At 40.0% G+C, this 288,358-nt stretch overlaps 1 protein-coding gene across 4 annotated transcripts; it reads left to right on the forward strand.

Annotated features, from left to right (window-relative positions):
- The first annotated feature begins 6,821 nt into the window (after nt 1-6,821).
- lepr (leptin receptor) lies at nt 6,822-195,371 on the forward strand. 4 transcript variants are annotated; one of them, XR_007936050.1, is made up of 21 exons: nt 6,822-7,094; nt 17,823-17,869; nt 24,636-24,691; nt 36,901-37,152; nt 38,047-38,170; nt 57,402-57,607; nt 78,799-78,938; nt 80,970-81,114; nt 90,117-90,404; nt 94,932-95,046; nt 95,407-95,603; nt 95,700-95,848; nt 97,638-97,791; nt 100,194-100,276; nt 118,093-118,312; nt 148,899-149,084; nt 166,777-166,872; nt 166,948-167,053; nt 167,365-167,440; nt 191,828-193,411; nt 194,328-195,371. XR_007936050.1 is itself a non-coding variant. In XM_028810964.2 (20 exons), coding segments are annotated over exons 2-20 (3,360 nt in total). In that variant the 5' UTR covers nt 6,822-7,094; nt 17,823-17,867; the 3' UTR covers nt 192,593-194,321. The 4 variants fall into 4 exon arrangements, 1 of the variants encoding a protein (XP_028666797.1); XR_007936049.1 differs by lacking the exon at nt 194,328-195,371 and adding an exon at nt 193,925-194,321 and having other exon boundaries at nt 191,828-192,973; XR_007936051.1 differs by lacking the exon at nt 194,328-195,371 and adding an exon at nt 193,779-194,321 and having other exon boundaries at nt 191,828-192,827.
- The last annotated feature ends 92,987 nt before the right edge of the window (nt 195,372-288,358 follow it).

The raw sequence follows: 288,358 nt of genomic DNA on the forward strand, positions 1-288,358 counted from the left end.
CTAACATTGTTTTGTTCTTGTAACAATATTATCTGAACGTAACGAAAACATATTTTAAACAGATAAATTTTAGTGATCTCAAGAGAAAATTAAACTTTTACAACAGTCCACACACATTAGCAGCAAATATAAAAAAACTGCACAGAATATGTTGTTATTGTTGTGGATTGTATCCCTGAATTTAGCTCATGTTTGTTAATTTCATATGTATTGCTGATTTTTAATTACCTTGAATTTAGCTTCTATTTATGTCTTTGCTTTATGTTCAATTTACTTTTTAAGGTACTATGCATTTGTTTTCTTGAATTTGGATTGTATTCTTGCATTTAACCTCTTGAAATGGCACTGTGTTCACTTTGAGATATCTGAAATTCATTACAAGAAATATCTGAAAGACGTTTCGAGATATCAGTAAATAATTTTAAAACAATAATAATAACTGCTTAAAAGGCTAATTCAATCTTGGGAGTCAGGCTGGACTCAATGGAGGAAGTGCTGGAACAGAGAACACTCAGGAAACTGCATATTACCTTGGGCAATGACTCTCACCCCATATATGAGGTGTTGGATAAACAGAGGAGCACATTAAGTAATAGACTGAGACAACTGTGTTGCTCCAAGAGGCACTAGGTAAGGTCTTTTCACCGTTAGCTATCGGGCTCTGTAACAAGCCATCCCTCGGCTAAGTGTATTGTTCTCTGTTGTTACTGGGCAACTGTTCAATATATTGTGTCAATATACTGTGCCAATATACTGTGCCAATGAATGACATCCTGTATGGTGAAATAGTAACATAGGTATGTGAAATTTTAATCACTTTAAATTTAGTAAATACTCAGGGACAGATCCAAAGTCCACAGGGCCCTTTGCCTGAGAAGACATCAGGCCAAAAAAAATTCTTACTCCATCCAGAACCAGCCTGTCAAAATGTTGCATAAAAGCACATTATTTACCCAAATGCCAATGCTTATTTGAATTTATAGGACTTCAAACACAATCTAATAGCATCATTAAACTAGCTGAGTAGATATTGTATACTACATCATTTACACAATAATTTAATAATAATTTACTAATTAATTTAATAAAACACAAATTAAGTAAAACCCCATAATAACATGCACCACAACAACCTGAAAGCATTTGGCTATCTTTCTTTCCCTCTAGCCATCACAAACAGCACAGTAACTATTTCACTCAAACTGAGGCTGTCCTCGTTAAAGGTGAATGAATGGTCTCACTAACACTCATAAGTTACACTTGAAACATTCAGCATTGCACTAAGAGTGAGATGTATGTGACCAGTTCTGTAGAGCTATTAACATAATGGTTGAGATGGTGTCAGAATTAAGAATATGAAATGTAATAATACTTGTATAACAAAAAATTGTTAACTCCATTTAATGCCTATTTGTATTTGTTTTGAGAAGTCAGCATTAGATAATAAAAATTATTAAATTAAATCATTCCTGTTTACAAATAAAGTTAAAAAGATATCATTTCAAACTGTTAATCCAGTTAAATGTTTTATCCAATTAAATTAATTAGTTTCTGGGTTTAATCATGAGTTGAGTAATTTGTTTTCTTTTTGTACTACTGAAGAGTCTCTGTGGTACATCGCTTTGTTTTCAAAATGATGTTGGACTGATTTGCAAAGTTTCAGAAGTAGAAGTTTAAGAATTTTGACATTTTATTGTATTGAGTAAGAAAAAACATGAAAAAATAATATGTATTATAAATATATTAATCATTCTGGGTTCATTTTCATAAATCAAAATGCTCCAAAAATGTTCCCACTTTCAGCACCTTTGAGGTCTATGAAAGAAACAACAAAAATATTTGAATTATGTAAAAAATATATTTTGGTTACATAACTTTTAGTTTATTACTTCTGGATGTTCATTACTTAATGCAGGTTCTCTGTTTTTCTGATATTTCTATTTGTATCATTTCAGTTCTCTTTTGCTTATATGTTTATGTAAAGCTTTGTAACATTCCTTACAATCAATTAAAGTTATCTCTCTATTATAATAAAAAAATCCTGCGACAAGACGAGACTTTTTGGGAGATTTTTTCAAGTCCCACAAGTCGAGACCTTGGCCATGACATTTTTTCAAGTAACACCCTCCTCTCAACCATTTTCAACCACGCACACAGTAATCTCACCTCTCATTGGTGTGAATACTTTTGACAGATACATTTTCTGCTCTCTCATTTTAATGTTTTCCTCACTTTAAGTTCCCAATTAAACAAGATGTATTATGTCCAAATCTTATTGAACAATTTTATCACAAAGGGTTATCAACAGAAACAATGAGCACACAGGCAATCCTAGCACAGAGAAACGATGAAGTCAAATGAATTAACGCCAAAAATTTCGATTGGTTACATGTTAAATGTGTATCAAAAGACTATGCTGAAACAGTTGGTGGTGTTGGTGCAGAAGATGAAAACATCAACTTACAATATCCCAAACAGTATCTACAACCGTTAACACCGTCCGTTCTTTCACCACACGAATTACTGTAGAAAGAAGGATGTATCCAAGAAAGGTAATGTAGTACATCTTCAGGGGATAACATTAGACAACAAAGGAGATCTTGACATGCCATTCGTATTAAAACATTAACCGATTCCTGTTAGAGTAGTTTTTGCAAAGACAATTAGCAAATCTCAGAGCCAAACATTTGAAAAAGTCATTTTATTTAATAGAGAGAAAGAAACAAAATTCAGTTGTGTTGTCACGATGAAAGTCCAAACACAGAATCAAAATTCAATGCGATATTGACGAAAAGTTAATTCATAAAATAGTTTTTACTGAAGGTTTACGGTAAAAGTGTAAGTTTAAAAAGTATTTGCGTGTCAATTTCAAAGCCAAACAGAACAAAATCATATTATCAACGAATAACTCTAATGCAATATGAAACATAATTTACTTTCAAATGATTACATTTTAATCTTTTTTAATATGGTTAATTAGTCACTGTAATATAAAATAGTTCTATTATGCATATGAAACAGTTCCCATGAAAATAAAAATCTGTTTAAATTGTACAACCACATTCGCAAGCGGCAGAACCGCAAAGAGGCTAGCGCATAGCACTGGCATTGGGGTTGGCGAGCAAAGCGAGCAGGGGGCAACCCTAGTTTAACAAAAAACAATAATGTTATTGACTCAACATTATCTATGTGTAATATCCTAACTCAACTAATATGGAGCAACACCAAACAGTAGGTGTAACTACAGTATAAAACACAACTAGAGAAAAAAACATAATATAATGATAATTATAAAATCACTTGTTCTACAATACACTTCTATATTACCGAAAAGACCTTTTAGGGTGCCCAAAATCTGCACTAGTGCATCTGGGTTCAGCTTCCAAAATTCAACTTCTTTAATCAACTTCTTTAATATTTATGAAATCCCCCCTAACCAAGGGTATCACTAGCTTCAGCACTTATTAATGGCTTAACTCCAGTTCCCTGAAGATCAGTTCTCCCTGGGAGTTTTTGTGCTGTTGACTTCCTGGACTGGGGGTTCTCCAAGGAGTTTTTGAGCTGTTGATGTCCTATTTCCCCTTGGATTATTCATGGTGTTGGTGGCTATTAACAAACAACTAAACAGGAAAAACCATGGCTGGCTTCTAGAAGATCAGGGTCTACAGGCATATGTGCATTGAACAGGTTGGGGGGCTTTCTAAGATCAGGGGCTAAAGCCCTGGAAGCCCCAACAACACCACTGCCCTGATACAACTCCTTTCATTTACTTTTTTGACTGATACCTTTATCCAACGTGACTTACAACATTTATGATACAATTGTTTACATTTTTATTTGGTTTTCCAATTGGAGCACAGGCAGGTCAAGTGACTTGCTCAGGGTTACACAGCATCAATAGCAGGATTTAAACCCTCAGCCTCAGGGTTGGAGGTCCAAAGCCATAACCAGTACACCACACTGCCTGCCTTGCACCTATTTATGGATCCTTCTATGTACACTTTGTTAATTTACTTAAAAATAATTATTGTTAATTATGTGTGTGTACCTTGTTTCAGTGGTGGACCTACATTTCTGGGGCCCTGAAGCTTGAACTGTTATAGGATCCCTACGCAACCAGTTACCAGGTCTGGTTAACCACTGCTATCTTCTTCAGTGGGGTTGTTTGAAGACAGGTCACCATATTTTTTTTTAATTAACCATTACATCTCAGCTTTTGATTAAAACTGCTCTACTGAATTACACTACGGTATATTACTTTTTTCTAAAAAAAAACCCTTCTTCAATTGAAATTTTGAGGCAATATGAACTAAAGTCCCTTCTGGGACCCTTCCGAGACTAGGGGCCTTGAAGCTTAAGCTTCATTGGTTGAATAGTAGATTCACCCCGACCTTGTCAGCATACTTAAGATTATTAAAACTCTTGTAATATGTATATTTGTGCCTCTTTTTGTCTGAAGCTGTAACCCTACAATTTCCTTCACAAATAATAAAGTTTCTATGTATCTAATAAGATAACTGATTTCAATATGCATCCATACATTTGTATCACTGTAAATTTAGATTAGTAAATATTCATGGTTGTATCATATTTTCTTAGATCGTGTGGAGATCACTTAAGAAAGTACTCTTGAGTAAGACTTGTGCATTTTTATTTGTATTTACATTGGCTTGCATTTTGAACTTTGTTTAATGCTGAGCCCTATTCTCCGATTTCTCGTGTACTATTTTCTTACCTGGCTTTGGATTGGATTAGCTGGTGTTCTTGCATGTGTCTTGTATTCTTTGCTGCTTCACCTGAGCCTTTGCGGCCAGTCCTCAGCATCACCAATTCGGTCGAAGTTAAAACCCTGTAAAACCCAAATATTATAAAAAAATGAGCATTTTTTTTCTCCTTCCAGATGTTGTTGTAGGAGGCCTCTGATGCAGAAATGAAAGAGTTTTTAAATTTTTTTTGTTTTAATTAGTTTTTAGGGATATGTTGTAATATTGCAACATTGGACCTAGTTGGGAACAGAACTTCCACATTTTGTACTCACACTCTCTAAACAAATATAAACACCTAAGGGTTTAATTGTAAGTTTTACTGCTCATGTACCACCATAAGACTATATATTATGAATAATAATTGAACAACATTTGCATGTTTATCAATTATGATTTATTGATAATCATAATTTAGAAAACAGGATAAAATTGTATTTAGTCAACTTAATGAAAACTGTCTAAAACCAATGACTATTCATTTGCAGTGATAGGCCCAAAAACAGTTCTTGTCATCTGAAAAGCAGAGACGGACATTGCACTTGCTGCACAGCGTGTTGGTATATCCTTTACCACAGTGTCTGCAGCGTCCTCTCTTTGTTTTCACGGGGATATGTGCAATAATGTCCTTGCGCATGTCTGGTGGAGGATGCACAGATGACCTCTTGGCTGAGATCCTATTTGCTGGACTCCCATCACCTGAAAATGGCCTCTTCTGCGTATTCAAAGGGCTCCTTGATGTTTCTGTGCTCTTATTGTGAAGTAGTTGTCTGTGAAGATCTTATAGTTCTGACCTTTTGGGAATGTGGAGGCAAGCTTCATCACAACATCACCTAACAATCCAAGTTCAGATTTGGCTCGTTTCCCATCAACACTGCCTTGGTACACATCGAAGTCACAGAGCATGCCAGAGATGCCAGTTCTTACCCACAGTTTGAACCCCCATGTGTGGGGCTTGCCTCGCATATATTGCTTCATGCAGCTGAATTTCCCCTTGAAAGGAATCATCATCTCATCCACAGAGTTGTGCTATTCTGGTACCACCTGCAGGCATTTCTTTCTGAATGAATCAAGCCATGGTCTGAGTTTCCAGAGTTTATCTTTCTTTCCTGTCTCCGACACTGTCAAGTTGTTTGTGAAATGTAATGATGTCAACAGAGAGTGACTTTGGAATCACCATTGACATTGCATATCTATTATTCTATTCTAGTTTTTTTTTATTTCCAAATGTGAATATGAAGTGTAAAGTCCCCATACAATATGTAAGGTGCATATGCTACTTTGACTACCAACCTCACCCAATGTTGTAGAATTACAACATGGACATAATAAGCTCAAAATCTAATTTGATGAAAATATTCCACAGTAACTTAGTATCTACATGCTCCTAGACATTGTAATAAACACATAAAAAATATTCCAGGCATTTTACTTACTTGAATCTTGTTATGTCCAGTCCAGTAAAACAAGGAGATGAGCTTCAAGGAGCGGTTGCAGGTTGAATGAGTTCATGACCAAATGGCCAGGCACATATACATATTTACTATCCAATAGCATTGCAAGGTTAAACAATATGACTCAATGACTATGTAAATGTGGTCATTTAAAAAAAAAACATTTACAGGTGTATTTTCAGGAGAGCTAAAGGTAATGTAGTAATTTTACAACAGTGGGCCCTGCAGGGTTTTAAGCAGTGGACCACCTCTGCTACGTCGCCTCGGTTCCATGTGTAGCGTGAACAATGGTTCTAGAGAAGTTTTGTACTTTCGTCTCCTAGCCGGTTGGCGATTCCTCCTCACGGGGGATGTCTTCCCTCTTCGCCTGCCTCTGTCTCTGCCCACCCCGAGAGTGGCTTTCTCGCCTCCCCCATCTGTCCGCCCCTTTCTACCTCCGCTTGTCCTTTGGCTAGACAACGGGCAGACGCGCGCGAAGTCGAGCCGCACTTAACAATTCCCCGCGCGACGCCCGGCGCGTGCCACTCCCCCCCCCCCCCCCTCCCCCCTCCCCCTCCCCCTCCCCCTTTTCCCGCCCACTAAGCGCCTGACCATCCTTCACCCGTCAGCTGTCGTACAGACAGCAACTTTGGACAGCAGCGTTTGTTTAATAATTGGCTGGCGCTTCCACTTAAAAAGAACGCACGTGGAGCCAGTCTCTTGCTCAGCTAATGCGCCCTGAAAGAGCAAACAGCACGTTCATTTAGACAGATCGTGGACGCTGCGGTTTGGGAACATAAACGGAATGAAAATTAAGCGGATGGAAGCAGCACTTTTACAAGGACGACTCACCTAGACACGCGGGGAATCACGAAGAGTTGTACTTCTAGATGTCAAAGTAAGCGACTTTTCACTGAAATTACTAAAAAAAAAGACGCGATTTGTTGCAGTTTCGAATGTGTTCATTAGGTGCTCTTGCCGGAGTTTTAAAATTATCAAACGATAATTAGTATAACTTCTTGGGAAGAGGTATATGCATGTTTAACGTGTACATCTGACTGAATTGTTGCTTTTTTTTTAATTTACGGACTCAATAAGCGCATTTCACAGGACTGGTTTCTTACAGTTGCATTAAAACGTAACCAGCGTCCACCAGTTCATTTGAATGGACCAGTAGGTACCCACTCATCAGCCCACTAGCAGCGATTTAAATACACGATCACATCTGGAGCTTTGACTGCCGCAGTGTTCACACGCATCAACAAATGCCCTTTGTAAATGGCAGTAATGACTAATTTGTAATAGTATATCCCCCACATGCGCAGTGATTTGTGTCGCTGTTTTAGAGCGCAGGACATTGGGCTTCGGTCCCAGCTCGGGATCGTGTTCGTGTTAAAATTCAGTTTATTCCTGTATAGCGTTCTCTTCTATAGTGTACAGACTCGCCGCACTTAATTTTCTGTAGTTTGTATTCTCCAATGCAGGCTGCCCCTTTGCTTTCTACTGTACTAGATAGATAGATAGATAGATAGATACTTTATTAATCCCAAGGGGAAATTCACATACTCCAGCAGCAGCATACTGATAAAGAAAATATTAAATTAAAGAGTGATAACAATGCAGGTATACAGACAGTCAATAACTTTGAATAATGTTAACGTTTATCTACCCCCGGTGGAACTGAAGAGTCGCATAGTGTGGGGGAGGAACTGTGCTGAGGTTATCTTACATTCACCTTTATTTTATGCTGGAAAATAAACCGGTTTGGTTAAATGATGCATCCATATTTAAAATTGTGTTTTCAGTCTGATCTGTATGCATGCATAATTGTACATTTTGAAAGACCCGGCTGGTTTCAGATCCAAACCAGATGCTGCTTCTATACTCTTCAGTCTCCAGAACGTTAACTTGGATTATGGGGGCTTCAAAAAAATATCTTAAATACCAAATATTTTTGTGGCTTTGCTTTGTTAAGGTGTAGCTTATTCTAATCTACATTAGTACTGAGCACTTGTAAAATTACTGATCATTAGTTAACAATTTAAATGTGTATTCGCTCCTAATGTGCAGGATGGCTTTTATCAATCATTAAGTCACTGACCTGCTGTTATATTTATTATAAGTACTGTATTATCATGGAAGTTCACCTTTTCATTATTTTGGTTCATCAATGCTACATAGTTATAAACCATTCCAGGAAAACAAATGTTCTCTTGCATGCTCCATCAGGTTTTCATCTAATGTTGAATTCATTTTCCTCTGTACCCTCTCAAGCTTTCTAGGGCCTGCGGCATAGAAACATTCCCACAGCATAATGCTGTCATCACCCTGCTGCAATGTTGTTTTGGATTGTGTGTGTATATAATATATATCTACTAGGGGGCTCCGCCCCCTGCTCGCTTCCCTCGCCAACCCCTGGTTTTGGGTAACCCGAAATAGATTTGAAAGAGATTATTGTCTGTCTTGGTAATTGTTACATATGTATCATGTTCACCGTCACGACATCTGTAGGTCTATGTAATATATGTAAATGACAATAGCAGTTTAATTGTTATGTTATGTAAGTATAGAATGTCTTTGAGTTTGCGCAGATCAATGTATGAGATATATTGGAGTGTAAAGGTGTAGATGACGTACAAAGGATATCTTCATACACCACATTTGTAGTAAAGATGGCGTTGTCCTTGAATGAGTTTTCCTTGGTATGGAGTTATTATAATCTTGACGTTAACGTTACATGCATGCCGAACTCTTGAGAAGGCTACATAAAGTTGTCCATGTCTAAATACAGGCTCAGAGAGGTAAAGGCCGACTCTGTCCTTGGGATTTTGATTATGCTGTGTAGTGTGGACGTGTAGGGTTTTGTACTCTCTTGAGAAGGCTACATAAAGTTGGTTAGGACTGTGTTGTGGTAATCCGGCCGGGTTACTCCATTAGTTATACGTACTGTTAGTAATATGGATAATTGCACGTACTGTTAAAATTACTTATTTCCGTTAGTTGAGCTCTTTCGTTTCTGAGCCGTGGCTCCTTCGCTTGTGGTATATAGGCATAGGCGCATGTGCCCTCCGTACTATCTCGGGTTTGACTATGCTGTGTTTTGTGGACGTTTGGGGACTCCGTACTTTCTCTGGTTTGACTGTGGGGCGGGACGCCGAAGCCTCTTCTGTTTGTGTTTTCTGTGAGTACTTATAATATTGTCATACTGTAATGTGATTCACATATGCTGTGGAGTCCGGATCTTTGGGGCTTCTGTACTATCTCGGGTTTTTGCTTGCGGTGCTTTCGAAGCGCGTTGTAGGTGCCTGCACCTTCCGTACTATGTCGGGTGTGACTATGCTGTGTAGTGTGGACGGTGTCAGTCGAGCTCTTTCTTTTTGGAGCCGGGCCCTGCTTTGCTTGCGGCATTTCAGAAGCGCATTGTAGGCGCCTGCGCCTTTCGTACTTTCCCACGCCGTCCGTATTATCTTTGTGGACCTGTGGGGCCTCCGTAGCCTCTTCCGTTTCCTCTTTTTTGTGTGGCTGTGTCGTTCGTCATTAGCTATGGGCGCGTTGTTGCTTCATTTCTTATTTACGTTAGTTGAGCTGTTTCATTTTTGAGCCGTGACTCCTTCGTTCGTGGTGGATCAGACTTCGCTTGCAGTTTATGAGACGCGCGCTGTAGGCACCTGCGCACTATGTCTCCTGCGTCCATCGCCGTGTACCTGGGTCCGTGCCTTCCGGTTTACCATTCTCGGTTAGTAATATGGATCTCTTTGAGTCTGATGGCCAACAAGCTTAAATTTGGTCTCATCAGACCCTAGATCCTTCTTCCAAATGACTTCAGAGTTTTTCGGGTACCTTCTGGCAAAGTTGAATGGAGTATTTGTGGTTTTTTTTTTTTTTTTTTATATAAAACAGAGGCCTACTCTTCGCTACTCTTGCATAAAGCTGTGACTGGTTATGCATTCGTGCAACAGCTGTTGTTTGCACACTTGGTCCCATCTGTAGCTTCAAACTCCTTCAATGTTTTCATAGGTCTCTTGGTGGCCAGCCCTCACTGGTCTTGTTCTTGCATGATCACGCAGTTTTTGTGGAGGGCCTGCTTGAGGCAGATTGACAGCTATGCCATGCTTTTCCATCTATTAATGATTCATTTAACTGTACTTTAACACATTTTCAGTTATTTGAATATTTGTTATACACACCCATCCCCTGATGTTTCAATCATCTTATCATTGAGTTGCTTGGAGTTGTTCTTTTGATAGATAGATACTTTATTAATCCCAAGGGGAAATTCACATACTCCAGCAGCACCTTACTGATACAAAAAACAATATTAAATTAAAGATTGATAATAATACAGGTAAAAAACATTTTTTGTTCATGATGTAGATTAGGTTACCATCTATATTACTAAAATATTACTATTATATTACTAAACCACAGTTTAATTTATGCACGGACGGCGGACGCACGCAGAGCCCCAGAGTCAAACCCAGCGGCTTCCCAGAGTCGGTAGGTGGCGCCCAAACAACACAACCTGTGAGCTCAATGATTTATAATACAAAACCGAGCCCGTAGTTCCCAGAGTCAGTGCGTGGCGCCCAAACACCACAACCTGTAAACTACACCTGCTCTAATCCATTGTGCCAGCAGTCAATGTGTGTAAGTTGGAGTATGCTTCCTAACAGTAAACGACTTCTACCTAACGACACAGCCACAGAACAACAAGACGGGACCGCATGGATAAAAACAATACACGGAGGCTCCTACGACGCGCTTCAGACACACCAGAAGCAAAGATGTCACGGCTCCACAATGAAAGAGCTCAACTACCGGAAATACAAAACGAGCCCGTATGGATAAACACAATGAATGAACGCGCCCACAACGTGCTTCTGACACAGTAGAGGCAAAGGTTTCACGGCTCCAAATGGAAGGAGCTCAACGATTAGTAATACAAACACGAACCCGTATGGCTACGACCTGTAAACGAGCCCGTATGGATAAAAACAATGAACGACGGCGCCCACACAAAGAAACCGCTTTAGTACAAATATGCTTATTTAATTAAATGAAAACTTTACCATGGCTACGACCTGTGAACTTAACCTGAGGTAAAGCGTGCACGCCAGGTTGTACAGCCGCCCGAACGCGACCGCCCAAACCACCACATATACCACGTTCGTTTAGTAATGTAGCCCTCCATGCCCGGATCCGCTGCCATGGTCACTTCAGCACGCGAATCCGCCGCCGTCAGCAACCGACTTCTCGCTGACGACACAGCCATAGAAAAACAAAAAAAAGACTGCACGGATAAAAACAATAAATGAAGGCGCCTACAACTAAGTCACAGCTCCAAAAAGAAACCGCTTTAGTACAAATATGTTTATTTCATTAAATGAACTTTCCCAGGACGCACCCACCCTCCATGATATTTCATCCCTCCAAGTATCGGAGGGAACAGAAAGTGATTGCCATTCTTGGATTTGCGATTCTTTCGAGAATCGCGGGCTTGTACTGACTCACTAGAACCTCCGTCTTCCAAATGGTACATTTGCACTACAATCATTTGAAACCCCTTAACTCCAGATAGATGGTCTCCATTTAACTAACTTTGTGTCTTTTAGATAGATAGATATTTTAAGACCAATTGAATGTTCTAGTGACAGTTTAGGTGTGTTCTATGAAATGAACTATTATTTTTTTATTTTTGCAATTAATTTAGGTCACTTTACCAAGATATTATTTTGAATTTGAATGTATGGATTATATTGTATGATTTTAATTCTTATTTTCCCATGCCTTATAATATTATTAATATGAAATATATGGTCTTAAATGGGAACAGTTGAAAAGCAGGTGATGATTCCACCTTACATCAGTTAAACAGCAGTTTTTGATTTTTGGCTAGGATGCTGCCTCTGACCCATGAGCATGGTCTTTCCATGATTGCGTGAGTATTCGTCTATAGTACAGAAGTACCTAATTAGATTGGTAATTTGAAATTAGATGTGTGTGAGTAAGCACTGGTGTTTGTGTTGTAAAATACTTTATCTTTACACTGAAAGGACATTATCCGTGTTAATTATTCCTAAAGGAATGGACTAGTGGATACCTTCTAGTTTACTAGAATGTCTTGGATGGGTATTATCAGAAATTTGATTTTATTACCTTCAAATCTGCACACAGTGAAGCACAGTTTATTGAAGGTACAAGTCTCAGAGAAACATATTTACAAAAATCAAACAAATATAATTCACATCTTTAGAATTTCAAAGTAACATGTTTTCATTTAATAAACTTCAATTTCAAAAGAAGTTAAAACTGGAACAGGATTACAACGGATCAAGTTTGCGACTCAAATATGAATCACTAGACGCCCTGGATGGGTTGTCAGCCTACGTTTAAAAGCATAAATAAATAAATCATCTATCATTTTATATGTTTTGAGGGGATACTAATTGTATATTTCAGTTCTGGGCCCAATCCAAGGGACTTTTTTGGTCCTGCGTACTGAGGTATTGAAATTGACTGACAGAAGTCCAGTCATAAGCATCTAGATGATAACCTGTTGTATATTATGCACTTCAGTAAGAAAACTAATGAACATGGACCAAAAACATCCTAGGTGTTCGTAGAACAAATGAACAGGCACTCAAGACATCATCTTGTTGCACATCAAGCTGCCAAATATAAGAAAGTGTACACAATTGCAGAACAGCACACCTTGCCTTGTGAAGTAGGTGTGTGTACCGAAGTCCTGTAAGAGTCAAGTGCCTGCAAGCTAAAACATTTTCATCTCTGCACTCTCTTCACTTACCCTAGATTTTGACAAAGTTGTGAAAATCAAATAAGCCCGTGTTACCAATTAAAAAAGACAAATGGACAATACATAAGTGCTGAGTTAGTTTTGGTTGAGTACTGTGCGTATTTCATCTGTTATGCACACTGTGTATAAATGTTGAGTATGTATTTACTGTTACTTGTTGATTTTCAGAAACCTTTATAGTAAATAGCACATCATACTTAGTGACAGCAGTGGAAATTAAAGGGGAAGTATATTTAGTACTAAAGCCAGAAGGCATTTTGTCATGCAAAGAGTTACAGGAATGTGGTACAAACAACAAATTCCTGTAGCCAAAGCAGAAACCTTTACAACCTTTAAAAAGTATCTGGGTGAGATAGTGTTATAAGTTAGCTATTACGTAACCCAAAAACCTTGATGGATTGAATAGTCTCACATTTTTCAAACTTATGTTCTTATGAGTATAACATGTATTAACATTTCTATTTATTTTATTGTACAGCTGGAACACTGACAGATTAAATAGGTTTACCTATTCCACTAAATCTGTAAAGCAAATAAAGATTATAGTTTCCTCCAAAACATGCTTTTTGTAACTTTTAGAAATGGTTAATTAGTTTTAGTCTAAGATACTATGTGTAATTGCATGTTGCACTCTAAGAGCAAAACAATAAATAAACAAAGCAGTGGTGCTGGCTGTTACACATAAATGTAAACTTCTTATTAATGTGTAAAACTTTAAGTACACTTGGTATCTACCAGTTTATATAGAATTGATCAGAAGCCATATGCTTCCAGGAGTCTTCACAACTCCAGTTCTGGCAAGAAAAAATATCGTATTATATTCTCCATCCATCCATTTTCCAACCCGCTGAATCCGAACACAGGGTCACGGGAGTCTGCTGGAGCCAATCCCAGCCAACACAGGGCACAAGGCAGGAACCAATCCCAGGCAGGGTGCCAACCCACCGCAGCATATTATATTATATATAATGTTATTATAGAATCTTTTCGAACACAATTATTTAGTGCCCTTTTTCAGCATCTCAAGCTTTCTTTAAAATATATTTACAAAGATAACATGCAACAAGCATTTTTTAGCAAAAAGTACTTGAACTAAATAATAATAATTCTTTACATTTATATAGCGCTTTTCTCACTACTCAAAGCGCTCATCAATTGCAGGTTAAGGGCCTTGCTCAAGGGCCCAACAGAGCAGAGTCCCTATTGGCATTTACGGGATTCGAACCAGCAACCTTCTGATTGCCAGTGCAGATCTCTGGACTCAGAGCCACCACTTGAGGGACTTGCACATAAAGTTACAATTATAAATTTTAAAGCATTTATATTTATTCATACTCAAGAATTAAATGTGATTTTTTTTGTACTTCATAAATTAGAATATAGAATCCATTCTGTTTTGAGTTCACTTACCAAAAACTCATGAAGGGAAAGGTGATAATGTAATAATATAGTACATACAGTATTTGTCTCTCTAATAATCTTTATATACATGATGAAGGCGTATGTATCAGAGATTCTTTAACCATTTCAACTGACAGATTTCAGCAAAAGGCTTAAGCCTGAAAGTCTTGTCATGCTGAAAGCCGAAAGGCAAAGCTGGATTCAGAGGGTTTTGCTTAGTTAGAAAGTAGAGCTTTTGATTGCCATGGGAAAAATAAATTAGTACAATGTTTTGTGTGCTTTGAGAAACTGTCTGCTCTGTTAGTGGAAAGAAAGCCACGTGTGTGCCCTTAATTTGAATGAGAAGGAAGAAAAAAAGGGGCTGCCTTTTTATTTGACTTTTTTCAAAACAAGAATGCAGCTCAGTTAAGTTGGTGCTTTGTTGCAAAAATGGAGTGTTTAGTGAAATGGTTTTCTGACACTTCTATATGGAGTACAGCTCATTTGCAAAAATGGACAATTGTAGAGGAACCTTGAATACTTAAAGGATAAGTTCTGTATTTTTAAGGTCAAATTTATTTCTTCACACTCCTAGTATATGTTGAGTTGCCACATAAAGTGAAGTATGTTGTACTTTTTTTTTTTTTTGAAATACATAGCTTGTTTTTGCCTTTTAAAATGGAGATGAAGGGTACAGAGGTTCCAATGTGAAAACAAAAGCCTTAAAAAATTGTAAATATGTAAACTTTGAAACAGCAAAGATTTTGATTAAGAAAACATGCCATTCACATTTGTGTGGTGTGGTTGTGACAACAAAAGAAAACTGAAGTAATACATTTAATCACATTCTTGTGACTATTTCTTTAAGGTAAGGATAAATTTCTTGTTTACTTTTTTGTTGGGTTATGTGTGGAGTTCTGACACACACTGCCTTCTCCATTTGCCGAGTTTCCAGAGCTTCCAAATCTTTATTCCTGCAATTCTGTTTTTCAATGGTTATGTTGTAATACAGACATATACTTACTCAAACATTGTGATTTTTTCCTAACCTGTGCCTACTTTTCACCTATTAAATTCTGCGTTATTTTATTTTACATAGCCATTGATGGGAGATTCCTGCCTAGTAGCAGTGTTGTGGTGAAGAGTGCATATAAGAGCTTCATTGCACTTTGCCCACATAAGACTATATGCTATATAAAAAATAGTGCCTTGTATTTTTTATAAAAACCATCGGGTTTTGGACAAGCTAAGCCATCTGCGTATTAATTCAAAGTTTACAGGGCCAATCAACACTCGCCATTATTCATATTCTGTGGTGTGTCATACACACATATGATAAAAAAAAATACAGAGAAAGAGCAAAAGACAAAGATTGTAATAGAGACAAACCTCAATGTCACTGATGGAAGTTCCACAAACAAATGATCAAATTTCATAGGACATACTGAGTTGCTCTTGCTGAGGATATGGTAATACCCGAGTACATTTTTGAGTGAGTAAACCCACTGACACACAGTGTGTTTAATTGCACAAAATAAGAGTGAATAACCCAGTTAACGCAGAAACCTGGTTTCTTAAAAATCAGTATGTACATGGGCAGGTAATTTTCTGGTGTCTTCCTTTGTCAAAACACTTGACATCATTAAACTGCACAAAAAAAGAGTTAAACTTCATCATCAGCCACTGTGGATCCAAAAATAAGTATGACCCCTGTGATAGTTTTCTTGTGTTTTATAAAAATGTTTAGTCTCATTGATAATTTATTACCATGCACACTGCACACCTTTTTCTGCTTGGCTGTGTGACTAAGCATTGCAAAGGACTGCTGGTAGAATAATAACAATGCACAAATTTTTACTTCAGTAAGATATGCGTTACGTTACTCATTGCTGTAAAAAATAATTGAGATTGTGTTGCTGAGTTCAGCACTGTATGTTCAGCTTATCAACATAAATTTAGTGATTTCTAAAATTGAGACAGATCATTTGATCCAGGAGAAGCACTAATGGGATTGCCTGAACATTTGCCTCTGGAAATTTATTTTGTGGACGCTTTTAACCATGGCTGCTGTGCAAACTCCATGCAAACAAATATTAATAGCTACAAAATACTTTGCTTATTGTCATTTGCCATTAGTCATGCTTTTTTTTAAAAATGAAATGACTATATTCTTAACATGTGTCCACCCTTGTTCCTTTTACATAAATGCAAATATTTATTATAGATTCAGATATCAGAAAAGTACATTTATTATATGTCGACAGATTGCTGGTATGATGTCATTTTAAACCTTCCATTTAATTGAAACTGAATCGAGTCCTGTCCAACTGCTTGTTCTGTGGAACATGATTGCTAATATAGTGATGAGCTGGCAGCTGCATGTTTTCATATTAAACACAAACTGTTAGCCACATGGTATATTAAGATTAATAACACCAATGACTATTCATCAAATGCAGTTTACTTTGAAACTCAATTTGGTGTTAGTCTTTTAGTCATTGTATCGTTTTCAATTTTGCAAAACTCTGTATGTAAAGCCTTTGATACATTGAAAGTGCTTTCCTTTCATTAAATGTGCTTTGGAGAGTTATGAAATTTACTGTCTATTGCTTGTTTGCTAGTTAAACTGGAATGAAAACATCAAATAACATTGAAAGTTAAATGTCCTGTAAATTCTAAATGTTATCTTTCTGCTGAGGAATGCCTTACGGGTTATACATAGGTCATGCATAGGTTGGCTAAAAAACGTTTTTTGGTGATAACTGCAGGTACCATAAAAGCAAAATAAATAAGAGGATGTCACCTACTTTAAAAGACTGGTGTCTCATACTGGCCTAAGCAACAGAATCTATTGGGAGGACAAAGTACTTCAATTTCTGTGTGGACCATTACTTTCTGATCATCATAAATTATAATTTCCCTAAAGGCATTTTAAATGTGACAGATCATTGAATGCTTTGTCCTTTATCATAGCTCATATTGAAAAGAACAATGGTTGGCAACCTATGTGTCATATTGCAGTTCTGGAGAATAATAAAATGAACTGCAGTTATGTGTTTTTGCTTAGGTCATGCTTGAAGTAAGTTATGATAATTACACCAGCGAGTCTAACATGGACCATTGAAAGTTATGTTAGTAGGAGGATAGTTACTGCTTGCAATTACAATTTCAGTTTTTTTTTGTGAAGATTGCAGTTTGCTACTTTTCATTCAGATTGTGATAAATCTTCATATTGTGCTAATCATTCAAAAAATTTAATACATATTTTTACTAAAAGCCTATGCAAAATGTCAGACTTGTTTTTATCTGGATTTCTTTCTTTTATTAATTAGTTTATTTTTTCACATTTTTATAGGAAATTCTTATATAGCTAAATGTGTAATTATGTAAATGTGGAGTTTGTAATTATTTAAGACCTTTATTTTTCCCTAGCTTCAAGCTGTTCCCAATGAAGTGTAAGAACCTGAAGATTAAATAATGTAAGTCATTCAGCATGTCTTCATTATAATTTTTTTTGCAAATGCTACAATGTTTAGTTAGTTATATAATGTTTTAGCTGTAATGTCTAATTAGAATACAGTTACTCCTATTGTTAAACAATACTTTAGAATTATTTAATTTAGAAGCAGAGAACACAGTAATTAGCTAGACATCTATATTTTGTAAGCAGAAGTTTGGTGAAATTTTAATGTAACTATTTCCTGTTAGATAGAGAGTCCTACCTTAGAAATGTTAAAGAAGGTTACCATAACCTCAAGGGTTATGCATAAGAGGTTCTAAGTTTAAAGTCAAGTATGGTAACAAAAAACAATTTCTGTTTTAGTTTATGGAATAAAATAAGTCCAGTTTACATTTTTGTTTTTGTTTGGACAAAATAAGAAGAGTTAAAACTTTTTAGCCACAAATGTAACCTATAGTAAAATTACAGCTGGAATATATCTAGAGAAATGAGCTGAAACTTTTTTGGAAAATCCTCATTAAAGTCTTTTGACTTTCCAAAATTAGAGTACAATTTTCTTATTGCACATACTGTATAATTCTCTGTCTTTCTTTTCTGCAGTAACTGCTCATTTATCTATCATTTTCCCTATTTTTTCCAACTAGTGACACTGATGGTAGCAATCAGGCTACACTTTACTTGTAGTATGAGTCTGCTAGATTATACCTATTACAGGGGCAAAGGAGGCAACGCACCTTGTCAAAAATATTATTAGCAATGCATTATTTAATAGTACAAAAAATAAAAAGACCAACGGATGAACCACAAACATAAATGTAAACGTTATGCAAATCAAAAAATGAAAACGACTAGTATCCAGAAATCATAATTTACCTTGGGCAGGGAGTTCGGCACCTGCCTTCAAATGTAACACAATCAGGTTGGATTTTTTATATTTTATTTTCCAAAATTATAACATTTGTCATTTAACAGATTAAACGTATTATAGTAACATAGCAGATACAGCTATTTACTTCAAATGAATTACAGTGAACACAAAAGAAAATAAAAATATAAGGAAAAAATATCAACAGAAAAAAAAAGCAAAAGAAGAGAGAATCAGGTAAAATTGGTAAAAAGAGACAAAACATATATATTTTTAGGAGACAATTAAACAGTTTAGAGAGTCAGTCACAGGCCCAGGATGCTTATTTAGAAAGTATTAATTAATGCTTTGCCAATTTCAAAAATGTTTTTGACATATCCTCTCAGACAGAATTTTATTTTTCCAAATTTGAGATAATATAGAACATCACTTTCCCACTGAGTTATTAAAGGTGGGTTGGGATTCTTCCAATTGAGCAAGAAATGCCTGTATGCTAATAGTATGTGCTAATAGTGTTGAATAATATGCTAATAGTGTGGTGTAGACTACTACAATCGATTTCTCCCTATGAACTTTAATGCCATCTGGGAGAATGCCAAATATTGCTGTTAATGGATTTGAAGTGATTGTAATACCAAGGCTGCATAAAAAGGATATAAAGATTTTGGTTTAAAATCATGTTTAATTTAGTGTAATTTCAGTTTCTCTTGTCAAGAGATTAAAATATGATTGCAAAGTCAGTATTTTCTTATAGAGAGCCTCATTAGGAGATCTGGCATATTCATGATCTATTCTGGAACTCTCTTTAAGCAATTCTGACATTTTTCTACTCTGTAGTTTGTTTTTGTGAGAGAGAAGAATTAATTTGTCCTTTTAAAACAGCCTTCATTGTTTCCCAGAGTGATCCATTGGAAACCTAGGAGAATGCATTGGTCCCCAAAAATTAATTGATTTTAATAAGAGATGAATTCTATAAAGTTTTCATCTACTAATTTCAAGGGATTAAGATGCCAGTTGTGAGTTTATTATGTAGGGTACAGTGGTTGGAGATGACAATAGAGTCAAACTTAAAGGATTTGGTAGTGTGCATGAAATTATTATCAATGAAGAAATAATCAGTTCTTGAGTGATGATGTACAAGCAGGAGGAAGGAACATACCGCTGAATTTGGATATAAAAATCTCCATGAATCTTATAGATTATGGTCTGCAATGAATCATGAAATTATTTTTGCAGTTTTATATGTTTTAGATACCGTTGTTGAGGACCTGTCCAAGACTGGATTTAAAATGCAATTAAAATCTCCAACTATTACAATTTTATCAGTACTCCTATTAGGAACCTGTGCAAATACATTTTGCATAAATTCTCTGTCATCCGCATTATGTTTACCAGGATTACTTTGTAGTTGAATAGATTCCACTCAACCATGACATAGCACTCTTCAGGATCAGATACTACATCGGTTGCTACAAGTGGGATTGCTTTATGGATTAAAATTCCCACACCTTTTGTCTTCTTATTATTGCTGGAATGATATATTTGGCTGACCCAATCTCTTTTCAGTCAGAACTGATCCTTAAGTGATAGGTGACTCTCCTGTAAAAACTAATTATTATAATGAGCTTATAATTATACATGAGCTGGTACCTACAGTTTACAACCAATTTCTTCAATCCCCATTTGAATTTCAAGCATGCACCAGCACTCAAACAATGAATGATGGTGCCTAATGGTTCCCCCAGTGGAATTTTGGGGAGCCACGGGTGACAGGCATGATATAAGCTGTGCAGTACTTCCGAAACTGCTATGCGGAAAGGGCGGTGAGTGGTATAATTGAAAAGTGTTGCCTGGTTCATCTTAGAGAGCACATATGCTCTGACGCTCTGTTGGTGCCACTTTGTTAACAACTATTGTCACTGCAAACATATATGTGCATTACTCACTATGTTTTTTGCTTATTCTCTGTGTACTGTAACCTTTTAATCAAAACACAGCATCATAGGAGGAGGCTGAAAGCCTGCCGTTGCTGCTTTGTGCCCTCCCCCAACATAACCTATTGTCTATGGGGGAGAAGCGAAAACTTTAGATTCGTCAAAAAGTTCATTTTCGATGGCTCTCTGTGTTTTAAGGTTCCCTGATACCAAAAACCTCAATATCTTGATGATGGGTGTGTGACTGTCTTTGTGTGTATCTGTGTGTCACTGTTTTTTGAGGTCGTTCTAGTGCTAAAATGGCTGGATGGAAAAATACCAAACTCAAAACTTAAGCCTGTTATGAGATAACGATGCACTGATTAGTATTTGAGCCAAATCGTCCAAGAGAAAAAGTCACTCTAGAAGTACCCTCCAATACCATAAATCTGCAATGAATTATGAATTCTTGCCGTCAATTGCTATCATAATGACCTATTTTATGATCAGAAAGATCAGCATCAGAGCGGCAGATAACTACTGAAATATTACAGAATACTTCAGCTAACTGGGTTCCTAGGATGCAAAGCATACTGGCGCTCACGTCTGAATTTATTGTTTTCTCAGTTGTTTCATCTCTGATATAGGTATTCTGCTCAACCTACTGTTCACAAAATTTGTTTCATGCAAATAATTATTAAATATATAGTATACAGTTATCTTCAGGTTGTGTCTAAGGTGTACAGTATATGAAAAATAAATACATTTCATGTTTAGACTTCAAGATATCTCATTATGAATATGCAAATATTCCAAAATCCAAAAATATCCAACATCAGAAATACTTCTGGTCCCAGGCATTTCGGATTAGAGATGCTTGACCTACTGTATGTGTCATACTATACTGTAAAAGCCTCTATATGCCATATACAATACTCCTCAGACATGCTAGGTTTTAACTGTACCAATCTAGGGATAATATAATAATCCATGTACACCTGATGAAAAAGAGGCTATTTATTGACATTGAACTTCAGAGCATAAATAATTAAATAGTTTGTAACATAAATCCATACTGGGGATGATTGTGGGCTGTACTTTGCTATGCATCTGTCAATTTTTGGCCAACCGTCACGATCTTATTTCCTGTATATGAATCCACCGCATCAAATACTGTGCATCTCTTATCATCTCTCATGTGGTCTTCCTCAGATAGGCTACTCCAAACATTAATCTTCTGCAGCTGGGAATGCCACACAGTCAGACCACCAGGTAACAGCAGAATTTCAAAACATTTAAAAGTTTGATGTTCAGCAACACCTCAGTAGCAAATGAAACCGCAAATGCTATGAATGCTAATAGCTGGGGTGCTAATGCTTCTTCCAGAACAGAAAGTGAGCAAGCACACATCTAGAGGGCAAGAATGGAATTAAGAGATGTACATGTTGCACATTTGAAACCACACTTCCCAAAGTTTAAAGTTCAACCAGCTGCACATTTCAATGTACTGTATTCCAGGCATACCAATGAGTCACAAAGCTGCTCATGTTTATTGTATTTTCATTTTGAGACCGTATCGTTTAATAAGCGAATTGAGCTTAATTTCACAATATCTATGGATATTCCATATACAGTATAACAGTTTTATTTTGCATTAACGTTGCTGTTGCAACTTAGATCTGTGAGTAAGCATAAAGATAAGAGCCTTCCAGGGTGAGAGAACAGGATAAAAAGAGTTTTACTATGAATAGTGTGATAAATGGACTAAAAATAATGAGCAGACAGATGGCTAGATGATGAGAGCATACAAAGATCGCTGTTCTCCTGAGGAGATTTAAGTACTTTACCAGGCATCTTCCAAGGCCATCAGCAGGAGTTAGTTTGAGTCCACATCAGGAAGAGCTAATAACTGATCCTTCCAAGGACCATCAACTGTTGCTAATGTCAGTGTGTCAGTCCTTCCTCTACCATTCTAAGTTTTTTTCCAATACAACAAATATGTTAAAGAAGGGGAATGTTGGAAAGTGTCAAAGATATGATCATATTATAGTCTGTTTAAGGAGAGGTTATTAATAAATGGAAATGGCATGGAATATTAAATAAATAAATAAATGTTAGTATGGAATACTTGTTTATTGCGATTGAAAATGAAAGTAGAGCTTCATTTGGAGAGATGCAACCCCTCCATTTTCTACCCAAGGATTACTGCAGCCCACTCAGAATTTCTTTTGCCAGACTTGTCCCAAGCCATCCTCCAACATATTTTTTTCAGTTGTAGGAGAGAACTTATAAATTAAATAATTGTCTTTATATTTGATGCTTGAAAAGATGGTGAATGGGATAGGGTAGGGTGGAGGGTTTTCCTTCAAATACTAGGGGTACAAGCACTCAAAAACCGCACTTCGAGTAAAAGGGAAAGGTGGTCAGGCACTCTCTGCTCCCTCACCCACCTCCCACATGTTCCTCTCTGAATTCTGTTCTGTAAAAATCTGGAATATAAATGCATAGCTTTGGCATGGATGTGTTTTGTTGTCTGTTGGTTCATCAACAACTAAGGATTTGGTTATTCTCTGCTAAGATGTGCAGAGAACAGAGGTTCCTGTTTCAGAGATTCAATAACAATATCTAACGATTTATCAATAGCAAACTCTGACAAAAAAACTAACCCATTCCCTTTAATACTTTTGCATTAGTGAGTGCTTTATTGTACTTAGTCAATATCCATGTAACTTAGAAGAAAGCAGTTTTTACTCATTCTTGTTAAGTTAGTGAATGAGTGAGTATTTTCCTGCTGTGAATGTAAGCTTCAATTTTTTTTCTTGCCTTAGGCCTCCATCTGTGCTTGATAAGATTCACTGAAAGTGCTGTGCTTCTAAAAAAAAAAAAAGTGATAAATTGTCTGAGCATTTCAGAATATGTCATTATAAAGACATACTTTTTTCATTTAGTTGTCACTGAATCATGATTCTTGGTATCAATTTTGTCAAAGACATTTTTTGCTAGCTAACTTATTTTGATGACTAACTTGTAATGTGGATTTTGAGTGTTACTTTCTGGCTAATCAATAAAAGTTACATGATTGTGTACAACCACTGTGAATATTTATGAATAGGTGTTAAAATAGGTGTTAAAATGATTGAGCTTGCAGGTTTGAAATAATAAAAGTAGAGTGCAACATGTGCTTGATAATTACTCATGTGTGTGATGTGAATGATTGCATGAGAGCATCCAGGAGTGAATGAGGGAATGTGTCTAAGTATGTGAGGTGTATTTACTCTGTGAAATCTTGGCCACATCTATTTGATGATTCCTACTGTATATATTGTAGTTGACATCCACAGTATCTATGGTACTGAGTAGTTAGTCCAATCCCTTTATTACTACAGAACTGAACTGGGTTCATGGATTCAAGAAGGTGCTGGAAACACTGCATCACACAGTTCCTGCAGAGTTTTGGCACATCTGGCACCAGCAATCATGCTGCAGTTACTCACTTAGAATACCTGTCTTGCCCATTGCAATTTTTCTTAGCTCAATAGCTAAACCTTTTGACCAAGTTTGCATGCTACTGTATATGCACATTGACATACTGATTCATGTTAGGCTTGTGTGGAGCAGCAGGCTCTTTGCATTGACAAGAAAGTACTTAATAAGAGGATGACACTCCAAAATACAGTACAACTTAAGAATGTCCTCATCCATTTAGATTTTTTAGTTTATCTATACAGCATATACTGTATGTTATAGTAATTGCTTATTCATTTTTTAATACTGTCCTGACTTAAAAATATATAATAATTACGCACTCATATTTGTTCCTATGTTCTTTCTAATATATTTACACCAAATGCAAGTTTCTTATTCTAATATAGTGAAAGGTAACCAAGGTATATCATAACTGTTTACCATTTTAAGTATGTATTATAAATAATTTTAGTTATAAACATTTGTTGAATATTTCCAAAGTAGTATTTGTAAATATCTTTTGGTCTGTGTTTATTAAATAGGTTTTCCCCTGAAAAAGTGACATGGTTTCTGCATTTAAGTAAAGTTATCCTAATAGGTGAGTATAATATATTAATAATTAACTTATGCCTTTTGTTGTTTTATCCATTTAATAGAAGTTTAAAATGGACAACACTTTAGTAAAACATGCCATTAGATCTCTCTGCAGCAAAAGTTTAGTAGCCGTCCTTAGGACAAAGGGTAATTATAATTTTGTTTGCATTATTAAAAGTACTACACCTGAGAAACCGAACCATGCCAAAGAATATATCCTACTTCAGCTATAAACAATGCATTATAATAAAATAAATCATATATGTTTGAAATACAGGGAATTAAAGTAATGTGCATCCATACATTACAATTAGTTATAAATGGAAATATTTTATACAGAAACAGACTAATTGTAAGAATTTTAGAAGAAAGCTTAGTACAAAGCATTTCTTCTGCCTTGATATAGTAACTGTTTTTTGATGATATCATTAGAAGGTAATGTGTAGCACATGCAAACATTATTTTGTATGTCCGTGTTTTCTTCTTCTTTTTTTGTTTTGTTTTTTTAGGTGCTTTTGCATTTAATGTGAAAAGTAACAATTATAGTTGCCATGTCTGTCTGTCTGGTTGTTCCACATAAAACAAATAGACTTCCGGTGGCCTGATTTTTTTTTTTTTTTTTTTTTTGGAACACTTTCAAGTAAATTTGTAAGAAAAGTAAATTTTTTGAGATATCTCAAATACAGTGTGCTGTACAAATTTTTGGAAATGGAGATGTTAACTCTCCATTTTTTTACATCTTTCAAAGATATTATGTTCAAGAAATGTGAACTATAATTAGTCACAGACCCTCAACAACCAACACCTAACAATAAGACATCAATCAGTGGCATTTTTTTCATCACCTGAACTGAGATTTGCTGTCTGCGAATGCTATTGAGTCACCACAAGCCTGTTTGAGTTATGCTTTTAAATATGTGACATTGTAAAATACTTTTAAAATTATGCATTTAATGTAGTCTGTTACTATACAGTATGTATTTGCATTCTGTTATCGCTGCTATTTTTGAATATGACTCACTATTACAAAAATATTTAATAAATATATATATTCAATATATAATAAATAAATAAAATTTGCCTCGAAAGCTTGCATATTGTAATCTTTTTAGTTAGCCAACAAAAGGTGTCATTTTGCTTGACCTCTCACTACTTTCATAATGGCTAACACGGTACAACACCCTAGTACTACATGGCTTATGTAGGAAAGACAAATAGTACTGTAAATGATCAACTGTTTTTGTGTGAATGAGGCATTTGCTTCCTGCTATTTATACTGCAATCAATCCCTACTTCACTGCACAGTGTGTGTCTGTGTGTGTGTTTTTTTGAGAGGTGTAATACAAATGAAACAGTCTGAAGCAATGCTGCAGAATGGCCTTTTCATTTTTATAGACGTCCATGAATGAACTATGTTATCTATGTGGTGTTAAGTTTTTTTGTTGATTTTTTTCTTAAAATTCAAAGTTGCTTTAGTGTGGCTCACTGAATTCATTTGTTTTCCATAAACAATTGTAACAGACGGCCTCCCCCAGAGCACTAGATGGCAGCCCCCCTGGGTTGCAGCGGTGCCTCGGACTTCTCTTTGAGTGCAGCTCTTCAGCCACACCCGGAAGTGCTGCCAGAAATGCATCAACAAGCACCTGGAGCACTTCCGGGTGCCTTATAAAAGGAGCCAGCAGCCACCACTCCGGGAGCCAGAATCGGGTGGGAGTACACAAAGCTTGCCAGGAGGAGAAGAGAAAGGAGAGAAGAGAAAGAAGAGAGTTGTATTGTGCTATGGGCTATGTTGTGATTGTGGGAAACAGGGGAAGACATTTCCCATTAGAGAAAAATAAAAAGTAGTACCGGTAATTTGTGCCTTGAACTTGCGTCCCACATCTGTCTGTGTCAGGTTTGTTTGGCGGTGCACCCCCTGGTGGTCCACACAATATAATGAAAAGATACATATCATTAAACATTTCACAACCAGTACTCACAGTGCAGCCTTTTTATGTTCTATGTCTGCTCATATTTTTCCTGTGATGAAACTTAATTCATGTATCAGATTTTTTATCAAATGGCCCCCTAATAAAAGTACAATTGTTATTAACATCATAATAAACATAATACAATATTTTGTGTAACAAGTACTATTGGGTGTTTTTATCTGTTTGAACTTAGTTGTTTGCATAAAAAGTGATCTGTAGTCTCTAAATATGATTAAATTGCCAAGATAGGAATGTGTCATTTTGTCACAAATTTCAGAAAATAATTTGTGAAAAAATGTGCCATGAGATTGTTTTAATGTGTGTAACATAAAGCGGCATATCGAAGTAATTTTTTTCCATGCAGCATAACTTAAGGTATTTCATGATTTCAAACTAAGAATGCAGTATAATTTTCAAAATGTCAGCAGCTGATTGTAAGTAAAGCTAGAAGCCTTTATGGTGACTTTACAAACAGATTTATGAAGAGTTAAACAATACATTAAGTTTGGAAGAAAATTCATAATTTAAATGATTTATGATTTCTATTAGATATTGTTTTTGAGTATTTTGTTAATTTCCAATGAGCCTATCCAAAATTGGTAAACATTGTAATCACAAGGGGGCACCACTGAGCCCCAAACCTCAGACACTGCAATACCCAACACAATTCCAGGTTCAAACAGATGATATTTCTGTGACAAGATGTCTTCTTCCTTTTAACCACCAGTGAAATAAACCAATCACATTTCCTCATTTCTCCTCCAAAAGAGCTTTGCCCACTGCCTCCCAACTCTGACTCTCCTTAAGTGAGGCAGAGGACTTCCCTTTAAGTTAGACCCAGGAATTACTTAATTTCCCCTGTGTAGTCCTCTGAAGCACTTCTGGGTTGTATGAAAACCAGGGCAGTGTCACCCCATAACATCTGGTGGTCCCCAAAGACCTCAACAGGGCTGTGACTCCTGACTCCAACTCCCATGTCACTCTGCAGATGTCCTGATCAAGTTTAGCTCTGGGGAGTACTGTCACCTGCTCCTAGTAAACACATTCACCAAATCCTTTTTATGGCCTCCTGGCCGAGTAGGAATCCTTCCTTTATTCCAGCCAGGTTACTTGTCCTTTCTTCCTGGCACCTACAACTTCTATATCAAGTGAAAAAAACTGAGGGCTTATATGAAAAGCTTTATACTGTAGATAAATTACTAGTCACTTGAAGTTGAATTGTTTTCTGATACAAGCAAAGGAAAACATACATTATACAATATAAATTATTTCAAATTAAAATCTAGTGAGTAGGGCGGCACGGTGGCGCAGTGGGTAGCACTGCTGCCTCGCAGTTGGGAGATCTGGGGACCTGGGTTCGCTTCCCGGGTCCTCCCTGCGTGGAGTTTGCATGTTCTCCCCCGTGTCTGCGTGGGTTTCCTCCGGGCGCTCCGGTTTCCTCCCACAGTCCCAAAGACATGCAGGTTAGGTGGATTGGCGATTCTAAATTGGCCCTAGGGTGTGCTTGGTGTGTGGGTGTGTTTGTGTGTGTGTCCTGTGGTGGGTTGGCACCCTGCCCGGGATTGGTTCCTGCCTTGTGCCCTGTGTTGGCTGGGATTGGCTCCAGCAGACCCCCGTGACCCTGTAGTTAGGAATATAGCGGGTTGGAAAATGGATGGATGGATGGATCTAGTGAGTAAATTAGTATTGTATTTCCTTATCTGGGGTGCGTTTCAGGCTACAGATTCTCTAATTTTACCTAGCACTTAGGTGTTCAAATATTAAGCCTTAATTATTGATGAGACCTTTTTAATAATAATAATAAAGTTAAATACATAAATGTTAGTGGATGAAATCTGCAAATAGTAATAGATTATTAATAATAATTCAGTAATTAATTGGAGGTTGTGGGATTTGCATTAATATCACACAACCAATTGAGCAAAACTAAAAATTGAAAAAATGCAGACAGAGAGAGCTAGATAAAACATCAGATAAGCAGCTATTTGAAAAGAAAAGTCATTGAGCTGACTAAGTCAGGAGCCCTCTTAAAGTGCACATGCAATTGAGACAGAGAGTGTGTCAGTTAGTACTTTAAATGCTTGTCACCAAATAAAATTTCATTGCTTTCCAGTGTAGCTTTCCAAAGCAAATATTTACAGCTGCTTTACGACAACGTCACAGCTTTCTTCCAGCCTGATTGTCTCATTGATGGACCATCCAACCAACATCCTTGTGCATTTTAATCTATGATTAAACTAAAGACCAAGTGACCTGAAATGGAAAAGCATTTAGGGAGTATTAGTCAGCATATAGTTGTTTTAACATTGATACATTTGAGTGTTCTGTGTGTGTACAACTCAAATTACAAAAAGTTGAGACGCTTTGTAAAATGTAAATAAAAACAGAATGCAAAATGCGTAATGATTTGCAAATCTTTTTTTATTTACATTTTACACAGCGTCCCACCTTTTTTGGAATTGGGGCTGTAATATGTAAATGCTTAAAAGTCTAATAGTCAATAGACAAACTGAAAAATAAATTAACATAGCTTTTGTAGATAAATTGAGTTTAAAATGAATACTGGCACTAACCCACCCAGGTGCCTGTCTGTAAAGTAGTGTTCATCATTGGTGATTCCATAGTTTGGCTATAAGAGGCTTTTTGTTAGTACTGTTAGGATTACTATATATATCTTCGAATTTTAAACTTTAAGCTTCCCTGGCCAGGCCAGGCCTCCTTTGCCTCAAAATGCACTTAAATGTATCAAAACATCAAAATGCTTCTCAAAGTAAGAAAACCATAAAAACATTTGGTTGAAGAGACCAATGAAAATTAACAAAAATGCTTAACAGAGCAAAAAAGAGTTGCCTGAAAGCAACTTTGAGCTACTTTTTTGTATGAAAATGTGCTATTTAAATAAATGTTGTTGTGGATTGTGTTTTCAACAACAACGTCAAACCGGTTCAATACAGTCATTCCAAAGAATAATCCAAAAATCAGAGCAAAAATAATCAAAATGAATATTTCAAACAACAACAATATTTACTGTAACTCCAAGCAACTTCAATGCACCATGCCTGAGGTCTTCTTCTGCTTTGAGCTAAATAACCAGACGGAGGGCTCAGACATAGTGATGTAAGGGTGGCCCTACCTCTTGGCATACCACTCACAAAACACAGGAGACATGCAAAACTATAGCTTTACACGTAGAAACACAATACATAAATGGGACACTAAATGTAAACTAATGACAATAAACATATAAAAAAAAAACCTTTCAACTGCACAGAAGAAGGATAAAAAGAAACACAAAAAGAGAACAGAGAACACAACCTGGCAGACACATATAAGTAATATTACATCTCAAATAACATTTTGTTTTTCAAAAAATGTTGTTTTAGAACTCCTTTACATATTTTTGAATTTCTATTGTATGTATTAAATTCAACAACTAGTCAGTAAGCATTGTTGTCTCTCACCATTTGACTTTTTTATATAAGGAAAAAAAAAATTCTTAATTCATTACCATGCACACCACAGTTCATAATACATATACATGTGTATATTATATTTGTTTTATGATTTACATAATCTATAATGGTTCCAGCTTATGTATTTCTATATATTCATATGATGCATGCAGGGATTTATTTTATAACAATTACCACCACAGTAAATACTGTGGCTGGGAAACTCTCCATAAAAGCTTTGAATCCTTCTTTATGTATGGTATAGGTAGGTATTTTACAGGGCTATTACAATGGAAGAATTCATAAGTGTCTCTTGAAATTGAGTACAACAGTGATTTTTCAGTGGTCATGGAGCTGTTTCATCTAACTGAAAAATTACTTAACGCTTTCAATCCTAATGAAAAAGGAAGTAACATCTTCCTATTAAAATGTGTCAGTATACAATCACATAGATTTTTATTTCTTTAATTGATATTTTTAACCTATTTCTAACCTCTGCTTACAAAGTAATATGGTTCTATATTTAAATTCCTCCAATAATTTTTCCCAAGATCACCAGACATTGAATTTATAAATGTTAATGTTATGAATGTGCTATATGTTGAATATCCATTATTGTCATTAGTAAGCACAAAACATAAGTGTAAACAAATATATAAACTCAAAATGAAAAGAAAATATCTGGAAATGCAGTTTACTACAGTGGCCCTGAAGGGCAAGTGACAAAAAAGTTAAAGGTGTGCCATGCACAATTAAACAAGGACACACGCACACTTAAGGTGACACTCGCATTCAAAAGAGGGGACGCACAGAATTAAATGTGCTGCCGCACAATTAAAAAAATTGAAGCGCACAATTAAAGAAGGTGACACACACATTCAAATGAGGTGACGTGCAAAATTAAATGTGGTGCCACACAATTAAAAAAGGTGATGCGCACAATTAAAGAAGGTGAGACGCACATTCAAACGAGGTGATGTGCAAAATGAAATGTGCAAAATTAGAGATGACACGCTCACAATCAGAGGGGTGACGACAAGTAAAAGTGTACGGAAAGGGTAGGTACCTTGACAAAACAAGTGGAAACAATGATTGGTGGAAAGGTTTGCCTGTTAGTCCACAGGAAAAGTTAATATAGCATTACATTGTTGGCAGTCACAATTCCTGATGTACTGTATGTACATGATGATGTATATTAACAGGCGGACATCTATTTCTTTTTTCCCATGCAAGAGTTATATAAAAAAAAATGATCCCAAACTAGAGGTGCATTTTTTTTTTTGCCTGCAGTGCAGTGCTTGATAGTTTGTTTCAGTTTGTTAAGGTATGTTTCTACATACCATTTTATTGTAATAGCAATCACTAAAGGAATTATTTGTAATCTAACAGGTGCTCCGTTGTGATTTTATGTCTGATCAGGTGCTGTATCATTGGAGAAGTATTTCAGCAAAAGAGACAAAAAATCAACCTCTCACATTCATGATTTCAGAACTGGAGATGGTGTGATATGGATGGAGGTCATACATATTGCATGGATATCTCACTTCTAGTGTAATGTGAACTAATGGTTGGTGCAGTGTGGCGGACAGACGGGGCCCATACCCTACTGGGAAGCCCCTTCAACACTTGGAACGCTTGGTGAAGCCCCCCTGGGTTGCATCGGGGCCACATGGGACGTCAGAGCTCAGCCCTGTTGGGCTCCGTGGCCACCGCCAGGGGTAGCTGCACGGCTTCCTGAGCCCGTCTGGGTGGCAATGGAGTCACACCCGGAAATGCAGCCAGATGCAGATTATCAAGCACCTGCAGCACTTCCGGGTGGGCTATAAGTGGAGCCAGCAGACTCTGGGAACCAGAGTTGGTAGGAGGAGAACAACGCTTCCTGGGAGGAGTGGTGTTGAAGACCAGTGTGCTTTGTGTTTGCTTTTGGTGACTTGTTTCTGCTTATGGTACTGTGCTGTGGCTGAGGGGCACAGGGAAGACGTGTCCCCCAGCTGAAGAAAAATAAATATTTGTTTCATTTTTGCATGTGCCTCTGTGTCCATCTATGTCAGGTCGGGCGCCAATATAGCGACTTGTTACAGTAGTTATTTGAGCACTGACGAAGTGCGAATAATATCTGGGCACAGTTAAGTGAAAGTGTGTTTTGTAATATGGTATGTCATTGTATCAGTTATCTTCTTCCATCTGCTGATTGTCTGGTCCTACAGTATGCAAACACTTTATTGAACTTTGGTTAGCAGGGACCCGTTTTGCTAGGGAAAAAGGAGGGCCACATATGCCTGGATGGCCTTTTCATTTTCAGTAACAAGTTTTATCTTTAGATGTTGTACTGCTTGAACTGTCATCTCTGGGGTATACCAAAATATTTGCAAACAGCAGAGAGAACCATGCCTATTCTAAACACTTCTTGTTCTGGGGCCTCATGTATAAACAGTTCATACACACAAAAATGTTGCGTGCACCCGTTTCCGCGTTCACTTCCAGATGTGTAAAAAATAAACTTGCCGTAAAGCCACGCACATTTTTACAGCGGCCTCACCCAATGCATATACAAGTTTCTGTTTGGGTTTGCAAACTTTTGGCACCCAGCATTAAAGCAGTGGTACTGTTTCTGTGTGGTCTCCCTTTTTTCAGATTCACATCACTGATGTGGGATTTATCAAGTACACCGAAATTAATTGCATCTCATTTACAAATTTAATTCACCTTATTGTCATTCTGTAACAATATAATGGTGCACGGAATGGCCAAACTATTCCAAATACCATAGCTGCTTTAGCGTTGTTAGAAGACATAATAAATGGAAGAATTAGAGAGCGTGTATTTACAGATGATGATGACTGCCTTCTAAGTAAATTTCGATTTCCAAGAGCTATCCTTTTGGAGCTGTATGCTGAAATGGCACTGGTTTTACAAAGGCAGACTTTGAGGAATTGTGCTCTACCTGCTGCTTTGCAAGTTCTGTTGAACTGGCAAACATGCAAGTGCAATTTGTAGCATTGCCTGGTTTTCCATATGTAATCATAGTAGTCCACTGCACGCACATTGGTATTGAAACGGTGCTGGACAAGTTACATTAGCCAGGGATGAATCCCCAAAAGAAGGAGCTGACATTACGTTATCTATAGCAGGAGAGCTTATAAAAAAAAAAAAAAACGGCACTTCTGCACAGTCAAGTGCATTTTCCAACTAATGCGGCAAAAGGCACGTAAAGAGCAGAAAATTGATCCGTTGTGTTGCTCTGTGCTGACACTATACAATAAAGGTACCTTCAAAGAATTCATTATCTTATGTAGATAGAAAGCATTTCCACTCTATTAGTATGGTACTCTGCGGTGGGTTGGCATCCTGACCAGGATTGGTTCCCTGCCTTGTGCCCTGTGTTGGCTGGGATTGGCTCCAGCAGACCCCCGTGACCCTGTGTTCGGATTCAGCGGGTTGGAAAATGGATGGATGGATGGAAAGTATGGTACTATATAGTCCACAGAAACTGTGTTGCATTGTGCAAGCCCGTAGCATGCTAAATAATGTGCCACAAAATCATGGCTTGCCCGAACGTGAAGAGATGTAGTATGATGAGCCTGTCCCACCAAATAATCGGCTAAATCGGACAGCTTTACAACTTCATTTGATTATAATTAACAGAATTTGAAAACAGATAATCAGATGTGGTATTTATTTTTTAACCAATTAATTTTTGGTCAATATCACATAGTACAGTCCATATATTCCTTGGTTCATTGGCCACATCTTTTACAGCATCTAATAGTGCACTTTGTGACTCCAGAACATTGTCTGTCAGCACACAGCCAGATGGTCATCCAGCCTGAGCAGCCTGCTCCTGAAGATGTGCTGTGCACAGCAGCACCATTACCAGGTAGATTTGCATCCTTGGCACGGGGGTCAGGTTTTGTAATATTTTCTGAACCAGTATAAACCGACAGTGGGTTGTGACTTGCCTTTTCATATTGAATTTGATATCTGACCACTTTATTTTTATTGTGAGGTGCAACTTTCTGAACTTGAACTTTCGAGTGTCTCTGCCACACTGTATCACTCCATACACCAACAGTATCACTGCTTACACCAACAAATAGTACGTTTTTCATTGCCTCCACTTTGCATTCGCTGAAATTCTTCTTTTTTCCATGTGCTTTTGCTATTGTCTTTTGCATGTACACTGAATTGAAGGGGCTACTTATATTGATTTGTATCTTCAAATATGTGAAATTCTGGGAGGAGTCACAGTGGAGCTGTAGGGGCATGCATGTGCATTAAATTTCAGATTCATTGGAATTTATATAGGGAAAGTGTGTTGAACTTGGTGTACACACAGTTTTATGCATCTGGATATTTTTGTGTGTACACAGTTCCAGTTTTGTCCATACGCCATGTTTTAGTGCGAATTCTACACACAGTGTTATACATGAGGCCCCTGATCCTTGCTCTATTTTTTTCATGTTCATCACAATCCTTATAGGCGGAGTTGATGTAAGCTCATTTTGAATGAGTGGTAAACACATTTTATTTAACCTTCAGAAAAACTTGTTGAAAATCAAATAAAATTGCGGAATATCACAGTGTTAGCTTTTGCATGTTGGGTTTTATTAATTCTAGAAACTGCCCAGCCCTGGTTAATATTAAAGACTAAAATCATAGTTTAGTTGGAACAATACTTGAGAACAATCTGATTTTTTTCAAAAAGATAGTCAGCTCTCTGATTTGGAGGGGGTATTAAATTTAAATTTAATTTCAAAATGTGGCAACAGTATTTCCTGGTTAACGAATTAGAGAACAATGGGGGACGTCGTCCTGTGTTAATAAATAGCTGGCTATTTTCTCCTTCTACTGTAAAGATCATTATTGGCTGCTAAGTACATTCTATGCACAGGAATATCTCAGAAATTACCTGAATGCAATTGAGTACAAAATAAAATTTGTAGCCAACCTGTATACCAAGAATTCAAGTAAGGCCCTCCAACACTATAAACTTCAAACTATACTTTTTATATCTTTGCTTTTTAAAATGTGAACTGAATTTGACACATGTTCTTCCATAGAGTTGAAAAGGCAACACAGAATGAAATGGAAGGAGATGAGAAAGTAGCAAAGTCAGATATGGACAAGGAACTTAAGTCAAACACAGCAGAAAAACCACAAGTACCAAAGCCCAATATACAAACCAAATTTCACATCCTAATTCCCTTAGCATATTTTTAATTAACTCCTATCGTGTCAACTGGAATTGCCAATGACAAATCCACCTCTGACCATCAGTATGGGCTGTCTATAACTGAAGACCAAGGAAAGAGACAACTGAGGAAGCTATGCACAGGAAAAGCGGTGACACCAGATAAAGTCAGTCCTCAAGTTCTTAAGGCCTGTGATGACCAACTTTGTGGTATTCTCTGTCACTTGTTCAGTTTGTCCCTAAGGCTCCGGAAATTGCCGCTGGAAAACATCCAGCATTGTTCCTGTTCCAAAGAAGGCAGGCCCCTCTTGATCTGATGACTACAAACCAGTGGCACTTACATTTCACATCATGAATATCTTTGAGAGGCTGGGCCTTGACTATATGAGTCCTTTTATGGTAGCCCACCTGGACCCACTGCAGTTTGTCTATCAGACAGACTGAAATGGAGAATGTAATGATCTATCTGCTCCAGAAGGCTTATTCTCACCTGGAAAATCTGGCAGCACTATGAGGATTATGGTTGTGTATTCAGTACCATCCAGCCATCCCTGTTAAGGGATAAACTCGGAGATATGCAGGTAGATGAGCCTATGGTGTCCAGGATAATGGACTATCTGTCAGGCAGACTGTAGATTGTGAGACTCAATGTTCAGTCCTGTCTCCTTTCCTCTTTACTAAGTACACCTCCAACTATAAATATAACAGCATGTTATGTCACTTGCAGAAATTCTCAAGATGATTCTTCACTTATGGGGTATATTGATACGGGGGGGGGGGGGCGAGACAGAGGAGAGGAGTCAAGTGGCAAACTTTGTTTTTTGGTGCAGAAAGAGCCATTTAAATACCATGTGGCGGCAGCTGAGGGATGTTGCCAACAACAATATGGCTACAGCAATAAATAAAAAAAAAACAATAAACACAATTATATATGTTATAAAAATGGTGGTTGAGTGTGAATATGTTTTTGTATATGTGTGTGCAGTGAGAAGTCAAGAAATATGACACCTTTTATTGGCTAACTGAAAGATTACAATATGTAAACCATTGAGGCAACTCAGGCCCCTTCTTCATGCAAGATGTAAATGAAGAAGGAGCCTGAGTTGACTTGAAATCTTGGCATATTGTAATCTTTTTAGTTAGCCAATAAAATGTGTCATTTTGCTTGGCTTCTCACTACATTCATAATGGCTAACATGGTACAACACCCTAGTATTGTATGTATGCCTAGTCTTTTTTCTGGCATCCACTTTAGGCAGAACTACTATTTTACTTAATTTATGACAATTAGAAGGATACACCTCCCTGAAACCCTGTTGTGGAATGCAAATTTAGAAGATGGATGGATGAATGAATAGAAAAGCTGATAATTTATGAATAACAAAAATAATAACTATGTGAATTAGTCTCACTAATTTGTGAATCAACCTCCTGTGTGGAACAAAGAGTTATTTGTGCAGCAGGAAGTGTTAGTTTGTGGTTGCTTTCTTTTTGTTTTGTAGAAAAAACTAAATTACACTTAGTATGCAAGCTATTGCCTTTCCCATAATCTGATCAAATGTGCTTTCTGTAACATCTGTTGTCTGAATTCTGCATGCAGGTGGCTTTGTGCAAAGTTTAATCGACAGTCCAGCTGCTTCTCTCCAGATTCCACCTGGGAACTTTACTTTATTCTGGAATATTTCCAGCAACAAAGCTGGATGGATGCAGTTACTTTCAACATACTTGGACGAGAATGGGCACAAGGAAGAAACATGGAATTCCAATTTGACTGGCTTGGCTGACATTGAGATATCGAACGGGGACAATTCCAGTGTTTATACATGCAATTTTGCAACTACAGGAAGGAAAGGTAAGCCTACTATTTTAATGACACTAACAAATTAAAAACAAGTTAATTATTTTTAAGAATATTAGTTAACACTAAAACAGTGATTAAAATACAAATGATTGATTTTATTGTTATTTTTCGTATGGAGACACAAAACAGAATACTGCACTGGTCTACAGGCCCACCCCACAAAAAATATGTATTTTCATCTTTGTTTTTCAATTTTTAATCTATATAAAAAGACACATAGAAGACATGATTTCTTTCTGATTTTTTTTTCTTTAAACTTTGTATCATTATCCAGTCCTTTGTCAAATGGGATAAATATCTAACATTTTTGCTTACCTTTTTTGCATTGAAAACTTGATTTCTCTTTGTTTTGTGTCAATCATTTCAACATCCTACATAGTGTTTCTATTAAACTTCTCACAAACTTAAGTGTTTTGTGTTGCTTTTTTTCAAGTTTGAATTATTATTTCTTCTTGTTGGAGAAATGAACTCATGAGTATAGATTATGGTTTATTTAGTGTTACCAAGCCTCATTAAAATAGGGATGTTTAAGCAGAAGCAAAAGCTTTTTACTGAAGTTTAAAATTGATTATTGATGCTCTTGTGTAATAAATAGTGCTTATACAGATTCAAAAATATTAGTCCTCAGTATATAGCAGTTATCCTTTAAGATTTTAAGTTAGTCAACATGCTTTTTAATAATTTGTACTCTGAATGTAAAAGCCAAATTAAAAAAGATGTAAACAACAGATGTTTTTGAATCGGCATGTTGAGTAGTTTTCAAATTTTATCTTGTTTTCAAATGGTCGTGCTGTTGTCCTATTTTAGCCTACTCTTTATCGCTTGTTTAATTCCACTTATTTGTCAGATGTGTTAGAATTAATGTGCTAATTGAATTTCTTTCAGGTTTCTGCTTGAACATCCTGTGTTGGGTTGAAGGAAACCTGGAACATTTAATTTGTAATTTGAAGCCCAGCAAAATACGCTCTGGCAAAAACATGTCATTAACAATTGAACTACTGCATGCAAAGTAAGTCAAAGTAAAGCAATAGATACAAGCATGAATAACAAAAGGATTTGAGCTCATGTGCCTCAAATAGAAACTTGCATTTGATAGAATTCAATTTTAACTTATATAAGTCTTTTCATGGTTGCATGACATGTTTCGTTTTTCATGTAGGGCTCCTGTTCAAACCCTTCCAACAATATTGTTTGCATACAAATACAGAAAGAGGCTATAAAGGGTCCTAGGTAAAGTAAAATTTCATCCAATGACAATAATAACTTTCTTTGTCTTTTGAAAATTGAAAGCAAGTTTGAACTTAACCATACTGGTTAAGATCACATAAACCATTTTGTTAATATGCAGCTTATCCCCTCAGTGGTCACTTTATTAGGCACACTTATCTAGCACTATAGAAGACTTCCCTTCCCCTGATCGTCAAACTGCTTGAATTTTTCAAGGCAAAGTCTCAACAACATGACTGAAACATTCCTTTGGTATTTTTATGCACACTAGCTTGAGAGCATCACACAGTTCATGCTACATATTCATACTTGAACCTTCCATTCCTCTTCACCCCAGTAGAAGCTTCATTTTCTTGTACTTAGCTGGCAGGAGTGGAACCTATGTTTTCTTTGCCTATCAGTTTTAGTGTTTGAAACATTGTGCATTCTGGAATACCCTTCTACATTCTGCTGTTGTAAAAAAGCGTTATCAAGTATTTGTGGAATTTTTGTTAGATTGAACCAGTCTTGCTATTGTTTGCAATGTCACTTACTGGATACTTTTTGTTCAGTTCTAAATTTATTGACTATAGTTTGTGAAAATCCTAGGATGGCATTTGTTTCTGTGATGCATGAACCACCATGTCTGGCTCCAATAATCATATCACATTTAAAATCAGTTCATGTAGACCACACATCTTGCCCATCTTAATGATTGGTCATACAGTAACTAAAGTGTAACTAAACCTCTTAGTCATGCCCCCATGTTATTCTGCATACTGAGATGAAGCCACATTATTGACTATTTGGAAGAGAAGGCTATATATTTGCATATATATAAGCACTATAATGTATGTAAACAGAAGTCACCAGATGTGACCCTTCAGTTGGCCTTTATTATTTAGAAGCCACAAATAAATTTGAACCTAACCTTGTCTCAGCAGGAATTCACAAATTATTTTCTAGCAATCATTTCCATTTTTACATATATTTTTAATTTCAAACAAAAGAAGGCAAAAATTCCAAACTGCATTAAACTCACTACTATTATACCCATTTCAAAGACATCCAGTGTATGCTTCTGCAGTGATTACAGACCTGTCACTTTTACATCTGCCTCATAAACAACTTCCTGTCCAACATGAACTTGGCCTCCCACCAATTTGCCTATACAGATCTTAAGTAATTCATTCAAAATCTAGAACAGCTATGTACTAATCTTCCAATCCTCTTTGAACGTAACCCTTGCCTTTAAGGGTATCATTCAGCTCTCTTGTTATTAGCTATTGTATTTTCTTTGTGAAATGGGGCAGGTGGAAAAGGTGAGGGTTACCCTTAGTATGTGAAACCCACAGTGTGGATGGATTGCATTTCACATGCAGATTTAGTGAAAAGAATCAAGTATGTCTTTGACACCTTTTTTGCCAGTCTACACAAATTATGAGTCTTTGTAGAGGAATGAGGTAACAAAAACCTGGTCAAATGGTGTAGCCTTAATTATCTGAAATTAAATGTCAAGAAAGCAAAAGAATTGGCTGTAAATGTTGTGTCACGAATCAAGTGCACTGTTATGGCAAAAATGGTGAGAGGTCTATAAAAGGCTCATAAAACAGTCCAGGGCTCTCCTTAGCCTGCCCAGAAAAGGCTTCACTTAAGGCAGCCTGACCCCAATTGTGTCTGTGTGTTTTCTCTGTGATGGACAAAAACCCTGCCTATTCTGGATAAGCTGATTAATTGGCCATCTAGTCTTGACAAGCATCTTTTGATCCCATGATTTTGATTTCTGCAACTATAATATGTTGCCACTTCAACCATGTGACTTTGCAAGGAATAACGACAAACTTCTATCAATATGTGATTAGTTCCACTCAGTGGAAAAAAGCGGGACCCATACTATTCAAATGTTAAATATGCCTTTAAATGTAAGTCTATGGCACCTTTGGACAGATCCGACAACAATTTGATCCATCTTACTCCCAGCTACAAGCCTGTTATTAGAGGCAACCTGTTACTACCAGAATAGTGAGGATGTGGAGCCTGGAAGTTGAAATGGTTTTGAATAACTGTTTCCAAAGGACAGACTGGGAAGTGATGTGCAAATTACATGGGATGATATTGAGGGATTCATTCCCTGCATCACAGACTATATTAATTTCCATGATGACACTTATTATACCCTTGAAAATAGTGCATGTTTTCAAAACAACAAGCCCTGGATTACTAAGGAGCTACAAACTTTCCTAAAATGAGAAAAAGAGGGCATTCAAATCTGGTGATAAATAGGCTTCAAAGAACATATAAAGAATGTAAAAAGAAAGGCTGAGTGAAGGGAAGGATGCTTACAAAGCTAAAATAGAAAACAAACTTACTCAGAATAACATGAAAGATGTTTGGAATGGACTGGGCATAATTATTGGAGTGAAGACGTACAGGGCTCAGGTGCTAGAAGGAAATATGAAGAAAGCCAACACCCTGATCCAATTTGTTTAATAGATTTTTCCCTTATGCCATCACCACCTTCTTTCAGTTTCAAGTCTCAAACACCATCCCAACTACATCAACAAATCCTAATACTTCAGCTTGCATGAATGATGAGTCCACCTCTGACCATCAGTGTATGCTGTTCATAACTGATGACCAAGTGAGGAGACAACTGAGGAGGCCACACACAAGAAAAGCAATGGGACAAAAGGGAGTCAATCCTTGAGTTCCTAAGGCCTGGGCTGACCAACTTTGTGCCACCATCATTTACTTGTTCAGTCTGTCACTAAGGCTCCATAAGGTGTTGCTGCTCTGAAAAACATCTTGCATTGTTCAAGTTCCACTTAATGACTTCAGGCCAATGGCTCTTATGTCCCACATCAGGAAGACTCTTGAGAGTCTAGTCCTGGTCTATATGAGTCCTTTTGTGAAAGACCACTTAGAGCCACTGCAGTTTGCCTATAGGTCAAAGATTTGAGTGCAAGATGCAATTACCTGTCTGCTCCACGAGGCTTATTCCAATTAGGACAAAGCTGATGTGAGGATTGTTTTTGATTTCTCCACTGCCTTCAAATCCATTGTCGGGAACAGCCCGGACACAGACAGGTAGACATGATGGTTTCACCCAACACACGTTTATTATTCATATTTACAGTAGTGAAGTGCACAAACGCAGCGCCGCAGCACCAATCACCCCTCAAGTCCTTGGCCACAACACAATGCCTTCTCACAGTCTCTGGTCTGCCTCCACTCCTCTTTACCAAGCTTCGTCCTCTTCCACCCGACTCTTGCCCCTGACTGGAGGGAGGCGGCCCCTTTTATACACCCCGAAAGGACTCCAGGTGCATCCTGAGGCTTCTGTAGCCATACCCCTGTGTGGCGGAAGCTCTAGCGGTGTAACTGGAAGTCCACCGGGTGTCCCCAATCCTCTTCCCCCCCAGCACTTCCGGGTGTGGCAGATGTACTGAGGTCCAGGGCTCCCAAGGCATCGGGGTGCCCCCTGGCGGTGACCACGGGCCTCTACAGGGTTGCGCTTCCAAGCTCTATACCCGTAGCCCCCACAGCAACCAAGGAGGACGCCCCCTCGTGTTCTGGAGGAGGCACAAGCCCTCCTCCGGTCCTCCTGGACATCCCGGCCGGGCATGAACCCCCGCCGGGTACCACACCATCTAGCCATGGATGTTAAGGGGGTATGGTCATAGATGAGCAGATGGAAAAGCCTATTGTGTCATGGAAAATGGACTAATTGTCAGGTAGGCCGCAGTTTGTGAGTCTGAGGGACTGTGTGAGCAAAACTGGAGCACCACATGGAACAGGCCCTGACTCCTTTTCTCTTCATCCTGTACACCCCCACACCCCACTCTATAAATATCAAGTCTTGTCACTTGTAGAAATTTCCTGATGGTTCGGGCACTAATTGGGACTATTGACCATCGTGGACATTTGGAGCAGGGTGAGACAGAATATAGGAACTGCTTATTGACTTTCGCTGCACCAGAGGGCCTGTGTGTCCAGTCACTATTCAGGGAGGTGGTGTACTGCCAGAAGAACTTGGGGGGGGCCACATCACTATTGACAAAAGTACAGAGCAGGCTGTTTTTCAGGAGATTGCATTTCTTTAATTTGGGTAGTGGCACCCTTTACCTATTCTGCAGCTCTGTGATGGCTAGTGCTATTTTCTGTGCTGTAGTGTGCTGGGCTGGTAACAACGCTTTAAGGGAGGCCCACAGAATCAATAAGCTGATTAAAAAGGCAGGCTTGGTTACTTGCTGGAGGTAGTAGCGAAGTAGAGAACTAAAACAAAACTGATGGCCATTATTAACAATGCTGTGTGTCCTCTCTCTGACAAACTAGCTTTGAGGACTGAGTTTTTTGGAGCAAATTATTCAGCATAGGTGTGTTAAGAAATGTTACAGGTGCTCCTTTATACCTGTGGCAATATGCCTGTATAATGCCTCACTGTGACATTTTACCTTTAGCCAAGTTAGAAGTTTTCTTTCTTTTCGAGGAATTGTTTGTGTTTGTTATTATTTATGTATTATTTGCTAGCTACAGTATCTGCCAAAGACAGGTAATAGAATAATTAAACAATATTTACTATCCCTTGTTCTATGTGTACCTTCAGCACCTTTCTTCTGTATTTGTGCATGTGAACATCTCTTAACCATCTCTACCTGTCTCTAGTGTGTTACCGTAAGGCCTGCTTCTCAAACTGTGTTGTTTTTGGCACCTTTCTTACTTCCTGTCCGGTTTTAAACTTGCCATCTTTGAAGGAGACTCTCTCAGCATGTCCCGTACGTTTTGTCTGCTCCTTGTGTGTGTCACACTTGCACTTCCTCTTTCAGCCCATCACCAAAGCCAAATTGATCAGACCAAAGCCAAACTGACCAGTTAGGTTGCTCATAGGGACTAGACACACAAACCTTAGTGTTTTATTATATAACAGGAGTGTGATAATTTCTGTATTAATTTGAGTATACTGTATACTGTATAATGTGAGGTGACAGCCACTCTGCTTTTGAAGCAGAGGGGGAAAAAAGTTGATTTTAAAAGGTTGATAGGATTTTAGACCAAATTCTATCAAGCAAAGTGCTTGAAAATAACATTATATTTGAGGTTCTGCCTTTCACAACATGAGTGCATTTAACTCTGTTCTAACGCTTGAAATTTTAACTGCAAGGCTTTTATCCACTGAAAGTGGCTGTATGTTTTTCAGCATAGTTCATGTCACTCTAAATATTTTTAGCTGCTCTTTCATTTTAAATTGTTAAGATGGGATGCAAAACAGATTTAAAAGTCTTCATTGCAGCCATTTGTAGTTTCCAGAAATATATAGATCCTGCCTAGATCCAGTATTTATCTCCTGAGATTAATTCAGTCTTGACAATAACTGACCACAAAACTGTTTATTATTTAACAGTAATTATAGAATTTTCACCTGTAAGCAGAGAAAAGCCAAGCAAAATGACACCTGTTATTGGCTAACTAAAAAGATTACAATATGCAAGCTTTCGAGGCAACTCAGGCCCCTTCTTCAGGCAAGATGTAATACAGAAACTGGAGTTCCCTGTGTTTATATACACACTCTAGGACAAGAAACAACATTGGTAAATCTTTAAATGAGAAATCTTAAATGTAAAAAATTAATAGATTCATTAGATTTGAAAGCAAGGGTGATTAATTTTAAGATGGAAGCAATTTAATCAAAAACTAGGGAGAATGGAAGGGAGTAGTTCTTGTGGAAAATTTCAAACTTGTGGTTTCATGATGGATCTGCTGATATTTATTCTTTTTTAAGGTTTCTTATCTTAAGCAAAAATCTCTAATAACCCACAAAGCACTGCAGAGAAGAAGCAAAGTGTGCACCTGGTGAAGCTTCCTTTTGTCTATGACTGGAACAAACTGGTTCACTACTTATATATTCGCAAGTAAACAAAGACTTGTGCAGCTCCATATATCGCTATAACAGTTCTTTCGTAGTTTATCATTCCAAACCATACCACAAGAAATAGACGCCGTTACAAGACAGGATGCCTTATAAGCTTGTAACAGGTGTTCATCTGATAGTTAGAAAATTCATAATAAAATACAAAAACACTGATTCAGTCAGGGCTGCAGCATTATTTTACATAAGCAAATATGAGCATATATGAAAGCCACAATATGACATACAGTATAATGTAATGTGCCATACATACATATGAAAGCACAATATACACATAATAGGTTTTCCTCACAGAGTGTAAAATAATTTTAGCAATATACTGAATGTTCGACTGATATTAAGAAAAATCAATATGGAAAAGCCATTATCTTGATGTTCAGTAATTGATTTGAGTTTCTACAAAAATCTCCAGTGCTGTGATGAGCATGAAAAAAATAGACTGAGGACCAGAAGAGGTAGAGTTTAGAACAAGTTAGGGTTAGCAATGCTGTTTGCAAATTGTTTGCTTTTACCTGGGGTGACAGTTCAAGCAGTACCACATCTAAAGATTAGACATGTTCTTGCATATGAAAAAGCCACTCAGGTACATGTGACACCAGCAATGTGCACTCCCATGGGAAAATGTGTGTTTGCAGTTCTATTGTATGCTGTATGAGTGAACAAGCATTAGGTGACAAGAGATAACGGATGCAGTGACGATATACTTTCACCTACTTAACTTGCCCCCTAAAAATGCACAAAATTTTTCAGTTGGCAGTTAGCTATAATAACCAGTAATTAACTTAACACCAGAAATGAGCCATTTGCTCTGTGAGTAAGCCCTCATCTGTCCATTTAAAACAGTCCCTGCTACTGAAATGTCTCAAACAGGAATGAAAAAGAGCAGCCTTCATGTTTCTTTTGTGCAAATTCTTCAGTGCTCTTGTATGTGGTAAACTACTTTACCAGCCATTTTATTTTCATTTTGAGCTTGTATTTTTGTTTAGCAGGTGAATTGAGCTTCCTAATTACAATAATGGATATTCCACTTCTTGTTCATGCATTTAGCATTAACATTTGTGAAAATGTTGCACTGGTGATCTTTGACTTTGTTAAAATTAACAAAATATCAATTAATGAAATAAACATTTGTGTGATTGTATAATGTATGGAAGCCATATGGGCTAGACGGGCATCCCGGCCAGGAGGGGGAGCAGACCTGAAAGAAAGGACCAGAAAGAGTGGACAGAGAGCCCATTAAAAAGAAAAGATATTGCTGGGGTTTTTTATTCTCCCAGCATGCTAGATAGCAGCAGCCCAGGTTATCAGCGCCCAGTGGGAAGTCAGCAGGGCATACAGGGAAATGTAGTCCATTAGGACAGCACTGCTGGGGTCACATGGTGCCGCAAAAGGGTGCTACAAGGAGACAAGCTCCCTACTGTGATGGACTTCCATGTGAACCGGAAGTACTTCGAACGGGCGATCGCTCTGGCACTGGAAGTACTCCCGGGTCTGTAATAAAAGGGATGGCACTCCCTTATCCAGGCAAGTTGTAGCTGGGAGGTAGAGAAGCAACACTTGACTGGAGGAGAGCAGTCCGGTGGTGAGAGAAATTGTAGTAATCTGAATTGTGGAGAAAGAACCTGTTTTGTGCTTTTGTTACTGGTTGGAAGGTGAATAAACCAACCTTTATTTGAACAGGGGATTCATTGTGTGTTCGTGTTTGGGGTTTGGGACTCACTGATGCCCAGGTTTCCATCACAAATGACAAATTTTAATAGGGAATTGTTCTTTCAGAGTTTATTTGGAATGAAAGTAAAGTAAAGCTTCTCTGGATAGATGAAAAGACTTAATTTAAACATATCACCGCTTGGATTTGCATGGATTTGCAAATATATGATTTGATAGCCATTGCAAATAATGTAAATCTTAAAACAATCTTGAGGCACATTTATTCATTTATTTATGAAACTGTTACATTTTGCAAAGAAAAAAGTTTATTTTTCCAATATTTTATATTATTATTGTGAGAAAATGCCAGGCTTTGGATTTGTATAGAAAACATGTGTATACATTTCTGTATGGTGCTGATTTTCAGTATTTAATGTAGAGAAATCTAAAATACTGCAATTTAGGTCAAAATAAGCACAGTATCAATTTAAGTCCATTTCGGCCAGCCTTAGGCTGAAGTCATCCTCTCTCAAGTATGACTCTTTTAATAGTGCATCAAGATTACCATATTTATTTAGAAGATAATAACAGTTTGAACAGCAAGTTATGGAATTTATTCGCCAAATATTGAAAGAGGTTCCAGAATGATTAATGTTGGCTCTAATAAAGAAGGAATTTGAAAAATGAACCAAAAAATAAAAACACTGAGTAACAAAAATATGGTGATCTATACCACAACCATGCTACCCAGAAACAAAACACAGGACTCAAGATCTGTCCCTTTCATACGTACTACAATATTACAGGAATGAAAAAGTCAAAGAAAAACTAAATAATAATAATACATTTTATTAATATAGCACCTTTCCCATGCTCAAGGTGCGTCACAGATTCTCAGAAAGAAAAGCAGGGAATGTGTAACATTGCATACAAATATTTTCTGCATATAACACTAAAATGGGTAAATACAGGATATACAAAGCAATAAATAAAATAAAAGACAATAAACAAGAGTAAAATACTAAATTCAGTACTAAAAAAAGTGTGAACAAATAACAGAGGACCTTAGTGGGTGAACAGGAGCATAGTGATGGAGAGAGGTCATTGATGTAGTCTGGTGCAAGGCCATTTAAAGCTTTCTAGGTTATTAGTAGAATGTTATATTCAATCCTGTAAGACACAGGGAGCCGGTGAAGGCAGAGCAAGATGGGTGTGATGTGGTCACAGTTGCTGGTGTATGTAAGGACTTGCAGCAGAGTTTTGAATCAACTGGACCTGTGGTATAAGTTGGATAGGGCACCTACCAGCAGGGAGTTATAATAATCGATGTACGATGTTATAAAAGCATGGACAATTTCACAGCATTAACATCCTTTTCCATTGGATCGATGGGCATAAATGTAAAACCTTATAACCTTAGCAGTAACATGGAGGTGGAAACTGACACTGTTGCCTCATGCCATAAAAGCAATGGCAGGTGATGCACACCAAACAAAGTTCATTCCATTTCACCCCACCAACCATTATAACAAAACCCCTACATAAACAGCAAGCAAAATGTGAGAAAAATCCACTAAAGAGATACAGAAAAGACTTTTGAAACAGTATTTAAGAAAAGAGTTAATGTTAATTATACTGAGAATTATACATAATTCTAGTAGCATGGAGGTGAATATAGAGTGCCTTAATTGGTAATCCTCATGTAGAGTCTTATAATATCAAGACAAACAGTTTGGCCAAACATAAGGTGGTAAAGGAATCTATTATGATTTGCTCGGCTCACAAAACTCAAAATGTGGCCTACTTCCAAAAACTAGGCCTTCAGGCACCAGATAAGGCCTAGTAACCAAAGTCAGTCAATCTCTAAACTCAAGAAGTAGGTTTCATTGCCTACTCAGATTTACATTAAGATAAGGGTACAAAAGAAGAGGGAGCCTGTGTCACAATAACAAATAAGGCGTTCCTTAATTTTAATGATTATTTCACATCCAAAGCCATGAACAGAGAGAACCAAAAGCAACAATTCTCAAGCAGTATATCCATACATCTTATTCCAAAAGCAAAGAAGTCCATAAACCAAAGATTTTAACAGGAAAAGGCAGGTAAAACAGACAAAATTCACACATCTAAAAAACTGAAGGTAGGCAGAACAACAGAAGTTCACATTAATGCCACAGCAGCTGACTGAAACCATCCATCCATCCATCCATTTTCCAACCCGCTGAATCCGAACACAGGGGTCTGCTGGAGCCAATCCCAGCCAACACAGGGCACAAGGCAGGAACTAATCCCGGGCAGGGTGCCAACCCACTGCAGGACACACACACCCACATACCAAGCACACACTAGGGCCAATTTAGAATCGCCAATCCGCCTAACCTGCATGTCTTTGGACTGTAGGAGGAAACCGGAGCGCCCGGAGGAAACCCACGCAGACATGGGGAGAACATGCAAACTCCATGCAGGGAGGACCCGGGAAGCGAACCTGGGTCTCCTAACTGCAAGGCAGCAGTGCTACCACTGCGCCACCGTGCCGCCCTTGACTGAAACCAATCAGCCCATTGTAAAGACTAGGGTGGTCCATCAGCTGCAACACTGAAGACTCTGTATCCTTAGGATCCACATTCCACATGTGTCGCAAGGCACATAACTCAAAAAATGTAATCAGCATAAGACAGTAATATATAATTAAAAAACAAAACACTTAGAAATTTTAAAAAGAAAGTAAAAACATAAACAATAAAAACATTTACAAAATAATAATTAAAGGACATTAAAAAGAAAATGCATTTGAGCCAGCATAAAAATAATTGTGTCAGCCTTCTCTTTACCTCCAGGCCAGGTAGACTTAAATACATACAGTAAATCCTTGTACTGACCTATGTCCTGTAGGTCTTCCAGTTCCAATTTAAGTGCTGCACCTCTAATTTCACTGATGTCTTTACACTTCAGTATTTCAAGAATGACCACAATAAGAACAATATCTCTTTTTGTATTTGGGTTGTCTTTCATACGATATTGGAATTAATTATACATATTAGAATTTACATTTTTTTTTTCTGTGAGTAGAGAGTTTTGGATTCTCCTTTTTGGCAGTAAACCTCTAGGACTTCTTTGGTGAGTCTGAGGCTTCTGGCTGAGTTTTACAGGCTGAGTGACACATCCTTTGCTGCAGTAGGACGACAGAGGCCAGGCACTAATCTGTTAAAACATCTATTGCAGCACATGGTCTCCCATGCAATTTATTTTTCAGAGAAAGTTTATATCTCTGCTTTTACAAAGTAGACCCTCTTACACCCAGGCCAAGCGATTGTTTAAAAATCTTTTGCCCTGTCTTCAGGTGAACTAAGCCACACACTGACACAAACAATACCTCGTATGCAAGCGATGGAGTGTTGACTTCACACTCCTAGTAATCAAATTGTTACAATATTTATGGTTGACTTTTAATTTCTTAAATCATAGGTGTGGTGTTTCATAAATTGTCACAAAAATATTTTTAAAAAATCCTGTCTATTCTGTACCAATAAAGGCGGACTGCCCGATAACATGCAGTGAATACACTTGACTTACAGTTTTCCTCCTCTTTTTCTGTACGTTTAGCATTCGTTTGCTCAGAGGTTGATGCGCTTGCTGCTTCGTGAGCAGCTGTTCTTTTCTCCACCCTAGCACACTCCACCCTTCTTCGCTTCTTTCATCGGCATCTTTTCGCGTTAAAACTGATTAAGTCAGTTTTTGTGTTCCAATTACTTAGTACGTTTTCTTAATTGTTCACTTAAACTGGCACTTAAGTCTTCAATCTGCCTCAAGAATGATTTAAAGAGGTAGGGGAAGCGATGCCAAAGGTAGCAGGGATGAGAATGGCACCCGTACGCATGCGCTACATGGCCACCCTGCTGGGCGCTGCTGAAAGATGATTCTACAATAAAATAAAATTAAAATAAAAAGAAGAATAGCCCTGGAGGCCAATCATCACCTCGAAAGCAGATAGTCGATGTCATGTGGTATATGTGTACCAAATTTCAGGTAATAATAATAATTCTTTGCATTTGTATAGCGCTTTTCTCACTACTCAAAGCACTCAGCAATTGCAGGTTAAGGGCCTTGCTCAAAGGCCCAACAGAGCAGAGTCCCTATTGGCATTTATGGGATTCGAACTGGCAACCTTCCGCTTGCCAGTGCAGATCCCTAGCCTCAGAGCCACCACTCTGATAAGATAAGGAATACCCAAGTGTTATGCATCAATCAAAAAGTCCCAACCAATAGATTTCAACCAATGTGATGAACCCTCCCACCAACCAAGGAAATGCAAGCTATAGTCTGAAAACTGGAAACAGCATTACAACGCTTCTTCACAAAACAACAGCAAATATCTACAAGTGACACATTAGTACTTACTGTAGTGTCTCCTGATCAAAACAAGTCCAAGCACATTATTGTATGATGCATCAGTCATGAGATATCCTCTAAATAAGAGGAGTTGAAAGGTGACCTTTGGCAAGTACCACCTCACATTTCTGGGTCATTAGCTCTGACTCCATAGGTCACACACTTGCACACTTTATACCATCGGATAGCAGCAACTTTGATGTCTCCAATGATACGTAGATGTCCATATATGAATGAAACACAGCCAATGGTGTGCATTATAAAAAAAGACATTATTTGAATGAGGAGCAAGCAATGTACATAGTTTAATGTAAATGTGTGGGTGGGTCAAGGGAATGCTTGTGTGTAAGAGTGTATTAGGGGATGGGGTTCAGAGTTTTTATATGACTCACTGTTTTATGTGCAAAAAAATAGTTCTGAATCTGGATCCCCATTTGGAAAGATTTTGGATACGGGAGGGGGACCCATGGTGCCAAATACTGTAACTATTTTTTTCTTTGTGTTATCAACATGAAACTTTAGACAGTGTACAGTTGACATGTCTAGGAACACCTCATAGGTGCAAAAGCTGCCCTGGCATTACTTGTGCACGATATATACTGTATCAGAAAATAAAAATTTGAAAATATTACTGTGAGTATCTGTTTTCTTTTCCTAGTTTAGCAGTAGTTTCTAAGTAAAGGAATGTTTAAGTTTGACACAAACAAAGATTTTATCACATTTGAGAAGTTATCTGTCAGGTTTCAATGAAAAATTGACTATCCTGCCTCTATTTTTTTTAATAATAAGGCTTTATTTTGGGGTACCCCCTCTCCGGTCGAGATTGCTGAAAAATATGCCCAGGGTATAGACATATCCCAGAAATATTTTTGAATAAGACACTGGAAATTGAATTTTAGCAGAAGTATTCCCTTTTGGAAGTGGGAAAAAATTCTGGGTTTACTTGATAACCATTCTATCAGAGTGTAACCCTGTAATAAAAGACACACAAAAACAACTTAAGATGGTTGGGGTACCACAGCTAAACCCATCTGAAAGCAGAGAAATCAAAAGAGTATAGGGGCACCAGTGCTCCGTCCTATGTGTTGGTCACAAATGACAGTGATTTCCTGTCTTCAGGAGTATTTAAATGTTAGAGTTGGTAGAGGTAAGGTCAATGGTCTTTGTCCAAGTCTTTGTCTTCAACTTTGAGAGTGAAAAGGAAAATAATAAGTGACCATATTACATTAAATCCTTCCTACGTGCATACTTTAAATCAGCACCTGAAAGTGAAGCATACAATTGTGTAAAAAAAAAAAAAAAAATCCGTCTTTTTAAAAATGAAATTGTATAATTCAATAATAACTCCAGGATTATAGCGGTAACATGGCACTACAGTTGGTGTATGTGTGTGTGAGAGGGTTCTGTGATAAACTGGGATGCTGTCTGGACTAGTATTCTCACCCATAACTTAACACATCCAGTCAGAGGAAGTTGGCCATCACATCAATCAAGGAATGGTGGGGGTTGGGATAGGGAACTAGGAATCTACTATTTATCCTGAGAAAGATGCAGCAGGCAGTTTCTCACCTAAGTGTATCAAAGGCAAAAGATAAATTGATAGTTTGATTATTATATTTTATTTGCCTCCAAGGGAAAATTAAAACTTTACTGAAGCCCCCCAAAATGAATTCAATAAATATAATAAAAACAAAGCACAACATACCCAAAAAAAAACATATACACTACTGACTTGGATAATAGAGAGCTACTGCTATCAGTAATGGTGTTGTAGGTGAGGTCAGACCTGCATAAATTGTACCACAGGTTTATATTTAAAGTTATTAATATTTGAGTAGCCCACTTCCAGTCTGTAGTGTCCATAAACAGAACCCAAATGGTTAATGTGCATGAAATTTTTTAAACAGTTTTGAAACACCAGAAAAACATATTTTCATACCTACTTCATCTAAGCAAGAGCTTTGAGAGATGAAGCCAATACCAGCAGTATTGAATACACCCTCAATAGGGTGCTAATCCATTACAAGGAAACCATAGAATGTAAACTTTGAAACATTCAAGTGAACATACAGCAGCACCAGTGTTATCAGTCTTCCCACGTCTACAGTATCAATTGAGCATATTGTACACAAAGAAACAAAGGAGACACAGCTGTATGTTCACTAGAAGGTTTTTAAGTGTGAATGCTGTTATTTGCTAATAATTACTGTAGCTGCCAGATTTGAGGTGACACAGTAACAAATCAACCATGTAGCCTCTGTTAAAGACTAAAGAGTGACTTTAGCTCAATAAGCATCTCATAGCAGTACATGCAATTAGATGTTAGATATGTTGGTTGCTTTCTTGTGTACAGCTTCAAGTTCTGCTATGTCTTTTTTATAGTGTGGTGACTATAAATGTACACTACTGTAGATGCAGTAGTTCATTATATAGTCTGAGCACAACATCCCTTGATTTAAATTCAGTAGTTTTTACAATATAAGCAAATATTTAATGTGTGCTTTTGATTGCTTAGATGATGACAGTGTTGTGTTTTTCAGCTCTTGCTTCTTTTAAGACAGTGTCACTTATCTTGTATTTTATACATAATGTTCCTTTAGCCTAAATGTATCACTTTGCATTTTGTATGTTAAACTTCATTTCCCATCAGTTCACAAAAATCTGAAGAATGTCCAGATCTTTCTCATTTATTTTTGCCTGGTCTCCACAGTACCTGCAATAGTTCGATTTTCAGTATAATTTTCAAATTTCACAAGTTTACTAACTATATTAGAATCAATGTCATTATCATAAATTAGAAACAGTAATGGTCCAAGAAGTACAACTGGAGAAAATTATTTGCAAGTATAGTAATGCACATTATAAAATAATGGAAAAAAAATTAAAATACAAAACACTTTTTACAGTGCATTTAACATATTTTGAAAAACTTTAATGAATTTGGTTTATTAAATTCATACAAACGTGGCCTTAGCAATTCAAATTTTGGAAATATTTTATTATGGATATTTTGGAAATTAATTTGTTATGTCTAACAAACTTGTTACATCTGTGAGGAAATGTTTCTCACAGTATTCCAGCATAAAAACTGTAAATACAGAGCATGTCAGAGAGATTTCCTTCTTTTTCAGCATTCATTCTCAGACCTACTTAATCCAGTGAAGAATGCACTGTGATATTATGTTGTATATTGCAATTTGTGATAATTTTTTTTTATTACTAATCAAGTAATAATCACTATAATCAGAGTTTTTGAATCCTGGTTTGTTGCCCAACTTTTGGGCTTTTTGTATTTATTTTTGTGGCTTTTTACATTTTTTATTCTAGAAAAAAACATTTTGTGTTTTGTCCTTTTATGGCTTCTTCTTTCTCTTCATCATTTCTCACTTCTGTGTGGGATCAATGTAGCCTACAAAACCTCTCCATACAGCTCTGTCCTGCACCTCCTCCCCAGTCAAACCCTTTTATTTTCAATTGTCTTTAAATTTATACTTTCACCTTTGCTTCAGCCTCCCTCACTTCCTCTTCTTCTGTACTTCCATTCCCATCACCCTTTTGCCTACATATTCATTGTCTCTCCTCATCAAATGTCCATATCACTTCAGTCTATTTTCTTGTACTTTCTTAGATATCTCTCCCACTTGTATTGTACCTCTGATCACCTCATTTCTTATTCTTTCCTTTTTTGTAACTCCACATTTCCATCTCAACATTCCTATTTCTGGCACATCTAACCACTCCTGCAGTCCCTTTACTGCCCATGTCTTCTCCATATAGCATTGCTGGTCTTACCACTATCTTTAACCTTCTCCTTAATTATTCAATAACCAGTAACGGCGCACTGCATACCCTTGACTTGAGCATTCCTAGTTTTCATCCTCTTTCACTCTATGTTTAATATTCGTTTGCTCAGAGATTGATGTGCTTTCTGCTTCCTGAACAGCTCTTCTTTTCTCCACCCTAGCGGCATACTTCTTCTCTTCTTTCGTCAGCATCTTTTTGCATCAAAACTGATTAAGTCAGTGTTTGTGTTGCAATTACTTAGTACGTTTTCCTTAATTTTTCACTTAAGCTGTCACTTAAGTCTTCAATGTGTCTGAAGAATGATTTAAGATATGAAGAGGTAGAGGAAGTGATGGTGAAGGTGGCAGGGATGAGAATGGCGCCTGTACCCATGCAACGCCCTGCTGCCCACTGCCTAGATTTGATTCTGCAATAAAATAAAATACAAATAAAAAGAGGAATAACCTTGGAGGTCAATCATCACCCCGAAAGCGGATAGTAGACATCACGTAGTATATGTGCACCACATTTCAAGTCAATCGGTCAAATGGTTTGCGAACTACAGGTGATTTAAAATCCTGGACAGACAAATGAACAGCCACAGTAGCGTATCCATATTACTAACCGAGAATGGTAAACCGGATGGCATGGACGCAGGTACACGGCGATGGGACCATGAGATGTACTGCGCAGGCGCGTACAGCGCACGTCTCATAAACCGCAAGCGAAGTCATATCCACCGCTCACGAAGGAGTCACGGCCCAAAAACGAAAGAGCTCAACTGATGCGGATGAGAAATGAAGCAACAACGCGCCCATAGCTAGCGACTACCGACACAGCCACACAAAAAAGAGGATTCTGCACTGCAGCCCAGATTCAAACGGAAGAGGCTACGGAGGCCCCACAGGTCCACAATGAGTGAAGGCGCAGGCATCACTGCCATATTGTGAGTGGCACTACTGCGGAAGGCGCAGGCGTCACCGCCATATTGTGAGTGGCACTACTGCGGAGTGAAGTTAGCAATAATGTGCTGCTTGGGATTGTACAAACCGCTGAACGCTTTACACCAAATGCAAACACAATACAGCTCAACGATACAAACACGAGCCCACCTGGATAAGATCAATGAACGCAGGCGCTTACAACGCGCGTCTGAAACTGCGGAAGCAAAGCAGGCACAGGTTCAAAACGAACAAGCTCGACTGACGGATATACAAACACGCGCCCACCTGGATAAAATCAATGAACGCAGGCGCCTATAACGCGCGTCTGAAATGCCGCAAGCAAAGCGGGCACGGATCCAAGACGAACGACCTCGACTAATGTATTTCAGGTTACCCAACGCCGGGGGCAGGCGAGTAAAGCGAGCAGGGGGCAGAGCCCCCCTTGTTATATGAGAACATACAATACTCCTGATACCTTCTTCCATTGTTCCACCCACACTAAACTCCGAGGGTTTATCTCTGCATCTAATTCTCCATCTTGGTCTACAACTGATTCTAGGTATTTAAATTTATCCACTGTTTTCAATAGTTCTCCAGGCTAACTTCTTAATCTTGATTTTCTTTAAACCTCAGATATTATGCCTTTCCCTACTTATCTTCAATCCTGTTTTGTCTTTTATAATAATAATTCATTACATTTATATATTCATTGCTACTGTAGTTCATGATGGACTTTGCATTCTTGTGACCATAATATTTAGGGTTTCTATCCCATTTGCCAGTAACATGATATACGGTATTTAGTCAGAACTTGTTGTCACAATAAGACGACAGCACACCATACTCAGCATCCCAGCTTTTGGATTCACTCTAAAGATAAACATTAAAAGCAGCGTTTGTTAGGGGTAAATTAAAAACAAGTTTACATTATTTTGATTTTGACATTTGGCTTTGTGTTTATGACTTTGATGAAAAATATTAAACTTATGCTTTAACTTTACTAAAACACATTTTTTCATATAGATGCTTATGGTCTTTTTCCCCTCAGGATAATGATAATTTGGAGATTCAAATTTTGATACAGTAATCCCTCCTCCATCGCGGGGGTTGCGTTCCAGAGCCACCCGCGAAATAAGAAAATCCGCGAAGTAGAAACCATATGTTTATATGGTTATTTTTATATTGTCATGCTTGGGTCACAGATTTGCGCAGAAACACAGGAGGTTGTAGAGAGACGGGAACGTTATTCAAACACTGCAAACAAACATTTGTCTCTTTTTCAAAAGTTTAAACTGTGCTCCATGACAAGACAGAGATGACAGTTCTGTCTCACAATTAAAAGAATGCAAACATATCTTCCTCTTCAAAGGAGTGCGTGTCAGGAGCACAGAATGTTACATAGATAGAGAAAACAATCTCTAGTAAACAAATCAATAGGGCTGTTTGGCTTTTAAGTATGCGAAGCACCGCGGCACAAAGCTGTTGAAGGCGGCAGCTCACACCCCCTCCGTCAGGAGCAGGGGGAGAGAGAGAGAGAGAGATAGAGAGAGACAGAGTTTGTTTTTCAGTCAAAAATCAATAAGTGCCCTTCGAGCTTTTAAGTATGCGAAGCACTGTACAGCATGTCGTTTCAGGAAGCAGCTGCACAAAAGATAGCAACGTGAAGATAATCTTTCAGCATTTTTTAGACGAGCGTCCGTATCGTCTAGGGGTGCGAACAGCCCCCCTGCTCAATCCCCATACGTCAGGATCAGAGAAAGTCAGCGCAAGAGAGACAGAGAAAAGTAAGCAATCTAGCTTCTCAGCCATCTGCCAATAGCGTCCCTTGTATGAAATCAACTGGGCAAACCAACTGAGGAAGCATGTACCAGAAATTAAAAGACCCATTGTCCGCAGAAATCCGCGAACCAGCAAAAATTCCGCGATATATATTTAAATATGCTTACATATAAAATCCGCGATGGAGTGAAACCGCGAAAGGCGAAGCGCGATATAGCGAGGGATCACTGTATTTTAATTCTGTTAAATGTACTGAATTGATCCTACTAGTATAACCTCCACCCCTACATTGCTGAACTGTGAAAAAGCAGGTACTGAAAGATATTTATATGTTTTAATATTTTAAGAATATTTTTTCAAAGCACGTCCTTAATATTTTAGTTCTCTCCAAATTGGCAATAGGTTTATCAACAAAATACATTAAGCCATTTTACTATAATTATTTACAAAATCCCGTTTGGGTTGGTGTATACACAAGTCTGCATGACACTATACAAGTCAAAACAAACCCTGTACATTTTTGGTTAGCTTATGTTATGTTATTATTTTGTTTTATTTTTCAGGTCTGATGTATCCCTAAGAGAGTTTTCTGAGAGGTATGAAAAAGATAGTTTGACTCCTAAACAAAAACCCTGTTACAGAAATGATACCATCAACTGTGATATACATCCTCTGAACCTAAATGACACCTACTCCCTCTCAGTGAAATTATACATTGGTCGAAGCTCATTTGAGTCACCCATGATGGAAGTTAATCCAATGCATATTGGTAAGTTTAACATAATTGGTAATATTTTTCCCTAATTTTCTGTCGGAATGCTCACATATTTAGTTATGTTTTGTGTCCAGTTTTTTACTGCTTTGTAAACTTGGGGAATTAACCTCTGAATTGATAAACTAAAAAAAATCCTCATAAAAAGATCACAATAATTCAAGAATATGTAAACTTGATGTCTGTTTTTTTTAATGTGTTCCATCCATCCATCCGTAATCCAACTACAGGGTCACGGGGGTCTGCTGGAGCCAATCCCAGCCAACACAGGGCTCAAGGCAGGAAACAAACCCCGGGCAGGGCGCCAACCAACTGCAGTTAATGTGTTCTTCATTGAGGAAATAGGCATTTAAATAGAAGTTCAGTGGAAGAAGATTTTATTAATAACAGAATTAATGAGTAGATCCTATTCAGCCAAATGCAGTTATTTAAACACTATTCATGCAGAATTTTTGCGATTTATAATATATTTCAGATCTAAATGTCTCTAATGTTAAAGAACCTGTTTAATGTACAAGCTATTGAAGAACCACTAGTATTCTGTACTAAAGTTGTAAATTATTTTAAAAATAAAAATCTGATTAACTGACTCAGTTGACTGAGAAAGTTGTTTTTCTACACTACACATGAAGTGCAGACCCACGTTTGCTTACCAGGAGCCCATGATGGGAGCAGCACTCCAAATAAAGGGAAACTAGTCACAAGAATTTTAAATCAAGCTTATCATGTGTCTACTAGCTCATTTGGAAAGAACAACAACAACATTTATTTATATAGCACATTTTCATACAAAAAGTAGCTCAAAGTGCTTTTACATAATGAAGAGAAGAAAAATAAAAGACAAAATAAGAAATTAAAATAAGACAACATTAATTAACATAGAAAGGAGTAAGGTCCGATGGCCAGGGTGGACAGAAAAAACAAAAAAAAACTCCAGAAGGCTGGAGAAAAAAATAATATCTGTAGGGGTTCCAGGCCACGAGACCGCCCAGTCCCCTTTGGGCATTCTACCTAACATAAATGAAATAGTCCTCTTGGTAGTTCGGGTTTTTCACGGAGTCACTTGATGCTGATGGTCATACAGACTTCTGGCTTTTAATCCATCCATCATTGTTGAACATCATGGTGCTTTGGGTAGATGGTGGTGGCGCACGCCACCACCAACAGGACACCGGAAAAGGAAACAGAAGAGAGAGTAGGGGTTAGTACGGATTTTGAATGAATAGTTATTATAATGAATTAGATGTACAGAGTATCAGGATTAAATTACAGTGAAGTTATGAGAAGGCCATGTTAAAATAATGTGTTTTCAGTAGTTTTTTAAAGTGCTCCACTGTATTAGCCTGGCGAATTCCTACTGGCAGGCTATTCCAGATTTTAGGTGCATAACAGCAGAAGGCCGCCTCACCACTTCTTTTAAGTTTTGCTCTTGGAATTCTAAGGAGACACTCAGTTGAGGATCTGAGGTTACGATTTGGAATATAAGGTGTCAGACATTCCGATATATAAGCTGGGGCGAGATTATTTAAAGCTTTATAAACCATAAGCAGAATTTTAAAGTCAATTCTGAATGGCATAGGTAACCAGTGTAGTGACATCAAAACTGGAGAAATGTGTTCGGATTTTCTTTTCCTGGTAAGGATTCTAACAGCTGCATTTTGCACTAGTTGCAAACGATTGATGTCTTTTTTGGGTAGTCCTGAGAGGAGTGCGTTACAGTAATCTAGCCGACTGAAAACAAACGCATGAACTAATTTCTCTGCATCTTTCGATGATATAAGAGGTCTAACTTTTGCTATGTTTCTTAGGTGAAAAAATGCTGTCCTAGTGATCTGATTAATATGCGATTTAAAATTCAGATTACAATCAACGGTTACCCCCTAAGCTTTTTACCTCCGATTTGACTTTTAATCCTAATGCATCCAGTTTATTTCTAATAGCCTCATTGTATCCATTATTGCCAATCACTAAGATTTCGGTTTTTTCTTTATTTAATTTGAGAAAGTTACTATTCATCCATTCTGAGATACAAGTTAGACATTGTGTTAGCGAATCAAAAGATTTGGGGTCATCAGGTGCTATTGATAAATACAGCTGTGTGTCATCAGCATAGCTGTGGTAGCTCACGTTGTGCCCTAAGATAATCTGACCTAATGGAAGCATGTAGATTGAGAAGAGCAGTGGACCCAGGATAGAGCCTTGTGGAACACCATATAGAATATCATGTGTCTTTGAGTTATAATTACCACAACTAACAAAGAATTTTCTCCCTGCCAGGTAGGATTCAAACCAATTTAAGACACTGCCAGAGAGGCCCACCCATTGACTAAGGCGATTATGAAACACGTTTCATAAGCAGTACAGAGCAGTCAGTGTGAGGACGATCCAAATGAAATTTAATTTGGGTGTATCTTAAACTTTTGATAATCTGTCCTATAATGTGAATATTAGTTAGTAATACAGCACATAATGGTTGGAATTCATCCATCCATCCATCCATTATCCAACCCGCTATATCCTAACTACAGGGTCACGGGGGTTTGCTGGAGCCAATCCCAGCCAACACAGGGCGCAAGGCAGGAAACAATCCCCGGGCAGAGCGCCAGCCTACTGCAGAATTCACTTTTTTCCGATATTATAACATCTGTGTTCTTAGCATATACACATCAAATCATACTTTTATTATTTGCGTTCTATCTGTTTTATTCATTGATAGTCCTAAGTTATTTATATAAGAATTAAATCTCCACACCGTGGATGACCCAGACGTTAGGCAGAGTGTCAAGTTTAACACCTGCAACAAAGTCTTCTCTGTGCCATGATAACATAGATGGCACCTATGCTTGCTTTCTTTTACCGTATAGCCATAACAATGTTATACATGGAATTTGAGTTTTAAAGCTAAAATAAGGCATCAGTGTAAATATGCAAGATAAGGAGAGCCGTAATTGTCATTCTCAAATTACCTGCAAATTAGTTTAGAAAACTCTTACAGTCAAGGTCAATGTTAATTTTGCACATCTCGCAGCTTATGGTTAAGTACTTGTATAACATCTGGTAGTCCTGACCTTGATTGAACTAAGCCGTTTTTCAGATGGAAGGAGTTAACAAAGGATGGGTGAAGTGCGACAGGTTTGGTAAGATCTTAGTGACTTTACATTTCACTGTAAAAACAAAGTGAATTCACAGTAAGAAGATGGCAATCAATAATTTTAGAAGCTGTGTACTCTGCTTTCTCTCTTTAGCTACCTCCTACCCTTAGCAAATAGATTACCATAACAAATCCTGATAAATCATGATAAAGAACATCAAATACTTTCAGTAACAGACTGAGAAAAAGGTCTTAACTTCTTGGGACTTTATAGACTTCTTTAATATTTAAAAAAAAACAGCCTGCAGTGGGCTATGTTGACAAATTGTTGATGTATTAACCTCCCTTGTTAGAATATTTAAAAATGGTGGAGCTTGTTAATCAGAAATTTTCCTCTTCAAGCTGCCTTCAAAACCTGCAACAGTTCAGTTGTTTTTATTGAGAATTGATTCCAGATTATTAAGGATAAACCCTTTGACCAGTTTTGTTACTTCATTCCTAAGTCTTATCATAACTTGCTATGAGACCCACAAAACTGTTATTTGCAAACTTGAACAGTCTTAGGGAATCCACATTTGATGTGCAGTCATTTGTGTACAAATAATACTACTACTACTAATAAAGTAATAATAATGTAATAAAGTAATGGTGATGAGACACCACCAATTGGGCATCCCTTCTCAGGGTGAGAGTGAGACCTTAAACGTGTCCCAGTTAGTTTGTCTTATGCCTACCCATCACAAGTGATATTCAGTTGGAAGAAACTGTCATTTGTAAAATATGGCAAAACAAAGCTCAACCACCAAATATATTAATAAACATATGGAAGAGAATTCCCTACTGTCTAATCTTACAGTAAAATAGAGAAAGCACCAGACAGCAGTTTAGGATGAATTAAGTCCATCATCATGAGAGTGAGTGAGTGCCAATGGACAGGTTCAGGGTGCCTTGTGACCAATGATGGCTCAGTAATCCTGTACTCTGGGCATGAAAGTCAACATTGTCATAAGCTAAGTTTCCATCCAGTTTTTTGCGATGTTTTGTTATCGACAAACAGAATATACGTAAAAAAAATGTGCGAAATTTGCTGTCTCCAGCCTGTTTCCATCAAACTGGCTTTTTATCGATAAAATGGTGTGCGTGATGACGTCATCCCCCCCCAAAACGAACTGTCGCATAACTTTTGTTGTATCGCGAAAAAAATCTGCCCTTGAGCCGTTTCCATATATAATTTTGTGTATGTCGCAAATTATCTACCTTTTGTTTTCCACGTTACAACCCCTCCACTAAACAAAGAAACAAAGAAATGGAGAGATTATTCAGACAGTTTTTTGAAATTTGCCAGCTTACTGTTATTTCAGTTTCACAAATAATTGGAATTGTACATAATATCCGAAGACGACAGCAGAATGAAGCAGTTGCTTGTCTGATAGCCCTAGAGCTCGAAGAAAGTACCCCAGTGCGACGAAACCCACGGGTATGGGAGAGACGACGGAATAAGACCTTCTGGGAGGAGGTGGTGGAGAGACACTTAACAGAAAATCTCTGGCTGCAACATTTTATAATGACACAGCCGACGTTTGAGATGTTGTGTGGATTCATCAGTCCTGATGTTGCGCCCATCACAGGTTGCCACCGACCACCGGTTCCAACCCAAAAGCGGATTGCCATCGCCCTTTACAAGCTGGCAACCTGCGCCGAGTATAGAGTAGTTGGAGAAACTTTCGGGGTTAGTAAAACTACCGTCCATCGATGTGTATATGCTGTGTGCACCGCTATTAAAGAAAAATTAATGCGGCGTTATATCAGACTTCTGACTGTAGCGGAGGCCAATGAAATTGCATACCGCAATTCCTTGGTGCATCTTGTGCCACAGATTTACGGTGCGCTGGATGGCACGCATGTGCCTATTCTTCCCCCGACGGAAGGCTACCGCGATTACATTAATCGCAAAGGGTGGCCATCTATTGTTCTCCAGGCCCTTGTTGATGACAGGTGCATGATACGAGACATTTGCGTTGGCACTCCTGGAAATGCCCATGATGCAGCTGTGTTTGCAGCATCGGATCTGTACAGGTGAGCCTACCTTTCAACATCCCTTCACAGTGCGATAACAACTGAATTAACCTGCTTCCCTTAAGGTTTTTAATTAAAACTGAAATTTTAATTAATACAAAATAACGACGTTTAATCAAAAAAAAAACTCTCTTCATCAGACCATGCGAGCCGCTCCGCCATTCTCGTTTTGTTTGCACGTGATGAAAATGTGACACATTTATTTGCATTAAAGCCCTTTTTTCTGACAAAAACTGTTTCCAATGTAATTTTTGCGACATCTGAAGTATCGATATGGAATTTATGCGCTAAAGTTAAACGGAAAAATATTATGTCGACATGTACAACATTTTATCGATAATTAGCATTTCCATCAGCTATATCGGTAAAAAAATTTGAAGCACTAAATATTTTTTCGCAAAAACTCCTTGGATGGAAACCTGGCTATAGTGTGGACTTCATAGTCTCAAAGGAGAAGACCAACACCTTGTTAGAATGGGAACCACTCAGTGGAAGGATGATCAGAGTATGCTTCAATTCAGAGCCCTGTAAAATTACCATCATACAGTGCTATGCACCAATAAACAAACCTGAGGAGGACGACGAAGAAGACAGGTTTGAAGTATTACAACACACAGTGTCTAAAGTCCCTCGTCATGATATGTTGCTGGTCATGGACTACATGAACGTCAAGGTTGGAGCTGACAACATCAACTGTGATAGAGGTATGGGAAGCCTCTAGGAGAATTTCTTAAGACAGATAGACGTCTATCATCAAGTTGATAAAATTTGTAGCAATTAGAACATTCTAAAAAATGCATTGGTTTTATTCACAATGATATGGCACATGTAACTGGTTTAAAAACATGAAAAGCCATTTTCTACAAAATATGCAAACAAAAATACAAACTAATGTGCAAAGCATGTTAAATAAAGTGAAATGTAGAGTTCACTGGATTATGATACAGAGCTAAAAAAAGTGAGGGTCCTACCTGCAACCACACGATCATTCAGGAAGTGGACCCTGGAAACAGAGAAGGCTCTGAGAGAATGTTTTGGAACTACAGACTGGGATATCCTGCAGGGATCACATAGTGAGAACATTGAGGAAGTTGTTAACTGCCCTACTGACTACATCAACTTCTGTATGGACATTGTACTTCCAGTAAGAACTGTACGCTGCTATGCTAACAATAAGCCATGGATTACAAGTGACATCAAGGGCCTTTTGAACCAGAAGAACAGGGCTTTCAAAGGCGGTGATCAGCATGAGCTCAAGCGCGTGCAGAAGGAACTCCGAGTCCAGCTCAGGGCGGCAAAGGAGCAGTACAGGAGAAAGCTGGAGCAGATGTTGCAGAATAACAGCATGAAGGAAGTGTGGGGATGGGATGAAGATCATCACTGGCTGCAGCTCGAAGCGGGGTACCACCATCAAGAGAGACGTGAAGAGAGCAAACCAAATGAACAACTTCTTTAACAGGTTTGACCACCCTAACCCATTCTCACTCTCACCTCGGAGTACTGCACCCTCCACAAATCCTTCTGCTGATACCAGCATAGGAGAGACATCCACACCCATAATTACAACAGCGCAAGTGAGCAGAGAGCTGAGGAGACTTCGTGCCAGCAAAGCAGCGGGTCCAGATGGAGTATCGCCACGACTGCTGAAGGCCTGCGCATCGGAGCTGGGGGGTCCTCTACAGCGCATCTTCAACCTGAGCCTGGAACAGGGGAGAGTCCCAAGGCTTTGGAAAACATCTTGTATCACCCCAGTCCCAAAGGTATCACGTCCTAGTGAGCTGAATGACTTCCGGCCTGTTGCTCTGACATCACATGTGATGAAGACCATGGAGAGGCTGCTGCTTCACCACCTGAGACCACAGGTTCAACCCGCCCTCGACCCTTTGCAGTTTGCATATCAGGAGAAGGTGGGAGCGTAGGATGCCATCATCTATATGCTACATCGATCCCTCTCCCACTTGGACAGAGGCAGTGATGCTGTAAGAATTATGTTTCTAGACTTCTCTAGCGCCTTCAGCACAATCCAACCTCTGCTCCTTAGGGACAAGCTGACAGAGATGGGAGTAGATTCATACCTAGTGGCATGGATCGTGAACTATCTTAAAGACAGACCTCAGTATGTGCTTCTTGGGAACTGCACGTCTGACATTGTGGTTGGCAACACAGGAGCGCCACAAGGGACTGTACTTTCTCCGGTCCTGTTCAGCCAATATACATTGGACTTCCAATACAACTCGGAGTCCTGCCACGCGCAAAAGTTCGCTGATGACACTGCTATCGTGGGCTGCATCAGGAGTGGGCAGTAGGAGGAGTATAGGGACCTAATCAATGAGTTTGTTAAATGGTGCGACTCAAACCACCTACACCTGAACAACAGCAAAACCAAGGAGCTGGTGGTGGATTTTAGGAGGCCCAGACCCCTCATGGACCCCGTGATCATCAGAGGTGACTGTGTGCAGATGGTGCAGACCTATAAATACCTGGGAGTGCAGCTGGATGATAAATTAGACTGGACTGCTAATACTGATGCTCTGTGTAAGAAAGGACAGAACCGGTTATATTTCCTTAGAAGGCTGGTGTCCTTCAACATCTGCAATAAGATGCTGCGGATGTTCTATCAGACGGTTGTGGCGAGCGCCCTCTTCTACGCGGTGGTGTGCTGGGGAGGCAGCATTAAGAAGAAAGACGCCTCACGCCTGGACAAACTGGTGAGGAAGGCAGGCTCTATTGTTGGCATGAAGCTGGACAGTTTGACATCTGTGGCAGAGCAACGAGGGCTCAGCAGGCTCCTATCAATTATGGAAAATCCACTGCATCCACTAAACAGTGTCATCTCCAGACAGAAGAGCAGCTTCAGCAACAGAGTGCTGTCACTGTCCTGCTCCACTGATAGACTAAGAAGATCGTTCCTCCCCCAAACTATGCGACTCTTCAGTTCCACCCGGGGGGGGTAAACATTTCCCCTTGGGATTAATAAAGTATCTATCTATCTATCTATCATATAGTGCCTTTCATATCTATCTATCTATCTATCTATCTATCTATCTATCTATCTATCTATCTATCTATCTATCTATCTATCTATCTATCTATCTATCTATCTATCTATCTATCTATCTATCTATCTATCTATCTATCTATCTATCTATCTATCTATCTATCTATCTATCTATCTATCTATCTATCTATCTATCTAAATTCAGTGTTTAGCACCCGTCATCAAACTGTGTTCACTGTAAGCCTAAGCATTATTTCCTTGCAGTCTGGAGTTAAATTGTTTGAAGTTGATTAAATGATGCACTGGTGCAGTGTTTTCTTTTTCCCCTTTAATTTCTTGTATTATTTTTGCCTTTTTTGAACTAACATTTTTGCTTTTCAGTTTGATTCAGATAGATAGATAGATAGATAGATAGATATACACAGGCACAATTGTCTGAACACAATCCAAAATGGCTAAAAAGAAAGATAACTGAAAGAAAATATCTGACTTGGCAGCTGCAGTTATTGTGTGGCATTATACAGGTTTATTGCTGTTGGTATGAAGGAGCCCCAGTAGCCTTTCTTGACACACTTCTGCTGAATAATTTTTTTGTCTGAATATCCTCAGTGTTAGTGCGTATCAGAGAATGGATAGCATTGTTCATAATGGCACACGGTTTTGTTTTAGTTGTCTCATTTGCTATGACCTCCAGGGGGTCAAAAGTGCAACCCATAACTAAGTCTGCCCTTTTAATTAATTGTTGATTTCGTGGGCCTCTCTTGAAGTAATGTTACAAGCCCAGCCCACCACAGCGTGGAAAATTGCACTGGCTATCACACAGATGTATAAGATTTGAAGGATGTCTGTTCCCACATTAAAGGAATGCAGTCTTATAAGAAAAAAACTGTGAGTGGTCTCCCCTAGACTTAGGGGAGTAATCTGCAAGACAATGATTATATTTTTATATTATGTACATTAAAGAACCTTCAACAACAAATCAAATTAATAATATATTGAACAATTATTATAAAAGTAAAGTTGAATAAATTGGACTCTGCAGCTGAATGAATAAAAGGTGAAGTACCACTTCCGGTAAATGGAAATAGCCCAAATGTTGATAGAAATCTACATTTTGTACACAATACTTATATGCAAATTTTGGTTGACCTAAGTGAAAGCGTACTCAAGTTATTGTGTTTACATATATGCACACACACAGAGACAGACACACAGACATAATTCAAAAAATGGTATTTTCGGACTCAGGGTGGTCTAAAATGTTGAGATTCATCAAAATCTCAACATCGAATCTTTGGACGATTACAATACTTTCCATATATAGTGGAACCTCGGTTCACGAACGTCTCGGTACACGTACAAATCGGTTTACGACCAAAAAGTTCGCCAAGTTTTTGCCTCGGTTCACGACCACACACTTGGTATATGAACAAGCCAGGTTCCCTTTCGGTTTGTACATGTTCAGTCTCTCCCTGTGCAGCGAGCGAGAGAGCACGACACACACACACGCACACACACAGGCAGCACGAGAGACACAGACGCGCACACACACAGAAGCACGCTAGAGAGACACACACACAGGCGCTCCAGGCTTGCAAAAGAGAGAGAGACACACACACACACACACACGCGTGAGAGAGAGAGAGAGGCATAAGGTAGAGAAGGTTGTTTTCAGTTCTGTTTACAGTGATGGGTTCGTAGCCTGCATTGTTGCAATGTTACTTTTCTTGGTGGTTTATTAAATTACGGATTTTTCAAATGTTCATTTTTTCCCCTGTGCTTAAATCTCATTAAAAAAAAAAAGTGTTTTTAGCGAGTAGTTCCTAGCAGTATAGCGCGAATTATTGCAGTGTTAGTTTTCTCTGTTGTTCAAGGTTTTCTCAGTGTTATTCAATGTTTTTACATTTAGTTTACTATTATACTGTGCATTCTATGGTATAATTAACTATATTTGTGCTTAAAAATTAATATATATATAAATTTACATACAGTTCGTACGGTCTGGAACGGATTAATTGTATTTACATACAATCCTATGGGGGAAATTGCTTCGGTTCACGACCAAATTGGTTTACGACTAGAGATTTAGAACGAATTATGGTCGTGAACCGAGGTTCCACTGTACAAGAAAGTAAAAAGAGCCTGCTATGTCCTTTCTTATATACAGGTAGTTCCACTGTGCTACAATACCAGTCCAATCTGTCATTGATGTGGACCCACAAGTACTTGTAAGATTACATCACCTTTACATCTACTCCCTGACTAGTGACAAGACATAGAGGCTGAGGCTGTTTGGTGCAGTGAAAGTCAATAAGCAGTTCCTTGCTTTTGCTGATGTTAAGGAGTACTGCTCTCCTCTGTATCAAAACCTTTATCAATATACCCGATAAGTGCAGAATCATCTGAAAATTTCTGCAAGTGACATGACCTAGTGTTATATTTATAGTCTGAGGTGTACAGGTTGAAGAGTAAAGTGAACAGTGCTGTTCCTTGAGGTGCTCCAGTGTTGCTCAAGTCTATATCAGAAACACAGTGTTTTAGCATCCAGGGCACCACTTGCTCATCCACCTTCATATCATTAAGCTTACCCCATAACAGGGAAGGCTGAATGGTACTGAAGGTTCTGGAGAAATCAAAAAACATAATCCTCACAGTTCTTCTTTTTCATATTTCTTCTGTGCTACTTTGATGTACGATCTTTGGTAGATTAGGTGGATTCATCCATGAATGAATGAAAAAACATAATTTGATCTAAAAACAAAATACATTTCTGGCCGGCAGTCATTTTTGCCGGTCCAGAATGTGATTGTGTTTTTACACAATAATATAAATGCAGAGCTGTGATTTGTTGCATTTTTAAAATCAGCTTTGACTGATTTTATTTTTTTTTTTCAGCCAAGAGTTAATATTTAGTATATCTGTTCAGTTCAACTGTATAGAATTACTTAATTAAATTGTTAGTGCCTAAATAGTTTAAATAAATATGCCAAAATAAACAGATTTTTAAGAACAGATGGACACAGACACAATGTAACACACACTTTATAAAATGTTCAGTGTAGATGGCATGAGCTAAAAGAGCTTCACTAAGTCTTTTATGTGTATATTTTATTTCATCTTTCTACAGTGCCTGTCCAATGTAAGCACTTAATCTTCATCAAATATTTATTTTTAAGCATAAACAAAAATGAATAGGAAAAGGTATTCTCAAAATTAAAAACTAATTAAGTCTTCAAAAAAAACTAAAATTGAAATGGTCTAGAGTTACTGTATATGTTTCTATGAAAATATAGTCATTACATAAAATAACACCATTTTTTTTATCCTAGCAATAAAAACGCAGGATAATCCCTACATTAAAACAACGTTTTTATCATAAAAAAGTCTTTTAATATATGGGCCAGCAAAGTGAAGATGAAAACTGAGCAGAAGATAAAAAACAGGAATGCAAGACAAACGAGAATGTAATTTAATAAAAAATGCACACAAAACCTAGCAGATGTTGTAAACAATTACTGGATACAAGTCTAGAAGACACTGTATTAAAGTTGAAAAAGCTTTTTTTTGTAAATGATTTGTATAATGTCTAATCCAGTTTTGATACCAGTTATTTTGTTTTAAAACAAACTACAGCAATACACAAAATATGGGTTATTCTAGCTGCTACCGATAAAAATGAAATAAGTACTAATGCTATTAGATCAAAATTTTGAAAATTTTAAACAAGTCAAAGCTCATAACCATAATTTCAGTTATAAAACATCATGAGCATGCACATAACATTTAGCATATGCTTTTCAAAGCTTTTACAGTTGTTGATACCTAGTGGAATAATTCTTGACGTTTGATAAAGATAATATATTGCCCAAGTTGCCAAGAACAATAAACTATAGGAAATGTATTGCACTAACGTAATTACTAGTAGGTTGTTTTGAACAAACTGGATTAAAACAGCTTTGCCTAGACATTTCACCTCTCTTAGACTCAAACATACTGTATATGCACTTGGTGTTTAGCATGACTTATTAGTCATGCTATGCAAAATTTTGAATTTTGGAACATTTGAGGCACTTCATAAACTCATGACAAATATTTTTTTTTATTTTTTAGTAGCATATTCAACACTGAAGAACCATCTATTGACTGAGGCGTTGATAGGACTTATGGTTAATTCCAAACTCCAGCTTTTGCTGTCTTACTCTTTTGTGAATAAGGCCAGCTAATGAGATTTAAGTCTAATCTAGCTTCCCCAAAAGCTATTAACTTGGACACCCCATATGGATATCTCCCTGCTTAGGATTGTACTTTTTGTACATAAATAAATTACAGCTATTGCAACTTTCAATTTTTTAAACATGCCCATGGTTATGGCAAGCTGAATTAATATTTGTTAATATTTTAGACTGTATTTTAAGATAGCTATAAATCCATTTAAGATATCTTAAAGCATTATAGATATCTGAAGTATAATAAATGCACCTTAAAATATGTCAAATAGATTTAAAGATATTGTGAAACAATATACAGTTCCTTTTGAGATATCATTCAGTTCATTCTGAAATATCTGAAATGCATTTTGAATTATCTTAAAATATCTCTGCAGGCATTTTGAGATATTAGAAATATAATTCAAAATATCGTAAAATGACCTCCGGTAAAAGTTATGTTTTAAATGGGACTTCCTGTCTATTTGAAGATATCTTGAAATTAATTGGAGGTATGAAGATATGTAAATTTTAAGTCATCCTGATTATACTTCCAGATATTTTAGAAAAGCTAACTCCCCATTTTAGTTATCTACAGTACAATGTATTTCAGCATATCTCAGAATACAATTGTAATAGAAGTGATAGCTAGCAGTCAGCTTTACAACAACAACCTAATTTACCTCTGTGTATATATAAATGGATGATACTTTTAAATATTTAATCACATGAATGCAAGAACAATTTAATGATGTCAGAAATAAAAATGTGTCTTTGTATTGGTATTTGTCTGATATAAAAATAATGAATGTTGTACTTTAAAAGTAGCCTTAAGAAATTCATTTCACTAAAAAGGTGGCATTTCCACCACTAAGTGACTGAATTTGTAAAAGAGGGCAGAGATTAATTGTATGATGTGTGCCCCATGGCATGTCTTGACACATGGAGCAATGTGAAGTATGTAAAAAGCATTACAGAGGTCCTTGTTTATTGATTGTAAACTACACAAAGGAGAAATAAGCAAAGGCAAATAGAATACAAATAAAAAAAATCAAGGCAATAATTCCAAGATAACTGTTGTGGCATTATCCTTCACAACTTTTGTTTCTCTCTCTCTGTCTCTGTCTCTCTCTCCCCCTTCCTGACCCTAGCCTTTTACTTGCATCATTGATCCATTGCTCCAGCACCCCTCGCTTCTGTGGGCTGTGCCATGAATTGGCATTAATCAACCCTCTTGGTTTTTCTTAAAGGAAGTCTTGAAATCACTTTTGAATTTGGGGGAACACCTGTAGCAACTCTTGATGTCTCTGCCTCCCGAAAACTTTAGTTGCCATTAAAGGAAGGTAGTTACAAATTCTGTAAAAGGAGCAAAATTGTTCCATCGATTACAAGTCGGGGACAGTGCTGCACTCTGATTGTTAGACAGGGGAAGACTGGTTTTGTGTCAGTCTACATAAGTTAATCCTTTAGTCAGATTCTGGGTGTGCTTAAAGGAGTACTTCACCCAGAAATTACGTTTTTTTATATGTTACTTACCCTATGTAGTTTGTAATGGTTAGTGATGGCTGAGAAGAAATTGTAATCTCAAATTTTTCAGAAAATGAACATAACAAAGTTTCTGATAGAACAGGACTCGATGCTGACTAATGCTGGAAAACAGCAGAAGATATCAAAAACATCCATGAAAAAATCTCATGTAACTCGTGTTGCATATTCCATACGTCGGGTTATTCAGACGTATGCTCACAATGAGTAAAATGCATGTATTTTTTTGATAGAATATTAAAAAAATAAATCTGGAAAATGAAAGTAATCCACAAAGGGGAAGCCCCTTCACACAGGATCACACTTTTGAATTGAAATCAGAACTCTTGACAAATGAATGAAGGGAGGAATTGGAAGTGAAACACGCAATTCTGTGTGGAGGAGCTTCCTGTTTGGTGGCATTTTGGTAAGGTGGCACTTTAGTAAGGGCAACATTTGCATGCAGCAGTATAATATTATATGATAATAGTACCAAAATGAGTGTTAGTCTGACCCTTAATATTTACATACATATCCACTTTATTGTTCATATAATGCCTTTAAAAATTTCATCCTAAAGGTTTCAAATTCACCGCAAGCTTCCAAGGATCAGAATATTTCATGCACAATTATGAATGCATGATATTTTCCTTTTTACCTATCTATAAATAAGACATTACTGTATTTGTTTTTCATTCGCTTTTTCTTAAATTTTAATTAATTAGATAATACTCTGTGGAAGAATTTCTAGCTTATCACATAGAGTGCATTATCTGAACAAAGACATACAAAGTACTAGTATTTCTTTACTGGCAAACAAAGTAAGAAATTCTATCACTTATAACATTAAGGAAGTTAGGTATTACACTGTAATACTAGATTTCATGGAGGACATAAGAAGAACTGAGCAAATCTCCCCAGTAATTAGTATTGTAACTGTAAGAGAACAAAAGTTTAATTAGAAATTTAATGACATGTGACCTTTTAGCATTAAAATTAAAGATCAGCATGGCCAAGGTTACAATAACAGAGCTAACATGAAGGGTATTTCTGGTGTCCAAAGAAGAATTCTGGCTCCCAATCCTAAAGCCTTCTTTGTGTCTTACTCCAATCACTTTATAAATCTACTAGTTAACAACATGGCATCAGTTGGTTGAAACTCTGGGTTTTTTTATTCATTTAAGAGTTATTTGTCTTTTTCTCAAATTTGATTGTGAATTAAAAAAGCACATTATCTTCAGTGTGTGTACAGCTAGATGTGAAAGTCATATAGAAGCTAGTACACCATTGAGGTATGAGTTTGAGACTTTATGATGCCTTTATAGAAATCTATTCCCATGACCAAAAAGGATGCCAAAACTATAAATAAAAGTAAATCACTTGCCGATTAAAATTTCTAGCTACAAACTTTTTTGCTCTGTTTGTTTATGGTAGGAGTGGACAGTATGGCCTTAAACCCATATCACGTTGTATGTAACTGAACATTGTGACTTTCATTTTTAATAAATAATACAATAGCGTATTTGTACTGGATATACTTTTTCAGACAAATATTATTTTTTAAACAAATAAAACATGTTGTACTGATTAATGAATAATGTAATCAACACAGATGCTCCTCCTATCCTTCGAAATGTTTCTTAACACTCTGCTGCTCCAACTGACTCAGCTGTAGGTGTTAACCTGTCTTGAATCAAGAAAAACATTAAGTTCACTCTCCCTCTCTCTCTCTCTCTCTCTCTCTCTCTCACACACACACACACTCTGTCTCATTGCGGTCACTGCTGCTAATCAAACTCTGTAAGATGCAGATTGCGATGTAGTTTGCATTCACAAACCAATCAATCTGATTCATATAGCACACAGGGTAATTATCTTAAAGCTCTAGACAAACTTATTACACACAGTTCACATGAAAGTTCATACACAAAATATTATTTTTAAGACATGAATGCAACAACATACAATCATATTACGTGTTTCCTTTTGCATGAACATTTTGTGTTTTATATTTAACATTTACAGATTTTTCACACATTTTCAGCATATATTTAAAACAGTTTACTTAAAATATATACTAGAAGTGTTTCAACAATATACTTAATAAACTAGTTTGAATTTCCCCATAAAGTTTAATCTAATCTAATCTATTATTACCCGCTACTAGTTTATTGCACATACTTTTATCCAAAATTAATGTTGTGTCAAAAATGGTAAAATGCATAAAAAATCTTAGAGAATGTTGTTATTCATACAGAGAGAGGATAGATTACAGTAGTAATCTATTTGTGGAAATGCTTTGCTCTGCAATAGAAAGTGATAAATCTTTTGAAACATAGAATAAGATGAAAGAAAGAATTTAATTCTGAAGAATAGAATGAGTCCATTGTGCATGCTTTAGAAGGCTTCAAAGTAATTAAATAATTTGTTAGATTACCTATTACTTATATAAAAGAAAGATTTACACAGCTGGAAAGTGTAATCAAAGCCAAAACACTCATCTACATGAAAACATAAATAATATGTAGCTGAATAGTTGCAGCAAGTGCTCTGGAATGATTAATCTAAATTTTACATTTTTGAATCAGTGCAACATTAAGTGTCTGCAGCCAAGAGTGAAGAATTTGTGAAGTTCAGTGCAGGTTTGGGGGCTGAATTTCTACAAACAGATTAATTAATTAATTAATTAATTAATTAATTAAATATTCACAATACTGAGGAGTATAAGGAGACTCTAATCTATTATATGGTTCAATCAAACACATGGTCAAGGTCATAAAGAACTATCTTCAGCAAAAGACTTCTGTAGTTCTGCAGTGGATAGTTTGGCCTCCACAGAGTCCTAATCTCAGAATTATTCATACTATCTCGTATTCTCTGGAGAGGCAGAAACAAGCAAGACAGCCAGAGTCTGCAGGAGAACTATGGCAAGTTCTCTAAGATGCTTGGAGCAAACTTCCAGCCAATTTTAAAACTGCATGATAGTGGACATAACAGAATTGATGCAAAGGTAAAGAATGGTTACATCAAATATTGATTTGATTTACTATTAAATAATATATGTATATATAAAATTACAAACATTTAGAAAAGAAATACATTTATGATTATCTAAACATGTATACTGTACATTATCCCTTTGCTTTTAGAAAGCATGTCATTACTCTGCAACCTTTCCGCTACTGTATTTGGAAAAACAGTGGCCCCATTGCCTATTTTGATAGAAAAATAAATTGTTTCCTTCTTGTTGGTTTGTTTTGTTTTTTTTTTTTTTGGTGCTTACAGAATCACACAATGACATTTACTTATTTTGTTGAGATACATTGTAGATTGCATGTTGCTAGTGAAGACCAAATTTGGCCTGTATGTTTTGCAGAAACCAAAACTACAACAACATTTATTTATATAGCACATTTTCATACAAACAATGTAGCTCAAAGTGCTTAACATGATGAAGAAAGAGAAAAAAGACAAAATAATTAAAATTAGAGAATTTAGGGAACTAAACCCTAATTAAGCATTTTATCAGATTTCCTACTGACACTTTGATTAATCTGTAGTTTCTATCGTAATAAAAGTTGATTTTGCATTAACATACAGTACTCTGGGTGGCAGAGTAGTGCTGTGGTTAGTGCTTCTACATATTTGCTGCAGTGTCTTGGTTTCCTAAACACTCTCTGTCTTGAGTTTACACATTCTATCTGTGTGTGCCTATGTTTTTTTTTAGCATATCATTAATTACCAGACTGAGAGTTCACACATGCAGGCTATCCCTGGAATTAAATTCTTTGGTCAAATGCCTCTGTGACCAAATGAAAGTGTAAATTCCAAGTGAGGTCAAACTGGCATTTTCCCAAGTCAAGACATAGTATATACAGTATGTGAATAATTTACTGGGATAACATATGTGTGAACAAAGCTAGAAAAATTAAGTGCATAAAACATACTGGGATCATCACATACATACATTTCAATTGAACAAAGTAGTCCGAGACTCTGGCAGCTCGCTTAAAAGTTTGTTTTTTAGGGGTAGATATTTGGAATATATCATTTTCTGAAGTAAGGAAACATTTTTGCAGAAATTGTTGGGTCAGGTTGCCACCAGACAAAGCCTTTTGCAATTTGCGCCATAGCCACTACTTTGAAGAGAGTGGTGGTTTCAAGCAGCAGAGGCAGATTATAACATGGCAGCTATCAGACTAAAATTTTTACAGTAAAAATGCAATGACAGATATCTTTGGATCCTTGTATCTTTATATTTGATTACAGTTTTTTTTAGTTTTTCATTTACATTAAGCTTTATGCATTAATGTGTCATTGTGACTTGAGAACATTGTGCAAAATAATACGTACTTAAATAGGACAACTACAACACTTAAACTTGCCACTCACAATTGCAGTCAAATCACTGTGGACCTTTTGCTCACCCTTCAGAATCATTGTTTCCTTAAACAGAACGAGAATGTGAATGTTGCCAAAATAGGAGATTGCTATGTTGCCCTGGTATATGAAAATGAGGAAATCCCAGTAAATTTCTGTTATGGTTAACCTTATTTACTTGTACTATGTGAGAAAGAAGCTTCTGTTTCTTACCAACATCAGCCTTTCAGAAGCCAATTATATTTGCATTCATTGCAATGTTAATATTCAGGTCAGAAGGCATTGGAGTATACCTTACTTCCAAATATTGCAAAATATATAAAACTAAAAGCTGTGACAAAATAAATTGAATTGATTGAATTTCAAGGCACTCCATGACATTAAACACAGCTGGAACAGAAACTGTAAAGATACTAGCTCTGCTGGGTCTGGACTAGATGTCTCTTCTTTAAACAGTAGCAATAAAATGAACAGACTGAAAAAGCAGCCATCGACTTGCTTCCTGCTGGCCCAAATGACGTGTAGAAAACAGCATAGAGCTGCTGCTGTTCTTTTATTGCTGATTTTATCTTGCCAAAGAAAACTGGTAATTCTAGAAATCAATATAATTATTTCAGGTACAACATGTCTTATTTAAAACCCAAACCTAACAACAAACATGTAAATGCATGCTAACAGTGGATACAAGATAATTATCCTCAGGCAAGAAAGGATGTTTACGTAAGAGGGAAGCCATAGCAACCGAACACTAGAATTTTAGTGGATGATTTACTGTGTTGTTTGATTTGTAGATAGAAAATTGTTCATCTTGTCAAACTTTCAATGTTGTATTTTTTTTTTTTTAAATTGTTTCAATTTAAAAAAAATGCCAAAATGATAAAGGAGTAGTTTTGCAGTTTAGTGCTTGTAAAATATGTAAAAGCCTCCAGTTACTATGTGAGCATAATTGGAACACACAACCAGAAGTGGTCAGCCATATGATCCTAGTTTTAAGTTGCAGAATTCCGTATCCCTTGACTGGAGTTCCAGTTTCTGTCTTTATGGCATAATAATTTCAAATAAATAACAGATTCCAGATAAGAACTTAGACCTTTCTTAAGCATTCATATTTTCTATATATGAGGTAACCAGCAAGAACATTGGTAGACAAATAGTCTCTGAATGCATTGTGAACAATATTGAACAGCATATATCATCCAATCCAAGTACTCCTAGACAGAATAAGTTGTACATAACTTCTGTGGGTAATCCCTGTACTACAGAGAGAAAATGATCTGGTTATGATGTTTTGGATGAAAGGTTTATTTTAAACAGCACCTGTTCTCTGGTGCATGATCTTGTAATCTAAGGCACATAAACATGGAGCAAAGAGGATGTAAAAAATTATTTGGTCCAGTTTAGTACCATCTTGTAACCAAACCTTCTAACACAACACTTCCTCAATTACATAACCTTCATTATACATGTTTTCTTAAAGTAAAGTTAAACTGCCCCGTGATTTGATGAGTTACTATGTCTGGCCTTACACATACACTGATCAGCCACAACATTAAAACCACTGACAGGTGAAGTGAACACTATTGATTATCTCACTATAGTAGCACCTTTCTGGGGGTGGGATATAATAAGCAGCCAATGAACTGTCAGTTCTTCAAAGTGATGCATTGAAAGCAAAAAAAATGTTTGAGAGTAAGAATATAAGTGACTTTGACAAGGGACACAGTTGTAATGGCTAGACGACTGGGTCAGAGCATCTCCAAAACTGCAGGTTTTGTGACGTGTTTCCGGTATGCAATGGTTAGTACATACCAAAAGTGGTTCAGGGAACAACAACCAGTGAACCGGTGACAGGATCATGGTAACCCAAGGCTCATTGATACATGTGGGTAGCGGAAGCTGTCCCATTTATTCCAATCCCATAGAAGAGCTGCGGTTGTACAAAATGCTGGAAAACATAACTCAGGACATGAGAGAACACACAGAGCAACACAGCTTGCTCAATATGGGGCTTTTTAGCCAGCAAACAGATTGAGTCAGGGTTGACCCCTGTCCACTTCTGAAAGCTCCCACAATAAGCATGTGAATGTAACCCTGGACCATGGAGCAATGGAAGAAAGTGTTAGGTTTTCTTTTATATCATGTGGATGGCTGGACATATGTGCTTCATTTACCCGGGGAATGCGCCCTGCCGCACTGCAAAAATTTTTCAGGAATGGTTTTAGGAGCATAACAAAGAGTTCAAAGTATTGATTTGGCCTCCAAATTCCTCAGATCTCACTCTGATCAAGCGTCTGTGGGATGTGCTGGAAAAATTAGTCTGATCCATGGAGGACCCAACTCGCAACATACAGGATTTAAAGGATCTCCTGCTAAAATCTTAGTGCCAGGTACCACAGGAAGCCCTCAGAGGTGTTGTGGAGTCTTTGCCTTAATGGGTCAAAGCTATTTTGGCAGCACAAAGTGAACCTACACAATATCAGAAAGCTGGTTTAAATGTTGTGGCTGATTGGTGAACAAAGCATTAAAAAAGTAAGCAGTATACAATTAGATGTAAACGTTACGGCAGGGTTAAATATACTGAGCCTTTACCATTGTAAAGTATTGGATTAATGCTAATATCCGCTTTTTTTGAAAGATTAATTTTGAATTTTTAAATCTGCTGCTAAACCATTCAGTTTGAAATGTGAATGCTTTTTTTTCTTTATGCCCTATTATTCAGGACATGCTTCACAGATTGACAGATTCACTTGTATTTCACTGCCATCATACTTTACACACACATAGTAGTTTTTAAATTTTGCATTTTTTGAACTATTTTGCTTTTCTTTCACTTTACAGTGTATTCTCAGTAAAGTTTGCTCATTCCATGCTTGCTCTTCAGTTTTAAAAATAGCACATCATGTTTTTTACACAGTGAAACCTCATCCTCCACAAAGTCTTCAGTATGATTTGAACATGAACTGGCAATTAGAGCTAAGATGGGAGAAACCTGAGCCCACACCATATGAATTACAGTATGAAGTTCGCTGCTCTGCAGATGGAGAACATGTCATGGTATAGTCTTTCTTGAAATTATATTTTGATTCATTGTGGCACTGTTTTCTTTTTATTTTATTTTCTTGTTGATAAAGCATGTTCAAGGATATACCCAAAATAAATTAATGTTTTTCAATATTTAATTCAGTACATAAAAATACTATGAAGTACAGGATTGCATAAAGACCAACCACAGGTTCTGGCCATTCTCAGGTTTTCTGGTATTTTCATTTTAGATTCTTCCCTACAGTTTCAAAATAAAAATAAAAAACAGTTTTCTCAGTCTAACATAAAGCTGTTGTTGTGTCCTCTCGTATGTGTAATATGCTGCTTGTACAGCCAGATACTCCCAGCTAAGAAATGGGATGCATCCCTGTCCCATTCATGTAATCAACTGAAGCTTTTTCTGTACTCTTTATTCATCTACATTTTCCTAAGGATGTAGCTTTTGGCAAGGGTGTCTTCAGACATTCTGGTCTAGTGGGAATTTGGCAAGAATTTTCAGGCAATACCAAAATCTTAAATCCATAACCTATAGGGTGGTCCAGATCTAATTATGCAATTTTTATTACGCTATAACTTATTAAGTTTATTACATAGAGAATTCACAGCACCTGCCCTGCACATAGAGATTTCATTTAAAATTATTTTTGTTGCCGATAGATGGCAGCACCTGCCCTGCATTCCAAAATGGCGGGGAGACGGTTGTCAGTCGAACAGTTGCATTATTAGATCTGTTCCACCCAGTATAGGGGTCACATCTGAATAATTGGGGCTGGACAGAAAGAAAAAGAAACGGCACAACTATTAGCATCTCGGAGTTTAACTCAATTTTATCAATTTAAATTGGGGCCTACTTAGTGACTGAAACCAACTATTTTTGACAGTATGCTTACAGAAATCAAAGAATACCTCAAACAGTATACAGTATTCATTTTTAAAGCAGAAGGAGTCAGCATTAAAACTGAGAAGACCCTGGATATCCAAGTCCCAATGGTACATATAGCCATCATCTATAAATGCTTCTAAAAATAAATAATCTAAATAAAGTATGTAATATAAGTAACCTGTTTGAACAGTAAACAATTATTTAGCATTGTTTAGCAAACAGAAGTTTTCCTCTCTTTTCTTCAGCTCCCAAACACAAAATGTACCCAATTTCTTGACACATTTGATTTATGAGTAATATATGGTATGCTCGGGCTCAAAGAACAAGCTTTATAAATAAAGTTCTGGTGCCTAGCAGGCTCTTAAAAGCCAGTGCACTAGCATAAGATGTAATGTAAAGAAAGTGCTAAAATAACTTCACATTGTGCTTATCTCCTCACAGACATAAAAAAAATCTTTGGCTTCCCTGTTCTTCTTGTGATGAGGTAGTAAAAAAATCACTTATTTTAAATATCTCAGTGCTGGTCTTTTCCTCCCACAATCCAGTCTTTGTCTTGTATTCTCATTCCATCTCAAGCCTTATTCTGCTCCTTGTAAGAATTAGTTTTTAACGGCATCCCAGGAATTGCTTAAAGGGTCTTAGGTAATTATCGTTGGATACAAAGACACTGGCCTAGTTCTCCCAATATAAGTGGCCCTGCACACCTAAATCCTATACAGATGCATCACACCTTTGTACTATTCTCCTGCCATCTGCTGGTCTGGAGGTTTTCTGTTTCTTTGTCAAATTTCCATAGCCTCTTTTTTTCTCAATTATAGAAGATTAGGAGATCTTTGCATATTCTGAGTTACGTCACTTCTGCCATCAGCCATTTTCAAGCCTTTTTGCTGCCTCTAGAAGTTTGGGTAATCTATTCAGTTCCCTTCCAGAATGATAGAATCTGTTATTTATTCTGATGAACTTTGGAGTTTTACTTCTGGGGCACACATCCTAGTGACTGGCTGTAAGGCTTTTATCAGTTTTATAATATTGTTCTTTTTTCAATGTGGAATAAACATTTCACCTGTTTTTCTACTGTAATTTTTAAACATATTTGTTTTTTACTTTTATTTTAAAGCTTTTACTTAGCACAGAGATGTTCTTTTCTTTTTTGGTTATAGAGCAAAAAGGGTTTGGTTGACACATTTGTGGATCTCCATGGTTTAAAAGCTGGTGTCAACTATACAACAGATGTACGCTGTAAACGTCTAAGGGGGCCTGGATATTGGAGTGACTGGAGCAATCCTGTTTATGTAAATGTGCAAGGTATGTTAATATACATATAAAGAGAACTATATATTTCTGTCAGAACCATTTTTGCCACTCAGATTTATTTTAGCAGAAAATAGTTCACCTCAAAGTATCTTTGAATATACTAATTTGGGGACATACTTCAAACATAAAATACTAAAGCAAACTTTTAAACTACTTACAGTATAAGAATTGGTGACTAGTGGTTAAGGTATTGGTCTGTAAGGTAAGGCTTACATTTCATTCCCTCCACTGATTATTGTGTTAACCTGGGCAATGCTGCTCAACTTGTTAGTGCTTATAATTGCTTACAATACATAAATAATAGAATTGTGGCATGTCTATAAAGAACTATGGGATGGTATTAATCCACTTGTTCCACCTATTGTGACTCTCATCTAGCAGATAATATATTTGGTAATTAATCTTCTTCTTCTTTCGGCTGCTCCCGTTAGGGGTTGCAACAGCAGATCATCTTCTTCCATATCTTTCTGTCCTCTGCATCTTGCTCTGTTACACCCATCACCTGCATGTCCTCTCTCACCACATCCATAAACCTTCACTTAGGCCTTCCTCTTTTCCTCTTCCGTGGCAGCTCTATCCTTAGCATCCTTCTCCCAATATACCCAGTATCTCTCCTCTGCACATGTCCAAACCAACGTAATCTCACCTCTCTGACTTTGTCTCCCAACCGTCCAACTTGAGCTGACCCTCTAATGTCACACCCAGTGCAAATCTTAGCATCTTTAACTCTTCCACCTCCAGTTCTGTCTCCTGCTTTCTGGTCAGTGCCACCGTCTCCAACCCATATAACATAGCTGGTCTCACTACCGTCCTGTAGACCTTCCCTTTCACTCTTGCTGATACCCGTCTGTCACAAATTACTCCTGACACTCTTCTCCACCCATTCCACCCTGCCTGCACTGTCTTTTTCACATCTCTTCCACAATCCCCATTACTCTGTATTGTTGATCCCAAGTATTTAAACTCATCCACCTTCACCAACTCTACTCCCTGCATCCTCACCATTCCTCTGCCCTCCCTCTCATTTACACACATGTATTCTGTCTTGTTCCTACTGACCTTCATTCCTCTCCGCTCTAGAGCATATCTCCACCTCTCCAGGGTCTCCTCAACCTGCTCCCTACTATCACTACATATCACAATGTCATCAGCAAACATCATAGTCCACGGGGACTCCTGTCTAATCTCGTCTGTCAACCTGTCCATCACCATTGCAAATAAAAAAGGGCTCAGAGACGATACCTGATGTAATCCCACCTCCAACTTGAATGCTTCCGTAACTCCTACCGCAGACCTCACCACTGTCACACTTCCCTCGTACATATCCTCTCTTACGTACTTCTCTGCCACTCCCGACTTCCTCATACAATACCACAGCTCCTCTCAAGACACCCTGTCATATGCTTTCTCCAGGTCCACAAAGATGCAATGCAACTCCTTCTGGCCTTCTCTAAACTTTTCCATCAACATCCTCAGAGCAAACATTGCATCTGTGGTGCTCTTTCTTGGCATGAAACCATACTGCTGCTCAGTAATCATCACCTCACTTCTTAACCTAGCTTCCACTACTCTTTCCCATAACTTCATGCTGTGCTCATCAATTTTATCCCCCTGTAGTTACTGCAGTCCTGCACATCCCCCTTATTCTTAAATATCGGCACCAGTACACTTCTTCTCCACTCCTCAGGCATCCTCTCACTTTCTAAGATTCCATTAAACAATCTGGTTAAATACTCCACTGCTATCTCTCCTCAATACCTCCATGCTTCCACAGGTATGTCATCTGGACCAACGGCCTTTCCATTTTTCATCCTCTTCATAGCTGTCCTTGCTTCCTACTTGCTAATCTGTTGCTCTTCCTGATTCACTATCTCCACATCATCCAACCTCTTCTCTCTCTCGTTCTCTTCATTCATCAGCCTCTCAAAGTACTCTTTACATCTGCTCAACACACTCTCTTCGCTTGTGAGTACGTTTATATCTTTATCCTTTATCACCCTAAACTGCTGCACATCTTTCCCAGCTCAGTCCCTCTGTCTAGCCAATCGGTACAGGTCCTTTTCTCCCTCCTTAGTGTCCAACCTCTCATACAACTCATCATACAGCTGCACTGTTCCCTTCACCAAAATGCCCATTGAAATCCGCTCCAATCACCACTTTCTGTCCCTTGGGTACACTGTTCATCACTTCATCCAACTCACTCCAAAAATCTTCTTTCTCACCCATTGCACACCCAACTTGCGGTGCATATGCACTAGCAAAATTCATCATCACACCTCCAATTTCCAGCTTCATAATCATTATTCTGCCTGACACTCTTTTCACCTCCAAAACACTCTTGACATACTGTTCCTTCAGAATAACTCCTACCCCATTTCTCCTCACATCCACACCATAATAGAACAATTTGAATCCACCTCCAATCCACCTAGCCTTACTCCCCTTCCATTTAGTCTCTTGCACGCACAATATATCAACCTTCCTTCTCTCCATCATATCTGCTAACTCTCTCCCCTTACCAGTCATACTGCCAACATTCCAAGTTCCTACCCTCAGTTCCACTCTCTTTACTTTCCTCCTCTCCTCCTGCCTCCAGACACATCTCCCCCCTATTCCTATCCTTCTTCTTCTTCGGCCAACAGTAGCCCAATTTTCGCCAGCACCCTGTTGGCTAAAAGTACTGGTGGCAGTCATTGTTAACCCAGGGCTTGACCGATCCGGTATGGAAATTTGTATTGTTGTCTGCATATTGAATTGGCAAAATTTTACAGCGGATGCCCTTCCTGACGTAACCCTCCCCATTTATCCGGGCTTGGGACTGGCACGAAGAAGCACACTGGTTTGTGCATCCCCTGTGGGTGGGTTTATTTGGGAATTAATCCGTACTCTTAATTATAACATTTGCTTTATAGCTGTATTCATATATTTCCACTATGCCTAACAAAAATTTAAAATGATCAAATTCATTGGAGCAACACCAAAAAATTTGTTAGCAAATATACTGAAGCTATTTTAGAGACAGGCACAAGTTGTTAAATACAAATCATTGTATATTTAACAAAACAAACTAATAAGGAGACAATGTTAAATACATTGAGAAAACAATGTAGCGAAGCTTCATTATATAATAAATAAAAATGATATCAGGAATTTACATATTCTCCTATGTCTCTGTGCATTTTCTGTAGGGATTCTCATTTATTTTTTTAATGTCCCAGACAAGTGCACGTTAGGCCACTTAGTGTTTCTAAATTAGCAATGTGAATGTTACTGTGTGCATAAGTAAGTGCTGTGATGGACTGGCATCTCATCCAATGCTGGTTCTTACCACGCAACCAAATCTTCTGAAGTGGATTCAGCTCGATCTCACCTCAAATTAGATTAAGCAGGTTAAAGTTATGTCATCACGTGTGTCGAAGATGGATGCATAGTGTACTGAGTGTAGATTTTATATTTCTGTGTTTTTTGTTTTTATTTTAATAAATTATAAAGGTTTTAGTTGGCACAGTAGCACAGTGCTTATTGTTCCAGGATCAAAGATCCAGCTTCCTGAGTTCAAACTGTGCATTCAGTTATTGTTTATGTAGAGTTTGCATATTCTCCCCATGTCTGCACAGATTTTACTCCAGGTTTTCCTTCTACATCCCCAAACATGTACAAGTTAAATTAGTTTGCAACTCTAAATTGGTTCGGTTTGTGGCTGTAATAATACTGCAATTTACCAGTGTCCAGCCCAGGTTTGTTTCACACTTTATGCTACCAGACTGTCCCATCTGAAAACTCCATTAATTAAATGCTGCCATATGCTGAAAAATGCATGAGTTGTTCTTCTCTAAATAAATTTAATTTTTTCTAATGTTAAGTATTCCAGAATATTCTTTTTCCAATTTATTACAATTTTTGGGTTAGGACTAATCTAATTGACAAACATGCAGTGTTTTAAGGCTATTAGGAGTATATATTATACAGTAGGCAAGTAAAAATGCTTGCCTATTAAGGTTGAACCAGAGAGTAGAACCATAAGACTTAGAGAATTGGGTGCTTTTTGACAGGTGTTACAGATACAGTATAGTTCTAATCTTACATAGATTTGGAAAGTCGATTCTATGCTTCTGAGATTAATTAAATCACATCTCACACTGATTAAAGGAGAATGTTTTCTATCCACAACTGATTTCCATTTACTATCTGAAAATTGTACTATACGGTGTTACTCCAAGTTCAGTCTTAGACTATCTAGGAATGTACTTTGTTGAAAGCACTTTTATATTATTTAAACTTATTTCTGTCATTAATAATAAAAGTTTGCAATTAAGGCTTTCTGGCAGATAATGAGATAAAATTTGTGATTTATGTGTAATGAAAGGGAATTTTTGGTGAGGGAAGTTGTTCAAAAGATGAGAATTTTGTATCAATATTCAAATATCTAAGATCTCAATATCTAACATGCCATATTTTGAATACTGAGAAGTGGAAAATACATTTAAAAAAGTAGACATATATGATGACAGTAGCACATACTGTACCGCCTTCAATTTTTTCTTGTAAAAATTTGGCATTTTTATATTGTGTTAATAATGTTTGTCCTTATAAGTAATGTCAGATGAATATAGGACAACATTTAAAGATCTTGTCCAGTACATTTCGTAAAGCTGCTGAAACTGAATTTAAACAGGTGTTTCAACCATTGTGTAATTATAACTCACAAGTATTTAAAGTGATACTTCACAGTGAGAGAAACAAATTTAAAAATGAAACTTGCTTGTAGGTGTGTTCAAAAGAAGTAAGATAGTCTTCATTAAATTAATATTAAATCCGGAGATCTTATGAATTTCTTGCATTATATTTAACATATAGTATGTGAAAGTGATGTGCCTGGGACAGTTATATAAAGAAACATGCCATCAGTGAAAAATGATACTTTATGGTTATACCCGTCCTTGAGCATCCTTAAATCTTTGGCTGATTGCATGCACAGATGGAGAGTTTCTCAACTGCAACAGTGACAAGAATCAAGGCTTAACATCCTAAAGGGAAGAAGTTATATACAGTAGTTTAGACCATCTGAAGTTCTGGGTTACAATGTAATAACTTCATCCATATTAGAAGCAATCCCAAGTTTATGTAAAGTTGTAAATAAATATTGCAGCCTTACATTACATAGATAGCTGGCGTGTTTTGGAGTAATTGTGTAATTTGATAAACTTGTTTTGATCATGTGAAATAATGGAGGTAATACTTTCTCTGTTCTACTTACGAAAACCTTGGCCAGCATCTTAATATTAACATTTATAAATGAGATTGATCTGTAACGGTTATAGTTTAGATTCTTTTTCTTTTTCTTAAGAAGGGCAATTATAGATACCCAGCACAGTATTTTAAGTAATGATTTCTTTTTCTCTCATCAAGGAACATAGATAGCTTTAACTGTGATGGTTTACATATTTTTTAATTCTGATAGGTATATACCACTTCCACTATTTTTTAGCTAAAACTCTTAATAACTCCCAATAACTCTCAATCTTCCAATATGTAAAGATTTTATGGCTTTTGATTTCAGAAAGAGTCAATGGCCGGACTAATTTGCATATGTGAGCTTTGGTTTAGATAGAATATCAAAAAAGCTATTTATTTGACTCTCATTTATATTACATTCAAAAGAACAAAGAGCCTTTTTGTATTCTTGAAATATATTTATTTCCCCTTGTTCAGTAGTGCGATCAGTAGGGGGCGCCACCAACATACCCTCAGAGACAACTACCTCAGACACAGTTCCAGTGTAAAATAGCATTCATTTTTTATTAAAATAATAGTACCTCAAAAGACTCAGTTCAACACAATACACCATAAATAGTACTTTCTCACCTCTATCCACTCCTTCTTTGTGAGAGTAGTCCTCTTCCTCCCGACTCTGGCTCCCTGACTGTGGTGATACACAACCTTATGTTGGATCTAGGAGTACTTCCAGTACTATGGCAATACAATGCGGAAGCACTTCCGGGTCACACAGAAGCTCGACAAAACAGAGAGGACCTTTTCACCAGAGCACCCTGGTGCCACCCTTGGCCATGTAAAACATCACACTCTATCCCAGTTCGTTCACTATGGCATCTACAGTAGTTTCTGGACCTGCATAGTATTCCAAATTTAGTATGTTTGTTTATGTTCCAATACCTTATTCATGGTTTAAATGATGTACTGTAAATAGTAGGTGTTCATTACTGTTGTGGTGGTATAGAATTTGGACTGTGGAAAGTTGTATTTTTACAGAGATCTTTGGTAGGCAATTGAGTGTGTTCTTCATCAAACTTCAAGACGTGGATGATTAGTTATGTTATCTTGCTCCTTTTGTATTTTCAAATTGTGGGAAAAATAAAGTATACTTAGCTATTTAGATATCTTTTACATCTTTCTCAGGGGCTATCTCCTGCATAATCTCAGTTTCAGCAAAACATCACTCACGTATGATGTATTTTTAAGAAAATCATTATCTTTCATGGTGGTGCAGTGGCTATTATTGCTGCTTCATTTATTGAGTGTTTTAGGTTCAAATCCCATGTGTTGAAGCTTGCACATTCTTTCTGTGTATGTACTGTATGTGTTTTACTGCAAACACTGGAGTGCTGTCCTAAGGGTTGGTTCCTACTTTGTGTCTGATGTTGGCATCATAGCCTTAGGCCACCTTCACCCTTGAATCAGATTTAATTACTCTATAAATTAGAAGGACATGGGCTATGAGCTCCATAATAAGAAATCACTGTAGCATTATGGTTAAATATTTGAGCAAGGATAACTGTTATTGATAATGAAAAAAATAATGAGTTTATGAGAAATTTGAAAACTTTTTTTAAAAATGCCTGAACAATGTATCCTGAAAGCTTAACTATTAACCAACCAAACAAGGCTGGCAGACTGAATGGTCTCCTTATTTGTGTCTTAAGTTCTTAGTTTATCAATATCCCAACTTACCTAACAGTAGAAGACTGGAAACATTAGAAAGATTGTTCTTAAAGAAAAAGTACCTTACATATGAACAGGTTTTTTTGGCTAGTAAGTTCTCAATGCAAGAAAACTCAATAAAGAAATGATCTAAAAAAACTAAAATGTTCTGTGCTCCTTCATTATTCCCGCCATCTTCTCTTTGTAAACGTGGTATTTGTTGATCAACAAAGATTCTCTGTTTTGCTAAATACGTACACTGACATGTCCAAAGCAGCAAATATGACTTTAGAATACTTCTGTTATGTATACACATTACAAAATTGTGAATGAATGAAAAAGCACCTACCATTTTAGACTTTAGTCACCTACTTTCTGAAGTGACATGAGAAAACATAATGCAAACAGGCTAGATATTGGAGGAAGATGGCATTCTCATTAATGTGAACACATTATTTTTGTCGTCATGTCTGTCTGTTTGTCTGACCATATGAGACAACTCTACTCTCAGTGACCTGGTTTCATTAAAATTTGGTACACTTATTCTTCAAGCAAACTTGATAGTAAAGTTTCATTTTCATTGAGATATGTCAAATAGAATGCACTGAACAAATTGCAAAAACTTACTTAAAAGTAAGTTCAAAAACCATGTACCTTTAACCAGAGAATTATTCTGTGCAAACTCAATTACTGATTCATTTACTCTTTTTAGTGTTCCTTGAGAGAGTTTTTTTTTCAACTTCTATATTTTCCCTTTTTGTTTGTACAACAGCCGCTCCTGATAATAAAACAGATCCCCAATACAAGTTAATTAAATGTCAGAGAGGTCACAGAAGCAGGCAGACTTTAATATAGATTTCAACTCTAAATAAGACGGTACCTTCTTTATGTTTAAGAATTACACACTACAATTAGCCATAGACCATATTCAACCAACAACTAACAATAGTCTGAATCTGGTGTCAGGTAAAGCTGTTTCAGCCACCACAAGCCTGTATGTGCTTATTTTCTAACTAAGTTATATTATAAAATACTACAAAATTATATGTTTATTCTACTAATACATAGGATTACTTTCAAGTATCAGTTTTTCTTTTGAGTATTGTTCATTGTTACAAAAATACTTACTAAAATTGTGTCTCTGTCTTTGAAGTAAGCAAAAATTTAAAGTACTACACTTTCCAAACAGTAAAGTAAATGTACCCAACTGTTATGCCATAAATATAGTTCCTATCATGTTGTTATTCTAAAGCTATAAACAGTGTTTCCTAAGATTGTAACATATGATTAATATATTCACTTTCAGAAGTGTAGAATTTAGAATACAGAGACATTATTTAAAGAATTATTACACGGAGTTATATTCAAATTGAATCTATCAATTTTCAGAAATGTCTCCAGTAATAGTAGACCAAAAAAACAAATTTTAAAATTTTGTCCATTGGGAATATGCTTAAGTTATGTTTTCCTGTCTTTTTGTTATAAAATATAACATCAGTTCATGAGCATATGATTTCACAAATAAGGACTTGGAGTGCAAAAAGTCTTTCCTTTAATATATACTTTGGTAAAGCTGGCAGAATTTTAGGTTCTAAATCCTCCTGTTCTTGTTTATAAATACTTTAACTCCACAGAAACAGCTGAATGCCTTTTAAATGTATAAATAAATCAATAAAAAATGGTGCCAAATCAAGTGTACCAAAGCACACTGCAACAGCTGTGAATTCTAAGGTAGTTTACACATAATATTGATAATATTGTACTTTTTATCTATTTTTATTTTTGTAGAAAAGGTTGAAAGTTGTAAAATTTTCATTTCCTTCAATTATATTTTTAAAATGAAGATCACTTACAAAAAACATGTAATTCAACCTACTTCTAATTCAAAATCTGTGACAAAAATGTGAAAAAAGTGTTTTGGACACTATATTAAAGGATTTAACAGTTTAACATATTGTGTATGTTTTTTGTGAAGTCATTTTGGACTGATTGGTCCTAAAAGGCAGTTGAAAAAATAAACTTATTAGTTGTATGTTATTTCACTTATTTTACAGATGTAACTTATATCCCTCCCAAAGTCCTCACTACAGCTGGCTCCAATGTAACGGTTAACTGCATATTCAACAACAGAAATCTAAAGAAAAATAAAATTGTATGGTGGCTAAACACATCAGAGAAAATACCTGAACAGCTATATTCAGTCGTTGATGATCATGTGAGCACCATTACTCTTGTGAATATCAGACCTTCAAAACCTAAAACCTTTGACCTGCTACAGTGCTGTGAGCAGTATGAAGAACACTCAGACTGCAACTACCGATATGCTGAAATTTATGCTATTGGTAAGTCATGACAGACCCAAAAGAAACAAGTGAAGTACAGAGTAAAGGGGTATTTCTTAGTAGCACTTTATTTAATACCTGTCTTTAGCCCTTGGGCACTTCCATCCATGTCTGTTTACATTCAATGATTATAATACAGCAGTCTGGTGTGTAAGAGGTAGAAAACATAAATTACAGTAGTGAAGCTTAGATGATGGTTTACACAAGAATTGAGTTTTAGGCCTCTGCAAAAAACCCACCTAGAGCTTACCTTGTCTCATATTTAGGTTATTGTTTTGGTTTATGCCCTTGTGCCTCTTGTTTTTTTTATTTAGTCATGTATCCTGATTACCCCGCTACGTGTCACCAACTGCCTTTATTTTTTGGAGTCTGGTTTTTGAGATTTTGAAATTATGAAATTTTATCATGTCTGCATTTTCTTCAATTGTTTTGCCCACATCTACATTTTTTTTTGGTGTGCACTTCTTGGACTGTGGTACAGTTAGCTGGGTGCAAATCTGTCAGAACCAAATTCCCAAATACTGCATGTTTAACTTTACAGGCATTTAGCTAAGGAGCGTAAGTGTTTAATTTAATTAGGATAGTCTTGGGAGATGCTTATCATTAAGGATCACTTTCTATTAGAATCACATGGACCTAATGAATGTCATAGAAAGCTCATTGGGAAAACTGTAACCTAAATTAATGTGGCTGACTCTGTAACAGAGTTGCACAAGAAAACCAAGATCAGAAATTGTTTGTGAAATGTCAGAAAAACAAAATTATTTTCTTTAGCTTATGACCTAATTTTAGCCACTCAAAAATGTGCTAGCCATGGGTATAGACAGTGTATACTTGTTTATTGTTTATCTACAACTTGCTTAATATAAATGAGTCATTTCAATTTGAATCATGCCCCACAAGTCACTAATGTCACTGTCAAATAAATGGGGTGGCTCACTTGCCCACCTTCTGTCAACATTTTAAGTTATTTTTGAATATAATTTACTTTTATATGTACTGTATTAATACATTTAGCCTCCATTATTTTGTAACAGTTTAATTTACTAGTGTTGATATTTCCTGCAGTACATAAACAGGTGGCACCATATTGCTGTTGGTTTTTAAGGTCACTGCTACAATGAGACTGGGTGGTTCTTTGATGGGTGACATGGGTCACCCTTATAAAAATGGCAGTGTGCTTAGTCTGACATCATTACCTAGAAAAACTGAACTACATTAAATTAAGACCTAGATTAAATGAAATGAATGAAGAGAAATTAAATTAAAACATAGATTAAAGACCTAAAAGCAAACAAAGAATTGGCAGCAGTGGGGAGAAGTCTAATTAGCGTAGATTTATGATTTTGACTTCACACTGTTTTCTGAAATCGAGTTTTGGTTTTAGTGTTTGATATTCCTACTTTAAATGACTACAGCTTGCCTTACAACTGTTATTCTGGATTACCTTTCTGAAAGCCATTTATGTTGTGGATAAAACTTTATTCCACCTGTCCTTTTGGACTTGCTTTATTGCTGATAATCATAGTACCTACCAAGTACCAAAAAGTACTCTGTTTTGTGCCCCCATTTTTCATGGCCCTTTTCTGTTTCTCTTGCCAGTGAGCCTGTTTCTCAGTCTAGCCTCCCAATGCCATGCTCTTGCCAGGCCTTTGTTATTATCTGCTGTGTTGCTCTTTTCTTGTCTCCACATCAATAAGTTACCCCCCACCCCAAGTAGTTTCTGATGTACTTATACCCCTGCTCCTATGGATTGTCTTAAAGGACTGTGCCTCCAAGGCAGTGTTTTAGTTGCATATTTCCTTAAAGGAACAACAACTATCCTCTCTACCATGTTACAGACAGCATTCTGTTCCCCTGCTTTTTGATGCCAGAGTACAGGTGGTCTTCCCTGAGCTTGCTCCTGAACAGGCAACCAGGCACCATATATATTATAACCCTGTGCTGCCACCTGCTATTCAGGTGGTCTGTTAGATTTTTGTAAGAACACTGTGGCCTTTCTTTGGTTCCTGTCTGCTCTGTCACATCCTGAAGGCATATTGCATGTAAACTCAACACAAGCCACCATTTTTTCTCTCTCTCTCTCTCTGTCTGTTTACTGACAGCACAGAGCAGCAGTTGTTTTGAATAGAGGTGGCATCAGAAAATGGATTGTAAAAAATAACCAGCCATGGTTAAAACCTGTAAGGAAGATTTAGTAGCACAGTCTGGCACAAGTAGAGAATCGTGAGAATATCACAAGTGTAAAATAATGAAAAGAGCCAAAACCAAAGTGTTAGACTTAAATTTTAGTCAAGGAGCGCAGAAAAGACTTTTAAACAAAAGATGTTTAAACAAAAATACTAGGTATTAGTTTGTATTCACAAACTTAGATGATAAATAGAAGTTGACGCGTTGATGATGTCACTTGTTGCAACTTCTGGGAGACGTCACCTGGCAACCTGTGAACATGTCCCTGACAACAGACAGTCAGGGTAATGGTGTCTATAATGAAAAAAAGATAATGTTGTAGGAGAATGTATTCACTTTTATATTCGCCAATACAAATGCGACAGATTCAAAACTCAGTGTGACACCCAGATTGCTTGATCTCTAAAACACACAAACCCCCAAAAATTTTTTAGAGACCAAGGAGAAACTGTAAAAAAAAAATTAAAAATAAATTCCAGGAAACCCTGCTGAATATGGTCTACACACCATGTTGCCCTGTCCTGGTCAAAGTGTGTCCCCATTCTGAACTTCCCTGCCATGTGACAACTTTCTGGTGCTCTTACCAGCCAGTTATTCTTTAAAGTATATAAAAGGTAACTCTAAAATGATAATGGAGCGATTTATTCACATTTTAATTGGACTCATGCACAAAATTAACACTAGTGAGGGATAACTGCACAAAACCTTTCCAGTTTTTAACAAGTTTGGAGATGTCATTAGTACGTACTTTGGGTATAGGCATTTTTCATATTCTTTTTGTCCTTAGATATGTGGGCAGCATGGTGGCTCAGTAGGTAGTTGCATGTTCGCTCCATGGGCCTTCTTCCAAGTCTTCTGGTTTTCCACCCAAATAGCTAAGAGTGTGTAGTGTGCGAGTGGGTAATTAATGGACTAGTGCCTGAACCAGCACTGTTTCCTGTCTTCCACCCAGTGCTCCACTCTCCCCTATCCTAAAGTGGATTAAGCAGATTTGTGAATGTTGTGGTATATTCAGTGTTCTTTATTATGAACTGCTTTTTTTTTTGTTAAATATTATTAAAAGTAGCGGTGATTCTTAAGACTACTATATATTTAATGATTTAATACCTAATTTTCATTGTAATGATGCTAGGTTTTTAATACACAATATGCAGTTTACAGCACTGGGTTATCAGTCTTTTCTTACAGTTATAAACATTTATTGATTTTAATTACTTAAGTGATATATCCATTATTGAAAGAAATATTTCTATTACATATTCACAGAGAACCATAATCTATCCCAGCAACATCAAGTGCAAGGAAGGAATGAAACCTACATAGGATATTAGTCCATTTCATACATACCCATACTTACAAGTCCAAGGAGGTTCTACTCAAGCTTTATAATGCACTGGTGAGGCCTCATCTAGAGTCTTGTGTGCAGTTTTGGTCTCCAGGCTATAAAAAGGACATAGCAGCACTAGAGTGACTAGGCTGATTCAGGGGCTACAGGGGATGAGTAATAAGGAAAGATTAAAAGAGCTGAGCCTATACAGTTTAAGCAAAAGAAGATTAAGAGGAATCCTGAGTGAAGTGTTTAAACTTTATGAAGGAAATTAGTCCAGTGGATTGAGACTGGTATTTTAAAATGAGTTCATTAAGAACATGGGGGCACATTTGGAAACTTGTTAAGGGTAAATTTTGCACAAACATTAGGAAGTTTTTCTTTACACAAAGAACGATAGACACTTGGAATAAGCTACCAAATAGTGTGGTAGACAGTAAGACTTTAGGTTGTTTCAAAATTCGACTTGATGATTTTTTGGAAGAAATAAGTGGATAGGACTGGCAAGCTTTGTTGGGCTAAATGGCCTGTTCTCGTCTAGATTGTTCTAATGTACTATATTCATGCCAGGTTCATGCCGTAGTTTAGAGGTCATAGCACATTCATAGCTTTGTTATGTCTTCTGTGTCTGTGTCATTGTTTTTCAAATGCAGTGTTGAGGAGATTTGCAATGTTTATTTATGCAAGCATATACTAAATTTGAACATATACAAAAATCTATGTAGACTCAAGAGAGCAATACACAAACTACACATTAACAATAATGGGACCTATGTCCCTGGCCATAGAAGTACACATATCTTGCCCTCTCGGGAAAACTATTGGACCACTTCAGAGGCTATTTTTCACTTTTTAACTTCTATAATAAAGTAAATGTATAATTTAAACCTGTATCTTAATACATGTAAGAACCAGTGCATGTTTCTAGTTATTTTTAAAAATCATACTTTGTAAGTACAGTAGTGAGGTCATTCAGACGCATGATAGTAAATTTATTGTATCTTTTATAGATGCCAACTTTGAAATTTCCTGTGAAACGAATGAAAATGTCAAAAAGATGATTTGCAAATGGAACCCACATCTAACTCCACTGCCCGCAGGAAGCAAAATAAAATTCCTATATAAGTAAGGAATTTACTTTAAAATCAAAATCATTTCCAGTATATTTGAGCAAAATTATGTTTTCATTTTGTTCTGCATTACATTCTTGGAATAATGTACTGCATGACTTATTATGTTATGCTAAATCTTTATAGAGAACATTGGAGAACATCAATCAAATGGTTCACATTGTCTTTGTTTTTTAATAACAACTGAAAATTTTCAGCAAGAATTTGTGCTTAAATGCTAATATAGCTATACTAAATATGTACTACCTACCTGAGCTCAAGAAAAAATCATTCTTATGGTAAGAGAATTAATAAACATCAGAGACATAACCAGAAGGATATGTATTCTCACATTTATTTTCTTTCATTTTTAAAGGAAACTGGTTTCATGTGTTTCAAAAGAGGAAATCAAAGGTTTTAATGTTGAGGAGTGTCATCTTACCCTTGACTCATCTTATCAGTGCACTTTTCAATCACTTCACCCGATTCTTTGCCACATGATGTGGATTGAAGTTCACCATAACATGGGAATAGTAAGATCAAACCCAACCTATGTTACTCCAATGGATGTCGGTGAGCAGGATTTGATGAAATTATTGCTTTGTTTATCTAGTTTATCCATTTACTATAGAAGATTTATTGAAATGATGCTGTTTTGGTTTTCAACAGTAAGGCCACATCCTCCCTTTAATATTAAAGCAGTGATCACTCAAGCAACAGGACTGCTCAATATTAGCTGGGAAAGAACACAGCTTCCAACATATGACCTTCAATACGAGGTTAACTTCAAAGAAGATGGGAAAAACAGTAATTGGAAGGTATTTCACGCATTCAGATTTCACAGGCAGCAAACGAAAGGTTTATTGAGCTGTCTCCAAAAAGGTAGTAGCACTGATACAATTTCAAAATCACATGAGGTAGAAAGTGGAGTGGCCCTTAATCAGAGTAAGAAATTAATCTAGACATACTTGTTCAAGCATAGCATAACACACACATACAGTATACTCTGTTTTTTATTAGGGGAGGAGATGAAAATATAATGATTGTTTCATGATATACCTATCAAGTAAAAGAAAGATAAGAGGATATAATGGAATTAATTGGTTCTGAATTTATTGTTTTTTTATTTTGTTTTTCTTTTTTCCTGAGGACAAATGAAAATAAATAATGTATTAATTTCTGAGAAAGGTCTGAAATTCTAAAATCAAATGCATAACATTTTTTTCCAAAGTAGATGCCTAACACAATCATGGCCTTTCTAACAGACTACATGACATTCATTGAATTCTTGTATATTTCATTTCAGGATATTACTCTTGATTATTACAATTATATTTTGAAACATTTTGGTAATGTTTTCTTTAAATTTGACTAATCCTTGTAAAAGAAACACAGAACAAAGACAAAGACCTCTACCAGGAGATAGTTTATATGGTAATACAAGTGTTGTTAAGTGATAACTATTAGCTGCATTCTGAACAACCATGCCAACACCACTAGTATGCTTTACTAAAGTAAAAACAAAAATACAAATATTAATATCGATTTAATCTGATAATCTCATATTTTCACAACATTACAAAGTGATTTATAATACAATGAAAATGTCAAATGCTGGTTGAAAGCAACTTGATACTGAGGCCATTTCTTTTGATCTGTTTTGTATCTCTTTGTTTGTTTAAGACTTTGTTTTTTGCTTGTTCTATTTGGTTTGAAAAACAACCTTAACTTAATCTTAATTCCCTGCCTCTCATACTTCCTCTGTTTAGTATAATTGCTTCTTTGATCAACTGAACTAGCACAGGAATTTGCCTGTGATTCAGCTGCACAGTATGAATTTGTCATGACCAGGGTAGCAATAAATAGGCAGACTAGCAACAGGAGAGCTTTCGACCATGCCATTGTGGAAACACAGAGGTCTCCTGAGTGTGGTTTACTTTAAATATGTACTGGGTGCCTCAAAATGGAAAATAGGCTGGGACACCAGTTAAGGATAGCTATTGTGAATCTGTGTAATTTCTTCAATCACAAGACATTAGAATATCATTGAAAATCAATGTGAATGCTGTTTCTGTACTCTGTACAGTACAGTTTTAGCCCTAATTTATTCAATAAATTTGAATGCATTAGTGACTGTGCCAGTCAATAAGGATTTTGATCATTTATTGTGTGATGTGCTAACTCATTTGAGACTCGGTCTAAGCAACAAGAGTCATTGCAGAAATCAAAGTTCTTCTTTTGTTCTTAAATTGAAATTACTAAGACAGTGTGAGCAATAAATGGAAGGGTTTGAGTAGGTTTCTGCAACCACTTTGAAATCTGGAGTACTGGGAAGTGGGAGCAAAACTCTAGTAACTGGGGAAAAATCCACAGAGATTCAGAGCATAAGTCGAAGCCAAGATTTGATTAAGGATCTTGAGTTCTTGTTCTTATTTCCATGTGCTTTGCAGTCTACCTTTAAAACATGTTTCAGACATCTTGATTAATAAGGTTTTGTACAGCACACGTGGACATATTGATCATCTTATAACTTCTATAAGTGCACTAGACTTGATGTAGTGAATGGCATCTGACACTATTATCTCTTTGTCTGTGTCTCTCTTTTAGACTCTCAATTCTGGAATTAAGCCTTCAGTCCTGACACAAGTAACAGATCCTTGCGTTGTTTATGTAGTTCAGCTCCGCTGTAGGAGGTACCAAGGTCCTGGATATTGGAGTGCATGGAGCAGTGCAGTAAACACTGAAGTTCATGATGTTAAGGGTAAGCAACAATATATGGTCCAGGGTAAATTAGATTTGCGTTTTAATAAGAATGTAAAAGAAGATGTCAATCTTTACAGACCTCCAGATTATTATCAAAATGCATTTAAAGGTTATTTTTTCTCAGTTCTCTTATATCCTCTGCAGAAGAGGTCATGGAATGTGTAATAACCCTTGTGACCACTAGGCCCCAGAAACACTGCACAGACAAAAGTCTTGATTTCAAATAAATGGTTTATTATAATAAATAACCTTAACAAAGGCTTTTTTTAACAGTGGCAAACACAACACAACTGTTCTTCTTTCTCTCTTCTCCTCCACACCTCCCAGGCCAACTTTGTCCTTCCTCCACCCAACTTTGACTCATATGGGGAAAGGCAGAGTGGCTGTTTTTACTCAAGCCCCGGAAGTACTTCCAGTGCTAGGGCATATCTTGTTGGAAGCATTTCTGGGTCAAGCAGAACTCCCAGATCATAGGGAGCATAAATCCCCACAGCACCCCCTGGTGGCATCAAGGGAACCCAACAATGCTGCTCCATGGCACTATAATTCCCAGCATGCCCTGCAGGTGTCCATTTAGGTACCAAAGCTCAGGGATGTTGCCATCTATGGTATATAATCCTTTCTGATAATTCTATGATGTTGCTAATCTTCTGTCTTCTTTCTTCTGGCCTCCCAGCCAGGTATTGGACTTGGACCCATCCTGAGAGGGATGCCCAAGTGTGCTGTCCATGACACCCTTCAGGGTCTTTTACTGCTACCTTTCCCAGACTGGCAGACAGAATAACAGAAGGATAGTAAAGGAACACTGATTATCTCAGTGTATTCCTTTAGGCTACAAAATGACAGGGCTTTTCTGCTTTGTAATTATCGTTTGGGCATGCTGTCCTGTAGAGGCCCTCCAGGACTGCTAGGAGGAGCTCTAGGGAGGCAGCCTTACTATATCAAAGAGGCTTGTCTGGCATGGATTCCAGGCCATGCATCAGGTAACCTAGAGCTTCTCTGCAGGTGGACTTTAAAAGTAATCTTCTGCACCCCAGCCAGCTGATGTCATAGGCAAGAGAGTAATAGGAACGAAAGTTCAGCAGGGATGAAGGTGGAAGTCTCCAGGTTTTTGTTCATTGCCTGTACACTGATACTGATAAGGAAGTAAAAAATTATTTTTTAAACCTGAGCATTGGTCTCATCATTTGTGTCTGGGTTGAAGGATTCAAAAAGCCACAAAGCCATCACATCTCTTATCCAATCTCTAGTTTCTTCCTCACCTGCTGCTTTTGGTTCGAATTCTTGTACGTGTGAATTATGTCAAAACTAAAATCATGAATTAATTACATAAAATAAGTGCATGATATCAATATCAAAAACTGGATACTAGAAATTAGCATTAAAAAAGGACAGCATAAAATAACATCTAAATGTTGTTACTTCATGTGTCACATTTTCATATTAAAAATGTATGTCACATGACAGACAAGAGGTTGTGTTCAAGTCACCTACTGTATGTCTATGCTGGTGTAGTAGAAAAGAGACTCTGTTCAAATGTTAAATAGTACATTCAGGGAGAGCAATGCAGATTCCACCCTAGCCATGTACAGTAACACTGGACCAACTGTCTGTTCCTCACGTCAAAGCTGATAAAATAAAAAGATATTACAAAATCTTCCAGATTTCCTGCATAACAAAATTTCTTAGCCAAGGTATGAACGTTTCATCTTCCAGAGGTTTTAAAACATGCTTTCTAGCAATATCCAATAAAATCTAAATCTAACACAGCAAGTGGCATGATTTCAAGATTTAAATCTTACAATTTAACTTTTGAAGCACACATGTCAAAAAAACTTAAGGTAAAGGACTGCAGATTGTTATTTTGAATGTCATTTAATGAGAATCAAAATTAAAAGATGAGAAAGTGAAAAGGTCCTAAATTCAGTGCCAATTTGTTAATGAATAATTAAAAGATAAACTCCTGTATTCCATTATTGCTGAAAATGTTTTTATTATAAATAAATGTATTACTTTAGCTTAGTCATCCAAAAGAAGAACAACTGTGGAGTAAAGACAGCTTTTTGTTTATAATTTAAAATCTGTAGCCTCTCTTTCTCCGTAAATAAAGTAGTGTTTTATGTTGACGGTAACGATTAAGTTAAAGAAGGGATATGACACAATGTCACCATATTGGCATCACACGAGTTAAAAGTTTACTGTAATAGGAGGCTAAACTGTGCTCTTTGAGTTATAGTATGAATTAGGTATGATTTCTTTTTTTCTTCGGTGTAATCTTAGTAATTACAGTTTTGCATTGTATTCTAAATAGTTTTTAAAATGTTGCTAGGTTAATAATAATACACTTTGCTTTTTTGTCTCAGATAAGCTGCTGATTTTATTTTACTAAATTTATTATAGCTCCTACCAAAGGTCCTGATTTTTGGAGAATTATCCATGAAGACAAAGGAAACCCACAGGTTAATATCACCTTGCTACTGAAGGTGAGCCTTTTAAAGAGAAATGGAAAATTCCTTTTTAGAACTGACCAAATACAATAAATGTTTTGAATCAGTTATAGTAGATAATGGTTGTTAAATATTTTCAACTCTAAAATGGCCTGGTGCAAGTGATTGGATCCAGTGCAGCTGCAAGAAAGGAAGGACTAAACCTTGAAAGCTTGAAAGCTCTTTTCTTAAAATTTATTCAAACATTTGTAGAAGCTAGCAGTTTCTCTGATAGAGTTATTCAATATACAGTAACAATTACATATGAAAAAGTTGGTCTTTGGCTGTCTATGTACTGGCTACTTGAAGGTCTGATTTACAATCACACAAGCAAAGTAATTTTATGATATCAAGTCTATAAGATACCCAGTGTGATATGGACTCAGTTGCACTAGGATTAAGTAAAAACACTTTGTTTATGGTAGGATGCATGTGTTATGTTTACTGTGTGCTCCTTTGTTAGTCTCTTTTCTGTGTCCACTACAAACTTGTAGGGGAAACTTCTTCTGCCAGAACAATTAATTATTTTTAAAGTTTAGGTGCTCACTTTTGATCTTTGTTCCATCTGTGGCAATAGAATCCTGCAGATCATTTAATTAATCACTTTCTAGGTAGGAGCTTCTCCTGTGCATTTTACAAGGAAGTAAAATGTAATTGTCTGCTTCTTGCTAGTGCGGTAACTTGATATCTAACCTTTTTCTAAGTTATACATCTTTTGTTGGCTGATAAACTGTAATTTCCTGTTATAACATGGAAGTACTGAGCCTCCCTCTTGCTATGAATATCTGCCCCAAATATTCAAGAAAGGCCTGATTTCTACAAAGATTGCCTGAAGCCTAAACAGTCACTAAATGTCACATGGAATCTGCCAATTTCCCAGCACTAAATCATTTATTTTACTAGGTTAAGTAAAGTAAAAAAACAAATCAAACAATGCAAAAAGTAACAAAATTAAAAAAATAATTCAAGAAGCTAAATATAAACCAAGTAGAGCAAAATGAAGTTCAAAAATTGACAGCCAGAGTTTAAAAATTAAAAGATAACACCAGTGAACAAAACCAAAGTTCAAAACTAGACAAAGCCAAGCAAGAAGGGTGGAAAGGTAAAAAATAAAACCTATAAAAACAGGGGAAATGGCAAAGTAGAGCTGAATAACAAAAGCAAGTAAAGATATTGCCTTAACAATGTACTGAGGCAGTTAGGTAGAATATAAATAGGGCACTTCAGGTCACTCCTGCAGGCCCTAATTGAGAGATTATGGGGAAAGGGACCAGGGGAAAATATACATGTTATAAAATATGTAAGTCAAAAAGCAAATTGGGAAATGGGGAAAAGCAAACAAAAATAAAATAAAATGAGGACAATGTTAACCTGTCCAACTTTTTATTGGATTTATCTTGTTGCCAAAATGCCACACAATGGACAGCACTTGCACTTATACTGGATTGAATTAACCTGTTGTTTCTTCTAGAGCTAGATTTTGGAGACTCTCATTCATTGCTATTTAAAAAAAGATCGACACTGTCTTTTAATAATTAATTTACTATGAAAGCTGAATATCTGGAAGTGTCAATAATGATTAGTTGCATGATATTAATATGCAATATCTGTTCTCAATGTTCAAGCTAGTTTGTCATATTTGCTAATAACAATAATATACTAATGAATGCTTGTCATATACCTACTGTATATATCATTTTGTGTCAAATTAATGTAAATCTATACTAATAAAAGGCAAAGCCCTCACTGACTGACTCACTCACTGACTGACTGACTCACTCATCACTAATTCTCCAACTTCCCGTGTAGGTGGAAGGCTGAAATTTGGCAGGCTCATTCCTTACAGCTTACTTACAAAAGTTAGGCAGGTTTCATTTCGAAATTCTACGCGTAATGATCATAACTGGGACCTCTTTTTTGTCCATATACTGTAATAGAGTGCACCTCCATGGCCGTGGGAGGCGGAGTTGCGTATCGCGTCATCACGCCACCCACGTAATCACGTGAACTGACTGTGAACGCAGTACGTACAAAACAAGGAAGAGCCCCAAAGAGCGCTGAAGAAAACATTCATTACACAATTGAGAAGGCAGCGAAACAATAAGAAGCGAGCGAGTGACGCATACAAGCATATTCATAAGTGCAGCTACTGCGGAAACAAAGCACGGTGTAAACCGTAAGTTTAAATTAAGTTTATAGAAATGCTCCCACTGCCGTTTGCAATACCATATTCGCGACTTACAAGTTTAATGAGAAGACACGAGGTATAAACGAGACTTTGGATCACTTTGTAACGGAGTTAAAATTGCTGTAGCAAGAAACGTTTAAGTGCCGGGTCTTAGCTAACATTAAATAAAGCCGTGGACATCGCAACATCACACAACAGAGCGGCTCACGTGAACATATGAAGCGACTGACGCATACAGACATATTCATGACTGCAGGTACTTCGGAAACAAAGAACCGTGTAAACCTAAAGTTTAAATTAAGTTCATAGACCTACAAAAGGTTGCCATTGATTTGAGGCAAGATTGCTTTTCTCCTGTACAACTATACGTTGCATTCTCAACAGTAAGCTTGCACGGCTTGCTCATATTACAACCGGAGTGCTGAACTGACAATGTCATATACAAACAGAACAATCGTAAAAAACAGGATTAAATAAAAAGGCTGCTTCCGTTGGCAAAGCAACGAAAAAGGAAGACCTTATATGACGTTCGTTTATAAAACAGCGGAGAGGCTGTGTGAAGTCAGCTTCACAAAAAAACAGATCCTTAACAAATTTTTATTGGTATATTTTCACTCAATTTAAAAAGGTTTTCTTCTTAATAAAAATTTAAAAGCAGTACTTCGCCGCTGCAAAGCACGGGGATGTATATATATAGATAGATAGATAGAGATATATATGTATATATATATATATATATATATATATATATATATATATATATATATATATATATATATATATATATATAGATAGATAGATGTGTATGTATGTAGATATGTATATATGTGTATATATATGTAGATATGTAAATATGTATATGTATATATATGTGTCTGTATGTGTATGTATATATATATATATATATGTGTGTGTGTGTATGTATGTATGTGTGTATATGTATGTGTATATATATGTTGATATATGTATATATATGCGGATGTGTATATGTATATATATATGTATATATGTAGATATGTATATATAAGTATATATGTTTATGTATATATATGTTTACATAACCTCTTTAACACACTACTTCTCCGCTGCGAAGCGCGGGTATTTTGCTAGTGTATTTATATAGAGACTAAATTAAATTATTTTTTTAAAAACAAGTGATTTTTAACAGCAAGCATTAACTGAGAAAAAGCCAGTGTTCTAATATGTTTCAAGTGTGAGTGTGTGTGTAGTCTATAGCCTTTGTAAAATTTGTACATTTTACAGTTTGTACCAGGATTTGTTCAGAGCACAACTGATGAGACATTTTATTAGTGGGAAATGAAAGTAAAAATGCTGAATCTTTAAATCTTCATGTCTCTTTTTAATTACCTGGTTCACACATTAGGCTTCTATGGAAGACTTGACTTACTGTGTCAAATTCTGGGGACTGACAGTGGTGATGGCAATGAATACACAATATCCTGAACTGTATTCTCAGACTCATATAATCCAAGTCAATGTCATGGCAGGCCAAAGTTAATCTCAAGAGTGTCAGATGCAAAGCACAATGGAATACTGGACAAGATGTTGGTGTATTTATATATATATATATATCCATCCATCCATCCATTCTCCAACCCACTATATCCTAACACAGAGTCACGGGGGTCTGCTGGAGTCAATCCCAGCCAACACAGGGCACAAGGCAGGAAACAAACCCTCGGGTAGGGCGCCAGCCCACCACAGTATATATATATGTGTGTATAATTTAATATATATAAAATTATGTTGCTCAGATTAATTATCAGCCAAAAGAAGAAGAAGTATATTAATAATATTTAATCCAGTGATCATTTGGATATCATTTATTGTGCTTAACATATGTGAAAAATATCAGCCTGGGTCAGTTATATAACGTAACATATAATCAGCATAAAGAAATACTTTTGTTCATATTCATCCTTTAGGATTCTCTGAATTTCTGGCCGAATGCCCAGACAAATCGTGAGTGACTCAATACCAACAACAAAAAGAATCAAAGATTAAGGTCATTCTTATTGACTTACACTAGATACTGTAAGAAATGGGAGATTTCAAACTGAGGCATAAGGGTTAGTATATATTGTGATCCATGTGCATAAATTACAGCCAACTGCAAAGATAAATGTCTTTTAATCATCCAAAGAAAGCAGAACCCTAGAGGATTCATATGGATATGAAGTAAATTTTCTGTTAAACATGTCTTACAAATTTGAGAGTAATTATATGCCTTTGGTAAATCCACCTGATTGTATAAAAATTATGGAAGGTTGTACATTCTCAGTTTTATTTGTTGAATAGCATCTTGTGGACAGGTGAAGTAATGACAGCTCCACAAAAGGAAAATTTGGGACGCCAACCGTGTCATCCTGTTTAATGCTTGTAATTCCAACAAAAATTAATTCCACAGCTTTAATGGAGTGTCCTGGAAGGGGCAGAGTCAGTTGTTCTCACTGGGCAGTTTCTCTGCACTGTGGAGAGAGAAAGAGGTGACAATGTGAGCAATAGTGCCCCCTCTCATTCCAAAGTGTTATTGCATACTTCAAAAGAGCCTGTAAGGATAGCATGTGTGACAACCACCATGTTAGAAATTAGGAAGGTGATTGGACTGTAAGATTCTTATTTTGGGTGATTTTATTTTTTTTCAAGAAAGATGATTATCAGGCAGACTGTTTTAGATAAGAATTCATTCTCTTTCCCTACAGTAGTTAGCTTTAACCATGATAGTTCACTGGAAAAAAAATTGGGTATCCATCTGGACCAGTGTCCCTTACACTTTGTAAAGGCTTTATGACTTTTAAGATTTCAGTATCAATTGTTGAAACAGCTTTTATCCTTTCATCATTCATGTTCTAACCCACTTGTGAAAGTCATATATTATTTGCTCCCGAAAGATCATTGAGTGCTTCCCACTGATTTGTAGAATAGATAACTTGGTTGCAGCTCGCTCCTGTAATAAAGCATATTTAACTAAGTCATCTGCCAGCAGGATCAGGTTGAGTCCTCAGTTTCTCTGTAAATTTAAAGAACAGGTTATCATGAGTTCCACAATAAGAGAAGTTTAATCATAAAATACTATCATTTCAACATTTCTACAAAGACCGTTATAATCAATAAGGAAATTGTCAATTCATGATTCTTACATTTTCTTAGATTTTTGACAAAAATATTACAGTTGAGTATAAAGTAAATGGCCCCTAGCAGTATATAAGATGCATTTAAAATTTCTTGCCAGCATTAGATTGTTGTTACGAAGGTTAAGGTAGGTATCATTTAATTGTTTTCCTGATTATTCAAATACATGTTGGCCAGAATCAGTTTAGTTTCGTGAAACGTCCAAATCATGCAATGTCATGCAAAGTAAGATAGCAAAGGGAGTAGTTTTTCTATCCATATTCAAACTCTTTGAATAGTAATAGTACTAAATTAAGACATAACAGACATGTCTAACAGATGTAGTGTCAGGATTAATAATTAAAGGTATGTGTATAGTACTGTATATACAGTATATACAATTACTTGAAAACATGTATATGAGTAAAGTTTGTCATATATTTTGACAAAATGTAAGTTTTTTTTTCTTTTAAATCTTATCTACCAGCAGAACCTATTGACTAAACAGCATTACATTATTTTATAGTTTACTAGGGGGCTTCACCCCCTGCTCACTTCGCTCGCCAACCCCCGTGTTTGGTTTTCCGGATACACACTTTTTTAAGATTGTTTTTTTCTTTGAATTGTTGCTATTTCATTAGTTTCACTTTTATTTCAGAACTTATGTAAAAACAATATTTGGAATCTTTCAAGTCCCAATATGCTGAATCTTTTAAATGAGGTCAGTGAGACATGTGTTTAATGACTTTGTACCATAATTCAAGATAGGTTTCTGTTTGGAATTTCAGCACAGACAAAACGATCTACATCATCAGCAGTTAATAATTTTTTTTTGCAAAGTAACCAATAAATGCATGTGAGGCAAACCCTGTTTTTGAAATTCTCTGACTTAAACGTCAAAGCCTTACAATACTTACTTACTTCTGACATATCACCTGTGTCCATATATTCGATCTCTATTCGCCTTTAAGTTATTTCTCCGAGTAATAATTTCTCCTTTTTTGCGCTAATGCGATGTTTACTTTCTTTTTTTGACACTGTCGTTTTTTTCTGCTTTCATATTCTGTATCTTGTTCTGCATGTGTTTCGCGACATTTTTTTTTAGTCTTTTGAATTCCAGTTTTCATTATCTCTAACCTGCTCTGCATGTGTTTGGCCCCTTTGTTTTGTAACCTCTTTATGACGTTTTACTTTGTTTTCTACTCTGTCTTTTATTTCTGACCTCGCTTTGTCCTGCTTTGTTTTCAATGACACCTGGTCTGTGGATTATTTTCCCTTTTTCGAGTAATAATTTCCGTTTGTTTGCGCTACTGCGATCTTTACTGTCTTTTTTTTATACTTTCTAATTTTCCTACTTTCATATTCTTTAACTTTCTCCTCATTTATATCGCGCATACTTTTTTTTTTTTTTGAGCCTTCCGAATTCCACTGCTTTCATAATCTGCTCTGCATGTGTATAGCGCCAACGTTTGTGGAACGTGTTTATGAAGTTCTACTTTGTCTTTTACTCTGTCTTTTAATTCTGAGCCCGATTGGACGTGCTTTGTTTCAATTCCACTTGTTACGGGCTGATAATTACTTTCCTTATTTTCTGAATTTGCATATAGATTATTTTTTCTTTTTTGCTCATTTTTCTCTCCAACGCTTTTGAGTCTCTTTTCTCCGCGCTGCTTTCTTCTTCGCTTAGTCGTCGACGTTTCTTTTATAATGTATTGTCCTTATACGCTTTATATGCGCTGAGACCCTAGATCTGTGTGTGCTCAAATCCTTCACAAGACTGAATGTTTTGCTGCCCCGTTGTTTTATTTGATATTGATTGTAAGTAGGGCATGTTTTGCAAGAATCTCATGTTCTGCATCATCGCGAGACGGTCCTGGTTCAATCTTTTGGCACAATGTGTCATGTTTAAGGTCCTCGCGAGTCTTTTAACTGTCTTCCGTGATCTTAACGTGAAGATCACGTCTCGACACCCTACTATTTCTCTCCAGGATTGTTTTTTATAATAGAGAGATGAATTTACTTTGAAATCTATTAGCTGTAAAGTAGTGGAATTTTTACTCACAATGTGTCATGTTTAAGGTCCTCGCGAGTCTTTTAACTGTCTTCCGTGATCTTAACGTGAAGATCACGTCTCGACACCGTACTATTTCTCTCCAGGATTGTTTTTTATAATAGAGAGATGAATTTACTTTGAAATCTATTAGCTGTAAAGTAGTGGAATTTTTACTAAGAGTTTTTCAGATGTTACACATGATTTTTGAGAAGTCATTTCCAAAGACTAGTGTTGATAGGAGAAATTTGCAAAAGAGTTTTTTTCAGAGAATATACTGTGTTCACTGGTATCCTCTATCCATCCATCCATTTTCCAACCCGCTGAATCCAAACACAGGGTCACGGGGCTCTGCTGGAGTCAATCCCAGGGCACAAGGCAGGAACCAATCCCGGGCAGGGTGCCAACCCACCGCAGGACACACACAAACACACCCACACACCAAGCACACACTAGGGCCAATTTAAAACCGCCAATCCACCTAACCTGCATGTCTTTGGACTGTGGGAGGAAACCGGAGCACCCGGAGGAAACCCACGCAGACACGGGGAGAACATGCAAACTCCACGCAGGGAGGACCCGGGAAGAGAACCCAGGTCCCCAGGTCTCCCAACTGCAAGGCAGCAGCGTCTACCCACTGCGCCACCGTGCCACCCCCACTGGTATCCTTCTTTTCACAAATATTTTCCTGGAAATTAACTGGGCTGGCAGTTTGGACAAACATTTTTTTCCTAAGCACCCATTTGCAAGGCCAGCATAATATCACAGAGCTGTTCCAGTCAGCCACAGAACTTTCACACATGCTTACTGCAACTGTACTACACCTCATATTCAAAGTCGCTGTCCAATCTGCTTTACATATGCTGTCACTACTGGATTTGCACCCCACAGTATTTTTATTTGAGGGGTGCATTAAATGACCAGAATGACAATATTATATCTGCATAGATTTATTAGATTTTATCTTCACTGCTGGATTAAGTATGCTCTGCTCCTTGCTATGCAGCACACATCAGGTTTTGACAGGCACAGCCTACCAAGTATAAGAGGCTGATCCTTCACATTATAGGCTCTCTGGGTGTGCAGGTACGCACCGGTATGCATATATTAACTGCTGGTGCTCCAAAACTCAAACAGGGAAGTGATAGTACAAAGTGGCACAAACCAATCTTTGAGTCTCTGTGGTAAGAGCCACAGCCAATTCTCCATGCACTTCACGGCATGTATGCTGTGCAGCGTCTAATCAAAACAAACCTTAGCAGCTCACCCCCAACCTCTCAGTCAGAAATCACATGAAACCACGTGAAATAATAATAATAACAAAAGATTTATTACTATTTAAAAGTTGTTTCTATCCTTTTGATGGAAGAAAAAGGTGTTGATCTGTTAAGGTGTTAAGTGTTAAGGTTTTTTGCATATGCAATTGCCTCACACTCCCTTCCCTTATATGGACCTGGCAAGCAGGCTGCACCGGGACTCAAACATGAGCTTGAGCTGCAAACTTCATAGCATGGCAAATCAGTGCCCTGAATACTGGAATTCTGTGAGCTCAACTATATATGTATAATGTGGCGGGCGGCCTGGTCCCATGCCCGGCCGGGATGCCCATTCTACTTATATTCCAGGGGAGCAGCCATGGGCTCCTCAAAACCTTCCCCGGGACGCTTGATGGCAGTCTCCATGGTTGACGATAGTGCCTCAGTTTCCCGCAGGGTTCCATGGGAGATGTAATTCTCCACAACCCTGTGGGGATCTGGGGTGGCCGCCAGGGGGTGCTGCATGGATCCCAGAGCCAACCTGGACAACTCTACAGCCACGCCCGGAAGTGCAATTAGCAACAGGTGATCAAGCACCTCGAGCACTTCCGGGTGGGCTATAAAAAGGGCCAGCATCCACCACTCAGGAGCCAGAATTAGGAGGAAGAGGACACCTGGGAGGAGTGGTGGTGCCAAGTTGGAGATTTGTGTGGTTTATATAAAGTGCTTTTGGGACTGTGTTGTGGCTGGGGGGTTCATGGGGAAGACGTGCTCTCCAGCTGAAGAAAATAGAAGTCTTGTGTGTTTTTACACGTGCCTCTGAGTGAGTCTGTGCCAGGTCGGGTGTTATATAGCGCCTTTATCACACTATATATATATTGTCACACACGTGTGTTTAGGAGACAGCTAAAGGGATTAAATACATGTGATTCCACGCCAGACCAGGGGGTGGCGAAGTGCACTAATTTTCCCTCTCGATCTTTTGCAGACCATTCTAGGGAAATCCCGCCCGGCTCTGGGGCAGCCACTGACGTCACTTCTGGTTCTGGTATTAATGACATCACTTCCACTACTGGCCTTTAAAGCTGCCATCTTGCTTCATGGAAATCAGTTCTGTTTTGGACTCTGTTGAATGAGCATGTCTCTGCTATTCGATCAGTTTTGCAGCCGTAAACAATTATATGGGTGGCTGCCCCAAACCACCTTGATGTCTTTTGGTCGTTTTTCTGACAGTGGCGTAGTCGGCAGGATGGAGAAAACCCTGAATAGAACGGGACCGGGACCTGAATCATGTCCAGGTGGGAGAGTACCTGGGCCGAGCTTTCGGATGGGGAGTGCGTCTCGGATTTTCGGAAAGAACCGTGCAGACTCCGCTCCCTTTGTCTATCTCTGGGTTACCTAAATTGAATAGGGAGAGTGTCGATGGGTCACACAGATGTGGGCTGGTCTCTGTGGGGGAAACGATGGGGACTTATTATGTTCTCTCGGAGGAGAGAGCTGTCCTTCCCACCGGGGCTAAGGTCCCAGAGGAAAGTGGACATTCCCCAGACTAGCAGGTGAGAAAAATACAAAACTGGAGGGTTGACCCTGAACAGTCTACCCAAGAACAACTTGACTTTCTCTGGGAGAGGTGGCAGGCTGGTTAAGGCCCGCTGAATGTACCACCTTCCAATTAGTGAAAAAAGTGGCCTGTTTTTTATTTATAAATAGCCTGCCAGAGCATTTCACCCAGCCGGTCTCATTGAAACGACTAGGGCAACCTCACAATTTGGGAGGGCGGAACGGTCCTTAAGTGGAAGCCGTAGAGATTGCGTCCCTCTTAAACTGCCCTCTCGACATAAACCGGAGTTTGCACCGGAGTCCCCGATTCCGCAGGCGCGGTCCTCGCGCGGAGGTGAGGCGGAATGTAAATGGAGAGAGAGGGATGGATTATGTGCACTTTCAAACCCCTTGTTATTGGCTCATAAGGGAGAGGTCATTGTAAATGGTTACAAGGTAGAAGCCCTGTTTGATTCCGGCAGCAACATTTCTATTGTTGATTGCCGATACGTACTACCGCGACAGTGGTTAAAAACAAAGACCAGAATTACCTGTGTACACGGAGATATCCGCTCCTATAACTCTGTCCGATGTTTCATCTGCCACGGAGGATCACTCAAAAAACTCACTGTAACGGTCCTTACAAATCCACTGTGTGCGGTGATTCTTGGGCGGGACTGGTCTGACATTAAAAGCGGTGAAGTATTGATCTCGCCTTATTCGAAAGTGGGCCTAGTAACAGACGGGAATCCACCGTCTCAGGTTGTCTCCACACCGTGTACACAGCTGGTGGAGAGAGGTATGGGAAACCATGAGGAGGATGGCGAACTTCCTGGGCCGTCGCGGACTAATACGTCATCAGTCCGCACCTCGCCAGAGCGGGAGGATTCTCCGCCCCTTGAGGTCAACCCAGACCCTCTCTCAGATCTGAGCTTTCAATTCAGACAAACACCGGCATCGTTTAAAAGGCAAAAATGGAATGACGATTCCCTTAAGTTTGCTAAAAATGTAGTAGTCCTCGTCAACGGCCAAAGCACCATTCAGCCCATGCCACAAGGACCCCACTTTGTGATAGAAAATGACTTATTATATCGGGTCAGTGAGCACGAGGGGGGAGTGCGGAAGTTGTTGTTGATCCCACGAACTTTCTGGCAGCAAGTTTGTGAATTAGCACACTCCCATCTCCTAGGAGGCCACTTGGGCACCGAAAAAACTTTAGAGTGTATTAAGCTCCGCTTCTATTGGCCAGGAATTAACGAGGAGGTTTGCCGCTTCTGTATTTCATGCCCGGAATGTCAGCTGCGGGAAATTCCTAGGAGGGACCGTGCTCCTCTCGTTCCCCTTCCCTTTATTGATGTTCCCTTTGAAAGGATAGGGGTCGACATAGTAGGAACCCTGGAACCCTCGGCCTGAGGACATAAATATATATTAGTCCTCGTAGATTATGCGACCCGATATCCAGAAGCTGTTCCGTTGTGCTCAGCTAATTCTAAAGACATCGCACGGGAACTAATGGGAGTCTTTGCGCGAGTTGGGGTCCCTAAAGAAGTCCTTACGGACCAAGGGACGCCGTTTACCTCGGAGACGTTCAAGGAAACGGCCAAATTACTGAAAATAAAGCACTTGAGAACCGCGGTGTATCATCCTCAAACTGATGGTTTAGTACAGTGGTTCCCAAAGTAGGGGTGATGACCCTCTGGGGGGTCGTGAGACATTGGGGGGGGGGTCACGAGATGATTGGACTTGCTGTGCTCCAAGCATTGTGCCCACCCATCTCATTAGGTGAGGTGTTTTGTTGAAATTAAACGAATGAGTAAATAACAATTTTTTAAAAAGTTATATGGCTGTTAGAGCGTTATGTTCTTTTTTGTTGTCATGCTCTTGTTTGGATAGGATATTTTGTTGAAATTAAACAAATGAGTAAGTTACTATTAAAAAAAAGTATATGGTTGTTAAACCATTGTGTTCTTTCGTGTTGTCATGCTCATGTTTGGATAGGCCTATTGGCGCATGTGCACCGTTGCGCGCAACATTTGTATATTTTAACCACTTCCGAGGATAGTGGGGGTCACGAGTCACTGGCACGGTTATTTTGGGGGTCGTGAGCTGAAAAGTTTGGGAACCCCTGGTTTAGTAGAGAGATTTAATCAAACTCTCAAACAGATGCTTCGCAAGGTGGTCAGCGGGGATGGGAGGAATTGGGATCAACTCCTCCCCCTCGTGCTCTTTGCCTACCGGGAAGTCCTTCAAGCCTCTACGGGGTTCTCACCCTTTGAATTATTATATGGATGACAACCCCGGGGCATATTGGACATTTTAAAAGAAGGTTGGGAAGGAGAGGCTCTTCCCTCAACTAATATTTTGGAATATATCACGCAGTTACGAGATAGATTTGAGAAAATTCGACCCATATTAAAAAGTCACATGAAAGAGGCGCAAGCAGCACAGGCCCACTATTATGACCGTGGCACGACTCTTCGGGAGTTCCAGCCGGGGGATCGAGTCATGGTATTGGTTCCCACCTCCCACTCTAAACTACTTGCCCACTAGCAAGGGCCATACGAAGTTAAAGAGAGAAAGGGACTCGTCGACTATTTGGTGAAACAACCCAATCGTCGACCGAGTGAGCGGATATATCATGTGAATCTGCTGAAACCGTGGAAGGAAAGGGACCCTGATCCCACCTCCGGCCAGCCCCGCTCCTTCTTTGCTCAAAGTAACACCCTTAACTTGGGTCTAATTTGAATAACCGACAGAGGCGAGAGCTCGAAGCAGTTATCTCATCCGTCCCGGAGTTGGTGGACGAAATCCCAGGAAGGACCTCTCTGGTTGCCCATGATATTGTGACTGAACCCGGGGTCATAGTCCGAGAATGACCCTATCGACTTCCCGAGGCAAAGAAAGCGGAAGTGGAACTGGAAATCAAGCGCATGCTGGACCTAGAAGTCATAGAGGAGAGTCATAGTCCCTGGTCCAGCCCAATTGTCTTGGTTCCTAAGCCTGACGAGAGTTGGAGGTTTTGCAATGACTTCCATCGGCTTAATCAGGTCTCACAATTTGATGCTTATCCAATGCCTCGAGTGGACGACCTCCTTGAAAGGCTTGGACAGGCACAATACCTGACCACACTTGACATGACCAAAAGGTACTGGCAGGTTCCTTTAACGGCCTCCGCAAAGGGTAAAACCGCGTTTAGCACCCCTAGTGGACACTGGCAGTATTGCGTCCTTCTGGTTACATGGGGCTCCTGCAACTTTCCAGCGTCTGGTGGACAAAGTGCTCCGCCCCCATAACACGTATAGTGCTGCCTACCTGGATGATGTCGTCATCTATTCCAGCACCTGGAAGGAACACCTACAGCACGTCGGAGCGGTATTGCGGACGCTGGGTGAAGCCGGTCTTCGAATCAATCCAAAGAAATGTTTCTTTGGATTGGAGGAAGCCTAAGTATTTGGGCAACCTGGTGGGTCGTGGTACGGTGAAGCCGCAGTGCTCTAAAATAGAAGCCATTTTGACATGGCCCCGTCCGCAAACCAAGTGGCAGATCCAGGCATTTCTCGGATTGGCGGGGTACTACCGCCGGTTTGTACCACATTTTTTGGAGCGAGCTGTGCCCTTGACTAATTTAACAAAAAAGAGGACTCCTAACACTGTGGTATGGACTGATATGACTGAGGCAGCCTTCAGTGACTTAAAAAGGGCCCTGACGTCGGCACCCATTTTAAAGGCGCCTGACTTTTCACAGCCTTTTTTCCTCCAGACGGACGCTTTGGATACAGGCCTTGGGGCAGTGCTGAGCCAAAGTGTCGATGGTGCTGAACACCCCGTCATGTTCCTGAGCCGGAAACTGTTAGATCGGGAGACCAGATATGCGGTAGTGGAGAGGGAAGCTCTTGCAATTAAGTGGGCGATTACACAGTTGAGGTACTACCTCTTGGGCCGGGAGTTTACACTAGTCACGGACCATGCACCTTTACAGTGGATGGCCCTGCACAAGGAGTCTAACCCACGAGTCACGAGGTGGTTCCTCGATCTGCAACATTATAAGTTTTCGCTCATTTATCGGATGGGTTCTCTACACGCCAATGCCGATGCTCTCTCCCGCGTTCACAACCTGCTGGGTCTGGGCTAGGGGGGGGGGGCGACCCCTGTCACACATGTGTGTTTAGGAGACAGCTAAAGGGCTTAAATACATGTGATTCCACGCCAGACAAGGGGGTGGCGAAGTGCACTAATTTTCCCTCTCGATCTTTTGCAGACCATTCTAGGGAAATTCCGCCCGGCTCTGGGGCAGCCACTGACGTCACTTCTGGTTCCGGTATTAATGACATCACTTCCGCTACTGGCCTTTAAAGCTGCCATCTTGCTTCATGGAAATCAGTTCTGTTTTGGACTCTGTTGAATGAGCATGTCTCTGCTATTCGATCAGTTTTGCAGCCATAAACAATTATATGGGTGGCTGCCCCAAACCTTCTTGATGTCTTTTGGTCGTTTTTCCAACAATATATATATATATACAAACATCTGACCTGACTATGTCCAATTTGTACTTAAGACAGAGGCCCCAGCAGCCATTCACAAACATTTTCTGTAATCCCATCACAGATCGGGTCACATTTTTGGTCAAGATAATTGGCCCAGCATAGTTTTCAGATGCTTCCCTAGCCCTCATAGACATTTAAAAGATTATTGCATCATTATAATCCACTCAAAAATAGTTCAGTTCCTCATTGACTTTAATGCATTTCCCCCAGTTTGGTGAAGTCCCTGAACATTTCCGTGATTTCTCCAAACTCACAGTGAAGTGAACTCCTTATGGTTCGCTCATTACTGCTAAAGACAGTAGGCAACAGAATAGAATAGAGTATCAAAAATGACTTGCTCTTATGGTAAAGTAAATGTTCTTCACTAGACCCTTGCCTCAGGAAGAACAATGCCATCTCTATTATGTTTTCATAAAAGTGTCTAGTGTCCATACAGTATATAAATATTGTGGCAGGCAGCCGGGGTCCATGCCCAGCCGGGATGCCCCTGCACTCTATATTCAGGGGGAGCAGCCCTGGATGGTGCAATACCTCCCCCTGGATGATAGATGGCTGCCCCCCTGGGTTGGAGCAGTGCCTCTGTTTCCCGCAGGGCTCCATGGGAATTGGAGTTGGGTGCAGCCCTGTTGGGTCCTGCAGGCACCGCCAAGGGGTGCTGCAGCTGGGACTCCTGAGCTCGTATGGGCAACATATTTACGACACCTGGAAGTGCAGCCAGAACATGGCAAGCACCTGGAGCACTTCTGGGTGAACTATAAAAGGGGCCAGCAGCCACCACTCCAGGTGCCAGAATCGGGAGGAGGAGGACGAGGTTGCCAGGGAGGAGTGGTGGAGGAAGAGAGTGCTTATTTGTGTGTTTTACTTACTGATGTGTTGGTGCCTGGGGACTGTGTACTGCCTGCGGGACATGGGAAAGATGTGCACCCACAGGTGAAGAAAAAAATAAATAATTTGTTTATTTTACACGTGTCTCCGTGTGAATCTGCGTCGGGTCAGACGCCTATATAGCGCCTTTTTCACAATATATAAGACAGATGAGTAAGAAACTTACACCAGGAATCTACTTTTTAAATCTAAGAGATGTGGTGTTCCAGTTTTGATGTAAGTAGATGATGATGAGGAGGTAGATTATATTTGCACAAGTATTGTTTATAATCTACCTGACCCAAAGTATACTGGTACAAAATTGTAATTATGGAAGCTGATATGCTCTAGTTCTGTTAAATCTGTCTTTGCTGAAATTTGGTATACAGGTGCTGGTCATAAAATTAGAATATCATGACAAAGTTGATTTATTTCAGTAATTCCATTCAAAAAGTTAAACTTGTATATTAGATTAATTTATTACACACAGACTGATGTATTTCAAATGTTTATTTCTTTTAATGTTGATGATTATAACCGACAACTAATGAAAGTCCCAAATTCAGTATCTTGGAAAATTAGAATATTGTGAAAAGGTTCAATATTGAAGACACCTGGTGCCACACTCTAATCAGCTAATTAACTCAAAACACCTGCAAAAGCCTTTAAATGGTCTCTCAGTCTAGTTCTGTAGGCTACACAATCATGGGGAAGACTGCTGACTTGACAGTTTTCCAAAAGACGACCATTGACACCTTGCACGAGGAGGGCAAGACACAAAAGGTCATTGCTAAAGAGGCTGGCTGTTCACAGAACTCTGTGTCCAAGCACATTAATAGAGAGGCGAAGGGAAGGACAAGATGTGGTTGAAAAAAGTGTACAAGCAATAGGAATAACCGCACCCTGCAGAGGATTGTGAAACAAAACCCATTCAAAAATGTGGGGGAGATTCACAAAGAGTGGACTGCAGCTGGAGTCAGTGCTTCAAGAACCACCACGCACAGACGTATGCAAGACATGGGTTTCAGCTGTTGCATTCCTTGTGTCAAGCCACTCTTGAACAAGAGACAGCGTCAGAAGCATCTCGCCTTTGGACTGCTGCTGAATGGTCCAAAGTTATGTTCTCTGATGACAGTAAATTTTGCATTTCCTTTGGAAATCAAGGTCTCAGAGTCTGGAGGAAGAGAGGAGAGGCACAGAATCCACGTTGCGTGAGGTCCAGTGTAAAGTTTCCACAGTCAGTGATGGTTTGGGGTGCCATGTCATCTGCTGGTGTTGGTCCATTGTGTTTTCTGAGGTCCAAGGTCAACGCAGCCGTCTACCAGGAAGTTTTAGAGCACTTCATGCTTCCTGCTGCTGACGAACTTTATGGAGATGCAGATTTCATTTTCCAACAGGACCTGGCACCTGCACACAGTGCCAAAGCTACCAGTACCTGGTTTAAGAACCATGGTATCCCTGTTCTTGATTGGCCAGCAAACTCACCTGACCTTAACCCCATAGAAAATCTATGGGGTATTGTGAAGAGGAAGATGCAATACGCCAGACCCAACAATTCAGAAGAGCTGAAGGCCACTACCAGAGCAACATGGGTTCTCATAACACCTGAGCAGTGCCACAGACTGATCGACTCCATGCCACACCGCATTGCTGCAGTAATCCAGGCCAAAGGAGCCCCAACTAAATATTGAGTGCTGTACATGCTCATACTTTTCATGTTCATACCTTTCAGTTGGCCAACATTTCTACAAATCCTTTTTTTGCATTGGTCTTAATTTATATTCTAATTTTCCGAGATACAGAATTTGGGACTTTCATTAGTTGTCAGTTATAATCATCAACATTAAAAGAAATAAACATTTGAAATACATCAGTCTGTGTGTAATGAATGAATCTAATATACAAGTTTCACTTTTTGAATGGAATTACTGAAATAAATCAACTTTGTCATGATATTCTAATTTTATGACCAGCACTGTATATGGAGGTTGGTTAAACAATTACAGTCATATATTTTAGTAGTGTACTGTTTTTTGTTATTTTTTATAATACACTAAGCATTGACTTTTGATGAAAGTGACCCATCTTCAAATCTCCTCTGCCAGTGAGAGACAGTAAGTAATAGAACTGTGGAAGAATTTTTTTCACTGTGAGCTACAATGTTTAACCTAAACAGGGACACATTTATGTTATACTATGAACTACTGCCTCATTTACTCTTTAAAACACTTTTCTTTCAGACTGTAAGAAAAGAAGATGCTCTTTGCTCAGTGGAAGGCTTCATTATTGAGCATCACATGGCTAAAGGGGTGATGTGGTCATCTGAATGTCTAAGCAATACAACTGTGTATACTTTTCCATGGAAGGATGATATTCATATGGTAACTGTTAAAGCCTACAACTCACTGGGATCATCCAAATCAAACTACAATTTAACTTTATCTAGCACCTCAAGAAAAGGTAAGTGGATATTAAGTTGCCCTTTTTAACTGATAACTCATGCATTGAAAATTTATATTAATATAAAATCTTGAAAAATGGTAGAATTATTCTATAATAAAACATTATTTACAATTAAAAATCACAAAGTGAAGCCAACTATGTAGGCACAACCTTTACCCAATAATCATGACAAACTAAGGAAGAAAAGCGACATCCATTCACCCTTTCATTATATGCAAAAATTATATAATATACTAGCCAACCCGCGGCGTACTATACGCCGCATAATTATGTATTGATTGGTGAACACTTCCTGAAAGACACAGTTGTCCAAATGGGGTTGGTTTTGAGGATACGACTGTAGGTGAATGAAAAGATGGAACTCTGGAGAGGGCAACATACAATACAGCGTTTTACATGCTGCATACAGCGATTCACATCGAAGCATAAACACTGCTAAGACCATGGGATACCCCTCGCAAACTGTTTTACACGCTGCATACAGCGATTCACATCCGCGACAAATATGATTCTTCTTAGATGGTCCTGTCGCATCCACCTTCGCTCTCGAAGCATACACACTGCCTGGTCATGTGCCCGCTCGCAAGAGCAGCTAACAGAGACCCGCCCACCAACTGTAAGACCATGGGATACCCCTCGCAAACAGTTTTACACGCTGCATACAGTGATTCACATCCACGACAAACATGCTTCTTCTTATGGGGTGGGTTTGAGGATATGACTGTAACGGAACTCTGGAGAGAGCAACATACAATTGTCCGTGACTGAAAACTGAGGACCGCCGCTGCGCCCCCACCTCCCAGAGCGAGGGATGGGGCTGGATGGCAGTTGCGTGCGGAGGGCGGAACGGGGTGTGAGGGGAAGGACGCCCAATGAGGACAGTGTATTGATGGGTGAACAGTCATCTCTTAGTCATCGTTCAGTACGCACTGCCTGCTTCATGTGCCCGCCCCCAACTCCTCACCTGAATTGCTTTCATCTGTGTGCAGTCCACATGCACTTGTGAGTCACGTTGTCTATTCATTTTCCAAACACCACCCCAGTCAGTTTCGCATCTGCTACAGTCCACATGCACCTCTGAGCCACGTTGACTTTTCATTGTTCTGTTTGTCCGGGCCAGGTGAGGTTTCCCGTGTTGAGTCTAATTAAGCCAAAGGCTCCACTCCTCCGTGTCTGCGTGGGTTTCCTCTGGGCGCTCCGGTTTCCTCCCACAGTCCAAAGACATGCAGGTTAGGTGGATTGGCGGTTCTAAATTGGCCCTAGTGTGTGCTTGGTGTGTGGGTGTGTTTGTGTGTGTCCTGCGGTGGGTTGGCACCCTGCCCAGGATTGTTTCCTGCCTTGTGCCCTGTGTTGGCTGGGATTGGCTCCAGCAGAACCCCGTGACCCTGTGTTCGGATTCAGCGGGTTGGAAAATGGATGGATGGATGGCTCCACTCCTGGTGGTGCCCTTCCGTCAATCCTTTAAGTTTCAGCTTTGCAACCATACTCCCCCTGGAACCCAAAGACTTTGGTTGCCCAGCGGATCATGGGAATAACGCCGTCAGATCGCCAGTTGGCATCGTTTATGGTCGGAACTACGACGGTATGTGATCGTCTTCCAAACACGGAATCAAAATTCAAAGCGATCTTGAAGAAAAGCTAATTCCAAATACTGTTTTTACTAAAGTTTCAAATAATGCATATGTAATAATTCCCATGAAAATAACAATCTCTTTAAATTGTATATCCGGTAGACCAAACCCGGGGGTGGGCGAGCGAAGCGAGCAGGGGGTTAGAGCCCCCTAGTCTGTATATTGTAAAAGAACAGACTCGACACACGTAAAGAAAGGTTTGGGGCAGCCACCTGTATAATGTTCCTAGCTGCAAAGGTTTTCTTTTTCATACAACAGAGTTGTTGCTCATACTGAGTCCAAGACAGAACTGATGAAGGTTGGAAAAGATGGCGGTTTTAAGTGGTCAGACAGGAAGTGATGTAGGGTAACCGGAAGTCATGTTTTTCTGGCATCATTCTGGGTGCCGGAACAGGAAGTGACGTTCTTCTAGGCGCCGGAACCGGAAGTGACGTTCTTCTTGGCGCCGGAACAGGAAGTGACGTTCTTGATTCAGATAGGTTTTCCCGCGGCTGGTCTGCAGAGACAACAGGAGAAGGTTTAGTGCACCCCTCCCCCCCCTGGCCTGGCGTGGAATTACTTTCACTTGGTCCACACAACGTCCCCCTACTCGCACGTGTGTGACATGGCCCCCCCTCAGCCCAGACCCGTCAGGTCGGGCGTACCAGTCCGAGAGGTCGTGGCATCTAGAAAGGGCATCGGCATTGGCTTGCAGAACACCCCGGCGATAAATGACCGAATATTTATATGGCTGTAGATCCAAAAACCACCTCGTGACACGTGGATTGGACTCTCTGTGCAAGGCCATCCACTGTAAGGGCGCATGGTCCGTCACAAGAGTGAATTCATGTCCCAAGAGGTAATATCTCAGCTGTGTAATCGCCCATTTAATAGCCAGAGCCTCCCGCTCCACTGCCGCATACCTAGTTTCCCGATCCAACAGTTTCCGGCTCAGGTACATAATGGGGTGCTCAACTCCATCAACGCTTTGGCTCAGCACGGCACCAAGACCTGTGTCTGAAGCGTCCGTCTGGAGAATGAAGGGTACGGAAAAGTCCGGCGCCTTTAATATAGGAGCTGACGTAAGGGCCATTTTCAAGTCACAGAATGCAGCCTCTGATATATCATCCCATACCACGTGATTAGGTCGACCCTTCTTAGTGAGGTTTGTCAGGGCGTACCTCTCTCAGAAAACCAGGGAACAAACCGGCGATAGTAACCCGCTAAGCCGAGAAAGGCTTGAACTTGCCTCTTGGTTATGCCAATTCACAATGGCATCAATTTTCGAACACTGTGGTCTCACCATACCCCGGCCCACTAGATAGCCTAAATATTTGGCCTCAACCAATATAAAGTAACACTTTTTTAGGTTGATATGAAGCCCAGCTTTTGCCAGTGTCCGCAATACAGCTCCAACCTGCTGTACGTGTTCCTCCCAAGTGTTGGAATAGATGACAATGTCATCCAAGTAGGCAGCACTATATGAATTATGAGGACGGAGCACTTTATCCACCAGACGTTGGAAGGTCGCAGGTGCCCCATGTAATGTAAATGGGAGGACACGATACTGCCAGTGACCACTAGGGGTGCTGAACGCTGTCTTTTCCTTAGCAGAGTCCGTTAAGGGAACCTGCCAATACCCCTTAGTCATATCTAAAGTAGTCAAAAATTTAGCATGACCTAGCCGCTCGAGGAGGTCGTCCACTCGCGGCATCGGATAGGCATCAAATTGGGAGACTTGGTTAAGCTGATGGAAGTCATTGCAGAACCTACAACTTCCATCGGGCTTACTGACCATAACGATAGGACTGGACCAGGGACTATAACTTTCCTCAATCACACCTAGGTCCAGCATTCATCTGATCTCCAACTCCACTTCAGCCTTCTTTGCTCCGGGAAGTCTGTATGGGCGTTCTCGGACTATAACCCCAGGTTTTGTCACAATGTCATGCGCAACCAAGGAGGTCCGACCTGGAGTTTCACTGACTACCTCAGGTTCAGACAGGATAACTGCTTCGAGCTCCTGACGTTGCTGGCAAGTCAAATTGTCTCCGAAATTAAGGTGTAATTGCTGTGCGAAGAGAGAGCAGAGCTGTCCGAAGGAGGGCTCGGAATCCCTGTCCTTCCACGGTTTCAGCAGATTGACATGGTAAATCCGCTCGCTGGGACGACAATTCGGTTGTTTCACCAAATAATCGACCAGCCCCTTCCTCTCCTTAATTTCATAAGGGCCTAGCCAATGAGCCAGTAATTTGGAATGAGAGGTAGGAACTAACACCATGACACGATCTCCTGGGCGGAACTCCCGCAAAGACGTACCATGGTTATAGCTTCGGGCCTGAGCTTCTTGCGCCTTTTCCGTCTGCGTTTTCAATATGGGTCTAATTTTCTCAAATCTATTGCGTAACTGCGCGATATACTCTAATATATTTGTTGATGGGTGTGCCTCTTCCTCCCATTCTTTAAAATGTCTAATGTGCCCCGGGGTTGTCGTCCATATAGCAATTCAAAATGTGAGAACCCCATGGAGGCTTGTGGGACTTCCCGATATGCAAAAAGGACGAGGGGGAGGAGCTGATCCCAGTTCCTTCCGTCCTCATTGACTACCTTACGCAACATCTGTTTGAGAGTTTGATTAAACCTCTCTACAAGACCGTCGGTTTGAGGATGATATACCAAAGTCTTTAAATGTTTTATTTGAAGTAGCTTGGCAGTCTCCCTGAACGTCTGCGAGGTGAAAGGAGTCCCTTGATCTGTCAGGATTTCTTTAGGGATTCCGACACGCGCAAATACACCCACTAATTCCCGTGTGATAGCTTTAGAAGTAGCTGAGCGCAACGGAACAGCCTCTGGAAATTGGGTAGCATAATCTACCAGGACCATTATGTATTTATGACCTCTGGCGGAGGGCTCTAGGGGTCCCACCAGGTTGAACCCAATACGTTCAAAAGGGATATCAATTAAGGGTAATGGAACTAGAGGAGCACGGTCCCTCCTAGGAGTTTGCCTCAATTGACATTCCGGACAGGATGTGCAAAAGCAGCGAACCTCCTCGTTAATTCCGGGCCAAAAAATCGGAGCTTAATTCTTTCTAGTGTTTTTTCGGGGCCCAAGTGGGCTCTCAGCAGATGGGCATGTGCTAGTTCACAGACCTGTCGCCAGTAAGTCCGTGGTACTAACAACAACGACCTCATCTGTCCCTCATGCTCTGCCACCCGATATAACAGATCATTATTGAGCACAAAGTGAGGACCCTGTGGCATTGGATGTGAGGTGCGTTGGCCATCTATCAGAACGACTGCATTCTGTCAAATTTAAGGGAGTCATCATTCCATTGCTCCCTTTTAAATGAAGCCGGCGTCTGCCTGAATTGAAACTGCAGACGTGAGAGAGGATCGGATTTGACCTCAAGGGGCGGGTTTTCGTCCCGAGTCGTCTCAGTGCCTGCTAATGACGTCTCGGGTTGCGACATCCCGGGTGTTTCTTCGTCATCACTAGAGGCCGAAGTCCGCTCCTCAGCCGGGTGTATACACGGCGTGGAGGAAGTTGAGAGTGCTGAATTCGCGTCCGTGACTAGACCTAGTGAGCGAGGAGAAGAAGCGCCTTTATCACCGCTATTTATGTCGACCCAATCTCTTCCTGGAATCATGGGGAAGGGAGGATTATCCATTACTGCCACCGTTAACTTCTTAACTACGCCATCCTGACAGATAAAGCAGTTGGCGGATCGATAATACCGGACATCCCCGTGAATACAGGTAATGCGGGTCTTAATCTTACACCATTGTCGCGGTAATATCAATTGGTCAGCAACAATGGAAATGTTACTGCCGGAATCAAATAAAGAGATAACTTTAATTCCATTGACTAGCACTTTTCCCATATGTGGACAGGCCAGTGGATTAGCGAGCGCGCACCGTGCCTCCTCCCACATCACCCCGCAGACCCCTTCGTCGCCTCGCAGGGCCCGCCGGCGCGTCCCAGAGTTTACTCGAACATGCTTCGCATTATAGCCGCGGGACTCTGTATTAGGAATGCAAGCATGCCCGGGTTCACACGAGTCCCGTTCTGACACTCCCAAGCCGGTTTCTGCCCTGAGGTGATCTATTTTCTCGGCTAGCGAGGCAATATCTGTATAATCTCAGGCCGGCTGGGCGATTTTTCTGGGTAGAGATCTGAGGAATAGAGCGCAAGCCGCTTGCTCCGCTATTTGGTGGCTGGCTTTTTTATGGGGTTGTAACCAACCAACCACCTTAGCCCACAAAGCCATGGCCTGTTTCTTAGTTGCCTTAGCAGGGTTGTATGTCCAGGCCATTATGTTTCTCACCTGCCAGCCTGGGTTTCTCCCACCTGTATTAAAGGGCTTGCCCTTCGTGGGATATGTAGGGGCAGTCCCCACACCCGGGAGGCCATAATAAGTTCTCAATGCGTTCCCTGATGCACTTGGCTCTAGCCTGTGGGTCCCGGGGCTATTTTTCCCCGTACCTTTAACAGGATGATGGGTCGAAGCATATTCAAGCTTTCCCCGACACGCCCTGACGGACGCTCACTCGGCAACTCGGGAGCGGTACTTACCCATCTGATATTTTGTTGGATTATAAACGTGTGTCAAGCCTAGGTTTAGGTTTGCCTTCCAATCTCTCCAGGAGGCCATCATCCTGCCGACTACGCCACTGTAAAAGAACAGACTTGACACACGTAAAGAAAGGTTTGGGGCAGCCACCCATATAATGTTCCTAGCTGCAAAGGTTTTCTTTTTCATACAACAGAGTTGTTGCTCATACTGAGTCCAAGACAGAACTGATGAAGGTTGGAAAAGATGGCGGTTTTAAGTGGTCAGACAGGAAGTGATGTAGGGTAACCGGAAGTGATGTCGGGTAACCGGAAGTGATGCTTTTCTGGCATCGTTCTGGGTGCCGGAACAGGAAGTGATGTTCTTCTAGGCACCGGAACCGGAAGTGAGGTTCTTCTAGGCACCGGAACAGGAAGTGACGTTCTTCTAGGCGCCGGAACAGGAAGTGACATTCTTGATTAAGATAGGTTTTCCCGCGGCTGGTCTGCAGAGACAACAGGAGAAGGTTATGTGCATATATCAACACGTGTACAGGAACATCGCAACGCCGTCAGAAGAAAGGACGCACTATCTTTGATATATGCACATACTAAATCGACAGGACACACATTCAATTGGGACAACGTGAAAGTAAAATTTAAGGCCAGTACAAAAAGCGCCAGAGAGTTGGCCGAGTCTTGGCTATCAGATGAAAATGCCATCAACAGACACTTGGGACATAAACCCAGCATATGCCAACTTAAGAAGGACATATGCACTTTAATTTAATGATACACCCCCCCCCCCCCCTTTGATCATACGGACTTAGTCACCTCCACCCACCCCCCACTGAATGTGTTGCTATATATTGCCTTTGATTCTTGTAAGTCTAAGCATTATCCTCTGATGAAGACCCCTGACAGGGGTTGAAAGCTCAGGAATAAAACTATTTTATGATACGTGATTCGTTTTTTTCTCCCTTTGTGGATCTCCAACTGCAAATATATATATATATATATATATATATATATAATATTATACAGTCCATCCGGTAAGTATTCACAGTGAATCACATTTTCCACATTTTGTTATGTTACAGCCTTATTCCAAAAGGGATTAAATTCATTTTTTTCCTCAGAATTCTACACACAACACCCCATAATGACTACGTGAAAAAAGTTTACTTGAGGTTTTTACAAATTTATTAAAAATAAAAAAATGGAGAAAGCACATGTACATAAGTATTCACAGCCTTTGCTATGAAGCTCAAAATTGAGCTCAGGTGCATCCTGTTTCCCCTGATCATCCTTGAGATGTTTTCTGCAGCTTAATTGGAGTCCACCTGTGGTAAATTCAGTTGACTGGACATGATTTGGAAAGGCACACACCTGTTTATGTAAGGTCCCACTGTTGACAGTTCATGTCAGAGGACAAACCAAGCATGAAGTCAAAGGAATTGTCTGTAGACCTCCGAGACAGGATTGTCTCGAGGCACAAATCTGGGGAAGGTTTCAGAAAAATTTCTGCTGCTTTGAAGGTCCCAATGAGCACAGTGGCCTCCGTCATCCGTAAGTGGAAGAAGTTCGAAACCACCAAGACTCTTCCTAGAGCTGGCCGGCCATCTAAACTGAGCGATCGGGGGAGAAGGGCCTTAGTCAGGAGGTGACCAAGAACCCAATGGTCACTCTGTCAGAGCTCCAGAGGTCCTCTGTGGAGAGAGGAGACCCTTCCAGAAGGACAACCATCTCTGCAGCAATCCACCAATCAGGCCTGTATGGTAGAGTGGCCAGACGGAAGCCACTCCTTAGTAAAAGGCACATGGCAGCCCGCCTGGAGTTTGCCAAAAGGCACCTGAAGGACTCTCAGACCGTGAGAAAGAAAATTCTCTGGTCTGATGAGACAAAGATTGAACTCTTTGGTGTGAATGCCAGGCGTTTGGAGGAAACCAGGCACCACTCATTACCAGGCCAATATCATCCCTACAGTGAAGCATGGTGGTGGCAGCATCATGCTGTGGGGATGTTTTTCAGTGGCAGGGACTGGGAGACTACTCAGGATAAAGGGAAAGATGACTGCAGCAATCTACAGAGACATCCTGGATGAAAACCTGTTCCAGAGCGCTCTTGACCTCAGACTGGGGCGACGGTTCATCTTTCAGCAGGACAACGATCCTAAGCACACAGCTAAGATATCAAAGGACTGGCTTCAGGACAACTCTGTGAATGTCCTTGAGTGGCCCAGCCAGAGCTCAGACTTGAATCCGATTGAACATCTCTGGTAAGATCTTAAAATGGCTGTGCACCGACGCTTCCCATCCAACCTGATGGAGCTTGAGAGGTGCTGCAAAAGAGGAATGGGCGAAACTGTCCAAGGATAGGTGTGCCAAGCTTGTGGCATCATATTCAAAAAGACTTGAGGCTGTAATTGCTGCCAAAGGTGCATCGACAAAGTAATGAGCAAAGGCTGTGAATACTTATGTACATGTGATTTCACAGTGTTTTTATTTTTAATAAATTTGCAAAAACCTCAAGTAAACTTTTTTCACGTTGTCATTATGGGGTGTTGTGTGTAGAATTCTGAGGAAAAAAATGAATTTAATCCATTTTGGAATAAGGCTGTAACATAACAAAATGTGGAAAACTGATGCGCTGTGAATACTTTCTGGATGTACTGTGTATATAATATATAGATAGATAGATACTTTATTAATCCCAAGGGGAAATTCACAAATATATATATATATATATATATATATATATATATACTGTATACTGTGGATATATATATATATATATATATACTGTATACTGTGGATAGATAGATATATATATATATATATATATATATATATATATATATATATATATATACTGTATACTGTGGATATATATATATATATATATATATATATATATATATACTGTATATATATATATATATATATATATATATATATATATATACATTAGGGGGCTCGTGAGTGTGGAAGTAATTAAAGTAGGGCTGGGTTTTTTTTTCTTTTTTTTTTTTTTACTACCTTAAAGTAGACTGTTTAACATCATACTCTTGGTTTATTGCTATTTCTACTATTTCTACTATTACATTAGGCTTTACTATGTTTATCCTAGACTACTTTTTAAAATCATTCCAAGGGTTCTATCTTTTATTGTCATAATATCAATATCTTAAAATTGCTGAAGATTATTTTAAGCTTAAAAACTGTTAATGATTATATTTTCGGCAGATAGTATTTAGAATTCAGCTGCAATAGATATCTCTTTGTTTTAATTCTCTAACGCCGCTGCGGGGTGGGGTTTGTTTTGTTTTGGACATACTCTGTCTCTTTGTATGTCAGAGGACCGGGACATCGCGAAGTGGGATCAAGCCTCAAGTGGGGAGGCAAAATGGGGGGTGTGGGGGGATAAAGGGGGGAGAGAAGGAGAGCAAGCTATATCTAATCTTTTCTTCTAATCCTTATAACTATAAATATCAATGCAACAATAGGCTAAAATGCAATAACTCATGGGGAATTTTGAAATTAAGATTAAAACTGCCTCACTGCCAGTTAAAACTATAAAATGACATTAAAAATTCAGAATCAATGTCTCCATGATGGGACAGTTAACTTTGTGAGCTGGAATGTTAAAGGCCTGAATCACAAATTAAAGAGAAAGAAAGTATGCTCTCACCTAACAGGCTTAAACGCTAAAATAGTATTTTTACAGGAGACCCACTTACTAAGCAAGGATCAGTTCAGACTACAAAAAGACTGGACTGGCCAAATGTTCCATTCTAGCTTTATAAAGAAAACTAGAGGGGTGGGAATTCTCATACACAGAACAATTCCATTTGTAGCATCAGATGTAGTATCAAACACTGAAGGGAGATATGTGATGGTCATGGGCAACTTATTTAACAGTAAAATGATTTTGATAAATGTTTATGCAGCCAATGTCGATGATAAGGAATTCATGCAAAATCTATTTGCATCCATTCCCAATGTGAACACTCATAAAATTATAATGGCTGGGGACTTTAATTGTGTTTTAAATCCACTCTTAGATAGGACTCCTGTGACAGGGGGGACAACATCTAACACTGCAAAGACAATTACACAGTTTTTAAATGACCACAACTTATCAGACCCCTGGAGGTTTCTTAACCCAAACTCAAGAACATATTCATTCTACTCACCAGTGCATTATAGCTACTCAAGAATTGATTATTTTTTTATAGATAATAATTTCCTGCCTACAATTAAATCGTGTAAATACGACACAATTGTTATCTCCGACCATGCCCCTCTAGTCTTAGAGCTAAAATCATTAAGCCCCTCACACTCACCTTGCAGATGGCGTCTTAACCCTCTTCTATTGGCAGACGAGAACTGCACAGAATTTATATCCAAACAAATCAGCTTCTTCCTAGAGACAAACACGCCCACAGAGGTTTCTGCAGGAACACTCTGGGGAAACTCTAAAGGCCTTCTTAAGAGGACAGATTATTTCATATCTTTCCCACAGAAATAAATTAGAAACCAAGAAAGTGTCAGAGCTAAGAAGCGAAATTACTAGAATAGATGAAGAACAAGCCAGGCATCCAAGTGAAGCTCTTCACAGGAAAAGGCAGGCCCTGCATACAGAACTTAACATCTTAACAACTAAAGAAACTGAACAACTTATTTATAAGTCAAGACATCATTACTATAATCACGGAGAAAAAGCTAATAAGCTTTTAGCTCAACAAATTCACAAACAAGAAGTTCGCAATGCAATACCAGTAATCACCAACACAAATGAAGAAGAAATCATTGACCATAAAAATATAATGCACGCATTTAGAGATTATTATAAATCCTTATATTCTACTGAGTTCAAAGAAGACAACACAATCTAATGCATTTCTGGATACATTACAGACACCACAAATAGATGCTTTAACACTAGAATTACCAGAGCCTACGAAAAAACTCGTAAATCCGTCCCACCTTAAATCGCGTCTTAAATCCGTTTGCACCTCTCCACTAGAGTCCTTTGTCATCTAAATGTGCTGATAAACAAAAGCTACTAGCAGCCAGCTATTCCATCACCCCGCCGACTTAGAATGAATTTCTCCTAGCTCATGCCTTGCCTTGATTTATCTGGGATTGAAGTGGAGTTTTAGAGTGGAAATAATATACAGTAGTGTTATTTGGAATACACGCATTTCATGTGTGTTCCGTTCCGTTCAGTAGTCTGTGCAAACACATTTTTAAAACAGAAACGTTTTTCATATTCTAATAGTAAATGACAAAATGTAGGCATAAACTATATAACGTATGAAGCCTGAAGTCCATATATCAAAGAAACACTTTCACAAAAGGTACAAATAAGAGAACACGTGCGCTTTTCTTCAAAAATATGACTGCACAAAAAAAAAGCCGTGTTAGCATGCCACATTGACACTCTGACTACAACCGCCGCGGTGGCGTAATGGTATCAGCTCCTGACTGGGAATCAGAGGGTGGCGAGTTCGATCCCGCACGGCTCCACTTCGAGAAGTGAACTGCTCTCATTCTTACAATTTTAGAATAACAACATAAATTTGATTTCAGTCTGTAGCAGCCGGTGTAACTTATGATACTGGTAAAGGTTAGCTTTTTTTTTTTTTTTTTTTTAAATTCACTTTTCATTCTTGCAGTCGCATTCAGAATCAATCCATACAACCCCATCTGACATAAAGACGTGCTATAGGTCTGCAGTGTACCACGATGCATACTACCGGCCCCCCCACCCCCACCAAAAGGGTTCTGACACACAAACGCTGGCGAAGCTGCCTTCTTCGTATCTCACCGTCACTTGAAATCAGCAGTTCTTAACATTGCACCACGTAAGCTGTCGTATCAACCACCAACTGTAACTTGCTTTCTTTATTCTTCGGTTATACTCTTGAATAAAAATGCACTTTTATTTATGTGAAAACAGCTGTGTCAGATGGGGTTGTATGGATTGATTCTGAATGCGACTGCGAGAATGAAAAGTTAATTAAAAAAAAAAAAAAAAGCTAACCTTTACCAGTATCATAAGTTACACCGGCTGTTACAGACTGAAATCAAATTTATGTTGTTATTCTAAAATTGTAAGAATGAGAGCAGTTCACTTCTCGAAGTGGAGCCGTGCGGGATCGAACTCGCCACCCTCTGATTCCCAGTCAGGAGCTGATACCATTACGCCACCGCGGCGGTTGTAGTCAGAGTGTCAATGTGGCATGCTAACGCGGCTTTTTTTTTGTGCAGTCATATTTTTGAAGAAAAGCGCTCGTGTTCTCTTATTTGTACCTTTTGTGAAAGTGTTTCTTTGATATATGGACTTCAGGCTTCATACGTTATATAGTTTATGCCTACATTTTGTCATTTACTATTAGAATATGAAAAACGTTTCTGTTTTAAAAATGTGTTTGCACAGACTACTGAACGGAACAGGACACACACGAAATGCGTGTATTCCAAATAACACTACTGTATATTATTTCCACTCTAAAACTCCACTTCAATCCCAGATAAATCAAGGCAAGGCATGAGCTAGGAGAAATTCATTCTAAGTCGGCGGGGTGATGGAATAGCTGGCTGCTAGTAGCTTTTGTTTATCAGCACATTTAGATGACAAAGGACTCTAGCGGAGAGGTGCAAACGGATTTAAGACGCGATTTAAGGTGGGACGGATTTACGAGTTTTTTCGTAGGCTCTAGTAATTCTAGTGTTAAGTGCTGAGGAACTGGATAAACCTCTGACGCTATCAGAATTACTAGATGCTATAAAGTCACTTCAAAGCGGGAAATCAGCAGGCCCTGATGGTTACCCTGTAGAATTTTATAAGAAATTCTCCACTCAGCTAGCTCACCTCTTATTGGCAACATTTACAGAAGCTAGAGACAACCAAATACTACCTCAAACATTTCGTCAAGCATTAATTACTGTCTTTCCTAAACAAAATAAGGACTTGTTACAATGTGCATCATACAGACCAATTTCACTCCTGAATAATGATGTTAAGATACTCTCAAAAATTCTAGCTAGAAGGATGGAGAAAGTGCTGCCCTCAGTAATATCACAGGATCAAAGTGGATTTATTAAAGGCAGACACCTATCTTCCAATCTCCGACGCTTGTTTAATGTTATATATTCACCAGCAAAATCAAACACCCCAGAGATATTACTATCACTAGATGCAGAAAAAGCATTTGATATGATTGAATGGAACTACCTTTTCACTACATTGGAGAAATTTGGGTTTGGCACAAAATATTTCTGCATGGATCAAACTACTGTATACCAATCCAGAAGCTTCAGTTTGTATTAACAACATTTGCTCAGACTACTTTAAGCTAGAACGTGGTACCAGACAAGGATGTCCCTTGTCATCACTGCTGTTTGCAATCGCCATTGAACCACTGGCGGTTCACTGTCAAAATTCTTATCAGATAAAGGGGATCATCAGAGAAGGACTGGAACAGAAAATTTCTCTATATGCAGATGATATGGTTTTATATATATCAGACCCAGAAAACACTGTGCCTGCAGTTCTAACAGCACTAACAGAATTTCAATAAAGATATCAGGTCTCAGAATTAATCTGAATAAAAGTATACTCTTTCCAGTGAACTCACAAGCATATAATATTAGATTGGACACCCTACCTTTTACCATAGCAGATCAGTTTAAATACCTAGGGGTAAATCCATCCATCCATCCATTTTCCAACCTGCCAAATCCGAACACAGGGTCACGGGGGGTCTGCTGGAGCCAATCCCAGCCAACACAGGGCCACAAGGCAGGAACCAATCCAGGCAGGGTGCCAACCCACAGCAGGACACACACAAAGACACCCACACACCAAGCACACACTAGGGCCAATTTAGAATTGCCAATCCACCTAACCTGCATGTCTTTGGACTGTGGGAGGAACCGGAGCGCCCGGAGGAAACCCACGCAGACACGGGGAGAACATGCAAACTCCACGCAGGGAGGACCCGGGAATCGAACCCAGGTCCCCAGGTCTCCCAACTGCGAGGCAGCAGCGCTACCCACTGCGCCACCGTGCCGCCCCCTAGGGGTAAATATCATAAGTAAACATAAAGCTCTTTATCAACAATATTTTGCCGTCTGTATGGAAAAAATTAAGCAAGACTTGCATAGATGGTCAACCCTTCATCTCACTCTAGCCGGAAGAATTAACGTTGTTAAGATGAATATCCTTCCTAAACTTCTTTTTTTAATTCAAAACATTCCAATATATATCAATAAATCATTTTTTAAGCAATTAGATTCAACAATAGCCTCATTCATTTGGAACTCAAAACACCCACGTATCCGAAGAGCGACTCTACAAAGACCTCAGGCAGAAGGTGGCATGGATTTACTTAATTTTCAGTTTTATTACTGGGCAGCAAACATACAAGCCATAAAAACCTGGACACAAATAAATGAACATACACAGGCTTGGTCCACAATAGAAGTAAAATCATGTAGCACTTCTTTATAATCCCTGCTCTGCGCTCCAATAATTTCAAGTTATCGTAAATATACTAATAACCCAATTGTGCTTTACTCACTTTGAATATGGAACCAACTTAGAAAGCATTTTAAGATGAAAAATCTTCTATCCGCGCCACCTCTGCAAGAGAACCACCTCTTTCAACCCTCGCAAACATATCCAGTTTTTAATACCTGGAAAAGTTTTGGGATTAAAATGCTCAGAGATCTATATATAGACAACATATTTGCATTTTTTGAACAATTACATTCCAAATTCAACCTCCCAGCTACACATTTCTTTCACTATCTTCAAATTAGAAATTTTGTTAAACAGAAACTGCCCGATTTTCCTCACCTCGTACCCTCCACCATGCTGGAAAAAATACTGCTCAATTTCGAGGAATTAAACACCATTTCCGCATTATATAAAATCTTATTAGAGTCCCTACCTTTCAAAGACCCAAGAGGACATTGGGAAGAAGATCTCTTAATCAATATATCAGAAAAGGAATGGAAGGTAGCAAAGCAGAGAATTCACTCGAGCTCCATATGCGCAAAGCATAGAATTATTCCACTAAAAATTATATATTGAGCTCATCTGTCTTGCTTAAAACTGTCCAAAATGTTTCCAAGGTAAGATCCAACCTGCGAACGCTGCAACCAAGCTCCTGCCTCACTGGGTCACATGTTTTGGGCCTTCACCAAACTAACATCATTTTGGACCAAAATTTTAAGTGCCTTTCAGACAGCCTTGGGGTCACAATCCTCCTAACCCATTAACAGCTGTGTTCGATGTTCTTCCAGACAGACTTGAAGTGGAGAAGGACAGCAAACGGTGATTGCATTCACTACACTTTTGGCACGCAAACTTATTTTGTTAAATTGGAAGAATCCTAACTCTCCTCTGGTAAGTCAGTGGGAAACTGATGTTTTATATTATTTGAAATTGGAAAAAATCAAATTCTCAGTTAGAGGATCTGTATAGAACTTTTTCAAAACCTGGCAGGATCTAATCAATATTATTTTAGAATAAGAGAAATAACTATTACCGCATTTATTTTCCTTCTCCATTTTTTATATACCTATATATATTTCTACCTTTTTTTGTTTATTGTTGCCTTATTAAAAAGCCCTAAGCAATTCTCCTTTGGCTAAGCTCTCCTTCTCAGGGGTGGGGTTTGATTTGTCTTCAATTTTTCTTTCTTTTTTTGTTATAAATTGATCTATTTGTATGGAATGATTACAATAAAATTAATAAATAAAATTAAAAAAAAATTAATCCATTTTGGAATAAGGCTGTAACATAACAAAATGTGGAAAAAGTGATGCGCTGTGAATACTTTCCGGATACACTGTGTATATATATATAATATACAGTACTGTGCAAAAGTTTTAGGCAGGTGTGAAAAAAATGCTGTAAACAAAGAATGCTTTCAGAAATATAAATAATGATTGTTTATTGTTATCAATTTACAAAATGCAAAGTGAGCGAACAAAAGAAAAATCTAAATCATATCAATATTTGGTGTTACTACCTTTTGCCAGTATCAATTCTTATAGGTTCACTTGCACAAAGTCAGGGATTTTGTAGGATTATAGTCAGGTGTATGATCAACCAATTATACCAAACAGGTGCTAATGATCATCAATGTCACACGTAGGTTGAAACACAGTCATTAACTGAAACAGAAAACAGCTGTGTAGGAGGCTTAAAACTGGGTGAGGAACAGCCAAACTCTGCTACCAAGGTGAGGTTGTGGAAGACAGTTTCATGTCATGGCAAGATTGAGCACAGCAACAAGACACAAGGTAGTTATACTGCATCAGCAAGGTCTCTCCCAGACAAAGATTTCAAAGCAGACTGGGGTTTCAAGATGTGCTGTTCAAGCTCTTTTGAAGAAGCACAAAGAAACGGGCAACGTTGGGCATCGTAGACGCAGTGGTTGGCCAAGGAAACTTAGTGCAGCAGATGAAAGACACATCAAGCTTATTACCCTTCGAAACTGGAAGATGTCCAGCAATGCCATCAGCTCAGAACTGGCAGAAACCAGTGGGACCCAGGTACACCCATCTTCTGTCCGGAGAAGTCTGGCCAGAAGTGGTCTTCATGGAAGAGTTGCAGCCAAAAAGCCATACCTCCGACGTGGAAACAAGGCCAAGTGACTCAAGTATACACGAAAACATAGGAACTGGAGTGCAGAAAAAATGGCAGCAGGTACTCTGCACTGATGAGTCAAAATTTGAAATATTTGGCTGTAGCAGAAGGCAGTTTGTTCGTTGAAGGGCTGGAGAGCAGTACAATGAGTGTCTGCAGGCAACAGTGAAGCATGGAGGAGGTTCCTTGAACGTTTCGGGCTGCATTTCTGCAAATGGAGTTGGAGATTTGGTCAGGATTAATGGTGTTCTCGATGCGGAGAAATACAGGCAGATACTTATCCATCATGCAATATCATCAGGGAGGCGTATGATTGGCCCCAAATTTAATCTGCAGCAGGACAACGACCCCAAACATACAGCCAAAGTCATTAAGAACTATCTTCAGCGTAAAGAAAAACAAGAAGTCCTGGAAGTGATGGTATGTCCCCCACAGAGCCCTGATCTCAACATCATCGAGTGTGTCTGGGATTACATGAAGAGACAGAAAGATGTGAGGAAGCCTACATCCACAGATCATCTGTGGTTAGTTCTCCAAGATGTTTGGAACAACCTACCAGCCGAGTTCCTTCAAAAACTGTGTGCAAGTGTACCTAGAAGAACTGATGCTGTTTTGAAGGCAAAGGGTGGTCACACCAAATATTGATTTGATTTGGATTTCTCTTTTGTTCATTCACTGCACTTTGTTGATTGATGAAAATAAATGATTAACACTTCCATTTTTAAAAGCATTCTTTGTTTACAGCATGTTTTCACACCTGCCTAAAACTTTTGCACAGTACTGTATGTATGTATGTATGTATATATATGTATATGTATATATGTGTATATATATGTGTGTGTATATATGTATATATGTATGTATATATATATATGTGTATATATGTATATATGTGTATATATATATATATATATATATATATATGTATGTATATGTGTGTGTGTGTGTGTGTGTGTGTGTGTGCATTTTAAATGGAAAAAATTAAAATACAGCCCCAGCTGCCTAAACACTGTACAAACGATTGTGGGGTGTGCCTGTAGAAATCTCAAACCATGGGTAACATAATGGATGCAGGAGTATAAAAAATTTAATTAGAAAAAGTAAAACAGAGAAATACATAACAAGAAAGAACTCAAAGTATCAAATAAACAAACTAAACAAAACCCCGCTGTGTCCCTGAGCCAGTGTATAAGGGTTCTGTGTCCTGTTAGTTAAGAAGGATGGCTTGTTAACATCTCTGGTGTATACTCCCTGTAATGGTAGTACTCTACCTGTAGCTGTTCTGTCTTATGAGATATCTTTTATAATAATGTCTTCCACTTCTCAATAGTTAACTTTAAGATGGTTATCATATAATGTGATAATCAGTTCTGTCAGTAAATTCTTAAAATTTCCTGTAGCTATTGAAATGTTATTGCCCTCTTCACAGGTGAAAGCTGATATTTTAAAACTTAATTTTTAATATGTTTTAAGGAGGGACATTCATGCACGTCCTCTGTTTCTCTGTGGTGTTCAGTGGCACAAAAGAATACAACTATACTCCTGCTCAATCTCATCCAGGGCAGTGTTAAGAAAAACTTAAAACTGGCATGAAACAGAGCTCTCACTGACTCCATACCACATGGCAGCGCAAGGAAGAGTTAGATAGTCTAAGCTGTTGAGGACTGCCTGGGGCACATCTAGTGCATTTCCCTGTCATTACTGAAAATAAGAACATCATCCAGATACACTCCTGAATATTCTATATGTGGGTGTAAAATTTGATCCATCATTTGCTAAAATGTAAGAAGCACCCCATGAAGTCTAAATGGAAACCTAATAAATTTGATCAAACCATCTAGTGTGGTGAACATAGTTTTTTCACAACTAGATTCCTTCAGAGGCATCTGGACTTGGCAAGAACTGTGAAGGTGTCCTGTGGCGTCTCGCACCAAGACAACAGCAGCAGATCTATGGATCAGACTTGTTTTACCAGCACATCCCATACATGTTCAATCGGATTAAGATCTCGGGAATTTCAAGGCTAAGTCAGTACCCTGAACTCTTTGTCGTGTAGTTCAAACCATTCCTGAACAATTTTTGCAGGGCGGCGAGGCTTTTTTTCCTGCATGGACTGTCTTACTGGTCTGCAACTACACAGCCCCATATGTTGAAAGCTGCAATGCAATGCACTTTATCTCATGGCTAGCATTACATTTTTCAGCAAGTTATGCTACAGTAGCTTTTCCAGACGGGCTAGCCTTTTCTACCTACATCAATGAGCCTTGAGTGCCCATGACCCTGTCACAGTTCACTGGTTGTCCTTCCTTGGACCACATTTGGACCACTTTTAAAGCATGCACTGTAGTTAAAATAATATGTACTCAAAAGATTACAAGTATCCTGAAAAACAGCAAAACTTGATAATGTGGTCAAACAGCCAGTATGTTAGTGGATCATATATAATACAGGATGTGCCATTGGTGTGAAGACTTATTTGGAATGAACTTGAACTTTATTGCCAGGCAACACAGTTGTTAGGAATTTCTCTTGGTGGTCTATCCATTCACATAACAACAGAATTAAACAATACAATATACAATAAATGACACCATTACAACATTATAAACAGTAAAATCACAGATATATAAAACAATATAGTAAAGTTAAATTGAATTCCTGCCCAGTAATACATTAGATAAGTCCTATATAAAATAAACATAATTTATATTGAATGGAGAATAGAAATCAGGAAGAGACATGAATCAGAGACTGTATTTCACCATAGCAACTTCAGTAGGAAAGAAACTGTATCTTTAATGACCTTTAGTGACCAATAACGTTTCATCGATGGTGATAACTGAAAAAGAGTGTAGTCTTTGCTTGTATTTCCAGCTCATTCTTGACCTGTGATGCATACAGAACCTTGGTGGAGTACAGTTTCCATCCTACAGTCTTTTGTGTTGTCTGAATAACATGCTACAGTTCATGTTTGGAGTGAGCAGATACATAACCATACCATACCATACTGCTCTATGAAACTGAACCAGCACTGATTTGGACAGGTTAAATCTTTTAAGTTGACAGAGAACAAACATCTGCTGCTGAACTTTTTTAAGACCAGTTATGTTTTCATCCCAGTCCAGATTTTGAGTTGTAGTTGTGCCAAGACATTGAAATCATTTTACCCTGCTGACAGCAACATCATTTATAACTAGGGGTGTAAGAAGTGAGGAGTGTCTCCTAAAATCTTCAATCATTTCTACTGTTCTCAAGTAGTACTAGGGTGTTGTGCCATGTTAGCCATTATGAATGTAGTGAAAAGTCAAGCAAAATGACACCTTTTATTGGCTAACTACAAATATTATAATATGAGGCCTGAGTTGCCTCGAAAGCTTGCATATTGTAATCTTTTTAGTTAGCCAATAAAAGGTGTCATTTGGCTTGACTTTTCAGTGCTGTTTTCAAGGAATTCAAGTTAAGATGGTTGAGGCTGCACCGACTGGCCACCCAATCCACCTCTTTCTGATATGACACTTCACCCCCCCCACATCTGCAATCATGCCAATCAGGGTAGTGTCAATAGCAAACTTCAGCAGTTTAACAGAAGGGTTGTTGGAGGTGTAGTCATTGCTGTACAAAGAGAAAAGGAGAGAAGACAGAACATAGCCTTGAGGGGACCCAAACTGATATTTGCTGATCTTCACTGCCTGATGTCTATTACTTAGGTCTTTTTTGTTAGTCATTCATATAAACAAATACTATATACTGTATTTGAATTCCTGCTGTAAAATCGTATTTTTAAAATATGTTGAACTATTTAAAGGTAAGTAAGTAGGGTTACCTAATTAGAATTGTTAGAAGATTCACATATCTGGAGTGAAACTGATATATGGCAGTGATTCAACAGGCTTATATGATATAATGCATAAGCAAATTTAGTACTCTGGCAAAACTTAGTTGTCATTTAAGAAACATATCACATGGAGACAGGGGACTATAGTCCTAAGGAAATCACTTACAATCACATGAAAAGTTTCCAGGAGAAAGTAATAAATAAAGTAATAAAAGACTAAAAATAAAATTGAATACATTTAATTGATATAAATTATTTTTTCTACAACTCTAATCAGAAGGGCTCATTTCAAAAGTAGCATCACAAGATATTTTATGATTTGTCAAATAACATTTGGATTTCCTCTGTTTTAATAGGTATACACTTCTAGTTCTTAATTCCAGAGAAATCAGACTGATATTTAGGGTTTAAATATATATATTTTTCACTTTAATAGCTTTTATATTTGAATTAGGTTAATGGGCATGTAATGTTCGTTTTTTTTTTCTTGTTGATAATCATTTATATTTTAGATAATAAGTCCCTGGGAGCAGTAATATCCCTTGAACAACTTGTTTGTAGTTCTCTTGCCATTCAGGTAATGATATAATTTCCTATTGATTGCTCGGTATGCCTTTTCTTTTTTAATTCCCCATTACTTAGATTTTTCATAACTGAATGGTAAAAGGCTCTAATGGAGCAACATTGTTGTTGATTAGTAGAACAGGTTGTGCAAGCCTTGGCAATCATTTAGCCTATTTGAGGGAATAAAGATTTCTGAATAATAGTAGCTTTTTCTATGAACAAGCCGGGGCAGCCTGAACAAGTAGGCTTGTCGCCATAGCATGCATATGATCATTTTTGTTTTTTAAGTTATATATAAATAACATTTGTCTTGATTGTGAAAATGTCCCTTAATCAGTTTGTTAAATAAAGTAAAACATCTCCCCATATTATGCTTTAAAAATTAATTACAGCCCTTAAAATTGTTTTATTATTTAGCATATATGAATATCTGGAAATCTCATCCTGATTATTATATAAACAGATTAATAACCACAGCTTCTTCTGCGGTATGAACAGAGAAACAAGTGCTTTGAGTAGGTTAGAAAAACCCCTTAATAAATATAATGAATTGGGGGCGACTGCCCTGGTTGCTTTGGGGACCACAGGAACTGAGCTTGGAAGCTCAACCCTATAGGGGCCTGTGGTCACTGCCAGGGGGTGCCCCAATGCACATCCGCCACACCCGCAAGTGCTGGGGGGAAGAAGACCAGACCAGCACCCAGAGTGCTTCCAGGTGCGCAGCCAGTACTTCCGCCACACTGGGGAGTGCCGGCGGAAGCTAATCGAGAGGCACCTGGAGCATGTCCGGGTGTGTATAAAAGGGGCCACCTTCCTCCATTCAATGGCTGGAGTCGGGAGGACGAGATACAAAGTCTTGGAGGATAAGAGAGGAGATGAGTGGAGGTGGACTTGAGAAAGAGAAGGGCATCATTGAGAAGGCCTGGACTTTGGGGGAGTTTTGGGGTTGTGTGCACCTGTGGTAATATTAATTTGTATAATAAACATGTTGTGGGTGATTATACGATGTCTGCCTGTCTGTGTCTGGGCCAGTCTCCACAATTATTATTATAAGCGAATGAGTATGCTTCCTTCCACCAGGAAAGATAGTGCAAAGAATCTGTGATAGAAATAAAGGATTTCCCAAATTCTCAGTTAGAGGATCTGTACAAAATTTTTTCAAAACCTGGCAGGATCTTATCAATATTATTTTAGAATAAGAGAAATAACTATTACCACATTTAATTCCCTTCTTCATCTCTTATTTACCTATATATTTATTTCTCCCTTTCTTTTATTTATTGTTGCCTTATTAAAAGGCCCTAAGCAATTCTCCTTTGGCTTAGCTCTCCTTCTCAGGGGTGGGGTTTGATTTGTCTTCAATTTTATTTGGTTTTAATTTGATCTATTTGTATGGAATGATTACAATAAAAATTAATAAAATTTAAAAAAAAAAGAAATTAAGGATTTCCATTTTTGTTTAGTTGTCATAAACATACCTTAGCAACATGGAAGGCATGTTTTCTAAAATCAGAAACTTTGCCACTTTGAAGTGGACTCATTAGGTAAGTGTTAGGCTTTATGTTTCATATTTCCTCTTGATCTTCTAAGTTGTCATTCATTCAAGCTTTTGGATGACACCTTTTTATTTCTAAGTAATGTTCCATATAATAATGCATTATTTTTGGACAAATTATTTTTCTGGCGGCACAGTGGCGCAGTGGGTAGTGCTGCTGCCTCACAGTTAGGAGACCCAGGTTTGCTTCCCAGGTCCTCCCTGCGTGGAGTTTGCATGTTCTCCCCGTGTCTGCGTGGGTTTCCTCTGGGTACTCCGGTTTCCTCCCAGTCCAAAGATATGCAGGTTAGGTGCACTGGCGATTCTAAATTGTCCCTAGCGTGTGTGTGTGTGTGTGTGTGTGTGTGTGTGCGCACGCACCCTACCCGGGGTTTGTTTCCTGCCTTGCGCCCTGTGTTGCCTGGGATTGGCTCCAGCAGATCCCCGTGACCCTGTAGTTAGGATACAGCGGGTTGGATAATGGATGAATGGATTATTTTTCTCCACAATTGTAAAAATATCTGAAAACTTCCAAACTCTATATTTTATGGGGAGTTAACACAAGTGGGCCCTCAGGTAGTTTGTTTGACATTTGGGTGTATAAAGACCCAAGAGAGGGCAGCACGGTGGCGCAGTAGTAGCGCTGCTGCCTCGCAGTTAGGAGACCCGGGTTCGCTTCCTGGGTCCTCCCTGCGTGAAGTTTGCATGTTCTCCCCGTGTCTGCGTGGGTTTCCTCCGGGCACTCCGGTTTCCTCCCACAGTCCAAAGACATGCAGGTTAGGTGGATTGGCGATTCTAAATTGGCCCTAGTGTGTGCTTGGTGTGTGGGTGTGTTTGTGTGTGTCCTGCGGTGGGTTGGCACCCTGCCCGGGATTGTTTCCTGCCTTGTGCCCTGTGTTGGCTGGGATTGGCTCCAGCAGACCCCCGTGACCCTGTGTTCGGATTCAGCGGGTTAGAAAATGGATGGATGGATGGAAGACCCAAGAGAATCAGCTAGGTTTTAACCCAAATGCTTTTGAATTTAACAAAATTTTGCAAAAGAAACTGAAATGCGAATGAGAAAATGAATTTACATGGGTCAGTTTCTATAAATTTGATCATCTATACTAATTAATAAAAGGCAAAGCCCTCACTGACTCACTGACTGACTGACTGACTGACTGACTGACTGACTGACTCACTCATCACTAATTGTCCAACTTCCCGTGTAGGTGGAAGGCTAAAATTTGGCAGGCTGATTCCTTACAGCTTACTTACAAAAGTTAGGCAGGTTTAATTTCGAAATTCAACGCGTAATGGTCATAACTGGAACCTCATTTTTGACAATATACTGTAATGGACGGCAGCTTGATGGCCGTGGGAGGCGGAGTTGAGTGTCACGTCATCACGCCTCCCACGTAATCACGTGAAAAGACTATGAACTGAGTAAGGAGAAATGAAGGAAGAGCCGCAAACAGTGAAGAACAAAAAATTCATTAAACAATTGAGAAGGGAGCGAAACAATAAGAAGCGAGCGAGTGAAGCATACAAGCATGTTCATAAGGGAAACAAAGCATGGTGTAAAACGTAAGTTTAAATTAAGTTTATAGAAACGCTCCCGCTGCGGATTGCAATAACATATTCGCGAGATAAAAGTTTAATGAGAAGACACGAGGTATAAACGAACCACACGCCGTAGCGCAACGTTAGGGGCAACAGTTTCAACCATTCTATGATCTGCTTCTCGCAACTGAAAGACGGCACATGGCGGATGTTAGCCGACTTGCTGACCGCAACGTTAGGGGCTTCAACTCTGGCGCTGACGATAGAGATTCGATTCCCGAGAGGGGATGAAGTGAGTGTGTATGCCTGATGAGCCCAGAATTAGGGAGAAACACGTGTCGTATACTCTTTGCATTATTTGAAAGTAAACTATTAAAACCATTCTATGATCAGCTTCTGGGAACAGAAAGAGGGCACGTGGCGGATGTAAGGCGACTTCCTGACCAACCACAAGCGTTACCTGGCAGGTAACCACCCATACAGTCAGATTGTGATTCAGAAAACGAATGCCATGAATGTAATTACCACGATCTACATACTGTCAAATAAACGAAACACACGCCGTAGCGCGACAGCTGTGAAAAGCGAGGTTCAGAAAAAAACAGATCCTTAACAAATTGTTATTGGTATACTGTATTTTCAATCCGTTTAAAAAGGTTTTCTTTTCTTAAAAAATTAAAAGCAGTACTTCGCCGCAACGAAGCGCAAAAATTTGGCTATATATATCTGCTTCTCACACTTAAAAGAGGGCACGTGGCGGATTTTAGACGACTTCATGACCAAACATAACTGTTACCTGCCACGTAGGGTTACCACTTTTAATACAAAAAAATAAGGGACGCATACTGCAGCGGGTGCCACATCCCAGTGCCAACACTTTGCAGACTGTACTTAAAAGACGCGCCCTCCTCACTGGACAGTTAAAAAGACCAATCAAACTAACGATGACGTCAAGTATTACCCAATCAAAACTACGAAAGGAGGCATCTTCATAAAATGCGTGTGGGATGATTTGCATGAGACGCTACTTTAAAAAAAATGATAAAAAAAATACGGGATAAATCCCGTCCCATATTGATTCAAAACGGGACGCGCAATTTCATTCTCAAATACGGGACGATTCCGTATTTTAAAGGACGGGTGGCAACCCTACAGTGCCAGGTAACCACCCATACAATCAGATTGTGATTCAGACTAGGAATGCAATGAATGTAATTACCCCGATCTACATACAAGGCGAAAGTCTTGCAACATTCAGAGATGATGGTTTGGGATAAGTGCACCATAGAACATAAAAGAGCTTATGAAGCCTTGAACCAAAAAAAGCAAGATCTCAGAGATCGTAAAAAAAAATAGGAGGTAATGTCGTTTTACTCGCTGTAGATTTTAGTCAAACATTACCAGTTATTCCACAAGGGAAACCAGCAGATGAACTCAACGCGTGTTTAAAATCCATGCTTCTCCCACGCTCGGTTATATGTCGCGTGTTCTCGGGTAGGTACACCAAAAAATGTATACATTTAAGCATGTAATGGGCAAACAAAAAATGAGGTATACCCGAAGGCACTGCAGTAGTACTTAATGTTACTTTACTTCTTAAATGTTAATGTTTTACTGTTTAATAATTTATACGCTTCTTATATGTTGTTCAAATTCTTTTATCAAAATACCAGTGACAGCGCAATGCACGATAACATGGAGTGAATACACCATACGCATCCGCCCACGGCCGCCCTGGTGTGCGCAGATAGGAGTTGATTCTACAATAAAATAAAATAAAGATAAAACCCCAGGATTGTTTCCTGCCTTGTGCCCTGTGTTGGCTGGGATTGGCTCCAGCAGACCCCCGTGACCCTGTGTTCGGATTCAGCAGGTTGGAAAATAGATGGATTGATGGATGGATTTTACTGTTTAATAATTTATATTTATATGAAATGTGCTTCTTATATATTACTTCATATTCTCATATGATAATGATGTTAATGTTGTTTATATTGATTTCTATGTTATTGAAACTGCATGTATGTGTGTATATGTATGTATGTATATATATATATATATATATATATATATATATATATATATATATATATATATATATATATATATATATATATATATATATATATATATATATATATGTGTGTGTGTGTATACATATATATGTGTATATATATATATATATATATATATATATATATATATATATATATTTATATATATTTCAATAAAATATGTGTGTGTGTATATATATATATATACAGTGGTGTGAAAAACTATTTGCCCCCTTCCTGATTTCTTATTCTTTTGCATGTTTGTCACACAAAATGTTTCTGATCATCAAACACATTTAACCATTAGTCAAATATAACACAAGTAAACACAAAATGCAGTTTTTAAATGATGGTGTTTATTATTTAGGGAGAAAAAAAATCCAAACCTACATGGCCCTGTGTGAAAAAGTAATTGCCCTCTTGTTAAAAAATAACCTAACTGTGGTGTATCACACCTGAGTTCAATTTCCGTAGCCACCCCCAGGCCTGATTACTGCCACACCTGTTTCAATCAAGAAATCACTTAAATAGGAGCTGCCTGACACAGAGAAGTAGACCAAAAGCACCTCAAAAGCTAGACATCATGCCAAGATCCAAAGAAATTCAGGAACAAATGAGAACAGAAGTAATTGAGATCTATCAGTCTGGTAAAGGTTATAAAGCCATTTCTAAAGCTTTGGGACTCCAGCAAACCACAGTGAGAGCCATTATCCACAAATGGCAAAAACATGGAACAGTGGTGAACCTTCCCAGGAGTGGCCGGCCGACCAAAATTACCCCAAGAGCGCAGAGACGACTCATCCGAGAGGTCACAAAAGACCCCAGGACAACGTCTAAAGAACTGCAGGCCTCAGTTACCTCAATTAAGGTCAGTGTTCACGACTCCACCATAAGAAAGAGACTGGGCAAAAACGGCCTGCATGGCAGATTTCCAAGACGCAAACCACTGTTAAGCAAAAAGAACATTAGGGCTCGTCTCAATTTTGCTAAGAAACATCTCAATGATTTCCAAGACTTTTGGGAAAATACCTTGTGGACTGATGAGTCAAAAGTTGAACTTTTTGGAAGGCAAATGTCCCGTTACATCTGGCGTAAAAGGAACACAGCATTTCAGAAAAAGAACATCATACCAACAGTAAAATATTGTGGTGGTAGTGTGATGGTCTGGGGTTGTTTTGCTGCTTCAGGACCTGGAAGGCTTGCTGTGATAGATGGAACCATGAATTCTACTGTCTACCAAAAAATCCTGAAGGAGAATGTCCGGCCATCTGTTCGTCAACTCAAGCTGAAGCGATCTCGGGTGCTGCAACAGGACAATGACCCAAAACACACCAGCAAATCCACCTCTGAATGGCTGAAGAAAAACAAAATGAAGACTTTGGAGTGGCCTAGTCAAAGTCCTGACCTGAATCCAATTGAGATGCTATGGCATGACCTTAAAAAGGCGGTTCATGGTAGAAAACCCTCAAATAAAGCTGAATTACAACAATTTTGCAAAGATGAGTGGGCCAAAATTCCTCCAGAGCGCTGTAAAAGACTCATTGCAAGTTATCGCAAACGCTTGATTGCAGTTATTGCTGCTAAGGGTGGCCCAACCAGTTATTAGGTTCAGGGGGCAATTACTTTTTCACACAGGGCCATGTAGGTTTGGATTTTTTTTTCTCCCTAAATAATAAAAACCACCATTTACAAACTGCATTTTGTGTTTACTTGTGTTATATTTGACTAATGGTTAAATGTGTTTGATGATCAGAAACATTTTGTGTGACAAACATGCAAAAGAATAAGAAATCAGAAAGGGGGCAAATAGTTTTTCACACCACTGTATATATATATATATATATTTATATATATACTACCAAAATACCCGCGCTTCGCAGCGGAGAAGTAGTGTGTTAAAGAGGTTATGAAAAAAAAAAAAGGAAACATTTTAAAAATAACGTAACATGATTGTCAATGTAATTGTGTTGTCATTGTTATGAGTGTTGCTGTCATATGTAAACTGTAATCCTCTGTGCTCTCAACACAACCTGTGCAGCTGTGATACCACACACAAACACAATAAACAGGTTAAAAATACTGTCTTTGGAATACTGAGAGTAACTACACTAAAGCAGCCATGGTAAATGGAATAGTTTGGCCACTGCGTGCACCATTATATTGTTGCAGAATGATTACAATCAAGTGCCTTAAATTTGTAAATGATATACAGTTTCAGTATATTTGATATAGCCCGCATCATGGATGTTAATCTGAAAAAGGAAGACCACAGAAACAGTAGCACTGCTTTGATGCTAGGTACTAGCAGTTTGCAAAACTGAGAACAAAAGTGCCTACACATGGTGTGAGGGTGCTAGGAAAATGTGCATGGCTTTACACCATATTTAGTTAGTTAGTTAGTTTTTGTACATCTCAAAGTGAGCGTGGAAACGAGCATAAGCAACAATTTTGTGTGTATGCACCATTTATACATGAGGCCCCCTTGTGTTAACTAAATTATTTTTATTTCTTCTGTGGAGGATTTGGTTGCTCCCTACTTAGATCTCTAAGCCTATTAATGCTTGCTTTCTTTAGTTGTGGTATCTGTAATAAAAGTGCTCCTTCATATTCTGATTATGTTGTATTCCAGCTTTTGTTAAGTTAGGCATTTATATCTGACTCATCTTCTGCTTATAATTGCGTGGATTTTTTTTCTCACATAAGGCCTCTCTTTATCAATAAAATACCAAAGAGCTATATTCAATGAATGTCTATAAAGCATCTCTCTAACACCCATCATGAGAAATAAATTGATTGGTCCCTGAAAAAAACATATATATGCAAAACGTTTTTGTGTAGCTTATTCAGAAAGATCACTGCAGCATTCCCACCTAAAGCCACAATATAGATGATAGGGTGTTATTTTTTGCAATATGTATCTAAAATACTGTTTTTGTTTCTGTAATACTTGTACATACAACAAGAAACCAGGGGCACTAATTATAATTTGTGAATTACTGTATGAACATACAGGCATGTTATGCTGGTACCTAAAATTTACAGGAGGTTCACACAATAACATTTACATTTACATCATTTAGCAGACGCTCTTATCCAGAGCGACTTACAACAGTGTTTGTTAGTTTTTTCGCATACCCCTTGGGGTCAGAGCGCAGGGTCAGCCATTGTACAGCGCCCCTGGAGCAATTGCAGGTTAAGGGCCTTGCTCAAGGGCCCAGCAGAGTAGGATCTCTTTTTGGCAGTGACGGGGATTCGAACCGGCAACCTTCGGGATACCAGCACAGATCCTTAGCCTCAGAGCCACCACTCCGCCTATTACCTGTCAATAAGAAGATTAACTTAACATTGTTATACCTCAAATTTAATCCATCCATCCATCATCCAACCCGCTATATCCTAACACAGGGTCACAGGGATCTGCTGGAGCCAATCCCAGCCAACACAGGACACAAGGCAGGAACAAATCCCAGGCAGGGTGCCAGCCCACTGCAGGACACACACACACCCACACACCAAGCACACACTAGGGACAATTTAGGATCGCCAGTTCACCTAACCTGTATGTCTTTGGACTGTGGGAAGAAACCGGAGTACCCGGAGGAAACCCACGCAGACACAGGGAGAACATGCAAAGCAAACTCCAAGCAGGGAGGACCCGGGAAGCAAACCCAAGTCTCCTTACTGCGAGGCAGCAGCGCTACCACTGCGCCACAATCAAACTTAATTCATATAATAATTCACAATTCAATTCACAGAAGAAAAGTAAAATTTAACTATAGAAGCCAGAAAAAAAATCGGAATAACAGTAGTAGGAGCATAAAATTCTTTTGTACATCAGGACACTGCAATAATTCCCCTTTCTTCTTTGAAGAACTGCTGAAGCTTTGTCAGGTTGAATGGGGATTGTAAGTGAACAATCTTTTTTAAGTCCAGCCACAGATTTCCAATTGAATTGAGATCTGGATTCAGACTCAGACACTCCCAAGAATTTAATTGCCTTTGTTAAACCATGCCTATATAGCTTTGGCTTTGTGCTTGGAGTCATTGTCTTACTTGAAAACAAATCTTCCCACAAGTCGCAGGTTTCTTGAAGAATGCATCATGTTTTTCTCCTGGATTTCCATGTATTTTGCTACTTTCATGGCATAAGCTGAAAAGACAAGATATTATAATTATACAATTTCTAATTAGCTTTAAAACAACAGTTTTCTTTATGTCTTTGCAGTCCAGTATATTCAGTCATTCAGTGCCTCTTTGATCAATAATTCCTGTGTGCTGTTGTCATGGGAGTACATGCCAAGTAGTCTACATCTGGATTCATTTGTAGTTGAATGGAGAAATCAAGAGGAAGAGGAAGGCAGATTGAAGTGGATCAGAGTACCACCCCAGCAGCACCAAGTATACATATCAGGTAATGTCTAAATGTAGTTTTACTGCTATACCTTTTACATTTCCTATAAGTAAAGAAGGGCACCATTATAATTAAAAAATTTGCTTATTAGCACTGCTTTTATGTGCGCAAGAATGATTGTGAAACACTGTGCCTTCACAAAAAAATTAAGTGCAATTATTTTCATATAAACAAAAATATATTGTGTCTCATTGCAAATTGACATACAGTGGAACCTCGGTTCACGAACGTCTTGGTACACGTATAACTTGGTTTATGACCAAAAAGTTTGCCAAACTTTTGCCTCGGTTCATGACCACACACTCGGTATACGAACAAGCCAGGCTCGCTTTCGGTTTGTTCATGTTCAGTCTCTCCCTGTGCATTTCCTGTGCAGCGAGCAAGAGAGAGAGCGAGAGAGCGCGACACACACACACACACACACACACATACAGAGGCAGCGCTAGAGACAGAGGCACACACACAGGCAGCGTGAGACAGAGAGCCATGCACACACACAGGAGCACGCGCGAGAGAGGCGCGCGCACACACACAGGAGCGCTCTATAGAGACACACTGTGAGCTGCGAAGCGGATCGCACCCCCAGAGAATACAGACGCCCCTGGGAAAACCCCTAAGAAACATGGACAGACTACCTTCACATTCCTCCTTTCCCTTCTGGCCGGCTCTGTCGCGTAATATGCCTCTCGTGTGGTGCTCCGCCTTCTTAAAAAGCCTACACGGGCTTCTTTCAGTTTGTTAAATTGGTTGCTTGCTACTCCTTCTTTCTCTCTCAGACAATCTCTGCTCCTGGCGGAGCTGTCATCTCTGACTTGTCATGGAGCACGTTTAAACTGTTGAAAAGAGACAAATGTTTGTTTGCAGTGCTTTGAATAAAGTTCCTTTTTTTTCTACAACCTCCTGTGTCTCTGTGCAAATCTGTGACCCAAGCGTGACAACACACACAGGTGCTTCAGGCTCGCAAAAGAGAGACGCACGCACACACACACACAGGCGGGGGAGAGAGCGAGAGAGAGAGCAAGCGAGGGACGCATAAGGTAGAGAAGGCTTGTTTTTGTTTTCAGTTCTATTTACAGTGATCGGTTCGTAGCCTGCATTGTTACAATGTTACTTTTCTTGGTGGTTTATTAAATTACGGATTTTTCAAATGTTAATTTTTTCCCCTGTGCTTAAAACTCATTAAAAAAAGTGTTTTTAGCGAGCGGTTCCTAGCACTATAGCGCGAACTATTGCAGTGTTAGTTTTCTCTGTTGTTCAAGGTTTTCTCAGTGTTATTCAATGTTTTTACATTTAGTTTACCATTACGCTGTGCATTCTATGGTATAATTAACTATATTTGTGCTTAAAAACTAAAAAATATATATATTTACATACAGTTCGTACGGTCTGGAACGGATTAATTGTATTTACATACAATCCTATGGGAGAAATTGCTTCGGTTCACGACCAACTCGGTTTACGACCGAGTTTTGGAACGAATTATGGTCGTGAACCGAGGTTCCACTGTACTTAATATATTTATATAATATTCTGGACATTTGTGTTGTGGTTTAGAAATATATAAATTAAGTCTTGTCCTGTTTCTCATTTGTGCTTGCTAGAACAACTTTTTTTTTTTTTTTTGCTTTGCACCCTCCCCCACCATAATCTTATCGTCTATGGGGGAGGAGCAAAAGCTTTAGATTCGTCAAAAATTTCAATCTCTGGTTGTTAACGGATCTCAACATTTTAGGTTCCGCTTATACCAAAAACATAGATATCTCAATGATGGGTGTGTGGCTGTCTGTGTGTATGTTTCTGAGGTAAAATGGCTGGACAGAAAAATATCAAACTCGAAGCCTGTTACAAGATTATGATGTGCTGATTAGTTTTTGAGCCAAATCAAGACTAAAAGGCACTCTAGCGGAACCCTCAAATACCATAATTCTGCAATTAGTTTTGAATTTTTCTTGTCAATTGCTATTGTGATAACCTGTTTTATGTTCAAAAAGGTCAGCATCAGAGCGGTAAATAATTACTGAAATGTTATACAATAGTTCGGGTAATTTGGTTCCAAGGGTGCAAAGCCTATTGACGCTCATGTCTGAATTTTTAATAAAACTCACAGATAAGGAAAGTGGTGTACTGTTAAACCCATGGTTCATACGTGATCTTGACATTCATCCTCAGTTTTCCCCATTATACAACAGTGTAAGTTAAAAAGTCATACCTACTGTGAATATCACTTATTTGGGTGCTTTTACACTATGTTGATTTTAAATGTCTTTTTTTCAGTTCTGCTAAGTCAGAAAAATATTTTACACTATAGTCAGATTCACATTCATCCTAAGTATTAATTGCAATATTTTAGTCTTCTATGGAGCTGTAAAACATCACTCATCAGGTTAAAAAAAATTGACAAATAATCTGGGATTATCTGACCAAAATATTATTTTACTCTACTAGGATTTGATATGGGTCTAAATTTGGAAGACTAATAAATAGCATTGATGAATTTAAATTATACAAATAAGGGAGTGGGCCACGAAAGGGTAAGGAAGTTACAATGTGTCAGTATAATAGGGAGGGATATGTAACAGGGTGACACAGACAAATGTTTAATTCCATGCAAACACAAGGATATCAGATAGCTACTACTTGATACTTTGTGAAAGACAAAGGTCATACTGACCATCTGTGGCCAGTCAACAGTAGTGATAGCTTATAATAGGTGTGTTCAGAGCAAAATTAATTTGTTAATATCAAGGTAAGTCAAGAAGAATCTAACATGCAATGGGAGGGTCAAGAGTAATTTTTACTTGGTATCATTAGATTTTACAACATAATCTCTGGCCACTGTATAGTGCTACACAACCTTGACAAACATCCATCCATCCATCCATTATCCAACTCGCTATATCCTAAAACGGGGTCACGGGGGGCTGATGGAGCCAAATCCAGCCAGCACAGGTCGCAAGGCAGGAACAAATCCCAGGCAGGGTGCCAGCCCACCGCAGGACACACACACACAAACACACCAAGCACACACTAGGGCCAATTCAGAAATGCCAATCCACCCAACCTGCATGTCTTTGGACTGTGGGAGGAAACTGGAGCGCCTGGAGGAAACCCACACAGACACAGGGAGAACATGCAAACTCCACGCAGGGAGGACCCAGGAAGCGAACCTAACTGCGAGGCAGCAGCGCTACCACTGCGCCACCATGCCGCCCACCTTGACAAACAGTTAGGTTAAATTTTATAACCTAGACCATAATAAAATAAAATCAACATATATAGTTGTAAAATCAACATAGTATAGTTTATGTGTACATTTAGATATGTGCAGTGGCCATATTTCTTTTCTCAGATGGAATATGTTGCTGGAAGACAAAACTGAAAGGATTTCAATAAAGACACCTAAAATAATAAATGAAACAAAGATATATTATTGACTCTAAAGGAATATTTTATTGTGATGTAGATTAGTGAAAACAGAAAATTCAAGATATTATTTCTTTTCTAATTTTCATCAAATCAGTTTTGTAAACCTCTTGCAGAATGACTTTAAAAGGAACCAAAGGATGGATTTTACCTGAGAGAGTCTGAAATGGTTACTGTTAATGAGATCATCGATATCAGGTGCACCAGTCACAAAAAAGAAGAGTTACTTGCTAGAGACTGCATTGTCAATTAAGCACCCAGAAATTCACATTTTGTTTTTGCTCATCATTTTAAAAGAGTATTTACCTTTGGCAGTGGGCCACTGAATTAACTTAAAGGAAAAATATTTTAAAAAAGAAAATAAGAAAAAGAGAAAGTTTTTGTTTTTGGGTGGAGATTAATAACATTTGAGATTAACACAGCACAAACAATGTTAAAAGTGGCAACTCTTTAAATATCACTTTCATTCTTGCTAAACTCTGCAATTCATATGGGGGTATGTGCATTGGTGATTTGAATCACCAAAATATTCTGCTTTCAGTAATAAAATACAGTATATGTCAGTGCAACATAGATAACTTTCTTCTTCTGCTGCGCATGAATACACTGTGAATAATTTAAACATGAATTAGAAAAGTCATCTTCTAGGCAAAAAAAGTGAGCTTACCTACTTTCCCCTCCTGCCCTTTATATTTACTAAACTGACAGCTTTAGAGAATCTAGTAAAATTATTTAAGATTTCGTAATATTAATCATATTAGTCCAGAATTATTTGTGAATCAATAGAAAATATCCATTGTTTTGGGAGCAGTTCTTTGATAATTAATATTATGCCAAAAGCCTGCTCTTTCCAAATTCAGCTAAAGAAATGAACATTTAATTGGATTATACTTCATGAAGCTGCACAACCTGTCTGCAAACAAAGAATTTTAGGTCAGTATTATGCTTTCATGGTTTTAATGCTCATTATTTCTTTTATTCACTTGACACAATTATTTCTACATTTAAATGCAACATTACCTAAAATTAAAAATTTATAATTAGTGTATAAACAAAACAAAGTTTTTTAACCAAACGCACCCCAAAAGTTTAAAACAACCTGACAAAACATCCATTTTATTACACTAGTCTTGAATGTGTGCGGCACGGTGGGGCAGTGGTAGCGCTGCTGCCTTGCAGTAAGGAGACCTGCGTTCGCTTCCCAGGTCCTCCCTGTGTGGAGTTTGCATGTTCTCCCTGTGTCTGCATGGGTTTCCTCCGGGTGCTCCGGTTTCCTCCCACTGTCCAAAGACATGCAGGTTAGGTGCATTGGCGATCCTAAATTGTCCCTAGTGCATGCTTGGGGTGTGTGTGTGTGTGAGTGTGTGTGCCCTGCGGTGGGCTGGCACCCTGCCTGGGATTTGTTCCTGCCTTGCGACCTGTGCTGGCTGGATTTGGCTCCATCAGCCCCCCGTGACCCCGTTTTAGGATATAGCGGGTTGGATAATGGATGGATAGTCTTGAATGTTTGGATGGATTGGATATATATATAGATCCCCTATAGTATAAATGTAAAATACTTAACTAATACCCTTCTATTCATCCATTTTCCCATCTTTTTGCTCCATATCAAGGTTGTGAGGAGCTAGTACCTATCTTAGCAGCATTAGGTGTGCGGTGGGAACCACCCCTGAACAAGAATGCCAGTCCAATCCAGGATACACTTCACATCCACACATTCCGTCAAACCAGGCCAATCTAGAGTATCCCATGGATGTCATGTGTACTTTATAGTTAAAAATTCAACTCCTTCGGAACTGATGCCAAATAAATCTTCACTCTGGGCACTCTTCAAGTGTATATTTGTTGTAAAAATAAAAATTTAGGTTGCTGTTATCCTTTACTGTTTGCTAAGTTAAATATACTGTAGATGCACAGTAGTGAATCTGTATTTCTGGAAAGTTTTTCATTTAAATATCTTGTATTTCTTTGATTCCCAACTAACTGTGTGAAATGGGAGTAGGGTGTTTTTATCTTGCAGAAGTCCAATGTGCCATCTAGTGGATTTAATGTGAAATACATTTTTTAAATTCATTATCCCATGCCCATTTTTATTGTTGGCTGTTAGAAAATGTACCATGATAAAGATAAGAGTACATTTATTGCTCTCCAAGTTATTTTTTCTAATCCAAAGACAATATCTTTTTCTCATATGAAATTTGATTGCAGCATTTTTTTACATCAGGCCTATTTCCCATGCAAGTGTCATTTTGTTTTATCTTTAACTTCTTTCAGTATCTACTTTTGTTGAACTTTTAAATATACTGATTATTGTTTCATTGCCCACATGTGATGTGACTATTATATCTTCCACATCATTTTCTGGGATATGAATTTTTGAAGTTTAATCTTTTATTGTCTATTTCTTTTCATAAGTGATTCTATACTGTTGATGGACTGGGTTACTGGCAAAGGGCATCCTTGTCCCCTAATTCTCTATTTTTTCAACAATTAGCTATTTATTAACATTTTCCTCATTACACCTTGAAGTATTCACCTAACTTGTTCTTATGAGAATCCCATTGTCTAAAATACTTGCTTCAAAGTCCAAGTTTAGCATTGCTGGCGGCATTTTCATGACTTATTTTACTCTAATGAAGTATTTTGTTAATACTCGGGCATTCATTATTTTTCTCCATAGGCTTGAGGAGACCTGATTCAGTCAGGTTATATTCTTCTTCTTCTTTCGGCTGCTCCCGTTAGGGGTTGCCACAGCAGATTATCTTCTTCCATATCTTTCTGTCCTCTGCATCTTGCTCTGTTACGCACATCACCTGCATGTCCTCTCTCACCACATCCATAAACCTTCTCTTAGGCCTTCCTCTTTTCCTCTTCCCTGGCAGCTCTATCCTTAGCATCCTTCTCCCAATATACCCAGCATCTCTCCTCTGCACATGTCCAAACCAACGCAGAGGAGAGATGCTGGGTATATTGGGAGAAGGATGCTAAGGATAGAGACTTTGTCTCCCATCCATCCAACTTGAGCTGGCCCTCTAATGTACTCATTTCTAATCCTGTCTATCTTTGTCACACCCAGTGCAAATCTTAGCATCTTTAATTCTGCTACCTCCAGCTCTGTCACCTGCTTTCGGGTCAGTGCCACCGTCTCCAACCCATATAACATAGCTGGTCTCACTACCATCCTGTAGACCTTCCCTTTCACTCTTACTGATACCCGGCTGTCACAAATTACTCCTGACACTCTTCTCCACCCATTCCACCCTGCCTGCACTCTCTTTTTCACCTCTCTTCCACAATCCCAATTACTCTGTACTGTTGATCCCAAGTATTTAAACTCATCCACCTTCGCCAACTCTACTCCCTGCATCCTCACCATTCCACTGACCTCCCTCTCATTTACACACATGTATTCTGTCTTGTTCCTATTGACCTTCATTCCTCTCCTCTCTAGAGCATATCGCCACCTCTCTAGGGTCTCCTCAACCGTCTCCGTACTATCGCTACAGATCACAATGTCGTCAGCAAACATAGTCCACGGGGACTCCTGTCTAATCTCGTCTGTCAACCTGTCCATCACCATTGCAAATAAAAAAGGGCTCAGAGCCGATCCCTGATGTAATCCCACCTCCAACTTGAATGCATCTGTCACTCCTACCGCATACCTCACCACTGTCACACTTCCCTCGTACATATCCTGTACAATTCTTACATACTTCTCTGCCACTCCCGACTTCCTCATACAATACCACAGCTCCTCTCGAGGGACCCTGTCATATACTTTCTCCAGGTCCACAAAGACGTAATGCAACTCCTTCTGGCCTTCTCTAAACTTCTCTATCAACATCCTCAGAGCAAACATTGCATCTGTGGTGCTCTTTCTTGGCATGAAACCATACTGCTGCTCACTAATCATCACCTCACTTCTTAACCTAGCTTCCACTACTCTTTCCCATAACTTTATGCTGTGGCTCATCAATTTTATTCCCCTGTAGTTACTGCAGTCCTGCACATCCTCCTTATTCTTAAATATCGGCACCAGTACACTTCTCTCCACTCCTCAGGCATCCTCTCGCTTTCCAAGATTCCATTAAACAATCTGGTTAAAAACTCCACTGCCATCTCTCCTAAACACCTCCATGCTTCAATAGGTTTAACATCTGGACCAACCGCCTTTCCATTTTTCAACCTATTCATAGCTGTCCTTACTTCCTCCTTGCTAATCCATTGCACTTCCTGATTCACTATCTCCACATCATCCAACCTCTTCTCTCTCTTGTTCTCTTCATTCATCAGCCTTTCAAAGTACTATTTCCATCTGCTCAACACACTCTCTTTGCTTATGAGTACGTTTACATCTTTATCCTTTATCACCCTAACCTGCTGCACATCTTTCCCAGCTCGGTCACTCTAGCCAATCGGTACAGGTCCTTTTCTCCCTCCTTAGTGTCCAACCTCTCATACAACTCATCATAGGCCTTTTCTTTAGCCTTTGCCACCTCTCTCTTCACCTTGCACCTTATCTCCTTGTACTCTTGTCTACTTTCTGCATCTGTCTGAATATCCCACTTCTTCTTTGCCATCCTCTTCATCTGTATACTATCCTATATTTCCTCATTCCATCACCACGTTTCCTTTTCCTCCTTCCTCCTTCCAGATGTTACGCCAAGCACCCTTCTTGCTGTCACCCTTACTACATCTGGTACAATCTGGCGAAGGTTATAGAAAAATTTCTGCTGCTTTGAAGGTCCCAATGAGCACAGTGGCCTCCATCATCCATAAGTGGAAAAAGTTCGAAACCACCAGGACTCTTCTTAAAGCTGGCCGGCTATCTAAACTGAGCGATCGGGGGAGAAGGGCCTTAGTCAGGGAGGTGACCAAGAACCCAATGGTCACTCTGTCATAGCTCCAGAGGTCCTCTGTGGAGAGAGGAGAACCTTCCAGAAGGACAACCATCTCTGCAGCAATCCACCAATCAGGCCTGTATGGTAGAGTGACCAGACGGAAGCCACTCCATAGTAAAAGGCACATGGCAGCCCCCCTGGAGTTTGCCAAAAGGCACCTGAAGGACTCTCAGACCATGAGAAAGAAAATTCTCTGGTCTGATGTGACAAAGATTGAACTCTTTGGTGTGAATGCCAGGCGTCACATTTGGAGGAAACCAGGCACTGCTCATCACCAGGCCAATACCATCCCTACAGTGAAGCATGGTGGTGGCAGCATCATGTTGTGGGGATGTTTTTCAGAGGCAGGGACTGGGAGACTAGTCCGGATAAAGGGAAAGATGACTGCAGCAATGTACAGAGACATCCTGGATGAAAACCTGCTCCAGAGCGCTCTTGACCTCAGACTGGGGCGACGGTTCATCTTTCAGCAGGACAACGACACTAAGCACACAGCCAAGATATCAAAGGAGTGGCTTCAGGACAACTCTGTGAATGTCCTTGAGTGGCCCAGCCAGAGCCAAGACTTGAACCCGATTGAACATCTCTGGAGAGATCTTAAAATGGCTGTGCACCGACACTTCCCATCCAACTTGATGGAGCTTGAGAGGTGCTGCAAAGAGGAATTGGCAAAACTGGCCAAGGATAGGTGTGCCAAGCTTGTGGCATCATATTCAAAAAGACTTAAGGCTGTAATTGCTGCCAAAGGTGCATCAACAAAGTATTGAGCAAAGGCTGTGAATACTTATGTACATGTGATTTCACAGTGTTTTTATTTTTAATAAATTTGCAAAAACCTCAAGTAAACTTTTTTCACGTTGTCATTATGGGGTGTTGTGTGTAGAATTCTGAGGAAAAAAATGAATTTAATCCATTTTTGAATAAGGCTGTAACATAACAAAATGTGGAAAAAGTGATGCGCTGTGAATACTTTCCAGATGCACTGTATATCAACCTTCCTTCTCTCCATCATATCTGCTAACTCTGTCCCCTTATCAGTCATACTTCCAACATTCCTACCCTCAGTTTCACTCTCTTTACTTTCCTCCTCTCCTCCTGCCTCCGGACATATCTCCCCCCTCTTCTTCTTCTCCTTCTTCTTCTTCAGCCAATAGTAGCCCAATTTCCGCCAGCACCCTGTTGGATAACAGTTCTCGTGGCGGTCGTTGTTAACCCGGGGCTGTGGTATAGTGGGTCCACAGCTCTCAGCAAAGGCCAGTTTTAAATAAATAATCACCGCGCTCACAGCTTAGCAAGGGGGTGTGGTGGTTTTGGCTGCAGCAGTTCTCAGGGCAATTTGCGATGTGGGCGTTTCTCACCTAAGTGCACAGGTGAGAGACTGCCTGCATCCGTGATTGTTCCTGGAGCTGCTAATTTGCCGCAGCTGCTATGCCCTCTCGATATATAGAAGCGCGAGTCAGCTAGAGGGAGAAATGAATGGAAAGAGAAAGAGACGGAGGTTGCTGGAAGGAAGTGAAGAGAAAGCCGGTGTGAGAGAGAGAGAGAGATCGAGTGCAGTTGGACTGTGGGCCCTAGCGAGGTGTTTATCTAACACCTAGGGCAGTTGATTGTAGTCGCTCTCGCTGAGCATTTTGAGAGGAGTGGGAGTGACTAGCGAGGGATGTGACTCGCCGTGGAATGCAGTGGGAGTCAGGAGACTTGGGCAGATAATCTCCAGTGTGGGAGTCCTGGCCGTTGGAGAGAAGCTAAGTCTCGGGTCTGGGTTCAGTGCACGACTGAAGCCAGGGATCGGGAGGCCTCCAGACCTGTGCGAATGAGTGAAAGAAGGTCAGCTGCAGGTAGAGGGGCTCCCCCTGCTGCAAAGCCTGAATTGAGAGAAGCAGGGGAGTCACTAGTAAGAGGAACACACCGGGCTTTGTGTTTAGAAGAGATTGCTTCCAACGTTTTAACCTCATCGTCTTTTAAAGGATTGTTTTTGTTCTATTTATTGATTTTTAAACCTCCACGTTTGTTTAATGGATTATTTATTTAATGACTCTTTTTGGGAAGCACTACACTTATTTATTTGTGGACACTTTGTTTTTGTTTTGTTGGATTTTAAATAAAAGCACTTTTGCACTCTTGTACAATGTGCCATGTTGTTGCCTCACTATCTGGCTCATTGGTAACGTTACAGACGGTGACGGGTTCATGGGCTCCCGAACAGCAGATGGAGCATGGAGTCGAACCCGCATCGTCACAGGGGCTTGACTGATCCAGTATGGAAATTTGTATTGTTGTCCGCATATTGATTTGGCAAAATTTTACACCGGATGCCCTTCCTGACATAACCCTCCCCATTTATCCGGGCTTAGGACCGGCACGAAGAAACACACTGGTTTGTGCATTCCCTGTGGCTGGGTTATTCAGTCAGGTTATATTAAACTTCCTAAATTCAACTTACAATGATTCCACTCCTTGTGTAGTAATCCTGACAAACCAGATTACTGTGTCTCTAATGTATGATATCTTTGGTACTTTTTTTTGAGGATTCCTATTGTTACCCCTTTTCTCTATGTCTTTGTTGACTCACACACTACACTTACTATCTATCTACTTCTCTGTAAACCTATAACAAATGTTTTTTTTCTTTTGTTTCCAGAACATAAAATAATATTCTTCTAGGAGGTCAACTACCCCTGGAAATGTATTTTTCAGAGCATTTATTAAGTCCTCCTCTGTTTCTTCTAATCATTCTCATTATTGTACTTTTTCATTTTGTACAGAACTGGTTAAAAACAGCATGTCTTTCTTTCTTTCATCATTTTCTTTATTTTTCTTTAAAAGTTATTTTTGAGCCTTTTATAGTTCTGTTTTTTTTAGTTTCAGAAAGAAAAATAAAATAGTATTTTTGTCCTTCTACAACTCTTAAACCATACTTTCAAAATTAGTTTTCTTCCTTAATTTTATATGTTTATTACACAAATATGCACTCCTTTATTGACATTTTTATTGTGTAGGTCATAGAGCTATTCCAGCTTTACCTTTGTATAATTTACATACATTTCCTTGTGTTGTTTCTTCTCTGTTTTCCCAAAATATAAATAATAAAACTTCCTGCAATAAGTTCTCGGTTGTTTGAATAAAATCAGTATGACTTGGTTTTTTTTTTCTTCCTTTGGACTGAATGTTGCATTGCCGTTTTGCTGGTTCATTGCTTTGCACCCAAAACTGCCATTATACCTGCACATCTTTGGAATAGGGGAGAAACCCAGAGTATGAGATCCATTTTTTAACTTAGAGAGGTGCATTTTAGACAAAAGTCATAAATCATAAGAATATGAAATTACCTCTTCATGTAGTTGAACCAGAAACATTGACATCTTCAAAAAATAATTAAATTATCAATTGACAAGTTTTGAGTTTTTGATTGAATTGCATTCTTATTTTGATCTTATGGTCTAAGAAAAATTCACACAAACATGATGAGAACATGCTAAGGTAAGCCAGACAGCAGCAAGTCAGGTTTCAAATCCTGGCTCCTGAAGCCGTTAAACAGTTGCTGAAACCACTGTTCCCACTCTCAAAACCACTGTTCTACCTGTCAGTCTTTTCCTGAATTGTCATGATTTTTATGTTTAGTTTATTTCTGAGATTGTCTTTTTCACTTGGTGTTTCTGTTTTCCTCGTGTTGTACTTTGCATACAAGTGTATAGTTCTTTTTTCTCTTTTGTTTACTCTAGGTTTGTACTTACTCTTCTATTAGCTTCCTTTGCTCCCATGAGTATCTGACATAAGCATTTGTCTCTTCGTTGTGTGTTTACTACATTTTTCAATTGCATCTTTATGATTTTCAATAGGAATTTCTGCAAAATTTAAAGCATGCCTATGAACTCCGCACGGTATATAAATTTACTTATATTTACATCCATCCATTTTCCAACCCGCTGAATCCGAACACAGGGTCACGGGGGTCCGCTGGAGCCAATCCCAGCCAACACAGGGCACAAGGCAGGGAACCAATCCTGGGCAGGGTGCCAACCCACCACAGGACACACACAAACACACCCACACACCAAGCACACACTAGGGCCAATTTAGAATCACCAATCCACCTAACCTGCATGTCTTTGGACTGTGGGAGGAAACCGGAGCACCCGGAGGAAACCCACGCAGACACGGGGAGAACATGCAAACTCCACGCAGGGTGGACCCGGGAAGCGAACCCGGGTCTCCTAACTGCGAGGCAGCAGCGCTACCACTGCGCCACCGTGCCGCCATACTTATATTTACATACTTTGCTAAAAGCAATAATTACGGCTTTTTTCATTTCGGGGCTACTATCAAAAGAAATAGGTGGTAACATATCTATCTCAGACATTTTCTGACATATGATGGTTAAAATAAGTTTGCAACCTAAGGGTTGAGCCAGTGGAGGATTTCCAGTTAGGCACAGCAGGCATGTGCCTTGGGAGATCACACTAAGGAGAGACAACAAATTTATGAGAAGAAGGTGAAACAAGGGCCTTTTTCTGTCCATGTTTATATGGTCAGTTTGACATAGCAAATATTCCCATCAGCAGTTACATTTGAAAGTTATACTCTTTGTGATCAGGTGTGCATGTTTAAGGTTCTTAGTTTCAGTTTTGCCTTTTCTTTCTTTTTAATTGTTTCAATATGTTACATCTTTGTACCAGTAGACTACTTCTAAATACAACTTCAGACATTCAGAAGGACAAAGATAAAGTGTTTAATTTGGAAACCAAGCCCAGCTAGGAGACTTTAGTCTTACAGTATATACCTTTCAATCCATTTACTTTTTCCTTGCTTATTTGCTTTTTGACTTCACACAAAATGTAATTTGTCATTTCTTCCATATTTTTCATGTGGATCTGTTTCAGTTCTCCTCTCTTTCTTCTTTCACTCTGGTGTGTAGCTAAAAGCAGATGCTACATGCCCAAGAAATTAATTAGAGTGGTGTGGCTGACAATCTGTACTTCTCTTCACTAGAAAGCATGAAGTGTACCCTAGTCTCAGTTATCTTATCTTTTGAGAAGTAGGCAGAATCTTTCTTGATTTATTTTTAAAACAATGGCCATGAAGGAAAGGCAAGATTTTTTTCATTCCTTTGTATTTTGTAATTGGACAATGAGACAGGACAGAAGATAGTATTGTACTTTGAACTAGTGGAAAATAGGACGGTGTACTTTATGCGCATAATAGCACTCCCTGGGTTTTTTAAAACCTGAAACCTCTAAAAAAAGGTATGCAAAAAGCATACAGGATATAATCCATTTCATATATGATGCATTTTTTCGTGCTTTCTCTCATGATGAATTGTTAAGGCTTTTTGTACACCTTATTTTTTATTATTTATTTCCTTTCTTATTGAAATTTGCTGATTAGCAGACAGTACACTCAGTCCATTACTTTGACAGTTTAAGTCCTTGACTCATCGATGGGCCAATTGAATTCACTGGCTCATACATACTGCATCCGAGTTTATTGTCGTGAGCAAGCAGCCAGTCATAAATATCCTGAATTACTCAAACCGCGTTTTGTCTGGCATTCTGGACAATCACCTTGCTCTGACTTGGCATCATCTTTGTTGTGGCTTTCAGAATTTTCTGCATCCATACCTTGATAAATGAAGAGAAAGTGTAATAAGTCATATCTGACCCTCAACAGCTCCTGCCACAGTCTTACCATTTCACACTACTGCAACTAAAGTAAGCCGTCTTTCTTATGACTGTAAGCTACTTAATACAGTTTAGGGTTGCCTGGGATACAGAACTTGGTACCAGGCAGGAACCAGCCCTCAAAAAGGCACCTTGGTAAAATAAAAATATTAGTTTCAATTTGAAATTAATGTAGAGCTTGCAATATGAAATATATGAATGTTATATATCACTAGAATTTTGAGAATCATTAACTGTGCAGACAGAATCATCTTCATAAATTGTCAATGGCTGTTTTTGACAACAACTGAAAAATCGTGAAAGAAACAGGAACATAAAATAGTGCCTTAATGCTGTCCCCAACAAGATGATAAAAAAATAACATCAATAAATATTCCAAACTCAAAAATAGTGTATACAAAAAATCCTTCGGTAAAATAGCCACAAATGTCAACAGTTTTTGAGTGCAATATTACATTTTTCTCATAAAGAATTCAATGACAAGCTGTGTGCTAAGAAAGAGAGACCTGGCCTTCATGCTGTTAGTGCACCTCATTCCTTGAGAAGAATTTTCAGTAATGCTTGGAGAATTATTGCTATTATATATTTTTATTGTGTTTTTCAATCATGTGCAATGTAAAATATTACCTTTAATTGAGTGTATTAGTTTTTATAAAACAAATTTTTACATTTTTAGTATGCATGAATTTGTCATGTCTTAAATTGCATGCATTACAGTGAAATTTGCATGCTATGTTCTAGTGTTCGTTTCTTTGGCTATAGAAAGACTTCATGCTCCCTCTACTGGTTATTTATTAGAAACTGCAGTCTTATATTTAAAGTATAAATTCAGTGTGTATTTTTCAAGTCCAAGTTATTTGGTGACCATAATAGTATACATTAATTTGCCACATGAAGATCTATCCATCCATCCATTATCCAACCCGCTATATCCTAACTACAGGTTCACGGGGGTCTGCTGGAGCCAATCCCAGCCAACACAGGGTGCAAGGCAGGAAACAAACCACGAGCAGGGCGCCAGTCCACCACAGGGCGCACACACACACATACACATATACACACCAAGCACACACTAGGGACAATGTAGGATCGCCAATGCACCTAACCTGCATGTCTTTGGACTGTGGGAGGAAACCGGAGCACCCGGAGGAAACCCACGCAGACACGGGGAGAACATGCAAACCACATGAAGATGCGTTCTTTTATACATTTTAAAAAATACCTAACCTGTATTTGTAGTTTTAAATAGGTTTCAAGTGGCACAAATCTAAAAGTGAAAGACATTTTCAAGCCAAAAGTGTTATCGGCTATTGATTCATATTTTGACATTGTACACAGTTGACAGTTTATCCATTTCATTTTAGGAAGGGTAAAAAAAGAAAAACATTTTTGTGAGATTCAGCTGTTTTAAAAGACACCAGCTGTGTGCTTCATTTTATTGCTCAGCTCCCTCCACAGCAACCTTTCATCTTCAGAGGTGTTATTAACATTTTTGAAGGTTGATGCTTAGATATGAATTGCTGTAACAATACTCACTGAAAAAAGTCACCCATACAATCTAAGACAGTCTTTGACTACATGTGATAAACAATAATTCAAAGCTGATTTAAAAGTACTGCAAAACACAACTTGGAGCTGCCTTATCATAGCATGGGCTTGAGTAAGTGTCTACCTAGAGGAAACCATGCAACTTTTAATTACTGAAAATCAATGTCCTCAATTGTTTTGCTGTTATCATATCCTCAGAAAGAGCAACTCTGTAAAATTCAATTAATGGTTTGTGGCATTTCAGAATGTTTGATTGTGGTTTTGCTCATTCGCATACATCTGTCTTTTCATTTCCCAGTATTTTTTATTGTGCATATAACATGTCACACAAAGTCCTTATTACTAAGTGTTGATTGACACTGTGATCATCATGCAGATGACTTTAACTATTACAAAAATGTAAAGATTGGATTAAAAAATGAAATGTGATATAATCAGTTTAGATGTGTTGTATAAAGTACAGATGAACTGTTACAGTATGTGCACACTACACCATGTTGTATGGGTGTGTGTGTGTGCGCCCTGCCCGGGATGCTGCCCTGTGTTGGCTGGGATTGGCTCCAGCAGACCCCCCGTGACCCTGTCGTTAGGATATATCGGGTTGGAGGATGGATGCATGATTAAGGGTGAGACAACATGATGGCTCAGTGTTTAGTGCTGCTTCCTCACAGCTCCATAGCACTAAACTGGCCCTGTATGGATGTTTGTAAGTAGGGCCAGCAATGGATTGGTATCTGTCCAGGGTTAGTTCCTGCCATGTGCCCAGTGCTGCTGAGGTGGGCTTTGGCCCCCGGTGACCCTGAATTTCAATAAGAGACATTAAAATGTTAAATTATGCTCTTACTAGGGGGCTTCGCTCGCCAACCCCTGCCAGCGCTATGCGCCATTGTGAAAAGGGGGACTGAATGCACCCCAAGGAGATGCGGTCGCTCCTCCGAAACCCCTCTTAAACGGTGATACAATAGTAAACAAATAGTTTTTCTTTCACCTCCACTTTGCTTGATCAGCTGCTGGCTTGCTGCTGCTGCAGTGCCGTGTAATCTGCATCTCGTGTGGCGCTTCGAATGTTTAAAAGCCTGTACAGCAGCTGTCCTTTTGTCTCACTGCCTTGTCTCTCTTCTCCCCCAGACATCCTCAAACACTATTCGATCTCTTTTCGATGTTCCGTTATTTCACCGACTAATATTTTCCATTTGTTTGCGCTAATGCGATCTTTACTGTCATTTTTTTGGGACTTTAGAATTTTCCTACTTCCATTATCTCTAACCTGCTCTGCATGTGTATCACGCCAACATTTTTTGATTTCTTTATGACATTCTATTTTGTCTTTTTCCGGCTCCGGACGTGGTCAGATCTCTTGGCACAAAGTCTAGTCTCACTTAAAAGCTGAGACCACAGGAAGTGTGTCTGCCAAAAGCATTCCAACAACTGAGAGGTTAGATGACCGTGGTCTTGTTTGAAAATGGTTGTTAGTAGGGCGTGACTTACAAAAGTCACCGTCTCACGGGACTTGTTTCCAAAGGTTGTATTTTTTATAATAGAGAGATATATGGGTAACAAAGTAGATTCTTTTCTATCGAACTAGTTGATTGTCAATCTTTATATGCTAACTTTTTCTTTGAAATGGAACCTTTCATGGTAGCCACTATAAAGTTAAAAAGAAATCAGTTACATTAATCCATTTTGTCGTTCTTCTGTTAATTTTCTAATTCAGTTTTTGCATTACAGGGTCATGGGCAAAGGAACAGAGCCTATCTTAGTGGCATTGGGAACAAAACAGTAACCAATCCTTGATGGGATGCCAGTGCATTGTAGGTCCAACTCAAGTACACACCTACATTCACCCATTCTAGGTCAGTTTGATATCTACACATATTTGCTATTTGGAAGTAAGTCAGATAACCTACACAACATTGTAGCCCCCATTCTGTTTTTAAGTTTACTACATACTCATAGTCTGTCATGAAGGACAATTAAAAGAGAGCAGTACATGTCTTACTTGAAATTGTACAGAATGATGATCCTTCTCCTGTATATTATTTACATTTGTTCAGAGGGTGATAATGTTTAATTAGTTTAGCTTTGCCTGAATTAGGCACGTTATTATACCACAAATTAATTTGTTTTGATCCACTTTTACAGATTCTTTGTTTGTTTTGAGAGAGTGCAAGTTTACAGTGTACCCCATATTCAGAAATGGTGAAGGCCAGTCAGTGACGACCTTTGTTAATTATAAAGGTAACATTTTTTTTAAAGTGTGTGGTGTGTTGTTATGACAGTCTTCTTTTTTTGATAATTAATTTCTTTTTTTAGATACCAGGTGGAAGATAAAGGGTGAAAGAGCAGCCTATATACTTCTGTTTATAGTTGCCTTTTTGTCCATTTTGCTCTTTGCAACACTGGCAATTTCCCAGCACCAGTATGTATCTTGACTTTTCATGTATTTTACTACAGTTAATCAATTTATTTATGCATTCTTGGACAATGTTTGAAATTTAATTTAATATAATATGTGAAAAACTATTTGCAGCCCCTAGTGTAACACAAACTATTCTAGGGCATAGGTGTCATTCAGTCTGTGTCAACTACACACTTTCAGCACAGTAGACCACCTGCACAAGGCTGTAAAAAAGCAGAAGCAAAATCAATAATACCAAACTGAACAGACTTTTTATATTGATCTGCTTATATATTTTTTTTTTATTTTATTTTATTTATTTTTTTTTGCAGAATGAAAAAGCTTGTTTGGAAGGATGTACCTAACCCAAACAATTGCTCGTGGGCTCAAGGAATTGATTTCAGAACAGTAGGTATACAAAATGGCAACATGCTTGTAATGCAATGCATGCAATAACATGAGAGAAAAAAAGAGAGTGTAACAAGTAGCCGGTTTCCTTTTACAACCCAAGGTTTGACTTATATTTAGAAGTTGAGAGAAGGTGTTAAAAGGTATTAATAATATAATGACACCTTCAAGAAAGGGCCATGACATGTGAAGGTGCAGAGGTAATCATTTATATTAATAAAGCACTGCAGTTTCCTGTGTTCAAGAGGAACAGTATAGAAGAAGTGAAATACAATTATGAGTACATTTTTGTTATTTTTTGCAATGAAAGTTACTTGGGAGTCATTGGCACATCATGTGTTTCCACAGAAACTGAAAAGAAGACACATTAAGAAAGTGTAATAATGCATTGTTAGTTTAGTTGTAAACATTCTCCTATAATAATCTAGAGAAACGCCTCATTGTTTTACTTAGACTATATTAGGGATCGTTTGGGTAGGAGCTGCTAGAGTCAGTGTAGTGTCAAGAGGGTGAGATTAACTTTTTCAGGCTTAGCATATGAAGAAAAATAAGTAGAAGTATTTAAACTTATCAAGAGAATTAAGTCAATTCCTGTTATTACTTTAGAATAAGAAATGAAAAAAACAACAGTAGAGCATGTACTGTAAATCATTTATTTAAGGGCACATTTTACATGATATTTATATTAGAAAGCTTCTTTTCTGCTAAAGAAATCACTTTTAAACTGCTGCCCTGGGAATGTAGTTATAGCCACCTTTGCAAAGATGGGGTCCATAAACTTTTAATTGTATTACCTAAGAATTTTTTACTATACCATACAGGTTGTGGTTAAGGGAGCCAGAATCTATTCTGGCAGTTCTGGGCGTAAGACAGCAAACAACACTGGATAGAGTGCCAGTCCATTTTTGACATGGACAATTAGGAACAGGATTTGATGCGGATCCATGAAGCAGCAATGCTAAGCATTGTACCACCATATTACCCCTAAACAGTTCTTGTTCAACTGAATTTTTGATTGTTGGCTCTCCTTAGAAAAGTTCCAATCAAAGTATCAAAGGAGAGTCTCTCAAAAGCCAAAATAAAGCCATGATTACAAATGTTTTTTTTAGGGTTTATTTTAAACAACAACATTTATTTCTATATCACATTTTCATACAAAGGATGTAGCTTGACAACATGTCAAGGAAGTAGTTACAGTAAAAGAAAAACAAATAAAATTTAGATAAGAGTAATAATTAATAAATTGTATACAAAAAGATAAACAATGTACACTTACATAAGAAAAATATATAATTAAGAGACATAAAGTCCTTAAAATATAAAAATTGTTTTGTTTTTTTTAAGTTTCTGAATGACAGTTTGATCAATCAATCACATGCACTCCTTCACAATTACTTTTCATCCCTTATTCATACATTCATCCAGACAACATTTTACTGCTTCCTATACTGTTTCCCCTTTTATTGACTTGGCACATAAATAGTAAATGCCAACTGAAACCTGGATTACGCTTTCTGATTTATCTATATCATCAATACTTAGAACACTATGTGGATAGTAAACAGTTTCCTCATATTTAACTGTTATTTTACAACAAGGATCAAATTATTAATTGTGTCAGGTATCATTTCAGGCTTCATCAATGTTTTTGAATTGAAGCCACATAAGTAGAACCATAGAATTCTTTTTTATATAATAATGATTAGTCTATTCCTCAGTTACCCAAGGGAAAACATTTCAATACAAAGCATAGCCTATAGCCTTTGCCTGTACAGGTACAAATGGTGGAAATGCGTTCAATGGTATGTATTTGCATACCGGACAAACATAAAAACACACATTTAGCATTATTTATTAGATTATTTTATTCTGTTTTGTAAAACAAGTGTTAATCAGTTGCCTTGATTTTGTGCTAATGGCTGAAGAAAGTAAGAACACGTATTGTAGGAAAGTTAGCAAAAATATTAACTGAAACTAATAATTAATTGAATAGGGTAATTAAATGAAGCTGCAATAAGGAATGTATGCACTCCAGTTGTAAGAAGATATGTTTCTGCTGGAAAGTTCTTACTTTGGCTTATCTACTGTACACGTAGACCTTTTTTCCCAGGACTTTCATAAATCATGCAGATGCAATATGAAAAACCTGAGACAAGTGGCGACTTCTTTATTCATGACAGTGTATTCTGTTTAGGACATAGGTGATGTTCCTGAGTTCTGGTTGTTTTCATGGAAGCAAAGTACTACGTCTTGCTCTTTGAAGAGATTTTGATCTTTGTTCTGTAACTACCGTATGAGTAGAGGTTTAGAACAATAAATTTTCCTGACTAATACAAATTACAGTAGCACCATTTTTATTCAGATTTTTCAGAAGTGACCTTTAATGAAACTGTGGTGTCTCTAGAACTTGTGTGCTGACAAATTCTCCCAAATAGTAAGGGCCAAAGATAGTTGAATTATGCCAGGAAAAGCATACTCTTCCTTCCTTGCTGTTTAAAAGATTTGCTTTGTTGGCTGGATCTCCTCACTTTCCTTTGGGTGGGGGTTGAATTTGGTTTTGCTAAGTTTAATTTGATTATTGGGATTGTTATTTGCTTTTAAATAAAATTAATAAAAATAAAAAATGAAGAATTATGCAGTACTAATCTAAATTAGACCAATTGGCTTGGGAGATTGGCAGGGCCATGGTCAAGAAGCATCCAACTGCAGAGCCATGCATCACCACAGATCTATGCCAGAAGGTCTAGACCAGCAGTTTCTGGCCAGAAGTGATCTTACCTCACATCTGTAGTACACGCTATCCACACAAACCCCTAAACTTAAATTACCCCTAATCCTAACCATTTATACTACATGCTAACAACAAAAACCCCTTAAGTTACCCCTAATCTTAAAAGTCTTTACTACAGGCTAACCACATAAACCCCAAACCTAGATTTCTATCCTAAATCTGTTGGTCTATAACTGCTGCTGTACACCTGCAGTGATGTCTTCTCCTGAGGCAATGAAGCACTCCAACTTCATTATATTCCGTGCCTTCCACCAAAACTCTGCTGGGCTATAACTGCTGCACTGCACCTACAGTGACGTCTCCTCCTTTGGCTCTCCAACTTTATTATAGTCTGTGATTTCCACCAAGAAACTGTTGTCAAAAACTACAGTGATATATGACTCTTTGGCTGTACAGTTGGATATTATTGCAATGATCAAGCATCTTTTGGCTGCAGTCCTTTGGAGCTCCAGATGGAAAGACAAAGTTGTGAGCGACAGCACCCCCGTCTTGTCCCTGGGTGGTACTGTTTACCTTATCAGAACCTTGGAGGAGCCCCCTATGCACCCTTGAAAGACAATATCTTTCTTTAGTTTTTCTCTGTCCAGAAATCAGAAACCTTAAAGTAGCTGCAAAAGCTACCAAAGAGTAATAAGTGATCATGGGGCAAACTGATGCTAGGTTTAAAAAGTCTATAATCAGAAATGTCACTGACCAGGTGACATTTATGCAAGACTGCTTAAGGAAGTAGTTCTATATACTGTATAAACCCTTAGGTGTTTTTATTTTTTAAACATTGCACGCTAGTCAAAATTCCCTAGACTGGAAACTGGAAAATGTCCTCTCTTTATATAAACTAAATATTCAGGGGCATCCTAGTAAATATAGGTCAGTTAGCCTCAATTCCTTTGTGGGAAAAATAATGAAAGCAGTTATACAGATAAAAGTTTAGCTTCACATATCAAATATGGATATGTATTAGCAAAAATAATATTTTTGGTGAAGGAAATTACTTTTCATTAATATGCTAATATTTTATGAGGAAGCAAGAAATCATGGGAACATACTGTATACATATGCATGCAGTATTATTTATCTCAACTTTCATAAAAACTGTCTGTGATACCTTATTCCTTACATAGAACTTGTGATTAAACTACAAGAAGTGTAATTTCATGCTGCAGGGTGCTTATGAGTGTAAAATTTGCATACATACAGAAAGCAGAGTTATGGTGTGTTGAACATTTTCCTAGCTAAATGAGGTTGAAAGTGGAGTCCCTCAAGTAAGTGATACTGTTATTACTCTTCTTAACATAAAGTAATGAGTTGTGTATAAAACTGACAGGCTTGTTAAGTCCACAAGTGGTGCTCAAATAGTTCAACAAGCAAATACCTTAGACTTGAAAGTACATATTATGAAAAGGATGAGGGAGTCTTGCTGGGCCGATCACTGTCTACAACCAGAGAGTGTACAGAAGCATTTAAGACTGCAAATAGGAGGTTGGGTTGCACAGTGACAGTTGTGAGACTTGCCCGGACACCACCAATCGGAGACCACATCTTTATACAAAATGTTGTTTATTTTTCCAACACACAACAGTCCTGCACAACACACTGTGCCTCTAGCCCCAGTCACCTTTCTCCTGGGCCTTTCTCTCACTGTCCCTGGGCCTCCTTCTCTCTCTCCAGGAGCTTCGTCCTGCTCCTGCTCCCGACTCCAGCTCGCTGAGTGGATGGAGGCGGCCCTTTTATCTTTACCCGGATGAGCTCCAGGTGCTCTGCCTGACGTCACCTCCTGGTGTGGCGGAAGTGTCAGGAAAGCACCCGGAAGCACTCCGGGTGTCCCTGGAAGGATCAACATCCATGGGTGTGGCGTAAGTAAATATGTCCCAGGCTCCATGAGGTTCGGGGCGCCCCCTGGTGGTGGATACTGGCCCCAACGGGCTTGAGCCTCCCTGCTCCCCTTCTGTGGCCCTCTTCTAATCCAGGGCGATTGCCCTCTCGTGGCCCAGAGGACAAATACGCCACAACCCGGTCCTTCCAGGCGTCCCGGCCGGGTCTGACCCCCAGCCTCGTACGACACAGTTCAAGAGAAGACATGCTGGAATACAATGAGTTATGTTGTTCTCCATATTACAGAAACAAGACAGCAACACTAAAGAAACTCCACATTAGAGCTATTAGACTGATTCTAGGACTGTAGAGCATGAGCTCTGAACAAAATTTGACATAGATGAATCCTTCCACTTTAAGTTAATAGAACCTAAGAAGTGACATGGTAAAAGTGGTATGAAGGGAGTTTGTAGAGTAGATTTTAGTTATTGCCTTGAAATGATTTTGATGACTCAATGCAACTAGGGAAAAACTACAGTAATTACAGTACAGCGAAAGGTGTCAAAGACTACAAGAGGAGCCCTGCTAACTAACATCCCACAATATAATTTCCATAACGTTATAGGGAAAGGCAAAATACTTGTTAATTGGCAGTCTCATTGTGCAAGACATAATTTACAAGTCTCTGTTCAATTAAAGTATGAATCAAAACAATTAACCACGCAGAAATTTATTTTTAGTGACAACTATTAGTTCAAAACACATTAAGAATATAATTTTGAAATAGAACACAATGAAGAATTAAGAAAAATATAGGCTAAAGAGTTGGTTCCTGTTGGAATGATTCACATACCTAATTACATTTGCTCACATGGCTATTTGATTCATGCTTATCCAAAACCAAAGTATCAGTTTTTTAGGATATTGAGATCTTTTTCAGCAAAGCCATTTGATTGATGGCTGTTAAAGTTTAATAAACCATATTAAAAATGTTTACCCTCAGTTAAAGTGATCACACAACAAATAGTTCTTCAAATTCACAGTTATCAAGCTATGTCATGCATTTCAAAGATTAATCATTAAATACAAACATATTACCTCACTGCTCATAAGATTATGCCATAACATTTTTGCTTAATTTCCCTATACTTAAAGGATGTCTTCCTGCACATTCTGAACCTAAAACTAAAGCCAAACAATATTATATTCCTGTAAAACTGAACAATGATTTATATTACCTTCTAGTTCTGTAATTAGTGCTTTATTTGTCACAGTTTGTAAGAAAACAGCTCATTTATCTGTTCTGTACATTTTAGAGAGTTTATGAAAATTACTGATAATTATAATTTAACATTTTCCCTTATCTTTATTAAGCAAAGCTAAGTACATTGCAAGCTAAATCATCTACTGCTTGATATGTACTCAAAATGGTGTCAGAACTTTTAAAGTGTTTGTTATATTTTTTCTGCGGCTTGCAGAGTTTTTTGTTTTTGGTAATATTTTTTGTTTGGGTCCTTTCTTTATCCTTTTCAGTTGGTTCAGCATTCACAATAACATGTATCAATGTGGTTAGCAGCATCCACCACAGGCATTTGTTGTTATTTCACAGCAATGTTGTTTTGTTTTCTCTGATAGCATGTACCTGAGTGGTACTCCCTCACCTTCTGTCTTTGGCACCACACATGTCTTCAAATTCTGACACTCAAGTCATGTTAGCTGCCTTAAGGGTTTTTTTGTAGCTGTTTTGTTTTTGCAGGTCTCCCTGTCCATTTCTAAAGAATCTCTGATAAATGCAACAAGCCACCACAATTTATCTTCCTCGTCTTACTGTTTTCACATTGTGCTGACCAACAATAGACTAGCTGATATTGCATCATGTTTTAATATGTAATTAGTCGATCCTTGTCCTTGATATCTACACCCTTTATTCTGGTGTTTTCCTTCTAGCTGGACATCTCTTATGCAAGTACAACTGCCTATTTCTGTTAGTCTGCCTATTTTTTTGTCTGGTTCTTTCACTGTTTTTCTCTTCTCCTGCTTTTTCCTTTGCCATTCGATTTATTGCATTGAAGCTGCTTTCTTAACTGCAGAAGTCTTCTTGTACAAGTACTGAAATGTCCAATAGGTTATTGTCTAATTTTTCTTTAATAACACCCTATCCTTATAAATACCTGGTTAACATGTTTGGTGACAGAAAAGATATTCTGGTTATGACATCTAATTTGCTTCTGACTACACTTCTCTCTAGCATGTTAGGTGCCTAATGTCTGCCAAGCAAAATAAAAAAAGATTCAGTGATGTTAAAAGTAAAAAAAATGTTTTTGATTTTTTTTTTCTTTACCTGACTGAATTGGAAATGGGTGAAAAATAGTCATGCCACAGAATCTTACTTCTTTATAGAACTGGGAAGTGACCAAGACAGTACATAGTGTAATCCCTAAGAGGCACTTAACATTACCCTCTCAAGAAGAAACCTAAATGGGTGCCCCCAAAGAAATATTCAACTCATCCTACTTACAAAACTAAGAGAAAGAACCTAAAATTAACTTGTCTTGTACTGAGTACTAAAACACCACAGACAAGCATTTATTTAAAATGTAGGTAAGCAAAAGATCATCACAATGTAAAACTTGCTTAAAACGAGTGCACAAAACCCCAAAGAAACAACAATGAAACAATGTCATGAAGACAATGTCCAGCAATCAAAAAAAATGTTCAGCTGTGACAGCTTATCTGCATTTTTTTGTGAACGTTTTCAGCATAAGTTGACATAGCTAAAAACAAGCATACTCAGTAAGCATTACCTGCAACAGAGTGTGTGCTATTCTGACAACCACTGGAGTGGTTTTACAAATGCTCCAAAATAAAAAGAATATGGAATATGGTAGAAAATCATTAGTAACAAAATGGGGGAATTAGAAGTACTCATTTAGTCAACTTTGAAACATCACACTGGCTGTCTGTGCCATGGTGTGCTTTGATAATATGTTGCTTTTATTGCAGAACTTTGATGATCATGTCCTGCAAACGTTTGGGTTTCCACACAAATTAAAATTACCTTCTTGCCCAGAGTTTTGACACACTGATATAAGGCAACATTAATGCATTATAGAATACAATCATTATGTTTGTAACTTTAACAAGTTAAACCATTAATGCCTTATAGGTGAAGCTATTTCCTCTTTCCTGTGTAGAACCACTTTTGTTCCCTTTTCATTCTGGATGTCAGTCAGTAGAATGTCCTCTGACTTGAGTGTCCCCAAGTGAGGTCTCAGTGAAAAAAGCAGTCCCTATCATCTTCTTGTATTTGAACTGACATTCTTTACAGTGTATTCAGGGAAGTGATGTGTTAACCCCATTCCAGCATCATCTGTCCACTTTTACCTTATTGTTTCACTTAAACTGACTCTGCTTTTGCAATACTGTTTGACTTTCAAGACAGGTTGCTCAACAGTCTCCTGCCTCCCACAGGCATGGTGGCAGTAGAATGTTTCCAGCTTTGGCATTTGTCACTAGAATGGATGTCCACATGTAGAGCCTCTCCTGCTTGCAAAAATGGTCACCTCCTCTCTTTGCATAGTACCCATCCCGAGACACCTGCTTTCCCACACAGACTGCAAACTTGACTTGCACAAAATGACTGAAGATTTCCCCTTTAAATGAATCTCTTTTCTATGCCCAGAAAATCTTTACATCACAGTCTGCACGTTTCATTAACATATACTTGAAAATTACCATTGAAAAGGGAGTATTTTTTGAAATGTAGTATGGTACTCTGCTGCCTCCTCCGTTTTTGTGTTTGCATGACAGTCTAGTACTGCACTGTATTTATTCAAATAGAGCAAAACTTTGAAATACTACCACTGCTGTTTTTAGAAAGTTCTGTCTTTTAACTGTTACATCTAATCCCACCATAATCTGCTGCCAGGGCAGAAGAATTTCTGTCTTATCACAACAGACATGTTATACTTTCTCTGAGCTTTTACACATACACACACCTGTTCATGTTACAGAGAGAATACATAATACATGTAGTAGCCTTTTGGTTTGGATATAACTGTGTCTGACTTTATATTTGATGTTGTCTGTTATAACTAACAATGAACACTTCAGATGTTTACTTTCTCCAGGGATGCTGCTGACTGGAGTTTTTGTTTTCCCCCCACCTCCATTGTCAACTGGCCATAGTCCATAATTCTACAGTTAAATAATGGACAGATATTGCTAGGCTCCACTTATGTTAATCAGTGTCAAACTACTTTGTTCTACTGTGTTTTAAACAAATATCTTCCTTTATGTGCACACATAATGTAATTAGTAATTTGTCAAGTTTTTATTTGCATTTCACCTGAGAACTTGTCACATCACTTAACACCTGCCCTCAGTGAAGAGCACTACATGTATACAAAAAATAAACTGAAACTTTACAAACTTGCTAATCAGATGTTTATGTAAAAAGTTTCTTCATACAGTATTTGAATTTTTCAGATATGCAAGCAAATGGGTTTTGCAATCCCATTAATGTTTAAGTCATTATTAGCTCCAAGTGCCATTTCCATCTCTTTTTCCTTGCAGACTCCCATTATTACTACCAATTTAGTGAACAAAAAAGGGGCTGCTTGCTTAGAATATACTACAATGTCTTATAAATAAATGTTTAAGGAAAGGGGACAAATGTAATAAGCAATAGAACATTAGAGAAATTGTGATGAAAAGATGTCATTCATCCCAACAGGTTCTTCCATCCTATTCAATATGATTGTCCAAAGTAACACCAAGTTGAGATTTAAAGGTCCCTACAGACCATCTCTCCACCACACTACTTGGTTATTTGTTCCATGTGTCTATTTTTATTTTCTATGTGAAGAAAAACTTTCTAATATTTGTAGGAAATCTGCCCTTAACATGTTTCAAACAGTAGACTTATTTTAAAGTAATAGCTTGAATTCACTGTAGAAATTCCTTTCATAATTTTAAACATTTCAATCATGTCACCTCTTAATTTCTATTTCCTTAAACTAAAAAGGTTCAGTTCCTTCAGTCTTTCCTCATAGCTTATATCTCTCAGTCCTGAATCAGCCCAGTTGCTTTTCTCTGGATTTTCTCTAGCACAACTACATCTTTTTATAATATTGTGACCAAAACTGTACACAGTAATTCAGGTGGGGCTTTACTAGTTCCTTGATCACATCTGTCTGGATGTAGAGAGTGACAAGTCCACTGCGACTCCTAGATTCCTCTTATGAAAAGAACTTTCAAGATTCAAAGCTCCCATTGTGTGTTTAAATCTAACATACTTCCAACATGTAATACAATAAATTTACTTTCATTAAATGTCATCTGCCCCAAATCTGCCCATACTTGTATTTTGTCCAAGTCTCTCTGTAACAATTTAGCTGATTCTACATTTTCTGCCCTTCCACCTAGTTTGGTGTCATCTGCAAACTTATCCAGCTTTTTGTTTATATACATGTGTGGACCATATATTCATATATTAAGTAGAACAGCAATCCCAGCACTTCTCTAGAAACATCTCTTTTAACTAAATTCTGAAAATATTCATCTCACCATAACCCTTGCTTCCTGTTGTTGAGCTAATTTTGTATCCTACACACTGCGCCTTGAATTATCACTTGTACTGTATAAGTTAGATCACTAACCTTTTATATGGTACCTTATCAAAAGCCTTCTAAAAATCAAGATTCAAAATATCATATGCATCTCTCTTATCATATACTTTTGTTGTTTACTTATAGAATTTCAGCAGTGAAACACAACATTTCCTGTCTGAAACCATGCTATTTGTGACTATACATGTTTTAGACACATGCTTCTCAAGCTTTCCTTTAATAATTGCTTCAATTAATTTCCCCATGATGCACGTTAAGATTGCTGGCCTATAGTTACTCTGATCACCCTTTTTATAAATTGGAATAAACTTTCTAGCTTCCCTTTTTTAGGAATCTGGAATTTCCCCTGTGTGCAAAGTTAACTGTGCCCTAGGGAATGAACTGGCACCCCAACTGGCCTGGATGGGGAGCCAGTATAGCGTAAGGACAGGCATACACAACCTGGCTGGACTACATGCTTCCCTGACATGCTAGTTGGCCTCATCCCTGGGCATCACTACCTGTACAGACACCCATAAGGCACATTGAATATTGTAGTCCCATAGAGCAGCCTTGTTAGGTTCCGTGGATGCCACCAGGAGGTGTTGCGGGGATTCATCATCCCTACTTTATGGAACTTTTGATTGACCCAGAAGTACTTTGGCCTAGCACCAGAAGTACTCCCAGGTCCAAAATCAAAGAAGCTGTTCAATCTCATGCAGGGAAGCTGAAGTCGGATGTGGAGAGCGGACTAAGCTCACCTGGGATGTGTGGAGGAGAAAACAGAGAGAAGAAAAATTGTATTGTGTTTATGTCACCACTGAAGCCTTTTGGAAAGGTATTTGTGCAAATAAACCTTTAATTTAAACTGGGACTTGTGTCTGGTATTTGTGTTGCTGCCATGCCCCCTATTGGTTACAATATATATATATTGTATTGTATATATTGTGTGTATATATATATATATATATATATATATATATATATATATATATATACCCCACCTGGCACTCACTCCCTTATCACCACAAGGTATCTGAAGGTACAGCGCGCATCCTGGCCAAGTCAGGCGTCAGAATAGCACACAAACCCACAAACAATCTGCGCACGGTCCTGTTTAATGCTAAAAACAAGAAATCGATAGCAGAAACACGAAACGCAGTTTATAGTATTCCATGCAGTTCTTGCTCAGTGGTATACATAGGACAAACTTCAAAAAGAATCGCAACACGTATTCAGGAACATCGCAACGCCGTCAGAAGAAAGGACTCACTTTCATTGATCTACACGCATACTAAATCAACAGGACATACATTTAACTGGGACAATGTACAAGTAAAATTTAAGGCCAGTACTAAAAGTGCCAGGGAGCTGGCCGAATCTTGGCTATCAAATGAGAACGCCATCAACAGACACTTGGACATAAATCCAGCATATGCAAACTTAAGAAGAACATGTTCATAATAAATAAACTGTACACCCAATACCCCCCCCCCCACGTAATGTTTTGCTATATATTGCCTTTGATTCTTGTAAGTCTAAGCATTATCCTCTGATGAAGACCCCTGGCAGGGGTTGAAAGCTCAGGAATAAAAACTACTTTATGATACGTGATTCATTTTTTCTCCCTTTGTGGATCTCCAGCTGCAAATATATATATATATATATATATATATATATATATATATATATATATATATATATATACACACACCCTTCTTAATAAAAGAACAAGTGTCTGTGTATGCAGACCAGCATGACCGAGACTTTCACCTTTCTTTATTTTCAGGATAGCTGAAAATGCACATGGATAGCTTGGTCATTTTATAGTTGTATCTCCAACATTTCTACTTATAAAAGAACTATTTCAATATAAGCTAAAATTGCAACATTCATCATATAATTGAGTTTGCTTCACACAGATGTTTCATCAGAAGTGGTCAATTAGATAACTGATTATGTGCTTTACTGGCATCATGTATTTTGATAACAGCATTTAATTAGCCTTCAAGGATTGCTCATCTGAATTAATTTAAAAGCGCTTTAAATAAAATATAGGCACTTCATTAAAAATTAGTTTTTGTTGACAGTTTTTACTCCCTGTTGTTCATCTTCAAGTCTAGTATCCATTTGCAAATGGAGACACAGATATCTTAGTATTTTTGGAAGGAAAAAAATCATGTTAAATGCAGAACTGTAGTCAACAAACAGTATTGTAGCCTGGTGCCTTATATTCTCTTTTTTAATATGACACAGTAGGTGATGCATAGCCACAGAGTATACTGGTTATTGCATATAAATCTTCTTTTAGCAAAACCATAGAATATAGAGTAGTAATACAATCAAAGTTAAAACAGGATGATTTTAAATCTGAAGAGAAAGAGAGACCGTAGCAATGAGGACATGAATACCTTTAACGAGTGCATTTTTGTAAGACTGTCCAGTTTTAAATTATGTCATCATTGGTAAGTCTCCAATAAACTTTAGATCTACTCTGAAACAGGTGACACCAGTTACTGTGAGATGCTTAGAAGTCATTTTATTCCTAACCATATTTTATTTTTAATTTTAAGTTCTGACCCCTTGAATGTGCAACAATTTAAATACATTAGTTGAGATGCATTACATAGTTGTTTATACATCCAGCATTCTTTGTGCTTCGTTTACAAATTAGCAGGGTACTGGCTTTCTCTTTTGAGTTAAAGGATGCTATTTTTTTTGTGTTACGTTTTCCCAACTTGGGCAGTAGCACTTGTGAGCATTTACTCATAGTTGATGCTCCTTCTCTTTCTCACTTGCCATCCATTCTGTGATAGCAGAAGTGAGACACAAATTCACAACATTGGAATTCTACCTCTACTCTAAAAGAAATCTATTCTTTTAGCCACAGGCAGTCATTTCACAGCTCAAGACTCTTGCATTGAGATAGATCATTACTCATGCACTGTTTGTATGGAGGTTTTATACTCTTCCCCCTTTCCCTCATCTGTGTTTTTATTGAATTTTCTGACTTCTTCACATATTCTAAAGATGTATGGGTTAAGTTGATGGGCAGCTCAAAAATGGCTGTGAATGAAACCCTTTCCTCAGATTTGTTTTTCCTGTATTGTGTGTCTTCTGCAAATAACAAAGAAAGACAAAAAAAATCTTGATTTTCATCTTTTGCAGTACAAATTAAAAGCATAGGGCTATAGAGTTTGTTGTCTGATATTGATAGAATATGAAATTGTGTTTTTCTGTTAGCTAGGCATTCGGTTGTTAAATAGTGTTGATTTAAAAAATCCATCTCAAAACTGAAAAAATGAATTAGGGAAATACTGAGTAAGCCTAAAGATATTCTGTTAAGTGTTACCACTGAGGGGCCTGGTGTCCTGCTAAGTTTTGAACCTTTACATGTGTACTTTCTATGAATTTCATATCATGTTGGAAGTTTGTGATTTCTTAATCTTCTTCTAGTTCCAGCTACTCCCATTAGGGGATGACACATTGGATCATCTTCTTCCATATCTTTCTGTCCTCTGCATCTTGTTCTGTTACACCTATCATCTGCATATCCTCTCTCACCACATCCATAAACCTTCTCTTGGACCTTCCTCTTTTCCTCTTCCCTGGCAGCTCTATCCTTAACGTCCTTTTCCCAATATACCCAGCATCTTTCCTCTGCACATGTCCAAACCAACGCAATCTCACCTCTCTGACTTTGTCTTCCAACCGTCCAACCTGAGATGACCCTCTAATGTCCTTATTTCTAATCCTGTCCATCCTTGTCACACCCAGTGCAAATCTTAGCATCTTTAACTCTGCCACCTCCAGCTCTTTCTCCTGCTTTCTGGTCTGTGCCACCTTCTCCAACCCATATGACATAGCTGGTCTCACTATCGTCCTGTAGACCTTCCCTTTCACTCTTGCTGATACCCGTCTGTCACAAATTACTTCTGATGCTCTTCTCCACCCATTCACCCTGCCTGCACTCTCCTTTTCACCTCTGCTTCACGATTCCCATTACTCTGTACTGTATCCACTACATATTAAGCATATGTTACATTGGGCTCCCAGAGTTGTCAAATTTAAATCATACATTACTACCAAACCTGATGAATTTGCTGCACATTTTCTCTAACTAGCATAGCTTTGAAAGTTTACTTTTTTGCCCCATTCATCCTTTTTCCATCTCACATCTTCCACCATCCAGTATCTTTGCCATATGTAATTATTTAGTCCACTTAGCTAGAATCTTTTGCATTTACCATATATTTCATAGGTGGTGCTGCAGAGAACACAGTCTGTCTTTTTAATGTAGTCTTATATAACTTTATTACAAAGAGGCTTTCCTTCCAGTTCTCTACCCATGCACTTCAATCCCATTTCTTTTAGCAAGGGTGTGGCTCCTACTGCTTACCATCTGCAAATGCTCCCAGAAAATGCTGAGCAAAAATTCAACGCTTTTCTAACCAGAAAAAATTAGTTTGTGCACAGGAAAAGACAAATCAAAATAACACAACACACACCAACACAGTAATCCTAACATTAGATAGTGTGGACAGAAAATTGCGTTTTTTTGCCAGCACTTTGAATGGCATCACACGTCACATACTACCAGTGATTCTGGGAAAATTCACCGTGGCAAAAGTCAACACGCTACCACACAGAATATAGTATAATGATAAGACATTATCAAAATTAAACACTGTAAATACTGCATTACATATTGAAAGAAAGTAATGTAAAAACCATAATCCTTGGGGCCCAAAACCACGTAATTCATGTACAACATGTACTCCAACCTTGAGGTAAGCAACAAAAATGAAATAAATTAGAAAATAACACATTATAATGCTAAATGTTTTGGTTTAAAAATCTGGAATGAGATTAAGAGGTGACATGACTGAAGTAATTAAAATTATGAAAGAAATTAGTGCACTAGTCCAAGACTGTTACTTTAAAATTAGCTCAACAAGAAATTAGGGCCACAGTTGTAAACTTGCTGTGAGTAAATTTCACACAAATATTGGGAATGTTTTCTTCACACAGACAACTGTAGAAACATGGAGTAAATCATCAAGTACCATGGTAGACAACAGGACTCTAGGGACATTCAAAACTCAATTTGATGTTGATTTGGCGAAAATTAGGTGGATAGGACTGGCTGGTTTTGTTGGGCTAACTGGCCTGTTTTCTTCAGATATTTTTCTAATGTTTTAATGACAGTAGTCAAATGTGATGAGTTCCATTGAGAGTCAAGGGATAGAATTTGGCTGCTAATGTGCCTAGACTAAGTAATTTGCATTAGTAAAAAGGGAGCTAACGATAGAAAGGAGTAACAAGAGGAGGGTCTGGGCACTGGTAGGGATGACAGTAGCCTTCATTTCATCATTCTGTGTCCGGGTACCCCTGTATTTCAGGTTCTTTGCACTAACATTAAAATGCAGGAGACAGCATGTGTCAAAACTACAGGTTTCTGTCTTTATTGAGCTTTGATAGCAAGTAAACTAAAATTCTCACCCAGAGGATGCAAATGAGTGCATTGTTTAAAAATAAATTCACTTGATCAAACTAGTTTATAGATACTCTGCTGGCATCAGATATGATTGAAAGACTTCTTCACATTACTCTCGCATCTGTTCATTGTCTACATTTGAACAATTTTTTTTGAAATATTCAGCCCAACCAAGCTTACTAATTTGATATATCAGGCTATTCAGCCAAACAAAGCTTCCATCCATCCATTTTCCAACCCGCTGAATCCGAACACAGGGTCACGGGGGTCTGCTGGAGCCAATCCCAGCCAACACAGGGCACAAGGCAGGAACCAATCCCGGCAGGGTGCCAACCCACCGCACCAAACAAAGCTTTCTAATTTGAAATATTGGTCTGTTCAGCCAAACAAAGCTTACTAATTCCATTTTCCTAGCTTTTCTAAAATAACATTAAGTTGTATATCAATATAAAGTTATAGAAAGTCAATTCCTCTCACCAGGAGCAAGATAGGAATCCACTGCAGGGTATGGTCATATCTGCTTATACATTCATTCAACTGGGCTAGTTTAGAATCACCAATAAATCTCATCTTGAGATATGGAAAGAAATTAGAAAATACAGAAAGAATAATCTGATATCCATCCATCCATCCATTTTCCAACCCGCTGAATCCGAACACAGGGTCACGGGGGTCTGCCGGAGCCAATCCCAGCCAACACAGGGCACAAGGCAGGAAACAATCCCGGGCAGGGTGCCAACCCACCGCAGGACACACACAAACACACCCACACACCAAGCACACACTGGGGCCAATTTAGAATCGCCAATCCACCTAACCTGCATGTCTTTGGACTGTGGGAGGAAACCGGAGCGCCCGGAGGAAACCCACGCAGACACGGGAAGAACATGCAAACTCCACGCAGGGAGGACCTGGGAAGCGAACCCAGGTCCCCAGATCACCCAACTGCGAGGCAGCAGCGCTACCCACTGCGCCACCGTGCCGCCGATAATCTGATAAAATCATGAAATATTAAATGTTGTATAATAAACAGAAATAGCATAGTCATATATAGTATGTTAATAAAATAAATTGGCCAAATATAGTTCATTCCATGGAAAGATTTGTTTGTTCATGATAACAGTGTTTAACTTGTATAATAGACTTTTACACTTAAGTCTTGTAATGTGTAAAATATTGGCCTGCTATCAGCAAAGTCTTTTCAACAATAAGTAAACAGCTGAGCCCATTTCCTCCTCATTCCATCTTATTTTCACAAGTAGTCAAGCATTTCATCTCAATGCAAGCTACAAATACTGTATACTGTATTTTTTCAAAATCTAAAAGAATAATATTTAATGTAATTGTCTCCCTAGCTCTCTCTCTTTAAGAATTATATAATCTTTTATTACAGTGTAATGTGGTTTTGTGGTTAATGCTGCTGACTCATGGGACCATTATCATGGATTCATACTGTTGAATCTGCACATTATTGCTACAGATTTTTCCTCACACACTCCCAAAAACATGTGGTTTAGGGTTAACTGTGATTCCACTGTGTAAGCATATGTGTGTGCATGAATAGGCCCTGCAATGAATTGGTGCCTGCTTTGGGCCAAATTTTACTGGGATAGGCTCTGGCCCTTGACAACCCGTAATATTTCAAATTGGGAATTTAATTTACTTGTGTTTATGTGAATGTAATCCCTCATAGACTGGAATTCTGTTAAGATTTAAAGTTTATTTTGCAGAACTGCTTCATCATTGAAATGTGTTTGAAGTTGTTGTATAAAAATTACATAAATGAGAATAAAGTGATTAAATCTCATCTATCTGTTTTACATATTATAGAACAATTCACTGTGTGCTGTGTTTTACCAAAGCTAGAGAATATAAATTAGTCCACTAAATGCTTTTGTGAAAACATGATGTGTTTTACTGGTACATGCTACTGGATGGGTTAATAATAACATTATTTTTGTTACATTCAGAGTTCTTGCTAGGGTTTTATATTTTGGAAGTGTTGACATCGAAAAACTTGCCTTGAGCATTCACTTTGTTTTACAGATCAGTGCTTTAGCTGAAAAATATCTATAAAAATAAGTTGGTTATTACAGAAAAAATATAATGCACTAAGGGGGGGAAACCACAACTCCTAGCTTTCAATTCAGATGGCAAAAGAGTGTTGTGATCTGAAATGTTTAGTCCAGAAAAGTGTTAGAATATCAATATTATCCTGTCCATTAATGTTCTAAACACTCCTGTAAATTAATTAGAAGTAGTAGATGTTCCAGAATGGTTTGAACGACATCACCTCTCAGTGTGTGTGCAGTGTATAATTTTTATTGCTTTGTGCTTTGTGGAGATTTCTATTTTTTAACTGAATTTCTTGAAAGATCCTTTTCCCAGTGCTGCCTCGAGTCATCTAAATTAAAAATGTTTTGAAAGAGTATTCTAAAGTGTACACCTATTTCTTATATCTGCATGCTTGCAAGATGGCATAGTTTCTGTTACTAATGTTAAAGCAAGATTAGGGTAGTCAGGTCAGTAAGTTTAGCAAAACAATAATGGAAGAGCCTGGATTTTGAAATATTAAAATTTAGATGTGTTTGTTCTAAAGGTGAAAATATGTTATCAGTATGAAAATCTATATTAAGGTCCACTTGAGGACCCTATCCAAATATGGCTTAAAAATTAAATAAGGTTAGGTCCCCCATCTCAATAGTTCTCACTCCGTTATTTAATAAAACAAAAATTCCCTAACTCATTGGTGCATAATACTTTTCTAACTTGAGTATAGGTCAACATTTATACATTTACTTGACACTCACTGTTAAGACACCCAACTAATTACTCTAGGGAGCTGGCTGTGCATCACGTCCTGCTACGGCACCTGCTCGACTCAAGATTTGCAGAAGGTGGTGAAGGTGGCATGAAATATAACCAGCACCCTATTGGCTTCTATTTTGTACATACTGTATACTGTACAAAAATTGCTGATTTGAAAGGCAAGCATGATATTTTTAGAAATCCGCGGTTGTCCAATTTGTGGAGGTTGAAAGTGCAAGCACCTGGATTGTAGAGTCCTCCAGTTGCCCCAGGTCCTCCAGTGAGGATCTGTCTCCCACCTCACTGGACAATTTCAATTTCAAATCCGGCTCCTTTACTGACATTGCCAGTGGTGAGCTACTCTCTGTCTACTACAGAGGGAGGTGCTCTGCAGGTGACCAAGACACGCGGGAAGAGGGCATTCCTCTTCCTTATTAAAAGAGGCCAGGGTGAAGTGTCTTATATGCCAGTCCAAACTCTAAAGTTCCTCCCTTGAAATTTCAGAGGCAGTAAGATAGTCTCACATATTTTAACATCCCCATGAACACAGTGGATGTTCAATTGGTCTGTGGTCGTGTAAGGGGTCTGCCAGAGCAATTCACAATGGACTACACAGAGGTCGCAACCAGAGTTCAACAGTGCCGGGATTTCGCCAACTTAAGAGAGACCTTAAAATTCTTTCTTCATCTCCTTGAGGGAAACTTGCAAACCACATACCTGGGCCAAACCAATGTCCATGGTCTGTGCAGCTGACACGTGGCACTCCCAAGCCAAGTGTCCTGGTTAATCACAGTGAAAACACCTGTGCTCCATCCTCTCTGTGGAGTTCCTACGATACCGTCTTCTCTCTATAGCGTCTGGTCATGTGGCAACACCTGTGGCATCGGAGAGTTTAAGACCCAGGGCTGGAGTAGGAGGAGTTGTGGCAGGGAGTGGCAGCAGACTTTCTCCTGAGGAGAGGTGAGGATGGTTTGGAGGTGGAGGATGGAACCTGTAGCTTCAGCGATTGGTCATCTGGTGCCAAGTCAGGATAGCCCCTCTGCTTCCAAGTGGCTTGGGCTCCCACCAGTCTGCGGTTGAAGTCTAGCAGTGTTTGAACATCGTTCCAGAGCATCTCATCTTTAAGGTTCTCATTTATCCCTGACAGGATTGCATCAGTTAGGTTATCCAAAATGCTCTCAAAGGTGTCCCCGTGAATCCAGCTTTGAATCTGGTCTACTAAGTCCTGGACCTGTCCCCATATAGGACGATCTGGATCAATGCACCACAGATGAAACTGGTGCCCCTTGGACAAGGGGATTATAGCTGTATGGAGGGGGAACTGTTGCTTCAGGATGTCATAATTATCAAGCATTTTGGGAGAGAGATTTTGTATGACCTGTAGGGCCTCTCCATTCAAAAATGGGTCCAAAGTAGCTACCCAGCCTCCCCTGTCCCAGTGCATCAGTGTTGCTATTGTGGCACCCGGCTGGGGTTCATGCCCGGACAGGATGCCCAGGAGGACCAGAGGAGGGCTTGTGCCTCCTCCAGAACATGAGGGGGCGTCCTCCCTGGTTGCTGTGGGGGTCATGGGTACAGAGCTTGGAAGCTCTACCCTGTAGGGGCCCGTGGTCACCGCCAGGGGGCGCCCCGATGCCTTGGGAGCCCTGGACCTCAGCACTTCCGCCACACCCGGAAGTGCTGGGGGGAAGAGGATTGGGGACACCCGGAGGACTGCCGGATGCACCGCCAGAGCTTCCACCACACAGGGGTGTGGCAAAAGAAGCTCCTCAGGATGCACCTGGAGTCCATCCGGGATGTATGGGCCGCCTCCCTCCAGTCAGTGGCAAGAGTCGGGAGGAGAAAGACGGAGCTAAGAGGAGAGGAGTGGAGGTGGACCAGAGACAGTACGAGGCATTGTGTTGTGGCCAAGGACTCAAGGGGTGATTAGTGCTGCGGCACTGGGATTGTGCACTTGAACTGTAAATATAATGTATAATAAACGTGTGTGTGGTGAAACCAACATGTCTACCTGTCTGTGTCCGGGCTGTTCCCCACACTATGCATTCAAAGTAAAATAGGAAACATTCTGGGTCGTCCAAGGGAACCATCTTCACCAGCACATCCCTGGAATAGGCAAGGGCAGGAGCCTCATCTTGCTCTGCTGGCAGCAGGACCAGATATGCCTCTTGGGGATCAATTTGTGAAAGACCCCACTGGTGTGATGTAATGCATGAGTCACTGTCTTGCATCTGACTAACGAGGCTGAGTCCAAGGTCTTAAGGAAAAACAACTTTTTTCAATTCAAAACAGGAAAAGCAAGGGTATTTTTTGAAACAGGAGCTACCACTTCACTACACACAGTCACAGCAAACAAGCATTGACATTATCAGTTCTCCTTCCTTGGCTCCCTTCTTCAGTTCAGGAACAGATAGTCCTCATCATCAGATCGGATCAGCAGCTGGGATCAGGTCATCCTGGAGGGGAGAACAAAGACAAGAAAAAGCTGGCCAGATCAGTGGCTGGATTAAAGTACTCCCTGCATCAACCCTTGGCCGACAGACTCATTGCATGGTGGAACTGAGAACTCGCAGTTGCCTCGGTGACACAATGAACCTGCCATTCCCTTGTGGCAGACAAACAATCCTCGATGGACACGTCATTCGCATTTCGGCATTGGGGGGGTCTTAAAGGGTCTCACAATACATACTGTATACATAATTATATTATAGTAAGGGACTACTGGCAGTCCAACCTGGCCAGGACACCCAAGAAAGGGAACGATGATGGGGGGGGGGGGGGGGGAGTATACTTCTTTAGGGCACTGCCCACCCCAAAATACTCAATGGCAGTGGTGCCCTGGATACCCACAGGGCACCATGGGACTTGAGTTCTCTGTCTCAGCCCTGTTGGGTACCGTGGGTGCTTCCAGGGGGGTGCTGTGAAAATGGAGGACCTGTATGCCACGAGATTTCCGCCTTACCTGAAAATGCTTGCAGATCACATAAGAGGAAGAGCAGAAGTACTTCCGGGTTGGCCAATATAAAAGGATTTGCTGGCCTTACAGGGATAGTGGGGTGGAAGGTGGACGAAGCTTGCTGGGAGGAGAAGAGGAGAAAGTGGCAGCGAGAGAAGAATAATTGTGTGCTGTGCCATTTATTCACTTGTGGCTGAGGTGGTGGGAAATGCTTTGTGAAGAGTTTTCCTCAAAATAAATAAGCTCTTTGTGCTTTTAACTTGTGCCTTGTGACTGTTGTGTTGGGTTTGAGGAGCAACAGTGCTCTCTAGTGTCCACAATAAATATAATAAATATATATATATATATACAGTGGAACCTCGGTTCACGAACGTCTCGGTACACGTACAAATCGGTTTACGACCAAAAAGTTTGCCAAACTTTTTGCCTCGGTTCATGACCACACACTCGGTATACGAACAAGCCAGTTTCCCTTTCGGTTTGTACATGTTCAGTCTCTCCCTGTGCAGGAGCAAGAGTGAGAGAGCGCGACACACACACACGCACAGGCAGCGCGAGAGAGAGACAGACGCACACACACAGACAGCGCAAGAGAGAGAGCCGTGCACGCACAGGCAGCTCGAGAGAGAGACAGACGCACACAGGCAGCGTGAGAGAGAGAGCTGGACGCATAAGGTAGGAAGGCAGTTAAAGAATGCACTGCGCTTGATTTTGTTTTCACTTCTGTTTACAGCGATCAGTTCATAGCGTGCATTGTTCCAATGTTACCTTTCTTGGTGGTTTATTAAATTACGGATTTTTTCAAATGTTCATTTTTTTTTCCCTGTGCTTAAAACTCATTAAAAAAAAAGTGTTTTTAGCCAGCGGTTGGTAGCGCTATAGCGCAAACTATTGCAGTGTTAGTTTTCTCTGTTGTTCAAGGTTTTCTCAGTGTTATTCAATTTTTTTACATTTAGTTTACTATTACGCTGTGCATTCTATGGTTTAATTAACTATATTTGTGCTTAAAAACTAAAAAAAAATATATATTTACATACAGTTCGTATGGTCTGGAACGGATTAATTGTATTTACATACAATCCTATGGGGGAAATTGCTTCAGTTCACAACCAAATCGGTTTATGACCAGAGTTTTGGAACAAATTATGGTCATGAACTGAGGTTCCACTGTATATATACACACATATATATATATATAATATATATATAGTCACAAAAATGACCATACAACGTTGAGAAGGATTGGGGCAGCCACCCGTATAATTGTTCCCGGCTACAAAACTGATTTTTAAAAAAAACATGTTCATACAACTGAGTTCAAAACAGAGCTGATTCTCTTGAGAGAAGATGGCGGCTTTAAAGGCCAGCGAAGGAAGTGATGTCATCCATAGCGGAACCGGAAGTGACGTCATTGGCTGCCCCAGAGCCGGGCGGGATTTCCCTAGAATGATCTGCAAAAGATCGAGAGGGAAAATTAGTGCACTTTGCCACCCCCTGGTCTGGCATGGAATCACATATATTTAAGCCCTTTAGTTGTCTCCTAAACACACGTGTGTGACAATATATATATATATATGCATGCATATACATATAATTGTGCTTGCTGTGTATGTGTGTGTCTTTTGTTGGTATTATACAGTATTATTATCATCTTGTCTGAGGAGGCATACAAGTTGATTTTTTTCTGCACTATGTACAAATGACTATAAACTTGACTTGATATATTTAGGGTTACTGTGTACTGTATGCATCAGAGTACTGAGACTTTACTGCCTCTCTAGTTAAATCCTTTGTGACCACATGAGGGGACTTGCTTAACTAGGGAACAGAGGAATGGATTTTAAAACCGGACATACTGGCTTGAATTTATTGGGAAGCAATAGAAACTTGAATCAATTGCTTTATGTAACCCACGGCTATCACAACAGATGAAATTCCTTCAAGGGTGCCTGAAGCTCCTGCTTAAAATTAACTGAAGTCCTTTGAGTAATGGGTCATAACCAAAAGGGGAACTCCCTCAAATCCTTTCAATAACTGTGCTGTGTCTCTAGTTTCCCTTTTTTTGGTTTAGCTAAGTCCCTTGGGCACCTATTTTTCCTTACTGGGTGTGCCAATGGCTGCACACATTTGGATCCTTTTTTGAAATGAGCAGAACATGCTTTGAGGTGTCAAACATTTTCCACTCTGCTTTCTTTGAAGGTAACTTCTTGCATGAGAAATAGACTGAACTTAAATACCTTCCTATCCAGAAATGTGCGATGCTTAGCCCTTCCTCCATTGCTTCTAGCCATTCTCTTATTTGCCCTCTCTTTAATGTTATTAACTGTACCATCCCATGAGTTGGCTGCTCTAACAAACATATTGATATTATGCAGGACTTGAAGAGTAGGGTGAGCCCCAGTTCAGGGTTATTTTTTATGTTATTTCCCGCTGTTACATTCTGACAAATCTTGATCATATTAATACATTTTTTGTTAAGTATTTGATTGCTTTGTAGACAGAATAGTTGTGTAGGTGTTAGCACAGTAACACAAAATGCAGTAACTCCTTGACACTGAGGTCAGATCCTGGTTCAGTGACTCACATAGTTTTCATACATTTCCTCAACATCCACATTTCTTTTCTTTGTGAGTTCTGTTTTTCCTTTTATAAACCAGAAATATACATGTTAGGTTAACTGCTTGGCCCTTTCTTGGTGAAAAGGTGATTGTGTGTGTTCATATTATTAGTGATGGACTAGCACACCAGCCAGGGTTTATTCTTGTCTTATGTCCAAGGATACCGGCATAGGCTACAGCCTCGTGGCCTTCTACTGGACTGAGCATATGTGGAAATGAATTGATTGATGATTGTATTTATAAACATATTCACTTGTTAATTTTTCTTAATGTCTGTATTGTTTACATTTTTTTAGGTGGAAACCATAGAAAACTTCTTTACGCCTAAGCAGAGACATCCCACTGGACCACTTTTCTTGGAATCTGAACAGATTTCTGAGGCTGTTATTGTGGAAGACAGTGCAGAGGAAAACTCCCTTGGTGCTGATGTATTAGTACTACCAGTTTGTGGTCAAGAACTGGAAATGAATTCTTCTAATTCTGGTAGTTTTTGCTCTACCAAAAGAGCTGTAATTGAAAAGGAAGTGTATCTGGAAGGCTCTAGGCAGTCCAAAATTGAGTACGCTACAATCCTCGTTCCAAAGGATCCATGTGAGCTCAGTGTCCAGCTGAAAAGCAGTAGTAGTTTTTCAGATGAGGGGAACTTTTCCGCTAACAATTCTGTTATTTCAGGATCCATCCCCAGCAGCCTATGGGACACAGATAATCGGTCAAGCCTCTGCTTAACTCCAATAAATCAGCATATTTCATCTTCTTTCAATTCCTCTGAGGGATTTTCAGAAGCATCAGATCGGGAGGACAGTCTTGAAGAGGAACAGAACCCAGTGCTGGATCTTTACTATCTTGGGCAGAGGCCAAATAATGCAATCATTGATGTGACATCTTCAGATAGGAAAGATGAGACATGCCCTGAAGCCAAGCCTTTGTTGAACTACCTGTCAGCTCAAAACGAAAACTGGAATAAAAAAGACTTACATGAGAATAGTATTAGACTCTATATGCCCCAGTTTCGAGGTGCTTCAACCTCCAATAGGTTCTATAAAATAGCCAAAACACACTGAAAACACAACATCTCTTGGCTGTCTCTTGGAACTTAATGCCCACTAGCTGAAGAGCAGAGATGGTCAGTTTTAAAGGCAGTACTTACTCTAAACAAGAGTCAGTGCTTCAGTTTTTGCCTCATTCTTAATGGCCTTAACACGTTTTTGCAAGCAGTGAGGTATTTTATTTGGGCACAGTGAAGGATTTGTAGCTTTGGGGTATTTCTTTTTCAAAACCTTTTCTTTGTGCAAAATGGTGGTGGCAAAATCTGCAGAGCAACATACAGAGTTTTAGCAGTTGTAAAAACAATTGTCCCAGTCCACGTTAATTTACAGTCTTTATTATGTATTCCCTTTATGAATACATTTGAAAACAAAGACAATAAGAATGCAGCCATTGAGGTAAAGTAAGAGAAAATAAATCACGTAGTAGAAGAATTTTATTCCCTGATTTTTTGGGAGTGTTTAGTGAAATTGACTTTACCCAGGGGCAGGTGGATCTCAGGTTTGTTTCCTGGACATACGTTTTCGCCTCATTGCACCTTACATGAAGCTAGTCCTAGCACATTTCCTCAAAATGTGACAGTGACATCTGTCAACCAGGAGCAAAAGGTGAAGCAAGTTTTTTTTGTTGGATTTTTGATTTGGAGGTATGTGGACTAGGGTTGTAGTGCTAAGTGAACTAGGAAGCTGAGCAATGGGGTAGCTCAAAGTATGTAAAGGAATGATATCTACAGAAGACCAGAATGTTTCTAGTTTGCCTTTACGGAAATTTGTAATGGGGAAAGGTAACATACATCTAGATTTAAGGCAGAAAAACATTAGATTTATTAAAAACCTGTGTGTCAGAACGTATTTCACCTTAAATGGATTTAAAACAGATTTAAGTTAGATTATTAACAGATTTAAAATATTAAAAACAACACACTTTGCTGAATGATGTATTGTTAATGTTATCCTGTGTTTTTAAAGATGATCTTGGTTTAACCTGAATTTTTGTATGTTATTAAGCAGAAAATTCATATGCTGCTCATATCATTTGGGACTTGAGAACCAAACTATTTCTGGTCAGCATGGGTTCATTTTCTTTGTGGATGTGGGAAACTTAGGCAGACTTCAAGGTGTCCAGTGCTTGGCTATCACACGTAACTTGCTGACAATTTTAAGCCTACACTTTCTTTTTCAAAACCTTTTCTTTGTGCAGAAGGTGGTGGCAAAATCTGCAAAGCAACATACAGTGTTTTAGCATTTGTGAAAACAATTGTCCCAGTCCATGTTAATTTCTGGTCTTTATTGTGTATTCCCTTTATGAATACATTTGAAAACAAAGTCAATAAGAAAACAGCCATTGAGGTAAAGTAAGAGAAAATAAATCATGTACTAGAAGCATTTTATTCCCTGATTTTTAGGGAGTGTTTAGTGACATTGACTTTACCCAGGGGCAGGTGGATCTCAGGTTTATTTCCTGGACATAAGTTTTCACCTCATTGCACCTTACACAAAGCTAGTCCTAGCACTTTTCTTCAAAATGAGATAGTGACATCTGTCAACCAGGAGCAAAAGGTGAAGCATGTTTTTTTTTTTTTGGTTTTTGATTTGGAGGTATGTGGACTAGGGTTGTAATGCCAAGTGAGCTAGGAAGCTGAGCAATGGGGTAGCTAAAAAGTATGTAAAGGAACAATATCTACAGAAGACCAGAATGTTTCTAGTTTGCCTTTACAGAAATTTGTAATAGGAAAAGGTAACATACATCTAGAACCTGTGTGTCAGGACAGATTTCACATTAAAACAAAAAGATGTAAAATATTAAACAATACACTATGTTGAATGATGTATTGTTAATGTTATCCTGTGTTTTTAAAGATGATCTTGGTTTAACCTGAATTTTTGTATGTTACTAAGCAGAAAATTTATATGCTGCTCATATCATTTGGGACTTGAGAGCCAAAGTATTTCTGTTCAGCATGGGTTCATTTTTTTTGTGAATGTTGGAAACTTAGGCAGTCTTCAAGGTACCCAGGAGGTGCCCAGTGCTTGGCTCTCACACGTAACATGCTGACAATTTTAAGCCTAGACTTTCTAGGTTGTGAGTATCTTCAGAAACCAGCATGTTACAGGACCTCCACCATGAAGTATGGACAGGTCCATTTTGATTGCAAGTAGTGCAAAGATAAAAAAAAATCTTGTCAGTGCCTTACTGTTCACCAGGGCACTCATCAGAATTTACAGTACCAGAGTATGTCCATTTTAGCTAAAATCTGCTGTATTCTTTATATCTCTCATTTATGCATACAGAGTCTGCAATTAATCTTCAGCATTTTGGCCTTTCCAGGATCAAGGAAATGCTCAATGTGAAATATGGCATGTGCACCAAGCCTCCACATTACTGAGGCTCTTCTTCAGTGCTGTGAAATAACAACATCCGATAGATAAAAGAGTCTGTGAGTATGCATACAGTGGCAAGCATTTGAAAAGCTCTTTTCTTTAACTTATGTTGCTGATGAATGGTTATATAGCCATACAGCAAGAAAATATAAATGGTTTGCTTTCCTGTGGTGCCTCAAAATTTGTAAGCAAGTGCTCTGTAAAACTTGTATTGGCTACACTTCTCTGGGTGTTTTGTATACTTATTTTGTCCAGACCGCAGCAATTGAATGTGTCTGATTGGAAACATGAATCATATCTAATTATTGTCTCAAAGTGATGCCAACAGCACATAGAATGCAACTTTACAGCTACTTGCATATAGATATTTTTCTATTGTATATTTTGTGAACTCAATAAAATATTTATTGTGAAACCTGTTTATTTCTATTGTTATAATATTACCTCTGCAGCACACTGTGAAATTGCACTTATAAGATGAAAACTAAAGTCACAGACACATTGAAACAGAAAACAATTAGGATCACAAGTCTAAGCTGTTTTTTCTCACATTTGATGAAAAATTCTCTAAAATGCTGCTCTGATTTCACAGTGCTGCTGTGCATCTTTGAGCTATGTTCCTCAGTTTATATGTTTAGAGTTAACAGTTCCTGTCATTATCTTTTATATATACTTTTTCATAAGAACAAAATAATACCTTGCCTTTTTGCATTATTGGCTGCTTCTCACATTTAATTGGGCCAGAGGCATACCTTTCAGCTTTCAGTATTATGAAGTAGATACTGCCTGAATGAATGTAGTGTCATTAAAAAACTCATAATAGGAATGTGTGGCATGTGTGACATTTTGATCGCACACATATGATGTGTGATTAGCACATTAACTGGCAGTGTGGCATACAGGATAAGGGTGGGTAAGGCAGTAAGGGTTTTGTTAAATTTGCAATAAAATATGATGTGACCAAAATCGCCATATTTATGTAGATACCACAATTAAATGTGGAAGGATAAAGGATTTGATTGCTTTTGTCATTTAAAGTAGAATAAAAACCCATCACAATAATTTGACACCCTATCTTTTAACACACATATTGATAGTGTGAAGGAAATGGTGACACAAAGCCAGTTCAGGACCAAACAAGGTGACAGATGTATAGTAGTTACTACTAGGAGATGATATGTCCTTTATATGTTCTGTACACTTGGAATGACCTACAGAGAGGGGCATGTATGTATGAAGGAAATATTGAAGAACAGATTAAAAGAATTTCAGAAAAAGTCATAACTCTATAAGGGTACTAGAGTGAAGAGAAGATAGCAGGTGGTTAGGGATACCTGAAATTGAGGGAGATTGAGGCCATTGGGGAGCCTGAAATAAAGATTGTGTTATGATTCCAATTGGCTTCAAAAACTCAAAACCCAGACTGTTAGCCTTACAAAGAAAAGGCTACCAAATTTAAAGGGAATATAGTCCATTATCCATTAAGCACCTGGACTGCATCAGTAATGGGCAGCAGAATGATTACAGGGCACTAGAGAAGGATTTTGTTGAATGGTGCAAACTAAACCATCTGCAGCACAATATCAGTAAAATAAAGGAGTTGATGGAATATTTCAGGAGGGTCAAACAATCTTTTCCATCGGTTCTCATCAATGGCAAAGATGTGTAGGTGGTGAGGATATACACTGTAAATACTTCAGAGTACATCTGAATAAAAGTCTTGACTGGAGTACCAACACTGAGGATGCATACAAGAAAGGACAGAGTCACCTCTGTCTCCTGAGGAGGTTGATGTCTTTTGGTGTATGCAGGCCACATGTTACAAGTTTTCTACCAGTCTGTAGTGGCCAGTGCCATCTTCTTTACAGTAATATGCCAAGGAAATGGCATTAGTACAAACTGATTTAAAAGGCGGAATCTGTCCTGGGAGTCTGGATGGAACAGCAGTCATTTAGGAAGGTCCTTATTATTCTTGGCAATGACTCTCACTTTCTGCATGAGGTCTTGGCTAAACAGAGGAGCACCTTCAGTAGCGGATTAAAGTCACTGCGTTGCTCCAAGGAGTACCATGTGAGGTTGTCCCTACCCTCAGCTATCAGGCACTATAATGAGTCGCCTTTCAAGATGATGCCACCATCCCGGGACCGGAAGGGGCAGAACTTTCTTCTGACCTTATTGTCAGGTTTGGGTGTGTTTTCTGGGCTGTGACAACAGAAGAGGAAAGCATTAGTGACAGTGCCCACACTTGCCCGAGAGTGGAACTGCTTACTTCGGCTGATCTGATCAGGGAGCCCTCTGGTCCACATATATGACAACAGTTACATTAAATATGCAATGCTTCCTGAGACTACTTCAATAAGAAATCGGCTTCACTGTTAGATCTGCTGTAAGGTACAGTAGCCATGGGTTCAGGTATCCACAGGTCAGATTCCTTCTTAAGTCTCCATGTGCCCCCACCCAGATCCTGGCTTCTTTTTATTATGAATGAGCCTGTGAATTTTTGAATGATTCACCGATTTAAAGTCACTTTTCTAAAGATGCTATAGATAAAGCAGGTAGGTTCACATCTAAAATAGAGTCTGTCATCACAGCATCGCACAGACGTGCAGTATTAAATGTCGAGTGGGACCAGCTGTGGTACGTTAGTGTGCCACTCTGAACTGTGTGACTCCAGGCTGTTCACTTTCTATCCTTCACCACTGTGATCTAACAAAGGTACAGCATGATGGATTGAGTTGGCTGATTTAGCCAGAGACCCTGCCAACCCCTGCCCCACACCACTCCAGCTCCTCTATGTTATAGCCTGCTGACCTGAACTGTACAGATTGCTGGCTTTTCTGTTTAAATCAGAGATTCCAGAAGACATGGCTCAGAAAACACTGTACATTGTTGTATTGAACTTTCAAAGCAAAATTTAAAGTTGCTGCTACCCGTAGTGGTAATGGACCTTTTCTGACAATCACTGACTAAATATATTCGTTTTCAGAAATCGGTTCTTCGTATTCTAACATGACGCAGACAAGAAGACAAAGTGATTTTTTTACACAGTCCTAGTAAAGCTCATGCACTACATAAACAAGGAAAGGCTCACCTCATCCTCATTTAGCAATATGTTAAAGGTAAGTAAATCAGAAGATGTGACAGAGACAGATGTGCTAATAGACAGTTTAACAGATCCTCTGTTGTTAATAAGCTGGAGTTTTATAGAGAAGTAGTAGTAAAGTGCACTGTAGCTGTCTAACTTCATTTGCGAAAAGATTTTAAAATGCTTCCAACTAATTGTCAGTTTTTGTCAATGTGACCAGTGATTGGCTCTAAACCAACTGCCAGAATTCTCAAGAACTGCATTTCCCATAACGGTCCTGCCCGCGACAGGCGGGTCAAAGTGAAAAGATGGCAGTTCAGATCTTTCACTTTAGTCTTTACCCAGCATGGAAGTGCACAAAGGGGAGCCCAAACATTTGTCACCTGGTGCTTTTTCTCAATTTTTTCTATTAGTTTTGTCCACTATGAATTATTATTATTATTATTATGTCTATTGTACGCACCTCATTATGTACCAGGGTTCAACTTGCACTTCTTCACCACCTGACAGACCCTCGACATGAGGGCTGCTGATGCCATCTGAGATAGGGGAACGTCTCCCCTATGGATTTGTTTGAGGGCACTTCACACCACGGCATATGGGGGCAGACAAGGGAATGGTGAATCCTTGGCCCCCTTTCCTGGTTGAAGCCCCTTCCTTAACAACCCATTTCCCAAAACCTTAATTTTTTTTCTATTAATCTCAGGTACTTTTGCTTCTCTCTCTTTCTTCATCCAGGTTCGTCTCATCTTTCTTTAACATTTTCAACACTGACTTATGTTGACCTTCTTTTCTTCACTTACTTCATTCAAACCTCAAAATGAATCATACTTTCCACCAATAGGCTCCCATCGTCCGTCCATTTTCACCATTTGAGGTACCAATGAATCGCACCATTCTGCTTTTGCTTTGTTTATGTTTCCCTCTCCAATAACCATTCTTTTTGTCTGGTGGTCCTCTGCTGGAAACCAGTCCCAGAGGGGGCCAGCTGAAAGGCTTAGGTGAAGGTAAGCTTGATATTCAACAGCCCAGGGTCCCTGCTCGCAGCGCCGATAGGACTGTTGAATTAAGTCTTGAGTCACTATCAGAAGTCAAATGTTTCAGACATGTTATATCACAGTCAGGGTTCCTCCCCTGGCTCTTGTTCAAATTAACGTTTTGTGTTGTCTTTGTTCATTTTTTATTCTTTTGTACAGCTTGTATTAATTTTATTTATTATTAGTTGCTATTGATTGTGTTTATGTTTCAGTGCCTTATTGGTGCTCCATGGATGTTAGTTGGTATACCAAGAGGCTACAACACCTGCCAATCACTCCTAGGAACTCCTTTGCCTATAACTCTGGAGGGTCTCCCATAGTCCATGGTGGTTCATTTTGAATGTGCTCTGGAGTTGCTGAGTTCTTGTGTTGCTATGGGTGCATTTGTAATTTGCTAGATTTTTGACTTCATGCTCTGTTTTTGACTATCTGGATTCTCTATTGAGACTTTGTACACCAGGTATTGCCTAATTTTAGGAAACTCCTTTATATCTTTGGTGTCTATGGAGCTTCATGTTTTGTCAGAGCATTTTCATTAAGAATAAACCTTTTTATTTTATAAACTAGCTGTGTAAGCCAGTGTTGTAAAAAGCCCGGGCTCCTAGAAACCATGGATTCTGGCACTTCAATCAATCAATCGCATCGGTTGTGCATTAGTGGCTAAGCGAGGTTCACTTTCCTCGGCAGTTTTGTTTTGCCAACGTGTTCGCCTCCGTTGTCCATCAGAGGCTAAGTGAGTTTCTCTCTCCTCGGAGGTTTTGTTTTGCCGATGTGCTCACCTTGCTTGTGTATTAGCGGCTGAGCGAGTTTCTCTTTTCTCTGCGGTTTCACTTTGGCAACAGAGTCACTTTCTTTGAGGTTCATGCTGTAGCCTCGCACTTCTGGGACAGACAGACAGGCACACACACTTCCACACTTAGACATTTATATATAAGAAGATTCTACAAGGCCCTTCTGTGTCTAGCCGGGGTTTTTGATGAGGTGTTCCCCCTAGTTGGCATTTTTGGAAGTGCTTTTGGGACTTAGAACTTTGGGACCTCTAAGTCCTCAACAAAACAGAAGAGGTCATCATTGGAGATGATACTTCATCAAGGAGACACAGATAACATGACAATGTCTTCTGAGGTACTGTGCCTACTATACCTTGACATTGAGCTGATTATATAAAGACAGACACAGGACGTTCATGGATAATAAGTTGCACTTGTAGCCTTTACTACTCAAACAGTTCCTCAGCATTTTAGTAAAAAGCATCTGACAAATTCTAAACAAGGGACAGAGAAGTTTGAGTTATGACCTAATGTCTTACTTTTACTTTTGGCAGGATGCACAGCTTTAACATTGTCTTCTTTGTGGTTTTAATGGAATTTAAAATAATTCATAAAAAACATCTGTTTTGGAGTATTAGGTCAAGGCTAACTCACTGCTATTTCAGCATCATAGTTAACATGCTCTACCAAAGTGCTTTACTGAAAGGCACTAAGTTAGTACAAATCAATGCATAATAATAGGACAAAATTCACGTACTCCTTGCTGCAGCCTGCCTGGGCTGTGTCTAAACATGGGTTGAATTAACAATTTAACCACGCCCATCATTTTAAACTCCACCCACAACCAACGTGGGCCACACCCCTTCCTGCATGCTGATAGTGACAGTTGTCAGGCTACAGCGACTGTAAGTGCAATATGTCTAGTTACACTATGGTTAAGATTAGGGTGGTAAGATAGTTATGTGTCTGAAATGATGACTGATGAATAAACTAAGGTATATAAGCATGCAATTTTTATCATTTCCATGTAAGTCACACCTTTCCTGTCTCACGTAGAGGGCCAAATGCATGATGTCTATGCATCACAGGTGGAGTTACAGTAAAAGTTTAACCCTACCCACATTCAGGCCCACCCCATTCTGCTTCACATTTAAACAGTAGATGGACTGGTAGTTGACGACATCTAGTGGCAATCAAGGAGAGGTGCATTGAAGGAGGACCTCTTTATCACATCAATTTCAAACATACTAAAACAAAGTGCACCCTTTTCTTAAACATCATATGTCCTTCCATGCTGTGCTACCCAACTAAGACAGGTTGAAATCTGAGATATCGACACAGACCTCATAGTTAGTGTTTGCAGTGCAAGATCTGCTGGAGTGTATTTTGTAATAAACGTAGTAATAAAATGCATTGAATTTGTCATTCAATTAGATGGCACATCACAAACATTTACAGTAATAAAGTGCATTACTGTAAATGTCAGTGATGCGCCATCTGTTTGAATGACAAATGAAATATCTATATCTCCATTGTATGCCATGAGGCATGGGAGTCACAAAAGCAGTGTTAATGTTTGTGAGGCGGCATCTTGTGGAATGACAAATGCAATGCATTGTATTACTACAAATGTCTGTGATGCACCATCTGTTGGAATGACAGACAGACACACTTTGACAGTTATCCTTTTCTTGGATTAATGATTGTCTGCATTTTCTGTTCTTACATTAGCATTTGGTGAACACATTATATTCATTTTATTTATACAAATACTAAAATAAGAACGGGGCGGCATGGTAACTGCCTTGCAGTTAGGAGACCTGGGTTCACTTCCCAGGTCCTCCGTGCGTGGAGTTTGCATGTTCTCCCCGTGTCTGCGTGGGTTTCCTCCGGGTGCTCCGGTTTCCTTCAACAGTCCAAAGACATGCAGGTTAGGTGCATTGTCCCGGGTGTGTGGGTGTGTGTGCGTGCCCTGCGGTTTCCTGCCTTGTGACCTGCGTTGGCTGGGATTGGTTCCAGCAGACCCCCATGACCCTGTAATTAGGGTATAACGGGTTGGATAATGGATGGATGGATAGAAACTATACATGTGTCAGGTTGGGAGGCACTGCTGCCTTAGGACTCCAATATCTGCCATTTGGAGCCCATTGTCCGTATGGAGTTTGCACGTCCTCTCTGTGTCAGAGTGGATTTTTTTCCTTTTCACCGATTTTCATCCCACATCCCCGAATATGTGCAGGCCGATTGGCCCCATCGGGGGGGGGGGTGTTTGTAAATAGACCCTCTGGTGAACTGTCGTCCTGTCCATGGTAGCTACCTGCATTGGGCCCACTGCTGTGAGATCGAGGGTGTCTTCATATTACAGATGTGCATTTATGAAAGTTTACAGTGTAGCTCTTTCTTGAAAGTTGACCGAGACACCATGACAACAGTGTGGCTAAAATAAAAGAATTCAAAGAAAAGACAGCCGCTGCAGCTTGTAAATAACACTCATGAGAAGGATTACTCATGAACTGCTCGTTCACAGCCACAGAGCTGGAAAAGTGACAACAAGCGATGAGTCTGTGAGTTTAGGCACCACAAATGGCACCAACATCAAAGAGTCCTGGGTCTCTGTTGTGTGTCGATTCACTGAGGGTTTTAGTCTCAACCATCCATTACTAAACCAGTTTAATACCATGAGGTCTGGTAGCATCATTGGGCATGGCAGTTGGATGGCGCGCCAGGTGTGCTAGATTGGGGTGAATCCCATTAGTGCCCTGAGGTGTATGTGCAAAGTGCTGGGCTGAGATGTGTTGCCCGGCTCCTTTGGCTGTTAGGCATCTAAGCTAACAATTGTGCCACCTTTTTTTTAACCCTGTGGGCTGTCACACACGTGCGCATGGGAGGCAGCTAAAGGGCTTGAATAGTGACAATTGCATGTCTGACCAGGGGGTGACACGGTGCGCTGACTTTTTCCTCTCAATCCTCTGCAGACCATTCATGGGAAATTTCACAAATTTCTGGCTCCAGTGATGACATTACTTCTGTTTTTTCTCACTTCTGATTTGGGGTTGTCGTGGGAGGGGTTGATGCCATCACTCCTGTTTCCGGCATCCGTGATGACATCATTTCTGCTTTTTACTCAGCGGCTGTGATGACATCAGTTCCTGGTCCCTGGGAGGATGGGGGGGGTCAGGGGTTTTTGGGGGTTTGGGGGTGTGTGTGTATGTGGATGGGGGGATGCCCTGATGATGTCACTTCCATTTTTTCCACCGGTTGTGATGACACACGTACACCGCTGCATGATGACATCACTTCCGGTTCAGGCACCCTGATGATGTCACTTCCATCCCACTGGGGTCGTGATGACATCACTTCTGCACCCATTAACCCCCCAAACCCCCCCCCCCCCCCCCGCAGCTGCCGCATGATGACGTCACTTCTGGTTCAGGTGCCCTGATGACATCACTTCCATCCCCCAGGGTCGTGATGACATCACTTCCGCACCCATTAACCCCACACCCTCCCCTCCGCAGCTGCCGCGTGATGACGTCACTTCTGTTTCAGCTGCCCTGATGACTTCACTTCTGGTTCAGGTGCCCTGATGACGTCACTTCCATCCCCCCAGGGTCGTGATGATGTCACTTCCCCACCCATTAACCCCCACACCCCCCGCAGCTGCCGTATGATGACGTCACTTCTGGTTCAGGCACCCTGATGACGTCACTTCTGGTTCTGGGGGCTGTACAGATGTCACTTCCTGCCCCAGATGACATCACTTCCAGTTCAGACCTTTAAAGCCGCCATCTTTGCCACACGTCATCAGTTCTGTTTGGAGCAGACACAACTCCTCAATAATTAACCCTTTTGCAGCCAGGGCATAATACACGGGTGGCTGCCCCAAACCTTTTTGTATGTCTCCTGTTCATTACTGTGACAGGACAATGAAGAAAGTGGGATTTGAATGGATTGGTTGGCACACAAACCAAAACACCTAAACACAAAACACTGGACTCGTGCTTCACAAGAATCTTGACGGCTACGTCTGTTCATCTGAGTTCACAAGAGATCACAAAAAAACAAGTTAATACTGGAATGCCCTAACAAAATAATAATAACAAAAACAAAACCTCTCGTTTCCCCACGTGGGTGTTGGCTTGCTCGGCAGCTGCATTCCATTCAACCTGTGGTGGCACCAATGAAGAAACTCAAAACGAGTGGTGCCAGCTTTGCGCAGGGGTCCTCGACCTGACCAGACGCTGCTGACACGCGATCTCAAATCCTTCGCATTGATGTTTGCTCTGCCCGTTTGAGTTGTGCGGATGTTTAACAGAGCGTCACATAAAAAGAAAGATTTGTCATCCTTTCCTAATTTGTGTGTCTGTCAAATCAAGTTACCAGAATGCTTTGCGATTCCCCATAAATACGTCTCATTGTGCAAACTTTTCAAACATCATGGGTACAAACAATTTCAAATTACACACCGTTGCAAGTCTTTACAATAATAATAATAATAATAATTCTCTACATTAATATATATTGCTTTTCTTACTACTCATAGCACTTTTCATAGCGAACGGGGAGCCAATTCAACCACCACCAATGTGTAGCATCTGCCGGGATGATGTGACGGCAGCTATTTTGTGCCAGTAAGCTTACCACACATGAGCCGTTAAGTTGTGAGGTGTTGTAGCCGATTAGAGACAGCAGATGATTAGAGGGACCAGAAGGACTAGGCCATGGAGGGCAATTTAGCCTGACCGTTGGGATACACCCTACTCTTTAGGAAGGATGCCCAGAGATCTTTAATGACCATTTACATCTCATCTGAGGACGGCGCCATTTTTACAGCACAGCCTCCCTGTCACTGCACTGGGGCTTTGTGACCTACACTCAGACCACAGGGCAGGCACCCCCTGCTGGTTTAAACCAACACTTCTTCCAGCAGCAAGTTCAAGTCCAGTGTTTTCCTCAAGGATAACAGAATTGGAATTCTAGTATCCAACCTCCTTAAAAGTAACCCATAAACAGCCATATTGAAATGGAGCGTACTGCTGTGCCACTTGTATGAGTAAACGCATGCAGCGCTGCTCGATATCACAGTAGACTTTTACATTTCTCTCTCCTACATTGAGGGTGCAGCTTCACCACACAACAACAACAGCAACAACAACTTCTTCTTCTTTCAGCTGCTTCTGTTAGGGGTTGCCACAGCAGATCATCTTCTTCCATATCTTTCTGTCCTCGTCATCTTGCTCTGTTACACCCATCACCTGCATGTCCTCTCTCAGCACATCCATAAACCTTCTCATAGGCCTTCCTCTTGCCTGGCAGATGGCAGCTCTATCCTTAGCATCCTTCTCCCAATATACCCAGCATCTCTCCTCTGCACATGTCCAAACTAATACAATCTCGCCTCTCTGACTTTGTCTCCCAACCGTCCAACCTGCGCTGACCCTCTAATGTTCTCATTTCTAATCCTGTCCATCCTCGTCACACCCAATGCAAATCTTAGCATCTTTAACTCTGCCACCTCCAGCTCTGTCTCCTGCTTTCTAGTCAGTGCCACCATATTAATTTTTTCTGTAGTACATTTTCATACAAATGATGTATCTCAAAGTGCTTTACAAGATGAAGAAAGAAAAGAAATATAAAAATAAGATTAGGCGATACTAAGTAATAAAGAATGATGTAAGGTCTGATGGCCAGGAGGACAGAAAAAAAACAAAACAAAACTCCAGAGGGCTGAAGAAAAATAAAAAACAAAATCTGCAGGGGTTCTGATGCCACGAGACCACCCAGCCACCACTGGGGGACATCTCCACTCACAAAGTGGTGACATGTGGCATGTTGTTTAGCACGAGCATGTAAGAATTTCACTGTACGCCGTGCAGGACCCTAAACAAATATGAACGTAAAAACATAACAGACTGGGCACTGCAGTTCTGAATTTCCTACGCAGTATCGGCTTGGCCAGGTGCGAGGGGAGGGGGTGTCGGAGAGGGGAGAGGGGATTGGCGAGTGGAGAGGGGGGTCAATGAGGGGAAGGGGTCGTTTGCGAGTGAAGCGGGCATTGGCGAGGGGAAGGGGTCGGTGAAGAGATGGAGGTCGGTGAGGGGAGGGGGCGTTGGCGAGGGGAGGGGGGTCAGCGAGGGGAGAGGGGGGTCAATGAGGGGAGAGGGGGTTAATGAGGGGAGGGGCGTTGGTGAGGGGAGGGGGGTCAACAAGGGGAGGGGGGTCAGAGAGGGGGGGGCAATGTGGGGAGGGGGGGGTGGAGTATTCGGTGCATTGAAGTTTTTGAAGGCCAATGGCCTGCCTGCCTGCTCACACTACACAGGACCGCGGCCCAGGAGTGTCCCCCTGGTGGCACAGAACTGTCATTAAAGCCACTCCAGTTAGCGTTACAATCACACGGTACAACCAACATGCAGCTGTTTTTCCCTTTATATCAAAGAGCATTCCAAAATAATTTAGAATACTTGCTAATGAGATTTACACATTCAACCAGACTCAAAACACAAGCAAATTAAAGTATTCTGATGTGATATCAAACTGAAGGACATTTTTGTATGTGAGAAATACAAGTTACTGTTTATTACAATAGAAGCTTGTTTTTACTCTCTCTCTGTTATTTTGCAGACACACGGCCTTTCTGCCGCTAGTGTCATTCAGTGTGTGCACCTGAGCTTTAATATTCACAGAGAGCTTTCTAAAATGTCATGTATACCTTTATTCCAGTTAGAGAAATCGGGTGATTGGCCTCAAAACCCAAAACCGGGTTCTGTTTATGGAATCTGTGGTCCGCACATTTCCATGGCCACCCGTCTTTGCTTCATACGCGCATCCAGTAGCCGCAAAGATACATTTCCTGAGGCAAATGCTTGGGTGGTCTCGTTATTCCTTCTCTTGGCTGAAATTATCAGACTCGATATTTCAGAAATCGCTCAATTGAGCTAAATGAGCTGAACGTACAGAGCTAAACTTGGCAGCACACTCTCAGGAGCAGCGCGTTACGAGTCATTTAAAGTAACGAGTAACCTAATGGACTGCTTATTTTATTGAAATTTAAAATACCTGTGCTATAATTATTTTAGCAGCACTTTGGGTAAAGCAAGAAGCACACATGATACCAGTATGCTGCTCCTTTGGAGGGCTCAGCCGCACAGAGTTTGCAATGTCAGGTCACCTTAGTTTTAATCCAGCTATCTCTGGAGCCCGGAGCCTCCACCCTAGAGCTCCAAGGAGGTGGGACTGACTCCAGTGGGGGCCAATAGAGTCTTATCTGCAGACCTCCAGAGCTCCATCTGCTCACACTGTGCTTCAGATTAGGGTTGTGGGAAAGTCATGTGACTCACATAATGACGACTGGCCATTGAGTCAACTCCTGGTGTCTGGGCTGGCGAGTGTCCTGAGTAGAAACCAACAGCCAGGCCTTTGATGACCTCTTGGGCACGGCCATCAGCGGAGAGAGCGTCAACCTCGGAAGCAGCCAAAAGAAGAAGAAGAAAGAGTTTAATTTCTGATTGTAAATGTCGTGTATGAGAAATGCCCATTTTTAGGATGTAAGGATCTCTTTGCAGTCCTGCCCTTGGGCTGTAAAATGACCTGCTGAGCTCAGTCTCGAGCATGCGACTTCCCGTCGGCCGTGTGAGAAGCCATCTTGTGTCAAGTCAATGCTCGCCCTGTGACTTCTTCATTGTCATAGTGAAGCAGATCCTTACTGGAAATTGGAGGCGTTTGAATTGGAATCAGTATGGTGAGGTTTAGAGGTGGTCTGAAAGAAGAATGAGCCGTCCTTCCACCATTGAAGCGGTGGAGTAAAGAAGAAGGGAGCAGTGAGCACGACGAACAGCTGAGGAAAGTAAGGAAGCGAGTGAGGATGTCGTTAATGTATACAAGCAGGGAACCACGTGGTAGGTGTGTGGACAAGGAAGGGGGACCGGTGGGCAGCCGTTGTGCGTCTCTGCCATGAAATAAATCATCTGTTAACGGAATTAAGGAATGAAACTGCCAAAAGGAGAGGTCAGTTCTGCAGTTCTGTGTCTGTCTGTGTGTCTGTGTCAGTGTGTTTGTGTGTGTGTCTGTCTGTGTGTGTTGCTATGTGTGTGTCTGTCTGTGTGTGTATGTGTGTGTGTGTCTGTGTGTCTGTGTCATTGTGTGTGTGTGTGTGTGTGTGTGTGTGTGTGTGTGTCATTGTGTGTGTGTGTGTCTGTCTGTGTGTGTTGCTATGTGTGTGTCTGTCTGCATGGGTATGTGTGTGTGTGTCTGTGTGTGTGTGTCTGCGTGTGTGTGTCTGTGTCATTGTGTGTGTGTGTGTGTCTGTGTGTGTGTGTCTGCGTGTGTGTGTCTGTGTCATTGTGTGTGTCTGCGTGTGTGTGTCTGTGTCATTGTGTGTGTGTCTGTGTGTGTGTAAACCCAATAACTTGAGCTCGATTTCACTCGTCAGTCACATTTTGCATTCAAGTCTTAGGTACAAAACGTCGATTTATTTCAACTCTTGGACTATTTCTGCTAACCAGAAGTGGTGCTTTACTTTTTATTCATGCAGCTGCAGAGTCCAATTTATTAAACTTTACTTTTATAATAATTGTTCAATATATTACTCACTTGATTTGATTTGTTGTTGAGGATTCTTTAATGTACACAATATAAAAATATAATCCTTGTCTTGCGGTTTACTCCTCAAATATCCATCCCCATATCTGAGTATACGAGAGTTTAGGGGAGACCACTCCTGATTTTTATTTATTGAATCTAATAACAAACAATTGTATACAAAGCAATAATTCCATTTTTTTCTTTTTTGCAAATAAAATGTCAATGAGTTCCTTTACTTGAGTTTGGGGGTCTGGTTTGTGACCTTCAGTAAACATTTTGAATTTTGTTGTAAAGCACTTTTGAATTAAGGAGAACAGTATGAGTGGACTGTCACTGGAGTGAAGTGGTGTCCTGCTGCAATTGTAATGACAGTCCTGTGCCACAAGGGGGCCATACTGTGCCTGAGCCTGCAGAAGGCCGTGCTGTTGGCCTGTGAGAGCGGATCACTGGCCCCTTACAATGTAACAATGCAGGACCCTCAGTGCTCTAAGAGCTGCTGTAGGGAGTCGGCAGTGTGGACCCTTAGTGCCTAACCCCTTGAACTGTAAAGCTCAAAGTTCTCATTTCAGTCCCCACCTTTGACTGATTGTGGGGGGGCTAACTTTGTATCATTGTTTGGGAAGTCGGAAAAAGACTGGAATGCTTGGATAGGCACAGGAGAACATGCACCCTGGATCTGTGAGGCGGCTGCTCCAACAGCTTGAGAACTTTATCACTTTATAGCTCCTTTCCTTATGAGCGCTCATCCATCACTTTCAGTACATAAAGTGCCTGCTAGAGCTATCAGTCACAAATCACTCTGCAGACATTCAGCCTTCACACTTCATGACTAAATGAATAGCAGTGACTCACTGTTTATATAGCGCCTTTCACTTGCCAATCGATTAACGCCTGACACTGCCATGTACATTCTCATATTGTCAGAGTGAAGGATGAGCTGATGCCAGTTGGACTCACATTTGAGCACCAGGATGTAAGAGTCGGTTACTTGGATGGGAGATCGTCTGGACAAGCTTGGGCTGCTGCTGTAAGAGGTGTGGGAGAGGCCAGCAGGGGGCGCTTACCCTGAGTGTGGATCCCAATGCCCCCAGTGCGGCACTACGGGAAACACTGGGCTTTAAAAATTGGTGCCGTCCTTTGGATGAGACGTAAAACTGACGTCCTGACTCTCTGTAGTCATAAAAGATCCACGGGCATCTTTTGAAAAGAATTGGGTGTCCACCGATGTCCTGGCGAAATTGCCCACCATGACCTTGTCCATTCTGGCCCCCTCATTTTTCCCCGTCCCTTAAGTGGCTAACTATCTCTGTCTCGCCCCTTCACCACCTAATAGTTAAGGTGTGCTGAGCATACTGGTGACAAGAATGGCTGCTGTCACAGCATCAAGGGGGCTGCTGTGTTGGTTGAAGTGGCTCCCCCAAGTCTACGTGAAGTGCTTTGAGTAGTCAGAGAAGCTCTACATTACTGTAATGAATTATTAATGGGGCGCTGCCATGAGGTTTATTTGATGCCCTACACCCTGTGGTATAGCAGGTCCAGTTTTGTGGTCAGTTTTTAAAACCAGATAGCCGTGTCCGTCTCCGTGGGCGCGATTGTGATCCTGTAGGATCTTCATAGCGGCTTTCTGTCACATGTAGACAGTAAATTGACACTCTGATGTCACGTTCAGACATTTGGCACACTGCGCCCCCTGACTTTTTGCTGATACTGCAACTCGTGTAGGCATCGCGTTAATTTCTGAGGACCTGCTCAGAGGACACTTCAAATGAATGCTGGGAACGCGTGGCGGCCATGATGCGTGCGCATACGTGATCTGAGCGTGAAATATAAACGAGCCCTAATAAGACATGCAGGACTACAGCGGGTGGCCCCAATAATATCCACTTGCAGAGCCACAGCACCATACGTCATCGCAGTTGTAGACCCGGAAGTGATGTCACCGCCTTTTCACGACTGACTTCGTAAAATTACTTTTGGAAGGTTTTGGCAGGCAAAGCTCGGAAAGTAACGTTGAGTTAAAGACCCTTTCAGAAACCAAATAATACCCAACACTGTGAAGTTCAGAGGGTTCCTGCCATCACGTCGTGTCATACATCAAACTAAACAATGCAGATCGTTTCTGTGAAATACACTATTAACATTTACGTTGGGTTCGGGTCTGTGGGAACCATTTAACATGTCGACAAAATGAAAATCATCAAGATCTGTGTTAATTGAAAATAGTTTTTCGTTTACGTTCATGAAACGAAGTATATAATACTAGCCGACGACGGCTGTGTAAGAATAGGAACGGAAAATGGTGAGAAAGGAATTCAGAAATCAAGAAGAAATAAATACTTCTTGAAAGACTCAGTGTGCATGTAGAATTTCTGGCCAAGCAGGATTACATGTGAAAGTGATAAATAAATCAGGCTTTCCAAATTTACGTACTATGGCCATGGCATCCTGATAGTTTTGTTGCACGTATCTTGGACTTCCTGGAAATGTGGACGGTAATCTGATCATTGTGCCTACACGTACGTTGTTATGTTCAGCGTTTGCTTGCAGTGCGTCAGATAGTCCTTTGAATTGTTCTACGCGCAGATCTTGTTGATGTAATCTGAGATAGTTGAGACGCGCGCCCTCTGTTTTAACATACGCATCTACGACGGACTGTTGGAATAGTTTGCTGCTGGAGTGCAAAACACTAAACGTATTCAGGGGCTTCAATTTGCCGTCCTCCAACATATCTGAATTTGTTAACCCCACAGTTTTCAATTTTTTTGAACAAGTACCACTCCGCGAGGACCAGTAAACTGAAGTACCACTGTCAATGAATCGTTAATTTACGCCGTGTTGTTTTGAAGAAAAAGTCACTATAATCACAATAATGACTATAATTATGACGTTAAAGTGATATTAAAGTAATTAAGGAAATGGGTGCCCGCGCTAATAAAAGCCGGCTTGGAGTCTTCCACACATTTACAGTAGTATACTTATACTATATATGATTATATGCAACATATTGGCATTCTAGCAACATTGATTCGTGGAAAATAAAGGACCACACGAGTAGCCAACCACTTGGCATGACCACCAGTAGCACGCGTACCACAGTTTGAAAACCGTGGTGTTAACCTATTTAAATAGAAAATTAAGATACATTTTGCATAGATTTATTTATATATAGAGAAACAGCACTATTGTTTTCACATATAATTATTTATAAGCATCAACTAGACAAGAATATCATATAGACGAACTGATAAGCCCTGTTCTGATTATTAGTTTAATATAAAAACGCTGCGAAAACCAAAACCGGTGTGGTGTACAAGTGATAGGTGGGGATGAGCAAGAACGCATTCGGATTGATAACGAAACAAAATTATTATCGGTGTAATGAACTTGTGAATTTCCCCTTGGGATTAATAAAGTATCTATCTATCTATCTATCTATCTATCTATCTATCTATCTATCTATCTATCTATCTATCTATCTATCTATCTATCTATTATATAGTGCCTTTCCTATCTATCTATCTATCTATCTATCTATCTATCTATCTATCTATTATATAGTGCCTTTCGCTCTATCTATCTATCTATCTATCTATCTATCTATTATATAGTGCCTTTCGCTCTATCTATCTATCTATCTATCTATCTATCTATCTATCTATCTATCTATCTATCTATCTATCTATCTATCTATTATATAGTACCTTTCGCTCTATCTATCTATCTATCTATCTATCTATCTATCTATCTATCTATCTATCTATCTATCTATCTATCTAATGTTTCTGTTTATTTTTGTTATTGCCTCATAAATTACAACTGCCGTGTCTGATGCCGTCACAGAAGGACCGTCTGAAAATGATTTTTGAAGCATTTGTGGATGAAAAATCAGAGAATCCATTCATGTGTGATATTTTTCTTAACCCTGCTGCTTACACATGAAGTGTTCTGAGCCTTTTGGTCAATAATGCCACCCCCAAAAATGTGCCGCCCCCTCCTCCCACCCCTAGCTATGCCACTGTGTATTCCTCATTGCTAATCTGTACATGTAAACGTGGCATTGAGTAAGCCTTATTTGCTTGGCGGTTGTTTTATCGGGAACATTTTGTAAATCTTTGTGCCAGCCAATGTCTCCATAAGGGAGTAAATGTGGTAAACCACAGGATCGCAATTCATATTGAGCGTGGAAATCTGTTTACAGGAGTTGCGTATGGGATAGACGCAAATGTCCCTTTCGGCAGGCGTTTCGCCATCTTCTCTGACGAAAATCGCTGCAATATCGGGGCATTGTATCGTCGTAAATCCTGCCCAGGGTTTTCCTTGAAAACCATTCGTACAGATGCTGTTGGATTGGACTGAGCGATTTCTTGCATGTGTTTGTATGATTTAGCGAAGGGGTTGATGTTCTGAGCATGGAATCTAGCTGGAGAAGTACATTTTCGCTGCATGCAGAGTTTGCTTTATTTTGTAATTGTACTTCAGTAGCTGTCAAAAACATACAACTGTCCATATCCTGGAGAGGTAGAAGTGTTAGCGTATAGTGGAGAGATTTGGTGATACATTTTGCCCGTGTATTTTAAAACAGTATGGTCCGTGGCCAGGAGGTTGAGTTATCTGCACACATGGAAGCAAACGCTAGAGAAGAGTTGTATTCTCGAATGTGTTCACGATCATCTTTAGCTTCTGATGTTCGCTGTGTAAGAAGCTGTTGTAGAGACACAGGTGGTAAAGCTACTTTACCGTTGTGGCAGCACCTCGAGTACTTGTTGGCTGTATTAAGCTCAGCAGGCCAGTATAGTGCATGACATGGAAGAGGACGAATAGGAATCGAGAAATGTCGTGTCGGCTGCGTGTGGGCGAGACTGGTTTTGAAGTGCAAGCAGGACAAACCAGAAGAGAAAGATATAGAAAAGATCATTACAATGTTTGCACCACGTTAGAGTTTAGTAAAACGTTAATAATAAAATAATAATAAACTAATTTAGAATAAACAAATTTAGAATAAACATTTAAAACAATCCAATATTTTTAAACATGTATGTGAAGAAAAACGGCAATACATATACACTGAATTATGCTATAGGCCTACAGTGGAACCTCGGTTCACAACCATAATTCGTTCCAAACTCTGGTCATAAACCGATTTGGTCGTGAACCGAAGCAATTTCCCCATAGGATTGTATGTAAATACAATTAATCCGTTCCACACCGTACGAACTGTATGTAAATATTTTTTTTTTAATTTTTAAGCACAAATATAGTTAATTACACCATAGAATGCACAGCGTAATAGTAAACTAAATGTCAAAACATTGAATAACACTGAGAAAACCTTGAACAACAGAGAAAACTAACACTGCAATAGTTCACGCTATAGTGCTAGGAACCGCTCGCTAAAAACACTTTTTTTTAATGAGTTTCAAGCACAGGGAAAAAAAATTAACATTTGAAAAAAACATAATTTAATAAACCACCAAGAAAAGTAACATTGCAACAATGCACGCTACGAACTGATCGCTGTACACAGAAGTGAAAACAAAATCAAGCCTTCTCTACCTTACGTGTCCTTCGCTCTCTCTCTCTTGTGAGCCTGGAGCTCCTGTGTGTGTGTGTGTGTGTCTCTCTCGCGCTCCTGTGTGTGTGTGTGTGTCTCTCTCGCGCTCCTGTGTGTGTGTGTGTGTGTCTCTCTCGCGCTCCTGTGTGTGTGTGTGTGTGTCTCTCTCGCGCTCCTGTGTGTGTGTGTGTGTCTCTCTCGCGCTCCTGTGTGTGTGTGTGTGTCTCTCTCACGCTCCTGTGTGTGTGTGTGTGTGTCTCTCTCTCGCGCTCCTGTGTGTGTGTGTGTGTGTCTCTCTCGCGCTCCTGTGTGTGTGTGTGTGTCTCTCTCGCGCTCCTGTGTGTGTGTCTCTCTCACTCTCGCTCTCTCTCTCGCTCGCTGCACAGGATATGCCCAGGGAGAGACTGAACGTACAAACCGACAGGGAGCCTGGCTTGTTCGTATACCGAGTGTGTGGTCGTGGACCGAGGCAAAAGTTTGGCGAACTTTTTGGTCGTAAACCGATTCGTACGTGTACCGAGACGTTCGTGAACCGAGGTTCCACTGTATATTAATTGCCTTATATAGAACTGCTCTAGTTTTTGTCATTATAATAAACGATGGGCCATCAAAAGAAAAAAAAATACTAATAAGAACACAATTTATTTATATAGCACCGTGCCCAAAATTCAGAAAGAACAACAGGACCGATATAACATTGGCTACAAATAATATCTTCACTACATAAAGACAAACACAGGATATACAAAACATTCAAATAGAACAAAAGACAATAACGCAGACTAAAATACAACATACAATACTATAAAAAAATCTTGAACAAATAACTTAAATTGTGATAAAAATGTAAACCCTGAGTGCCTGGACAGACAGAGGGGGTAAACTGAAAGAAGGGGCAGAACGTCAGGTCTGTTGAATGTCCTCCTAAACTAATGAGTTAAAACAAATGAAGGGAGTCCGCTGATGTCGTTACGGTAATTTTGGGAGGTCATTCACAGTCAGGGCGCTATTATATACAGCTGAAGGCCCTGCTGTAGTGGGGGGGGGCACAGAATAAGACTGTGATATTCAATCCTGTACCACACAGGGAGCAGTGAAGGTGCAGCAGGATGGCTGTGAAAAAAACACCCCAAGTCATGTCCTGTAGGGGGCAGCATTGCATCACAGAGCCTGGGCAGAGTGGGGCCGGTGAGTCAGACCAGCTTCTGTCATAACGTGCTTTATATAGCGCCTTTCCTTTTCAGCAGTCAGTCTGAATATTATTTTTGAATTTCCTATTTTTCATTTTAGCTAGTACCGCCACAAAGGGCTTGGTGTCCATCACTTCATCCATTTATCAAAGCTACTTGATCCACTTCAGTGTTCGAGTGCTCCGTAAGACTTTATGTTCTACAGCACCTTCCTGTCACCAAGAGCTTTGCGTCCTTCCATCCATTTTCCTAAACTGCTTCTCTAGGGTTGTGTGGCAGCTGGAGTCGATGCCAGCAGTGGCCAGGCAGGAACGACACCTGGACAGGGTGCCAGTCCATCACAGGGTAAACACACACACAACTCACCCAACTGTGCCCAGTTTAGCGACGCCAATGCACCCGACCTGCGTGTCTTTGGACTAAGGGGAGAAAGTCCAGCAACCACGGGGAGAACACACAATGTCCATGCAGGGAGCACCAGCGACACGAACCTCAGTCTCTTTACTGTTAACGCTGCCCCGCCATTCATCTGTTATGAAACCCCCTTAATAAAGTGCAGGGTCAGAGCACTTCAGAGCCAGGTATTATGTTATATAGCGCCATCTACTGTACATAGTAAGGTATTGTCAGTAAGGATGCTGTGGTCTTCATTTTATGGAGTGCCTGTAATAGTTAGAGTGTCCATAATGGGCTCTGCCTCCATTCCTCTATTATTAAACCAACATGGTAGCAGTTTTTGTTCTATATAGCACCTTTCGTATCCTGGTGTAGCCAAATCCCATTATGACCAGAAGGGATCCTCCTCCGTGACCCTGAAGATTGTTGCAGGGGCTGTACTGGTGTAATGCTGCTCTGTTTTATGGTCCCTATCTGTATATTCTCAGCAGTGCATTACCACGTTTATCTTATGTTGCGCCTTTTTATAATCTTTGTTTAGTCAGCCAATCATTTACAAACCCACTTAGTCCTGAACGGGGTCTCGGGTGGTCTGCTAGAGCCTATCCCAGCTAGGAAGACACCCTGGAGAGGGTGCCAGTCCATCATAGTCTGCGGCCTGCAGGGGGCGCTCAGCTCCTGACACGGACAGGCACAAGGCACACAGGTTTACTTCAGTGGGAAACGCTTCCCAAATCATTTCCCACCAGCATAGTACAAAGCACAAGGAGCCCGGTTATAAACCTCAAAGCACTTTCACTTCTCTCCGTCTGTAATAAATGTATAAGTTTCATATGTCACTGTGCTCTGTGCCAGTAGATTTTATAAATCTGCCCTTTTTCTACTCACATGCACAGTTGACACAGAGCCAGATTTAGCACAGCGGTTCAGCATATAAGAACTGCAAGGCAAGTTAGGGACAACTGCGAAATGGACAGTCACACTGAGGGCCATTGTATACTAATTCTGCATGAAACTGCGTCCTCTTTGCCTTGTTTGGAATGGCGTGATTCACCTAAGTGGGGGCCTGCATGTGAAGAAAGAGTATAAAGCCTTGGAACAATGCCCGGCACACCTTTGAAGCCGACGGACGGATGGGAGATAACGAAAATCCTCCCAATGCAGCGGCGAAAATGGCAGACTCTACATATCGGGCCCCCACTCCCGAACTGGGTTCTTTCCATTGGCTTCTCTCGTCTGTTATGCAGAATAAGCCGTCATTAAAGAAAGCGAAGTTATTTCTCCCATGTGATTTCTTACCGCCATATCACTAAGGGAGGGGTATCGCCTTTTAATATCATATCTGTATAGATTCAGGTTACTGTATGTAACACACCACAATTACAAAAGAACTCATCCCAACAAAGGAGCTAACGCCCCCTGCTGTATACGCCGTCTTCATCTCTCGTCTCTCCTTCCGCCCTCCACTCCTCCTCCAGCAGGCTTTGTCCTCCATCTCCCGTCTCCGGCTCCTGGAGCAGTGGCAGCAGGGTTCTTTAATCCCGCACCTGTTAGCATTGGAAACCAGACAAAATCGGGCTCCGCTGTCCCTGCAGCACCCCCCTGGTGGCACCCATGGAACCCAACAGGGCTGTGCCAAACTCCAAGTGCCATGAAGCCCTGTGGGAATCCAAGGCACTGCTGCAACCCAGCGGGGGAATGCCAACTAGTCCTCCATCATTAAGGCACCCATGCCAGGTAAGGGTCCTGGCCGTCTGCCACCCTGTACATACTAGTATTCAACAGTGCATTTTTGGGGGGATTGGCTCCAGCAGACCCCCGTGACCCTGTGTTCGGATTCAGCGGGTTGGAAAATGGATGGATGGATGGATTTCCATATCTCTTATATAGCGCCTAGCAGTATATATCAATGGTGCCTTTCATGATCTGTCAATCTAGAGCACCGTTCCTATTGGTCTCTGTGGTGGGGTGAGTGCCACCTTGGCTCAGCTAAGCCATTAAAACCCAAAAGACCAGACATGTCAGAGTGCCCCCCCTGCTTCTTTCTGAAGCCCCCCCCCCACTCCAGTTTTACCCACCGTGATGCTCAAGTCCTTCAACACCACCAGACTTCTTCTCAGTGTGTTCTGTTTGAGATGAGGGAGTTGGATGTGGGCCTCCTGTCCTGTCCTGTCTTCAGGTGGGCTGCCCAGCTCTTAACTTTCTTTTGGTCTTCTGGACTGGCATATTGACTGTTGGCACAGCTCAGTAGACTCCTGGTGACTCTTTGTTTTTATTTTATTTAATTTTCTTGTCCTAAACCCCATTAATATATTTGAGAGAGAATCGACCTCATGAAAAGTAAAAGCGTCAAAGTGAAGCGTGGCGTCCCCCCGGGACGGTGTCAGGTGTTTCTTCACACACGCCACACTTACTGCTGTTATTTTCTGATGTGGTCACAGAGGCTCAGGGTGAGACTCCTGGACTGCACCGGTGAGAACGTCAGTTTGGGTCCCACCACCGACTCACCAGGTGACCGCAGCTCCACCAAGTTGAGTGCAATCACATTCCATCATGGGACATCTGGGGTGGCTCAGCAGTTACCACGGCTCAGTGGCCGTCTCTGTGGCTTTGCATGTTCTCCCCGTGTTTGTGTGAGTTTTCTTTGGTGTTCCTCCCTCCATATGATGTGTATGTGTTGGGTTAATTAGAGGCTGGCACCAGGATGGGTTTCAGGGGGGGCCTGAAATGGAGGGGTGGACTTGCTTTCGGACGTCAGCTGAAGAAGCGATCTCATCAAGCGTCCAAGAAAAGAGCCGGTGCAGCTGCTGCAATGCCTTCCAGTGACATGTCAGATAAACCCCAGGATCAAACAAGGCCGCAGCTGTGTGGGACGCCGTCCAGGACCATCTGGGCTCCCCTCCGCCCTTCAGCCCGCCTCACTGGTCACCGTGGTGGTGACGTCAGTCGGATCTTCTCCAAAATGTGACTTCATCTGCTCCCTTTGTGTTTGTTTATATTTGCCATTGAGAAGATAAATCTGTCAAGTCGGGTGGGACGGACGGACGGTTGACATTCTGTTGTGAACCTGAGGCTCAGCACTGAAACCCCCAGCTAGGAATCATGGGAGACACAAACTGAATCACAGCTCTCACATCCTTCTAGAATTTTCTTTTGTCTCTTTTTTCATTTTTTTTTTCCAGCCCAAAAGAAAGAAGCATTTGTGACGTCCCTCGACATATTCAGACTTGCCAGCCATTGACTTCAACACGCTGATGCCAACTTTCTTTCTTTTTCTTTCTTTCTCAGGACCATACCCTGGATGGGATGCCAATCTCATCAATAAATTATCCATTCTTTGGACTTTGCTTTCCAAAATCACAGAACCCTGCAGCCCCCCCCCTGCCAGGAGCTGACCGTGGCACCAGTCCATTGCGGGCACACACACACACACACACACGCACATGCACGCGTGCACACACACACACACACACACACACACACACACTGGCCTTTGGGATGCAGTGGGAAACCTGGAGTACTGCGGAGGACCTACATGGACACAGAGGTGTGCAGACTGAGTGGGGACCGGCATCTGAACCCTGCGACGCTCTACTGATCCGTCCATACAGGAGTTCACCATAATGGGGTCCATTTATCCAGATGTTAAGTGGAATCAAAGTTGTGTTCAGAGGTCCCTGAAGCGGGCATTGAATGGTGAAGGTAACTAAAGTTTGAATCAGATCAGATTCCACTGAAGTAAAGCTGAGAGCGGGCAGTGCCACAGTGCCCTCTACAGCCACCCCATGGTATGCCCATCTCTGACTTGAATTGACTTGAAACAAGCTTGTGATTCTTTCGGGGGGCTGAGCGAGTTTCAGGGGGCCAGAGAAATGAATTGGAGTTCTGGCAAATACAAGAAGGGGAGCGAAAAAGGAAGGTGCCCAATTGGCGGTAAGGAAGGGGCAGCCTGATCTTCACCACAATGTCCTGCAGAAGGCTACGAGGCAACTGAAGAGAAATCAGAAAGGACCCACACTGAAGAGAACAGAGCAATAGCACGGCCAGACCACCGAGGAACGTGGAGGAGCAAAAGAGGACACAAAATGGCCAGCAGTAGAGGTGGGACACATGGCCCCTCCAGGCTGAAGGTGAGGTCAGCCAGACGGGGGACCTTCTGGTCACTGAGAGCGATGGTGAGTGGTCTCTGGGAGCCTCTGCTGCTTCACTGGGAGCCGCTGTCCTGTCTTCTAGATGAAGAAGCACAAGCTGAGAGACAAGGCTTCAGCCCACCATCCTTTAGGGATCGGAGGTCCAGAGTGACCCTGAGTGAGGTCCTGCTGAGGAGATGGGAAGGGAAGACAATCAGAAGAACTTGTGGACTGCTGTATGGAAGTGGAGTCGGGTGAATCATCACCAGCATGAGCCGTCTGGGAAGGTGGATATCAAAAAGGATCAGACACGTCCAGAGAAAACCCCATGGAGACATTCCCAGGATGGCTGGATGATGTGGAGGAGAGCATATACCAAGTGGCCTAAGTGGAGGGTGCCAGGACCCCTAACGGGGTGTAACTAAGAAAGCCCCCCTCGTGCCTTGCCTTGATTCATTGAGGCGACTGCTTCACCTGCCGGCACTCCAACTGAAGAAAGAAGAAATTATCGTAGGCTTGTATAGCGCCTTGAGCTGCCAGCTATTATAAAAGCAATGTGGCCCTCTAGTGCCTCAGGTGTTGCACTGTCTCTGTCATTGTTCCATATGTACAGTAACCTCCTGGGGTGACAATCATTACAGAAAGCTGTTATATAACCCTAAGCTGTGGGGTCCCCAAGTGGCACCCTCAATCCCCCCCCTGTCTGACTCTGTGAGACCTTGAACAAGTTGCGTCATCTGCCAGCAGTCCAACTGTCGATATTTGACAGCAGCAGCCTGGCACTTATGTAAGCTGTCACATTAAAAGAAGACGTCACTGGCTAATCACAAGCACTCTGGCTCACCGTGTCACCGTGCCATGAAAGTGACACCCGCTATAAAGAGCAGCTCTGGGGACACAGGCGGTGAGTGACAGGGCCCTCTAGTGGCCAAGGTGTGCGACTGAAAAGTCTCCTCCAGACCTGAAATGAGCTTCTTCATTGGCTGTTACTCCCTGGACTCCCGGTGGGGGGGTCCCCAAGTTCAATCGTGGTGTCCCACTGTGGCAGCGTCACCACTAAATAAATGGTCCAGTCTAACTTTGGAATGATCAGATTATTGAATTAGTCATTTCTTTCTCCTGTTTTGCATTTAAAAATATGTGCCGGTATATTTACATGCGGGCGGCATGGTGGCGCAGTGGGTAGCGCTGCTGCCTCGCAGTTGGGAGACCTGGGGACCCGGGTTCACTTCCCGGGCCCTCCCTGCGTGGAGTTTGCATGTTCTCCCCGTGTCTGCGTGGGTTTCCTCCCACAGTCCAAAGACATGCCGGTTAGGTGGATTGGTGATTCTAAATTGGCCCTAGTGTGTGCTTAGTGTGTTTGTGTGTGTCCTGCGGTGGGTTGGCACCCTGCCCGGGATTGGTTCCTGCCTTGTGCCCTGTGTTGGCTGGGATTGGCTCCAGCAGACCCCCGTGACCCTGTGTTCGGATTCAGCGGGTTGGATACTGGATGGATGGATATTTACATGTAAGTGTGCATTTGTTAACATATCTTTAACAGTTCAACTTCTTCTTTTTTTTGCCAGACTCTTTTTAATTCATCTTCTCCCTTAAATTATATCCACACTAGCTGCGATTCCACCTAAGGGGGTATGAAACCTAAATAATCGACGTAGACCTCGATGTTAACATTTGCAGTGCACCATCTGTTGGAATGAATTTTGTGATACATGTAGCAGTACAATGCATGGTAGCTGTCATTCTAACAGGTGGTGCCTCACAAACATTTGCTTGTTTTTAAGACCACCACTGTCCATCTGAAAAGATCAACATGACGGAGGCCTTCACCCAACTTGATTTTCAGACATTGTGTGATGGACACAGGTCAGCTGGTCCAGTGTGGGCTCATTTTGTATCTCTAATCACAGAAAAAAGGGAACATTAAGGGGTCAGAGTCTGAAATAGCAAGTCAAAAGAAGTTAATTAGCAGCAACAACTGGTCAGGAATTAAGAAAAAGCTTAGAATGAAAACCTGCAGCCACAAAAGCCCCCCAAGGACCGGAGATGGAGACCACTGTATTAAGGTATTGTCCATTTTTAATTACGTTGGTTTTTTTTGGGGGAAATGTAATTTTATTTCTCATGTTGCTTTTTTCCATTGTGTCATTCTGCGTCTTTGATGTTGTGCTCCACTCACATTGTGCTTTTTCCATGGTGGGGTCTCCTTAACCAGGTGTCAGTTGGTGACATGGTGGGTTGCTGGATGCTCTGGTCAGTATTTGATGAAATAAAGAAAAGGCTTATAGAAGGCAGAGCCAGAATGCCCTACTTGGTCCACACGTCATCTCCAGCAGAACTACTGTGGAGCACATTGAACTGACCAGCCAGCTGGGGTCTTTGCCCCGTCTTAAATGGAGGGTCACTCTATCACTGTACTGCATATTATGTTTTATGTAATATTAAATATGTGGTCACCAGGGGGTGCTGAAGTTCCCCAAATTCCCAACACAACACAGGCTTGGACACAAGGCTTTTATTTTGTGTGAAACTCTTACTGAAGTAAAACTTTCCCACAGCACAAGCACAGGACTCCATCAGCCTTTATTACTCTCTGATCTCACTCTCACTGTCTGTCATCTTCTTGTCTCTTCCTCTGCTCTTCACTGCAAGCTTCTTCTTCCTCCTCCTCCTCCCGACTCTGGCTGTCCGAGTTGAGGCGGGCAGCTCCTTTTTATAAAACCCGGGGTACTCCTGGTGCCCCATAGCTGCACTGTACTGCTGGATGAGGCTGCAGCTTAACAAAGTGGGGCTCACTAGTTCCTTCTGTGCCCTTTGGCAGCACCCACGAAACCCAACAGGGCTGAGGTAATGAGCCACATTTCCTAATGTGCCCTGTTGGGAATCCATGGTGGTACGGTAACCCGGGTGGAGGGGACTGCCACCTAGTGGCTTGGGGAAGCTGCCTCCCTCTGTATGTCATCTTCTTGTCTCTTTCTCTGCCGTGGGTGTCCTTGGCCGGGTGAGGATTCAAAATCACCTCTGGCCGGGATGCCAATCCTTCACACATAACAGAAATTACATGAAAACAGGAAAAACTGTAATAAAACCGACAATACTAATAAACCCTGGCTGTGAGATGCCACCATCAAAGGGCACAGCGGGCTAATTCAGGGTCGGTGGTCTCGTCAGTGTTGTGTTTAACTCAAAAAAAAACGAGTCAACCATAAAAAATGTTATCACGTGTAAGAGAAACGTCAACATGAGTAACAGTAGGAGGGGTCTGTCGAATGTCCACTGTGGGCCTCATGCAGGCTTAGTGCATGTCCTTCGTGTGACATGTTTAGAGAATGTCACCAACGCACAGCTCAATGTCACCATCGTGACAGGACACGCACGTTTATTTGTGGACTATTCTTACTATTCTTTTTTCTGTTGCTTGAGCACAAGAGGGGAGAATGTCAGGAGGTGCCCCTTGTGTGACTGTCGGCCACCGCAGTTCAAGGCTTGGTGGCTTCTGCATCTCCCCTGACATGAACTTTGACAGTTGCTGCATTGTGAAAACTACTTAGGGGGGCTGACGTCTTTCTTGTTGCTCCACTTGCCTTGCCTTGTTGTCTCGTTGCGTGACTGAAGTCAGCAGGCGTATCATGGTGGCTCGGTCATACAGGACCCCTGGGGAGGGTCACGGGGAAGCTGGAGCCCATCCCAGCCAGGCACAGGACACCAGTCCATCCCAAGGTGAACACAAACACATATGGGGGTTGATTTTGCATCACCAATCCGCCTAACCTGCCTGTCTTTAGACTGTGGGAGGAAACCCATCTGGGTGGGGTGAGAACTCCACTCAGGACTTCAACCTGGGTCTCCATGCTGTGAGGCAGTGGCGCTACCACTGTGCCACCGTGCTCACTGCGACATTTCATTTTTGTTTCAGTTTTCCTCCTAACAGATAAAGAGAATCTGCACGTCTTGTCCCCCATGAGCCGTAATCTGCAGCCTGCATCGCAGTGCCCCTCACCATCCTGCCCGCAGTTGCCACCCATTGCTGCCAGGACTCCAGCTTCCCAAGGCCCCGATTTGGATGGGTGTTTGAGAGAATTTGCCAGTCAGTTGGTTGGTCAGTCACTAGAGTATATAGCGCCCATGATGAGCCCACCGTGTAGTTTTGCGGCTCTCACAACTGCTCTTGTCAGCTGTGCTATTCAGCCAGCTGTGGTATTAAAGCCATCACAAACCGACGCTCGTGTCACAAATTTAATCCGCTCTTCTGGTCCTGCTGATGTCAGCGGGTGGGCTTAAAAGTCTTATGAAATGTTTAAGCTGATCCAGGCCAGCGGGAGCGCTTGGTTTGACCCCAGAAGATTTAGAGCCGACCCAAAGTCGCATGCCCCTCACAAGCAAACAAAGCTGACGATGCGATGGGAGGACCACCATCTCTACAGAGCCCACTCTGCACCTCCTCTGCAGTCAGACCCAGGGGGGCTTTGATGTCAGACCATCCATACACCACAGTGGCACAAAGTAAAAAAAATATAAATACTCTACTACACTAAACTAAGAGATACATTAATAAATAAATGAATAAATAGTCGTAAACAAGTTAGTGATAACAGCAGCAACTAATAATAATGAAGACAACAACAGTAACGGACAGACAACTAGGGGCAGGTCTGAGGTCACCATCCGGACCACCGAGGGGTACAAGCTATTTCAGAACATGGTGGGACTTGGTCTGCCTTCTGCCAGATAGAAATGGGGCAAAGAGACCATGAGAGGGGTCTAGTGGTCCTTCACACTTCTGCGGGCTTTGAACATAAGAAATCATTTGGTAAACGAGAGGAGACCATCATGTTGTTTGTTTAGCTGATAGATAAGCTGTCCCAATATCTCATCCAGAGTCTTCTTAAAGGTAGTCAGAGTTTCAGCTCCATGTCTCAGAAGTTTGTTCCAAAGTCCCACAGCTCTCTGCGTAAAGAAGTCCTTCCTGGCTTCAGTCCTAAATGCACTTCTGGTTAATGTCCACTGATGTCCTTGAGTACCTGATTATGTTGAAAGAATTCTGCTGGATCGGCTTCATCGTTGCCTTTGAGGATTTTGAAGACCTTCATTAGGTCCCCATGCAGTCTCCTCTGCTTAACACTGAACAGGTTTAATTCTCCGAGTCTGTCACAATAGGACACGCCCTCAGATCCCATGATGCACTTGGGCGCTTTCCTCTGCACAGCTTCAAGTTGGCATTATGGTGTCCAGAACTGCATAGAACTCTCCAGATGTGGTCTCACCAGTGTACGATGGTGTCTCTCGATTTATATTTAGAAGGTATGAGAATGTGAAGATTGTTATCTTTATTATTACCTGACACGTTTATCTCAGACGACTTACCACATTTGAGATACAATTGGCTCCACTTCTTTTGTTTTTCCAGTTTGATCACAGGCAGGTCATGTGACTTGTTCAGAGTCACACAGAGTCAGCGGCAGGATTTGAACCCACAAGTCCAACTCCTTAACCGCTGTGCCACACTACAATCCATTAACATTGTGATGGCAACAGCAGGCGTTTCTATCCAGAGAAGGTCCTTCAGCACTCCTGTACTCTTAGTGTGTTTTCTGCCTGTGGCAATTTATTTCGTTCTATCTTTTGTCGCTGTCAGATAGGCCAGCTCGTCTCATAAGCTCATCTTGAAATTTGACAAATGAGAGGAGACCATGCAGTCCATCGGGCCTGCTTGTTTAGCTGATAGCTAAGCTGCTCTGATATCTCCTCCAGGTCCTTCTTAACGTTATCTCCACATCTCAGTAGTTTGGTCTCACAACTCTTTACAAAGAAGTCCTTCCTGGCTTCAGTCTTAAAAGCCCTTCCTGTTGATTCCTCCTGATGTCCTCGAGTATGTGATTCACCCTTAAAATGGTAGAATGTTGATGGATCAACTTTAATCAGTGACTTTGAGGATTTCGAAGCCCTTCATTAGGTCTTCATGCCGTCTCCTCTGCTTGAGACTGAACAGGTTTCATTCTCAGAGTCTGTCACAGTAGGACACGCCCTGAAATCCCATGATGCACTTGGTTGCTCTCCTCTGCACAGTTTCAAGTGTTGCTATGTCATTGTTAATAATAATAATAATAATACATTTTTATTTATTTGTAGGCGCCTTTCTAAACACTCAAGGACACCGAACAATAGATGAAACACACATTATAAACAATAGTAAAATATAAAAGTTAAAATCAGACAGAGCAGTTGTAGTCAAAGAGAAAAAGCAGTCTTAAACAAACGAGTTTTAAGTTTAGATTTGAAAAGTGAGAATGATTCAATATTTCTAAGCTCAGATGGCAGTGAGTTCTGAATGCTCTGCTCTCCATAGTGGTAAGACGGACGAAGGGGACAGTCAAGTGGATGGAGGAAGAGGATCTAAGGGTGCGGGAGGGAATGGCAACATGGAGGAGGTCAGTCAGATATGGAGGGGCGAGGTTGTGGAGAGCCTTACAAGTTAACAGGAGAATTTTGAATTGAATGCAGAACTTTACTGGAAGTCAATGAAGCTGCTGCAAGACAGGAGTGATATGGTGAAGAGAGGAAGTTCTAGTAATGATGTGGGCAGCTGAATTCTGGACCAGCTGAAGCTTATAAAGAGATTTGCGAGAAAGACCAAAGAAAAGGGAATTGCAATAATCAAAATGAGAAGTGACAAGGCTATGAACAAGGATAGCAGTGGTGTGGGGAGTGACGGAGGGGCGAATACGATTAATGTGACGCAAGTGGAAATATGGAGACCGGGAGACGTTATTGATGTGGGACTGAAAGGATAAAGCACTGTCAAGGATGACACCTGTGGGGAAGGGGAGACGGAGGAATTATCAATAACAAATGGAAAATGATCAGTTTTGGATAATGTTGGTTTTGTACCAATGAGGAGAACCTCAGTTTTGTCACTACTGTATTTAATTTAAGAAAATGTGAAGAAAACCAGGATTTGATTTCTGCTATGCAATCAATAAGTGAGGAGGGTGGAAAGGAAGCAGTAGGTCTGCTAGTGAGATAGAGCTGGGGGTCATCAGCGTAACAGTGGAAGCTAATGTTATATTTACAAAAGATATTACCAAGGGAAGGAGGTAAATAATGAAAAAGAGGGACCCCAGGACAGAGCCCACCTGAAGTAATAGAGGTGGGTTGGGATTGAAAGTTTTAAGTTTTGCATTGTGGTGTTCACAACTGCACCCAGCACTCCAGATGTGGTCTCACCAGAGCACTATGGCGTCCCCCGATTTATATTTAGATGAGGCAAGTAAGAGAATGTGAAGATTGTTATTATTATTTACCGGAGACGACTTACAACATTTGAGATTCCATTTCTTTTGTTTTTCCTGTTGGATCTCAGGCAGCTCATGTGACTTGCTCGGTGTCAGTAATGGGATTTGAACCCACAACCTCAGGGCTTGCAGTCCAAATCCTTAACCACTGCGCCACACTACACCACCTGCCTAAACACACACACAGCACAAGGATCTGCCATTAGTCCAGTTGAAGCCCAGGTCAAAGGAACACGGGGGGTCCACTGCGGGGTCACACCATTGATGAGCAACATGACCGTAGTGAGCTTACGTGGGGCAGAGCGAGTGACGGCTGCTGAAGTTCACTGAAGGATCAGTAAGCTGTACGCGTAAACTTCACATCATCTTGTGCTATGATAAATGTCACTCACCGGCCACTTTATTAGGTACGCCTGCTCAGCTGCTTGTGACAGAGTCGTTGTCAGGATTTGAAGCCACAACCTCAGGGCTTGCAGTTTAAAGCCTTAACCCCTACGCAACACTACAGTTCATTAACATTGTGACAAGGATACAGCAGGAGTTTATATACCGAGAAGTAACTAAGGTCCTCCAGCACTCCTGGACGTTTCTGCCTATGGCAATTTGATTTTATTCTTCATCATTGTCAGAGAGGCCAGCTCCTCTCATAAGCTCAGCTTGACATACAAGAGGAGACCCTTCACTTCATTGAGCTCCTTTGTTTTGCTGATAGCTAAGCTGTCCCGGTATCACCTCCAGATTTTTATTAAAGGTTCTCAAAGTTTCAGCTCCGTGTCTCGATGGTCTGTTCCCGTGTCCCACAAAGTTCTTTCTGGTTTCATTTCCCCTTAACTGCCACAGCTGTCTTCAAGTATGTCATTCACTTTTAGTTGTAAGAGTTCTGCTGGATCAACTTCATCAAAACCTTGGAGAACTCTGAAGCCCAGGGTGAGGTCCCCACGCAGTCTCCTCTGCTCAAGAATGGCTTCAGTCCTAAATGAACTCCACCTTAATTTCCACTGTCATCCTCGATTCACCGTTCAGCTCAAAGGATGTTGCTGGGTCAACCTCATCGATGCCTTAGAGGATTTTGAAGACCTTCATTGGGTCCCCACGCCATCTCCTGTACTTGAGACTAAACAGGTTCTCTGAGTCTGTCACAGTAGGACATGATGTCCTCAAGTCCCATGATGCACTCTGCACTGCACAGCTTCATGTGGTGCTATCAGAGGTGGGTAGTAACGAGTTACATTTACTCCGCTACATTTACTTGAGTAATTTTATAAAAAAATTGTGCTTCTAAGAGTAGTTTTACTGCACCATACTTTTTACTTTTACTTGAAGAAGAAACGCTACTCTTACTCCGCTACATTGGGCAACACTGGAATTGTTACTTTTTTCCAATATATACACTACTAGCAAAATACCCGCGCTTCGCAGCGGAGAAGTAGTGTGTTAAAGAGGTTATGTAAACATATATATACATATACATATATACATATATATACATATATACATATACACATCCACATATACACACACACACACATATCAACATATATATACACATACATATACACACATACATACACACACACATACACATATATACATATACACATGCATACATAGTGCGTTGTAACACGGGCTGTGATTGTTACATGGGAGGGAGACGACAAATATATACCTTTTATTTTTACTTCCTTAACTTGTGGAGGGTGTATCCTGTAGCAAAGCCCTAACTTTTTTCGTGAAAGCCCGTTTCAGTCAATAAGTCTTAAAAACAGGTGTAAAGATATTGACAATAAGCTACGCAAACCCACCAAGACATGGAATTGTTTAAATCAAGGTGCAAGTCGAAAAACACCATCCGATACTATTAGTTAACAATTAACACATTTCTATATGTATTGTAAGCATACAACTGATAATATGTTGCACTTATTTATCTGGTGTACCGACATTTTTGCGCGTTTAACGGCTGAAATCCAACGTGGTTTGTGCCCTTCAGAATGAAAACAGTTTGCATTTACCTTTTTAATAAAAGGCGAGCTTTTAAGCCTGAGAAATCACCCCGTAAATGCAGACGTTTAATTGCACATGTGTTAATATGTACGCTTACACAGTATTAAAAGACACTCAACAATTAACGTCATTTACCTTCGTTCCCGCGTTTGAGTCGTGCTGTAAATCTCTTCCTTGTTTGCAGTTCACGTGATTACGTAGGAGGTGTGATGACGCGATACGTGACTCCGCCTCCTCCATTACAGTATATGGACAAAAAAGAGGTTCCAGTTATGACCATTACGCGTAGAATTTCGAAATGAAACCTGCCTAACTTTTGTAAGTAAGCTGTAAGGAATGAGCCTGCCAAATTTCAGCCTTCCACCTACACGGGAAGTTGGACAATTAGTGATGAGTGAGTCAGTCAGTCAGTCAGTCAGTCAGTCAGTGAGGGCTTTGCCTTTTATCAGTATAGATACAGCAGCTTCTCTCTGACAGAAATACAGTTAGGTCCATAAATATTTGGACAGAGACAACTTTTTTCTAATTTTGGATCTGTACATTACCACAATGAATTTTAAATGAAACAACTCAGATACAGTTGAAGTGCAGACTTTCAGCTTTAATTCAGTGGGGTGAACAAAACGATTGCATAAAAATGTGAGGCAACTAAAGCATTTTTTAACACAATCCCTTCATTTCAGGGGCTCAAAAGTCATTGGATAATTGACTCAAAGGCTATTTCATGGGCAGGTGTGGGCAAGTCTGTCGTTATGTCATTATCAATTAAGCAGATAAAAGGCCTGGAGTTGATTTGAGGTGTGGTGCTTGCATGTGGAAGATTTTGCTGTGAACAGACAACATGCGGTCAAAGGAGCTCTCCATGCAGGTGAAAGAAGCCATCTTTAAGCTGCGAAAACAGAAAAAACCCATCCGAGAAATTGCTGCACTATTACGAGTGGCAAAATCTACAGTTTGGTATATCCTGAGAAAGAAAGCAAGCACTGGTGAACTCAGCAACGCAAAAAGACCTGGACGTCCACGGAAGACAACAGTGGTGGATGATCGCAGAATCATTTCCATGGTGAAGAGAAACCCCTTCACAACAGTCAACCAAGTGAACAACACTCTCCAGGGGGGTAGGCGTATCGATATCCAAGTCTACCATAAAGAGAAGACTGCATGAAACTAAATACAGAGGGTGCACTGCAAGGTGCAAGCCACTCATAAGCCTCAAGAATAGAAAGGCTAGATTGGACTTTGCTAAAGAACATCTAAAAAAGCCAGCACAGTTCTGGAAAAAACATTCTTTGGACAGATGAAACCAAGATCAACCTCTACCAGAATGATGGCAAGAAAGTATGGAGAAGGTGTGGAACAGCTCATTATCCAAAGCATACCACATCATCTGTAAAACACGGTGGAGGCAGTGTGATGGCTTGGGCATGCATGGCTGCCAGTGGCACTGGGACACTCGTGTTTATTGATGATGTGACACAGGACAGAAGCAGCCGAATGAATCCTGAGGTGTTTAGAGACATACTGTCTGCTCAAATCCAGCTGAATGACGTCAAATTGATTGGGCGGCGTTTCATGATACAGATGGACAATGACCCAAAACATACAGCCAAAGCAACCCAGGAGTTTATTAAAGCAAAGAAGTGGAAAATTCTTGAATGGCCAAGTCAGTCACCTGATCTTAACCCAACTGAGCAGGCATTTCACTTGTTGAAGACTAAACTTCAGACAGAAAGGCCCACAAACAAACAGCAACTGAAAGCCGCTGCAGTAAAGGCCTGGCAGAGCATTAAAAAGGAGGAAACCCAACATCTGGTGATGTCCAGGAGTTCAAGACTTCAGGCTGTCATTGCCAGCAAAGGGTTTTCAACCAAGTATTAGAAATGAACATTTTATTTCCAGTTATTTAATTTGTCTAATTACTTTTGACAATGAAGGGATTGTGTTAAAAATGCTTTAGTTGCCTCACATTTTTATGCAATCGTTTTGTTCACCCCACTGAATTAAAGCTGAAAGTCGGCACTTCAACTGCATCTGAGTTGTTTCATTTAAAATTCATTGTGGTAATGTACTGAACCAAAATTAGCAAAAAGTTGTCTCTGTCCAAATATTTATGGACCTAACTGTATTTTTGTCAGAGAGAAGCTGTGCCCTGCCCGGGATTGGTTCCTGCCTTGCACCCTGTGTTGGCTGGGATTCAGCGGGTTGGAAAATGGATGGATGGATTTGAGTCAGAGATGGGGATACCGTATTGTAAATGAGTGAATTTACTTACTGGTGAGCCGGCAACGGGTGTGTTTGACTTCAGCATAGCTGTTGGCCATCCGGGGGGGTGGGGGGGTGGGGGTTTGGGTAGGGCGCAACCTGCAAGGGTTCAAGTTTAAATACAAAGTTGCTCGGGGCGTGTTGCGGAGTGTGGCATGAACGTGCCAGCGTCTACCTGGATAGGCACGTGGTGTAGACGACGGTGGCAGATTGGCTGGACAATCTTGCCAGATTATATTTAAGGAGTTGCCGGCCAACAGGGGTCGTCAGTGGACCTAAAGTCGAGGTAGGAGTAAGCACTGCTGAGCTACTGGAGGAGCAGTTGTGATTTTAGTGGATTTGTACATATTCTTTTGTATATATAGTTATAGTTATTTATCTCCTAAGGATAATTTTTGGTGGAGGTATATATACTTTATATAAGTGGTTGGGGCCACTTCCCGCTATCACAAGGCCAAATGCCACATGCTAGGGATCAGAGCGCCACCAGTGCACGTGAAAGGGGTCTTACAGTACATGATCAAGACCCCCCTGCTCTCCGCTCTGTTATACTGGTGATGTTCTTCCACCCAGTCCTCCCCATTCACTTTTCTCCAGGCCTGGCTGCTCTTTGTTCTCAGCTGGCTCTGCTTTCTCCTCTTCCTGCTTTTGTCTGGCGTCTCCATTGCTGTAAATCTGTAGGCGTATTCATGATTCAGCATCTCAAGGACAGCAGGTAGGAGAGACTGGGAGATTTACACGATGGGAAGAAGGTCTGGAGAGCTCGAGATGTGTCAGCTTTGGTCTTTTTATAAACGTACGAGGGGAACTCACAAAGTAAAGGCAGATCAAGCCTCAAGTAGGGGTGTGGATTTTGTGAAGGTCAGATGTGGTCTCGTTAACCTGGCCTGACAAACAGCAAGCTTCTGATTACAATGAACCGTCTACAGCCCAAACGTCTCCTTAAAAACACTATTAGACATATACATGTGTGTTGTGTGTGCAGAGAGCACATCAGACGTTTTAAAAATAATCATAACCTGTTGCAAAACCTTTCTGTAGTCTCATTGACATTCAATGGCATCAATGGACGAGTGGCAAACGTGAATGATGTGTCGTCGCAGGTACTGTGTGTGCTCGCTGTTCTTCAGTGTTACGATGGCAGTGATGGAGTCCATGTATGCTTGAAAGAATTGGTAGCAGTAGTCCTGAAAATATGAGCTGTGAGATCTGCATTTGAAGTAAACAGTGTGTCACACCGAGGTTATTATAAAATGAAAACTGAAACTATTATTCAAAAAACATTTTCGAAAACTGAAATAAAATAATTAACAAAACCGAAATGAAAAACTAAAACTAAACGAAACTATTAAAGTAGCTGGAAAGACTAAATGAAATAAAATAATAATTTACTAAAATATTTTTAGTTTTCGTTTTTGAATGAATATTCTTGCCGTTAGTCTTTAACCCTTGTAAATTTTAACTCTAAAACAGAAAGTCATCCACCACGAGCCGTCATCGCACATATTCATCCAGTGAACGGTGGCTGGTGACGGAGGGCGGCTGTTCACACAGCATTTGAGGTGACAGAGCAAGCTGAATGCGGGTGCATAAAGCGTGAGAAATAGAAAGCGATTTACGTGCCGCCGTTTTTTGCACTTGTTGTATATCAAAATGTATTCAAACGGCTGGAATCAGAATGTGCTGGTCAACAAAAACTTTACTGTATGGACAGAAAAATCACGAGTGAGTAACATTTCAGGTTATTTCTCAGGTGTCTGCTTTTTGTTGACAGCAATTCACCTGCCACTTCGCACAGGAGAAATCGTTTGTACTTTCTCATATACGAAGTATAGAGAAAGTATAGTAATCATGAAAAAATTCTTGATGAGAAAAATCTAGACGTTATAGACCTCCCAGAGTCCAAAAATACTGTTTTTTGGAATTGTGTGTGTGTGCGCACGTGTATGTGTGTGTGTCTGTGTGTAAACACGATAACTCAAAAACACAACTAGATAGATGGATGAAATTCGGCATGTGGTTGTTACACCACAATTGTAGGTCTGTATTAACTTTTGAGCCAAACCCATCACCCGGAAGTGGTACTTTACCTGGACACATATGATTTTTTTTTTTTTATTTATGCAGCTGCAGAGTCTGACTTATTCAACATTATTTTTATAATAATTGTTCAATGTATTATTAATTTGATTTGTTGGTGATTGTTCCTTAATGTACATAATATAAAAATATAATCATTGTCTTGCGGTTTACTCCTCAAATATCCATCCCCATATCTGAGTATACAAGAAAGTCGAGGAGAGCACTCACGATTTTTGAAAATAAAACGCCGCTGATCGAGAGACTGACTAGGTCATCATACAAGATCAGCATATTATTGCTGACCAATCACTTTTGCTTTACAAACATCGTTTAACAACGAAGCGATACAAACAAAGGTAAAGAGTCTGACAAGTGATGAAAAACTAAACATACTAACGGGTTTTTGTATTTATTCTATATCTATTAATTTATCTTTTTTAGTTCATATTCACAACTCAAAATACCCGATATTATGAAAGTAATCCATTATCAGAATTATATTTTAAAATATTTGTCTCCCTTTTTTCAATGTTTTTCTCTCTCTCTCTCTCAAATCAGATAGTTCAAGTATCTTATTCTTTTTGTTCTTTACGTCAGCCATATCATACATATTGCATGCCAGGGAGTTTTCCTGCCTTATATCCAAACCTGCTGCAGTAGGCTCCAGATTTCCTGTGATCCTGCTCTGGATAAACAGGTTTAGATAATGTCATGTATGTTGTTCTTAATCTCAGACGCTGTCTCTGTTGTTTTGTGTCTGTCCGTATTCCTATGACCTGCTCTTGCTCTGCTCATTACAGGTGCTGGTCATAAAATTAGAATATCACGACAAAGTTGATTTATTTCAGTAATTCCATTCAAAAAGTGAAACTTGTATATTAGATTCATTCATTACACACAGACTGATGTATTTCAAATGTTTATTTCTTTTAATGTTGATGATTATAACTGACAACTAATGAAAGTCCCAAATTCAGTATCTCGGAAAATTAGAATATCAATTAAGACCAATGCAAAAAAAGGATTTGTAGAAATGTTGGCCAACTGAAAAGTATGAACATGAAAAGTATGAGCATGTACAGCACTCAATATTTAGTTGGGGCTCCTTTGGCCTGGATTACTGCAGCAATGCAGCGTGGCATGGAGCCGATCAGTCTGTGGCACTGCTCAAGTGTTATGAGAGCCCATGTTGCTCTGATAGTGGCCTTCAGCTCTTCTGAATTGTTGGGTCTGGCGTATTGCATCTTCCTCTTCACAATACCCCATAGATTTTCTATGGGGTTAAGGTCAGGCGAGTTTGCTGGCCAATCAAGAACAGGGATACCATGGTCCTTAAACCAGGTACTGGTAGCTTTGGCACTGTGTGCAGGTGCCAGGTCCTGTTGGAAAATGAAATCTGCATCTCCATAAAGTTCGTCAGCAGCAGGAAGCATGAAGTGCTCTAAAACTTCCTGGTAGACGGCTGCGTTGACCTTGGACCTCAGAAAACACAATGGACCAACACCAGCAGATGACATGGCACCCCAAACCATCACTGACTGTGGAAACTTTACACTGGACCTCACGCAACGTGTATCTGCACCTATCCTCTCTTCCTCCAGACTCTGGGACCTTGATTTCCAAAGGAAATGCAAAATTTACTTTCATCAGAGAACATAACTTTGGACCACTCAGCAGCAGTCCAAAGGCGAGACGCTTCTGACGCTGTCTCTTGTTCAAGAGTGGCTTGACACAAGGAATGCGACAGCTGAAACCCATGTCTGCATACGTCTGTGCGTGGTGGTTCTTGAAGCACTGACTCCAGCTGCAGTCCACTCTTTGTGAATCTCCCCCACATTTTTGAATGGGTTTTGTTTCACAATCCTCTCCAGGGTGCGGTTATCCCTATTGCTTGTCCACTTTTTTCTACCACATCTTGTCCTTCCCTTCGCCTCTCTATTAATGTGCTTGGACACAGAGCTCTGTGAACAGCCAGCCTCTTTAGCAATGACCTTTTGTGTCTTGTCCTCCTTGTGCAAGGTGTCAATGGTCGTCTTTTGGAAAACTGTCAAGTCAGCAGTCTTCCCCATGATTGTGTAGCCTACAGAACTAGACTGATAGACCATTTAAAGGCTTTTGCAGGTGTTTTGAGTTAATTAGCTGATTAGAGTGTGGCGCAAGGTGTCTTCAATATTGAACCTTTTCACAATATTCTAATTTTCCGAGATGCTGAATTTGGGACTTTCATTAGTTTTCAGTTATAATCATCAACATTAAAAGAAATAAACATTTGATTAAACATCAGGCTGTGTGTAATGAATGAATCTAATATACAAGTTTCACTTTTTGAATGGAATTACTAAAATAAATCAATTTTGTCATGATATTCTAATTTTATGACCAGCACCTGTATGGGTTTACTGTCCTCATGGTGGGCTATTCAAGACTCACTGTCCCTAACCATCACACGACATGCTTGTTGTTCTTTGTTTCCCTCAATACAACCAGGTGGGGTCTGCACACTCATTCAAGTCTAAGAGCCCTGTTCTTCCTAAGTCCCTGTGATTTTCATGAGAAAATATTTTAAAAATTATAAAATTATGTAAAATTATTCATATTCAGTGTCTAGTTTTGATCATGCTTGTTGTTATCAGACAAAAACAAAACAAGATAGTAAATCAGGCAGTGTAGTAAGCTTCCATGAACATTAAACTCGTATCCAAATCTGTTAAGTGTACAGTTCTGTCTGATTGTGATACAAAGCTAACTCCGTAGGCGCTCTATGCCATAATTACTAAAACTAAAACTGAAACTAATATACTGTATATAAAAATAAAATAGAAATGTCTTGGTGAAATAAAAACTAAACTAAAACTAAAAATACATGATGAAGGAAAACTAAAACTAAACTGAATTTCCAAGTAAGGTCAGAAAAAATATAGAAATAAAAACTAATATAAAAAGGCAAAACTATAATAACCTTGTGTCACAATCCATCGAAGGGACTGCTGATAAGGGAGCTGATCACAAAGAGCCACAGGAGGCGCCGATTTCAGGGCTCAAAACACCCAAATCAACAAATCTGCTTAATGACACCAGTAAAATGAGGGAGAAGGCTGCATGATGTCCACTTTCTGACTGCATGTCTAAACGAGTAACCAAAGAAACTGAAGATGGCTGTCTAATTGGAAATGCAAACATGCTGTGACAGAATAGCTGTACTGCTTTAGCATGTTGTGTATCCATAGACCCCCATGCTAATCTAAACTCGATTTGCTGTTGTTGTGTCATCTAGTGATGCAATAATCAAAATGACAGAAAGGTACCACAGCAGACAGAGGCGCTTCTCAAACATGTGCAGCTGTGGTGGTCTACATGTGTGCTGTGGCCTGTAGGGGCCCTCCAGCCCCCCAAACACCCAACACAAGCAGGCTTGGACACAAGTATAAAAGTGCAAGAGAGTTTTTTTTTGTGGGAAACCCTTCTCTGTAGGAGTTTCCCACAGCACAAGTGCAGCAATAAAGCGAAGCAATGCTTTGTCTTTCTCTCTTCTCCTCTTCGTCACTGCCTCCACCGCTCCTCCTGACAAACTTTGTCCGTCTTCCTCCCGACTCTGGCTCTCTGAATGGAGGCAGCAGGTTTCTTTTATCCTGTACCCAGGAGTATTTCCAATGGTCTGCAAGCACTTCTGGGTGAGGTGTAAGCTCAATGAAATAGTGCTCTGCAGTCCCTGTTGCACCCTCTGGCGGCACCCACAGAGTCTGCAAATTTCAACTTCCAGCATGTCCTGCAACCCAGGGGGGCTGCCATCTAGCGATCTGGGGGGAAGATAATGCCCTGTGCACACTCTCTCCCCCGGTCCTTCCACTATGAAAGTGTCCTGGCTGGGTAAGGATGCCGGCTGTCCCACACAGTGTCCGAGTGTTTCTGTCTCGACTGTCACGGCGTTCGTTACAAAGTGCAAATCACTCATCAAGCTTCAGCTCCATTGTGCTCCTGAATGGATAACAGAAGTTTTAGGTTTTTATTTTCTCTCAGCGTCAGGTCTTTTGCACTCTCCCTGGAACCCCGGCAGTGATTTAAAGTGCACGGACTGGAGAAATTGGGGGAAGGTGTTTTAGGAAGAAGCCCTCTGTGCAGAGCCTTTGCAGCGCAGGATTCCACTGCTACTCATCACGCACTTGATAACGGGTTGACCCAAAGACTCTCGTTTGAGAATCACATCTGGTGCCGTGAGACTACAGGTAGCCTAACACACACATCTGCAGGATGTGGTCAGAAAACCAATAGCAATGTGTTGTGAAGCCGTCCTAACCCGACTCAGCCAGGCAGAGAGACAAGTTTAGCACACAACACCCCAGTTCATTTACAACACACAAGGCAAAGCACAGAGGACAACCCCTTCCTTGCAGCCAGTCCTTCCAACTCCACTCCTCCTCAGGCTTTGTCCTCTTCCTACCGACTCTGGCCATTGACTTCTGGCAAACTCTGGAAGGACTTCAGGTGCCCAACGAGCTTCTTCCCGCCAAATAGGGCCCTGAAAACATCCATGCGCCCCCTGGTGGATTGAGCTCCCATGCTCATGACCCGTAGCCTTGCTGGAAACCAAGGGGGCTGCCCTCTGTTGGTGCAGGGGAGATACTGTCCTGGAAATACTCTCCCCCCGGTCCTTCCATACATGGGGCGTAAGGGCTACAGCCATCAGCCACAGTGTATAACGAAATGTAATCCTGTGAACTGCATTTGAACCACTCGTGTGTATACAGGGCCTGTTAAAACTCTTTGGACATTTTCGCATTTTATTGAATCACAGCTTTTTCGACATAGAAACATTCCCTTTAGTGTCAAAGTGAAAAGAGATCTCTGCAAAGCAGTCAAGTTAATTACAACCGTAAAACTCAAAATAGCTGTGAATGAAATACTGAGGCCTGAATTTTAAATTACAAAATATAAAGTAAATTGAACATTTTGTGACAGCAGGCATCCCCAGTGTCATGAGGACAATGTAGTGACAGTGCGTAGAAGAAGCCGTCAGCCCCTTGAAGTTCTCACATTTTATTTCTTACACAATGTTGGCTTTTTTTTTTTAATGTTCATTAACAGAGGGACTGTTTAATGTCAAAGTGAAAACCGAACTCTGCAAAGTGGTCTAAATGAATGACAAATATTAAAGCGCAACATAACTGCTGCTGCCATATGCATTTCAAGTCAGTGTCTAGTGGCTGGCTGCCATGACAGCCTTGAGTCTGAGAGCATACCTTCATACAGTACCTGTGCTGTCTGCCATTTCTTCCAAAGCTGCTCAGCTCTGTCAGGTGTCATAGAGATCCTTTGTCAACTCTGGCCACCGATTCTCACTTGGTTTGAGATTTGGACTGCAGGACATTCACATTGTTGTTTTGAAGCCATTTCTGTGTAGCTTTGGCTTTCTGCTTGGACTTTGTTGTCTTGCTTGCGCAGGTTCCTAACCGACTCCATCAGGTGTTTCTTTAAGATTTGCAGCATTCATTTTACCCTCACAAGCCTTCAAGGGCCTGCTGAAGACAAGCGTCCCCACAGCCCGATGCTGCCACGATAAGCATGGTGAACTGTTCAGACAGGACATTTAGTCTGATGACCAAAAAGCTCAAGTTTGGTCTCATTAGACCAAAGACCCATCTTCCTGCTGACTTCACCGCAGAAGGCACATGGAGGACTCTGATGTCCTCTGTGCTCTCCCATAAAGCAGTGACTGGTGAAGCCCCCGTCAACAGTTGTCATCTGCACAACCTCAGCCATTGTAGCTTGTAACTCCTTGAAAACTGTCAGTGGTCTCTTGGTGGTCTCCCTCACATGTCTTTTTCAGTGTTTATGGATGGTCTGCTTTAGCAGACTTACATCTCTGCCCAACTCTTTCCATTTCTTTACGTTGGATTTAAGTGGAAGGGCGGCACGGTGGTGCAGTGGTAGTGCTGCTGTCTTGCAGTAAGCAGACCTGGATTCGCATCCCGGGTCCTCCCTGCGTGGAGTTTGCATGTTCTCCCCGTGTCTGTGTGGGTTTCCTCCCACAGTCCAAAGACATGCAGGTTAGGTGCATTGGCGATCCTAAATTGTCCCTAGTGTGTGCTTGGTGTGTGGATGTGTGTGTCTGTGCCCGGGGATTCGTTCCTGCCTTGCGCCCTGTGCTGGCTGGGATTGGCTCCAGCAGACCCCCGTGACCCTGTGTTAGGATGTAGTGGCTTGGATAATGACTGACTGATTTAACTAGATAGTCAGTGACTTGGATGTTTTCAGGTCTCCATCCACTGACTTGTGTTCTTCATAGAGTTCCTTGGAGTGTTCTTGGGTTTTCATTGGCTAGGTTAGCCCACCATACCGAGTAACCACAAGCTGGCCCTTCCACATGCAGTCAGGTGCATTCAGACTACAAGACAGACAGGTGATCTTCATTGAACTAATCATACGACTTCTAAAACCAATGGGCTGCACCAGTGATGATTTAGGGGTGTCATATTGAATAGTCGTGGGATCAAGGCCAGATTAAGAGCCCCACAGAGCTCTGGGTGACTTAATGGAGAGAGCTCCTTAGCAGAGAGTTGATCATACCCTACACAATGCGCATGGAGACTCTACTTCAGCGGGAACCCGAGTGGTAAAGGATGGCGGATGGGGGGGTTTGGGGTTCTTCTCCCTTGATGATTTTGGGATGTGGAAACCCGATTGTTTCTTTGAGCTTGATGGGCTGCACTTGGTGATTTCACAATTTGGACACCTGATCATTTCAATCAAATTGGGGAAGTGCCACACTTGTTAATTTTGGTGTGAGGACATCAGACTGTTAAAATGAGTGGGGGACTTTGCCCCATGGAGAGGCACACTTAGTGAGTTCATCTCACTGCGGTGAGGACTGCTACGAGTGAAAGGGCCTCTTGATGCCACGGGACCCTGGGTGTGCACCCAGAATGCCCTGATGGTAGATCACGTCTGAGATTAATGATTTTCTGTTTCTTCTTCTTGTTCTTCTGTAGCTATTCCCATTTTAATAAGGGAGTTTTTTTGACATGACTTCTCCACTTGTGGTTTTGGCGTGATTTTTACAGCCATATGCCTTTCCTGGCATCCTTTTGTGTTTTATAGCTGTAACTAATTTGTAACAGACCTTTGCAGAGGTCTGTTTTCACTTTGATATCAAAGATTCTTTTTCTGTTGGTCAGTGGCAAAAAAAGTCCAATTAACTCCACTGGCAATTCCATGTTGTATAACAAGAAAACGTGAAAACTTCCAAGGAGGCCTGAATATTCCTGGAGTAATTGGTGGCAACTGCCAGACTCTTCATGTGTAGTTCTTAGCGGGTGGAATGAGCTGCCCACCTGTGTTTCAAATTCTGTCTCCATCAACGTGTTTAAGAAGCATTTGAAGACTCTCTTGTTCTTTGAATTTCTGTCTAATTGATAATAGCTTTGGTAAGTCTTTGTAACTAAGGAATTGCAAACAGCTTACATTTTATTTTGAACTCTTCTCTTGTGATGATCAACGTTGTATCTTTGTCCTATAACACTTGTTCCTAAACAGTCCCCCAGACTGATATTTACTCACTAAAGGTCCCCTTTTTTTCTGTAAGTCGCTTTGGATAAATGCACCTGCTAAGCAAATAAATGTAAATGTAAATCCACGCTGACACGAGAAGAACACGCAAACTCTGCACAGGCTGTCATACTGAAGCATGCTTAGGGATCTGATCAGATTTAAAAATTCTGTAGTCTGCCTAGGGATCTGATCTAATCTAAATCTTTTGTATTGTGCTAAAGGAACTGAGCTGATTTGAAGCTTCTGTATTGAACTTAAGGATCTGATCCTTATCTAAATCTTCTGCAGTCTACTAAAAGGTCTGATCTGACTTGAATCTTCTGTAGTGCTTTTAAGGATCTGATCTGAAGCTTCTGTAGTCTGCTAAAGGATCTCATCTGATTTTAATCTTTTGTAGCACCCTTAAGGATCTGATGTGATCTAAATCTTCTGTAATGTGCTAAAGCACCTTGTAATATTAATAATAACGATAACAATCATAATACATTTTATTTGTGTAACGCCTTTCCCGTGATCCGATTTGAATGTTCTGTAGTCTGCTAAAGAATCTGATCTGAATCTTCTTTAGTGTGCTAAAACACCTGATAATAATAATAATACGCTTGATTTATATAGCACCTTTTCCATGATCTGATTTGAATGTTCTGTAGTCTGCTAAAGGATCTGATCTGAATCTTCTTTAGTGTGCTTAAATACCTGATAATAATAATAATAATAATAATAATAATAATAATAATACACTTTAGTTATATAGCAGCTTTCCCATGATCTGATTTGGATGTTCTGTAGTCAACTTCTGTATAACTCAAAGACACATGATATTCTATATGGTGTTCCACCAGGCTCTATCCTGGGTCCACTGCTCTTCTCAATCTACATGCTTCCATTAGGTCAGATTATCTCAGGGCACAATGTGAGCTACCACAGCTATGCTGATGACACACAGCTGTATTTATCAATAGCACCTGATGACCCCAAATCTTTTGATTCGCTAACACAATGTCTAACTTGTATCTCAGAATGGATGAATAGTAACTTTCTCAAATTAAATAAAGAAAAAACCGAAATCTTAGTGATTGGCAATAATGGATACAATGAGGCTATTAGAAATAAACTGGATGCATTAGGATTAAAAGTCAAATCGGAGGTAAAAAGCTTAGGGGTAACCGTTGATTGTAATCTGAATTTTAAATCGCATATTAATCAGATCACTAGAACAGCATTTTTTCACCTAAGAAACATAGCAAAAGTTAGACCTCTTATATCATCGAAAGATGCAGAGAAATTAGTTCATGCGTTTGTTTTCAGTCGGCTAGATTACTGTAATGCACTCCTCTCAGGACTACCCAAAAAAGACATCAATCGTTTGCAACTAGTGCAGAATGCAGCTGCTAGAATCCTTACCAGGAAAAGAAAATCCGAACACATTTCTCCAGTTTTGATGTCACTACACTGGTTACCTGTGTCATTCAGAATTGACTTTAAAATTCTGCTTATGGTTTATAAAGCCTTAAATAATCTCGCCCCGTCTTATATATCGGAATGTCTGACACCTTATATTCCAAATCGTAACCTCAGATCCTCAACTGAGTGTCTCCTTAGAATTCCAAGAGCAAAACTTAAAAGAAGTGGTGAGGCGGGCGGCCTTCTGCTGTTATGCACCTAAAATCTGGACTAGCCTGCCAGTAGGAATTCGCCAGGCGCACTTTAAAAAAACTACTGAAAACACATTATTTTAACATGGCCTTCTCATAACTTCACTGTACTTTATTCCTGATACTCTGTATATCCAATTCATTATAATAACTATTCATTCAAAATCTGTACTAACCCCTACTCTCTCTTCTGTTTCCTTTTCCAGTGTCCTGTTGATGGTGGCGTGCGCCACCACCATCTACCCAAAGCACCATGATGTTCCAACAATGATGGATGGATTAAAAGCCAGAAGTCTGTATGACCATCAGCATCAAGTGACTCCGTGAGAACCCTAACTACAAAGAGGACTATTTCATTTATGTTAGGTAGAATGCCCAGAGGGAACTGGGTGGTCTCGTGGCCTGGAACCCCTACAGATTTTATTTTTTTCTCCAGCCTTCTGGAGTTTTTTTTTGTTTTTTCTGTCCACCCTGGCCATCGGACCTTACTCCTTTCTATGTTAACTAATGTTGTCTTATTTTAATTTCTTATTTTGTCTTTTATTTTTCTTCTCTTCATTATGTAAAGCACTTTGAGCTACTTTTTGTATGACAATGTGCTATATAAATAAATGTTGTTGTTGTTGTTGTAGTCTGCTAAAGGATCTGATCTGAATCTTCTTTAGTGTGCTTAAACACCTGATAATAATAATAATAATACACCTTAGTTATATAGCACCTTTCCCATGATCTGATTTGAAGCTTCTGTAGTCTGCTAAAGGATCTGATCTGATTTTAATCTTTTGTAGCACTCTTAAGGATCTGATGTGATCTAAATCTTCTGTAATGTGCTAAAGCACCTGATAATATTAATAATAACGATAACAATCATAATACATTTTATTTGTGTAACACCTTTCCCGTGATCTGATTTGAATGTTCTGTAGTCTGCTAAAGGATCTGATCTGAATCTTCTTTAGTGTGCTAAAACATCTGATAACAACAACAACAACATTTATTTATATAGCACATTTTCATACAAAAAGTAGCTCAAAGTGCTTTACATAATGAAGAAAAGAAAAATAAAAGACAAAATAAGAAATTAAAATAAGACAACATTAGTTAACATAGAAAAGGAGTAAGGTCCGATGGCCAGGGTGGACAGAAAAAACAAATAAAAAAAAACTCCAGAAAGCTGGAGAAAAAAATAAAATCTGTAAGGGTTCCAGGCCACGAGACCACCCAGTCCCCTCTGGGCATTTTACCTAACATAAATGAAATAGTCCTCTTTGTATTTAGGGTTATAATATAATAATATAAATAATAATAATATATAATAATAATACACTTTAGTTATATAGCGCCTTTCCCATGATCTGATTTGAATGTTCTGTTGGTTTGCTAAAGGATCTGATCTGATTTGAATTTTCTTTAGTGTGCTGAAACACCCGATAATAATAATAATACACTTTACTTATATAGCGCCTTTCCCATGATCTGATTTGAATGCTCTGTAGTGCACTTAAGGACCTGCTCTGATCTGAATCTTCGGTGTTGAACTTAAGGGTCTTTCCTCTTGTGCGATGTGGGACACTTCTGCACCTTAGCACTTCCTTGCGCCCCCCCATAAGCAGTCTGAGCTCACTAGTAGAGGCGCTATATTGACTCGTCTCCATGGAATGCGTCTGCCGTGCGGAATCTTGCGCGTGGGTTTCCTGCAGTCGATGATCTGAAATGCAAGCCTTACGTGTCAGTCACACTGACTGATAAGCAGGATTAAAAAAACACCCAACGATCGAAGAGGGAAGATTCCAATAGAAATCCAGTAATTCGCAAAAAAAATCAGGGTTGATCTTGGAGGGTCGGGGATGTCGCGCTTTTTTTTTTTTTTTTGGAACTCTTTTTCCGGCATGTGGATGTATTACTGTACGTCTGCCGTATATTTGTAGTGCTCCACAGCGCGCTGCAGCGATCCACGAAAGCTGATCGTTAGACAGGATGGACGCAGGAACGAGGCATCACCGTCACCAAACTCCTACCACCTCCCCGAGTGCCCCTGAAAGCCGCGAGTCGACCACCACGCTCCGCCCGCGAGTCCCTGTGGGCAACAGGAGGGCCACGTGAACTCGCACTTGACGCCGGGCTGTAAACAATAGCGCGACTGGCTGGCTGACTCGCTCGCTCACTCAGTCGCTCGCACTCTCGAGTGGGGAGCAGAACAATAGACAAGACCAGAGCTGAGCTGTAGTCGGAAGTCGGACACTGAAGTGGCCTCGGCTTTTTGTGCCTGGGATGTAGTGCGCGAGTGGGAAACCAAAAGAAGGAAGGAAGGAGAGAGCGAGCGAGCGTGACCGCCGGCGACTGAAGGTAAGTAACATCGGCGTCCTCCTCCGTTTCAGTTGAGCGCTAAACAGATGATTGTTCGCCGCCAAATTTCACCTCGCGAGTGGCTACGGGCGCGGAAGATCGACAGCCGGCCCGCTGGTGGTGGCAGCGGCGGCTTTTGAAGTTTTTGTCAAGTCTCATTCGCACCTTTATCGTTACGAGGATGCGAGGGGGTCCAATTTGGGGGAAGGTGCTCGTTTTTTCCCTCCTTAATCGGCAAAAAAGAGTGAGCTTCCGACGGCGAAGTGTTTATCCCTCCGTTGCTCCTGCTCCTTGGCCACTGAAAATGGTGATGATTGTGCCCAATTTGTGTTATTCTGCCCGGTGTCCGCCTAATGTCGTGCATTTATTTCCCTGTCCAGCAGAATCCCCACCACAGAATCGTACGGAGGTTTGGAAAGCCTTGAGCGCTGCAGTGCTGTATGTGGAAGAGCGTGGACGTACGCGGTGTGCGGTTTATATTCAGTAAGGGGCTTCGAAAACTTTGTGAGAGGCAGCTGTCGGAGATCGGTGCGCGTTTCTGTATGTCCACCCACCTGTGTGCGATGTGGCAGAAAGTATAAGAGGGGTTAGCGACCACCACAGGAATCCATAGCACTTTTTGGAGACACCTAAAGGAATATGTCAAGTACAGCGTTTATGTTAAGTGGGAGCGGTGTTTGCAAACTTCCATCTTGCAGGGTGGTACTAATTAGTTTCTTCGAGCAAACCCCAGGGGATTTATGTACAACTATAATTTTCTGTAGCATACCATATAAGCAGTTCTTAGGAATGACCAGGATTCCATAAAACTTATTGAGCAATCCCTTGTGTACAATAAACTGTACGTGTTTCTGGTGTATATTTATTCAGTGTGGGCCAGGTGTTTGCATACTCCTCCTTCTTAGAGTGCAGCAGCACCACTTAGCTTGAAGAAGACCACCTAAGGGAATCTGTCCTTATTGATCTGTATGTGTGTGTGTATGGACAGTTGTTAATGTGTTAATATGGCGTGCTGTCTTATGAAGAATGGACTCGCTCTCTCTTCAGAGTAAACACTCAGGAGTGTCCAGGCGGACCAGCAGAATTAGGCTTCATTGCTAAGGTGCCCAAGCCCTCTCAGTTCAATGAAGTGAGCGCCCTTCGTTGGGCAAATCTTACATTTATTACAGTTTGTGTCAGTGTCTCTTTTGCACTTGAACATTTTTCATCATTGTCCTACTCCAAAAATGCATACCCTTCCTTCCTAAAGTTTATCCATACCAATATTTTGTCATGCTTTATCAGAAATAATTGCTTTCATGTCCCCTTACTTTAAAACCAAAACATAATTGCCACCCACCCCTACGAGTGACCGTCCCTCTGTGTCCACTAAATTACTTCTCCTACTCCTGACTTAAGGGCTGCTGGATAATGGAGACTGCTCATGCATTAAGAAAAGTAAAAAATACAGGCGTTAATGGTTTAATTCCTTCCTAACCTGAGGCTAGCTAGTACAATATGTTCCATTTTAATTTGATGGAGATTACATTAATAACAAGTTTTACATCCTCTCTCGCTGTTTGACAGGTGTCAGAAGAATCTATGAAGCTTTTTACACAAACCTGTGGGGATCTGTCGGTGCAATTCACTCTTAGTTTAGAACGTTAGAACGGTCTGGATGAGAACAGGCCATGGAGCCTGACAAAGCTCGCCAGTCCTATCCACTTAATTCTTCTTAAATAACATCAAGTCGAGTTTTGAAAGTCCCTAAAGTCCTCCTGTCCACCACACTACTTGGTCACTTATTCCAGTTGTCTGTGGTTCTCTGTGTAAAGAAAAACCTCCTAATGTTTGTGTGAAATTTAACCTTCACAAGTTTCCAACTGTGTCCCCGTGTTCTAAAGATGTGACAATACTGTTAAAAACCTCACTACCACAAAACATTCGGCTCACAGATTCCCTACCTATTTTCAAATCTCGTCTTAAGACTTACCTGTTATCTATTCGCTTACACTACATGACCTTAGCCTGTATTTATTCCTGTATTTTCAGTTCCATAGATGTAAATATATGTGTATGTGTACGTTCATGTTTTTGTTGGTTTTATTTTATTATCTGTGTCCTTGGGTGTTTAGAAAGGAGCCTTGAAATTAAATGTATTATTATTATATATATATATATATATATATATATATTACAGTATGTGTATAGAATGTAGCAGGCGTCTCTTGATCTTAAGGGGCTTCGGTATTTAGTTTGGAAGAAACAACCATAAGGAATCTATTCATAATATATATAAAGGATGTTGGAGATACTGCAGGAATCCATAACTCTTATTGGAGACGCATACAAGAAAATGCCGGGACAGCATTTGTGTTGGTGTGCTGCTAGTGTGCTGTGCCCTTGGTGTTTGCAAACTCCCTTCCTGCAGGGTGGTACTAATTAGTGTCTTAGCGCAAACCCCAGGGGGCTGTATCCACACTTGTATGTTGGCACGATATATTTTTATGTAGCATACAGTATAATTCTTATTGTTGTTGTATATTTAGTATTCTTGTTAAGAATAACCACAGGAATCCATAAGACATATTAAGCAATAAGTCAGTAGTCTATGCCGTGTGTGTTTCAGTTATGTATTTCTTTAGTGTGTTTGCAAACTCCTCCATCTTAGAGTGCAACAGCACCAGTTAGCTTGAAGAATGCACAGTATGTGTATAGGATGTACCAAGGGTCGATCTTAAAGGGTTTCAGTAATTAGTTTGGTAGGGACAACCATAAGGAGTCCATCCACAAAATATATAAAAGGTGTTAGAGACCACCGCTGGAATTTAGAATGTTCTTTGGAGAAGGCTTCAGGTATCTGTCAGTGCAATAATGTTAGAGCTAAAGAGTTCCTTTGTGCGAAAAGTCGCAAAACAAGCTTCATTAGAGGGGGATGCACCATCAAACCCCGGAAAGATACAATATTACAAACTGGTTAGAAAGAAGGAGGACGAAGTTCTTTCAGACAGTAGCCATCCACTTTTTTTCCCCTAAACTTCAGTTGTTGCCATCTTAGGTTTCCAAAGGTAAAGAGCAACAGATTTCCGAACTCTTTTTTTTTTTATTTTTATTCCCAGAGCTATCAGCATTTTGGATTCTGTGACTTGTAGGGATGCTGCTAATTGCTAAATTCTAAATGACTGCTTTGTGTGCTGTTACAGGTAATTGTTCTTCTATGTACTCCTCTCAAGTGTGTGTCCTTCTGATAACACGGTGGCAGTCAGTTACTGTTTCTTGGTTTATTTTATCAGATCTGTGTCACAATGCCTTGTGTTTTTGTACTTTCCTGCTGGAAACAAATTTCCCTCTGGGACAATAAAGTCCACCGAACCTAACCTAGTTAAAAAATACAGCAATGAACAATTTTTATAAATAATTTATTTTTACAAAAATCTCTGGTAAATAAAAATAAGCTCTGAGGGACACAATGGCACAGAAAGGCGCAATGCATTCAAAGTGCGCCATCAAAACGATGTCCACATACACAATCCGGAAAGTGACGATAAAAAATCAGAGCAAGCGTTCAAAATATCCAGAGATTGCAAAAAGCACAGATGACTTGGCACATCACAATGAACTGCAAGGGACTGTGCGTTCTCCCGGCCTTTGTAGGGCTGAGGGCAACACCTGGACGCCTCCTTGGGGACCACTACACCAAACACATGACACATAGTAGAAGAATCCTACATGTAAAAAAAAAAATGGCAACGTTAACAAAATAAGAAAAAAATGTGACTTTTGAACCCCGAAATATAACAGTTCATGTGTTTGGGTGGTGTGTATTTGGGGATTACAAATGTCGTCCTTCGAGGGGCATACTCATTGGTTCCTTACAGCAAACCATGGGCAAATTATCCACGCTTGTACATATAAAGCTTATTTGGGACGTGTAGAGAGACCAGTCAGTATAATATTTGTGTTTCTGTTGTATATTATATTTATTTGGTGCATGTCAGGTGTCTGCGGTGGGTTGGCACCCTGCCCGGGATTGGTTCCTGCCTTGTGCCCTGTGTTGGCTGGGATTGGCTCCAGCAGACCCCCGTGACCCTGTGTTCAGATTCAGCGGGTTGGAAAATGGATGGATGGATGGATGTCAGGTGTTTGCAAACTCCTCCTTTTTAGAGGGCCACAGTAAAGGCAACCCCGGGAATCTGTCCAATGTTTGTGTGTGTGCGTGTGGACGATAGTTCATGTGTTAATATGGCCTGCTGTATGACAGGTGTCAGAGGAATCCATAAAGCTTATTAGACACCCCCATACGCTGTACGTTATCACATGACACACAGGAGATCATGTGACCGTAAGACTACTATTGATGTGTTTAGGGTGTAGCAGGTGTCTGTGAACTTGATATTAAAGGGTCTCTGTGCTTAGTTTGATAGAGACCACTATAGGGGATTTGTACATACTACAGTGGTGTGAAAAACTATTTGCCCCCTTCCTGATTTCTTATTCTTTTGCATGTTTGTCACACACAATGTTTCTGATCATCAAACACATTTAACCATTAGTCAAATATAACACAAGTAAACACAAAATGCAGTTTGTAAATGGTGGTTTTTATTATTTAGGGAGAAAAAAAATCCAAACCTACATGGCCCTGTGTGAAAAAGTAATTGCCCCCTGAACCTAATAACTGGTTGGGCCACCCTTAGCAGCAATAACTGCAATCAAGCGTTTGCGATAACTTGCAATGAGTCTTTTACAGCGCTCTGGAGGAATTTTGGCCCACTCATCTTTGCAAAATTGCTGTAATTCAGCTTTATTTGAGGGTTTTCTAGCATGAACCGCCTTTTTAAGGTCATGCCATAGCATCTCAATTGGATTCAGGTCAGGACTTTGACTAGGCCACTCCAAAGTCTTCATTTTGTTTTTCTTCAGCCATTCAGAGGTGGATTTGCTGGTGTGTTTTGGGTCATTGTCCTGTTGCAGCACTCAAGATCGCTTCAGCTTGAGTTGACGAACAGATGGCCGGACATTCTCCTTCAGGATTTTTTGGTAGACAGTAGAATTCATGGTTCCATCTATCACAGCAAGCCTTCCAGGTCCTGAAGCAGCAAAACAACCCCAGACCATCACACTACCACCACCATATTTTACTGTTGGTATGATGTTCTTTTTCTGAAATGCTGTGTTCCTTTTACGCCAGATGTAACGGGACATTTGCCTTCCAAAAAGTTCAACTTTTGACTCATCAGTCCACAAGGTATTTTCCCAAAAGTCTTGGCAATCATTGAGATGTTTCTTAGCAAAATTGAGACAAGCCCTAATGTTCTTTTTGCTTAACAGTGGTTTGCGTCTTGGAAATCTGCCATGCAGGCCGTTTTTGCCCAGTCTCTTTCTTATGGTGGAGTCGTGAACACTGACCTTAATTGAGGCAAGTGAGGCCTGCAGTTCTTTAGACGTTGTCCTGGGGTCTTTTGTGACCTCTCGGATGAGTCGTCTCTGCGCTCTTGGGGTAATTTTGGTCGGCCGGCCACTCCTGGGAAGGTTCACCACTGTTCCATGTTTTTGCCATTTGTGGATAATGGCTCTCACTGTGGTTCGCTGGAGTCCCAAAGCTTTAGAAATGGCTTTATAACCTTTACCAGACTGATAGATCTCAATTACTTCTGTTCTCATTTGTTCCTGAATTTCTTTGGATCTTGGCATGATGTCTAGCTTTTGAGGTGCTTTTGGTCTACTTCTCTGTGTCAGGCAGCTCCTATTTAAGTGATTTCTTGATTGAAACAGGTGTGGCAGTAATCAGGCCTGGGGGTGGCTACGGAAATTGAACTCAGGTGTGATACACCACAGTTAGGTTATTTTTTAACAAGGGGGCAATTACTTTTTCACACAGGGCCATGTAGGTTTGGATTTTTTTTCTCCCTAAATAATGAAAACCATCATTTAAAAACTGCATTTTGTGTTTACTTGTGTTATATTTGACTAATGGTTAAATGTGTTTGATGATCAGAAACATTTTGTGTGACAAACATGCAAAAGAATAAGAAATCAGGAAGGGGGCAAATAGTTTTTCACATCACTGTATATATTGTATAAGAAGAGTCAGAGACAACCACAGAGGTCTATAAAGCTTATTCAAGACCCAAACAAGAATCTCTTGCTATGATATATGCATTTCTTTAGGATAACTTTAGTTTTTTTCCTAGGTGTAAGTGACAGCTGTAATGACGAGATTGTCAGAGATGACCAATGGAAATTTGTTTAAATTCATGTGTCAGCTGTCAGCAGTGTGTGTGTATCTATATATATATATATATATATAATTCACTAAGCCGCCGACAAGTAAGACACCCATGGCACACGCAGGACGGAGCCACGCCCACCAACTGTAAGACCATTGGATACGACGACAATTCGCAGAGCCACACCCACCAACTCGGACGCGACGACTCAGAAAACATGGCGTCATTTATGTTCGTCTGTGCTAGAGTCCACATGCACCTCTGAGCCACGTTGACTGTTCATAGAGGCATGTTTCTCGTGGATGTGAATCGCTGTATGCAGCGTCTAAAACAGTTTGCGAGGGGTATCCCATGGGATCCTTAAAACAATCCTTTAAAACTGAGGTTAAAACACAATGAAGGAAGCAGTCTTTAAAAACCAATAAGCCCTGTGCCTCATTTTCATTAGCTCTCACCTGCTTCAGGCCCTGCAACAGTCGAGACGCTCTCTCTGCAGCTGACCTTCTCTGTGCCTGACTCCACTACTGTCAGTCGCCTGATTAAAAATGGCCTTTTGAAGGGGAGCTATGGACCCGCTATACCACAGGAACACATTGCCTTCGAGCCTGCTCTCGCTCACTCTAACGTACCGGCTTTCTCTCTCTCCTCACTCGCTCGCACAGTGCACAGGGGAGAAACGCCCGCAGCACGACTCCACCCGGAAACCGTTTCAGCCACACTTCCACGCCCCTCGCTACACTGTGAGTGCGATGATTATTTATTTAAAAAATGGCCTTTTGAAGGGGAGCTGTGGACCCGCTATACCACAGGATCACCTGTGACATTTCCTTCACATTGTTTTCCTTTTATTTCTGATCCCGTCGAGCAGATCGGACACCCAGGCAAACAACACTGAATAATCAATAGCTGCAACTACTTTGCCTGCCCCAACTCCTCACCTGAGTCAGTTTCGTCTGTGTTCAGCAGTGTTTCCCAGACTCGGTCCTGGTGAACCCCTGTGGCTGCAGGGTTTTGTTCCAACCAGATTCCTAATCATTAATGCCGGTGAAACTCATCAGGGATAAGTCGGTTTTTCAAACGCAGCCGTGTAGCAGATTAGTCTAGCAGACTAGCTGGATGTAATAATCCGAGATGAATGCGCGCACCCGCGCTGAGTGAAAAGCCAATGTATATTGAGTCTAGAAAACATGATCAGCAAGTCTTTGATAGGCTGCAACAAAATTATGAAAGTATGGGCGCATTTTTTTCACACAAGCTGTGTGTGTATGTGGGTGGGTGGGTGTTAGTTAGGTAGTTAGTTAATTAGTTACTCGAAGGATTTCAAGATTTAATATGCACAAGCGGTAACACTGCAAAAGCAGCCCAAACCAGAAAAGACGGCTGGCAAAAAGTGGCCGACAAATTAAACACGTGTGCGTTGTACTTCCTGAAAGCAGTGTTACGGATTTTGCAAATGTTCATTTTTTTCCCTCTGCTTAAAAAACATTAAAAAAGCGGCGTGATTATGCGGCGTATATTACGCCGCGGGTTGGTATGCAGCGTGTAAAACAGTTTGTTTGTCACGGATAATTTGCCTTTTATTTTTACACAAAGACAATTTCCTGTTAGATTGGCCTTTGCGATGACAATTAATAACTTTCAAAAAGATATGCATGTATCTGCCAAAACCAGTTTTCAGTCACGGACAGTTGTATGTTGCTCTCTCCAGAGTTCCATCTTTTCATTCACTTACTGTTGTATCCTCAAAACCACCCCTTTTAGACAACTGTTCAGCCATCAATAAATGATAATGCGGCGTATGCCTGCAGGAACACATGCAGCGAGAGAGCGAGCCACACACACATACAGGCGCGCGCGTGCGAGAGAGAGAGAGCGCTGGACGCATAAGAATAATAATACTTCATTACATAGATATACCGGTGTTTTCAGTATTCAAAGCGCTATCCACACAGGGAGGAACCGGGAAGCGAACCCAAAATCTTCCACAGTCTCCTTACTGCAAAGCAGCAACACTACCACTGCGCTACAAGGCAGTTAAAGAATGCACCGGCCTCGATTTTGTTTTCACTTCTGTTTACAGCGATCGGGTCATAGCGTGCATTATTGCAATGTTACTTTTCTTGATGGCTTATTACATTACGGATGTTTCACATGTTAATTTTTTTCCCTGTGCTTAAAAGACATTAAAAAAGTGTTTCTCAACTGTGACTCCAGAACAACTCAGTACGCAAGCTATATTAAGCGTCAACAACGAAGACTCGCTACACCTTAATGAACAAGTGCTGAAACTTATCCCTACCGACGAAGTAACTTTCACCAGCGTGGCCTCCATCGTCACAGACGATCCCGCTTTCAGTCACGGACAATTGTATGTTGCTCTCTCCAGAGGTCCATCTTTTCATTCATTCACAGTGGTATCCACAAACCCACCCCATTTGGTCAACTGTGTCGTTCAGGAAGTGTTCACCCATCAATACATAATTATGCGGCGTATGCTACGCCGCGGGTTGGCTAGTATGATATATAGGCATTCATAAAGCTTATTGGAAACCTTTGCAGGGATCTGTCTTTGTAATGCTTGCTTTTATCTACCATAATAAGAGGGAAAGTGTCTTTGTCTCCGTGTGTGTGTCTGGTTCTTATGTCTCTCTTATTCAACCGAGGGTGCATCATAAACATGAGCACCGCTTTTACAAATCCCATACCAAATGGCATGCAACTGAAACACAGCAATCAGATAAACACACTGCACTGCAAAAGTTAGCACAGAATATGTCAAACAGAGAGGGACTGCCAGAAATCAGCTTATCCCCCTTAATAAAAGGACACTTCTGTGTGTATGTGTGTGTGTATCTGTGTAACCTTCTGGTTTGCTAAATCTTTGTTATATGCCATCTGATATGAGATTTGCAAAAGTAGTGTTAATGTTTGTGATGCGCCATATGTTGGAATGACATGCAATGTATTTTGTTACTACAAATGTTTGTGAAGCACCATCTGTTGGAATGACAAATGCAGTGCATTTTATGGCTACAAATGTTTGTGATGCGCCATCTGTTGCAATGATAAATGCAGTGCATTTTATGACTAAAATGTTTGTGATGCGCCATCTGTTGGAATGACAAATGCAGTACATTTTATGACTACAAATTTTTGTGATGCGCCATTTGTTGGAATAGTAAATGCAATGCATTTTATTTCTACACATACTGGTGATGCGCCATCTGTTGGAATAGTAAAAGCAATGCATTTTATTTATACACATACTTGTGATGCGCCATCTGTTAGAATGGTAATTGAAATGCTTTTTATTACTAGAAATGTTTCTTATATGCCATCCGTTGGAATAACAAATGCAATTCACTTCATTAATATAGATGGTTATGGTGCACTTTCTGTCGGAATGACAAGTGCAATTCAGTTTTTTACTGCAAATATTTGTGATGCACATCTGTTGGAAAGACAAATGCAATGCATTTTATTACTACATGCATTACAAAATACATTTTAATAGAGTGTGCTCTGCAAATGTTAACTCTGACATCCTATGTTGATTACTTAGATTTCAAGCCATCTCAGACAGGTAGCACAGCTATTGTTATATATATTTATATAGTGTGTAGCATGTGTTTGCAGATTTGGTCTTACAAAGATTGAGAGTAGGTTGATAAGCACCACCTTTGGCAATCAATGCATCCCAAACAGACCCTTAAGAAATTTTTTAGCCCCTTCACATTTTGTTATGTTGCAGCCTTCTTCTAAAATCATTTAAATTCATATTTTTTCCTTATCAAGCAACACTCAGTACCCCAGAATAGAAAAGATAAAACACAGGTGTTTAGAATTTTTTTCAAATTTATTATAAATATAAAATTAAAATATCCTATTGACAAAAGTATTCAATACTTCATTGAAGCCCCTTTGGCAGAGATTCTAGTCAGGAGTCTTCTTAGGTTTCTCTTGATTTGGGGACTGTTCTGCCATTTTTCTCTGCTGGCCCTCTCAAGCTCTGTCAGGCTGGGTGGTGATCATCAGTAAACTGCTATATGGTGGGATCTCCAGAGGACATCAGTTGAGTTTAAGTCTGGGCTCTGGCTGGGACATTCAAGAACATTCCAAGAGTTGAACCTAAGCCACTTCTGTGATGTCTTTGCTTTCTGCTGAGGGTCATTGTCCTGTTGAAAGGTGAATCTATAGGCCAGTCTTGGGGCTGCTGAGGGATGAGCCAAGAAAGTTGGCAACAGTGCCGCCTGCTGCCCTGGTGTAGTATTGCATACGTTTGAAGAGCCATGAAGGTGATCCTCAGGTGCCCATGCATGACACAGTATAATGGATGTGCTTATGTCATGTCTTTATATAGTATGTAACCAGCCGAAAGGCTGCAGTAGCTTGTGAGAGACCAATACAGGGGTCTAAATGTGCAATTAGATGTTTCTTTTTAGTAGTTTATAACAGATGTTTGTAAACTTCACCATGGAGGACCACATTCGTGGCTGCTTTTCTTCCAGCCAGTGTGACAGGGTAGCTCATTTGCTCCTACGCTGTTGCCTCTTAGCTTATTCTACTTCTTGTTTATCTAGTCCAACATTTTAAAGACGCTGGCAGAGTAATGCATGGTTTTCTACAAACTATCCGCACAGTTCCTGGTGTCACAGGGCTGTCTTCATTCTCCCCTTACAGTCAGATCTCTTGTTTGCTAATGGCAGATCACTGGTGTGAATGACAGCTACTAATTCATTCTTTTTCTTTCACAATGGTGATGCTATTCTACACGCTTTGCTTGAAACTTGCAGAAAGGAGTGTTTTGGCCAACACAACTATTGAAACTGAAAACAGAGCAGTGATTTTTGAATGAAGCAAATTTCTGTGGATATCTGTTAGAAGGAAGCATAAAAATCAATCCAGCTGCCGCATTCCAGGGACAGGTTTGCCCACCCCAATGTCCATCCATCCATCCATCCATCCATCCATTATCCAACCCGCTATATCCTAACTACAGGGTCACAGTGGTCTGCTGGAGCCAATCCCAGCCAACACAGGGCACAAGGCAGGGAACAAACCCTGGGCACGGCGCCAACCCACCGCAAGGCACACACACACACCAAGCACAATTTAGAATCGCCAATGCACCTAACCTGCATGTCTTTGTACTGAGGGAGGAAACAGGAGTACCTGGAGGAAACCCACACAGACACGGGGAGAACATGCAAACTCCATGCAGGGAGGACCTGGAAAGCGTACCCGGGTCTCCCAACTGTGAGGCAGCAGCGCTACCCACTGCGCCACCATGCTGCCCCCACCCCAATGTATTGTCTGTAATTGTTTACTTTGCAGAAGGGGACCTGAAAGATCAGGATTATTACAGTTGTCTGTGTTTATTATTGAGATTTTGGAGGACAGATAAGCTTCAGCTGGTGGCACAGAACACGACTCCTGGTCAGTGGGAATTTCAAACTTGAGGACTGCAGTTGCTGATCTTGTTGCCTGAGGATGTCCGATTACACGACTAGAGATCATAGGGATGAGATGTTAGGTGACTGTGACAGCTTTCCAATACTGTTTCATATTTACAAAGTATTGTGAGCTCACAGGCAATAATGTGCTGCCCATCAGAGCTGGTGTCGTACAGATGCACTCAAGGTACTGAGTGCTGAGTTCATCCGCGATCTCGGCCTGTTTCTTTTTTTCCATTCTGTTGGTTTATGTGAAATACAAGACATCAGACAGAAAGTCTCTCTTCTGTTTGTGAGGTCCAAAACACCCGTGTTCCTTTTTCCTTGTAACTGCATTATATGCATTGTGCTTCAGGGTGAGTGCTCATTGGTTCTCAAATCTTATACATCTTGCACACACAGAGGTGGCCCCTGTGACATTGATTTTGTCAGGGAGAGTCAGAGACTGGTTGGACTAATCCGTTGGGTATGTCCTATGTGTTTTTGTATCAGTATGCTGCTGCTGGAGTATGTGAATTTCCCCTTGGGATTAATAAAGTATCCTATCTATCTATCTATCTATCTATCTATCTATCTATCTATCTATCTATCTATCTATCTATCTATCTATCTATCTATCTATCTATCTATCTATCTATCTATCTATCTATCTATCTATCTATCTATCTATCTATCTATCTATCTATCTATCTATCTATCTATCTATCTATGTCAGACTACACACCTTTCTCAGCACAACACAATTTATTTTTGTATAGCCTAAAATCACACAAGAAGTGCCACAATGGGCTTTAACAGGCCCTGCCTCTTGACAGCCCCCCAGCCTTGACTCTCTAAGAAGACAAGGAAAAACTCCCAAAAAAAACCCTTGTAGGGAAAAAATGGAAGAAACCTTGGGAAAGGCAGTTCAAAAAGAGACCCCTTTTCAGATAGGTTGGGCTTGCAGTGGGTGTCAAAAAGAAGGGGGTCAATACAATACAATACACAGAACAGAAAAAATCCTCAATACAGTATAAAAATAAAAATTTTACAAGTACAGACCAGAATTTAACAGTAGATGTTATCACATAATATGATTTGGATTTTAATGTGTATACTTAATTTACAGAATCTTAGTGAGCTGGTGTCAGTTGTGGGGTGCTCCTGTGACTGTCACGCGTCTAGTCTGACATACTCAGTGCCTCGGTCCCACTAGTCTGCAAACAGGTTTGATTTTTGACTTAAGATATAGGGCCACAGGAGAGCTCTTAGCCAATGAGGACTCGCCTGGAAGTGTGGCGCATATAATGCAACTGCGAGGAATAAGGAATGTGGGTGCTTTGGACCTCACAAACAGAAGAGAGGCTCGTCTGACTGATGTCTAATATTATGTGTGTCATGACAGAATTAGAAAAAACAAATGAAGCTAATGAACTGAAGCAGTTCAACGGGTTTGACTTATTCTCATCAGTCAAGCCGAGGAGGGTCTGGAATCCCAGCTGCCATCACTAACATGCATGCCCTTGTCGTGTGTATATGTTTATTTATTTACTTACATATCTAAGCTATTTATGTATTAATTTATTTCAATAGTCCCTTTAAAAACCCAAATTTCCCCTTTGGGACAAACAAAGATCTGTCTGTCTATCTATTATATAGTGCCTTTTGTTTCAATCTACCTACCTATCTATTATATAGTGCCTTTCATATCTGTCTGTCTATCTATCACCTTTCACATCTACATACCACATAGTGCCTTTCCTATCTATCTATCTATCTTCCTCCCCTACAATGACATCACACCCACGGTTTCCAGCCCCCTTCCACTTCCTAGACTGTCTTTCTCTGCTGATGATCAAGAAGGTGAGAAAGCTGGGAAAACTCACTGCATGAACACGGCAGCAGGGCCTGAGGGAATCTACCCCAGGATGCTAAAAACATGTGCCATCCAGTTCTGCCTGGTCCTTCAACACCTGTTCTCCCTTTCCCACCTGTGGAAAACCTCCTGTGTGGTCTCCGTACCAAATAAAAGGCATTTCAGTGATCCCAAGGACAGACCAGTTACTCTTGGGTCATACAAAGGTATTGAAGATCTTTAAGAGGCTGGTTCTGAAACAGCACTGACCCCTGGTCTTGGAACATCTGGATCCTCTGCAGTTTGCTTATTAGGCACATAGACTGTAGGTGTGTAGGATGCTCTCTCATCTCATCCACATCCATAACATAGTCGTCTTGTCTCACTGTGCTGTAGAACAGAATGCTTTAGAAGATCATTTGTTCATATGGCCGTGAGATTTTATAACGTGGTTGTCAAGTGATTCATGACCTGCTCACCACTCTACCTTCCAACACTCTAACAATTGAGCCATTTGTACTTTTTATTATTAATTTGTTTGTCGTCCTTGCTTTTATAATTTTTAACAATTTTACTGATGTATTTGAGCTATTGGAAGCCTGAATTCCCCTTAGGGGATGAATAAAGTATTTGACTGACAGACAGACAGATACTATATGATTTGTCTATCTATCTATCTATCTATCTATCTATCTATCTATCTATCTATCTATCTATCTATCTATCTATCTATCTATCTATCTATCTATCTATCTATTACTTTATTAATCATCATTTCAATTTTACAGCTAGTTTGTAGGGTAAACCTGAGTTGGTTGTTTTGCTCCAGATTCCTCTTCTCCGTTGACTTCTCTATCATGTGTATCATGTACGGTAAACTGCATTTTCTTCCTATCTCTCCTCACCTCCTCAACCCCCTTTGTCCTACCGCTAGGGCTCTTATCATCCACCGATAGATCAAGACTTTGTCTCACCAGTCGTGATCAGGTTGTATGTTCACCTTATAGCTTTAACATTCACTCTGCTGCATTTTAATGACACAGCGCCCAATCTGCGTATACAGGCCCACACACACAGGTGAAGCCAGTTCTCCTTTTCATTTTAAGTGAATTTGCCTTAGACTTTAGAAGTGGTAGTACTTTGCCAACTGGACCTCCATCTGAATGTCATTGCTAATGTTATGAATCTTGAGAGTTCCCAAGAACAAAATTGCCCACTAGATCATTAAATATCTCATTAAATGCCCACTGGGGGGGGGGGGGGTATTCCTATCTTACCCTGGCTAGTAATAAGGGCAAATGGTGGATCTTTAAAAATTGATTTATGTTTCACAAAAAATGAGCTTAATTTAGCTTTGTGGAAGAACATAAATATATTAAAGAAAGAAACTTATCCTCAACTGGGATCTCTTTAAATCAGGAAGCAGGCAGCTGCTTCAGTGTGTCTTTAATTTCTTTTCAGCATGGTTGAAGATGGAGACGGAACATTCCTGTTACAGCAGTCTACTAAAGAACAGTGCCCTGGGCAGAGGTTGTCAGCAAATGGTCACAGAACAGAGACAGAGTCATTCTTACAGACAACTGAATTTGCATAACAGTGCGGAATTAATCCTGGCAAATACTCTGATTGGTTAAAAAACATGAGATGTTTCAGCAGAGGGTATGGCCTCTTTACATACCCCAACATAAAAGTCTCATTTCGACTATACAGTCTTGGTCCTTATATAGGAGCTGAAGAAATATTGAAAAGTATTCTATGTGACATCTGTCAAGTCTTACTGGGTACATGATAGTCAGCCTGCTTCTTGAACCATCGTCCAGAACCGTTTTGTTCTTTGTTGTTCACTTGACCTTCATCTGGTTTCCTGACATTTATTAACCCTTTATGCTACCTCTAACGTTGATGCTATATTTTAATGTGGAAAGCATACCAAAACACTAACTATATTGCCCCTACATGACTATGTGACCCCTAAGTCTGATTTTTCTTCAGAACAGGTCAGGTTGTAGAGCAAGCACTGGTACAGTGCGTTGCTGCACCCACTACATGACGAAACAGCTCGGGGTCCTGGTTGGCAATCCCCCAGGCAGACATGTGTCAGTCCCACCCTCCAGAAATGACCCTCAATCTACCAGAGCCAGGTGTTACATGGGCATGCCCTTGGCCTGGTTCAGCCACTCGGGTCCCCAACAATGAGGATCTTACGAGCCGGATCACCCTCAGGGAAAACGCGGCACATAGCCATAGTGCTGTAACTGATGTTCCCTCACAATGCAGGTCACGTGGCTCATTCGGGACTATGTCAGCAACTGCTCATTTGACACAAAGTCAAACTAGTGGTACCCAAGGATTCTCCGAAGAGACACAGTACCAAAGGAGTCTTTCTTCCACAGCTCAAAAGGCAAAAAGGAGTTGCTTGAAATGAACAGTAATTCAGGTGAACAAAGTCCCAAAGCAGAATCCAGAAAGCAAAGTCAAAAAACAGAGCATGAAGTCAAAAAAATCCAGTAAATCACAAAGCACAGCAAAATCTCCAAGAAATACTTGCCCACTGCCAGGCGCATGAACTGCAAATGAACCACAAAGGACTGTGGCTTGCTCCTGCCTAAACAATAACAATTAATACATCTTATTTCTATAGCACCTCTACCATGCTCAAAGCGCTTCACAGGAATTCAGAAAGAACAATAGGGCATATACAAGAGTGGATCCAAATAATATCCACGTAAACCACTCAATAAAGACAAATCCAGGATATACGAAGCACTGAAACAGAATAACAGACAATAAACCAAAGTAAAATACAAAAATATGAACACTACAATAAACCCTGAACAAATAACATAATTTCTGATACCACCGCAGATCATTCTTGCACCTTGACCGAGAGAAGCGCCGAATGTCTGGGTAACTTAAATGCCTTCCCGATCAATGGTGTTTTCAGTTGTGTTTTTAAAAGGATGAATGGAGTCGGCTGTTCTCATGAATTTAGGGAGGTCCTTCCAAAGTCTGAAGGCTCCGTCACCCATAGAACGCAGGTTAGTTTCGGCATAACCAGGTTGCCAGAATCGGTGGAGCTGAGCGGGCGAGCAAAAACCGAATAATGGATGAGGTCACTGAGGTGGTCCGGTGAACGGCCATGTAAAGTTTTATAGGTTAGTAATAGAATGTTATCCTCTATCCTGTAAGACACAGGAAGGCCATGAAGGCTCAGCTGGGTGGCTATTGTGTGTTGCGGCTCTGTGTTAGGACTCTTGAAGCAAAGTTCTGAAGCAACTGGAGCTCTGATAACCGATTATAAGAGGTACCTGTCAGTATGGAGTTCCAGTAGTTGATGTGAGATGTCATAAAAGCCATGGACGGGTTTGTCAGCATTGGAAAAGGAAAGGAATGAGCGAACATGGGATATGTTATGTTATGAAGGTGTAAGAACATTTCTTAATGCAGTTTATATGGGAGAAAGTGAGAAATTAACAATGACACCAAGATTCCTTGCAGCAGATGAAGGTCTGATGATGCCGTCCCTAAGAGAGATTGAGAAGGAGCTCATGTTCTTAATCTGAGCACAAGTTCAGTTTTGTTACGGTTTGATCTTTAAACAAAGCTTTGAATGCCTGAGAAAAATATAATGGCTAAATCTGCCCCTCCAGTAGACTCTAGACCAGGGGTCTCCAACACTTCACACGCAAGCTAGGTTGCAACCCCTTTCCAAGTAGCTCACCAAAGGGTTAATGAATCCTACATAAATTTGAAAACTTAATTAGTCAAATTAGGGGTGGGCGATCTTTCCAAAAAATCATATCAAGATCCACAATCTGAATTGCAATCTATCATTTCAATGTCACACTTAAGAGAATATCCAGACTCAAACTCATCAAGACCTAAGTAACACTTTATTTTAAATATCAAACAAAGTTGAATTCAATTGTTCTCTCATTCACTAGCTAAGCGGAGTTAAGGAACACACCCTGAAGCTGGCGAGTGAGTGAGGAAGGCCCCTCTCCTTGATCCACTGCATGTCTCTGGGATTTGCGCAAATAAATTGATTACCGCAAACGAACTGTGATACGTAGTGAAATGAGAGAAGTCGCAAAATCTACCGGAATGTTCAACCAAATTATAGAAAAAATCCTATCTAAATCCGTTAAGTAGTTCTCTTGTGAAAAGCGGACAGACAGACATTGGATTTTATATATCATATATTAGTAAACCTTCAAAGTAAGGCAGGATTGAGCATGGGTCAAACGTGTGCCGAAAGAAATCTTTCAGTCTAAAAGTTCGCTTTAAAAGATTTACTGAAAATTCAAAGCAAGCAGTTCACACAAGAATAACGAAAAAAGGTTGTTACACACACAGAATAAAAGGCAAAAAATTTGGAAAAGATGTCTCTTCTCTAAACTTAGCTTTTCTTGTCAAACTTCAGTTTTTGTACTTAAAGATGCTTTAGTTCGCCTTTGGTACACTCTAAACGTACGACACTACACGTTCAATAGAGCATGTTGTATTACCGGTACATACAACTGGGCACGTTAAGGCATGGTTTGAAAGCATGTGCCCTCCATGCCTTGCACATGGCAAGGCAGGTCACTAACTGAGACTAATCTATAGTCAGAGAGACCAGAAGTAGTTAGAATACCATATACACTCATGTATAAGTTGGATCTTGAAACCCGAAAAATCGATCATAAAATCAGACCCGACTTATACTCGTTTTTTTTTTTTTTATATCTTCTTGCCTCCTCCAATCTCACACCAGTTTCTCAGACACGTCAAATTTTGTTGCAGCAGTGCAGTTACCAATTTCTTTCGCTGCTTCAACGACTTTTAGTTTAAAACCAGCTTCATATTTTCTTCTGATTGAAGGCTCCATTGTAGAAAAGGGATGCTCTTACAATAAAGGTGTATGAGGGTGTGAGATACAAAAAAAACACAACCGTCGTTTCAGAATAGATCAGGTATTACCGCGTGGTCACTGAGGCTCAATACATAGGAAAAAAAAGGCAGTGTGCTCCATGATTACTCTCTCAGGTGGTCGTTAGCATATCATAATCTCTTGGATCAACAGAGTGAGTTTTCCGCATTCGACTAATACGACCGACATTATAAAATACCGGAAATTATACGGTAAAATCAAGCCCTGACTTATCCGTGGGAGAACTTAACACGAAAACACGAGTATATACGGTATACCAATTCAATTCAGCTTGTTAGGAGTATAAGAACCTCCCCGGGACTATGCACTAATATACAGGGGGTCCTCGGGTTACAACACAGTTCCGTTCCTATAACAGTGATATAACCCGAATTTTGGTGTAAGTCGAAACGCACCCTAACCTAAGTCACTTACTTATCCTAACACATTTGCAAAATCATAATCTAGAACATAAAAACACAACTAAGCTACAGAAAAGGAAAAGGACATAAATATACTGTACACTGTACTGTAGTAACAGAAAAAATGACTGTAAAAAAATCCTTACCTTTTTATTCCTTCTCGCATCTCAATTTTTTTAAAGTTTTTATTGGAGTGAGCATTGTAAACTCAAAATGTTGTATGTCAAGACGTTGTAACCCGAGGACCCCCTGTATAGGCAAACATTTAAATAACTAGCAAATGGCTCTTACACCAACCATCATCACCTTAGTTTTGTTCAGGTTCGTTTTTAATCCCATCTTGCCCAATCTGTTTTTCATAGTAAAGAACTTTTAATTCATCCTCACTCTCTGCAATTAAAATGAAATCATCCTCATATAGAATTTCTGTTGGTAGTCCTTGTCATATTTCTCTGTGCTATTGCTTCCATTACTATGGCAAACAATAAAGGGTGTAGGACTGAACCTCAACATACTCCCACTTTCATGCTGAAGCTCTCACTGTCTCCAGACACCATCTGGTCTCGGCACCATCACACACGGACGAGACCAATTTCACAAGCAGTGCCTCCAGTCCCATATACACCGCATTGCCCTTCTCATGACTTCTCCTTTTGTGCACGACTTTGCATTCGGCCTTTTGTGCACAAATTTCAGTATTTTGTGGCTCTGTGGTTCACATCAGTAATGAGCACTCTATGACAGTTTGGTCAAATTTGATGCCAAAGGCAGAAGAGAGACCAGGGGACTACAAATGTGCAGCAGAATTGAAAATGAAATACAAGGAATTTGCAGATGTTACTTTGTGCTGCAAATAGTCCAACTTGTAAAAGGGTGTCAGGTGTACAATGGAGGAGGCTGACAAAGTTTGTAGTGGGGGGTATGGACGGTGGTACAACCAAAAGGGCTAGAAAATATTTTAAAAGATTTGAATTGGATGGTGGTCTGGGGTCTTAAGATTGTGTGAAGGAGACGATGTATAGACAGGGTTTGACACAGGCAAGGACATGTCCAAGACCAGAGTGTGCCCTGGTGGAGAGAATCAGACATGTGTTTTAGGAGTGCAGGTGAACCCAAGAACTGTGGCCAAAGGTGAAGGGGTTATTCATAAAGGTAAAGGATTCAGTGTTTTTGACGTATGGGTTAACTTTGAAAGGGAGGGTCTAGCTGGAAGTGTCATAAATTCTTTGCAGTTTCTTTTTGATGTATCTTGTAGTAATTCTTTACATTGATATAGCACCTTTCTCACTACTCAAGGCACTCGCCATGCAAGGAGTAGCCAGGATGTGAACCCACGATCTCCTTACTGTGAGGCAGAAGTGTGACTACTGTGCAAAGATATGTACACGGGATACCTGAGGTTTGTGACCAGAGATGTGCAGTGGGTGACGAAGAGCAGCAAAAGAAAATAAAAAGGGATACTGGGAGGTGTAGTGGGGGGGGGGGGGGGGTTCACAGCTGCTAAAGACAGATGGAAAGACTGGTGGATATTGGGTAGTAGGGAATAAGGCTTTAAAGGGACTTGATTTTAAACCAAAACACATATGAGGAGTGTGGATGTTTGGTCCAATGTTTTAGAGGGATGAGGGTTTCTGTTAAGAGATGGAAATGGAAAATGTCGTTGGTGTTTGTTATATGAGGAAATACTACTGTTGTGGATTGCATTTTGTAATGTGTAAATAAAAATATATTTTTATAAAAAAGAAAACATGCTTTTTCAAAATCTACAAAAGTGAAAAATACCAGTTTGCATTTTTCTTTATTTACTAATACATTTCTGTCTTGTAATTGTGGATTATACTCTCACAGTTCAATATGCGCAGCTTAAGGCCTACTTAAGCGCACCACCCACTATATACACACACACACACACACACACACACACAAACCATGAGATAGCAGTGCGTGTGTATGCTGAATGTGTGTACACTTCAGTGTATAGGCAGTGACCTATAAAAGTGCTTCTTCCTTTTCCGTTATGTAACATTTTATTACATTACAGATGGTGTGTACACATTTTCTAAAAATGGAATGAACTCCAACAGGTGAAGAGTATTTAAATTTCAGCAAGATCTGTCAGGAAAATCTCAGATCTCTGTTGTTGGCTTGCATATTGGTAGAGGTGTCAACTCTCAGCGTTACTGGAGGGTGAAGGGGTTTGCCTGGCTGTATCAAGGTGGGTTTAATTCCTTCATCAGCTAACATTTATGCAGTTTCAGAATTAGACTTGATGTTATTTTGGAAGAATTCAGTGGACTGGCAAGCTTTCTTAGGCTGATCTTGTCTTGAATGTTCAAATTTTCTCATTTTCGGATTCTTTTTTTTTATTTTGATATACTTTATTAATCGCATTGGGAAAATGTTCTTTTTGCATGAACTTTGGTGGGGTCAGAGCGCAGGGTTATCTATTATAGAGCACCCCAGAGCAACTTTCAGGTTACGGGCTTAGCCTAAAGGCACAAGCGGAGTAGGATCCCTTCTGGCAGTAATAGGATTTGAATTGGCAACCTCCCAGATACCAGCGCTGAGCCTTCGCCACAGAGCCATCACTCCTCCTCATAACATTTTCATGTTCTTCCAGTCATTTTCTCTGGGTTTTCAGTTTCCTCCCATATCCCTAAGACCTGCATTGTTATAGGTAGTTTGTTGGAACTGTCGCAACATGTGTGGTCTAAACTGTTGTCTCAGTCAGTGCTGCTGGCATAGGCCTTGTCTGAAAGTGTGTATATATATATATATATATATATATATATATATATATATGTAATATGCATTGCATTCGTAGTCTGAGTCCCGACCTGATTGTATGGGTGGTTACCTGCCATTCTGCAAACATCCGCCACGGGGCCCTCTTCAGAAGCCGATCATGGAATGTTGCATAGTTTACTGTCAAATAATGCAAAGAGTACGCAACACATGTTTCGCCCTTATTTGGGCTCATCAGGCGTACACACACTCCACTGCTTCCCTTGCAGGGATCGAACCTCGGATGTCAGCATCAGAGACGAAGTCCCTTCATGGTGCGCCACGGCATGTAGTTCGTTTTTATTTGACAGCCTGTAGATTGGAGTAATTACATTCATTGCCTTCGTAGTCTGAGTCCCGACCTGATTGTATGGGTGGTTTCCTACCAGGTAACGCATATAAAATGGTGAGGCTTGTGTCTGTCTGTTATGCTATTGTTACACAATTGCTCGCATACCACCGGTGTTAGACCCTCAGACTTGGTCTTAATCAAAAGCTTGTGACATCATAATTGCTTTTGAAGCAAACAATGTGCCTAGCAGCAACCTGCACAAAAGTATCAGGCTGTGTGACTTTCTTAATACAAATTGCTTCATCAGACTGATCAACAAGTGACACATCTTTCTTATCTCTGGCACTGCCCTCCAGTGGTTCAACTCCTATCTGACTGATAGGAAAGAGTTTGTTAGTCTTGGCAAGAGCAGATCCAGCTCAGCGCCAGTCACACAAGGAGTCCCTCAAGGCTCTGTCCTCGGTCCTCTGCTTTTCTGTATTTACATGCTTCCCCTTGGCCATATTATTCGTAGCTATGGACTGGGTTATCATTTTTATGCAGATGATACTCAACTCTATTTCAATGTTAAAAGTGGAACTTCATCAGAGCTTTCTCAGCTCACAACCTGCCTTAGTGAAATTAAAACCTGGATGGAGCAGAACTCTTTAAAATTAAATTGCAATAAAACTGAACTCCTGCAAATTGGGACTAAAATGCAACTTAATAAAATGAGCTCCTTCCCAGTCCATCTTGGCGGTGATCTCATCAGACCTGCCTCTACTGTAAAAAATTTTGGTGTCATTTTTGATTCCTCCCTCTCTTATTCCGCCCACATAAATCACATTAAGAAACTTTCTTACTTTCACCTCCGTAACATATCCCATGTTCGCTCCTTCCTCTCCTTTTCTAACGCTGAGAAACTTGTCCATGCTTTTATCACATCCCGCATCGATTATTGTAATTCCCTACTGGCAGGTGCCCCTTCTAATCTTATATCACAGCTCCAGCTTATTCAAAACTCAGCTGCAAGAGTCCTTACTCGAACCAGCAGCAGTGAGCACATCACACCATCCTGCTCTGTCTCCATTGGCTCCCTGTGTCTTACAGAATCTATAATAAGAAAAGGCAAAGCCCTCACTGACTGACTGACTGACTCACTCACTGACTGACTGACTGACTCATCACTAATTCTCCAATTTCCCGTGTAGGTGGAAGGCTGAAATTTGGCAGGCTCATTCCTTACAGCTTATTTACAAAAGTTAGGCAGGTTTCATTTCGAAATTCAATGCGTAATGGTCATAACTGGAACCTCTTTTTGTGTACGCATGATGAGCCCAGAATTAGGGAGAAACACGTGTTGCATACTCTTTGCATTATTTGAAAGAAAACTATTAAAACCATTCTATGATCTGCTTCTGGGATCAGAAAGAGGGCACGTGGCGGATGTAAGGCGACTTCCTGACCAACCACAAGCGTAACCTGGCAGGTAACCACCCATACAATCAGATTGTGATTCAGAAAACAAATGCCATGAATGTAATTACCACGATCTACATACTGTCAAATAAACGAAACACACGCCGTAGCGTGACAGCTGTGAAAAGGGAGGTTCACAAAAAAACAGATCCTTAACAAATTGTTATTGGTATATTTTCGAGCCGTTTAAAAAGGTTTTCTTTTCTTCTTAATAAAAAATTAAAAGCAGTGCTTCGCCGCAACGAAGCACGAGAATTTGGCTATATATATCTGCTTCTCGCAATTAAAAGAGGGCACGTGGCGGATGTTAGACAACTTGATGACCAAGCATAAGCTTTACCTGCCAGGTAACCACCCATACAATCAGATTGTGATTCAGACTAGGAATGCAATGAATGTAATTACCCCGATCTACATACAAAGGTGAAAGTCTTGCAACATTCAAAGATGATGGTTTGGGATAAGTACACCATGGAACATAAAAGAGCTTATGAAGCCTTGAACCGAAAAAAGCAAGATCTCGGAGATAGTAAAAAAAAAAAAAATAGGAGGTAATGTCGTTTTGCTCGCTGTAGATTTTAGTCAAACATTACCAGTTATTCCACGAGGGAGACCAGCAGATGAACTCAACGCGTGTTTAAAATCCATGCTTCTCCCACGCTCGGTTATATGTCGCGTGTTCTCGGGTAGGTACACCAAAAAATGTATACATTTAAGCATGTAATGAGCAAACAAAAAATGAGGTATACCCGAAGGCACTGCAGTAGTACTCAATGTAACTTTACTTCTTAAATGTTAATGTTTTACTGTTTAATAATTTATACGCTTCTTATATGTTGTTCAAGTTCTTTTATCAAAATACCAGTGACAGCGCAATGCACGATAACATCGAGTGAATACACCATACGCATCCGCCCACGGCCGCCCTGGTGTGCGCAGATAGGAGTTGATTCTACAATAAAATAAAATAAAGATAAAAAGAGTAATACAATCATCACCCATAAAGCGGATAGTAGACGTGACGTACTATATGTGTACCAGATTTCAAGTCAATAGGTGAAACGGTTTGCGAGCTACAAGTGATTTAAAATCCTGGACAGACAAACGAATATATGTATGTATATATATATAATATATGTGTATGTATATATATATATATATATATATATATATATATATGTGTGTATGTGTATTTGTATATATTTATAATATATGTGTATGTACAGTAATCCCTCGCTATATCGTGCTTTGCCTTTCGCGGCTTCACTCCATCGCGGATTTTATATGTAAGCATATTTAAATATATATCGCGGATTTTTCGCTGCTTCGTGGATTTCTGCGGTCAATGGGTCTTTTAATTTCTGGTACATGCTTCCTCAGTTGGTTTGCCCAGTTGATTTCATACAAGGGACGCTATTGGCAGATGGCTGAGAAGCTACCCAGCTTACTTTTCTCTTTCTCTTGCGCTGACTTTCTCTGATCCTGACGTAGGGGGATTGAGCAGCGGGGCTGTTCGCACACCTAGACGATACGGACGCTCGTCTAAAAATGCTGAAAGATTATCTTCACGTTGCTATCTTGTGCAGCTGCTTCCTGAAACGACATGCTGCACGGTGCTTCGCATACTTAAAAGCTCGAAGGGCATGTATTGATTTTGGATTGAAAAACAAACTCTGTCTCTCTCTCTTTGTCTGCTCCTGACGGAGGGGGTGTGAGCTGCTGCCTTCAACAGCTTTGTGCCGTGGTGCTTCGCATACTTAAAAGTAGAACAGCCCTATTGATTTGTTTGCTTTTCTCTCTATCTCTCTGACAGCCTGTGCTCCTGACACGCACTCCTTTGAAGAGGAACTGTGAGACGGAACTGTCATCTTTATCTTGTCATGGAGCACAGTTTAAACTTTTGAAAAAGAGACAAATGTTTGTTTGCAGTGTTTGAATAACGTTCCTGTCTCTCTACAACCTCCTGTGTTTCTGCGCAAATCTGTGACCCAAGCATGACAATATAAAAATAACCATATAAACATATGGTTTCTACTTCGCGGATTTTCTTATTTCGTGGGTGGCTCTGGAATGCAACCCCTGTGATGGAGGAGGGATTACTGTATATATATATATATATATATATATATATATATATATATATGTGTGTGTGTATGTGTATTTGTATATATATATATATAATATGTGTGTATGTGTATTTGTGTATATATATATAATATGTGTGTATGTGTATTTGTATATATATATATATATATATATAATATGTGTATATGTATATGTATATATATATATATATATATATAACAATGACAATCATGTTACGTTATTTTTAAAATGTTTCCTTTACTTTTTCATAACCTCTTTAACACACTACTTCTCCTCTGTGAAGCGCGGGTATTTTGCTAGTCTAATATAAAATCCTACTAATAACCTACAAAGCCTTAATTAACCTTGCGCCAAACTACATCAGTGACCTTCTCCATCACTATGTGCCTGCCCGCCCACTAAGGTCCTCCTCTGATTCTGGTAATCTTGTTGTACCCCACACTAATCTACACTCCATGGGTGACAGCAGAGCCTTCAGCTGTATAGCGCCCAGACTCTGGAATGACCTACCAAAATTAATCAGGTCAGCTGACTCCATGAATTCTTTTAAAAAACAACTCACAGCTCATCTGTTCAGGAAGGCTTTTAGCTCTGCTTGACTTTATTACCCTTCTCTCAGTTTACTTCTCTGTCAAGATGCTAATGTAACCTGTGTGTATGTGCTAGACCATCAATTATGGTGTCTGTTTCTTTTTTTTTCAGAATTCAATGTCTTAATCTTCTTTATTTATTTATCTGGTTTGTACAATGCTATATACTTTATACGCTGCCGTTCTTTATTATATTCTGTAAGTGCCTTGAGCATGGGAAAGGCGCTATATAAATAAAATGTATTATTATTATTACACACAGACTAGTGGGGCTGGAGTCTTAATCTTGGGGGAGAGTGGAGGATTCGTGTTTTCTTTTAATAGATAAGTAATAGTGAAGCAAAAAATGTGTCTGACAGCAACCTGCACAAAGATATCAGGCTGCATGAGTTTCTTAATACAAACTGCTCCATCAGATTGATCAACAAGTGACAGATCTTTCTTACAGCAAACTTTAGTGGCAAACTGATTGACATGCTGACATGGCAAAGATAAAAAGAAGAGCAGCGACATCTGTAGAGTATAAAGCAAATTGCAAAAGCAGATTATGTGATAGGAAGAAGAAATAGAGAATGCCTGGCTGTCATCCTTTTTTTTCTATGTGCAACCTGCTGGTACACATATACTACTGGGGCTGGAATCTTAATCTTGGGGGAAGTGGAGGACTGGTGGTCTTCGTGTTTTCTTTTAATGGATTAGTGCCAGTGAAGCAAAAAATGTGCCTGACAGCAACCTCCACAAAGTTATCAGGTTGCGTGAATTTCTTAGTACAAACTGCTTAGGCAGTCTGATCAACAAGGTGACATGGCAGACAGAAAAAGAGCAGCAAACGTGAAGCAAATTGCAAAAGCAAATTATGTGATTGGAAGAAGGACAATGAAAGCCCTGGCCACCCGCTGCTCCCACTTGCTGTTACCCGTGACAGTGTGGCCAGTGGCAACCTGAGCAAAGTTCTCAGGGTTCACATCTTTCTTGCAGCAAATGTTATGGGCAAACCGATCCGACATGCTGACGTGGCAGAGAGAAAAAGAAGAGCAGCGACATCTGCTGAACAGGAAACAAATTGCAGAAGCCAACTACATGATAAGAAGAAGAAGAAAAAGAAAAAGAATGACAACCCAGCATTCTCTACACACAACCTGCTGGTACTCACAAACTACTGGGGCTGGAACCTTAATCTTGGGAGGACTGGAGGTCTGCAGTTTTTCTATTAATGGATTAATGGGTTTCAAAATGGATGTTAAATTTCCCCAATGATAAAAGTGTGGGGTGGCATTTAAGAGAGATGTTGTCAAACTGCTTAATTGCTTAATTAACCATCTGCAGGTGGGCTGCCAGTCCACTGCAGAGCTTTATTTACTCCGTATACACTAACCTGCTCAACTGCTTGTTAACACAAATATCTAATCGGCCAATCACACGGTAGCAACTCAGTGAATTTTGGCCTGTAGACCTTGTCAAGATGACCTGCTGAAGTTCAAACTGAGCATTAGAATGGAGAAGAAAGGTGATTGAAGTGACTGTGAATGTGGTATGGTTGTTGATGTCAGGCGGGCTGCTCTGAGTATTTCAGAAACTGCTGATCTATTGGGATTTTCACACACAACCATCTCTAGGGGGTACAGAGTGTTCTTAGTGTCTGTGTCTGTATGAGTTTTCCTTCCACATCCCCAATGGCGTTGTGATTAATTTAACTGACGCCTCTGGATTGGCCCCACTTGAGTGGCTGTGTGTATAACGGGGTCTGCGATGAATTGGAGTCCAAGGTTAGTACCTGCCTCGTGCCTAATTCTCCAGGATTTGGCTATCAGCCGTCCACACCACGCAGTCCTCATTTGGATTTAGCAGGGGTGAGAGTGGCAGTTTTTTTCATTAAGGTGTCATGGCCGGTCATTTTTTTAATACAATGCCATAAAAGTGGAAGTTTCCAAATCTCTCTATTATAAAAGAAAATCTTGAGATGAGACTATTGCCAAGAGATTTTCTCAAGTCCCGCCATCCTCTCAACCATTTCCGGTTAACGGCCCATGCCTACAGTTCTCTCACCTCTCAATTGTGTGAATGCTTTTGTCAGACACAGTTCCTGCGCCCTCAGCTCTTATAAATTTTTATGTTTTCCTCACTTTAAGTTCCCAATAAAAGAAGACGTATTATGTCCAAATCTTATTGAAGAATTTCATCCTGAAGGGTTATCAATGGAAGAAATGACTACACGGGCAATCTTAGCACAGAGAAACGATGAAGTCAAGCGAATTTACACCAAAATTGTTGATCAGTTACACAGCAAATTGTTTAAAATGTATCAATAGACTCTGCTGAAATAGTTGGTGGTGATGATGCGGAAGATGAAAACTTCAACTTACAACATCACAAAGAATAACTACAATCGCTAACACCGTCTGGTCTGGCATTGGCCAAATTACTGTTGAAAGAAGGATGTATCGTAATGTTATTGCGGAATTTATGTCTGAGTGATGGGATAGATAGATAGATAGATAGATAGATAGATACTTTATTAATCCCAAGGGGAAATTCACATACTCCAGCAGCAGCATACTGATAAAAACAATATTAAATTAAATAGTGATAACAATGCAGGTATAACAGACAGACAATAACTTTGAATAATGTTAACATTTACCCCCCCGGGTGGAACTGAAGAGTCGCATAGTGTGGGGGAGAAATGATCTCCTCAGTCTGTCAGTGGAGCAGGACTGTGACAGCAGCCTGCCATTGAAGCTGCTCCTCTGTCTGGAGATGATCCTGTTTAGTGGATGCAGTGGATTCTCCATGATTGACAGGAGCCTGCTAAGTGCCCGTCGCTCTGCCACAGATGTCAAACTGTCCAGCTCCGTGCCTATAATTGAGCCTGCCTTCCTCACCAGTTTGTCCAGGCGTGAGGCGTCCCTCTTCTTTACGCTGCCTCCCCAGCACACAACCGCGTAGAAGAGGGCGCTCGCCACAACCGTCTGATAGAACATCTGCAGCATCTTATTGCAGATGTTGAAAGACGCCAGCCTTCTAAGGAAGTATAGCCGGCTCTGTCCTTTCTTACACAGAGCATCAGTATTGGCAGTCCAGTCCAATTTCTCATCCAGCTGCACTCCTAGGTATTTATAGGTCTGCACCCTCTGCACACAGTCACCTCTGATGATCATGGGGTCCATGAGGGTCCTGGGCCTCCTAAAATCCACCACCAGCTCCTTTGGTTTTGCTGGTGCTCAGTTGTAGGTGGTTTGAGTCGCACCATTTAACAAAGTCCTTGATGAGGTTCCTATACTCCTCCTCCTGCCCACTCCTGATGCAGCCCACGATAGCAGTGTCATCAGCGAACTTTTGCACGTGGTATGACTCCGAGTTGTATTGGAAGTCTGATGTATATAGGCTGAACAGGACCGGAGAAAGCACAGTCCTCTGCGGCGCTCCTGTGTTGCTGACCACAATGGCTATGCAATAGGACAAGATTAATTGTATTCAAAATTGGTCGAACAATTCTGACATGTAAAATTTTAACAGGCGACAAAAAAGGTAATGTGGTACATCTTCAGGGGATAACATGAGACACCAGAGGAGATCTTGATATGCCAATTGTATTAAAATGTTTACAGTTTACAGTTTCCCTTTAGAGTAGCTTTTGCTATGACAATTAACAAATCACAGGGACAAACATTTGAAAAAGTCAGTAACGATATTCACTCATGGGCAGTTATATGTCTCGTTGTCTCGATGCAAGTCCACACACGGAATCAAAATTCAATGCGAAATTGACGAAAATTTAATTAAAAAATTGTTTTTACTAAAGTTTTACAGTAAAAGTGTAAGTTTAAAAAGTATTTGTGTGTTAATTTCTAAGCCAAACTGAACGAAAACGTATAACTCAACGAATACCTCGTAACGCAACATAAAACATTTTCTTTCAATTTATTACGTTTACTATTTTTTACTATGGTTTATTACTAGCTGTAATGTAAAATAGTTACTTCTATTATGCATATGTAACAATTCTCATGAAAATAACAATCTGCTTGAATTGTACACCCTCTTCCCCATACGCGAGTGGCAGATCCTGCCCGGGGGTTAGCGAGCGAAGCGAGCATGGGGCAGAGCCCACGCCACAGAGCACAGTGGATACGTTTCGGCCTTTTTCACACTAAATAAAAGACTCTTTAATGTGAAAGTGGAAAAAAGAAGTCTGCAGAGTCGTTAAAATTAGTTCCAAATATAAAACACACCATAATTGATGGCGTAAGCATTCATGCTCATATTCTGACACCCCCAAATCACCACTGCTAATCGTAATGTAAAAGTAACTGGATGTGGAATTGCAGTCATAGGTCTGAAGTGTGCCACTTTAATCTATGACATTGATTTCAAAGCCATTAAGAAGCTGACTGGCCAGGAAGATGGACAGAAATGTGTGAAAAGACGGCCCGGGCATGCTGTTTGAAAATACTGACGTTGCTCAATCAGTATATGGCCAGAATGACTAGGGGCTGCTGTCTGCAAGTGCCAGGAGTGATTAAAGCAGGGGAAGGCATTAATTGGGCACAATCCAGACATAATGTAGACAGCCCAGATGGCAGTTACAGTTACGGAGATGTAAAAATGTACGTCTTTATAATGGTAAGGATCCATTGTAAAGTCAGAAGACGCTTCCATGCTTCTGGATTGGGCTCATACAAGGGGGGACCCAAAAATAACAAGATTTTTTTTTTTTTTTTTAAATCGTATATTTGTCTGAACACAGACTGTCTTTGCAGGGCAGGGGGTGGTGGTGGCAGTCGCAGTCAAAATGCAGCACAACTTGATTTGTTCCTCTTGTCATTGTAAGTGTGGTGGTCGTCTCAGGTGAACATTGCTGTAGGTTACACGGACCGGTGCAGCACCACGATCAGCTGATGCTGGTACCTCACATTCATTTTCAATCACTTGTATCAAAATCGGTGTCCGACAAGTCAGAGTCCAATTCAGCGATTAATATGCAGACCGTCATCCACTGAGTTTTTTGCTTTACACATTCACTTCGATCTCTCCTCTTGCCAGATGTCGATGTCATTTTTGCTGTCGTTTGCTCCTCGCTACTCATGTAAGTGTGGAGAATCTCAGTCAAACCAGTGAAGCTAACTTTTATTCTAGCAAAGTGAGCTGAACTAAAACATAATGGCGGATTTTGTTACCATTTTACAGTTGATCACCACCATCAAACCCTCCTGTTGACAAAAGTCGACATCTACCTTGAAAGAGCTGAGAAAAACTGTGTACGTGACAACTGGCAAGTCATACTGGATACCTGAAAGAATATCAGCTAATTTCTTAAGCATTTCTCCCTCTTTACTTAACCATTTCATCAGTCTCTTCGGGCTGTTTCAAAGACGAATGCTATGTGTTGCTTTTTAATGTGTAAACAGCTATGTTACCCCTAAGAAAAATTGTATTACCCCCTGGGTTGTTTCCTTTATCCTCTCACACAATTTTACCGAAACACACACATAGGGCCTGATTGAAATCCTCATTTATCGTCAACATAATGTGGCAGTACAAGCTGGAACACCTGGAGGAAAACCCATGTAGACCACCCGGGCACATCATGTGACTTGCACACAGGCATTGACAGGATGGGCTGTGGGGTCCAAGAGACAAAAATGCTAAACCACTGCAAATTTTTTTTTTTGTCCCCAGTTCCTGGTTTTGAGATCTGTCCAGATTGATTGTTATAAACCTGAGTCCCAAATTAACCGGAACGCCAGCAAAACTATCCATCCATCCATTTTCCAACCCGCTGAATCCGAACACAGGGTCACGGGGGTCTGCTGGAGCCAATCCCAGCCAACACAGGGCACAAGGCAGGGAACAATCCTGGGCAGGGTGCCAACCCACCGCAGGCCAGCAAAACTAAGCACTTTTTATTTCTCCCAGTTCCTAACTGGGGGTCAGTCCGGATTGATCGTTACCCTTATTGGTTTCTTTCATCCTTAAACAGATGGAGCGTGCCCATGTCTGGAAGTGGTGTTGTATTTTTCTGTTACTCTGTTATATTAGTCACCCCCTGAGCCCGTCTTCAGAGAAGAGTGCGATATCTGAATCAATCGAATTGAATTGAAATGACGTAAGATGCCAGGCTATTGAACCGTCATGGGGGTCTTGCAGTGAGGAGAAATGGCTTGAAGGAACCTGTGATTCATTCGATGAGCCTATTTGAGATGCTGTCGTGCTTCCTGCTTCTTTGTTGGGCGGATATGCTGTTGATGAAATGGACTATTAATTTCATTCACACTTTCTGCTTTTTGCAACACTTTTCCTACGTGCCACATGGACGCAGCTAGGTATTATTGGGGCTTTGGCAGCACAGAACGTATTGGAGTGCAGATAAAGCCATTTTTTAATTTTGATTTTGAGGGTCGAGAGCTGTACGGAGTACCTGTATGCAAATCTCTGCAAGCTGAACCATTTCCACCATATCCCTAAGTACTCAAAAATAACCAATGCTAAGAAAGAAAATTAAATAAATGCAAATAATCTGAAATGTCATACTGTCATACTAGAATTTGCCACAATCCTGCACAGGATCTGCTCAAATGTAGCTTAAGCTGACATCACATTACACAACTTCTATTCATCCATTATTTAACCCGCTATATCCTAGGGGATGTCAAATTTGATGACTGAGTTGCTGATTTCATTGTCTGAGGATGTCAGGTTACACAACCTGAAATGACAGGATTTGTCAAAAATAAGGCCATGCCACGTCACATGGCTTTTTCATTGATTTTTTTTCAATCAAAGTCTTTACATTTACATAATCTTAGCAAGTCCGAAGGAGTCCTGGCCTGGGGCTACACAGTATACCGGTACTGGAAAAGTACCAAAAAAATGGTACAATGCCAGAACTTTGGGATTTTTGGCATTGAAAGTAAACATCCATTTTCCTCTTAATCAAATGACCCTTGCTATTGCAGCTGTGGAAATAACGTAGGCTTCATGTACATCTACACGCTTCAGTGTGATCAGAACGTCACAATTGCATCAGTGTGTTCTGGGCTTCCAGGGGGAAACAATTCCCCCCCCCACCTATTTTTTTGATGTGATCAGGACTCATTATTGCACCTCCACTTGTTAATGCTGCAACACAATCAGAACTTCATGGGGGAAATTACACCCCCTCCTCCCACTGATTTGATGTGATTAAGAACTCATTGCTATCTGTTGGAATGTATTTTGTAATGCATGCAATAATAAAATGCATTGTGTTTGTTATTCCAACAGATGGTGCATCACAAGCATTTGTAGAAATAAAATGCATTGCGTTTGTCATTCCGACAGAAGGTGCGTGTCAGGACTTAAGGACATGTCCTGTTCTCACAGACTCAAAAAATTAAACCTGAGTTTAGTCTTGAGTAGTGGAGACTATGTGGGGGTGTAATGAAGTAGATCCAGCAACACTCTTTAAGCTTAAGGGTGATGCACCTTTTATGTACTCAAGGTCGTCAGTGGAAATTAAGAGGAAGTGCACTTAGGACTGAAGCCGGAAAGCACCACTTCATGCAAAGAGTTGTTGGAGTCTGGACATTGCCATACACGTACGAATAGGAGATGGCTAAAGGGCCTGAGTAATGATAATACCATATCAGACCAGGGGGCGGCAGGGTGTGCCGACTGTCTTTCTCAGTTCCTTGCAGACCATTCCCAGGAAATCCCACAAGGTTCCAGTGCCCTGGATGACGGCACTTTCGGGGTCCTGGACGATGTCATTTCTGTTTCTGGTGGCAGGGATGACGTCACTCCCAGTTCTGGTGGCCTGGATGACGTCACTTCTGATTTCGACGCTTTGGGTGATGTCACTTCTAGTTCCGGCCACAATGACGTTACTTCCTCTCCGGTCCTTTAAAACTGTCATCTTACCTCCAGTCAGACAGTTCTGTTTTGGACTCCTCTCTGTTCAATTATTTTCAAACTTTTGCAGCCAGGATACAATATACGGGTGGCTGCCCCAAACTTTTATAATGCTTGGAGAGTATTTCTTCTCACAACATGGACAACCTTTAAGAAGATTCTGGATGAGATGTTAGGACAGCTTGGCTATTAACTGAACAAACAGACTTGATGGTCTGAATGGTCTTCTGTCGTTTTATCAAATTACTTATGTTTCTTACTTGTAGTAATACATTATGTTGTTATTCTAACAGCAATACAATGAAAAATGTGTGACGTGTGATATGTAAGGCACCATCTGTTGGATTGAGCAATGCAAAGCATTTTATTACTACAAATATTTGTGATGTGCCATCTCTTCAAACGACAGACATAGCAACTGGATGGATACACAGACACAGACACACAGATATTTGTCCTTTTATTACCATGGGTAATGCATTAGGGGAAAAAAACTTTCTACTTATTTACAACTTAGAAACTATGCACTTTTTTAATAGTCCCCAAAAGTGTATAAGGGTGAAAGAAACAGGCTGGCAAATCAGGAGGCTTCTTGCACACCATTGGAGGAAAGACACTAAAAACACACATGAATATAAAAAACCTGCTGCAGGCTGCGTGTTTATTCATACAATGACACTTGTTAATTTTATCATTATTGTTTATTGCTTGGAAATATTTTGCCAATAGAATTTTGTTACCTTGCCCAGAGAACTGCTTTTAAATTGGAATTTATGAAACAACACAGCAGAAAGGTTATTGGTTTTTTCTTTTTAAATGTATTCCAAATAATACACAGCCTAAGTCACTTTTACTTTTTTACTCCACAGTGTATCAATTCATTGCAGTGTACGTTTATTTATTAAGCTCATTCATAGTCCTGAACAGGGTCGTGGGGTTCTGCTAGAGCCTATCCCAGGGTGCAGAGGGTGCAAGGCAGGCACAAACCATGGACAGAGCGGCAGTCCGTCAAAGAGCGAATAAACAAACACACGCGCATACACACACACATACATACACCCATACATATCTATCTATCTATCTATCTATCTATCTATCTATCTATCTATCTATCTATCTATCTATCTATCTATCTATCTATCTATCTATCTATCTATCTATCTATCTATCTATCTATCTATCTATCTATCTATCTATCCTCAATTTTCCGACCACCCTTTGTGTATTCAAACCTCACATTTTTACTTCCTATGTGTTACACTTTACATTTACTGACATTTTATCTGACACAAGTCTGCCCAAGCCTGTCTGCTATCCAAGTCCTTCTGTAATGATATAACGGATTCCAAATTATCGGCTAATCCACCTATCTTGGCATCATCTGCAAACTTAACCAGCTTGTTACTTATATTCCTATCCAAATCATTTATATAAATATTAAAAATAGCAGCGGCCCCAGCACTGACTCCTACTGGTCACCACTCTTAACATCACCCAGTTCAGATAAGGTTCCTACCACCATCACCCTCTGCTTCCTGTGTCTCAGTCAATTCTGCACCCATCTCCACTCCACACATTGAACACCCATTTCTTTCAGTTTGATGCCCAACCCCTCATGTGGCACCTTATCAAATGCTTTCTATAAGTTCAGATAAATAATCTCATCTGTCTCCACTTTGATCGTATCCTTTTGTTGCCTCCTCATAGAATTCCGGCATGTTAGTAAAACACGACCTCCCTCTTCTGACTCCATGCTGACTGTTCAGAATAAGTCCTGTCCTTGCCTGGTGTTGCTCAATCTTATCCTTAATAGTTCCTTCCATTATTGTTTCAGCTGTGTCCCTTAGGAAATGCAGACATGTGCTGCACAAGACCCTGACTGTGTTCTGTAAGAGCATTTAGTCGTTTAATCGTCTCACTGGTGCACAAAAAGCTTAACTCCAAATAAGAAGAATCCTTTGACATTTCATTGCCTACCAAGAAGAAGACGACATTACATTTATGTAGCACTTTACATAGAGAAGGGGAAGCCACTTCAACTAACCTGAATGATGGCATCTGTTTTGTGCCAGTACGTTCACTCCATATTAGTTATTGGGTAGCGAAGGGGTGAGAAAGATACTTAACCAGTAAGGAACATGGGATGATTAGGGAGCCAGAATGACCAGGCTATAATGGTCAATTTAGCCAGGACATTGGGAAACACTGTACTCTTTATGAAAGACTTTTTATGACCACTGAGAATCGGGACTTTGATTTTGTGTGTCATCCGAAGAAAAGCACCAATTTTTACTGCACTGGGGCATTGGGATCCACACTCAGACCACAGGATAAGCTGTCCCTGCTGGTCTCACCAACACCTCTTCCAGCAGCAATCCAGGCTTTTTCCATTTTCCAGATCCCCCAGGACACCATCCGTCACCTCATTAGGAGCATACCCCCCACGACATTGTCACGCATGCATACAAGCACGAGGGGGCCATACAAACTACTATGATTTGCAGTTGCTGCAGTGAAATTTTCGGCAAATTGGACGAGCCTGCCTGCCACATCATTTTTTCATTTGGATTTTCGGGGCGTCTTTGAATTCAGCCCTCTGTAGGTTGATCTTTTTTATTTCCATCAAACGATGTGGCATCCTTTCATTCCTAACACATTGCCAGTCCATATCAGTAGAGATAGCCAGCAGGACTTTTTTCCCCCATTGATATCTGATGTGTTTTCAAAGCGTTACTTTAATTTTTTTGAGCAGTTTACTTTCACTGTATACATATATGCAATATTTATATTAATTTGCTAAGCATGCACTTTGAACTAAATAAACTTACAAAACAGGTCAACCTAGTCGACTAAACATCAATCTGGGGGACTGTTTGGCAACAAGTGTGACAGAACAAGGGTACAACAATGATGATCATAGGACATAATGCAGGTGAGTTGTAGAGCCAATCGAAGCCATTAGTGATTAGGAAGGTATTTTCCAAACAAGAGAGTCTTCAAATGCTCCTTAAACACACTGAGGGAGTCGGAAATTTGAATGGAGGTGGGCAGCTCGTTCCACTAGATAGATAGATAGATAGATACTTTATTAATCCCAATGGGAAATTCACATTCTTCAGCAGCAGCATACTGATACAATAAATAATATTAAATTAAAGAATGATAATAATACAGGTGAAAAAACAGTAGCTAGGAGGTACACATGAAAAGAGTCAGGGTTGAGATTTGATGCCATTCACAGGTGGCATTATCAGAAGAGCAGAATTGGCACAAAGGAGAATTGAACCTCACAAGTGTCTCCATCTACAAGGTGAGCTAAAATGAAGTACCACATTTCGCAAGGTCATTGCACGAGGTAGAGGCAGCCAAGTGGGATGGGGTGGAGGTGGTGGGGGGGGTCCTTTGATAGGCGATCCCTTGTAGTTTTCAGTTGGTAACATGCCTTGGTCTGGTGCACACCGTACTTTCGCTGTCAAAACGTTCTTCAAAAAACAACGAATCCATTATCACTATGCGACTCGCCTTCCATACGCACTTCAGCGTTCCTCCTAATGGTGACGTCCCATATCAGAAAACAATTCTTCAGTGGGTGGCTAAATTTAGACAGACTGGTACAACATTGAACAGAAAATCTCCAGGCCGTCCTTGGACTGTACGAACTCCTGGAAACATCCAAACTGTAAGGGCGTCCATTTTGCAGTCTCCAAGACGTTCAGTGGGCAAACCTGCTTCTGCCTCAGGCATTTCCAGCACATCTTTGATTTTACATGAGGACCTTAATTTCCATCCATACGAAATGATGGTAGTGCAGGAACTCACTGAGAGAGACTGGGAGAGCCATAGAGAGTTGTGCACGAACATTCAGCAAACCATTCATCGAGATGCCATCGACAAGGAACATTTCCATTCCATGCGTACATAAGCAAAATTTCGCTATTGGGTTGAAACCAACCCTTGTGAAGTTCATCAGAGACCCCCTCACAGTGAACGTGTTACAGTTTGGTGCGCTGTTGCAGAATTTGGCATTGTAGGCCCTTACTTTTTTTGAGGAGGGGGGAGCAACAGTCACCGTCACTTCAGAACGTTACATTGAAATGCTAGACAACTTTTTGGGGCCACAGCTGGAAAAAATGGATGTGGTGGATGCCTGAGCTCAACAGGATGGAGCAAGAGCTCATATGGCGTGCAGATCCATGCAAGTTTTGCGGGAGATGTTTCCGGGGAAGCTGATCTCCCTGTGTGGTGATGTTGTGTGGCCCTCACATTTGCCTAATCCATGTGATTTCTTCTTGTGGGGCTATGTCAAGTCGATGGTATACACACACCCTCCTCAAAGCCCTCAAGGACGCTGTTAGCCACAAAATTGCCACTATTCCCCTTGAAATGGCCAAACGAGTCATGCTAGCGTTCAGAAATTGCCTCGAAGAGTGTATCTCAAACAAAAGACCACCACCTTGAAGACCTCATTTTTAAAACACAGTGAAAAAAATCTATTCTGTATCCCTTTTCTTGTGTCGTAATGAAGTTTATTTTATCTTGTAGTGTTTTTGTAGAATAAACGTTTGAAACGTGGTACTTCTTTTGGACTCGCCCTGTATGTAGGTACAGACCCAAGAGACCTTTGCAGCATAGTCAATGAAGGTGAGTTGGTCACCGATCGCCACCCTAAGGTTGCGTTTTGACTTGGCATGTGTGAGTGATGATGAACAGAGATGGGGTGTCGTGTAGGCAGACAAGCTGGGATAACAAGAAGGTCAGCTTTTGCCTGCTTGAGCTGGAGATGGCGCTCCTTCATCCAGGTTGCAATGTGATGAGACATGCAAGGGTTCCAGCTGATACCGTGTGACCCTCTGAAGGGACACATACAGCTGCGTATCGTTGGCTAGTGAGACAACAGACAGACAAACTGATAGACACAATACAATCTGAGGGCTGACGTTAGGTCCTTAGTGTTCAAAACAGATAAATAATATTAAACGAAGAAATCAAAGACAGGCATAGGGTATGACAATTATTATTTATTTATTGAGCTTTATACCTCTGCAGCACTTTTCGCTCAGAGTGGCTGCACGTAGCGCCCCATAGATGCAGAGTTCTGAGTCCTGATGCCATCCAGAAAGCTGGTCACTCTCTTGTGTGGAGATGGTTTGTCGTCACCCAGGTATGTGTATGCACTCTGCTCTTCCTCATTCATGTTGAAGACGTGTGTGTTAGATTGGCTGGAGATTCTCGACTGGCCCTGTGGTGTTGTACAGGAGTGTCCTTGTTGATGGACTGGCATCCTGTCCTGAGATGACTGGTTGTTTGGTTCATTTCTGCCCAATACTCGACGCTCCTGGTGTAAGTTGTGGAGGTAGGCCCGTGAACTCTGAATTTGATTATGCAGGTTTGAGATTGTTAGATTATGTCACATTTCACAGAACACACCATCACAAGGTGCTTTAGAAGTTCAAAGCAGAATCTAATAATAATGTGGGGTAAGACCAACCTCATACATGACAAGGTGTAGGCAGACAAGCTGGCTCCAGTAAAATAGCTGACTTTACATGGAAATAGATTGAGAGAAGAACTTGATAGACAACACAATCAGGTCAGTAGCGGTTGTGATGGAACCAGAGGTGTCAGCGATCCCTAAACCCCAAAATGCGCATAGAGAGAGTCATGGGTTCAAATAAAGGATGGTTTATTCACCAACACCTCCACAAAATAACACAAGCACAAAGACAGGCTGTCTCTTTCCACAAAACACAACACCGCTTCCCAATTCCTCTCACCACCGCACTGCCCTCCTCCAGTTGAGTGTTGCTCCATGTCCTCCCAGCTCCGACTTGCCTGGACAAGGGAGTGCGTTCCCTTTTATTAAGGACCTGGGAGTACTTCCGATGCCAGGGCCACTACCCAATTAAAGTACTTCCGGGTCATATCGAAGTCCCACTTATTAGGTAGTTCATCTCCCTGCAATGCCCCCTTGCGGCACCCATGGTCCCCAGCAGGGCTGTGTTGCCAGACTACATCTCCCATCATTCCCTGCTGGTTCCCAAATGGGCACTGATACAAAGGGCTGCTGCCATTTAGCATCCTGGGGGAATAATTCATCCCTTGCTGCATCTTTCACAAATGACAAGGCTGTACATCCATCCCTTCTGGCCATCACTTCCGGGTCTGGCTCCTTCCTTTCTCTTGGTCGGGGTGCCCATCTGTTTATTCAGAGCCTTCTGTCCTGGTAAGGAACCATCCCCTTTTCTGGTTGGGATGTCCGTCCAACCCCTGTGGCATTTACACAGTACAAGCGTTAGCAGTGGTCCCCAATCTTTTCTATTCCCTGCACCCCTATAAAATGTTCGATTTATGTTATCAGCCCTATAAAAAATTTCACATTTGAAGATTAAGAAGTCAAGTTTCTAATTTTTGAACCACATACAGTACTGCGGGTGAACAAATTGAACTGAAAGAAATAAAGTTATAACTTAGTGCCAAAAATTGTAATATAAATTGAACAATTTTCATTTAATCTTGTGTCCCCCGTGAAGCTTTAGACACTGTACTGACGATTCAGGGGTTGGGGTATCCCGTGCAGTATCAAGCGTCGCAAGAAAATGACACAGTCAACAATCGAGGGGTTTGGGGATCCCCGTAAAGCAATGGGTGCTGCCATGCTGCTAAGCAATGAAACACGGTCGATGAGTTTTGCCCCCCCTCCACCCCCAGTAACACCTGCACTGCAGTTCAAAAAAAAGATGTACTGCACAGTTCAAATTGCTGCGCTACTGCCAGGACCGCCAGCAGGAGAGACTGGATGAGTGTAAGAAGCAGGTGTTGCATCCAATTCAGTCCCTCTTAACCTCAACCTTGAAATCAGTGACTTTCATGATCAGGGCTCGCACAGACGTCAACACAAGGCCTCATCGTTCTCCATAGATCATTGCATGATTCAAAGTCCATTTTGGGGGTTGATTTGATTTTAGTTTTTTAGATTGTATGGAATATTATATGCTTTCAATATATTTCAATAAATAAAATTTTTAAAAATACCTTCTTATATAATACACAACCGTGGCTGTCTGTCTGTTCAGGATTTTAAATCGCCTGTAGGTCGCAAACCGTTTGATCTATTGACCTTAAATTTGGTACACATATACTATGTGACATCTACTTTCCACTTTTGGGGTGATGATTTTTATTGCTCTTTTTATTTTATTTTTTTTTGTAGAATCGATTCGTGTAAGGTGGCCGTGCGGCGCATGCTTATGGGCGCCGTTCTCATCACTACCACCTTCCCATCACTTTCTCTACCTCTTCATATCTTAAATCATTCTTGAGGCAGACTGAAGACTTATGTGCCAGCTTACGTGAAAAATTAAAGAAAACGTACTAAATAATTGCAACACAAACACTGAATTAATCAGTTTTCACGTGAAAAGATTGCGATGGAAGAAGAGAAGAAGCAGGCTGGTAGAGTGGAGAAAACGAGCTGCTCACAAAGCAGATAGCTCATCAACCTCTGAGCAAACGAATGCTAAACGCATAGAGAGAGAGTAGGAAAACTCTAAGTCAACAGTATTCACTGCACGTTATTGTGCAGTCTGCTGTTACTGGTGTGTGTGTGTGTATATATATATATATATATATATATATAATATATTACAGTGGAACCTCGGTTTGCGAGCATAATTCATTCCGGAAATGTGCTCGCAGTCCAAAGCACTCGTATATCAAAGTGAATTTCTCCATAAGAAATAATGGAAACTCAGATGATTCGTTCCACAACCTAAAACTATTCATATAAAAATGATTAATATGAAATATAAAGTAAAAATACATAAAACAAATTAATCTGCACTTTACCTTTGAAAAGAATCATGGCTGATGTGAGTGAGTTTCTAAACTCTTGTGGGATACCACCCAATGGGACGACATGCGGAAGAGCGTCCCAAAGCAATCGCAGTCTCCCAGCGCTGTAGCAGTTCGCCGTAAATGCGAATCCGAAAAGATTGCGGACATGCTATAAGCGCCAGCCGTCGATGGGTGATACAAGGAACATTATAAATGCGCTGTGTCTGTGTATAGGAGAGTGGCAGATCCCGCTACAATAAATAACCGCGCTGTTGCTGTTTCAAGCTGAATAAAGCTGGTGTTGCTAAAGTACTGAGACTCCGCTTTGTGTTTTGGGGTGCAAGACGGGGACTCGCACGTCACAGCACACGCGCACACACATGTGCACACACAGTCACCATGCTGTAGTAAACAGTATACGCTCATACGGATGTTGACTATATGAGTGAGGCACGCCGACTCTGGAGAATAGGAGACGATTGCCCACAATCCTGCAGCGAGAGAGAGAGAAGAACCATCAGCTCAGTTGTGATCACATGACGCTTAGCAGACAAAGCGTATACATACTACTCGTATTGCAAGACCTCGCTCGTTTATCCAGTCAAAATGTATTAAAAATTTTAGCTCGTCTTGCAAAACACTCGTAAACCAAGTTACTCGCAAACCGAGGTTCCACTGTATTAACTATACAAATGCACAACCTGCAGCAAGGAACCCACAAGGATGCGCATTTCTGCGGCCGATTTCACAGGTGACAATTGCGTGCAACACTCGATTCTTTTCATATCACAGAACGGGAGCAACAACTAATAAATGACCTACAAATGGGGGCACACTGCAAGACGCCGATTGCACCCCGATAAAGTTGGACAATGCACTTCCCTCCATTTTGGAGAATCTCCACACAGCCTTCCTCTTTTTTGCACCCCTTAAAATGCCATCTCTGCAGGTTAGGAACCCCACTGAGTGAGAAAAATCCATTACAAAATGAAAAAACAAAATTGATCTAATAAGAGGTAGCGAGCATGAGAGAACCTCGGTTTACAGGAGTAATCTGAACACTGATGGCTGGAGATTGCAGGATTAATCAAGTAGCTCTGTAGGGAAGACCGCGATTTATCTACCACGCAGAAAATGATGGAGCACATCTGCTATGGGCAAGATACATGAGAACGTAAAGTTCCAGAATTTTTTATTTATTTATTTATTTTTAATTCATCAACATCTGTGATGTGTGTGGCAAGCTGTTCTCTAATGCAGGCGACAACATAAAATTTACAATTCCAGTTTAAGAGCCCTCAACAACAAGTGGGATACGTGTAGAATTGGAGTGAAGCCTGCCCGTTCTGCCTCTTTTTGGGAGCTTGTGAATGTTTACGAGAAAGTGTGTGTACCTCACTTACGATTCTAGATGTACCTTTGTGGATATGAAGAATGTCATCATGACCGAGATTTACGTGGCCCTGGGGGACCTGCAGCAAAGCCTGTAGCGCAAATGTAAGTGGATTGTGTTTGAATCCATTCTGCCTCGGAGTAAATTGACTCGCATTTAATTATATCATTTAACAAATAAACGAAAACAGCCTGGTTTGTACACCTTGCATGGACTCTGTTAACGCCGCAGCCTGAAAGCTTTGTGTTTTGTTTTTTTTTTTTTTTCCTCCTTAATAACCGCAACACCAGGGGGTCCGCTTTTT

Source organism: Erpetoichthys calabaricus, chromosome 10 (assembly GCF_900747795.2).
Source record: "Erpetoichthys calabaricus chromosome 10, fErpCal1.3, whole genome shotgun sequence".
Classification (NCBI taxonomy): domain Eukaryota; kingdom Metazoa; phylum Chordata; class Cladistia; order Polypteriformes; family Polypteridae; genus Erpetoichthys; species Erpetoichthys calabaricus.

Bases quoted from the DNA above. Each gene is read 5' to 3' on its own strand.
- lepr (XM_028810964.2), top strand. The intron at 100,277-118,092 runs GTGAGCCTTTTA...CTTTTCTTTCAG, and splicing joins ATATCACCTTGCTACTGAAG to ACTGTAAGAAAAGAAGATGC. The intron at 167,054-167,364 runs GTATGTATCTTG...TTTTTTTTGCAG, and splicing joins CTGGCAATTTCCCAGCACCA to AATGAAAAAGCTTGTTTGGA.